At 37.2% G+C, this 288,358-nt stretch overlaps 18 protein-coding genes, 1 long non-coding RNA gene and 6 other non-coding genes across 36 annotated transcripts; 15 read left to right on the top strand and 10 right to left on the bottom strand.

Moving 5' to 3' along the window:
• The first annotated feature begins 705 nt into the window (after nt 1-705).
• On the top strand, nt 706-2,765 carry LOC117134355. The gene is made up of 6 exons (XM_033292636.1): nt 706-805; nt 1,013-1,035; nt 1,147-1,429; nt 1,608-1,639; nt 2,100-2,134; nt 2,210-2,765. Exons 1-6 carry the CDS (start codon nt 706-708, stop codon nt 2,763-2,765), a joined length of 1,029 nt encoding a protein of 342 aa, XP_033148527.1.
• Nucleotides 2,766-22,342: 19,577 nt separating this feature from the next.
• On the bottom strand, nt 22,343-40,200 carry LOC117134172. Of its 3 annotated transcripts, none has more exons than XM_033292070.1 (5): nt 40,016-40,200; nt 39,798-39,937; nt 39,328-39,703; nt 37,185-39,245; nt 22,343-37,099 (listed from the first exon to the last, which is right to left on the bottom strand). In XM_033292070.1, the coding sequence occupies exon 5, from the start codon at nt 27,642-27,644 to the stop codon at nt 26,391-26,393; it is 1,254 nt and encodes a 417-aa protein (XP_033147961.1). In that variant the 5' UTR covers nt 27,645-37,099; nt 37,185-39,245; nt 39,328-39,703; nt 39,798-39,937; nt 40,016-40,200; the 3' UTR covers nt 22,343-26,390. The 3 variants fall into 3 exon arrangements, with proteins under 3 accessions (XP_033147961.1, XP_033147960.1, XP_033147959.1); XM_033292069.1 differs by having other exon boundaries at nt 22,343-34,932; nt 35,021-37,099; nt 39,798-40,038; XM_033292068.1 differs by having other exon boundaries at nt 39,798-40,038.
• Nucleotides 37,251-41,472, bottom strand: LOC103868768. The gene is made up of 5 exons (XM_033292635.1): nt 41,197-41,472; nt 40,185-41,126; nt 39,328-39,703; nt 39,206-39,245; nt 37,251-37,467 (listed from the first exon to the last, which is right to left on the bottom strand). The coding sequence occupies exons 1-5, from the start codon at nt 41,470-41,472 to the stop codon at nt 37,251-37,253; spliced, it is 1,851 nt and encodes a 616-aa protein (XP_033148526.1).
• Nucleotides 41,473-44,460: 2,988 nt separating this feature from the next.
• On the top strand, nt 44,461-46,270 carry LOC103868708 (desiccation-related protein PCC13-62-like). Its single transcript, XM_009146785.3, has 3 exons — nt 44,461-44,844; nt 45,041-45,266; nt 45,717-46,270. Exons 1-3 carry the CDS (start codon nt 44,513-44,515, stop codon nt 46,086-46,088), a joined length of 930 nt encoding a protein of 309 aa, XP_009145033.1. The 5' UTR covers nt 44,461-44,512; the 3' UTR covers nt 46,089-46,270.
• Nucleotides 46,271-52,921: 6,651 nt separating this feature from the next.
• On the top strand, nt 52,922-55,127 carry LOC103868707 (peroxisomal membrane protein 11A). The gene has a single exon (XM_009146784.3). It carries the CDS (start codon nt 54,206-54,208, stop codon nt 54,884-54,886), a length of 681 nt encoding a protein of 226 aa, XP_009145032.1. The 5' UTR covers nt 52,922-54,205; the 3' UTR covers nt 54,887-55,127.
• A 90-nt stretch (nt 55,128-55,217) lies between these two features.
• LOC103868706 (deSI-like protein At4g17486) lies at nt 55,218-57,884 on the bottom strand. Of its 2 annotated transcripts, XM_009146783.3 has the most exons (6): nt 57,643-57,884; nt 57,389-57,534; nt 56,465-56,524; nt 56,075-56,332; nt 55,703-55,990; nt 55,218-55,611 (listed from the first exon to the last, which is right to left on the bottom strand). In XM_009146783.3, exons 3-6 carry the CDS (start codon nt 56,499-56,501, stop codon nt 55,355-55,357), a joined length of 840 nt encoding a protein of 279 aa, XP_009145031.1. In that variant the 5' UTR covers nt 56,502-56,524; nt 57,389-57,534; nt 57,643-57,884; the 3' UTR covers nt 55,218-55,354. The 2 variants fall into 2 exon arrangements, with proteins under 2 accessions (XP_009145031.1, XP_009145030.1); XM_009146782.3 differs by lacking the exon at nt 57,389-57,534 and having other exon boundaries at nt 57,643-57,878.
• Nucleotides 57,885-77,422: 19,538 nt separating this feature from the next.
• LOC103868705 (lysine histidine transporter-like 8) lies at nt 77,423-80,357 on the top strand. The gene is made up of 5 exons (XM_009146781.3): nt 77,423-78,052; nt 78,623-78,756; nt 78,839-79,266; nt 79,346-79,477; nt 79,686-80,357. Exons 1-5 carry the CDS (start codon nt 77,676-77,678, stop codon nt 80,169-80,171), a joined length of 1,557 nt encoding a protein of 518 aa, XP_009145029.1. The 5' UTR covers nt 77,423-77,675; the 3' UTR covers nt 80,172-80,357.
• A 9,205-nt stretch (nt 80,358-89,562) lies between these two features.
• Nucleotides 89,563-89,669, top strand: LOC117134455. Its single transcript, XR_004458642.1, has one exon. It is a non-coding gene; the product is annotated as a small nucleolar RNA R71 (small nucleolar RNA).
• A 20,109-nt stretch (nt 89,670-109,778) lies between these two features.
• Nucleotides 109,779-109,885, bottom strand: LOC117134483. Its single transcript, XR_004458668.1, has one exon. It is a non-coding gene; the product is annotated as a small nucleolar RNA R71 (small nucleolar RNA).
• A 7,909-nt stretch (nt 109,886-117,794) lies between these two features.
• Nucleotides 117,795-138,768, top strand: LOC103868704 (putative purine permease 20). Of its 2 annotated transcripts, XR_004458344.1 has the most exons (3): nt 117,795-133,075; nt 133,172-137,148; nt 138,506-138,768. XR_004458344.1 is itself a non-coding variant. In XM_009146779.2 (2 exons), the coding sequence occupies exons 1-2, from the start codon at nt 133,036-133,038 to the stop codon at nt 134,305-134,307; spliced, it is 1,176 nt and encodes a 391-aa protein (XP_009145027.1). In that variant the 5' UTR covers nt 117,795-133,035; the 3' UTR covers nt 134,308-137,197. The 2 variants fall into 2 exon arrangements, 1 of the variants encoding a protein (XP_009145027.1); XM_009146779.2 differs by lacking the exon at nt 138,506-138,768 and having other exon boundaries at nt 133,172-137,197.
• Nucleotides 134,467-135,591, bottom strand: LOC103868703 (pentatricopeptide repeat-containing protein DWY1, chloroplastic-like). The gene is made up of 3 exons (XM_033292081.1): nt 135,196-135,591; nt 134,713-134,915; nt 134,467-134,560 (listed from the first exon to the last, which is right to left on the bottom strand). Exons 1-3 carry the CDS (start codon nt 135,534-135,536, stop codon nt 134,487-134,489), a joined length of 618 nt encoding a protein of 205 aa, XP_033147972.1. The 5' UTR covers nt 135,537-135,591; the 3' UTR covers nt 134,467-134,486.
• A 25,715-nt stretch (nt 138,769-164,483) lies between the features above and the next one.
• LOC117134174 lies at nt 164,484-169,989 on the bottom strand. The gene is made up of 2 exons (XM_033292078.1): nt 169,385-169,989; nt 164,484-166,576 (listed from the first exon to the last, which is right to left on the bottom strand). Exon 2 carries the CDS (start codon nt 165,153-165,155, stop codon nt 164,559-164,561), a length of 597 nt encoding a protein of 198 aa, XP_033147969.1. The 5' UTR covers nt 165,156-166,576; nt 169,385-169,989; the 3' UTR covers nt 164,484-164,558.
• A 6,075-nt stretch (nt 169,990-176,064) lies between these two features.
• Nucleotides 176,065-176,170, top strand: LOC117134471. The gene has a single exon (XR_004458656.1). It is a non-coding gene; the product is annotated as a small nucleolar RNA R71 (small nucleolar RNA).
• A 7,142-nt stretch (nt 176,171-183,312) lies between these two features.
• LOC108871926 (ATP-dependent DNA helicase PIF1-like) lies at nt 183,313-215,823 on the top strand. Its single transcript, XM_033292064.1, has 8 exons — nt 183,313-186,784; nt 186,868-186,964; nt 187,049-204,539; nt 204,614-205,687; nt 205,769-207,903; nt 207,994-208,128; nt 208,518-208,791; nt 208,904-215,823. Exons 3-5 carry the CDS (start codon nt 204,380-204,382, stop codon nt 206,311-206,313), a joined length of 1,779 nt encoding a protein of 592 aa, XP_033147955.1. The 5' UTR covers nt 183,313-186,784; nt 186,868-186,964; nt 187,049-204,379; the 3' UTR covers nt 206,314-207,903; nt 207,994-208,128; nt 208,518-208,791; nt 208,904-215,823.
• LOC108870781 lies at nt 186,338-188,320 on the top strand. Its single transcript, XM_033292634.1, has 9 exons — nt 186,338-186,430; nt 186,523-186,784; nt 186,868-186,964; nt 187,049-187,173; nt 187,248-187,332; nt 187,461-187,541; nt 187,760-187,870; nt 187,958-188,069; nt 188,147-188,320. The coding sequence occupies exons 1-9, from the start codon at nt 186,338-186,340 to the stop codon at nt 188,318-188,320; spliced, it is 1,140 nt and encodes a 379-aa protein (XP_033148525.1).
• Nucleotides 207,985-208,998, top strand: LOC117125669. Its single transcript, XM_033292633.1, has 3 exons — nt 207,985-208,128; nt 208,518-208,791; nt 208,904-208,998. The coding sequence occupies exons 1-3, from the start codon at nt 207,985-207,987 to the stop codon at nt 208,996-208,998; spliced, it is 513 nt and encodes a 170-aa protein (XP_033148524.1).
• Nucleotides 215,824-216,282: 459 nt separating the features above from the next.
• Nucleotides 216,283-253,074, top strand: LOC103868699 (gibberellin 2-beta-dioxygenase 4). The gene is made up of 6 exons (XM_033292076.1): nt 216,283-223,392; nt 224,347-224,713; nt 224,817-225,057; nt 225,289-234,970; nt 250,137-252,484; nt 252,666-253,074. Exons 1-4 carry the CDS (start codon nt 223,046-223,048, stop codon nt 225,297-225,299), a joined length of 966 nt encoding a protein of 321 aa, XP_033147967.1. The 5' UTR covers nt 216,283-223,045; the 3' UTR covers nt 225,300-234,970; nt 250,137-252,484; nt 252,666-253,074.
• On the bottom strand, nt 237,395-241,795 carry LOC103868697 (pectinesterase inhibitor 1-like). The gene is made up of 2 exons (XM_033292079.1): nt 241,109-241,795; nt 237,395-240,624 (listed from the first exon to the last, which is right to left on the bottom strand). Exon 2 carries the CDS (start codon nt 238,413-238,415, stop codon nt 237,882-237,884), a length of 534 nt encoding a protein of 177 aa, XP_033147970.1. The 5' UTR covers nt 238,416-240,624; nt 241,109-241,795; the 3' UTR covers nt 237,395-237,881.
• On the top strand, nt 245,342-245,416 carry LOC117134498. The gene has a single exon (XR_004458683.1). It is a non-coding gene; the product is annotated as a small nucleolar RNA R66 (small nucleolar RNA).
• LOC117134529 lies at nt 245,503-245,595 on the top strand. The gene has a single exon (XR_004458714.1). It is a non-coding gene; the product is annotated as a small nucleolar RNA snoR118 (small nucleolar RNA).
• LOC103868695 lies at nt 246,635-250,096 on the bottom strand. Its single transcript, XR_633006.2, has 3 exons — nt 249,707-250,096; nt 248,896-249,645; nt 246,635-248,537 (listed from the first exon to the last, which is right to left on the bottom strand). It is a non-coding gene; the product is annotated as an uncharacterized LOC103868695 (long non-coding RNA).
• Nucleotides 253,075-261,691: 8,617 nt separating the features above from the next.
• LOC103868693 (1-Cys peroxiredoxin PER1) lies at nt 261,692-262,874 on the top strand. Its single transcript, XM_009146775.3, has 4 exons — nt 261,692-261,904; nt 262,029-262,177; nt 262,318-262,446; nt 262,524-262,874. The coding sequence occupies exons 1-4, from the start codon at nt 261,787-261,789 to the stop codon at nt 262,776-262,778; spliced, it is 651 nt and encodes a 216-aa protein (XP_009145023.1). The 5' UTR covers nt 261,692-261,786; the 3' UTR covers nt 262,779-262,874.
• A 162-nt stretch (nt 262,875-263,036) lies between these two features.
• On the bottom strand, nt 263,037-267,085 carry LOC103868692 (signal recognition particle 19 kDa protein). Its single transcript, XM_009146774.3, has 4 exons — nt 264,770-267,085; nt 264,396-264,572; nt 264,214-264,313; nt 263,037-263,331 (listed from the first exon to the last, which is right to left on the bottom strand). Exons 1-4 carry the CDS (start codon nt 264,899-264,901, stop codon nt 263,171-263,173), a joined length of 570 nt encoding a protein of 189 aa, XP_009145022.3. The 5' UTR covers nt 264,902-267,085; the 3' UTR covers nt 263,037-263,170.
• A 522-nt stretch (nt 267,086-267,607) lies between these two features.
• LOC103868691 lies at nt 267,608-278,802 on the top strand. 8 transcript variants are annotated; one of them, XM_033292336.1, is made up of 6 exons: nt 267,613-268,200; nt 268,282-268,323; nt 268,388-268,488; nt 268,581-268,705; nt 268,789-268,868; nt 272,619-278,802. In XM_033292336.1, the coding sequence occupies exon 6, from the start codon at nt 276,394-276,396 to the stop codon at nt 277,819-277,821; it is 1,428 nt and encodes a 475-aa protein (XP_033148227.1). In that variant the 5' UTR covers nt 267,613-268,200; nt 268,282-268,323; nt 268,388-268,488; nt 268,581-268,705; nt 268,789-268,868; nt 272,619-276,393; the 3' UTR covers nt 277,822-278,802. The 8 variants fall into 8 exon arrangements, 6 of the variants coding, with proteins under 6 accessions (XP_033148228.1, XP_033148227.1, XP_033148232.1 ...); XR_004458438.1 differs by lacking the exon at nt 272,619-278,802 and adding an exon at nt 269,334-269,369 and having other exon boundaries at nt 267,745-268,200; XR_632998.2 differs by lacking the exon at nt 272,619-278,802 and adding an exon at nt 268,945-269,201 and having other exon boundaries at nt 267,750-268,200.
• LOC117134575 lies at nt 274,921-275,027 on the bottom strand. The gene has a single exon (XR_004458758.1). It is a non-coding gene; the product is annotated as a small nucleolar RNA R71 (small nucleolar RNA).
• Nucleotides 278,803-288,358: the final 9,556 nt, after the last annotated feature.

The raw sequence follows: 288,358 nt of genomic DNA, 5'->3' as shown, positions 1-288,358 counted from the left end.
AGAATGCATGGACTGGTGTCGTATCGACGTTTCAAAAGAACTCGGTCGCTACGTAGCGACCGAGTGGGACGAACACTCGGTCGTTACGTAGCGACCGAGCTTTTGCTCGAGCTCGGTCGCTACGTAGCTTTGACTATCCATACTACTTGATTATAAGTCTTCTACTAAGTCTTCCAGCTGGAATACTTTCCATACGACTTAATTATAAGTCATCTACTAAGTCGTCCAACTGGAAGACTTTCCAGACGACTTTATTATAAGTCGTCTACGAATTCTTTTCTTTCCATCTTTCTTAATCCATCAAATATTTAAGTGCATATCTTCTATTTACTGCAAACTAGGGTGATCAACTTTGTTGAGAAGGACATTGCTGAAATGTTTCCAAAATGGGAGTTTGATGTGGAGGACACGCCCGCGGAGAACATAATTAAACTCATGTTTGTGAAGAAACCGTGGAAGTGGACCCTGGAACACTGGGAAGTCACCGGTACTAGGGTCAATACAGTGATTCCAAAAAAGAAAAATGCAAAAGTGACTCAAGACAGTGCAAGACCTCGGAATAAAGCTTGTAAAGAGGCACCTGCAGAGGCACCTACATAGGCTAGTGAAGAGGCACCTGCAGAATCTAGTGAAGAGGTTCATACAGTGGCTCGTTCAGAGGTGACTACGACTGTTGGTGGGTTGACCAAAGAGGATATTAAAACCATGTTCAAGGAGATAGTTGATGCCATGAGGGAAGGGTTTGGGACGTGCCTTAAGGAGATCAAGTATCTGTCGGAAATGGTGGAAGTTGTGGACAAAAAAGGTTGGTATCACCACAAAACAGAAAGGGACAGGGACATCATCTCAAAACAGAGGGACAGGGACATCATCTCAAAACACTGCCTCTCCACCTAAAAACACGCTCGAACCGGGGGTTAGTAACGAATCCTCTCCCAACAAGAGATTGACTAGACAAAGTCTTAAGAATAAGAACTGAAAAGTTGCATTTGTTTTGTTTCTTGTATGTCAGAACATGTGTGCTTTGTTTATAGTGTATGGATTTTGTATTTGACTTTTGTTTCATGTTTGAAGACACTCATTGGTTATTATTGTTCGAAATGGATCTTTGGTTATTATTGTATAAACCGATCTTGTATATTGCAGAGTGAAAGTGTTAATGGGACGAACGCGGGAAGGAAGAGGTTGCCGGAGGATATAGGTCCAGATATACCCGCAGATGATAGTTCCTCGAAAGATAAAGCTCCAGAACCGAGCCTTGTTCTATTGGACAAAAATCACTCTACTGTTTTGGATTTACAGAAGGAGGATGCTAAATATCAGGATAAGAGGGATGCTGCTTTGGCACTTTGCCGTGCAAAGAGTGATCGAACAAGGAGAACTTGCTGCCTCACAGAAATCTCCTTATACGGCAAACCCCACGGCCAAAGTGATCATTCCAAACAAAAAGCTTTATCCAGGCTATACTCCTTTTGGACCAATTAACAAGAAGAAGTTGAAGGAGCTCGCTGATTGGTTGAAAACTTGTGCGTAAGTGTTTGATTTTCCTATAATAGCTTGATTTAGTCTACATAAACTGATTGTTTTTCAACATTTTGTGTTTGCAGTCATTATAAAGCAGCTCAAGATTAAAAACCACGTACAAATAGAACTTGGTGGTATCACATCCTCCGGACGTCCTTAGAGTGACTGGAGGACTGTGTAAGTCTTCTGCTATGACTTAGATGACTTTCTGATAAGTCTTCTTTGTAGACGACTTACCAATAAGTCGTCTGGTAAGTCGGCTACGTAGAAGACTTACCAGATGACTTATTGGTAAGTCGTCTGGTAAGTCGTCTACGTAGACGGCTTACCAAACGACTTAATTCGTCTACGAATTACTTGTAAGTCGTCTGGTATGTCTTCTTTGTAGACGACTTACCAATAAGTCGTCTGGTAAGTCGTCTCTGTAGAAGACTTACCAGACGACTTAATTCGTTTACGAATTACTTGTAAGTCGTCTGGTAAGTCTTTTTTGTAGATGACTTACCAATAAGACGGCTTACCAGACGACTTAATTCGTCTGATATCTTCTGACTTGTACCCTATTTTATATGCAGCATATTGATGCTTGGATTAATGTGCTGAGGAAGAGGTACCACGCTAACCCACAACATTTCAGGAGCGAGAGAATGTGCTTCGTTGATCATATCTTTGCTCAGCAATGAAGATTCAACTTCAAGGATTTTACGGACTCGGAGCCCGATCAGAACGGTTTAGGAAGAAGACTCCCTGGTGGGGCGTGGAACTATTATGCAGGCATTATACCATTATTTTGCCAATCGAACAAGGTTTGGGGGACGGATATTGATGATATCTATGCGCCAGTGAACTACAAAGACAATCATTGGATTGCTATGTGGATATCGATCCCTAAGAGGCACATAGTCGTCTTTGACAGCATTTGTTCCAGTATCTCCCCAGAAGAACTCGATGTGGTAATGGAGCCTTTTCTCCACATGGTCCCTTATCTGCTTGTTGAGTGCGCTTCCTCACACGAACAACGTGCCCAATACAGCCTGGAGCCATTCACATTTGAGAGACCGGACAATATACCTCCGGCCCGAGCTGGTGATTGTGGCGTGTACACTCTAAAGTACATTGAATGTCATGCTCTTGGGATAGAGTTTACTAAAAAAGAATTTGCTAAGTCCAACGGAAAGACTATGAGGGACAAGATGGCGTGGATATATTTCAAGAGCTTCCTGACGCGCATGAGTTCGTAAACAAGGACAATGATGCCAACCTGGGTGCATATGAGGGGTGATAAACAGGCTACGTTAGATTATTTTGTATGATATATTAGGCTGATGTGTGTATTTGAACTTGATCCCTATTTTGTAACCTATTTTCTGCGCAGAAGACTTACAGTTAAGTCGTCTGGAATGTTGGACGACTTAACTATAAGTAGTCTGGAAAGTCTTTTGTGTAGTGACCTTTTGTAACCTTTCGGATAATATAAAGGGCAAGACCTTCTTAAATTTGTTTGGTAGTGCAATTTGACAAAGAAGTAGACACATATGAGTTCATAACACAAGTTTTTAATACATAGACTAAACATTGGACGACTAACTGGACGACCTCCTGGACGACTTACTTGAAGGTCTTCTGGACGACTTACTTGAAGGTCTTCTAGACGACTTACTTGAAGGTCTTCTGGAAGACTGAACACTGGACGACTAACTTGAAGGTCTTCTGGAAGAAAAAACCATGGACGACTAACTGGACGACCTTCCGGACGACTTACGTGAAGGTCTTCTGGAAGACTAAACACTGGACAACTAACTTGAAGGTCTTCTGGAAGGAAACACCCTGAACGACTAACTGGACGACTTACGTGAAGGTCTTCTGGAAGACTAGACACTGGACGACTAACTTGAAGGTCTTCTGGAAGAATAAACCCTGGACGACTAACTGGACGACCTTCTGTATGACTTACTTGAAGGTCGTCCACGTTATTCCTTACATTGTGGTTTTGTATGGCCAGTTTCCTTGCATTTTGAGCATCTATAAACCATATGTTGCTTCTGGGGTTTGCGTGCTCTCATCCTGGATAGCTCCAACCAAGATTGCCATCTTGATTTCTTCTGTCTTCCTGGACCACGCTTTACCTCCGGAGGAAAGCATGTGTGTTCCTCAACTTGTTGTCCAGCACAAGGATATATATTCTCTTAGTATCCTGCAAACAGAAAATCCTTTGAGTACACTGGACATACAAGTGTGGAGATATGCAAACCAACATATGTTCCAGCAGCTATAGCATGAGAAAAAAGGTATTTTCTCCACTGCATAGACACCACTCAATCACACTTTTCATGTTCCAAATCAACCACACAGTCTATTTTGCCACCTTTCACAAAGAATCGCCATCCATTAATTGGTTGTACCGTCATCGTATCCACTGTCTCCGATGGAACATCAATCAAGTATTCAACACCTCGACTATGTTGAGTTGGGAGACTCAAAGCATCTTCTCTCCTTTTCCAAAACCACTTTCCTAGCTTCTCCCTTATGAACTCCAACATGAACTGAACCGAAAATCCTCTAGCTTTCTTCTGAGCGGAATTAATAGATTCAGCGATGTTGCTTGTCTTTATGTTGTACCTGTCCCCCTGACAATAAAGCCTTGACCATTGGCTGACGTCAGCATTATCCAAATACGTTGCAAGGTCCGGGTTTGCACTCTGTATCTCAGCCATGTACCGGTCAAAATCTGAAACTGTATGAGCATAAGCAGCACCTTTCACCAAGTACAAGAGATGTTTCCCTTTATACTTTTTGACAATGTTATCTTGAATGAGATAATAACATATTCCTCGGGTTGCCCAAGGAAACACCTTATCACACGCACTTTTAATGGCCACGTGCCGGTCGGAGACTATCACCAGAGGCTGCTCATCAGATACACAACTAGGCATTTTTGTGAAAAACCATTCCCAAGAAGGTTCGTCTTCAGCATCTACGATCCCAAAAGCCAATGGAAATATCTGAAAATTCTCTTCTTGTGCGGCTGCAACTAACATAACACCTCCATACTTCCCACTTAAATGAGTCCCATCCACCACAATGACCCTTCTCTGATACTTAAAACCTTTGATAGAAGCTCCACAAGCGAGAAATAGATACTTAAATCTATTGATAGAATCAAGTTCTATAGCCATGATGGAATCGGGATTTGCTAAGGAGATTTGCTCGAGATATGATGGCAGACGCGAATACCCATCTTCTGCTGATCCTTTCACCAATGTTTGTGTATATAAAAGTGCTCTGTATGAAGTGGTGTAATCAAGCGTCATGCCCAACATGTTCTTCATAGCATCAGTGATATGCTGCGGATTCAACCCATCAATGATTCCAACACGATCAATGAAAAGCCTACCAACATACTTCGGAGTACAGTGTCTCCGCTGAGCGAGTCGCTCTCCCAGCATGTATGTTTTTCTACATACTTTGTTACCCAAAACGTGTTTGTCCCATGTTTCACACTCGCTCTGACCTTCCATTGACAACCACTAACCGGACATGTTGTCACAAGGAGAGTTTTCGTTGACTTGTATATTCTGAAGGAGAACTTAAACCTCACTGCTGTCAACCGCAGCTCTGAAAGCAGTGCATCCTTGCTAACAAAACTATGGTTGACATATATACTGTTACCATTCGATCTTCCTCCTTCAATCTTTTTGATATCTTCAAAACACATATCATCATCTTCCTCATCCTCATCTTCAACCTTTCCATAAACACTGTAATCCTCACCATTCTCGTCCGCTTCAGCAACAATAGAGATACCAGCATCCTCCTCCCCATCATCCTCCTCCCCATCGTCCTCCTCCCCATCATCCTCCTCCCCATTATCCTCCTCCCCATCATGATTTTCATCTTCAACCAAATCATCATCATCTTCAAAACATTCATCAGCTTCATCATCTTCTTCCCTGAACTCTACAACCGTTTCCACCTTGCTACGGCTTGATATACAAAGCCATACTCCATGCGTTTTGGTTATCTCGAGCAAGTTTCAAACTTGTCTATCACTTGTAACATGAATAGGAGGAGTGTCTGGAGCCGGCATCATTTCTGCTGGTAATGAGTAGGTTATCTCCACAGATTTTGTGCTCATGTCCAGGTTGAAATCTTCTTGAGCTATTGCAAGAAGTTCAGCATGTGTCGAACCTTCCCCAAAAAAAATGATTCTCGCTCCTTTGACATTATCAACCACAAAATCCCAACGGCAATCTTTCAACAACCATTCTCCATACACTGCATGTAACTGACGCATCATCTACAAAAATTCAAAATAAAACACATTAGTAAAGATAGAGAAAATGAAAGTTTACTAAACATTGACGCAGACGACATACCAGTAAGTCGTCTGGAAGACTTACCAGTAAATCGTCCAAACAGGTCATTTTTGCAATTGAATTTTAAATAGGACGACTTACAAGTAAGTCTTCCAGCTTTGTTTGTTAAAAAAAAAATTTTAGACGACTTACGTCTAGGATAAACGGGTTAGTTTTGCATTTGACCCAATTTTGTCAGATATTTGACTTTTCCTGGACGACTTATTAGTAAGTCGTCTCTGGGTAAACAAAAATTTCAATATTTTATTAAAGCTAGACGACTTATTTGTAAGTCTTATTAGGTTAGTTTGCAATTCGAAAAAGAAACTTAAACATTTAACTTTACCCAGACGACTTACCTGAAAGTCGTCCAGGTAGACGACGTACGAAAAAGTCGTCCGAGATAAGATGGGTTAGACCAGAATCTAGGAAATAAATCTGGACGACTTTGCTTATCCCAGACGTCTTTCAATTAAGTCGTCTTACGTGACGACTTCCAGATAAGTCGTCTGGAAAAGTTAAATATTTAAGTTTTATTTTCCAATTGCATAAGTAACCTGAGACGACTTACAGATAAGTCGTCTAGCTTTAATAAAATATTGAAATGTTTTTTTTCCCGGAGACGACTTACTGGTAAGTCGTCCAGGAAAAGTCAAATATCTGACACAATTGGGTCAAATGCAAAACTAACCCATTTACCAGTAAGTCGTCTAGGGTATTCTCTAGATTTTTTTTTAACAAACAAAGATGACGACGTCCGTTTCTTCACGTCGTCTGGACTTACATGTAAGTCATCTGTTTTAATTAATTTCTTCACCAGACGACTGAAATATAAGTCGTCTAGACCCTAAACATAACCCCTAAACTTAATTAATTAACTAAACACTTCATAAAATCAAATTAAACTTCAAAAGTGTTTACTATACACAAAAATAAACACGTATAGGTAAAAATTTAATTTTTCAAAAAAACATTCAAGCTTTTCAAAATCTAATCCTAAGAATACATACAATACTACAACATATGTTGCCAAATCCTAGACCAAAGAATACTATGATTCACTACCTACACTCATCTATGTTGAAAACAATTCAATTTTGTTATAATTTAATTTATATCACTTAAAACTGTTTATAATTACATAATTTTAATTTTTTGCTTATCAAAATATTTTTTTAAAAATTTATAAATTATTTTTAAGATCAGTTACACCAGAAGACTTACTTTGAAGTCGTCCAGACGACTTCCAACATCTCGGACGACTTACCGAGACTATATTTGTAAAAATAGTTTCTGGTGTTTTGTTTGGTTATAAGGGGTAGGACTGTAATTTTACAAAGCTTTTAGTTTAGTTTTGCATTTGATTCAAGTTTGGGCATAGGTTTAGGGTTAAAATCAAGTTGTGGGTTAGTTTTGGTAAATTTCCCTAATTTATATTTACTTAAAACTGTTTATAATTACATGATTTTAATATTTTACTTGTCAAATTATTTTTTTTTAAATTTAAAAATTATTTTTAAGATCAACTACACCAGAAGAATTTCCTGGAAGTCGCCTAAACGACTTACAATATCTCAGAAGACTCAGACGACTTTCCGGGGTTATATTCGTAAAAATGAATTCTGTTTTTTTGTTTGGTCATAAGAGGCTGGTTGTAATTTCACAAGGCTTTTAAGTTAGTTTTTGCATTTGATTCAAGTTTAGGTATAGTTTTGTATTTAAAATCAAGTTTTGAATTATATTTGGCAAATCCCCCTTCTATCATTGCCTTTTGTTAGTGACTTTTTTATAAAATAAACAAACTATAGTCTTTTGTATTCAAAGAAAAATTCAAACTCTTTACATGTATAACGACTTGTGTAAACAAAAAGCCTGTAACTACGCCTGTAATTCAAAGCCTGTATACGAATTAATCAAGTGTCTTTTTTTTTATACTTTTGAGAACTTAGTATACACAGATCTTTACATACTTTGTAAAGTCAAAAACGGAAAAAAGAAAAGAAAGAATTAGTGTTCAAAACTAAAAGAGAAGAACAATGTGTTCATTAGTGTCCAGGTCCTCTCTTGCTCGGCCCAGACGCTAATCGGAAAGTCAAGCTCCTCATCAAACGAATCTTCGAGCTGTTCGCGGCAACAGCAGGCGAGATCAAGTTAAAGGCACCGCCGTCTACGGCGGCCGTTTGATTACAGCCGTTAGTCTGCTCTTTTCGTAGGGCTCGGCAATCAACTCCCGAAATAATCGAGGACATCTCCACTGAAAAGATGATGAATAACACAATCAGAATCTTTTTCTCCATATTGATCTTTTACTTCACTTCAGAATCTTTTTCTCTAAGAATGTTGGCTTTGTGAAACGAGTTGTTGTGTTATGAGATGAAGGCCTAGTGTGTATGTATTTATAGTTGTGTACGTGTAGCAAAGGGCATTTACTGACCAGGAATTAGATAATAGACTAATTGCATTTGGACTAATTAGTATATATAATATAAGTATTCTTTATTGGCATTGAATATTTCAGATTTCATGTTTTTTAAAATGAGTATTACATGTTGTCAAAAAAAAAAGGAGTATTACATAATTCTCCAACCTACTTGTCTTGGCTAGGAGATATTGTTGGACTTTTGACTTACGAAAAATAAATATAACGAATTTCATAATAGTAACAAAGAAAAAAATCGAGAAAATTACAAAACGTTGTAAAAAGTTGAATTTTATTTGTAGTTGTCTTTTTTTTTTTGTCAACTATTTGTAGTTGTCTAATGTGAAGAGACAAAATGTTGTTGAACGAAAGAAACTAACAAAGATGCGTTGAATATAAAGTATTAGGAGGGTGTGGTCTTGAGTTGTCACTTTTTGACTTTTATCCGACGTCGGTTTTTTTGCTATTACGGTGAAGCCGCGTTCGTCTGGAGGGGTAAAAGGGTAATTAAAGCGAGTCCCTTGTTTCTTTTATGCGCTGTCTAGAGATTACATGGCACCGTCTAACCTAGTGTCACATGCCACTCGTTAACGTGTTTTCCAATCTTTGTGCTCTTCCATTTTGTTTCTCCATCCGTCTGAGCTTACCACTTTTTCCTAAAAAATATATTTCAAATATAAACTTAAACCACAGTTTTTTTTCTTAACAATGAACGACTATTTTATTATTCAAACTTGAATCGGTCTAAATAACCAGACCGAAATAAAACAACCAGTAAAACAAACTTCACTAAAAGGATCTTGCAATAAAGAGCCAGAAATTCCATTTCGTGCTCTTGCAATATAAAATATCTTGAAGTCCAGAAAGCATATATGTTGCAAAACTTAACCAAACATGATGAACTCGGGTTGGCTCAAGGAGAAGCTTCTATGGAGTTCAGGATAAGGAACCAGAACCGTCTACTGCAGATGCCGAACAGGACGATCACGGACTTTGATTACAGTGTCAAGAGACTCTGGCTCCTCCCCGATGCCCAGCTCCTCCGCGATCTTCCGGCCATTCCGCGCAGACCTCCCGGACTGCGTCGAGCTAGAGCTACACAGGGACCAACAAAGGCACCTCTTCCTGACTTCCCAAACATACCATACATCCCTATGCGCGATCAGGGAGACTTTCAGAGGGTAGTTGTGGATGCTCTTCGTGCCATATGGTCTAGAGTTTCTTGCACAAGCAGGAGGACCATCAGAGCTTACTCACTACCAGCAGCAGGACGCTCTAGGCAGCGCATAGACCCCTCATCCGAGAGCGACGACGACGCGACCAGCGAGGACACCGACTAGTCCTCCCATTTCGATCTCTTTCCCTTATGCACTTGTTTCTTTGTTTTTCGAACTTGTAGGATTTATATTTTAGACATATCTATGCTTTGTGTTTGAGACTGTTTATTTATTTCTTATGTTTGGAGTGTCTACCAGAGCTAACCAAACTGACAGATCATATGAGTTAGATTCCAGACATGATGCAGAATTTTCTGTTCTACGCCGTCGATCGATACAGAGAGGATGGTATTGATCGATGTGCGGGACAGAGAGGTACGACACTTTACTTTAACATCTCAAACATCTAGCTTTGCTTATCACTACCTTTGGACACTTTACACCGAGACGGTGTAATTTAAGTCTGGGGGAGGTAGTAATAACACCATCTTCTTGAGTTTTGTCAAAATCTTTTCAAAAACAATTTTATTGAGTCAAGAAGGGGACTATGAACTTATGATTTTTATATAAATGTTTAACCACTTTTTAGCACCATTCTAGATTTACTGATTGCAGATAGTACTAAGATGCTAAAGTGGACCAACCTGTCAACTATACACACTTGCCTTGATTGTTTGAAGGAACCAAAGCTGACCTCCAACACCAACCTGACACTACTGCTTGTCTTGAGGCTTGGTATACATGGGCTCGGATTCTTCAAACAAATCTGGAAGGTAAAGCCTTATGTAGATATATTTATCACAATTTTCTCTCTCTATTTCGACCCTAGAGTAGCTTAACATTAGGCTTTATCTGGAAGGTAAAGCCTTATGTGGATTTATTAAACACAATTTTCTCTCTCTATTTCGATTAGAGTAGCTTTACATAAAGCCTTATGTAGGCTTTATCTAAACATAGTTATCTAAAAAAAATTGAAATTTATCATTTAAATAGGACTTAGGATCTAGTTAAGTGGAATCCGAACATGACTTAGTGGCTACAACCAATAAGGCTTGCTTCATAAGGATTCCAACAAAAAGAATTTGAACGAGACTTGAAGGCGGCAATCTTCAAGGCCCGCTTCACAAAGAAGTCTTGGATATAGGTCAAAAAGAAGTGAACATGACTTGGTGGCAACCACCATTAAGTCTTGATTCATGGATGCCTGTCCAATCTTGGTCAATGATCTTGCAATATAAGCAGACTTTGACTCAAGAGAGAAATTAGAGAGAGAGAGAAATTAGGAACTAACTTTTACCTACAGATCCAGATACTTGTTTGAGAATCTTTGCATCCTGTGATCGATACTCCCAAGGTAAAGCCTGCACTTTTATTTATGCTAAGAAATGAGGTTGGTCAAGGGGAATATCAGATAAGATTTGCTAAGTTGTGGCTAGATGAATTCGGTTGCTAAGCTAGGATATTGCATAATGTGCTTTGTGATTAGGACCTTTTAAATTGCAATATTGTAGAGGTGATGACTTCTATGTTTTAAATCTGTGAGTCCCTGATGTTTTCAAACCTCTTTCAGAGAGACTGTCCATTTGTTTTGCTTGAGAACAAGCAAAATGATAAGTCTGGGGAATTTGATATACCATGAATTTCACCCATTTTTAGTTATGGTATATAAGTGTTTTAGGATCTATTTACTATGGTTTAAAGTCTTTTCAAAGCAATTACAGGTTCAGTTGCTTGATAGAAGGAAATGATGCTTTTAGGATGCTTTGGAGTACTTTTACGCGTATAGCATCGATCGATGCTAGACAAGCAATATCGATCGACAAGAGCAAATTAAAATCGATCGACAGCCGCTGAGCGCCATCGATTGATGTTGGATCACCCGAGGATTAATCACGAAATTAGAAGATTTCATTTCCTAAAAGTTTATTAATTGCAACTTAAGTCCTTAGCCGCCTGTGAGGCTATATGTACGAGGGTTTTGTATCATTTTAGAGGCAGACTTGCCTAAAGACCTAGTTTGGAGAAGAAGCATTTTGGCTACCATTAGAAGAGCTTAGGATTGGAGAGATAGATCTGAGATTGCATAACATAGAAGATCTTGAACTCCTTTATTTCTATTATTCTTACTTTTTGTGTTCAATATTTCATTTGAGTTTTATTCAAACCATCATGACTTTGTCTTTCATGAATATGTCTGAGTAAACCCAATTGTTAGATTTAGGTTTCTCATAAATGTTGAAAGTATATGATGCTAATAAGACTGTTAAAAAGGTGTTTTGATAGTTCTTTCATGTTTGTTAAGCTTAATGCTAAAATTAGGATTGATCACCCTTATTTTAGATCTTATGATTAATTAAGATAACTAACCGTTAGCCTTAATACCTGAAATAGCCAGCATGATCTAACTGACTAGATAACAACGAGTTGGTCTAGAAGGTTAGAGAACAGATTCAAACCCGCTCGCAAGGCTTGCTAGAAGAACCGTTGATCGACGTAACAACAGTGGCGTCGATCGATTGTTTGAAAGGTGTATCGAGCGATGTGCATTAAGTCACATCGATCGACTCCTTCTCGAGATCAATAGACGACATTTGAGATCCGAGATCTAGTAAAGAAAATCTATATAGTTTACCATTGTTTGAGTTCCAAAACCGTCAAACCCTTTAGTCTGAACTAAGTTGAATGCTTTTCATACCTGAGATTTTGCCTAAGTCTAGCTGTATTCCCATCCTAGAAAAACGTCAACTTAAACCGCCAAACAATTACCTTGTTTGACTCATCATTTACTGCTTTTAAAACAAATAAATCTCTTAGTCTATCTTTATTTCTAATCCCTTAGATCTATTGAGTAATCCTAGAATCCTTGTGGATTCGATCCCTAAGTACTTCATCTGAACCTCTTATTTGAGAGAGTAATTCACTCCTTAGGGTAATTTGAGTGATATCACATGGCTGCCGTGCTTATCAACCTCAACACCAAAGTGTTTCCTTCAACTCATGTCCTCTTAGCGTCGATGGAGAATTCTTCTGTAGCCATCCAATCTCTTCAAGGAGACCTTCTCCGGGTAAGAAGCAATATTCCCTTTCCCTTGTTTTTCTGAGATGCTCCGACTGGGGTTGCTAATTGAGTCCATTTGCGTAGGTGATGTCCCAATTGCATCATCTCGAGAACAATATGTAGGGCCAGTCCAAGGCTGATCTGGATGCTCTGACTTCTCAGCTGCGCGAAGAGAAGAACAACGCCTTGGCCAGGGAGAAGGAGATCAAGGCTTTGAGGCTTAAGGTGAAGGCTCAAGATGAGGCAGAGAAGATGGCAGCATCAGAGAATGAAGCTCTGCGGAAGGAACTGGAGGGCCGAGAAGAGGAGGTGGTCGAGTTGAAGCTCGCTAAGGAGACCTTTGGTGCTGAGAAGACCATGGCTGTGAGCGGCGCCAAGGTAGTGGATCGTTAGGAGTTAATGAGGGAGTGGCTCAATCATCAGACCGATAGCTGGGATCCTGCAGTCGCGCTGGAGCAGTACAAGACAGTGAAGACTACCGAGGTCGAGCTCTTGGGACTTCCAGCTCCTTCATTCAATGACGAGCATGAGATTCTCTGGCCGGCTGAGGCAGAGAAGACACCGGAGCCTACTGATGATGATCCTCCCGCCGAATAGCTCCTATCTGCTTGTTAAAAAACTCCTATGTATTTTGTTGTTGTATGCGCTTTCGATAGGGGTTTAAAACTTTGGTTAGGCCTTCGTGCCTTTTTGTATTTCTTTTGAACATCGGTCCCTTGTGGCCTTCTCTCTAAACTCTCGCCTGTTGGCTTTTAAAAATTATGCTTCGGATTCTTCATTCTGTTTTTCTTTAAATCTTTCGCATCCCTGCTTTTGTTTTCTTGAAATCAAACTTGTGGTGAAGAAAGGTGATCTTGAGGACTTGGTCTTAACGAGACTCAGGAATTTCCCTTCATCTTCCAGATCTGCTTCAAGGCTTGAGGGTTTAGTCGAAAAGTTGCAGGATCTTAGATTGGACCAAAGAGGTATTCGTCCTCAATGCTTGGAGATCCGTGAGTCGCTTTGAATGTGCGAACAGGGGACTCGTGAGTCCTTCAGAGAGGTATCAGACCCGTGTGAGGGTCCGGTTGGCTTTGGACCCCTAGATTTGTGGGTTCTTGATGCCCCAGCTTAACTGTAAAACGCATGGACCATGGGTCCGTGTTTTATTAGGTGTTGGACCCTAGGGTCTTTTATGATTTCGAGAGCTCTTTGGGATTTTCCGCGAGACTAAAAGTTTGTTAGAAGGCATGTGGGCCTGGATCCGGGTTTCATGTTAACCCGAAATTATAGTTTTCACAGGGACCGTATTCCGCCTCCCTAGGAGAGACTACTACCGGTACCTGTTGGGATTTCGCATTATACCGCTCGGAAGCTGGTCACTATCGAGTTTCCGTGCTGCATGCTGCTTCTGCAGAAGCCACTATCAGACTTATTAAAGTTTTGCTGGTGTGGATGAAAATCCAAGTGCCAGACTTTACCACTCTCCACGTCTGGTCAAGCAGTCGAGTGCTCCCTGTATGTCACAGTACTTTGGCACTTTTATATAGCGTCCCACGTATCGTATAGCCTGGAGCGTTTTAATACAGGTACTCGCGCGTATGATTTTTTGGGAGCCCGATATGCCTTAGGCTTTACAGGGGTTTTAGGTAGTATCAACAGTATATTCAGGTTTGCACAGACCCATTCATGCTTTATGTCTCATACCCATTTGTTTTCACGTGGAAATACAACGTATCAGTGAGGTTGAGCAGGGATTCGAAGGTTTCGTGGAACCTGATCCAGCCCTGCGATCAATGTCAGAGGCACGCTCCAGTTTCCAAACTCCCTCCGGAAAACCTCAAGTCTATAAGCTCACAGTGGCCCTTCAGAAAGTGGGGCATGGACATAGTGGGGAAATTTCCTATGGCGCCGGGGCAGAAGGTCTTCCTTCTGGTAGTTACTGACTACTTCTCCATATGGGTCGAAGCAGAAGCATCCAGCCGCATAACAGACTTCCTGATCCGCAAATTCCTGTGGACGAACGTAATCACTCGTTTCGGGGTCCCCCAAGAGATCGTCACCGATAACGGACCCCATTTCACAAGCCACAACTTCAAGAGTAAGGACTGGGACATAAAGCTTGCCTTCGCCACACCCAAATACCCCCAGTCTATAGGACAAGCTGAATCCACGAACAAGACCGTGGTCAACATGCTTAAGAAGCAACTGGAGGGTTCTCACAGGAAATGGGCAAAGAACTACACGGAGTCCTCTGGGCGTACCAGACCAGTCCAAAGACAGCGACGCAGGAAACTCCTTACTCGCTAGTATACGGCACTGAGGCCATAACCTTCTCACCCCCAGGTGGGAAGGACCCAATAAGGTAATCGAGGTGCGGAAAGCAGGAGCCTACAGGCTACAAGATAGCAAAGGTATAATACAACCCAACCGCTGGAACGCCCTGCACCTCAAAGCCTATCATTTTAATACGGTCTTCGGACCATGATTTCTACTATCTTACTATATATTATTTAAGCATTATGATTTCCTACTCCTATGTATGCTAAACATCTCCCGACAAAGCTTATAATAAAAGTAGTTCCGACTATAAGGGTAGTAGGAAAATCACTATACTTAAAGGGGCATACAAGCTGGATCAGATCTTCAGAGACCTTCGATCCTTGCCAATCCTTATCAAACGTGGCAATTCCACAGAAAAGCTAAATGGGTATGAGACATAAAGCATGGATGGGTATACGCAAGCCTGAGTAAGCTGTCAAAACTACCTAAAACCCCTGTGCAGCCTAAGGCGCATCGGGGTCCCAAGATTACCACATGTGGGAGTACATGTATTAAAACGCTATGTGCTATACCATACATGGAACACTGGTATACTTGCAAAAGTACAGTGAAATACATGGAGCAAAAGTGCAAAAGTCCGGGAGCACCTCATAATCTCTGCTTATCCCGACGTGGAAAGCAGCAAAGCCTTGACCTTGGGTCATTACATCCATACCAGCATGTTAGTGACTTCCTGCAGAAGTAGAATACAACATAGGAACTCGATAGTGGCCAGCTTCCGAGCTGCAGAATCCAAAATCCGAACATGTTCCGGTAGTAATCTTGCCTAGGAAGGCGGAGTAGGTCCCTGCGAAAACAAATATTTCGGGTTCCCAAGGGAACTCCGGGCCCATATACAATCCCGTGATCTAAAGAGGAAACCCACTGTTCCCCATACGATCTCGGGTCCCATGTATAAAATTTAAGGAAGAATCTTGGGGTTCCCATAGAGCCTCCGGGTCCTAAACGTGATCCCATGATCTAAAGAAGAACCTTTGAGTTCCCGATATGATCTCAGGATCTAAAGGAGAGCCTCCGGGTTCCCATGCGACCTCCGGGTCCCAAATGTGATCTCAGGGTCTAGGAAAACCTCCGGATTCCCAGATGACCTCCGGGTCTTTACGCAACCTCCGGGTTATGAGAGCAATCTCCAGACTCCTAGAGTCCATATTCTAGAAAGCTTGAAACCTCCAGGTTCAAAGCCTATCTCTCAAGTCCTAGCTGTAACCTCCGGTTTCCTCAACAACCTTCTGGTCCTTACGAAATCTCTATGTCTGGGGCAGCCCCAACATCCAAAGATGACCTACAGATTTTCACGATATTTTCTAATGCAAGACCTAAGATCGATCAAACACCCATTGTCCTGTTAGCTACGAAGAGGATAAGGAGCGGTCACATCCCATGAGTCTCTCCTAAAACTAGAAACATGCGGAGAGGGTCCTTTTAAAGATTCGAGTTATTACCATCAGAGCATACAAAGCAATTCAACAGGAAAGGGCGTGTAAAAGGAAAAAATACGAAGAGCCATTATTCCAAAAACCAAAGGCGGCTATGAAGAGCCATTATTCAAACAAAGAGATTCAACAAAAGCAGAGTTTCGAAAAACAAAGAAAAATCATTCATAAAGAAGGCTCCTCCGAGAATCACGACCTCACAACAGATCTCGGGGTGGCGACCGGGGAGAAAGTCCCTGATTGTTGGTCGATTCCCAGGGACAGGAACAGATGTCGAAGATACTCTTCTTCAGGATCCCAATGCTCCACCCGCTTCTCCAGCCATTCCTTCATGAGCTCCCATCTGGCCGATGCCCTCACCTGCTGAACCAACAAATCCCGGCAAGCCATCATGTCCTCCACCTGACTACGGAGAAAGAACACCTCACCAATCAACCTCCGGTGAGCATCCACCAATGGGTCATGATTAGGTACGGCTTCAGCACCAGTTGATGAGGTGGAAGATAAACCATTAACCGATGAAGCAGTCCTTGCCAACCTTGGCGGAGGGGTATAAAAAGGACGCCTCTTCCGTGTTTTAGCCTTCTGGTGCTCATCATAGATGTCTGACACCAAGAGCCTCACCATGTTCCCTGGGAAGAAGCGACGCAAGAAGTAAGAAGACGGAGTCCTATCCAATTAAAACTAGAAGGGGAAGGTTTATCCCAAACGCGGCTATGACGCAAGGCCTCCTTGCTCACCAGAAAAGTCACCCATCGGAATCATCGAGGAACTCCCATTAGAAGCTTCGCTACTGCTTCTCCAGCAAAGGAAACCAGACGAGACACATCTGATAGCAAGAACCAAGCATCAGTAAAAAACGAAGTCTCAAAGGAACGGTAAACTCAAGGTTCGAGTAAAAGAAGAACTCACCGACAGTACGCCAGCACGCAGGATAGCCGAATGGCTCTAGCACAATGTAAACTACATCAGACAAAGGATGACGCTTCCGCTTGCTCCCTAATATCTATACACAAAGTCCTAGTTAGCTACTCTAGAGCACATGCATTAAAGAACAGTTCAATTGATTGATATCCTAACACTAAGCAATTTTATATTTCGAGCTAATCCCTCATGAATATCTGAACCCTAAGTTTAACATTGAGAACTACTAAGACATGGCTGAGCAATTCATAACAAGATAATAATAAAACTGCATAAATAGATAGGAGTAGAAAAACTTGGAGTTGTAATCATAAATCTCTAAAGGAGTCTTAGATCTTCCTTCAAAACCTAAAACACTAAGTATTTTGCTGTGTGAAAGTACGAAAGCGTGCGTTGCTTAGAACAATGACAGAACACATAAATATTAGGTTAGAACTCGTTAGGGGCAATTTGGTAATTCATGTGGGACTTGGGCTTTAAGTCGGCTAGAACCAAGTCTGGTCTTTACGCGCTTCACCGTCAATCAACAACACAAGGTGTGTGTCGATCGATTATCATCTTCAATCATCAACCGCTGGACTGGTTCGATGGTCAGCTACGGGTCTTTCTCATTTTATCTCCAAAATGCACCAAAATTATCACATTCCTCCAAATCACTCCAAAACCAGAAAACATACTAAAAAGACTCCAAAACAACTATAAAGTATTTAAAAACACCTATATACCATGGCCAAAAATGGGTATAATCCATGGTATATCAAAGAGCGGTCTCTCTAAAAGAGGTTTGAAAAAAGCAGGGACTCACACAATTTAAGAACTCACAATCATCCCCTCAGCAATATTGTAAACTACATCAAATCAATCTCAACTTCAGAAATACTTTATATGCAATATTCTAGTTTAGCAACAAATTCCTCACCTCATTTCTTATATAAAATAAAAGTGTAGGCTTTACCTTGGGAGATTCAGAGAAGAGAGAGGGAAATAACCAGATATATACATGTAGGTCCATATACTTGCTTTAGTTGATCCCATGTGTCCCTTGATCTATACTCCTAATATGTAGCCTACACATTTATTTTTATGCAGAAATGAAATCAGTAGAGGGGTATGTCATGCGCTATCAGTGGAGTTGTGTGATGTATAATATGGTGACTAAGCTAGAGTGTAGTACATTGAATCATCTCTAAGGTTAGTAATGATTCATTTCCACTATTTATATTTTCAGAAGTGAGAGTAGTGATTTTCAATTATGTGAGTTCCTGCTGTTTTCAAAACCTCTTTCATTGAACTATTCTTGTTTTGCTTGAGGACAAGCAAAAGGGTAAGTCTAGGGGAGTTGATATACCATGGATTTTACCAGGTTTTACCCATGGTATATACGTGTTTTAGGATTTATATATTATGTTTTGAATTCTTTTTAGAGTATTTACAGGTTCAGGAATGTTTTAGAACAAAGTGGTGATTTTGGAGCATTTTGGAGATAAAATAAGAGAAACTCGTAGTTTCTCATGGGACCAGCTCGAGTCGACATTCAGAGACAAACGTAGATCGAAAAAATCATATTGTCATCGGTCGACAGCGAAGTACTGAAGGGCCGATTTTGTTCCAGGCTGACTTAAGCCCAAATCCCACATAATCACAAGATTTCCCCTGGATGAGTTTTAACTTAATATTTATGTGATATGCCGTTGTATTGGACAACACTCTTTCTTACTGTAATTCGTTCACAGCATAAGGTTTTTAGTAGTATGGAGAGAAATCCAAGACTCCTTGAGAGCTTTGTATCAGAACTCCATTGTTTTCTATATATTCTATTGATGCAGTTTATTCAGATTATTGCTATGTCTTATTCTTCTTTGTCTGAGTAATTCACTTTTAGATTTAGGGTTTAAGTAAGGTTATAAAGGATTAGCCGCAACTATAGAATTTCTAAGGTGATAGATTTCCTTTAAGGAATTGCCTGTAATGCTTGTGTTCTAGAGTAGCTAACTAGAACCCTGATAATAGAATTGTGGAAACCTATGACGGTAGGTTATTCACCAGAATAGATTTCTTTGAGTTAGGATTGCTAGAAACAAGCGAATCTGATTTAGTTAAGACTAGTGAACCTATCGATCAACTCGCTAATGACTGCCTAAGGAAGTATCAATCAACGTTAAGTTAATAGCATCGATCGACGCTCGATACGTATCAACACTACAAGAAATATTGGCATTAACAGCACCGAGAACACGCTATCATATCGTTTTCATAGCGTTTTTTGTAAACGCTCTGACAGCTGCAGCTATAATTGACCTTTCTCACCCCCCCCCCCTTTATCGTAGCGATTCGGGTGCTATAGTAAACGGAGATATTATAGCGCTTTTCTACTGCTGCATTAAACCTTTTTAATAACAATGTTTTAGCGCTGGTAAATATTATTCTATGGTATTTTATTTTTGTCATCAGAAATTTTATAATGACGTTTTGTTTAAGCCATGGAATATATTTTTATAACTCTTGTTTTTCTAGATGCATGCACCTATAATAGCATATCATGTATGTCCTTGAATAGTAAGAGGTAGCCTTTTTCTTGTGCTAGGACGTAAATTATCATAGCTTTAATTATTTTTATGTAGAAAATAGAATAATGAAATATTTGGTGGTTGATTTCCTGCTAAAATTGTTTGATTTGGAATATTGAATTGCATAAATTGTAAATTTTTAAAATATATATATATATATATATATATAATTAAAATTCAAATTTAGATTAGAGATACAAACATTTAAGAAAGAAAAACATTTTACTGAAGCAAATTAACAAAACATACTTAAGCAAATACAACATATTAAAGCAATGGTGATTAAAATAGTAGTGACGAGAACCCATGGATTGTGAGTTGCAGGAAGATTGGGTCGACGTTTCAGCGACGACCATTGCCTCCTGAGGACCGTCCTTGTTGTGGTGGAGCAGAGTCGTAGGCACCTATTGCTCGGAGATAGTGCACGTAGTTGATAGACCATGGATTTTACCTACTATTAGCCATGATATATAACTGTTTTAAGATACATTTATTATTATATAGAGTTTATTTAGAGTATTTACAGGTCCAGGTACTATTTGCAAGGAAATGATGTATTTGGAGCTATTTAGAGATATTTTGAGCTTCGCTGGAAGCAAGAGATGGTCGACGGTTGCAGTTCAATATCGACTGATAGTCACCACCCAATATCGATCGATGTCAAGTCCCTCGTATCGATCGATTATGAGGCCATCCGAGAGTTAATGAGAAATTAGAAGATTTCAAGTTTCACAAAAGTCGCAATAATTACATCATTTGTCCATGGCCGCCTGTTAAGCTATTTATTAGGAGTTAGTATTGTTTTAGAGGCATACTTGCCTAGAGACCTTTTTGAACTATTTTGGAGGAGGCAAGAAGCCACCATTGAAAGAGGAGAACTTAGGATGGGAGAGATAGATCATCTACTGCAAAACAGAGAAGATCTTGAACTCCCTTGCTTTCATTATTTCTGTTACTTTTGCTATTTAATTTATTTAAGTATTATTCATACCATCATAACCATGTGTTCCATGAATATGTCTGAGTAGTCTTTACTGTTAGATTTAGGTTTCTCCAATAGGTTGATAAATGTAACACTGACTCAACAATTGTTAGGTTGTTTAGAAATATAGTTCAATCATCTAGTTATGCATTAAAGCTAAGTTTAGGATTGATCACCCTTTAAACTTAGATCCTAGGAGTAATTGGGATAAAGCCATTGCTTGACTCAATACCTGAAACTAATAAGAATGATCTAACTGACTAGATACAGACGAGAGTTGGTCTAGTGAGTTAGAGAATACAAATCAAACCCGTTCGTAAAGCTTTCAGGAAGAAGTATCAATCGAAACAGCGATAGCCCTGTCGATCGATATTTTGAAAAGTGTATCGATCGATATTCACAAAGAATGATCGACACTTTCTCGTGACCAAAATAACAATAGTTGAGGTCCGAGATCCAGATTAGATGATCAAAAAGATTATACCTTAGTTTGAATTCAAGAACAATTAATATTAATAAACTCTTAATTTCCCAAATTAAGTACTATTCATCATACCTGAGAATATACATGAATCTAGCTACTTCATCCAATTGTTAACAAACTAAAAACAATCAATCGAGCAATAAACTTGCTCACCAACCAATTTACTACTTTAAAACACATAAACCATTCAATCTAGATTTAGTTCAAGACCATAATCTATTGAGTAATTGTGGAAAACGAAATTCGCACTTTCGATTTCCGTTTAAATAAGGAAAGTAGGAGAACCCTAATTTCTCAGAGATCCTGTATATCTGTTAATACCACACGCTAAGCAATCAGAACACGAGATAACAACGATAAAGTATAAAAATCGTAAAAGTAGAGCAAAGTAGATCTTATTCCGAATCTGCGTTTGAGCGTTACAACAAGATAAGAGCCTGGGCTTCGAAAGCTGTCGGCGAGATTCCTAGTTCTAAAACCCTATAAGACGGCAACAACCTAATTGAGTCACAGCTCGAATAACAAAAAACGGAAAATTGCCTAAACTTCTCTAAGTGCTAAGTTTGTTGTGAAAAAGTTCTCTTTTATGCCTCTCGCCTTGGACTCCTTATATACTCGCTCCTAGGTCAGTTTACGCTTTTCCCCTTCTGCCCTTAAGCCGTCATAGCCTAAAAATGGAGATATTCCATTTTTCCCGATCTTCGTAATTATCTTCAAAATTTCGTATTTATCCGCGGAAACTTGACATTAATCTTTCCTTGCGAACCAAGCGCAAAACCGTCTTACGGTTTACGGGCTGCTTGTTAAGAAATCGTAAAGTGGGCTTCGAGTCATACCTTAGGTCCCTTTGGGCCTTATTTTGACTTGAAGCGTTTATTACGACTTCTTTCGATAAAAACAATCTTTCCGTGGTTTTTATCGTAAAGTTTGATTGATGACTTCAAATGACGGAAAACATGAAATGGGCTCGCTACGGTCTTCGGGAGATAGCATCAAAGGGTAGACGAGAATGCATGGATTCGTGTCGTATCGACGTTACGGAAGAGCTCGGTCGCTACGTAGCGACCGAAAGGAACGCATGCTCGGTCGCTACGTAGTGACCGAGCTTGGCTTGAGCTCGGTCGCTACGTAGCGACCGAGCGGGACGTGCGCTCTGTCGCTACGTAACGACCGAGCTTGGCTCGAGCTCGGTCGCTACGGGATGTGTGCTTGGTCGCTACGTAGCGACCGAGCTTGGCTTGAGCTCGGTCGCTACGAAGCGACCGGGCAGTGTGCATGTTCGGCCGTTGCGTAGTGATTGAGCTTGGCTTGTCCGTGTTCTGATCATCACACTCGAGCCTATCCGTGGCTGGTTTAGATATGTTTCCGTTGCCTTGGGACAACTTGTGTTTGATCCAACCGGGACTCGAACGAGGTTTTTCCTCGAGATCATTGTATAATCTGTTTCGGAAAGAGATTCACACTTTTTTTGCGGAGGTTTGGATATTAACTTCATCGTAACCGTTTTTGACGCCAACAGTTAGCCCCCAGCCCGTTAGAATCACGGGTTCCCGATGAGATTCTAGCGTGCGGTATGGCGAGTTCAGACGAGATTGGCATGTTTGGGCGAAGTTCATGTCCGAAAGTCCGCAGGTAAATAGTAATTTCTCATGCCTATAAGAAGGGAAGTAACTTCTTCATAATCTTTTCACTTGCTTATTCTAATAAGGAGCTTTCTTGAAAGAATTTCTCTTTTCTCTCTATCCTTTTCTTCTTGATTCCATTTAAAAATACGAAATGTCAAGTAAGAAGAGGAGTTCGAAGAAAGGATCCTCGTCCGCAAACGTTTGCGAGGAGCTCTTAGTGCCGAAGATCGAATTCATGCCTCATTCAGTAGATCCGACTGAGAACGAGGCATGGTGGGTTGCGAGTTATGGTTCGATCACACCTCCCAACGAGAAGTCGTTCCCGGTTATGAACCATCGTTTGGTCGAAGAAGGTGCACCAAGTAGGAGCACTAGCGAATTTCTTCGGATCATGCGGTCGTTCTACCAAATTCCGGATACATTGGAATTCTGGGTTCCTCATCAAGGAGAGCGCGCTAGTAGTCCCCCGGAGGGTTACTTTACTTGTTACGAAGCATTCATAGTCCGCTTCCGCTTGTGGTTCCCGATTCCCGAAATTATCGTCCGTGTGTTGGATCATTTTGAGGTGGCGATAAGTCAACTGAACCCCCTTAGCATCCAGCACCTCGTCGGAGTCCTGATTTTGAGCTACGAGCATGGTCTCTCCCTTACCGTCGACCACTTTGAAGCGCTTTTCAGGTTGCAGATCGTCCGGAATACGGACAAGTATAGGCTGGTCCCTCGGAACTTCATGTATGTGGTCAAGGGGTTTCTTTCCAACTGTAACTCATGGAAGAGGTTTTTCTTCTTTGTTCGTATAGACGCTGGGTCTGTCGAAGAGAATTGCATCCCTTTGTTCTGGAGGTTGCCGAACGATCGTTCCTTCATCAATCCGCTTACTCCGTTTCCTGAGGATATAATCGCAGTGAGGGATCTTCTCAAGATCGGTCCGTTTTTATGGACTTCCTTTACGCCGAAGAGAGTTTGAAAGGCGTTGAGGTTTGTGCATCCCGGTCTTGCTTCGGGCGTGGAAACAGGAAGCGACTCCGAGCCTGATGACCAAGGTCCCGACGCTGCTCCCACGGTTATGACGGGGTTGAACTCTTCGAAGGGGAAAGATATTGACCTTGGTGACATAGAGTTTTCAGTGGATGATTCTATGCTTCCAGGATGGGATCCGGACCTTGCTTAAGGCGATGGAAGCGGCATGAGCGAGATCCCTATTCTGAACTTCGATGATTTTTTTGCCGATCTACCCTCGGCTTTCGATCCTCCCCCGCCTATGAACGAATCGGGAAGGCCGAAAGTCATCGCGGAAGGGTCTCGTATCATCAACGGGGTTAGTTTTCAAGAATTTTGGCGATTATCTTATGTACTTCTTTTCCCGCTTAAAACGTGTTAATTGGTTCTGCAGGGTCTGAACTTGCTTGGCTCGGCCCTTGAGGCGAGCCATAGAGAGGCCATAGTCTATCGCTTTAAAGTGGAGAAAGCGGAGAGGGATCTTGCTAGCATGCAAGGCGAGATGTTGGAGCGAGATGCACAACTCGCTCGTGATCATGCAAGGGCCGTTCGTAAGGCGGAACGGAAGGGCAAGAGGAAGATCGTCGAGGCGATGAAGAGTCGTGCCTCTCAGTTCCAGATCGAGTATGGGAACCTCAAAGATGCTTACACCTTGGTGGGCTATTACCGTGAGTGTCCCAGTTCAGTCGGGAGTCTTTGGAAGACGCAGGCGGACGACTACATTTTCGAGAAGGAGATGAGGGTAATGAAGGACGGCATGAAAGACCATGCTCACGCTGAGACGCTCATTCCTCCGTTCGACGGGAGGATCCAGGGATTCTGGGATCCCATCCCGGTTTCTCCCGATACCGTAGAGACCACGACCGAGTTTCCCTGCGATTGTGAGGAGGTGGATCGTCCCGCGGATGCGTTTGGAGCTTCGTTGTCCGGGAACTTTTACTTTGATCCTTGGGAGGTGAAGTGATCGTCCAGCGGGAGGAGGTTGTTTATTTATCCTGCGTTTGTGGCCGAGTATGGCCTTCATTTGTCTTTTTTTCTGCCGAGTGTGGCTTCTATTTCGAGACATTGCATGAGCCTGTTATGGCTGTTTTATCATTTACCGGGACTGGCCGTTGGTGGCTTCGAATCCTTACCGCTTATGCGGTTTTTATATATAATGGGCGTTTATTTCGAATTGTTTTGTTTTGAGTAGGTTTGAAGTAAACATGAGTTGTCGTCTCATATTTAATTCCATTGAGATGTTCAATATGTCGGTTTGTTAAAAACGTGATTTTTCGTAAAAATTATTTATTCTTACAACTTTTGAAAACATTGAGATGTGAACGGAGAGACATGGTTTAGGATCTCGTATCATTTAGATATCATGTCTTAAGATGTCAGAGACCAATGCGATGGGTTTAGGGCAAGAGCTAGGTTTACTCTCGGTTATAAGGTTTGTGCGGTGACTAGCCGGCTATCGATTTTCTTGTTGCGATTTATACCTAATTCGTACCGATTTAAAGTCCGCGATAGGTTCTCGGCTTATATGACTTGTATGGTATGAATCGAGCATCTTTCCAGAGATAATTTTTAAGCCAACTCGAAGTGCTAACCAAAATTTTGAATTTTTTTTTGTAGCACGCTTTCATCCTTATGTTGGATGTTCGAGGATCAGAAGAGTGATCGAGTTGCGTTTGTTTAAAAAGGCTGGCGTGTTTGTCGGGGCCAATCGACGAACGGGGTGTAAATTTTTGTCGGGTTTTTATGGTCGCGTTTGGAGAATTGTTTGCATCGTCTCGAATTTTAACTTGGCGACGTCTCGCAGTTGTTTCGAAGACTATACGTATATTTTAGGAGCTGAAGAATGATTGCTTTGCGATTTTGGGCTGGATAAAGCCGTTGACAAGAGTTTAATATTTGTAGACTTTTTAAGCATGTCCTGAGACTTTTTGCGTAAACGTAAGTGTTTTAAAAACAAAAGGAAACATGTATTGTAGTAAAGTTTTTTTTTTTTTTTCAAAACTCGATTACAATGATGCATTTTTAAAACGTGGGTGTATACGAGTATACGTACCCACTCCTCCGCCCCTTTTTAGAGAGGGGGATAGCTGAACTCGTCTTTTAACGAGCTGCCTATGTACCCCTTTCGAGGATCAAGCCATCTCGTAGTTCTGTTTTATGCCGCGAGTGTTTTTACTCGGCGGTTGTCGCCGTGCTGACCGCCTTGATCGTGGTGACCGTGGCCGGGTCAGTGCTTTTTTCGGGATGTTCCGGTCGAGTTGTAGTTTCGGCTTTGGAATCGTGTTGAGTTTCAACGTCCGAAGCGTTTGCGTCAGCAGGTGATGTTAAATCGTCTTTCCTTGAAGCGTTTTTGGCCGAAGGTTGATCTATCTTCGTGCGCTTGCGATTTGCCGTTACGGAAGTCGCGATTTGCCTTAACTTGTGATCCGTGAGGAAGCATAGCCGCGACTGTTTCTGACATCCCAGATAGCTGCGACTCCGTTATGGGTTGGGAATTTGACACCGAGGTGGTATGTCGATGGAACGGCTTGCATGGCGTTGAGCCATGGGGTTCCCATGATCACGTTGTAGATGGCAGGATGTTCGACCACCACGAACTCGACCATTTTTATGATTTCCTTGGCCATGACTGGCAGCTGGATTAATTCGAGAGTTATCGACACTTCGCCTGAAAAACCCGTGAGTGGTTTTGGCGTTTGGAGTTACTTCTCCGAGTTCTATGTGTATCCGATTGAGAGTGTCGTGGAAGATAACATTGACCGTGCTTCCCGTGTCAGTGAGCACTATCCCGACTTCCAGGTCTCGCATGACGAGATCTATGACGAGTGGATCGCAGTGAGGCTGATCGATTCCACCGGCTTTCTCCTTCGTGAAGGTGATCGAGCTGTTTTGACCGTCTCGGGGAGGAGACCACGTAGGCCAGTTTGCACTTGACTCGGCTTTCCGCTGGTAAGCCTTGATGGCCGAAATCGTATCGTTGCAGTATTGCGATCCTCCGATGATCATGTTGACTCTGCGACGATTGTTGTCGTTTCCTTTGTCGTCCGGCCTTCTTCCACGTTTATCCCCGGATTGGTTTCTTTGAGGGGACTTCTCCGCGGGCGGATTTCTGTCCGTCTTTGGGGGGCGATCAGTCTCGAGGATGAGGGATTTTACGCTGGTTACTTCTGAGAGCTCTCCAGCTAGTAACTTCGCGGCCAGCCTTGCTCCTAAGACTTTGCAGTTAGTCGTGAAGTGGCCTCGGGATTGGTGGAACTCGCAGAAGGTGTTTTCGTCATATCCTTGATTGCGAGTCCACGTATTACCCATGGTTCGGCCTTGGTCCGAACTGATCGCGTAGTTGTGCGGTCCTTGGAGCTCTTCTCCCTCGTGATGGATGTACTTATCGTTACGAGAGTTTTTCTTCTTCGTTTTCGGGTCTACATCTTTCGAGGACGGTCTCATCGACTTATGTTTTTGCGACGAGACTTTCGTTTCTTCTTCGATTATGATGTAGTCCGTCGCCTTGTGGAGGGCATCCTGGATCATCCGCGGTTTGTCGAGGGTTATCCATTTTCTGAATTTTAACTTGTACCAAAGCGTTTTTCTGAGCGCGTCAATGTCCACTTTGTCGGTTATCCCACTAACCCTGGACATCACCAGCTTAAACCGGCTGATGAACTCGTAGAGGGGTTCGTCTTCCCTCTGGGATAGACTCCAGAGATCGACATCGGAAGTTTCTCTATCTATGAACATAGAGTATTGTTTGAGAAATTCCGATGCGAGCTGTCAGAAACTCCCGATAGAGTTTCTCTTAAGACGTGCAAACCACTCGAGGGCTGCTCCTTCCAAATTCTCGACGAATAGACGGCAATACCGACGTCTTTTTTTTCGCCATCCTTCAGTCTTGCTCTTCCCATCGTGATGTGGAAAGCCTGAAGGTGCGCCTTCGGATCGGTTGTACCATCATACTTTGGTACTTTGATTTTTCCCGGATCAGATACCCTCATATCAGAGATGCGAGTGGTGAAGGGGGTCTCCCGAGCCCCTTCTAGTAGCATGTCGATCTCGGGGGCAGCACTGGTAGCGTGATGGATCTGCGATTTTACGGCCCTTACTTCTGCTGCAGTTTTGGTGATGTAATCGCGAAGATCGTGGATATCCGATGTCTCGTCAGCAGATTTCCGAGCTTGTCGGCATTTACTGCGAGTTATCTCGGTTTGCTTTTCAGCCAGCTCTTCTTGTTCATTCCAATAGAGGATTTCCTCCTCTTCCGTCATTGGTTTATCGAACGGAGAGCTTTCCCGAGCAGATCGGCTTCTGGTCCTTCTTGGATGTCTATCGGCGTCCTCCTCGGAATCGTTGGAGACGTCGCTGGGATCCAAGTCGATGTGCTCCACTTCAATATCCTTTGAATCCTTCGCGGGAGGTGGAGGACTCTCAGGGTTTCCTTTTTCGACAGGGGATTTTTCGCTAGGGTTTTGACCCGAAGATCGTTCCCGCGTGGTCTCAGGCCTGTCGAGCGGGGTTGCGAAGTCGAGTCTTTTCCCGCGGACTATCGTGGTTCCGCGGGGGCAGATTGCTTGAGTCCTTGCCGTTAAGGTTTCAACCTGTTTGGTTTGGGTGCTCACAAGCTTACCTGTTCTTCCGACCTCTTTTCATAGGTGCCAAACATCTTTTTAAACTCCTTGAGCACCGCGGCGTTGGCTGGTGCGTTGGCCGCGGATACGTCTGCTACTAGAGCGTGGAGATCAGTGCCACTGCCTCCGTTGAGAGGAGTTTGCACGTTGTCCGCATCGTTAGTTGACATGTCTGGTTGAGCGTGATGTGGTCACGAGTTATATTGATCCGTACCCCCCCCCCTCCTTCTAGCGCCAAACTGTGGGAACAGAAATTCACACTGTCGATTTCCATTTAAATAAGGAAAGTAGGAGAACCCTAATTTCCCAGAGGTCCCGGATATCTGCTAATACCACACGCTAAGCAATCAGAACAAGAGATAACAACGATAAAGTATAAAAATCGCAAAAGTATAGCAAAGTAGATCTTATTCCGAATCTGCGTTTGAGCGCTCCAAGAAGGTAAGAGCCTGAGCTTCGAGAGCTGTCGGCGAGATTCCTAGTTCTAAAACCTTAAGACGGCAACAACCTAATTGAGTCGCAGCTCGAATAACAAAAAACGGAAAATTGCCTAAACTGCGCTAAGTGCTAAGTTTGCTGTGAAAAAGTTCTCTTTTATGCCTCTCGCCTTGGACTCCTTATATACTCGCTCCTAGGTCGGTTTACGCTTTTCCCCTTCTGGCCTTAAGCCGTCATAGCCCAAAAATGGAGATATTCTATTTTTCTCGATCTTCGTAATTCTCTTCAAAATTTCGTATTTATCCGCCAAAACTTGACATTCATCTTTTCTTGCGAAGGACGGTTTACGGGCTGCGGGTTAAGAAATCGTAAAGTTTGCTTCGAGTCATGCCTTAGGTCCCTTTGGGCCTTATTTTGACTTGAAGCGTTTATTACGACTTTTTTTGATAACAACGATCTTTCCGCGATTTTTATCGTAAAGTTTGATTGATGACTTCAAATGACGGAAAATATGAAATGGGCTCGCTACGGTCTTCGGGAGATAGCATCAAAGGGTAGACGAGAATTATTAGATTTATGTCTTATCGACGTTTTGGAAGAGCTCGGTCGCTACGCAGCGACCGAAAGGAACGCTTGCTCGGTCGCTACGTAGCGACTGAGCGGGACGCACGCTCGGTCGCTACGTAGCGACCGAGCGGGACAGGCGCTCGGTCACTATGTAGCAACAGAGCGGGACGCGCGCTCGGTCGCTACGTAGCGACCGAGCTTTGGTTGAGCTCTGTTGCTACGTAGTGACCAGGCAGTGTGCATGTTCGGTCGTTGCGTTGTGATTGAGCTTGGCTTGTCCGTGTTCCGATCGTCACACTCGAGCCTATCCGTGGCTGGTTTAGATATGTTTCTGTTGCCTTGGGACAGCTTGTGTTTGATCCAACCGGGACTCGAACGAGGTTTTTCCTCGAGATCATTGTATAATTTGTTGCGGAAAGAGATTCACACTTTTTTGCGCAAGTTTGGATATTAACTTCCTCGTAACCGTTTTTGACCCCAACAATGGTGTCGAGCGCTACGTAGCGACCGAGCGGGACGTCCGCAGGACCCAGAATGAACTTCCTCCATAAGTTTTCTTGCCTTCTCTCCTTCCAGACACGTCATGAGTGGCCGGAGATTCTCCATTTGTAAATTTCGCCGTCGATTGTTACGTAGCGCGCGGCCTGCGTTCGGATTTTGCGGGCCACCCATTTTTCGGGAAGTAGTTTTCCGTCGGTGATGTAGGCTTGAATCGTTTGCAGCCATGGGGTATCATAGCCGTAATCGGATTGCTCTGGTTCCGGCCGTATCGCAACTTCCTCTACCTCGTCGTCTTGATCCCCAATGAGGTTGACGGTCCGATACTTGGGTGTTCGATGAATTCGACCAGAATTACAATTGTAAGACCTGGGTAGGAACTTTACGCCAGGGCTGCAAGAGCATCGGCCTGGACGTTTTCAGAATGGGGAATTCGCGTAAGAGCGAAGCAGTCAAATTCTTGGGCTAGATTTTGGACCAGTTTGAGATACGCATCCATTCTTTTGTCATGTGCTTCATATTCTCCGCTATATTGACTTGCTACTACCTGGGAATCGCAGTAGGTGTGGATGATGCGTATCTTCAAGCCGTGAGCTAAACGCAGCCCTGCGATGAGCGCTTCGTACTCGGCCTCGTTGTTGGAGGCGGGAAATTCCAGCCTGAACGATTAATCCAAGATCTCCCCGGTCGGAGATGTGAGGCGGACTCCGATGCCCGATCCTTGCTTGGATGAGGATCCGTCGACGTGAAGGAGCCAGGTGGAATTAGGTTCCCCGTTGGTAGTTCGACAAAGAAGTCTGCGAGCACTTGTGATTTTGCACTCGTTCTTGGCCGTTACTCGATATCGTACTCGCTCAACTCGACTGCCCATTTGGCTAGTCGGCCTGACTGACTCGGGCTATGAAGAATCGTCCGTCGGGGGAGGGTCATGAGGATGACGATCGTGTGGGATTGGAAATACGGTCTTAGCTTCCAGGGCGATGTTACGACTGCGCATGCCAATTTTTCCATTAGCGGAGACATAGATTCAGCATCCAGAAAGGTTTTGCTTATATAGAAAATAGGTTTCTGTTCGTGGCGCTCTTCCCTGATCAGGACGCTGCTCACAGCCGTTGCCAATACTGCGACGTATAAGAACAAAGGTTCCCCTTCCACGGGTTTTGCGAGGACTGGAGGAGTAGCTAAGTATCGTTTCAGCCGTTGGAAAGCGTTTTCGCACTCTTCCGACCATTCAAATTTTTTATTTCCCTGTTGGATATCGTAGAAAGGCAAACACTTGTCCGTTGACCGTGAAATAAATCGGTTAAGTGCTGCGACTCTACCGGTCAAATTCTGGACTTCCCGCTTATTCTTGGGTGAAGCCATCTCGATCAATGCGTTGATTTGTTTTGGATTAGCTTCAGTACCGCGGTATGTCACTAGGTAACCGAGGAACTCTCCCGATGCTACGGCGAATCTGCATTATGTCGGGTTAAGCTTCATGTTATGGGAATTCAGTTGTGCGAAACATTCTTCGAGATGTGATACGTGATCTTGTGCCTGGACGGATTTGACGAGCATATCGTCGATATAGACCTCCATTGTTTTACCAAGTTGTTTGGAGAACATACAGTTCATGGGTCGTTGGTAAGTTGCACCGGCGTTTTTGAGGCCGAAGGGCATTACCTTGTAGCAATAAGTTCCGCGATCAGTAATGAACGCAGTTTTTTCACGATCGTCGGCATTCATCATAATTTGATTGTAACCCGAGAAGGCATCCATGAAAGACAGAAGTTTGTTTCCCGCCGTTGCTTTGACCAGCCGATCGATGTGCGGTAGAGGAAAACTATCCTTTGGACAGGCTTTGTTAAAATCAGTAAAGTCCACGGAGACTCGCCACTTCCCGTTTTTCTTTTTGACTACTACAGGGTTGGCGAGCCAGTCCGGATATCTTACTTCTGTTATTAACCCGACTTTAAGCAATTTTTTGACCTCGTCGTTCACTGCGGAAGCGCATTCGGGTCCTAGCTTACGTCTTTTTTGTTTGACTGGTTTGAAAGTCGGATCGATATTCAATCCGTGACATGTTATGTTAATGTCGATCCCTGGCATATCCTCCGCTGCCCATGCGAAAGTATTAATGTTCTTTTTCAGACAGGTTATGAGTTCTGTCCTCAAGGGCTCGCGGAGACTGGCTCTGATCTCGACACACCGCTCTGGGAACGCTTCATCGAGACACACTGTCACAACGGATTTGCAAGTTGGTTCGCGTTTTTCTTCTAGGGCCACGATTTTACGGGACTGCCAGAAGAGTTCCGCTAAATCTTGACTTCGGGAGTTTTCGTCGGAGACCATTTTCTTCACCTTTCTAGGAATGGTTTGGAGGTCTGGTCTTTTTCGTTTTTGTTCTGCGGCGAAACACACATGTGATACTCTCGGATTTCCCCATATTACCTCGATTTCGTTAGGAGTTGGAAATTTTAGGCAAAAGTGGTACGTTGATGGGATCGCACGCATGGAATTCAACCGTGGTGTTCCCATGATAACGTTGTAAGATGCGGGACGGTCTATGACTAGAAACTCTATGACTCTTGTCACGGTCTCAGCTTTTACTGCAAGATTAATCGATCTGAAAGCTATGGTGGTTTCTCCCAAGAGTCCCAATAGTGGGCTAGGGTTTTCCACGATTTCGGATGGTTCGAGAGCCTAGCGATATCGATGTCACGAATCGTTACCTCGATGACAAGGAGATCGTTACGAGGTTTGGCCTGATCGATCGTTGCTCCCCCCTTGAACGAGATGACGTTCGCGCAAGTCGAGTCTTGCATCTCGTTTCTAATCGTTGAGTGGCTTTTACGGGTTAGATTGATCCGTACCCCCCCCCTCCTTCTAGCGCCAAACTGTGGGAACCGAAATTCGCATTGTCGATTTCCGTTTAAATTAGGAAAGTAGGAAAACCCTAGTTTTCCAGAGGTCTCGGATATCTGCTAATATCACACGCTAAGCAATCAGAACACGAGATAACAACGAAAAAGTTTAAGAAATCATAAAAAGAGAGCAAAAAGAAGTATTATTCCGAATTTGCGATATAAGCCTGGGCTCGAGAGCTGTCGGCGATATTCCTAGTTCTAACAACCCTAAGACGGCTAAACCTAATTGATTCGCAGCTCGAAATAACAATAACGGAAAGTCGCCTAATTGCTCTAAGTGCTAAGTTCTCTCTGAAAAAGTTCTCCTTGTGCCTCTCGCCTAGGACTCCTTATATACTCGCTCCTAGGTCGGTTTACGGTTTTCTCCTTCTGCCCTCAAGCTGTCATAGCTTAAAAATGGAGATATTCTATTTTTCCCGATCTTCTTAATTATCTTCCAAAACTTCGTATTTATCCGCGGAAACTTAATATTTATCTTTCCTTGCGAACCAAGCGTAAACCGTCCTACGGTTTAGGGCTTTTGGTTAAGGGATCATAAGTGGGCTTCGAGTCATGTCTTAGGCCTCTTTGGGCCGTCTTTTGGTTCAAAACGTTTATTACGGATTCTTTCGATAAAAAACGAACTTTCCGCGGTTTTTATCGTAAAGTTCGATTGATAACTTCAAATGACGAGGAACATGAAATGGGTTTGCTACAGTCTTCGGGAGATAGCATCAAAGAGTAGACAAGAATGCATGGATTCGTGTCGTATCGACGTTTTGGAAAAGCTCAGTCGCTTCGTAACGATCGAAACGTACACGCGCTCGGTCGTTACGTAGCGACCGAGCTTGGCTCGAGCGCTACATAGCGACCGAGCGGGACGTGTGCTCGGTCATTATGCAGCGACCTTATTCGGGTCCTTCTCCGATGTTTTGCGAACGTGTTTTTTCCGCAAGGCTCTTCGTAAAAAAAGATCTTTTTCGAAAGAATATTTGTCGTAGAAATATTCTCACTTACTTCTTCGGACATTTGAATGTTAACTTCGTCGTAACCGTTTTTGACCCCAACAATAGTGTCTTGCGGACGGATCTTGGAAAACAGAGGATAAATATTCAGGGCAAGGATGGTACCGTACCCTGGAAGGTTACGACGGACTAATGGGAGCAAGGAATACAAGAGCGAGTCAGTCGCCACTACAGTCAAAGATAGAGGCTCTCATATGGGCAATGGAATGTATAAGGAATCTTCGACAGTCTTGTGTTACTTTTGCAACGGAATTTCTTCAATTGGTGAAGATGGTTTCGGAACCAGAAGAGTGGCCAGCCTTTGCAAGCTATTTGGAAGACATAAAGTTCTTGAAGAGAAGTTTCAAGAGCTCAAAGATCATTCATATACCACGGACACAGAACTCAAATGCGGACAGTCTAGCACGCAGTGCAAGGAAACAACTGTCGTTTGTCGTTCATATGGATGCAGAGTTACCGGGATGGTTCGTAGAGTGTATATGAGTCTTTTTTGTTGCTGACAAAAAAAAAACTCCTCAGGTTCCGATGAAACAACCCATCCCTCAGCAAGATTGACATCGACAGCAGGCCAGTCAACAAGATAACACTTCGGAAGTAACTTGGTATTTACACTCTACGTGAAATACAAAAATTTCAAATCAATTCATATATACAATTATAGAGATAGATTACGACAGAGGAAGTCAGTCTATACCTTGTTATTCGAGTTTTCACTGACATCAGTTTCTTGTCCCTGATTATTCGTCCTGGCAATTTGCTGCTGCAAATCGTAAACCTGTTTCTCTAGAGACACATGTTTTTTTTCCATGGCAGCCATGAAGTTGTTCTTAATTTGTAAACAGTTTAATTTGGTGATACTAATGCCTCTGCCCATTGCTTTCAACCTGCCAGGTTGATCAGGTCCCAATATCTCAGTTATCATATCATGCTTTGGATTCGTTGAGGTGTAATCTTCACGACCCTCAAGTTCTATCTCTGACGCCTTTCTCTGGAAACACATGACAAATTATTATATCAACAAGCAGCAGACAATCCAACTTCATAAAATCTATGTGGTCAGATTGATTTTGACTTACTATCTTTTCAGCCGCATTCACATTGACATGCGTTCCATCCTTCTTAGTTCGTGATTTGACCCACACTCTTAGCCTTGACACTTTTGATGGGTCTTCGCTAGCCTTAACCAGATCTTCTCTCAATCTCACCATTCCTTTACGACCGCACGTGTGAGGAATCTGCTTCGGGTTTTTTCCCTGTAAGTGTCACTAACAACCTTGAAGGCAGAACTTGGCTTCTCTCTGATGAATTTACACCATTCAGTTGGAGTTACATTCTTGGGTCGCAGCTTCATCCTTGCTTTCATTGTAGGAGCATTCCTGATTGTGGTTACCAGACGTGATTTGGATGCTCTCCACAAACATCCCATCTTCTTAAACAAAGCATCCTTTTTGAACTCTTCGTCCATGTCAAACCTCATTTGTATTCACGTATGGGAGACACATTAGCATATAACCAAAATACATGACAAATGTATAAGTTGATTCAGCTTACCGTAATAGATTTCCATAGCACAATTATTATATCTTCAGTAACCTTCCTCCAGTTATCAATGACCACATGAACATGTTCACGTACTAAGGGACCCAAGTAGGAGGATAACATTACTGACCCTGGACCACAAGGTTCTCCCAAATCGGTGAAGTCAACATGTAGCCGTTCATTTGGATCCTTGGCAATCTGCTTTATCTTCATTGCTCCTCGATGTCTTTTATGCTGAGTAACTGTGTTAGTCTGAGTCTACTGTTCATCAGCTTCCTCAAGTTCTTCTTCCTCCATTTCATCATGCTCTTCTTTCTCCATTAGATTCTGCTCTCCTTCCTCCATTTCATTCTGCTCTTTTTCCTCCATTTCATTATGCTCCTCTTCCTCTGAAACTTCTTTGTTTGGTACTTCTTCGAGGAATTGCTCTTCTTCCTCTGAAACTTCTTTGTTTGGTACTTCTTCGAGGAATTGCTCTTCTTCCTCCATTTCAACCTCCATTTCTACCAATTCCCCCCCCCCTTCTGTCTGCTTCTTCTTCAGTGTCCTTACTTCATCACACGCTTGTTCTTACGATTCCCCCTCAAGGTTCACCTGAAACATAAAAGAGTGACTAAGTGTCAATTTCTAAAAACACAATGACACACACAACGAAATGATGGAAATTAAACAAACAAGACTAAGAAAACAGAGAATAAGATCAAAACAGACAACACTCAAGCAACGTAAACGCAGATAATTTCATTACAAACAAAAAACAGGTTCCTCCCATCAAACATTCATTGCAACATCTGCAATATCAACAAAAAAATTGTTTCATTTCAAAAAAAAATTCCTTCACAGTCAGCCCTGGCATTTCTAGAATCATCAACCAAGTCATCAGCATCGATAGCTACAACTGCTGGCAATGGACCAACATCTGCATGACCATCTTCACAATCGTCTTCACTGTATCTTCTTGTAGGACCTCTCATAGCTATATACCAACAGGATGACTCCTCTACTCTAGAATAAAATACTTGCTTGGGTTGTGAGGCGAGGATGTATGGATCTCTAGACAAAGCCATTTGGCTTTGGTTCAGGTTGACTAGTGTGAAGCTATCTTCTACCTTCACTCCATTTCCTATGTTTGCCCATTGGCAGCGGAATACAAAAATGTAGAATGTATTGTAGTCGATCAGTAGAATCTCCACCGCTCTTCCATAGTAAGTTACTAAATCAACCATTTGAGAAGTGTCTTTTGCAATAGATCGACACATTGCTGTTGCCTCGTACAAAACACCACTGTTCTGAGTTTGCCTGTCAACTAAAATGGTGTGAAACCGTAGCCATTAATGATATAGGCATTGTAAGCCCTTGTGCTTACACGAGGACCGTAGGCCAACCACTTCAGTGTTTCTTCGTGATTCTGTAAAGTAATTGGTATCTATAACAGAAAATGTTAACTGTCAATACATATCTATAACAAAACACCATAACAATAAAATTCTTGCTCAGATTAGGAAGTTGCATGCTCTTTTAACCAGGATGCAAATTTCTGAGTATGGGTTCTCCATAATGTTGTTGCATCACCTCCACATCTTTCATTACTGTCCTGTAGATGTTATAGGTGCATGCTGCAAATTAAAACATGACAAATTATTAGCATCTCAAGATACAAGCACTCAGCAGTAATTTATTTTAAAAAAATACAATACTTACTCCACATAAGGTTCCACGATTGCCATATTATGAATCACAGCAAGATGTACAATGTTCATATCCTTCTCAGAAAGAACAATCGGTGCCTGCGGATATTGGACGTCCCTCCAGAATAGAGCTGCTCTCGAACTCAGTATTCCTTTCAGGTTTCTCCTCATAACTTGTTGTCTTTTTGAAGAACACACTGAAGAACCTAACGCATTCCTCTGCGAGATACGCTTCAGCAATACAACTCTCTGGTCTTGCAGGGTTTCTTACGAAGTCTTTCAGCACTTTCATGTACCTGAATAAGATCAAATTCATCGAAGGTTAGAAGCATGATTTTTGACTGCATAAGATAACAACTTAGAAGATATAAGTGTACCTCTCAAATGGGTACATCCAACTGGTAGACCATGGATTTTACCCACTTTTAGCCATGGTCTACAAGTGTTTTAATATATATTTACTACTATATAGAGTCTATTTAGAATATTTACAGGTTCAAGTACGTTCTGGAGAAATATGGTGATTTTGGAGTCTTTTGAGGTGCAGAACTGCGCACACGTGTCAGATGTCTAGCTATGAATGCAGACCTTCCCACCGTTAGATTGAGCCCATCTTTTGGAAAAACATAGAGCTTTGAGTTAGATTTCCAATGCCACTAGGTTGAGGTCAATCAGCATCCTGTAGAAGACATTATGCCCGTGTTACTGAAGAGTGGTCAGTCTGCCTCCCGAGAGGAAGCTGTCGAGAAGAGAAACATATGTCGATCGATGCAGAACTCATGATATCGATCGATATGGATGCCAGAATGCGGTCCGAGCATATTCTATGACTGACTGAAGCCCAGAAGCAACCACAAATTACCAGAATACCCTTGGACGACCCGAAATCCTATTTATGTGTTTTCTAAGCCATTGTTGACGGCTAAGCTTTATTTTATTCATAGTTCTAGGTTATGAGAGAACGGAGGAACTCCTTCAGAGTCCTCTTGGAACTCCATTGTTTTGGTTTTATTTATATTTTATGTTATTCATATATTCATTTATGATTTTTGTGAGAAACATCGTGCATGAGTAGATCCACCTGCTACGTTTAGGATTTCTAGGGTTTTGAATGAATTTCTGAATTATATGATTGTTAGGGTACCTAAAGATCTCTACATCAGGATAGCTTGTAATACTAGGATCTAGAGTAGTTGGAAAACCACGAGAGTGTGACTAATTGCTTGAACCTAGAATCATAGGACAATTGAGAGGTACGAGAGTGCAATCAATTAACAGAACCCGAATCCTCTTGGATTAGAAACCTAGGCGCATACGAGAGTTGGTCTAGGAATCTAGTTGAACATAATCGATCAGATCGATAACGCTTGCCTAAGGCATTGTCCATCAACGCTTAAACCATAGCATCGATCGACACTCAATCCGTAGCATCGATCGACACTCAATCCATAGCATCAATCGACGCTCGATCTGTGTTAACATGCGAGAGCTGAAACACTGAATTTAGTCAATAGATTAGACTCACAGCGAGAGCTGGTTGTCTTTTTGCATTAGATATCGAGTTCTAGAATCAATCCTTAGCATCTATAGTTTAGAGTTCTAATAACCTGAATGAAATCCTAAGTCTAGTAACCATCCTTCCATCAAACAACTCTTGTTCACCTTGTTTCCTGCTTTGCATATCTCTATTTACTACTTTAAACCTATTAGGCTAGCTTAATTAAACTGATTAGATTTAATTGCTTCCCTAGCTCCCTGTGAATTCGATCCCTAAGTACTACAACTCGACCTCTTATTTGAGAGAGTATAAATCACTCCTTAGGGTAATTTGAGTGATATCACCAACGGAAATGGACAGGTCCACATAACCGAGCTTTCCTGCCTAGATGAACTACCAAATGCACCATTATATCGAAGATACTTGGAGGAATAAACCTCTTAAACATGCATAGAGTTTCCACAATTTATGTTTCCGTAATCTCAATTTTCTCTCTATCAATAACTCGCTGACAAAGGTGATGGAAGAAAGCACACAGGCGTCCCATAGCTATCCTAACACCTGTAGGTAATAGCCCTGTAATAAAGAACCATTGGAGATCAGACTGAAGAGATCTACTTCTGGACAAATACAAAATTAAAAGAGCATCAGTTGATACCTCTAATCGCAACCGGAAGAAGCTGTTGCATCAACACATGGTAATCATGTGATTTCATTCCTGATATCTTACATTCCTCCATCTTCACACACCTTGATATATTTGAGCAGTAACCATCCGGACCACGAAATTCAGATAGATGCTTGCAGAATAATTTCTTCTCCTTGCTAGACAAAGACCAAGGCGCTGGAGGAAGGTAAGTTATTTTCCCACGGGGTTGAGGATGTAAATCCTTCCTAATGCCAAGCAGTTCAAGATCTTTTCGAGCGTTAAGTTCATCTTTTGATTTTCCACAATGCGGCAACGTTGCGATAAGGCTTGCAGCAATATTTCTGTCGACGTGCATCACGTCTAAATTGTGTTTACCCGGGAGTTCCTATACAAAAAAAAACACACATAAGAGTGTCAACGAAAGCTAGAGATAGAACATTTATGGAAAAAGTTGACAGATAACTATATAAGAAACATACCTCTCAATAAGGCAACTTGAAAAAGATTGACCGCTTCGTCCATCTAGATAGCTCCTCCTCATCTACTGCTTCTTCCTCTGATTCACTGGATTCATCATCCGACTCTGATCCAACAGGCTCTAAAATCTTCCTCTTGCTTCCTGTTACTTTTACATTTCCAAAATCATTCTTGTAATTTCTGAGTATTTGGTTTATGTTATGACCACTCAGAATCCTACCCTTTCTCTCATGCTATTATTTCCCATCAAACCATGATTTCTTTCCACGACAAGCATGTCTCGGAGGTAGACCTTTCCGATGGGACATATATACGTGCTTCCTGCAATTAGTTAGCCACATACTATATGTGTTTTTCCCACACACAGGACATCCCATTTTGCCCGTTACCTTACACCCTGCAAGATTTCCATACGCAGGAAAATCCTGAATGGTCCAGAGAAGCATTGCTCTTAACTTGAAAGTGGTTTGACTGAATGCATCATATGTGACCTCTCCTTGCTCCCACAGATGGTTTAGATCCTCTATAAGTGGTTCTAAGTACACATCAATATTTTTTCCAGGTTGGGTTGGACCAGAAATCAGCAATGACAACATGATGTTCTCCTCCTTCATACACTTCTCAGGTGACATGTTGTAATTCACTAGCAAAACCGGCCAAGCACTGTAGTTCACATTCTTCATGTTAAAATGATTGAACCCATCAGTGGACAGTCCAACCCTAAGATTCCTTTCTTCAGCAGCAAATAACGGGTATTTGTCATTCATTTGATGCAAAGTAACAGAATCTACTCGATGTCTGCTTTTTCCATCAGTGCTCTTGTTACTAAAATGCAACCTTAAGTCCTTCGCCATTTCCTCTGACCTGAACATCCTCTTCAGACGTGGAATTATCGGAAAATATCTCAGAACTTTCTGTGGAATACCTTTCTTCACATCACATGTGCGCATGTTAATCTTCCATCTTGAAGCATTGCATTTCGGACAGTTGTCTAGCTTCTCAAACTCCTTTCTGAACAGACAACAGTCGTTCACACAAGCGTGTATCTTCTCATAGCCCATGTCAAAAGATTTCAGAAACCTTTTCACTTCGTACAAGGATGTGTGCAAGACATTCTCCTCGGGTAGCATCTGTGGCAAAATCTCCAGCAAAAGATCGAAGCTTATATCAGACCAACCACTTTGTGTCTTTATCCTAAAGAGTGAAACTATCGCCGACACCTTGCTGTGGTTAGCACAACTTAGATACAGAGATGTCTCTGCATCTGCTAGCTTTGCAAGAAACTCATCTTCTTCCTTATCTTCACATTCAGCAACCTCACTTAGATCACACTGCCTAATAAATCTTCATCAAGAAACTCAGCTGCTTGGTATAACCCTAAAATCTCTTTGTTCCTCTCACTTGCATTGTTTCTACAGTCAGCCCTGATATTACTTCTCCATGATGATACTGATCCTCCCGCAGCTTGTAACTCAAATCCATTCCCCTACTTACTAGATAATCAACAACAACATCGGCTGAGTGACAATCTACATTGCGACAGTCTATGCATGGGCAAATGATCAACTCACACTCTGCTAAATCTGCACCAACACACCTCACAAACTTCCACGCACCTCTCTCATAACGAGGATCAGCTCTTTGGTTTAGACACATGAAAGCATAATTTAGACCCATTTAATCACACAAAAAACACAAAAAACAGTAACTATAATATATATTGTATTTCCTTACCTGTTTAGATGAACCGATGACTTTTCGACCATTTTTATATTCTAAGTTTCTAACTGATAACCAAAAAAATAAAACAAACCCATAAGAGTATGTCAAACACCAAACGCACACATTGTCATTCACATAAGAACCAATAAACAATCAACTACTCAATCGTCAAACAATCAGATACTAAAACTCACACAATCAACACACAATATAAAAATGGTCGAAAAAGAATCACCTCAATAAGATTCTTCAGATTTCAACTTGACTTCACTCCAAAAATGAACAATCGAAAGCTCAAACCTGCAAATCAAAAGAGAACAAACAAGAACCACAAATCAAATCGTATAAGCCCCAAAAAAAAATCAAACTTCAGTCGTCACGATATCAATCCGAAACAGATTTGATTATCTCTAACCTGACTTGTCTCCTCCTAATCTTCGTGTCTCAAATACTAATCAGAGAAATCAAAATTGTAACAGCTGAAAGCAATCAAAGAAATTAATCTCAGAAATTAGAGAAATCAAAAAAATGAATCTAGGGTTAATACAGACGAAATCGAAACTGGGTTTCGCCTGCTATCTGACCGCCGGCGACGGCAACAGCACCGGCAGGAAGATCTTCATGAAATTTTGGAGAGATGGAGGCTTCCAACTTTTGGAAATGTCGGAGAGATGGTATCGATGAGAAGGAGAGGAGGAAAAGACCAAAAATAAACCAAGTCCTTTACACTTTACCGCTATTAATGTATTTTTATTCATTTTATTTCCCGGGTTAATGAAATTTTTCACTAGCGAATAAATAACGCTACGAAAAAGTCGGGTTTCGGATTTAACAAATTTTAGTAGCACTTCGTGAATTCGTGCTACCGTGAACTACTACCAATACACATATTTCTTGTACTGCAACAAACGAAAACTGAGATATTGGACTTAATCAATAGAATTGATTCACTGCGGAAGTTGGATACCTTGTGCATTAGACTTGAATTCTAGGATTGACCACCTATCACTATAATCATGATTACGTGAAACCCTAGATCTATTTCTTTCTCATATTGTTTACAACTTCAAAAGCAATCAACTGAACAATTGCTTATTCACCATGTTTACATTATTTACTGCTTTTAAGTTGTTTGCCTAGCTTAATCACAACTGCTTTAAATCTATTGTGTGCCCTAGCTCATTATCGATTCGACCTCTATGTACTACAACTGAACATCTTATTTGATAGAGTAAAAGTCATTTCTTAAGGTAATTTGAGTGATATCACGTTTGTTGGGTACCTTTATGGGAAGAAGGGATGAAGTTATATGATTCGGAAACAAACAAGTTTTTCGTGTCACGTGATTGTATTTTGAGAAGACGAGTTCCCTTTCTCTGTGGCTACACCTGATAAGGTATCTGGTCCTAATGTTGTTGAAAGATTCTATGGTGAAGGCATCTATTACTTTATCCCACAGGGGGAGTACTGCTGACATCACCCCATCTATTACGTTATCCCACAGTCAACCCATTTAATTGAGGTGGTGAAATCAAAAATGTAAATCAAATATAAAATTGTGAAATCAGTCTTAAAAGATCAAGGATTTATAGTAGAACTTTCGATGTAGTAACAATCTATCGAACAAAATTGGAAAATTATGTTTTATATATGTTGCGAGTAGCGAGGCGGGTACTCTCTCTGCCAAAAAAAAAAATGAACCTAACCCTTATCTAAACTCAAAAGGGCAAAAACTTCTCCATATATGTGTTTGGAGATAGCAATCATGGATCTAGACTGCGGACCTTATCCGTAAAGAACTGTCGCGGTACGGTATTGGGACAATGTTTTCTAGGCCCGTAAATTTGCGGGTCTTGCGGAACGGGTCTTTGCGGGACTGGATCTTTTGCGAGATAGGCCGAAACGGGTCACGCGGGATTATATGGACCTGCATTTTTTTTCATTTCTTATTTTATAGGAAAAAAACGAGAAATAGAGCGAGAAGAAAGTGATTCTTGTGACTTTTCGCCTAGAAAACATAAGGAGTTCCGCAATGATGATTCGAGTTCCGGTGATGATGATTCGAGCTCCGGCAATGACGACTCCAGCTCCAGTGATGACGATTCGAACTCTGGTGGTGTTTTAATTTGGTTTTATTTTTTTGTTATACACAACTATGAATTGCTTTATTACAATGTAGTATTTCTTGTTTAAGTTGATTGGTTTTGTTTTCATTATTGTGAAGTGGTGTTTTTTTAAAAATTAAATTTGGTTACAGTGGTGTTGTATAGGAGAAAAGTTAGTTGTATATCACGTCACTTGTATAATTTGGCAACGTGATTCACGAATTTTTTTGCAATCCAAATAATTAAAAAGAAAGATGATTTGATGAAGAAATACAACATTTGAGCCAACTTATTACAAAGACAACAACTCAATCAAATTCAAACTCAACAAAAGCTTATACTGATAACAAAAGAAGGTTTTTAACTCAAGAACGTAAGCACAAACGGAGCTTTGTGGCATTGATTTTGATAAGGATTTAGTGAAGCTTTATGAGCTCTCTTCAACTCTCTTATACAACTATTCTACTTGAACATTCATGAAAGAAGCTGTAGCAGACAGTTTGATAAAGAGGCGTCTCCTGGGACGGCCCGCGAAGGCCTATATATTTTGCGGTACGGGTTTGGACCGGCATTTTGAAGACCGCAGTCTGCGGGAAACAGGTCTACTGTAACTCGCCACGATACAGGACAGAACGGAATGGGTAAACCCTGTTTGACATCATGTGTCCTCAAAATAGTAACTGAAGATGTCAAAACTCCACGTGTCACTCCTCCAGCAGATAAAACGCAACGGGGGAGTATCAGCGAAATCCTCTACGGAGTACCGCTAAAACAGTAGACTTTTTCTGCTCTTCACTCATATCTTAAGCCCTATAAATAAAGAAATCACATCCAAACCAGAAACACATAAATCAGAAACGAATAAAAGAAAACGATTTTTTCTTATAGAAATGAGAATCATTGAGGAGAGAAGAAGCTTATTGGTTCCAATAGTGATGGTGTTGTTCTTCTTCAACACTTGCCATCTTCAGGTTATGAGTTGCCCCATGCAAACGACGAACTGTACAGATCAAGACAGAAAATTATTAGAGTTTCCGTTGAATTTGGAGTATCTTGAAGCTGAGTTTTTCTTGTTCGGAGCATTAGGGTTTGGTCTAGATACAGTCGCACCAAGTTTAACGATGGGAGGGCCAAGTCCTATTGGAGCTCAGATAGCTAATCTCGATCGTTTGACAAGAGATATTGTTTTGCAATTTGCTTGGCAAGAGGTTGGCCACTTGAGGTAAAATGTTTATTTGGCTTCATAGTGTGTATACACTTTGGTGTTGTGATCATGTGTGATTCTTGTCAATCAATATTTAACTAATTTGTTTTACAAAAAAAAAAAAAAAAAATATTTAACTAATTATAGGTATTAGGCAGGTAAAATGTTTTTTTTTCTTCTAATAATATATATAAGTAAAAATTAAAAATCACAGGGCCATCAAGAAAACGGTGAAAGGATTTGCAAGGCCGCTTCTTGATTTAAGTAAAAAATCATTTGCGAAAGTTATGGATGATGCATTCGGACGAAAATTTGTGCCACCATTTGATCCTTATGCCAATTCTTACAATTACCTCATTGCTTCATATTTGGTCCCTTATGTTGGTCTCACCGGCTACGTTGGCGCAAACCCGAAACTGCATTGTCCCGCGTCAAGGAAGGTAACAAAACTAAACTACTCTCTTCTAGCGGTAAATATAATCTCATCTTCTAACCAGAAATTTAGGGTTTCTATGTAAATTTTTTTTTATTGCGAAAAGATGAAATTTCAGTTTCTAACATCATGCATTACGTTTCATCACATCAATATAGATAGTTTTGAATTTCATTAATTTGTGTAGATAATAACGCTGGTAAAGTCTTTTTGACAAAGCATAAAGCTCGTAAAATTTCATTGATGTCTAAAGTCTCATGAAATGATTTTTTTAAAAAAATATTTTATATATTCAAAATCTTCAATTGGAAAGAAATGAGTGATGTAAACACCATGGCTACAAGTAGTGATGAGTTTTTTATTTTATCAATTATTTTTAGATGAAAATTTTGAAAACTTTCGCATTATATATATATATATATATATATTATATGTTAATTACTCAAACATTGTACAGTTAGTAGCCGGACTTTTGGGAGTAGAATCAGGCCAGGACGCGGTGATAAGAACAATGTTATATGCAAGGGCTAAACACATAGTCCATCCTTATGGTGTCTCGGTTGCAGCTTTTACGGATAGGATATCTGATCTAAGGAACAAATTGGGAAAAAGGGGTGTGAAAGACGAGGGGTTGGTTGTGCATAAAGCCATGGGTGCTGAGGAAAATGTGGCTGGGAATGTATTGGTTGGGGATAAGATGTCGCTTGCGTTTGATCGCACTCCGGAGGAAATTCTACGGATTGTGTATGGAAGTGGAAATGAGAGTGTCCCCGGTGGATTTTACCCTAAAGGAGCTGATGGAGAAATTGCTAAATCTTATTTAGATTAATAATGGTGTTGTTGGAAATGAGATTTAGCTTTAGCTGGAGTTTAATTTCCTTTGTAGTTGTTAGGCTTTTGGGTTTTTTAGGGACTTGAGCAAAATAATTTTCGTATTTATGTAATAAATGATATGAGGGATGAATTTTCGCATAAAACAATTTAATAAGTAACAAACGGTTGCTTATGATCTCTCTCTCTCTCTCTCTCTCTCTCTCTCTCTCTCTCTCTCTCTCTCTCTCTCTCTCTCTCTCTCTCTCTCTCTCTCTCTCTCTCTCTCCCTCCCTCCCTCCCTCCCTCTCCATTTCATTTCGTGAGTATATGAACAATGAGTAAAACAATACGACTGATTGAACCATATTTTGGTAAGTGTTGCTGTAAGTCTCTCTCTCTCTCTCTCTCTCTCTCTCTCTCTCTCTCTCTCTCTCTCTCTCTCTCTCTCTCTCTCTCTCTCTCTCTCTCTCTCTCTCTCTCTCTCTCTCTCTCTCTCTCTCTCTCTCTCTCTCTCTTTCTCTCTCTAAATTTTATAACATTTAACTAGAAGCTCCAAACTTCACATCGTAATTTGGTGGCCGGCGGATTATCACCGTCGGTCACATACATGTCTTTTTTTTGTTTTTTAGCTAGTTTCGACTATGATTTGGATCCATTTCCCGTTATGCCCAGTGTTACATCTGACTAGTTTCGACTTATCAATTTGTTTTTATCTCTCGTGTATTGCATGTGTAAACAAGGTTTAGGTGAATATTTATGTGTATTGATTCAGCGGATGAACGTACTCATATATACATTACAAGAGATTGCCGATAACGCTAATACCTATTATACCGACTTAACTGTAAGAGTTATCTCCAACAAATTACATGATTAATCAATTTGTTTTTATCTCTTGTGTGTTGCATGTGTAAACAAGGTTTAGGTGAATATTTATGTGTATTGATTCAGCGGATGAACGTACTCATATATACATTACAAGAGATTGCCGATAACGCTAAAACCTATTATACCGACTTAACTGTAAGAGTTATCTCCAACTAATCACATGATTAATATTCAGAGATTCAAAAATTATCTTGGTGCCTGATATCACTCAAATTACCCTACGGAGTGATTTACTCTCTCAAATAAGAGGTTCAGATCTAGGACTTAGGGATCGAATCCACAAAAACTCTAGTATTACACAACAGATTTATAGTCTTCGAAATAAAGCTAGATTAATAGGTTTTAAAGCAGTAAATGAATTGGTGAGCAAGGCAGTTGCTTGATTTGTTTGATTTGAGGTTGTTAACAGTTGGAAATTAGTTTTATTCAGGTAAATTCTCAGGTATGATAAATAAATAACTTAATTATGTGTATTGATTCAGAGGATGAATGTAGATGGTATTCCAATGATATAGTTTTTTCATATGAAGTAGTCACCAAGATACTTTTTAAACCTCTGAACCGATTCACCATTGTCCCACAAATTGATCAAATCATCCACATAAATTTATGGGCTTTTTGCAGAATTGACCTATAACTTAAAGTCAAACACAAAACTAACTTCTCCTTTTTTTAGAAATTGGTTTTGCCCTATTCACCCCAGAAGTTCATATAATTCACGAAAATGCAATCAATTATTTTTTTCGAAAATGATATTTTTACTCTCTCACCCTCATCATCTTCAAGTAATTACAAGATTTCCATTGTCATCAATACCCCAACCACCCTGAACAACCAATTTGAAGATCTTAATGCTCCCAAAATCGAGTTACCCTTCTTCTTTTTCCATTCTTGTGAACTAAACACAACATATCTCTCATTTTCTCTCCACACTGAGCTAAAAACCCAAGATTTTGATTCTACATTTTTATGGTTCATAGAGTCATAGAAGCTAACGATTCTGGGTGGGTCACTTTAGTTTGAGATTTTGTGTGCTTGGAGAAGCCTTATGTGTGCTAAGAAAGTTATCTCACCAATTTAAGGTATGAAATCGAGTTTTCTTCCAGATCTATTCGTTAGACGACTTACATGGGAAGTCGTCTGGCTGTAGACGACTTACCTGGAAGTCGTCTGGTCAACGCAGAGGTTATTTTTGCAATTGACTATGAAATCTGTTTTCTGCGACGACTGAAAGTTAAGTCTTCTGATTTTGTTTGGTTACAAAAAAATCTCCAAAGAACCTAGACGACTTACATTTCAGTCGTCATAGGTTAGTTTTGCATTTGACTGGATTATTTCAGAAGTTTGACTTTCCCGGACGACTTACATTTCAGTCATCTGGTGAAAATTGAAATATCAATATTTTATTAACACTAGACGACTTACAATTAAGTCGTCATAGGTTAGTTTTGCAATTGAAAAATAAAACTTCAATATTTAATTATACCCAAACGACTTACAATTCAGTCATCCGCCCGACGACTTACTTGTAAGTTGTCCAGAATTTTATTCCGAGATTCTGGTCAAACCTCGTAAATCCTGGACGGCTTACATGTAAGTCGTCCGATGGACGACTGAATTGTAAGTCGTCTATATATAATTAAATATTGAAGTTTTTTTTTCAATTGCAAAACTAACCTATGAAAACTTAATTGTAAGTCGTCTAGTTTTAAAAAAATATTATTATTTTAATTTTCACGAGACGACTAAAATGTAAGTCGTCCCGGAAAGTCAAACTTCTGAAATAATCGAGTCAAATGCAAAACTAACCTATGACGACTGAAATGTAAGTCGTCTAACTTTTTTGGAGTTTTTTTTAACCAAACAAAAGAAGACAACTTATTTTTCAGTCGTCTGAAATAACAGATTTCAAAGTCAATTGCAAAAATAACCTCTGCGTTGACCAGACGACGTATATTTTAGTCGTCAGGAGGACTTAGATTGAAGTTGTCCACTTTGATCTTTAATAAACTTTTGTTTTCTTTGTTCTAAGTTTGCTAATGTGTTTTATTTTGACTTTTTCAGATGATGCGTCAGTTACATGTAGTGTATGGACAATGGTTGTTGAAACATGGATGTTGGAATTTTGTGGTTGATCATTTCAAAGGAGCGAGAATGTTATTTTTGAGTGAAGGTTCGACACATGCTGATCTTGTTGCAATGGCTCAAGAAAATTATAACCTGGACATGAACACAGAGTCTGTGGAGTTAACCTACTCATTACAACAGATGGCTCCAGACCTTCCTCCTATTCATGTTACAAGTGATAGACCAGTTCGAAACTTGCTCGAGATAATTAAAACGCATGAAGTACGTCTTTGTGTATAAAGCTTTAGCAAGATGAGAACGGTTTCAGAGGAAAGGGATGAAGATCATGTGGGAGATGAGGCTGAGGAGGGGGATTGTAAGACCCGATCCCGGCTCTTATGCCCAAACTGATCCGTGGCCTTAACCATTCAATCTAAGTCCGAGTAATCCGATTTCTAAGTCTTATCTTTCTAAGTTCAATTCAAATGAGGTTTAAGACAATCATTCTAACAAGAACATAAGGGGCAAATCAATTGTATAAATATAAACTGAGATCCATACATCATCCTCAGGTTCGTCCTAATAAGTCATACACACTTAATCTAACATAAGTTCACAAGTTGCACAATAGGCTATCAGTACTTCATATCTATCTACAATAACCCATTCACCACACATCTTCCCATGGCCTGAGTCTTCACGGTGATTTTCCCTTACCATGGTCCATGTCCGATCCTGAAATCACACAAGACACATTACACACTCATAAGGCCGATATCCTAACATCAAGTCTAGATAAGCATGGTTCGGTTACTTAGAATCTATAACCTGTCCAAAACCAACATACTCAAATAAATTCCCAAAAACTAATTAAAATTCCTGATAATCCCTGATAAATCCCAACTAAGAGATTCCCATAAACAGATTTCCACTCAACACACTAGAATATCCAAATCCGACCAAGAACAGTCCGGTCAAAGGCCTAGGACTTGGATGCTGAACCGGCCAAGGACTTGGTTCAGTGTTCCCTGTATGAACAGAACAACAAACACAATAATCTGATAGAACAAGCAATTCTAAAGAGATAGAGAGAGTAGATGTAGGCGCATAGCAAACCGGCCACAAGCCCGATCGGATCATCAGCCGACTAGAGCCGATCGCTTGCCGTCCACACCACTAACATTAGGCGTTCTCTCCCCAGGCGCCATCTCCTTCTCCTTGTCCTTCTCCCTTTCTGGTATCCCTCTCTTCAGGCCTTGCTTCCCACGATCCGGTCTCTCCTGGAACAAACAGCCAAGCCTCTCGCCGGTTCTCTCTTTGGATCGTCGGTTCTCTTTTTTCCTTTTGGGGTTTGTCTCTCACGATTTTGGCAGAGGTTCCCCTCAAGAATTCTGTGTGTAAATCTGGATCCAGGGCTCTGTATTTATAGAGAGAGGGAGTCGGAACTGCCATGGGCCGAAGGGGGGGGGGAGTTGTAACCGAAAAGGTGTCTCTCTCTCCCTTGCAACCGTTCGGCAATAACTGCCCCCAACCGGTCCTCAACTGCCTCCAACTGCTCCTGTCCCTGTCGGTTCTCTATCCTGATGCCAAGGCCAAGCCCTTTAACTGACCGTCCATGCCGTGGCCTCACCATCTAACCGAACCACCATAACCGCCCTTGTTACCGCCCCAACCGTCCCGGACATGAACACTCGGCCCAGCTGAGTTGAGCTGATTGCTAGCTGGTCCCAGCTGAGTGAGCTAGTCCTTCCAGCTCCATGAGCTGATGCATACTAACTGAGCTCCCATTGAGCTTCCCTGAGCTGCCCAAACTCGGCCGCTGTCCCGTCCAGCTCCCACATCACTCGTCCAGCTCCATTAAACCCATTCTTTCTTCACCCTGGTTAAGTCTCAACACTTTGATGCCCTTAACCCTATGTCTGAGCCATGATACGCTTGTCTACTGGTCTAATGACCTGACTGGTGCGTCTCCCCGCACCATGGCTCATCCCAACAATCCTATCTCGGATCGGGGACATGACAGGGATGAAGCTGAGGAGGGGGATGAAGCTGATGTGAGGGATGAAGATGAAGAGGGGCATGAAGCTGAGGAGGGGGATGAAGCTGAGGAGGGGCATGAAGCTGATTATTAAGTCAGCTGCATCGTACTAGTAAATCCGACAAATTTCGCTATCCTTTTCCCGTAATCTCCACACAAAGACGTATTGTTCGATTTTCCATAGGCTTAGAAAACTTTTCAATTGTCGAGTATTAGAGACGTAAAATGGTATAGTATTGTGCACCATTGTTTTCAAAGCTTTATTCGAGAACAAGTAGCACAGCTGAATCTGATGGCTCGACTCACTCCGTAATCATCGAGTATCGACTTCGCAAATTTGTCGTGTGTTTTTTTCTTATTTAAATGCATAACTCTAGACCCTCGAAATGTTGTATATGGGTATCAGATGAAGAAGGTAGAAGAAGAAAGAAGAATAAGATAAGGTGTCACAACACAAACCCTAATTAATTTGAGATTGTCTGTAACGTAAATAATGACATGGAAAATAGTAGCTGATGACATGGTAAATCTAATCTGATGCCATTTTTTTCTTATATGACAAGTAAGCCACCAAAAAAACACGTAAATCAGCAATCAAGTACAAATGTAAGCAAGTCGCAACGTGAATACTATTTTAATAATTAAACAACAAAAAATTGGGTGCAAAAATAGGCCACCAAACGAAAACGTAAATATTAAGTCAGTTGTATCGTAAAAAAGATCAACCGTCAAATGATGTTATTTTAATAATTAATCTTTTCTAGTAAATCAGACATAATTAGGCGGAGTTACCGTTAATCCATCTCATTACAACTGATTTACGCTGGTTATACGTAAATCAGGCGTAACTATCTCCCATAACTAACCCGTCAATTTTATAACTCAGCCAGCCGATGATCATTACATGAGCAGGAGAAACAAAACTCATTCGTGTCCTATCTACAACTCATGCAATTTTTCAACAACTCAACCAGCCGATGTATAAATCAATTGTAACTTGTGTTCGTAAGCTCAAAAATCAGCAAGTTTTTGTAAATCAACTGTCACTTAAGGCTTGTTTATGTTCGTAAGTCAGCTTGAGCTCATAAATCAGCCATGTTTTTGTAACAACCATATCGTTGGACTTATTTATATGTGTAAATCAGCCAAGTTGTTTAATAAGCCGAAATGTATATTAACTCAATCGTCAATACCGTCTTAATGCTTTACGGCTGAGTTCACTAAAACACGTTAACGAATTCATGTGGTGCCAGATTTTTCTGTGTGACAACAAACGGCTATTCTATTACTCAAACTTGAGATGGTCCGGGTAACCAGACCGGAATAGAATAACCAATAAAATAAAGATCGTTGTAAAATGATTGTGCAGTCCTAGCTAAAGAATCTGAAATTCCATTCAGCGCTCTTGTGATATGAGAGATCTTGAAATCCGGGAAACATATATGCATCGTCTTTCTCACTTCCAATTCTGTTGCAAAACTCAGCCATGCTTGAGAGTCATGTATCATCGCAATCAAATCCTTGCAATATGTTCCAAAGCTCTTACATGTCGAAAACTGAAGCATGCTCTCCATATCCCATTTCTGAATGTAAAGCGGTCTCTCGGCAACTTAAATTCCATGTCTCCAACAGCTGAGTTTTCCCAAACATATCCTTCCAAACCCAAACGCAACCACTAAATTGAGTTGTGGAAGTCCACGAAGTATCCACCATGCACATGTTGTCCAAGCTTATGACTTGCGACTCCTCAACGCTATGCTCTTAAGGGGGGGGGGGGGGGGGGGAGCGACCATCTCGTTTGCATTAAACCATGCTTGACATTCATTTTCCGAATATCAGACTACCTCCAGTTGTTCCTTATCTATCCCCCTAAAACGTTTATCATTCAGAGCCTTTTAGATAAGCCATATTATCCAAAGATAAGGATCCATATCTAATTTTGGTTCAGCAATGTTATTCTTCCTCTAGAACAGATAATCCATATTGGCGTATATGCTTGATAGCGGGAAGATGTTAGGGTTAGTTGCTGTTGCAGATAGAGACCATACTTGTAAAGCTGGGACGCATTTGAAGATGGCATGAGTAACAGTTTCTTATGGTTCCCCACATCTTGGACAATAATTATCGCATCAAATATGTCGACGTGTCAGATTTCTTGTTACTGCTACATCTCATGTTACCAATTGCCACATAAGATGACATATCTTCTGAGGTACTTTTATCTTCCAAGCAAACCACCAGTAATCCAACATCCCATTCTTTTGACTGACTGTTGATTAGATCGCTGGCTGGCATTTTTGGATTCAACATTGGGGCAAAAGGTCAAGTCGGCTTGAATGGTATGGTGGGAACCCAAGGATCCTCCCAAACATTGACCGCATATCTATAATGGATTTTTCGTCTAATCCCCAAAAGCAATAAATTCCTTACAACTGAAATACTAGTCCACACATACGATGGGTTGTTTATTGAGCATAAACACAAATTTCATGTGTATTAACAACTGATTTTGTAGTTGAGTTATTTGTCACAACATAATCTTTTATATACAGCTGGTAATATTGCTTAATTTGTGTGTTGTTTAAGAAAAGTTTCCTTAAAAAAAGACTTGTGTTTGTAAGTCAGCTGTTAACTCAAAAATTAGCAAGGTTTATGTAAATCATCCATCACTTAAGGCTTGTTTATGTTCGTAAGTTAGCCTATAGTTCATAAATCAGTCATATTTTTGTAACTCAACCGTATCGTTGGATTTATTTATACGTATAAATCAGTCATGTTGTTCAAATCAACCGCAATATATATTAACTCAATCGTCTAACCGCTGTAACGCTTTACAACTGAGTTCATTAATACATATCAGCTTTTTTTTTTGCGCCAAATTTATTTTCTGATATTTATTAACAATTAGTGACATTTTTGTAGTAAAAAAAATAAATTATAAACTTCTGGTAATATTACTTAATTTGTGTGCTGTTTAAGTAAAATTTTCTTTAAAAAAACGACTTGGGATCCAGCAACATCGTCCACGGCCACAATAACAATCAGTGCCGGGCACGCTAACCAATAAATGAGCCTTGGGATCCTTTCACATCAATCATCTTGGCTTTGCTAAATCGACAATTTGCCAAAACCTCGTCTCCATGGATCCAAAAAACAGAGATTTCCTAAACCACCTCGAAACATACCTGGCCAAAAGAGACGGCGTAGACAAGCTCCTGAAGATCTCTCGTTACACAACCAAGATCATCCTCGCATCATCCCTTCTCCCAGAATCGGGCTCTCTAACTCACCGCCTCAAGAGCTTTGAATCAAGCGTCGGAGTCAGCCGCAAAGCCTTCCGTCTCGGAAAATTCGTACAAGACATCAACGCCCTCAGAGCCTCGCCACGTGACTCGAGCCGCGACCTCCTCCTTCTGGTAATCGCGTACGGGGGCGAAGGGTTGTACTACTTCGTAGAGCAGTTCATCTGGTTAGCGAAATCGGGATTGATCGATGCGAAACACGCGAAATGGTTGCAGAAGATCAGCGCATGGGCGGAGCTCGTGGGGTATGTCGGGAGCGTTTCGTTGAAGATTAGGGATTTGAGGAAGATCAAGGACGAGATTGAGATGTCTAATGGAGGAGAAGAGGAGAAGATGAAGAAGCTTAAGGAGAAGAAGACATTGAAAGTGTTGTCCATCTTGCAAGATCTTGCTGATGGGTTGATGACGATCGCAGATCTTAGGGATGGTAAGGGAGTGTTATCAGCTCCGAGTGTGATTTCTTCAGCAGGTTTGTTCTCAGCCATTATCAGTACTCACAAGAACTGGGTTTCTTGTTGATCATTCGTTTCCGTAATCCATATACTCAATAAATAGTTTCATTTTTTGGTTCTTGTCTGCTTTATTACATCACTGATGTTTTGTTTCAGTGTTCCTCTCAAATTCAATGTTTATCAGATATATAAACAGAGTTGAAGAAATACATGATTTAAATCAGTAAAGATGAAATAATTCCAAGCTTTGGAAGCAATAAAAACATGCTTTTAACTCTTGTTCTTGAATAAAGGTTTCATTTTTTTTTCTTGTCTGCTTATTACAACACTGATGTTTTGATACAATGTCTCTTTCAAATTCAAGTAGAAATGGGTTCTCAACTAAGACAGCCAGTTTAGATATATAAACAGAGTTGAGGCAATCAATACATGGAAAGATGAAATGGTTCCCAGCTTTGGAAGCGATACAAACAGATTGAAGAATTGTTAAAAGTAACATTTTTTCGAACACCATTACAAAGACAAATGTGGTCGTCTACATTTCTTTTAAGGAACTGCTGTTAGATTTTGATCGTTTTAGTTGAAATGGAGGTAAGCAGCCTCTGAGAGGTGACTGTAGGAATAAGGATGACGTCGAAAGCTGTTTTTGTCTCATGGAGATGGAAGACAAGCAACTGAATGAGCTCGTAAGACTTCTCTTTTCGTTTTCTTCTTCGGGAATTTGCTCGTCTGGATCATGGCAAACCGCTGTAATCTTGAGTGACTCGGGAAGTATGCAACTACACACAGAACCTGCAGGAAAAGCAGAGTTTGTGTTCAAGACAAATCAATCATCTAACAGAGTTCTTCAAACGATTTGCAAATGCAGCGGACCTCTGTTTACCTATTTCCACAAGCCGGTTCACCCATTTCGGGATCTTCTTGCCTGTAAGCTTGTAGCAAGCGTCCTGGCAGAAGTGGTTGCAGTTCTTAACGATCAAGTGATACATGTTCCCATAGTAACTGCAAGCCATGTTCTCCATGAACTCTCTAACTTGTCCCGGGTTTAAGTTCGTGGTTCCAATGAATATCGACTTCTTAAATTTGAAGCCTGGGCATTGCCTTGGTTCAACCTCAAAAACACCACTGTTTGCATAATCATGTGCACCGAAAGCATATTCTACTCCATGAACTGTGCATTCAACATCAAATCTTCAGAGTTAGCTAGCAGTAACTATAAGACAACAATATCAACAAGAAACACACAAAAGCTTACCTTCTACACCAGAGTGAAATATACCGAGCCCTGCCCAATAGATATATCCATTAATAGGAGTCAAGTCATAAACATTGAGATAGACTGGTGCACGGCCTGGACCATAGTTGTTCGACTTGATTTTCGAAAAGAAGCAAAACCGCGCAACTGATTTGCTTTTCAGATGAAGCGGTTCAAGAGATTTCCAACGTTTCTTTGGCTCAGTTTTCATCTTTTCCCCTAACCCTGACCGAAACTCTAGCAGCGACTCTGACCAACCTGCTCATTGAGCAATTCATGTTCAGATATTAGACTCAATAACTGAGTCATATTAAGACAGAAAAGGGGACACAAAACTGAAGTAGAAAACATTTTGATTAATCAGACAAAACTTTAAGTGAAAATGGTTACCTCTCTTCTGCTTAGGCTCTGCCTCTCCCTTCAACATTGGATGCCTCAGTAGGGGTTATCCTGTACGTATGCATCAATCAATGACATTTTCTGAAAGGTGCACAAGCAAAGAGCTCTGTGCCACAATTGACTGATATTAAAAAAAAAAAATAGAACTTTTTTTATAATCTTTGCTAGTTGGCTGAAACACAACAACAGCTCATTTAAAAGTCAACACAGATCTCTTTTGGCCGGCTCAAATCAGTTATACAAGACTTGAGTATAAATATAATAATAGAGCATGCACCTTTAAAATTTAAATAAACAAGACTGTGGTCACATCTTTCCATCTTAATATAAACAAGACTGGGTCACTCTGAAGATACGTTTTGTGATACTAGAAAGATTTGGTAGCCTAGAAAAAGTGTTGTTTAACCCTTCAAAGTCCAAATTTTCTATGCTACTTTCCAAATATGCAAAGATCAAAGAGGAAAAGTGAGCAAAGATGAGTGGTATAATATAAAGCCGCGCTCTTAAAGAGTTGCTATCATGTCAGCACTTGCAATCATGAAGACGAAAGATGTTGGTGGTTTTGCATTAAATTAAGGAGAATAGACAGGAGAAGATGATACAGATAGATTTAGTAAAGGGCTTAGGAGACAAGTCAAACTTTCGACAACTCATTCCAACTAACTTTTAAGTCTTACTAACAAAAGAAAACTCAAATGACTCCAATTAAGATGAACAGTTGTATATCATGAAACTTATACTTAAAACAGTATTAGCTCAATATAATTCTCAATCTTAATTCATACACCTTCTCTATCCGCATAAGATCTAATCAAAACTACAACACTAAGTTTGAAACTGCATTCATTCCCCAAAAAAGCAAATCTTGAAAAGTGTAGTATTAATCTTGAAAAGTTATTTCAAAACAAAACTGACCCATTTTGCACTGTCAATTTAGAAATAGATGTACTGTCTTTGCTAGGGTTTAGTGTTCCCGATCTGTAGGAAAAACAGAGCTTTAAGGAGAGCAAAGAAATACTAAGCTCTTGCAGTCTTGCTACTATTCCGAGAAGGAGAAGGCGCTATGAATTTTGAGAAAATCAAAACCGGAACATTTACATTAACCAGATAATGTATTGGCGGAAAAGAATATATAAGAGAGAAAAATTTCTGGAGAATGTAAAACTTACCAGAGAAAACCATTAGGCGCAACGGTGCAGAGAAGTGAGACTCGGCACTAACTGTGTGAACCACCTGAGACCGAATGTTTTCTTTTTCTTTCTTAAAACGGAGACTTAAATTTGTGTGTTTCAAATTTTTTTTCTTTATTTTTTTAAGAATCACAAGTAGAAGATGATAACGAGGGAGGAGAAAAACCAAGGGTGAATATTGAGGTTGGATGATGATTTTAATGTATCGAGCTTGGAAAAGGTCTTTCAGAATAAACATCATCTTATGTGCTAACTGTTAATAGGACACATAGCAGTAACAAAAAAACTTGACATGCGGCCATATGTGATGCGATAATTATTGTCAAAGATGTGGAAGCTGATGAAATTATTATTCATGTTATTTTCTAATGTCCATCAATTTTACAGACATAATCTTTATCAGCAACATCATTTAGCCCGAATATTTTTCGACCCGAGCATCTACGCTAAAATAATTTATATTTTTTGGAGAAAGAACATCACTGAAGTACCAGAATTTTACAGAAATTCTTATCCCTAAATAATCTAGTATATCAACGAAAGCTCGGAAAGATAAGATATTTAGGGGCGTAGATAAAAATCCTCTGGAACTAGTCAAATATGCAGAAAGCAAATGTCAAGTTTAGTTTAATGCAAATGAAACGATGCATTCATTTCCACAAGAACATTTTAATGAAGAACCACAAGCCTTAAGCTTGGGTAACATCTGTATGGTGGATGGATCTTAGATCTCTACAGCTCAATTAGGGTTTGGATGGACAGCATGGGGAAGATTTAACTTATGGAGATGTGAAACTTAAGACTTTGAGAGGCTGCTTTACATACATAATTAGAAGCAACGATGTGCTATGGAGAGTATGATCCAACATTCGACAAGTCAGAACTTTTGGACTGTAAAAATTTGATCACAAGGATAAAAGAGCCTCATGCATGGCCAAGTTTTGAAACAGAACTGGATGCGATTAAAAAATCTCCAGCTATGCTTTTCGGCTTTCAATATCTCTTATACTCCGTGAGCGCAAAATGGAATTTTTGATTATTTAGCTAAAACTGCAAGGTCTTTTCATGGAAACTCTACTTTATTGGTTGTTCTATTCATGTCTGGTTATCTAGATCACCTCAAGTTTAAGTAATAAAATAACCTTTTGTTGTTAAAAAAACTATTTTTCAATCAAAAAAATCATTTTGGTTACTTACTTTTGAGTAAATTCAGGATAGAATACAATATGTGGAGTTATTCCATCAATTGCAACATAAGTTACAATGCTTTTTGTCAAATTTGACGGTTAATTAGAAGACTTCTTTAACGGTCTGCTAATTCGCGGTTAAAATTCACTTATTTAAGTTTTCTGCTAAAATTTTAATTTTCCGCTTAATTCGCGTGATGTCTTTTGAGAAAGCTGCTTGGGAAGTCTTGTGAGAATGCTGCTCGTGAAGTCTGGCGAGAAGTCTGCTATATAGTCTTCAGATTTGAAAAAAAAATGCATATCTCAAAATGTTAAAAATGATTACAACCAAAGAAAGTTTTTTATTTAAATAAGACTTTAAACTTAAATAAGAAACAATTAACATAAAGAAAGATATCTTACTTTTTTGAAAGAAATATAGACCAAAAATACAATTTTAAGCTAAAATAATAAGAAAATAATCACATTAAGTTAAATCTATAATTTTATTTAAATTTAGCAGACAAAAAGACAAAAAAAAATAATTTCTGAAAATAAAATCTTACCAAGTTTTTTTTTGTTTCCATAACCGAATTTTCCAGAAGAATGAAATTTGAAGTCTTCTGGAAAAGTTTGCTAATAAAGTCTGAAGTCCGATATTGTCCTTAGATCTGAAAAACCTTCATATTCCAAACGTTAAAATGTCTTTAAAACATAGAAAACTTCAAAAATAAATATTTTAGCTTAAGTATTAAATATAACAATCACATTAGGTTGAATCTATAGCTTTTTGAATCTAAAATATAAAAACACAAAATACATATCCAAAATTTATAGATCTACCTTTCAAAAAGTGGATGGTGAAAACCATTAAATATAAAACCTACAAAAACAAGATAAAGTTGTATGAAACACATGAGATGAAAATATGAGAAATTGATATAAAATTCGGTGTCTTCAAGTTTAAAGAGATTAGAGAGAGGTTAGAGAGTTTTACTATGAGAAACTTTACATTTTTGTTTCAGCCATTTGAGAGGAAGAGAGAGAGAATATGTAAATATTTTTTATAGAAGGAGACAAAATTCCAATTAGGTAAAATATTTTCGTTTCACAAGAGTTTTGTGGGAAATCTTCTAACATAAGATGCACTAGAAAAGTTTTCTAAACCCTAAATTTACTATTCGTTTCAGAAGAGTCACTGAGAAAATTTCTCCAGAATCTTGACTTCTGGAGAAGTCTTCTGAAACTGGTTGCTAACGAAGTATGAAGTTTAACTTAGATATGAAAAACCAGTATATCCAAAAACGTTATTATGGCTTCAAAATAGAGAAAGTCTCGAAATCAATTATGTTTAAATAATAAATAAAACACTCCCATTAGGTTAAATCTATAACTTTTTTTGAATCTAACATATAAAATAGATAAAATACATATCCAAATTAATAGATTTACTTTTAAAAGAGTGAAAGACAAAAATCATGAAATGAAAAACCTGCAAAATAAGATAAATTAGTGAGAAAGACATGAGACACAAATGAGAAATATATATGAAGTTTGATGTTTTCAAGTTCAAAGAAATTAGAGAGAGATTTGAAAGTTTTATAGAGTGACAAACATTACATTTTTGTTATCGCCATTTAAGAGGAAGAGAGAAAATATGTAATTTTTCTTTATATAAAGAAACAAAAAATCTAATTAAGTTAAATATATTTAGTTCGAAAGATTTCTTGGGAAGCCTTCTAAACCCTATTTGTCCAAGAAGTTTTGTAATGCATCATACGTAAAACCAAATAACTAACCAAGTACCAACAAACACTTCATTAAACATAAGATCAACTTTTAAAATGTTTAATATATACAAAACTAAACATATATATTTCAAATATTTAATTTTATAAAAAAAAATAAGGATTCGAAAATCTAACCCTAAAATACAAACAATACTTTAACATATGTTATCAAACCCTAAACCAAGGAAAATCATGACTTACAACCTATATTTACTCATCGATATATTGTTGTTTACCGTATTGTTGGTACCATTATTCATCTTTACCTTCACTAAAAATATATTTTCACAAATACCTTCATAATTAAAGAAGCAAAAGACTTTTATACCATTTCTTTATATAAATACATAAATAATTATTTAAATAAAAAATAATAAACAATATTTTTTTATAGTTTTCAAATTATACGCTTTTAAATTTGAACTTTTTTATAAATATTTTTTGTACAAAAATTTTTTTTTGATATTCTTCAAAAAAAATATTTGAAATTCGAAATTATTTTTATAAATTATTTTTAACTATTTATTTATATATATATATATATTAGAATCATAAACTCTACATTCCAAAACCCTACCATACTCCTCAACTCTAAACCTAAATCTAGATTACTCTAAACTCGAGTGTTATAATTGTTTTTTACCTCTTTAAAAACGAGGGTAAAAGTTGTTAAGATAAACATGAAAATGGTATTAGGAATGTGGTAGTTTAGGCATTTTTTCCTAAATTTTTATCATCTAATATTGTTTATGATTTCAATTTATTTTCCATCAAAATATTTTTTATATTATTTTTTAGATTAAATACATGAGAAGACTTCTAGAGAAGACTTCACTAACCTCAAAAAATTCTTAGAATTATAATTGTAAAAATGATTACTTTTGCATTTGACCGAATTTAGGATAAATTTTTGCATTTAAAATCAAAGATCGTTTTCGGCAAATTCCCCTAATAAAAACTACATTCCAAATTGATTGTATTACATTGATAATAATACATATCTAATAAAATAAACAATATAAAGAATAATCTTCAAAGTTCAACCTTATTTCATTTTATATGTTCATTAAAATATCATTATCAGAAAATACATCAAAATTGAATAACAAAAATGTTTAACAGAATTTAAAATTGTTAAATTAAATAGCGTAAAATTTAATGTATTTTAGAAGAAAGATTAAAAATCTTTAATCTAATAGCCCTTCCGTTTTTCAATATAAGTCGTTTTAGAAAAACTTTTTTGTTCCAAATTATATGTCGTTTTCGGTTTTCTATGTAACATTTATTAATAATTAATGTTGTCTGACCAATGATAATATATCTTCTATTTTTCTATTGGTTTAATTGTGGTTAGGTAAATAATTAATAATATTTTTTGTTTCGAAAATATAAGAAATTAATGATTTTTTTAATCTATGTGCATAGCTTTTATTGTTCCCGTTATTGGTTAAGAAGGTGGGTTAATGCCATTGACCAGATAAGACGACATTTTCACCGTATTGTTTCCGGTTTATCTCTAATGGTATTTGTAAAAGGTTTATCACCACATGGAGAGATTTGGTTGCTTTATCAAAATAGTAGAGTCGTAGGAATATGGTGTGGGATCACGAGATTAATAGACTCGGCCTGGGGTGGCTTTGTAAAGGTTTCTTTTCACCAGTGTGACACAAAAGGAATTTTTGTGAAGGATCCAAATTATTGGATAGTGGTTTATTTTTGGAAATTCAAACTATTATACGGAGATTGATTATGAAAATATTAAGTTGGAATTGTAGAGGTATGGGGAGTAATTATACGATTAGTTATCTGAGAGAGATATGGTATAAGCATAAACCTGCATTTCTTTTCTTATCGGAAACAAAACAACGGTTTAGCTTTGTCCAGAATTTTCAATTTCATTTTTGTTATAAACATCTACATACGGTGGATCCAATTGGGAGTAGTGGAGGACTGGCTCTTTATCATAGCCATGATTCACCAGTTACTATTATCTATTCAAGTAATAGAATTATAGATGTTGAAACAAGTTATAAAGGAAAAACAATTTTTATTTCTTTTGTATATGGGGACCCTGTTCAGGATCGTCGGGATCAAGTATGGGAACGTCTTACTCGAATTGGGATAAATAGATTGGAGCCGTGGTTTATTATTGGGGATCTAAACGAAATAACAGGTAATCATGAAAAGGAAGGGGGAGTGTTAAGACACGCGTCTACCTTTGTAGATTTTAATAATATGATTGAAAATTGTGGCTTTTTGGAATTCCCCTCTCTGGGGAATACTATGTCATGGAGCGGGAAGAGGAACAAACAAACGGTACGATGTAGACTTGATCGGGCTTTAGGGAATGTGGAATGGCATAATTTATTTCCATCCTCCTTCGTGGAGTACTTGGGAATGGTAGGTTCGGATCATAGGCCTATTGTTACGAGTCTAGATGAGAAGCTCGTCAGGACAAGAAGGCAATTTCGGTTCGATAAGAGATGGATTGGAATGGATGGTCTTATGGATTCCATTTCGAAAGGTTGGTCTACAGAAAGACCAGGACAGCATTCGGGTATTGTGGACAAAATTATCAGCTGTAGACGTGAAATTTCGGTTTGGAGGAAGAATAACCCTCCATATGGGAAGGAAAAAATTAATTCTCTGCAGAAGGCATTGGAGGAAATTCAGTGTGATAACACAAAGACATATGAGGAAGTGCTAGATGTGTCTAGGAAGTTGAAAGAAGCTTATAGGGATGAAGAATTATATTGGGAACAAAAAAGCAGAACGACTTGCATGCAAAAGGCGATCGTAATACAAAATTTTACCACGCTTTGACTAAACAGAGACGGATACAAAATAAGATTGTGGGGTTGCATAATAGTGATGGTAATTGGGTTACATCGGAATCTGAGGTAGAAGGTGTTGCGGTTGATTATTTTAATGAATTATTTGCGACGACATCACCATCGGGCTATGATGAATTTTTACAAGAGATACCCACTCTGATTACGGAGGATCAAAATAGAACTCTAACTTCTTGGGCATCGGAGGAGGAAGTAAGATCGGCTTTATTTATGATGCATCCAGAAAAGGCTCCGGGACCGGATGGAATGACTGCTTTATTCTTCCAACAATCCTGGTCGGTTATTAAATCAGACATTACATACATGGTTAACGAGTTTTTCAGAACTGGATCCCTGGATGAGAGGATGAATATGACTAATATTTGCCTCATACCAAAGACGGTGCGTCCAAGTAGGATGACGGAATTGCGGTCCATCAGTCTTTGTAATGTGGGATATAAGATTATTTCAAAGGTGCTTTGTCAACGACTGAAAAGGCTATTACCACAATTGGTCTCAGAAACACAGTCAGCTTTTGTCTCTGGAAGATTAATTTCAGATAATATATTAATTGCCCAAGAGATGTTCCACGGATTAAGAACGAATAATTCATGTAAGGAGAAATTTTTGGCCATAAAGACGGACATGAGCAAGGCGTACGATAGAGTTGAATGGCCTTTTATTGAGGCGATGCTGTTGAAGCTGGGATTTGCACAAAGGTGGGTAACTCGGATAATGGCTTGCATTACATCGGTACAATATAAAGTGTTGATCAATGGTCAACCAAAAGGACATATTGTACCAAACCGGGGTCTTCGTCAGGGTGATCCGTTATCACCTTATTTGTTTATTTTGTGTACTGAGGCACTAATAGCAAATATAAGAAAGAAGGAAGAGGAAAAGTTACTAACGGGGCTCAAAATTGCACGGGGCTCTCCGGCGATTTCACATCTATTATTTGCGGATGATAGTCTTTTTTTCTGCAAAGCCAATAGGCAGGAGTGTGAAACTATTCTACAGATCTTGAAAGACTATGAAAGAGCATCGGGGCAACAAATTAATTTTCAGAAATCTTCCCTACAATTTGGCCATAAGGTTCCGGACGCAACTCGTTTAGAGGTACAACAGGTTCTAGGCATCACTACAATTGGTGGTATGGGAACATATTTGGGAATACCCGAGAGTCTTGGGGGATCAAAAACAGGTTTTTGGTTATCTTAATGAAAGGGTGAATAATAAAGTTAATAATTGGACAATACGATTTATTACAAAAGGAGGTAAGGAAGTCTTAATCAAAGCAGTGGCATCACCTATGCCAACTCATGTTATGTCATGTTACCGGTTACCAAAAACTGTCACGAAAAAACTTACCAGTACAGTTTCCCACTTTTGGTGGAGTGGCAGTGGCAATAAAAAGGAGATGCATTGGTTTTCATGGGATAAGATGTGCGAGGATAAAGTGGATGGTGGTGTTGGTTTTAGAGATATTCAAAAGTTTAATACGGCATTATTAGCGAAACAGCTATGGAGGCTAATAGATAAACCGGATTCTCTTTTCGCTAGGGTTTTAAAAGGACGATACTATAGGAAATCTGATCCTTTGGACCCAATCAGATCATATTCTCCCTCATATGGGTGGAGAAGTATTACATCAGCTAGATCTCTGGTTAATAAAGGGCTCATCAAAAGAGTGGGAACTGGTTCAAGCATTTCTGTCTGGAATGATCCTTGGATCCCTGCTCCTCGCCCGAGGTCAGCAATACAAAAATTTCCGAATCAATATTTGAATCCACTACTTAAGGTGGAAGATTTGATCAATCAAGAAAATCTTTCTTGGAATTTTGATCTGCTCAAAGCTTATATACATCAGGATAATGTGGACATTATACGGAGTTTAGCTATTAGTCGTAATCCAAAACCGGATTCATATGGCTGGCATTTCACGGACCATGGAAGATATACGGTTAAATCGGGTTACCGAACGGAAAAACTATATCCGGATAGTGGAGTTCAGGACAGTTTTCTGGGACCAAATACTAAACCACTCTTGGCTCATTCTTGGAAGCTTCAATGTTCCCCAAAGCTGAAACATTTTGTTTGGCAAATAACATCGGGTAGTCTACCAGTAACTAAAAATCTTTATTCCCGAGGGATAAAATGTGATACGTTGTGTCAAGTATGTGGTATTGAGGAAGAATCTATTAATCATGTGTTGTTTGAATGTCCGTTGGCAATACAAACTTGGGCTTTATCCAATATTCCCTCATGTCCGGGGATTTTCCCCACCCCGTCTCTTTTCACAAATATGGACTATCTTTTCTGGCGGTTACCAAAGGAACCGAATTTGAGTTATTTTCCATGGATACTGTGGTATATTTGGAAGAATCGGAACGCTAAAGTTTTTAAGAATCACACAAGAACCCCTCTTGACATTCTTCGGACTGCGGAGATAGAAGGTGTCTTGTGGGCTGAAGCACAGACGGAGGCATCTGTAATTCGGGGACCCCTAGATATTATAGAAGAAGCCCTTCCACATGGCGCTGATAAGTGTTATATAGATGGAGCATGGAAGAAAGATGATCCTTATACGGGACAAGGATGGGTCTATAGGAAGAATGGATCCACAGATACTATGATGGGTGCTATGTCTATTCGCAGAAGTTTATCACCTTTACATGCTGAATGTGAAGCTTTGATATGGGCGATGGAGTGCATGAAGACTCTACAGGTATCAGAGGTGGTGTTTGCAACTGACTGCTCTCAATTGGTGAAGATGGTGTCTACACCGACAGAATGGCCAGCATTCACTACACATATGGAGGAGTTTCTGCGATGTAAGGAATTCTTTCTCAACTTTTCAATCCAACATATTCCAAGGGCGCAAAATACACTGGCAGACAGGCTGGCACGAGGTGCTAGGACTTCGCCATCTGCTATGGTTTATGTTGATTCAGTTCCCCCGAGGTGGCTCTCGGATCAGGGATCCTTCTAGTTTCTTAGCCTTTTGTTGTAAAAAAAAAAAAAAATGTGCATAGCTTTAAAACGACTTATATTAAAAAACGGAGGAAGTAATAAATGTATTTGAAAAACTGATTAAATACATAATTAGAAACCACCAGACTTTTTAATAACTTTAATTCTTTCAAATTTCCAAATCGAACACAATAGTCGTAGTCTCGCAGACCAAAAAGTGAAACGCCACATCTCTAACATCATTCCGTCTAACTGATGATCGGTCGACAATCAACTATAAAACATTCGATTCTTTTTTTTGTCGACAAAACATTTGAATATACTTTTGCATTTGTTATAACTGTCGAGTACTGTTAATTAAATTAATTTTAGTTTTTTCTTTTGTTTTCTATCATCCAAATCAATTTTATTTAATTACGCAGTAAGTCTGATTTTGTTCACATCAATTGCGATCACTTCAGATTGGTGTATATCCGTTGACAAATAAAAAGCATCACAGAAGTTGCGATCACCTAAGATTGGTGTATATACACGTTGACAAATAAAAAGGTTAGTGTATATCCGTTTTTTTTTTTAATCATCGACAAACGGACTCAATTAAGACTCTGCAAACCACACTGGTAACTCAAAATCCATGTGAACGACGAAAAAAGATTGTTTCCTCGCACTGCTTGTCAGATTGTCCGCTCTTATATTATACGTTCTTGATATATGGATGATCTCCGAGTGATTAAAACTTTCCTTCAAATGTTGAATATTTTCTAGGTAAGTTGCAAATGCAGGCCATTATACTGGTTCCGAAACCATCTTTACCAATTGAGAGCAATCTGTTGTAAACGTCACATGAAACTGTCTTAAATTCTTCATACTTTCTATTGCCCAGATAAGAGCTTCCAGCTCTGAATGAAGAGGAGAGAGACTGGCTCTCGTATTCCTTGCTCCCATCAGTCCGTCGAAACCTTCTAAAGTACTGTACCACCCATTCCCTGAGAAAGGATAATTGTCTTTCCAAGATCCATACGTAAATCACCATCGACCCGAAATGTTAGCTAAAATATCTGAGTTTCCTTCCCTGTATTGGGTTACCCGTTGTGAAAGAGTTGTTTGAGCCTCTATCCAAATCCTTGATTCAGTTTTTGCGAATTGCAGGGTATCTCTGGGATCAGTATTGATATTGCTGAAAACCATATTATTTCGATCTTTCCAAATGTACCATAGAATCCAAGCAAACTGATGACTAGCCTCTGTCGGGGACACCCTCTCAAACAGATGCTCCATATTCACAAAAATCGATTGTGTAGGAAAAACAGTTATTTTCGATGGAATATGTGATAGAGCCCAAACTTGGACTGCCGGGGGGGGGGGGGGCATTCAGCGCCACATCGTGAACATTGTGTATGCCATTGAATCCCTCTATCCCGAAGAATGTCCTTTACTGAGATACATCATGATACTATTTGCCACAAAAAATGTTTAATTTTAGGTGGACACTTTATTTTCCAACAAAAGGCCTTAAGAGTAGTCACATCTGTATCGTAAATCATAAGCGTCTTCTCTAAATCTGGGTACACTCTCTCCACCTGAGAACCAGATTTAACCGTATATTTCTAATTTTTGGTGAAGTGCCAACCGTCTCTATCGATGGTATTATGATGACTCAAAGGTATACTTTTTATAATTTTTTGCACCCTCCGAGACCACCAAATGATTCTTGAGAGTTCCATTTACGTGAAGTGGTATTGATGAGAGAGTCCACTGTAAGATGAGGATTAAGAATTTGTTGATTACTATTTGCTGGTCTCGGGCGAGTGGTTGGGATTTAGGGGTGATTCCATACTGAAATGTATGATCATGTTCCCACCCGTTTAATTAGTCCTCTGCTAAACAGAGATCTAGCTGATATTATAATTTGCCAGCCATAAGATGGTGAATACGATCTAATCGGCTCCATGGGTGATGCATTCCTGAAATACCATCCTTTGAAAATTCAAGAAAATAATGAATGTGGTTTCTCTATTAAACGCCAGAGTTGTTTTCCTAACATTTCCGTGTTAAAGTCTGTCAAATCCTTAAACCTCAGACCTCCATCATCCTTGTCCTGGCACAATTTATCCCAAAATTGCCAATGCATGCCTCTACTATTTCCCATTGAACTCCACCAAAATCTTGCCACCGCACTTTTCAATTTTTTCTCACCGATTTTGGTATTCGGTAACAAGACATGACATGGTTTGGAAAAGCCGTAACCACCGATTTTATAATTACTTCTTTTCCTCCCTTCATGAAAAATTTAAAAGTCCATCCAAATAACCCTATTATTTTTGGGTCTTTGACCCTCCCATACCCTCTGGCATTCCCAAATATGTTCCCCTGCCTCCCATATTTTGTATCCCTAGTATGTCCTTCAGTTCCTGTCTAGTGGATTCCTCCACTTTATGCCCAAACTGCAGAGAAGATTTTTGGAAATTTATCAGCAGACCAGAAACTACCTCGTAATCCTTTAAAATTTTGAAGATTGTTTGACACTCTTCTTTTTGTGCCTTACAAAAAAAGACTATCGTCCACGAAAAGAATATGGGAAATTGACGGGCATGCTCTTGCAACCTTTAGGCATGTTAGTTGCTTCGCCATTTCCGCTTTCTTAATATTCGCTATTAAAGCTTCCATACACATGATGAATAAATAAGGAGAAAGTGGGTCACTCTGGTGTAGTCCTCTTTGTGGCATATGAGTCCCCTTAGATGACCGTTCAATAAAACTTTGTACTGTACCGAAGATATACATTCCACCATCAATTTAATCCATTTAGTATCAAAACCCAACTTCTTAAGCAGTGCTTGAATAAAGGCCCACTCCACCCTATCATACGTTTTACTCATATCCGTCTTAATTGCCATAAATTTGCTCTGGCAAGATTTATTGGTTCTCAATCCATGGAACATTTCTTGAGCAATAAGAAAGTATCGGATATCAAACGTCCTGGTACAAAAGCCGATTGAATTTCCTAAATAAGAGAAGGAAGACATCCTTTGAGTAGCTGACATAGAACCTTGGAAATGATTTTGTATCCTACATTGCAATGACTTATCGACTTCAGCTCAGTCATTCTTGTATGTCTTTCTGTTTTTGGGATCAAACAAATGTTGGTAATGTTTAGCCTAGCATCCAGTTTCCCTGTTTGTAAAAAAATATTTACCAAATCTAAAATGTCTTTTTTAATGATGGACCAAGAGTGTTGGAAAAATAATGCTGTCATCCCATCTGGTCCCGGTCCTTTCTCTGGATGCATTATAAAAAGGGCAATCCTAACCTCATTCTCTGTCGCAGGTCTAAGTAACCATTGATTCATTTGATGGGTAATGCTTGATGTATCTCATCCAGGAAACCTTCAAAATCTGATGGTGAGGTGGAGCTAAATAAGTTATTAAAATAATTCACTGCAACTTTCTCGACACATATCTATTGTCCGTCTTCGTCGTGTAGACCCACTATTCTGTTCCTAGTTCTCCTTTGTTTTGTTAACGCATGATAAAATTTGGTATTAAGGTTCTCTGAAGTATGCCACATATTCTGACTCTTCTGCTGCCAATAATCCTCTTCATCTTTATACGCTTCTTGTAATTTCCTTGAAACATCGACTATGTCCTCCTGAGTTTTAGTATCATCTGATTGAAATTCTTCCAAAGACCTTTGAAGTTCACTAATCTTTTCCTTCCCATATGGAGGGTTATTCTTCCTCCACCTTGCAATTTCGTGTCGGCAGTTAGTTATCTTTGTGAAAAAATCCAAATGGTTGTTCCCACTTGTTTCCTCCCATCATTTACCAAGAGAATCCATTAAACCTTCCTGGCCTATCCATCTTTTATCAAACCTAAATTTTCCTCGCCTTTTAGGCATCCTTTCCTCAAGAAACGCTACAATGGGACGGTGGTCAGATCCCACCATTCCAAGGTATTCTGTGTACGAGCAGGGGAATAATGTATGCCAATCTTCATTCCTCAGAGCCTGGTCTAACCGGCATTGTATTGTTACCTGTCCTTTTCCTTTTCCTTTTCCTCTTCTTCCTTGCCAAGACATTTGATTCCCCCGCGCTGGAAATTACAATAACCCACAATTCCTGATCATATTATTAAAAATAAAGAAAGATTCCGCATGTCGAAGGGCACCCCCTTGCTTCTCATGATTCCACGTGATCTCATTTAAAGCGCCAATAATAAACCATGGCTCAGACATCGAAATCCCGTACCATGTTAACCTTTCCAAAACCTGCTCCTGTAATTTTTGTACTGGTTCTCCATAGACAAAGGTCATGAAAATCTTTTTTCCCAAAATCACTGCTTCCACATCAATCATTCGAATACTCGTGTATAAAATATTGACTTGGTAGTCAATATTGTAATAGAGAGCTAAACCTCCGCTCCTCCCAATTGGGTCCAATGTAATCAACTTGTCATATCCAAAATGAGACTGGAACCCTTGAACGAAATAAAAATCTTGTTTCGTAAAATGTCCGGCTTATGCTTATGCCATATTTCCCTAAGGTAAATGATGGTCCATTGGCTACACATACCTCTACAATTCCAGCTGAGGACTCTCATAAAATCAGATCTATGATTTTAACTTCAACTGTTAACTTCGGTATGATTTCAATTCCAACTTTTAACTTCGGTATGATTAAAGCTTTTGATAAATTCGAATCATTAACCATATACCTCGGGATCTGGTACCATGCTACCACCGCCACCAGCCCAATTCCGGAGACAAATATCAGAATATTTTGTTCCTAGCATGCCTCTTTTCTCACTTAATTTACCATCATGCAAACTCCATGAACGTGTCATATCCCTTCCTTCACGAACAAGAATTAAGCCCATGTTGTTGCACCCAACTTTTGTATATATGTTCCATATTGTCTTTCCAATTTCCACAGCAAAAATAAACCATATTATTTGCTTGAGACTCCTATACATAATTTCTTTTCGAAAACCACGTAAAAGGAACTCCCCAAAACTGTGCATGATGAAAAGTTGTTGACCTGATGAATGATACTTTATACAAAGCCATAAGTGATGCTACCTTCCACAATTGGCATTCCTAACAATATCACAATATTTATTTTCTTTTCTATACCAGTCGTATCTTGCAATTCTTAATGAATCATTCTTCGATAATTAAGAGAATCCAATATCTTCAAAAGGTGTGAAGAATTCATGTTAAGACATTGACCAAAATCTCTCCTCATAATGCCATCTAATACCAATGCCAAATGATGAATGAGTCCCTGTAAAAGCATAATTAACCTCGTCCATAACCACGAGAACAAGATTCTTGGTATATACTCTAGTAAAACAGAGTCATGCCGAGACCGTGAGAAACCATAGAAACCACTTTTAATCCACAATAAAGTCTCATATCGAGAGAGAGAAGCATACAATGAGATAATCAAATAAAAAACCAAACAAACATAACCAGACTGACCCGTGGACTGCTTAACAAGCTTATTAGAAAAAAGAAATGAAAAAGACCAGAAACAAACAACGAAGATCCCAACTCAGCTTCGTCGTACTTGATCATTCATATACTCTTAGTTCTTTGGGGTACTTGGCTTGGGGTTTAAGGAACCCTTATCATCCACCTGCTTGATACCCTCTCCTTGGCGAGATCCATTCTTAGCATGTGTACGCTTGCGTGGACATACAAAGCCTTGTACCAATCTCTTCTTTGTGGTACCCCCTGCTCCAATCCCCATGTTCTTAAAAAGTTTCTTCTTTGCTCCACGTTTCTTCACCGTCTCGCTCTCAACAGCGCTTTTCGCAATCTCACCTTCCTCCTTGTTCTCCTCATCTCCTACTGCATCTCCATCTGCAGCAGGATCATAAGAAATTGCACCTTTGACCTCACTTTCCTCATCGGAAAGATCCTGAAAATCTTCACCTACACCATTATCGTTCCCTATCTCAACCTCAGGCACAAGGTTCTCATCCATATCCATATTGATGAAAACCTCTCTAGGAGTCGGTACTCTAAGTTGGTAAAGGGGATAAGCCTTGCTGCTATGAAACTGTAAAGCTTCAAAGACAAGGGATGTGGGTTGAATGGTCGCACGAAGGATGCGGAAAGCCTCCGATATTCCAACTCAATGCCCTAGGATATGACACACCTAGACAACAATGAAGATGATTCCCTGGATATGACGCACCAGGATGAATCGGTTTGATCCCTTGGATATGACGCACCAAGACGGATCAAAAACATCAATGGATATTACACACCATTGAAAGAAAAGTGAGAATCACTCTCAAGGTTCCAAAAATAATCTCTCAAATTTTAGATTACAACTTCTTTATAGGAAACTAAACTTGCCCACAAAACTAGATATTTATAACATTGGAAATGATAAAACTAGTGCATGGAGGAGAGAGAATGTTCTTGAAACAAGCATTTCTTGCATGCAAGAGAGAGAAAGCTTCAATGCAATTAATCACCTAATTTTCGTCACTCCTCTTGGACAGCAAAGAAACCACTTGTTTATGAATCTTTTTGGGCTTGTAACTTGATAAAAATGGGCTGGACATATTAACTAATATCATGGGCCAATTTTTGAATGTCTTCCATGCTCGTAACTTCATATATGAGCCCAATATCAGATCACATATCTTCTTCTTCCTCGATGATATTCATATCTTCTAGAATCTCATTAGCCAGATCCAAGCCCTCATCGACATGCACTAGCTCCACGGTTTCCTCTTTTTTTCTGAGAGAACTCTGCTATATGCGCCACCATCGGCACCTCCTTCTCTTGCTGATCCGTAGGTTTAGATTCTCTGGCCTCCCCTGATCCCTCATTCCTAGTATCAGAACGTCGTGCCGTGCTCCTTTCACGGTAAAGAAAATTATCTCTGGGGCTCCTCTCTCTTCTCACACCCCTTTGTGATGATAAATATAGCGATCCTCATAGGCACCATTCCTGGATCTTTCCCGGTGAGAAATATAGTGATCCTCATACTGCAGCATGATGAGTATGGAGTATACATAGATGAGGATGGCAATGCACATACACTGGATGTAAGGATCATCAATGTTTCTAAGGAGGATATATAAGCAATACTGGAGATGGCAGATAGCGCAGGAGGGAAGTATCTGAGTCTACCACAATATGAAAGATGTTTCCATCTGCCTAGAATTCTTCACCCAATACACTACCCGCCACCTAGTTCATACAACAAAGACAACATAGAAGAACTCCTGAATGACATCTCTATATCAAGGAGGAAAATGTTTGATGAGTTTTATGAAAAGATAGATGATGTTTATTTTCCTCTTGTTTACCCTATTGCAGAATTAGAAAGTCGGATGAAGGAACTTAAGTTGAAGGTAGACTTAGCACACAAGACCATCCACATGCAGCAACTAGAAGTAACTAAAGGTGAAGAAGCAATCAATATCTTCATTTGCACTTGGTTCGAGATGAGCAAAAAAGATGTTGATACTTGTTTCCAAAAAAGTATCAGCAATTACACTGAGCATCGACCGATAGGACCGGCCGGTATCGATCGACAGTTCATCATCAACAGTGACCGATTGCAACTTAATTGTGTCGATCGACACTGACATCCAACAAGCAGGTATATCGTTCTTCCTTGTTATATTGAATACTTTTGATTTATTTACCTACCAAACTTTGATTGAATAACACTAAGGACAATGTAATTTAAGTCTGGGGGGGGGGGGGGGGGAAGGTTTACTGATATTGTGTTCCATTTGAGTTTTATTTATTAAGCTTTTACCAAATTTTATTGATTTAAAAAAGGGATAATGATCTTATTACAATTTAGTTACTACTCTAACCACTCTCTAGCACCATCTAGATTTATTAATTGAAGGATGTATTAGATAGAAACACTGTATTGTATCACGTGTTACTCACATCCCCACCTACTGAGAATGTCTGGAGAAACCATAGTGGACTTCTAACCTTAATTTACTCTACTCGCTTATTTTGAGGCTTGGTATACATTGGAGCGGAGTCCTCCTGCGAGTCTGGAAGATATTAGACTTAGTGTCTCTGGTTTCCCTGTCACCTCTCTTCAGCATCTATATACTATGAAAGATTGAAATGATTTCTTGCGGTTTAAAAGGGTAGGAATGTTTTCCGCGACCCCATTATTCTACTCTAACAGAATGATCACACATTGTTGGAAAGAAAGGGGTAGGTACATTACCGATGACCCCACTATTCGCCTACACTTTGCCAAAAAAGATCGACAAAAGAAAAAGAAAAGAAAAGAAAAAGATTCAGAGAAGAGAGAGAGAAAGAACCAAATGTTTACATGTAGGGCCAGATACTTGCTTCATTTTATTCCATGTGTCCCTTGATCGATACTCCCAAGATGTAGACTACACATCTATTTTATACAGAAATAAAGTCAGTAGAGGGGTATGTCAGGCACTGTCAGTGGAGTTATGTGATGTATGGTATGGTGACTAATCTAGAGTGTAGCACATTGAATCATCTCTGCGGTTAGTAATGATTCATTCTCACCATTCATATTTGCCGAAGTGAGAGTAGTGATTTCAAATTATGTGAGTCCCTGCTGTTTTCAAACCATCTTTTATTAGGACCTCTTGTTTTGCTTGATGACAAGCAAAATGGTAAGTCTGGGGAGTTGATATACCATGGATTTCACCAGTTTTTAGCGATGTTATATAAGTGTTTTAGGATTTATAAATTATGTTTTGAAGTTTTTGTAGAGTATTTACAGGTTCGTACATGTTTTGGAACAAAGTTGTAATTTTGGAGCATAATGGAGATAAAGATAGGAGAAACTCGTAGCTGCTCATAGGACATTCAGAGTCAAACATCAATCTACAAACATCACTTTTCGTCGATTGAGAGCAAGGCGCGAGAAGCGGGCCGCATGTCATGACTGACTTGAAGCCCAAGATTCCACATATTTACAGAACTACCCTTGGCAGACTTTAACTTAATATTTATGTGCTTTGTCATTATTTTGGGTACCACACACTTTTCTACACTTTCATATTTTCATACCACAAATTTTAGGGTTATTAGTAGTTTGTAGATAAGATCCAAAACTCTGAAGAGTTTTGTATTGGAACTCCATTTTTCTACCTTATTCTTTTCTATACAGTTTATTCAGATTATTACTATGTCTCGTTTTGCTATGTTTGAGTAATTCACTTGTTAGATTTAGGGTTTAATTAGGTTTATGAAGGATAACCCCAAATATAGATTTGCTAAGGTGATAAATATCCTTTAAAGAATTGCCTGTAATGCTTGTGTTCTAGATTAGCTAACTAGAACCCTGATATTGGGATTGTGGACAACTATGACGGTAGGTTCTGCACCAGAATAGATTCTCTTGAACTAAGATTTCTAGAAACATGCGATAGCTGATTTAGTTAAGATTAGTGAACATGTTGATTAAGTCTCTGACGCTTGCCTAAGAAAGCATCGATCGATGTTAAGTCAATAGCATCAATCAACGCTCGATCCGTATCAACAAGAGACAACTAAGATATTGGACTTAGTCAATATGATTGATTCACAGTGGATGCTGGAATAATTTTGCATAAGAATTTGAGTTCTTAAATTGACAACCTAAGTATTTTATATCAATATAATCCTGATTACCTGAAACCCTAGATATAATGCTTTCTCTTCACTGTTAACAACCTCAATTAATCAACTAAACAATTACTTGTTTACTCTGTTTCATTGTTTATTGCTTTTAAATTATATGTCTAGCTTAAGCACATCTGCTTTAGATCTATTGTGTGCCTTAGTTCTTCGTGGATACGATCCTTAAGTAATGCAATTGAACCTTTTATTTGAAACAGTAAAGTCACTTATTAGGATAATTTGAAAGATATAACATGCATTAGTCATGTCAACAAGTTTAGAGAAAATTAATAATGAGTCATAAATTTTGTTGAATCACTATAGCAAGCTAGTCATCTAATGAAATTATAACGTTTCCACATAAGCATGTTCTCAATCAATAGCATGATTAAGAATACAAAATATCATATATTATAATTCTTTCATAAATTAGTGATTAAATCATTCTTGTTGATTTTTTTAACTTTAGTTTCATTTCCTGTAATTTCTAATTTATTGGTATATATTAAGATTAAATTAATTGAATATAAATTTTAATCAATTTTATCTTACAATTAATTTTTAGAACAGTGAAAAAAGATAAATAAATAAATCGAGAGGCGTTCATATTATTTTATTGACCATGGGCTTACATTGTCAATTGTTGTATTGGTTACAAAATATCCTGTTGGAGCGTCTAGACTCAAAAATCCTGAACAAGGAATAAAAATCATTCTTATTGAACACCCAAAAGTGAATGATTTTTAATGCATTTCTTGTGGGCTGATCATAGTAATCCATAAAATATAATCTTCCATGATTGTGTTTGTCTCACTTCATGTTTTCAGTCCATAAAAGGTTGTTCAATCAGGTCTGCTATACTTTCTTTGTACAAGTAATGATTCCATGTTGGTTCTTTGGTAGTTTAGGCGATAATGAGGAATAAATTTTTATAATACGCATTAATTACCTTTGCAATATATCAGGTTTTAAAAACTTGATTCCAAAAACAACTAATCTAGTGGCGGACAAGCTTGCACGAAGTACTTAGAGTTCCTTTTCAGCTGTGTTTTATGTTGATTCTATCCCGCCGGTTTGGTTTTCTGAACCGGTAGGTTTCTTATCATAGTTTAGTTATTGTTGTCAAAAAAAAAAAAAAACTTGATTCCAAGACTTGGAGTATGTATGTCTCTTGGTATTTCTTATAAATTCCCCCAAAAAATATCTCCAGTCACTGTTGTTATGTTTTTGCAAGTTGTTTTTCACATCATGTAACATGCCACAATGTTAGTACTTAGTAGCAAGGACAAGTACAACAAGCTTGAAATATGCCATGTTTTCTTGATTGAGCTTCTGTATTCATTTGTTCAAATCTTGTGTTAGTTAATATGTCATTTACTTTATTAAATAAGAAGTTTCTTCAAGACCAATAAAGTAGCCCTATTTGTTTTATTTTTCTGTCGGAATTCTAAAAATACAAAAGTAATTAAAATAAAAGGACAAAAACCTCATAATAAATCCTCAACCCCTATGGAGACCAGAAACTAGAGTGAAAGAGAGAGAGTGATACTGAGAAAAAGGCAAAACAAACACCATCTTTGTCCACCTGCTCAGATAGAGAAAGAGAACAATGGACGAGAGACCCGAGACAGAGCTAATATCAATACCTGCAACGCCGCGTGTCTCCACTCCAGAGATTCTAACTCCGTCCGGTCAAAGATCTCCTCGTCCCGCCACTAAATCCTCGTCGGCGGCATGGACTCCTACTTCCTTCATATCGCCGAGGTTCTTGAGTCCCATTGGAACTCCTATGAAACGTGTTCTTGTCAACATGAAAGGATATCTAGAGGAAGTGGGTCATCTCACTAAGCTCAACCCACAAGACGCTTGGCTTCCTATCACTGAGTCTCGTAACGGAAACGCTCACTATGCCGCGTTTCATAACCTAAACGCTGGTGTTGGGTTTCAAGCTCTCGTTCTCCCCGTCGCGTTTGCGTTTCTTGGCTGGTGCGTTGTGCCCAATTCATTTTTCATTTCCAACATCTTTTTCTTGTGTTTCAAAATTTCTAGATGTTTGTGTCCAATCTCTCTATCGTTCAGATCCACTTTCAGTTTTTTTTTGAAAAAGAAAATTTCATCATTGGAAATAATAAATAATAATATACTATTGACTAATTTACTTTTTGAACTTTGAAAACAGTTCAAATTGGCCGTAGATATTTTTTTTTCATTTCTCATGCTTCCATCATTACACATTTGTCCACTCTCGGACATACTTTTCGCTTTAATGTAGATTAAGACAGAATCTTTATCGTCTATTTTGTTTCATGTTAATTTCCGGTAAATATTTGTTTTTCTTAATAGTACATGTATTTGTTGTGAAAAGGATGGTTTTTTTCTTTGAGTATTTGTTCACATTTATGTTTCTAGATAAAATAAATTTTATATGGAAAAATAAAAGATACACTATAATTTTACAAGTTCAAACATTTGAATCATTTATAACTTGTTATGCTTATAGATTGAATATTTGGCTAGTTAGGAATAAACCATTTTCTGTCGACGTATGTTGTTTAGGAGTTGGGGAATTCTGTCACTGACAATAGCCTATATTTGGCAACTCTACACACTGTGGATTCTAGTTCAGTTACACGAAGCTGTCCCGGGGAAACGTTATAATCGATATGTTGAGCTTGCACAAGCTGCGTTTGGTAACTGAAATCTACATTTGTACTAATACTAACTTTTTCTCTTACCAATTACTAATATCGGGGGATTCTTGATTTGGAACAGGAGAAAGATTGGGAGTTTGGCTTGCATTGTTTCCTACGGTTTACTTATCAGCAGGAACCGCGACAGCTCTGATTTTGATCGGTGGAGAGACAATGAAACTCTTCTTCCAAATAGTCTGTGGTCCATTATGCGCCTCGAACCCTTTAACAACAGTTGAATGGTATCTGGTGTTTACTTCTCTATGCATCGTTCTGTCTCAACTTCCAAACCTCAATTCCATCGCGGGACTCTCCTTAATAGGAGCAGTGACTGCGATAACTTACTCTACAATGGTTTGGGTTCTCTCTGTTAGTCAACCAAGACCAGTCACTATTTCCTACGAGCCACTTTCTATGCCTTCGCTTTCTGGTTCGGTTTTTTCTGTGTTGAATGCTCTTGGTATTGTAGCTTTTGCCTTCAGAGGTCACAACTTGGTTCTTGAAATTCAGGTAAAGAAAACGCAAAATGTTTCTGTTTATATTTAATGCAATACTGGACTTGTACTATGAGTAGTGAAAATCTTTGTAGTCGACGATGCCATCGACGTTTAAGCATCCAGCTCATGTACCAATGTGGAGAGGAGCCAAAGTTTCTTACTTCTTCATTGCTCTGTGTATCTTTCCAATCTCCATCGGAGGTTTTTGGGCTTATGGGAACCTTGTAAGTTCCATTTACTATTATATCCTTGGTATAAGTCTTCTCTAGTTTGGTGTTAGATTCTTTTCTTTTCTTTTTTTTTTTTTAATGTAGATTCAGTTTTGGATCGTTTTCATTTTGGTGTATCAAATATTGAAACTGGTTTGGCTTTTATTTCTTCAGCACAATTATCGTAAGGATAAGTTTATTTATAGTTTTCTTGGTCTTACAGATGCCTTCTGGAGGTATGCTCGCTGCTCTTTATGAATTCCACATTCACGACATTCCTCGAGGTTTATTGGCGACGGCATTTCTCCTAGTAGTCTTCAGCTGCCTGAGCAGCTTTCAGATATATTCTATGCCCGCCTTTGACAGCTTTGAGGCTGGCTACACAAGCCGAACCAACAAGCCATGTTCAATCTGGGTCAGATCAGGTTTTAGAGTCTTTTTTGGCTTTGTCTCCTTTTTCATCGGCGTTGCACTCCCTTTCCTGTCTAGTCTCGCTGGTTTGCTCGGTGGACTCACCCTTCCGGTCACGTTTGCTTATCCTTGCTTCATGTGGGTTTTGATCAAGAAACCGGCCAAGTACAGTTTCAATTGGTATTTCCACTGGGGATTGGGTTGGTTAGGAGTTGCATTCAGCTTGGCATTCTCCATAGGTGGGATATGGAGTATGGTTACTCAAGGACTTAAGCTTAAGTTCTTCAGTCCTAACTGAGTAATACCGTAAGTTAAGAAGTCGGTGGATTTTGCTTGGTTGATAAGTTTTAAGTTGAGAATTTTCTATTGTCTGTGTTTTGTGTAAGAGTGCTTTTGACTTTTGTTTTGAATTGGACCGTTGTAATGTGTAATATATTCAGTAAGCTTTTTCCAATATGAAGAATCTCGATGTCTGAAGAGTTTATTGGTATCACAACGTTTAACAATCCTGAATACTCCCATAATTTAAGTATTTGTAAGTTTCTATTTCTTCACCATACTTGAAACCTTAAATTACTATATTTCTATTTCTTCATCATATTTCAGTAATATGTTTCATTCGTTTTCAGAGCTTCAGATGATTAAAATCGTCAATGAAGTAAAAAAAACATAATAATAGTTGATGTAGGGATACGTAAGGGAGAAGTCGCAAACACATGCTGAGAGGCAATTATGTGAGAAGTCACAAAGTGGTAAACGACATCATAATTATGGACATATTTAAGCAAATGTTGGGTGGTTGATCATTATATATAGACAACCTTTGGATCAAGATAAACATCATTAAGTGTCTTATTGTTTTTTTTTTCAAGTGATTCAGTTGTCATGATGACGCTAGTTAATTTGAGAGTTCATGACACCAACTTGTAAAATATACTACTATATTTTAAAACCAAATTCCTTGGAAACTACATAATATTTAACATGCTTAACATTTAGATTTTCTAGTTTAGAGAAAACGGCCAAAGCTTTCAGTTTAGGCCAAAAAAGCTTGAACTTAGGTTTGAGCAAAAAAAAAATCCAATTTTTTTTTTAAATAACCATTTCAAATCTTATACTTTGTTGACTGGGCCGAATTAGAAACTCGATAATGTCAACAGTTAACTCGTTAAACGGCTGTTAACTAGCACAACAACATCATTTTGTATTTGTTCAAATTTTTTGTATCTTCTCTTCTTCTTCTCTTTCGCGACACATGATACAAAAATTAGAATCCCAAATTGAATAACCCTAATTCTGTAATCTCTCAATTCTCTAACCTCCTCATTCTCTAATCTCTCCATTGACAACACAGAAGATGGCTAAGACGATGGGATTACTTCGGGCTCTTCGTAGTGAGGGAGCAGAAGGGAAAGTGTTAGAGAGCCTATAGAAGCTACGGACGAGCAAGAGAACAAAGCCGGTGAAGGAGGTGATACTGAAGGTGAGAATAAGGGTGATCAGAATGGTATTGCTGTTGAAGAAGAAGTTTTCGATGATTTAAGCGCTCCCTTTGGAGATGATACACACAACGAGGGTAATGTTAGTGACGGAGACAGTGGTGATGACATTTGGGATGATGATAAAATTCCAGACCCATTGTCATCTGATGACAATGAAGAAGAGTATGAGCGTAGAGAAGAGGTTGCAAATACACTTAGTTGTGAAGAACTTCTGTATTTGGGGAAAACGTACGGATGTGCGTCTGATTTCAAAGTAGCTTTCTTAGGTATTCTCTTCAATCAAGATATGATATCAAGCTCTATAAGTCTTGTGCTAAGGCGCTTGGTGCAAAATGCTATGATGTAGAGTCTAACTGTCCTTGGAGAATTTATTGTTCATATGAAAGAAGAAGACATAAGATGCAAGTGAAGGTATTTGTAAATGAGCATTGTTGCATTAGATCATGGTACTCGAAGATGTTGAAGACTTCTTCTATTGCCACGCTCTTTGAGGAAAGACTAAGAATAAATCCTAAGTTTACTAGGACAGAGATGGCGGATGAGATACAGAGAGAATATAATCTCACTGGCATGGAGGAGCTGTGTGGAAAAGCAAAGGCTAAGCTTTATAGAGAAAGGAAAACCAGCCATGAAGCTCACTTTTCACGGATTTGGGACTATCAAGCTGAAGTCCTAAAATTAATCAGTACTCCACTATGAAGATTGAGACTCTTACATGGCCTGTGGTAAGGAGCAAACAGAGATTTGATCGTCTTTACATGTGTTTTAAAGCTCAAAGAGAGACCTGGATTGAAACTTGTAGACCCAACATTGGTTTAGATGGAGCATTTCTCAAATGAGATATAAAAGACACTTATTGGCTGCTGTTGGAAGAGATGGTGAAAATAGAATAGTTCCAATTGCTTGGGCTGTTGTGTAGGTCGAGAATAACATAAACTGGGAGTGGTTTGTAAGATTGTTGAAAGAAGATTTGGGATTACAAGATAGCTGTAAATTCACCGTTATTTCAGACAAACAAAAGGTTAGAATCTTAATTATTTTGTTTTCTCAATAAAAATGTATTGAATTGAATGTCTTTAATTTAATAATTTATGCAGAGCTTAGTAAATGCTGTTAAAAACGAACTAACAGAAGCAGAACATCGAATGTGTGCAAGACACATATTGTCAAACTGGAAAAAAGACAGCAAGGATCCTGAGTTAGAGCGTATGTTTTGGGTAATAGCTGGTTGCTACACCATAGGACAGTTTGAAGACGCTTTAGAGGTACTGAAGAAATATAACAATGGTGCGTGGGACACTCTTCAACTACAAAACCCGAGAACATGGAGTAGGGCATTCTTTAGAATTAGGTCATTTTACAAAAACCAACATTAACAACCATAAAACTCGACAAGAAACCGAGACTAAGCTCTCGTCGCCTAAAACCGATAAGTAATTCAGAGTGACAATTCGACTTAATAAAACATATGAGAATCATTACCTGTCACCAGAGAAAGAACTACTGCTTGTCTTCATCTAGAGAAACTAGAGAACTGAGAGATTAGACAATTAGGGTTTTTGATTTGGGGATTATTTGTCGCGAAAGAGAAGAAAAGAAGATAAGAAAATATTGAAGAGATGCAAAACAAAGTCGTTTTGTTAATTGTGAATGAATTTTCAAAACAACGTCGTTTTTCTAGTTAACAGTCGTTTAATGAGTTAACTGTTAACTTTATCGGGTTTCTAATTCGGCCCAGTCAACAAAGTGTAAAATTTAAAATGGCTATTTTTTTAAAAATTGGAGCTTTTTGGCTCAAACCTAAGTTCAAGCTTTTGTTGGCCTAAATTTGAAAGTTTACGCTTTTTTTTTTACCGTTTTCAATGATCTCATGATAGCATGCTACCAGACCCTTAATTTATGTATTTAAATACGTTTAATTTCCCTTTTAAACACTTAGGCTCCTAATGGTAACAGCGGTTTGAGCGGTGCGGTATGGTATAATTGATGTTTATATAAGAGGAACGCATACTGCGGAACAACTGCGGTTCGTCTAAAATAAACGGTTCAAAACAAAATATGAATGGTAATAAGCTAAATGAATAGTGTAACTGCTGAATATATATGATATACTTATATTTTACAATCTAAAAAATTAATGATACTAATATTTTTTTTTAAATACATATTATATTAGAAAATATTTTATATACCTGAAATATGAACTATATATATTTTAGTATTTATACATTCTGTAAATCACACTATTTTTTTCTCGAAATAAGATGGTATAATAAATAAGGGAACACATAAAAAGAAAAAAATGATTTTATGTTTATTTTTACATGAAAACAATTTTTTTATTAAACAGCTAATAATTCAAAGTTGATTAAAAATTTTACTTGTTAGAGAAATTTAATAATATGCATAGGTTGTGAATATAATATCAAATTCAATGTTCTATTATTGGGACTACTACAGTCAATAACATCAAATTTTTGTGTAATTGTTTAACCAAAAAAAACATTCTGTTGAACATCAAAAAGAACATACCATTTCAGCTTCTTGTTTTTTTAGGTGTGCACCATTAATAATTTGGTGTTATATCTATATATATCTATATATATAAAAGAGAGTTTCCTCCCACCTTATGCTGCCACGTCATCAATTCGGTGCAGGAGAAGGCGACACATATCTGAATTTGGAGGGATCTGCGACCGAAAATACTGATCTTGAGAGGATGAAGATGGCTGAGGAATCGAATATGTGAGGTGAAGACAGCATTAGAATCAGTTAATGCTTTTCTAGTTGCATGAAGCAAGTTAAATTAGCCAATAAGGTTCAGACCTTTTCATGTGAAGAAGATCATGTAGACCTCATCGATGAGAATGGTTTTCGTGAACAGATATTCACAGATCAGCAGAGAGACATGAGCTTTACAAGAGGCTACAAGGCAGCACAGACTCACGAAGGCAGAGTGGAATTTATAATTAGAGAATTTCTGTAAGGCCAGCAGAAGATGAGTGCAAATTTCGATGTAGAATTGAATTCCATGTATTCTAATTTAAATGAGAAGTTTTAAGGTTTCAGTGCTCATGTCGAGAAATTGGATAGCCAAGTTATGCATAACATTGGGCTTGTCAGAAGGGAAGAAGGATTCTTTCGTGGAAGAATTGACACTAATCCAAGGCACTTGGTTAATGTCATTACATTGAGAAGTGGAAGACAACTCAACCCACATCCGAGAAAAGAAATGGAGAAATTAGATCGAGCTGAAGAGTTAGAAGAATTGCAATCCGATCCCGATGAAAAGGAAGCCAAATGGGAGATTGATGAGATCGACAACAGCTTGAAAGTGTCGATAGACACCCCGTCCATCCGGATCCTCAACTGTCTAAGTCTTTTAAACCAGCTGTATCAAGGATATATAGACCCAATACTACCTTCCCTACACCCAAATTAAAGCGAAACTAGAACTTGAAAAGCCATAGGCAAGAAAGCATTCGACAAGATAATTGTCGGGCTGCTACTCAGTGACGCTGTATGATATTACGTGTATACGCACACCAAATAACCTAATGTGCACACTACCACAATCGAATGGTATGTCGATGTAGCACTTTAGGATCGAATCCACAGAGACCAACTGTTACACTTTATTTCTATAGGATCAATATTAAGCTAAAACAGTATGGGGGTTTTAAGATTGAGGTATTATAACAGAAAATAAAAGACTAGTTAAAAGGTTTTCAGATGATTAAAAGAGCTAGGTTCAGGGTGATTCATTGGGATACTTAGGATCATGAGCTACACAACTATTCAGGAAAACAATACGAGCCAATCTAGAACTTGAACAACAAGAATAGATAAACCCACTGTCGTGGTGTCTACCAATTTATCAAGCAATCCTAATGCCTAAACTGTCGTTTGGATCAGAGAATGATGACAAGCATTAAGTTCAGATTCAATTGGTTCACGATTCGCCTTAACATCAACTTTCGTTGGCTAAGGACAAATCGCCTATCTATGCTATTTCCAGTAACCTAAAACACTTTTGATGAATAGATTAAACTTGTGATCAGATGCTAAATGGCCAGTTTAACATAAGCAATAAGCATAACAATAGACAGAGATATCAAAGAATAACAATCCTATTTGTGTCTAGCTCATTGATCCATGATCCTTAACACCCTAAACCTAACAAGCGACTACTCAGACATGGACAAAGAAATCACAGAGACAAAGACTGAATAAAACATCATGCAATTCAATAGAATAAGAATAGGGTTCAGGATAATCTTCTCTATGACGAGAGAGATGGAGCCTTCTCCCTTAACAATAAGCAAATCCTCAAATTCTAAAGTCTCCAATGGTTTTCTTCTGTCTAGAATAGCGTAGAATGATAAAGAGAAACAGAAAATATGATATATCAAAGCCACAGGCGGCTGGGAGAGAAAATATGAATAATTAGGGCAAATCCCGTAATGATTGTAGTTTCCTAAAAAATCTCTGCCGCTGGAACACTCACTCGGAACAGTCATCAAGACTGTTCTGCGTGAAAACCACCAAATTGCATTGTTTTCTGCCTCTTTTGTTCCAGCTGATCCATCTCCCATCAATGCAACTCCAGACCTGTAATGACTCCAAAAGGACTAGGAAGACTCGATAAAGACTTGAAAACCAATTTAAAAGCATATATACAAGATGTATAAAACACCATATATCAATTCCCCCAGACTTAGATCCTTGTTTGTCCTCAAACAATGTCAAGTATCAAGAACAGGGAGAAAGGTTTGAAAGTGTGGGAACTCTCCTATTCTCAGCAACCATACTTTAACCACGAATCTCTGAACCATACAAGCAGTAAAACTAGGACAACACACCCTTACCGGAACCCCACTGACTGCTGTTCAAAAATCGGCTCCATACTCTTCATCTCAAACCTGAAAAAGCAACACTATCGAGACAGAACTCCCTACATTCATTTAAGAGTAGCGTGAGCTTCTCATCACAGGCATCATTCAGGGTAGACGGTCTAGGTGTGGAACAGGCTATTTAATGGTGGAGTTAAGAGTGTTTAGGGGCTACCATTTCATTGAAGAGGATGCAGGATATCACACAAAATGGCAAGAGAGGATAGATCCATTGATGTCCACAGCCTCTACTCGTTTTTGCTCTATCTGGTGCGACTGTTCTGATGACGGAACAGGCAACTGATTGTTCTGCTTTCTACTTTCCTCTACACACTCTTCAATACTTGGTACCATGGTACCAACTTCTTGCTCGACCTTTCCAGTGGCTCCATGTTTCTTTTCTTTCTTCCCCTTCTCCATCACATTAATCTCGTTTTTTTTTTTTTTTTTTTTTTGAATACTGATATGGTGATGTGACGAAGAAGGAGGTAATACATGATCGTTCTGAGTGCCACTGGTGGTTCTGATTTTGCAACCATTCTGGTTCTCCACCCCTGCTCTTGCGCAGTTCATTGGTTATGGAGCAGTTGCTCCCTTAATCTGCTTGTTCTCCTTTCTGACTGAATTTCTGCAGCAGTAACGAGTAGCAGGCTGCGTTGATCCTTTCCTCTCCGACCTTTTTGCACATATCTGCACATATGACACTGAAAAACAAATGCATGAAGGTGGAATAAAGGCTAAGGTGCAGGGTGGGAACTAGCTAAAGATGAGCTAGCCACTCAGGATCAGCAAGATGGATAAAAAGGATAAGAAGTCCTGAGTGTGTTCTCGTTTCCCTGATCTAATGCCCATAACAAGAAGAATTTCAGTCAAGATTAGGTTCAAGTAAGGTGGAGTTAAGTCTACCCAGTGTAACCTGATCGGCTGAGAACTTCTGGAGAATCAAGTGAGATATGTCAGGGTGTTCCAGGTCCACATGTGTGTCTTTCGCCACTGCTAAGGTCACTGAATAAGATAACTAAAGCACGAGGTGGTCAGTGATCAACACAGAATAAGGTCCTAATTCCCACAAAGTTTTGAATGACTCAATAAAAGACGGACTCAAATTGACCCAAAAGAAAAACAAAAGAAAGAAACGAGTTAGTAAACGACGAAAACCCTCCCCCAGACTTACTTCACAACGTCCCTGGTGTGAAAATAAATCAGAGAGAAGGTGAAATCAAGAATAAACATTTTTTTTTTGTTCGAGATACTTACCTGGCGCGGAGCAGCCTGACAGAGCAAGACGCGGTTGCTCCAGCAAAGGATGCTCTGGAATGAGAGCAGCCAGCTGCTTGCTCCAGTCAAGGGTCTCGGATTTTCTGATTTATGACCTGAGACTCAACAAACTAAAAACAAAAATAAGTGAAAATCCTAATGTTAATGACACTCACCAGTGGGTTGCCTCCCACCAAGCGCTTGGTATAAGTCTCTAGCTTGACTTGGTGACTGGGATCAGTCGGGTTGAGCAGGAGGGCTTGTTCCAAAACAAGCTCCACAATCAGACATGTTCAGCTCCAGAACTCTGCTCAACAACCCTTTCACAGCAGCTTTTCCTTTCTCCTTCAGCTCATGTGTGAGAATAGCTCTGACTTTAGAGAAAGGTTTAGAGGTACCCTTGCACTTTACCTCATACTCAATGGAGTTCTCATCACACTTGAGAGGTATCAAAGTCATTGTAGGATCTCCCTTGATCCTTTTCTTCTGGACTTTCTGTTTCACCCTTGAATTCCCTCTGAATTTAGTAGGATCAGTGCTAGGATCTTCATCAGAGAACAGCCTGCTCTCACCCTTATCACCATGCTCCTTCTCTGGAACAACCTTCAGCTTTTCTACATCAAACACTGAGATGCGAGAGGCGTGTGATGAGGAAGATCTGGTGGGTACAGCCTTGTAGAAAACTTTCTTGTTGATGTTGGAGAAGCAGACTCTCTTGTTGGGCATATCGATGGTTGCTCCAACAGTAGCCATGAATGTCCTTCCAAATATCAAAGGCATCTCATGATCCTTGTTCATCTCAACAACTTGAAACTCAGCAGGAACAATGCATTCCCCTACTTGAACATGAAGGCTGCGGATGGTTCCATATGGGACTGCTCTGGAAGAGTTTGCAAAGGTCAGGGTCAGCTGAGAACGCTCAACATCAGCAATACCCAAATCGTCTACAATAGCCTTTGAGACGAGATTCACACAAGAACCAGAGTCACAAAGAGCATCCTTGAAGGTTGTTCCTGCGATGGAACATGGGAAAACAAACTTTCCAGGATCATCAACCTTAGGCAATACCTTCAGTGCTGGTGTAGACAGTGCTTTGGTATAGAGGACCTTGATCTCCTCTTGAGTCTCTCTACAGTATTTAAAGAACTGGAGCAATGGACGAATCTGCAGAGCATCTTCAAATGCAAGTTCTTTAGGAAGCCTTCTCACCATCTTGTTAAAACCTATCAGCTGCTCTTCACTAATGGGATCCATCAGATGTCTAGGTGGAATTGGATAGGGAACCTTGGGAACATAGACTCGAGATGGTGGAGTCTCAGCAGGTTCGCTAGGAGCAGTCACTCCAGAGCTAGCAGACTGCTCTGCTCTCTTCTGCGCCTGAAGCAGTCTCAGCAAACGGCTGCTCTATTGCATTACAGTGCTCAGTCCTAGGATTTTTATCAGTTCTTCCAGGAAGCGTCTCTTGTTGCCTCTTGACACTCTCAACTGTTTGAGCAAGCTGAACATCGATCTTTCTTATATGGATCGCAAGATTGTCATACTTGTTATTCAGCTCAGTGAACATGTTGCCATCCTGGTGTCTATTTCCGTGGTTACCTGATTCAACGCCTTGGCCTGAACCTGCTGACCCTGCAACAATTGTTGCATCATCATACCCAGACCCTTCAGCTCATCTGGTTGATTGTTCCCGTTAGCTGGAACAGCTTGCTGATTGCTCTGCGGTTGTCGCTTGTTCTGGTTCTGAATATGCCCAGCCGTAGCTTGCTCCATGCGGAAGACGTGCCCTTGGTTGTTTTTCCGTAGCTGATCAACCTTGGCAGTCAGCTCATCTATTTTCTGGGCGTCAGAACTGTTTCCTTTCTTGGAGCAATCACTCTCCTCTTTCTTATTAGCTGAGCTAGCAGCCATGTTCTCAATCAGCTTAAACGCTCCAGCAGTGGTTTGAGTCATGAAGTCTCCATTGCTCGCAGAGTTTAGAGCACCTTGGTATTTCCAGTCCACTCCATCATAGAAAATGTCCAGGATATAATCATCATCAAATCCATGGTGAGGACATTCTCTGCGATAGTCATTGAAGCGCTCCCATGCGTCGCAGAAAGGCTCATCAGTGAGCTGTTTGAAGGAGGTGATCTTGTTCCTCAATGCAGCTGTTCTCGCCTTAGAGTAGAAATGGCTGAGGAACGCTGATCGGACCTGTTCCCATGAAGTGAGAGAGCCGGTAGGGAGAGAGTTCAACCACCGTGCAGCTTTTCCATCAAGAGAGAATGGGAATAGCATGCACCTGATGTAATCTGGTGGAACACCATTCGCGCGAGTGAAACTGCAGACTTTTTCGAAACTCTCAATATGCTCCATTGGAATTTCTGTAGAGAGACCAGAGAACACCTTTCTCTGTACTAGACCAATCAAAGCAGGCTTGATCTCGAAGTCCTGTCTGGTGCAGAGTGGAGGAACAATGGCAGAGCGCGTAGTAGGGATGTTACGCGGAAGGTTTCTCTGCCCGATTGGAACAGTCTGGGCCTGTTGTTCTTGCTGCGCGAGAGCAGCCTGCTCAGCAGCATCCTGCTGAGCTTGGATGGTCTGCTGCATTTGTTGCATCTGCTGCTGCATGAGTGCCATAGCCGCAGCGAGATCATCCTGATTGGCGTGATCACCCATAGTGGTGTCAGTTTGCCTTGGCTGTTGACGATTTGTTCTTTCTAACCTTGCTAGCTCCTGGTTGGTAAATGTAACTAACTCTCCTTGTGCGTTTCTCCGAGTATGTCTACTGGTCATGCACCTGGAACATTAGCTGCAACAAAAAGGATAAGGCAAGTTAGAGGTCTTAGACTAAATAAATAACCGAAAAATAAAGGTAAAAAGATGGTCCCCGGCAACGGCGCCAATTTGATATTACGTGTATACGCACACCAAATAACCTAATGTGCACACTACCACAATCGAATGGTATGTCGATGTAGCACTTTAGGATCGAATCCACAGAGACCAACTGTTACACTTTATTTCTATAGGATCAATATTAATATTAAGCTAAAACAGTATGGGGGTTTTAAGATTGAGGTATTATAACAGAAAATAAAAGACTAGTTAAAAGGTTTTCAGATGATTAAAAGAGCTAGGTTCAGGGTGATTCATTGGGATACTTAGGATCATGAGCTACACAACTATTCAGGAAAACAATACGAGCCAATCTAGAACTTGAACAACAAGAATAGATAAACCCACTGTCGTGGTGGTGTCTACCAATTTATCAAGCAATCCTAATGCCTAAACTGTCGTTTGGATCAGAGAATGATGACAAGCATTAAGTTCAGATTCAATTGGTTCACGATTCGCCTTAACATCAGCTTTCGTTGGCTAAGGACAAATCGCCTATCTATGCTATTTCCAGTAACCTAAAACACTTTTGATGAATAGATTAAACTTGTGATCAGATGCTAAATGGCCAGTTTAACATAAGCAATAAGCATAACAATAGACAGAGATATCAAAGAATAACAATCCTATTTGTGTCTAGCTCATTGATCCATGATCCTTAACACCCTAAACCTAACAAGCGACTACTCAGACATGGACAAAGAAATCACAGAGACAAAGACTGAATAAAACATCATGCAATTCAATAGAATAAGAATAGGGTTCAGGATAATCTTCTCTATGACGAGAGAGATGGAGCCTTCTCCCTTTACAATAAGCAAATACTCAAATTCTAAAGTCTCCAATGGTTTTCTTCTGTCTAGAATAGCGTAGAATGATAAAGAGAAACAGAAAATATGATATATCAAAGCCACAGGCGGCTGGGAGAGAAAATAGGAATAATTAGGGCAAATCCCGTAATGATTGTAGTTTCCTAAAAAATCTCTGCCGCTGGAACACTCACTCGGAACAGTCATCAAGACTGTTCTGCGTGAAAACCACCAAATTGCATTGTTTTCTGCCTCTTTTGTTCCAGCTGATCCATCTCCCATCAAATGCAACTCCAGACCTGTAATGACTCCAAAAGGACTAGGAAGACTCGATAAAGACTTGAAAACCAATTTAAAAGCATATATACAAGATGTATAAAACACCATATATCACTGTAAAAATTTCTACTCCTATCAAGAAGTACGTGAAAGATATGGTGACCGGAGGTTTTCGACCATCAGAACAAAGTATGATGATGGTTTCTGAGCAAGTAAGTGATATGATTCAGGAAAGAATCCCAGTTAAACAACCAGACCCGGTAGGTTTGGTTTGGATTGCAACATCCACAATGAGAGGTTCCAGAGATCTCTCTGTGATCTAGGCTCCAGCGTGAATTTAATACCTTATTCTGTTGCAATATCCCTCGGGCTAAATCAATTCAAATTCACTAATATCACTCTCATTCTAGCCGATATATATGTTAGTATTCCAGAAGGTGTCCTTCAAAACGTGCCCATAAGGATAAATGAATTCTATATACCCACTAATATCACTCCCTTAATTTTGGAATACCATTCTTGGCCACAGTTGGTGCGATCATTGACATTAGGAAAGGGCGTATATGTCTGAACATCAAAGATTTGTCAGTGAATTTTGACATGGAAAATATGGTCAACAAACCTTTGATCGATAGAAAAACCTTCTTTGTAGATCACCTATCCTAGGTAGTTGACCAATCTTTCATAGATATGTGTTCTAACGATCCCTTTGAGAATACTCTCACAGCTCCTAAAAGAAACATTTTTAGTATTGATAACAGAGCCGCTGAGTACGCTCGACTAATGGGCGCCAGTAAGGAAGCCATGTGTGTTGACAAGGAAGAAAATGAAGAATCCATATTAAAATTCGATCGATACCTATCAGATAGTGTCGACCGACACCATCTTGCATCGGACAGCTGGGGTTCAGAAAAAGTACCGAAAGTTGAATTAAAACAACTTCTTCGTGGAATCAAATACGCTTTCCTCTATGATAAGTCATACCCTGTCATAGTCCACGCTAACTTAACTAGCGGAGAACTAACTTTGTTGCTCAATAAGTTGCACAATTATCACAATGCTATTGGGTATACTTTCAATGACATTCCAGGAATCTCGCCCGATTTATGCATGCATAGGATACACGTGGAAGACGAGTCAAAGTCATCTATTGAGCATCAAAAGAGACTGAATCCAAATCTGAAAGAGGTGGTGAAGAAAGAGATAATGGAGCTTTTGGATGCAGGAATTATCTATCCAATTTCAAACAGCAACTGGGTCAGTACAGTACATGTGGTTCCTAAAAAGGAGAAGTTACAGTGGTAAAGATAATAAAAACGAACTGATCCCTATGAGGACTGTTACTGGGCACAAGGTGTGCATAGATTACAGGAAGCTTAACGCTGCCACAAGAAAAGATCATTTCCCTACCCTTCATAGATCAGATGTTAGAAAGGCTTGCACACCACAAGTACTACTGTTTTCTCGATGGGTATTCGAGATTTTTCCAGATTCCTATCCATCCGGACGACCAAGAAAAGACTACATTCACTTATCCATATGGTATTTTCGCGTACCGCAAGATGCCCTTTGGGCTTTGTAATGCTCATGCTACCTTCCAGAGTTTTCTCTCTTCTTATGCTGCCACCTCATCAAATAGGGAGAGGAGAAGCTGCCACATGTCCTGTTAAAACTCATTCCTCCTTTTCGTTGATGGTGTCTACTTATGATCTTCCGTAATAATATCAACCATTTGACTTGGGCTCTGAAAGATTAGTAATGTAGGATTCTAAAAATTTAGAGGGGCCCATAACATTTTCTTCATCTTCGTCGCTTTCTAAAATGAACTATATTTAGGTTATGCCATAACCGAGTTCCTTTATTTTTCATCGTTTATTAAGCTACGACTAGGTTACAAACATCAATACTTACCAGTTAACCTCTGGTGGAAGCAAGATCATGAAGAAACGCTCCAATTACCTCCCGCCCAAATCTGGTAGTAAAGTAGGATTCTAAAAATTTACAGGGGCCCATAAAGTTTTCTTCATCTTCGTTGCTTTCTAAAATGAACTATATTTAGGTTATGCCGTAACCGAGTTCCTTTATTTTCCATCGTTTATTAAGCTACGACTAGGTTACAGACATCAATACTTACCGGTTAACCTTTGGTGGAAGCAAACGATCATGTCGAAACGCTCCAATTACCTCCGCCGTATCAATCTGATATTGTGCTGCAAAATATTCGTTGACGGCTTCGTCAGAAACTTATTCATCAGGAAGCTTCAGACCTTATTAAGGTTTTGGCCGCCATTTCTTATCCCTTCTCCGAGATCGGGATTGTGATTGCTTTGCTGAGGGTTCCCTGTTTGAATTTTTTTTAAAAAGAGAAATATAAATGGGTTTGAACCGAAGGCCCAATTGGTAAATAAACAGACCGATTAAACGGTATCGCTTCATGTAACAAAACAAGATGTTATCTGGCCTAAACTTCCTGTGTGGATCTCATAATGGGCCTCTACAAAGTCTCATATAATTTTGTTATGTATAGTGGATTTAAAATAAAAAATGTGACGGTCTAAATTGGATGCTATATATTATTTTATTTTACCATGTTTGACCTCTAATGAATAATGTTCTTACACCAAATGAACGAAATAATATTCTATATTTTGTTTATTTTTAATTAAAATAACTTGAACTTTAACTTTTACTATTTCAATATTTGTGGATGATAATTAGTAGAATAAATAATTTAAAACTGTATTTGATTGTGTTCAAAAAAAAAAAAATAGAGATCATTTTCTCTTCAGTATGTTTATTTATTGAGTTAAGTAGATTTTTCAAAAACGTCTTTTCTTAAAATGATAATTTGTATGATGCAAAAAAAAATGTTTCATTGTATTTGAAATTAGATAAATAGCATGAAAACCTAATAATTGTGCCTCTTCCAATTATGAACTAGATTGTTTCTATCAACCGAATTGTAATCTGTATCTTATCAGATGCAGGAGCACATAAATATTAGGTCAAAACTTTTCAAGGGAAATTTGGTAATTCTTATGGGATTTGGGCTTAACGTCGGCTGGAACCCAATCTGGCTTTTGCGCGCTTTGCTGTCGATCCACAACACAGAATGTGTATCGATCGATTATCGTCTTCAATCACCGACCGATGGCCTTTTCGATGGTCAGCTATGGATCTTTATCATTTTATCTCCAAAAAGCACCAAAATCACCACTTTCCTCCAAATCACTCCAAAACCTGAAAACATACTAAAAAGACTCCAAAACAACTAAAATATCTATAAACATCTATATACCATGGCTAAAAGTTGGTAAAATCCATGGTATATCATTCGTCTTGGAGTTAAAGTTCCTATGACCATGTTTTCCAATGAAACCTTCGCGGTTTGGTTATGTATCGCGTAGAGATGATCGAGCATGTTGTTGCCGATGGCATTTTGTATTGGACCTTTCTCAACTTCGATACTAACCTTGGAGGCTGTTTTTCTTTGGCCGAGAGTAGCCGTATTAATTTTTTCGGGACTGCCCGTTGGTGGCTTCGAATCCCTGCCCGTTTAGAGCTTTTTATTTTTAATATTTTGCTCAACTCCATATGACTACGGTTTTATAAATAGAGAGAACTACCGTTTTTTGGAGTTAGAGGGACAGGGTATGAGTTGTCATCTCATTCATGTCGCTTTGACGATCAAATACCAGTCGTTGTGCAAGATGAGAACACTCGAAATTTTTTCTGGAGACTCATAAACGTACCGATAAAAATGAAGATACAAGTTTTGGGATATCGTATCGGGGTGTTGATACTATGCATTTGAGATGTTAAAATCAGGGATGCTGGGTTTAGGGCAAGACCTAAGTTTACTTTCGGCTTAAGGCTTTGCGACGACTAATCGGCTTTCGTTTTGCATGTTTGCGATTTCATCCTGATTCGTATGGATTTAAAGTCCGAGAAATGTTATCGGCTTATATGACTAGTCTTGGTAAGAACCGAGCTACTTCCAAAGGCCTTTTTGATGTGTTGACCAAAATTTTGGATTTCTTGTATAGCGCACTATGTTATCCTCGTCGGATGTACGAAAGCTTATCATTATGGGGATGGCTATGTGTGTTTAGGACGTTAGATTTCTGTGTTATGATGGCCCATGTTTTTAGAGAACGATTTTCGACTTTATGTTTCAGTTATACGACAAATGTTTCGTCTAATGTTTCCTTTAGTCGTATAAAAACTTTTTTCCTTTTTTTCCAAGGGAGACGAAGCCTAAGAGGCTCGACACAGAACCCGTGGAAAGTCAGTTACTGAATTATTTCCTGCTCGGATGTCTCTGAGGGAAGCGAAAGGCAGAAGTCAGCGACCTGCAGGGAGCATCATTTTTGGTTATACGAAAATTATTTACCACAGTTATTCGTATGACTTTTTATGTTTATTTACGAAAGTTGCTTCGCATGACTCAATTTGACTGTAAGGAGAAATTTTCGTGAAAGTATTGTTAGAGGGGCTTCTCGTAGAAGTAAATAGAGAGCGTTTCTCACAAGTTACTCGTAATATCTGCTTACGTTTTCCTTATTCACTTTTTCGTATTACGAAGTTGTTTTGCATTAAACAGATCTTGTTTTCCTGTAGACAGTTTCGTATAAAATGATTTCGGTATACGAAAGTTGCTAGATGATAATCCGCGCGCATGTGCGGGGTAAGTTTTTATAATAATGTTTGTTTATTAAATGGTTTTAAGATTTTGCAACACTACAATCTTTATCGATTATAAAATGACGAATACAAATGTTGGTCTCTTAAATATATCATCGTTGTTGTATGCACAAAAGAAAGTTAAGTTTTGCGGCTGACACAAATCACCAAAACAAAATAAGCAACATCGATTGTATAATGACGAAAGGGGATTAGGTTTTCTGCTCTCGATTTGTTTACTGTTGTCTCTCCATAAATGAGTTCATTTTCTACCTCTATAAAATTGTGCTTTCATTCCCGTCTTTGGTTTATTGATATTAGTTAAGTTTTTTTTTTAACTTCTTCTATGAATTGGTGAATTAAATAAGTATCAATTCAAAAATAAAAATGGACATCTGTAAAAATTATTTTCACTCCAGATACATATCTAAGAATCAAATTTTTTAAAAATCACCGGTAAACTATATTAACAGATTAGTGTTCAAAAGTAATATATCAAGCTGTTATAGAATGTATAAGTGAAGACTCGAAATATAAATGTCTGTCTAGTATATATTCACCAGCTCGGTCTAAAAATCATCTAATTCTAGAACAACAAAATAAATTACTTATTTCACTAGTTCAGATGATATTTTAATTCAAACGGGTAATATCCAAACCCGAATGGATATCCGCAGATAACCAAACATAAGTATATTTAACCCTATATTCCTACTTTATTTCTCTCATTTTATTCAAAATATTTTATATTAATGATGCTTATTGCTCAAAATTAGATAATATGCATATAATTATGAAGAAAATTATTTGCTACTCACTTAAAATATATATCTAGCTCTTGTTTCTTGCATTAACAAAAGTTGCAACTAAAATTTCAAAACAACAACTAAATTAGTGTCTTTCTATTTTTAAAGTTTTATCTCCAAACCTATTAATAGTTTAATTTTTAAAAAATTAGTAAACCAGATAAGTTAAAATATATTTTAAATACAAAAAACTTGAACAATGAATAATTTATTTATTTTTTCTTCAAAATTTAAATATCCGAACTTGGTCCAAAATATCTGAACCCGAACATAAAATACTTGAACCCGAGTCGAAGTGTAGAAATATCTTAACGGGTTTCATACCTTTATACTGAAATACCCGATACGACCCGAACGTGTATCCGAACGCCCACCCCTACGATATATGATCATCATTTGTATCTGGCTTAAACAAAAAAAAGTTAAACCATTGATCACAAAAAATTCAATGTGGGACTTTTACCATTTTTTAGTAATTTATTGTCGTTTTTAAAAATTCAAAATATAACATATAAGAAAAAATCTGAAAAATCTGAATTTTTTTATTATATGCTTAATGTGATTGTTTAATTTTTTTAATATCATATAATTAAACAAAAAGAGAGAGGTTAGAAAAATTGTTATCAAATATGTATTATTCATAATCATTAATTGTCATATATATGTTAATCATATTACGTAATTTCGTAGCTTTTATTTAAGGAAAGAAAAAATATTATTTTGTACACTACTAATTAATTTGATAGTTATTTTAATAAAAATGCATATTATATGTTTATATGGGACCAACTTATTTTTCTAACAATTCTAAGAATCATTGTCGTGATGACACGTGGCAACGAAAATATGTTGTAATGCTCCATGATTAATATATAGGGGATGTGTGATCAGTTTTATGAAGACAGTAAATTGAAGATGTCAAAGTAGCGATGTTTCTGCTTTGATTTCGACCTTTGGTGAAAGTTGCACTCATGGAGTTTTAGCGAATGTTATTTCGTTATGATTTGATTGCTAACCGTCGTGTTATTAGTCTGACCTTGGTAAATGTTTTCTAATCACGAGATTGCGACAAGAGATGATGTAGAGTTTTCAATACTATGTTTGTGACGGTTTGGCTACGTTGCTAGCATTTTAGACGAATCCTAGGTTGCCGTTTGCCTTTTGGGATGATTTTGACAGGGCATCGCACTGCTTAAGTGTTTTTCTGCTTACTGCTGCGAGAATTTACTTAGTTGAAAGCGTTTTTTTTTAGGCTGAAGCAAAACAAAATTTGAAGTATGGGAGTATATGAGTATAGTATACGTACCTACTCTCTCCTTTTTTCAGGAAGGAAAAACAGATAAACTGTTCTTTCGAAGGGTTGTGTATGTTTTTTCTTTCTTTGGGAAGTGAGATGAGTATGCTTGAATATGTGGCGATCATTTCTTGGTTTTACGATAGATTAGATCGGTTTGCAAGTTCTGCCTGGAAAGTTAAGGAACAATAGAACAAGACTGAAAAAATTGCCTAAGATTTACTTTGCTAGACTATCCACCAAAATTCTAAGTTCCCTAAAGTTCACAGCAGTTTCCAAGACGTTTTCATTCCTTTCCTAAGAAAAACTACAAGTCTGATAAAATTTCTAAGTCGGACAACCTTAGCCTTATCAAAGATTTGGGTTTGCCTCTTCTTCATTCTACTTCTCTCCGTGTCTTCTGACCTTAGTTTCATTTTTCATAGTGTTAGTTTTTACGACAACGAGTTTGTATTTAGTCAAAGGTTTTCGTGAGTATGAGTAAGTATTTTGTCGAAAGTTTTATTTGGCGTTTAGGAATGGCCACTTTCGACTTAACGTCAAAGAACTTCGAAAAGTCTGATGCTGATTTTCATATGAATTGGTTTTCTGATGAAAATATCGGAGTGATGAAGAGATTTCAATGTCTATGTTCTCTGTTCTCGTTTCTTTGCACTGCTAGTTTTAACTAAATTGACCAAGTGCACTTTGTATATCGTTGAAAAGTGTATCAAACGTTTATGAATATATATATTTTGACTCAACGTGGCAGAATTTTGTAAAACTGGATTGCGATTTTTTTTGCACCAAAGGAACTATACGAAATCTTTGAAACAAAGCAAGGAGAAGTAGGTGATGTCTTGTAGAAGGCTGAAGTGGGCGATTAGAAGAAAGAAGCAATGGACACAATATTATTTGGGTGGGGTGCTCAGTTCGTCAAGCTGCGAGGGAACTAGTTGATATCACTCCAGTTACCCTAAAGAGTGTTACTCTCATCATAAGAGGTTCAGATGTAGTACTTAGGGATCGAATCCACAGAGACTCTAGGATTACTCAACAAACTTAAATAATTAGAAATAAAGATAAACTAAAAGGTTTTAATAGTTTTAAAAGCAGTAAATGATAAATCGAAAACAATAGTGATTCAATAGATTGAATTGAAGTGGTTTCAAGAATGGGAAAACAGCTAGATTCAGGTAATTCTCAGGTATAAAATATATGCACTTAGTCTAGACTAAAGGGTTTGATGGTTTTTGAACGAAACAATATTTTAACCGGCTAGGTTATCTTCGCTAGATCTCGGATCTCAACTGTCGTATTTTGATCTCGAGAGAGTATCGATCGATGTGACTTGATGTACATCGACCGATACACCTTTGTAACGATCGACCGACAGAACGATAGTTGCGTCGATCGATGGTTATTCTAGTGAGCTTTGCGAAAAGGTTTAACTTGTTCTCTAACCTTCTCAGACCAACTGTCGTTGCGCCTGAGTTGGTTAGATCACGCAAGTGGGTTCAGGTATTGAGGAGGAACGGTTAGTTGGACTCAATTAATCCTAAAATCTAAAATTAAGGTGATCAGTCTCAATTTTAGCATTAAGTTCACAAGCAATGAAAGAACAATCAAAACACCTTTTTAACAGTCATGTTAGCAGTACATAATTTCAACCATGGTGAGAAACCTAAATCTAACAATTGATTTACTCAAACATATTCATGAGAGACAAAGTCATGATGGTGTGAAATAAACTCAAATGAAACATAGAACACAAATAGATAAAGTAATAGAAATAAAGGAGTTCATGATCTTCTCTGTTTTGCAGTCTCAGATCTATCTCTCCAATCCTAAGCTCTCCTAATGGTAGCCAAAATGCTCATTTTCCAACCTAGGTCTTTTTGCAAGTGTCTGCCTAAAAATGATACAAAACCCTAGTACATATAGCCTAACAGGCGGCTAGGGACTTAAGTTGTAAATAATAGATCTTCTGGGAAATGAAATCTTTTAATTTGCGATTTCATTCGTGTGACTGGGCATCGATCGATGCACATGTATGTGTGTCGATCGATGGTAAGTGATTATGATCGATCGATGTTGCTCTTCAAGTGTCGATCGATTTTCCTTGCGTAAAAGCATTCCAAAATGTCCCAAAAATATCATTTCCTTCCATCAGGTGAATAAACCTGTATTTGCTTTGAAAAGACTCTAAAACATGATTAATACATCATAAAACCTTTATATACCATGTATAAAAACGGGTGAAAATCATGGTATATCAACTCCCCTAGACTTATCTTTTGGCTTGTCCTCAAATCAAACCAACGGACAGTCTCTCTAGATAAGCAATATGAAGTACAAAAACATCTCTCAATCACACTAAATCAAGCGTTCTAGTCCAACTCAAAATGAAAACCCTAATTTTTCGAAAAATTGAAAATTTTGAGTGCATACCTTGAATGCTGATTTCGGGAGTGGATTTAACAGTTTCAGAATGAAAAATCGAGTGGATTTATTCGAAAAACAGATGAAATCCGTCAAGAATCGAGAGAGAAAAGGGTTATTTTTGTTTTCGGTTTTGGTTGTGAATGAGAAAGAGGAATGTGCCGATATCGAGTGAAATAAGTGATTTAACCATCGATATGCCCGCATCGATCGATGAAAGTGATGCCTCGTCGATTGATGTCCTCTTCTTAAAGACAAATCCTAATTTCTAAATCTCCTAAATAATGCTAATAAGAAGAAAACGGGAATTACTATTAATTTACTATTAAATATATTTAATTAATTAATTTAATTTATTATTATTAATATTTTTTATTTTTTTTTGAAATAAAATGGGTTGCCTCCCATTCAGCGCTTAATTTTCAAGTCTTTAGCTCGACTTCCTGATTAAACTAATTATCAGGTTCATACAGCACCATGGGCGCTTTTGCTGGTGGTTTTTCCCAATAATGCTGAACTTGTTGGCCGTTCACTGTAAATTCCTGGCCTTTATAATTTTGTAAGGTGATAGCGCCGGAGGGTTGAACGTTCGTTTCGGTGAAGGGTCCAGACCAACGGGATTTTAGCTTTCCAGGAAATAAAGTTAATCCAGAGTTATAAAAGAGGACTTGATCATCCGGTTCGAAGTGCCAGGATATAATCTTTTTATCGTGATAAGCTTTAGTCCTTTCTTTATAAATTTTTGAATTTTCGAAAGCTAAATGTCTGATTTCATCAAGCTCGTTGAGCTGGATGAGTCTCCTTTCTGCAGCTGGTTTGATATCAAAGTTCAAAAGTTTGGTAGCCCAAGCTGCTTTGTGTTCCAGTTCGACTGGTAAATGACATGATTTGCCATAAAGGAGGTGGAATGGTGTTGTTCCTAACGACGTTTTGTAGGCGGTCCTGTAGGCCCAAAGTGCATTATCTAGTTTCCTAGACCAATCTTTTCTGGAGGTTCCTACGGTTTTCTCTAAGATTTCCTTAATTTGCCGGTTAGAGACTTCTACTTGTCCACTAGTTTGTGGGTGGTAAGGTGTAGCTACTCTATGATGAAAACCATTCTTTTTAAGCAATCTATCAAAGATTTTGTTAATGAAATGAGTTCCACCATCACTAATGACTACTCTTGGAACTCCAAATCTTGGAAAGATTATACTCTTGAAGAGTTTAATAACCACAGATGCATCATTGGTAGGAGAAGCTACTGCTTCGACCCATTTGGATACGTAGTCTATAGCGACTAGTATATATTGTTTCCATATGAAGACGGGAAGGGTCCCATAAAATCGATACACCAGCAATCAAAGACTTCAACTTCAAGAATGAACTTTTGTCTCATTTCGTGTCTTTTGCTGATTTTTCCACGTCTTTGGCATCTGTCAAATTGGGTTATAAATGCGTGGACATCGCGAAAAGTGGTCGGCCACCAAAATCCTGCTTGGAGAATTTTTGAAACCGTTTTAAAGGTAGCGAAATGTTCTGCATAATCAGCTCCGTGACATTGGTAAATAATGTCCGGAATTTCAGCTTCGGATACACATCGTCTGTATATGCCATCAGAACAATGCTTATAGAGGTAAGGTTCATCCCAATGATAGCGTCTTACTTCTCTGAAAAATTTCTTCCTCATATATCCGTTGAGTTCGTCTGGCTCAACCTCAGCTGCCAAATAATTAACTATGTCGGCATACCAGGGTCGGTTATCCGAGTTTCTACCAATCGCGTCTACCTCCCGTTGTGATAATTCCTCAGGTGTAAGATTAATCTCATCACCGGAAACATTAACTTGTAAATTGAAGTTGATTTTAATAGACGGGGGTTCATGATCTTGGTTATTGGAGAGTTGAGAAATTACATCAGTCTCGTCATCGATCGATGTATCACTACGTGAATCGACCAATATGCCATCTCTCTCATCGATCGATAGATCTTCAGATGTGAGAGATATTTGACCGACGAAAGATGTGTCTATGTGTGCAACATTCTCTGTGGGGAAGAAATCGTATATAGGACATCATCCTCTATTCTTATCCGGGAAAGATGGTCAGCGACTCCATTATCTACTCCTCTCTTATCCTTAATCTCAATGTCAAACTCTTGGAGTAGTAGAATCCAGCGTATGAGTCGAGGTTTAGCATCTTTCTTTTGCATTAAATATTTGATGGCAGCGTGATCAGTGTGAACTATCACTCGTGAGCCAATCAAGTATTGACGGAATTTTTCAAAAGCGTAAACTACAGCTAATAGTTCCTTTTCTGTTATTGCGTAATTCCGTTGTGCTTCATCAAGCGTGCGGCTGGCGTAGTAAATGACATGTAGTTTTTTGTCTTTCCTTTGGCCTAAAACTACTCCAATTGCGAAATCGCTCGCATCGCACATGATTTCGAAAGGAAGATTCCAGTCGGGGGCTTGTACGACGGGGGCAGTGATAAGGGATTTCTTTAAATCTTCAAAAGCTTTCATGCATTCATGGGTAAAATCGAATTTAATATCCTTGCATAATAAGTTATTTAAAGGTCTAGCGATTTTGCTGAAGTCTAGTATAAATCTCCTGTAAAATCCGGCGTGTCCGAGAAAACTTCGGACGTCTTTAACAGTTTTGGGTGGAGGTAAACTGGTCATTACTTCAATCTTAGTTCTATCGACCTCTATTCCAGCGGCGGAAACCCTATGTCCTAATACTATTCCATCGTTAACCATGAAATGGTATTTTTCCCAGTTTAGGACAAGGTTCTTTTCTTCGCATCTTTCCAATACTTTGCATAAATTGTCGAGGCAACTCTTAAAATCTGATCCATAGACTGAAAAGTCATCCACGAATACCTCCATGAAGTCCTCGATCATATCCGTAAAGATTGATCTCATACAACGTTGGAAAGTGGCGGGGGTGTTACTTAGACCAAATGGCATTCTGCGATATGCGAAAGTTCCATAGGGGCATGTAAACGTTGTCTTTTCTTGATCATTCGGGTGTATAGGAATTTGAAAAAATCCGGAATATCCATCAAGAAAACAGTAATACTAGTGATTAGCTAATCTCTCCAGCATCTGATCAATAAAGGGAAGGGGAAAATGGTATTTCCTAGTAGCGGCATTCAATTTTCTATAATCAATACACATCCGATGACCAGTAACGGTACGAGTCGGAATGAGTTCGTCCTTTTCATTCTTTACTACAGTGATACCTCCCTTTTTGGGTACAACATGTACGGGGCTTACCCATTTGCTATCCGAAATAGGGTAAATAACTCCAGCATCAAGGAGTTTTATAATTTCCTTTTTAACTACTTCCTTTAGATTCGGATTTAATCTCCTTTGCTGCTCTATTGACGTTTAAGTGTCATCTTCCAAGTTAATCCGATGCATGCAAAGATCAGGAGAGATTCCAGGAATGTCATCGAGAGAATACCCGATCGCTTTCCTATACTTGCGTAATTTATTCAGCAATAAAGCAAGTTCTCCGCTAGTGAGATTGGCGTTGACGATAACAGGGTAGGACTGGTCATAAAGGTAAGCGTACTTAAGACCGCTGGGTAGAGTTTTTAATTCTACCTTTGGTGCTTTATCTTTAGACCAATTTGATTGCGAGGAAGGTTGTCGATCGACGGTATCTTGAAGGTATCGATCGATGACAACTTCAGAGTTGTCATTTTCTTCTACGTTTGCAACTTCGATGCTAGCGTCCATTAGTCGCATGTAATCGTCTGTCCTATCTGATATGCTGAAAATTTCATTTTCCACGTGGTTAAGGGTGTCTTCTAAGGGGTTGTCTGAACACATGTTCATGAAAGAGTCTCTTTCATCCTCAGAAACCTTTTCCACGTAGAAGGCCTGGTCATCTATTAGGGGTCGCTTAATCAGTTTTTCCATATCAAAAATCATCGAAATATCCCCTATGTTCAAATTAATTCGTCCTTATTTGACGTCAATGATTGCTCCAGCTATAGCTAGGAATGGCCGACCCAGAATGAGGGGGTCTTTGGGTTCTTGTCTGTATTTCAACACAACAAAATCCGTAGGCAATGCAATCGTTAATCTTTATGGGAACATCTTCGAGAATTCCCTCGGGTACCGTAATAGATCTATCAGCTAAAACCAGGGTGATCGGAGTTGGCATAAACTCTTTACATCCTAACGTCACGGTAACAGAGTAAGGCATAAGGTTTACGCTAGAGCCGAGGTCACATAATGATCTAGGAAAGCGCGTGTTTTCTATTTTACAATCTAGGATGAAACTACCAGGATCTGATCTCTTTGTTGGAGTTTCTCCTTTAATCATAGCACTTACCTCTTCTGAAATCATCATCACGCTATGTTCCGCAATTGGTAGTTTGGAGATGTCATGTCCTTTATATACTTCTTAATCGAAGGTGCTATCTTTATAGCATCACTAAGGGACATCTCAACAGAAATTTTGTCTAAGGCTTTCTTGCATATCGCGTTTTCTAATAATTTCTTAGTTTGCGTTTTAGGAGGAAAAGGGGGTAAAGTTCTATAGAATCTTTCAATTATGGGCTCGGATTGAGTAGACCGTCGATCGACGGGTTTTTCAGGTTATCGATCGATGGTAGGTGTTTTGGGTCGATCGACGTCAGTTCCGTACTGTCGATCGATTTCGTCCTCAATCTCTGTATATTCTTCTAGTTCTAAGTCTATTACCTTGTCCTTAGCCTTTTCAGCGGTGATTTTCCGGTTCTCTTGAGATGGATTTGGGTCAAGATCGTTAAGAAGAATAGGATGAGAGTTGCTTTTTCCGGTCTTGTCGGCGTCGTCAGGCTTTCCAACATCTGAGTTATTCCTCGTATCTGCTGCGAGGTTTTTCCCGCTGCGCAGCATTACGGCACTGACTTGACGACTCGGGTTTAAATCAGTTCTTCCGGGAAGACATCCAACATCTCTTTTTATGGCAGTTGCAATCTCAGCTACTTGACCTTCTAATTTTCAGATTAGTTTTCCTAAAGAATCTGCTTTCTCCATTAATTCTCCGTAAACCATATTTATCTTTCCGTAAAACTCCGATTTTGTCTTACGGTTGCCAGTAAGAGCTTGTCTGATATTGAACATCTCTCTTCCGGTACGTGATTTTACAGCAGTGTCATAAGCTTGGGTAAAGCTATCGACATGAAGCACAGAGTAGGGATCAGAAGAGTTTGTTCCTTCATCCGAATAATCATCGGTGTCAGACAAAGCGTTGTCGTCGATCTGGGCTATATCAGATCGGTGTTTGTTTTGAAGAAAGGAATGAAGGGATTTAAGGGAATTCTTAATTTCTATTTAATCAGAATTGTCTTTTGTACTTGTGGCTTTTTCTATCTCTTCATCCATCTTTTCATAGGATCTTCCCGTTGTCATATTTTGATAAGACGTCTAGCTCCTTCGGGATTCCTAGTGATGAAATTTCCATCATTCTTGATAAGAAGTTGTGGTTCTGAATAACCGTGATGGGGACATTCAAGTTCATAGCCTCTGAATCTTCCCCATGCGTTTTTAAACGATTCGCGTGGACCTTGGCGAAATGTAGAAATTTGTTTTCTTACTTCCTTGTAGTGTTCATCAGTGAAAAATTCTCTAAGGAAGGCACTTCTAATCTCTTCCCAACAAGTGAGTGATCCTGTTGCTAAACAGTTTAACCACCTGAGGGCTTCTCCTTCTAGGGAGAATGAGAATAGTTTGCAACGATCATATTCATCTGGTATTAATTCTTCTAAAGTTTCAATGTGATCTTGTGGGTGTTCTGGGAGGGATCCACGGAATGGGTTTTGACGAACCATACGGTAGTAATCTGCGTTAAACTTAGATTTCTTGGTATCGTCTCCTGGTATTTTAATAGCGGACCTATTGGAATAGGTCCTACCGTATAGACAATTTTATATCTTCACCTTTAGTTAAGGTGGAATTTTCCTTAACAGGGATTTCAGTCCCCTGTTCAGTTTGGCTAGCTTCATTGCTCATTTATTTCAGTCCCCTGTTCAGTTTGGCTAGCTTCATTGCTCATTTGACCATTTAGTTCAGTTTGGACTACTTTCTCATTAGCGGGCTTGGTAAGAGAAAACTTATCTGCTTCCGGCTGGGCGGTATCGATCGATGTTGGCAGGTCCGTATCGATCGATTCATCTGACTCAACGTCGCTCGATGGAAAAGTGTCTCCGTCGATCAATGGTTGGTCGCGCTCTGTGTTCTCCATTCTTTGTGTCTGCGTAACAGATTAAAAAAGAAAACTTTAGCAAGTTTTTCGTAACAATTCTATACTAAATTCTAAATTAAATCTAATGGTAATAAGAAAGAGTCCCCGGCAACGGCGCCAAATTTGATATCACCAAATTACTCTAAAGAGTGTTACTCTCATCAAAAGAGGTTCAGATGTAGTACTTAGGGATCGAATCCACAGAGACACTAGGATTACTCAACAAACAAATAATTAGAAATGAAGATAGACTAAAAGGTTTTAATAGTTTTAAAAGCAGTAAATGATAAATCGAAAACAATTGTGATTCAATAGATTAAATTGAAGTGGTTTCAAGAATGGGAAAACAGCTAGATTCAGGTAATTCTCAGGTATAAAATGTATGCACTTAGTTTAGACTAAAGGGTTTGATGGTTTTTGAACGAAACAATATTTTAACCGGCTAGGTTATCTTCGATAGATCTCGGATCTCAACTGTCGTATTTTGATCTCGAGAGAGTGTCGATCGATGTGACTTGATGTACATCAACCGATACACCTTTGTAACGATCGACCGACAGAACGATAGTTGCGTTGATCGATGGTTATTCTAGCGAGCTTTGCGAACGGGTTTAATTTGTTCTCTAACCTTTTCAGACCAACTGTTGTTGCGCCTGAGTTGGTTAGATCACTGATATACCTTGGATTTGACTCATTTTCATCCATGGTATACAAGTATTTTACTAGATATATATCTATGTTTTCTACTCTTCTAGGTATGTTTTCAGGTTCAGGTGCATTTCAGAGTAAAGCTATGACTTTGGGGCATTTTGGAGCTTAAAGGACATTTCACCCGAGCTGACCACGTAGAGGTCGACGAGAGGAAAAACAATCGATCGATGCGCATCAGTGCTGTCGGTCGATACCAGGAGATGCCTCGACAGATGAAGATTAATATCGATCGATGTACACAAGTACCATCGATCGATGTCGAGACATCAGACACGCGACATTTGGATTCAGCAAACTTAAAACCCAAGGCCAAGCCAATTTACCAAAATGCCCTGACGAGTTTTTAACCTAGTAGATTATATACTGCCTAAGTGTTTTGACGGCAGAAAACAGAGTTTTGTTACAAGTTTCATTTTGAGAGAGAGAGAAGAGAGTTTTGGAGAGAAGATCACTTGTGATTGAAACTCCTTGTTTTCATTTCTTTTCATCTATACTATGAGTTTCTATTTCTTTATTGTTATGAATTGCTTTGCTATGTCTGAGTAGTTCAATTATTAGATCCAGGGTTCAAATAGGTTTGTGGGATTAGCCCCAAACTATAGATCTGCCTTGTTGTGATATTCATGATAGATTTGTATTCATTGCTTGTTTTAGCCTTGCTAACTAGAACTTGATCATAGGATTGCATACTCAAGCACCCTTGTTATCCCATCCTGACATCTATCTATCATATTAGGACTGCTAGAGAGGGCTAACCGCCAATTTAGTATCTTAATAGGGCATATCATATCGCGCATAGGCCTGGCTAGAACCCGTCGATCGATGTCCTCAACTGACTATCGATCGACGTTGTCAAAGGTGTATCGGTCGACGTCTTAATAGACCATCGATCGACATTTTCTCGTTGTCGACATACTAACCGTTGAGACACGAGATCTAGTCTGTTAACCAGTGAAACATGCGACAGCTGATCACTGAGTTAAGCGATTGAGCTCTAATATATCATGCATGCAACAATTAGTAATCTATAGGTATTATAATCTCCAAGAATAGTGGCCCTGCATCTAATACCATTTCCAACCAAGTTACATTTATTATTTACTCGCTTGTTACTATTGCTACTTCATTTAAACATTTATAACCCTTAGAATTAATAAACACTAGATTTAATTGTTTCCTAGCTCCTTGTGGATTCGATCCCTAAGTACTACATCTGAACCTCTTTTGATAAGAGTAACATTCCTTAGGGTAATTTGAGTGGTATCAAATTTGGCGCCGTTGCCGGGGAGCTTTGATCACCATTAGATTTAGTTTTATTGATTCTTATTCTTTTCTCTACCCCCTTTCTAATAATCTTTTTCTTGTCTTTTCAGGTGCATGCCCAGCGGTACCAGAAGCAACAAGGAGAAAGACTTGCTGTTCTCAGACGATCCTGCTCATTTGGAACGCACCATCCGTAGAGGTCAACGTTCCACATCGCTCGACGCAACAACTTCGTCGTCGATCGATACGCACAACCAACCGTCGACCGACACCAGACCATCATCGTCGATCGATCCCAATCGTTCGACAACGATCGATACTACACCGCGTACGTCGATCGATACCGTGTCGTCAAAAATGGTAAACATTATTATTCTAACACAGGACGAGAACGGAAACCTGTATGACCAGGCCGGTCATCTGCGTAATGCAACAGGTCAGAAAATAGATGCTCAGGGTACTGTAATCCCTGATGCTGATGCTACAGGAGCTGCTCAACCTGTAGATGAGGACGCTCGATCGAAACCACTGGCCGACTACAATCGCCCAGATGAGTACTATTCCAACATATCAGCTATTCGACTTCCGGAGATCCAGAAGCAGAATTTCGAGCTGAAGCCTCAATACTACACTCTCGTGTCGCAGATACCCTACTCTGGGTTACCGCACGAGCATCCTATGGACCATCTGGAGCGGTTCGAGGATCTAATCGCTGCTATTCGGATGGAAGGAGTCCCCGAAGATTACCTGCTGTGCAAGCTCTTCAGATACACGATGAATGGAGAAGCGATGCACTAGCTTAGGCAGCAACCCACAGGATCTTTAACATCCTGGGCCAACATCAAGAATGCTTTCTAACGAAACTTCTTCGATGAGGCGCGCGCTGAAGAACTTCGGAACAAAATTTCCACATTCTCGCAGGAGGCTGGAGAGTCCTTCAAAGATGCGTGGATTAGATTTAGGTTCTTCCAGCGAGACTGTCCACACCACAGATTTAACGAAGTGCAGCTGCTAAGCACTTTCTTCCGAGGTCTCGCCTTACAGTATCAAATGGCTCTTGATACGGCGAATGAAGGAAACTTCACTACTAGGAATCCGTTGGAAGCTGTGAGACTTATCGAAAACCTTGCTAACAGCAGCAGCACCAAAAACACTGACTCTGAACGGAAGAAGTCTGTAGCCTCTATCGGGAAGGAACAGATGGACGAAGTAAGAGCTAAGTTAGATGTGGTGCACGAGCTTCTTAGGAAGCAAGTCTGTTCAGCTGAAGGAGAAGTAGCAGATACGGAAGGAGAAGAAAATGTGAACTACATCGGAGGTAAACCAGGGCGGAAATAGAAACATCTTTGGAAATGGTCAAAGAAGTAACCAAAGTTCACAATTTCAAAAACCCTTCAACAACAGCAAAAGCTACTCGAACTCTTACTACCAAAATCCACCACCCCAGACTCAGGAAAGCAAGATCGAAAAAATGCTTGATCGAGTATTGTTGGGACAACAACAAATCACCGTGGATTTCAGAGGTAAAATAGACTCCGCCTACAACAATCTGAACACCAAAATCGAGACCTTAGGGACTCAGGTGAGAAAACTTGAAACCCAAGTAATTCAGACGGGCGAGACTATAAAGAGGCAAGAAGTTTTCGCTAGAGAGGCAGGAGCCGACAAAGGGAAACACCACGTAAATGCCATTATAGATGATGATTTCTGGCAAGTGGTGAGAAATGAAAAGCTTGAGGAAGGAGACTTCGAAATCGAAAGCTCCATGAGTCTCGACGGATCCCAATGGTGTCGACCGATGTCGATGAACTCGCATCGATCGACAGACCATGACGAAGATCGATGGACGGATTACTCCAGTCATCGAACGACGTCGTTCGCTAAATTGAGTGAATGCAAGGCAGTTCGAATTCTAACTCATGAGGAATTTGCAGCTAAGCATCCTCACCCACCCTCCACTTTCTATGATAAAATCGATCAATCGGTTGAGCCAACCATCGATCGACAAAGTGAGTCCAACATCGATCGTCACAACACACCTCCCATCGATCGACAGGCACCTCTGACATACCGACTGCAGTTATCCTCAATCGATAATGATTACATCAACGCACTCAGACCACCACCTAAACCATTAGCTAACCCACCCGAACCTAAACCCAACCCTTTAAATAGTTCACCAGAACCAGTTCAAGAAGAACGAGAAAATGAAGGGAGAAGGTTAAGGAAAAGAAAGGAGAAGATTCCTAAAAACCTTAAGAGGGAAGCTAACGATATGGAGATGGATGGTTTCACTAAAAGAGTCCTCAGAATCCCAATCGAAAAACCTTTTGATGAAGCTTACTTCACACACCGGTTGTGGATATTCTTCAGAGAAACAAAGGTAACTGAGGAGGACATTAGGAGAATGTTTCATCAAGTAAGAGAGAAGATGAAACACAGGATCACATTGACGAAGAAGAGTGATCCTGGGAAGTTTGCAATACCATGCGTAGTCAAGGGTGTTGAATTTTCCCATTCAATGTGTGACACAGGAGCATCAGTTAGTATCCTCCCTAGGATCATGGCAGACCAGCTTGGTTTGACCATCGAACCTTCAACATAATCCTTCACCTTCGTGGATCTTTCAGAGAAACGATCAGGAAGAATCATAAGAGATCTGGAGGTACATATTGGTAATGCCCATGTCCCTGTAGATTTTCATGTCCTAGACATCGAGCCTAACTGGAAGTCTTCACTTCTGCTTGGAAGATCTTTCCTAGCTACAGTAGGAGCTGTATGTGACATGAACAAAAAACAAATTTTGTCTGACGCTCATAGACCCAAACATCCACTACGACCCCATCCGACCTAAGAGAAAGGTCATTAATTCTGTGGACTGCGGGAAAGAACTTGGCTTCATTGGCGCATGCCATTGTGGAGCAAAGTATGAATTGGAGTACGAAATAGAGTACTCGGAATCGATCGACACCCCAACCTTTCCATCGATCGATTCCAATGACTCAACGGTGACCGATGACCGCAACAACACGTCACTCGACATAAAGCACCCAGTTGACCATTTCGCTCCACCTAATCATTGTTACCAACACTTTGCCTTCCAACCTCCAAGCAAGAGAGGACTTGATGACTATTCAATAGGCAGTTGGGCATACAGTGGTTTCCATGACAGTTATGCAGCTGACACCGTAATTACTTCACCTAATGAGGAACATACAGAGGAATACGATGAGGATTATTGGGAAGAACGTGCAATAGAAATGTCTTTGCAGGATGAAAGACTTGAAACACATAAGTTCACAAACAAGTTTCCAACATCGATCGCCGAAGTGCACTCCACATCGGTCGATACCCACCCTCGTCCAGCAAAACAACCGCTCACATCGATCGGCACTCACACAGGAACATCGATCGATATTCACGCCGCAGCGAAAATTCAGGAGCAGGAGAATATTCCCTCTCCAACTAGGTTTATAGATACTTATATAAATCGTTTTGCACTCCCGAAACCACCTCCACACACCAGAGCAGACACACAAGCAAAAAAGATGAACACTCTTCCATCTACATCAACCGAAAAATCCATGAAGAGCAGTCATCTTAAGAACACAAGTTCTGCAGAAATTACTCTGCCATCGATCGATGCAACTGTATCTACATCGATCGATACTACTCTAAACCCTAATATTTCTATTTCTAAATTGAATGATTATGCAAACATTGATAACGGTTTTCTAACACCTGATGAATTTGATATTTTCAGGGACCGAGATGGCAACGCACGTGCAATAGATGGAAGGATCTTACAAGTGTCCAGAGAGGACATAGCAGATATCCTTCAAGTAGCTAATGGACCTGACAACCTATTCTCACAGCAACGTGGCACTCCAGACGTCATTCAAATAGATCCTAACACCACGTAGGAGTCGCCACAACAGAAATCAATCCAGATCTATCATGCCAACCAAAAGGGCAAGCATCGATCGACGGGACAACAGAGGCATCGATCGACAGGGTAACACCAACGTCGATCGTTAGAGATGACCCAACGTCGATCGATAGACGCTATGAATTTAGGAACCGCGCTTTTGACATGTACGGAGCCAGAAAGTTCACTTGGTAACAAAGGGACGAGTATGGAGTCTATAGAGACGAGTGTGGACACGCACAAGGCGTAGCTGGTGAGATGATACCTGTCACAAAGGACGACATCAGGAAATTACTGGAAAGAGCATCTCTTTTTGAAGATAGCCACATCTGTCTTCCAGAACAAGCCACTTCCTTCACACTCACAAGACTGGCACCAGAACTCTACACCAAAGATGAAATCAATGAGATGGTGTTAGGTATTTGTGGAGCTCAGGAGAAACTGGGAGAGGAGCTCAAAACATTGGTAGAAGATACAAATCAACCTTTGGATAGAAGCTACAGTGAGCTTTTCAGAAGTATGGCAGAAATGAGGACATACATTGAGAGTTTACGTCAGCAACTTGAGAAGGAAGCTACGACCTCAGCATCGATCGATTCACCACATGCAACATCGATCGACGCCAGTCTTCCTACAGCCCAAATCCCTGCAGAACCGCAATGTTCAGTACAACACAAGGATGAATGGGAAGTCTCATACATCGACACAAGGATAAACGACATGTACTACCCTCTCAACAACAACGTGGACTGGCTAAGCACTAAAATCGAGCTACTACCGCAAGATATGGACACCATTCGCAAGAAGAACCAACAACCAGCCACATCGATCGACATGTGTACCTTCACATCGCTCGACGCTAAAGTCTCAGCCATGAATGAGAGGCTGAGGACTTACGAGGACATGCATGACCGCTTTATATCACCAGTCATGATAGATTTAAACAAATTGTCTACTCAATTACTTCATCCCCAAAAGGATATTGATAACATCACTACTCAAAAAATTTTGCAGGCAAAATCAGCATCGATCGACAGGCTATGAGGGCCTTGGATCGATGGCAAGAAACCTGTTGAGTTACTTCCTTACATAGAAGCAGAGTTTGACAAGATCACATCCAAGATCTACACTGCTATAGCCACCATGGAGGAACGACTTGACAAACGCTGCGATGACATCTACTTTCCATTCGACAACAAAATCAGTGGACTAGACAGCTACAGAAAGAAGTCAAAGCCATTCATAGGCAACTCGCAGCTCAACAACAGATATCAGCATCGATCGACAGGACACAAGCGAAATCAATCGATGGCAACTCGCCGAGATCGACCAACGAACACCTAATCGCATCGATCGACGCCGAGTCTACACCAATCGGCGAGCAACTGATACACAAGACGATAGAGTCAATGCAAAAGGAACTGACAGAACTTTCAGCATATGCCTATGACAACATAGGCTGGCACCAGGTCACCATTGACAACGTTCAAGAAAGGCTACAGAACATCTCCAATGTACTTGAGAAGATGGATGAAAAATGGACAAGAAATGATGAGGCCACAAGAAGTTTCATTGCATCTTGGTCCAGAATGTGCAGAGATGACGTGGATGCTTGTTTTCCAACAAGCAGCTGTTTCTCCACCCAATAGTCAATCACTACCACAGTCAAGCTAAATGACTATAACCAGGCGCCGAGTGGGAGGCAACCCACTATTAGGTATTTTATTTTGGTTTTATTAGCAAGCATTTATTGACTTTCGTTTTATTTCTTTCAGATTTAGGAGACACAAGTAGGAGGACCTGAACATCGACCGCCGACGAGACGTCGACATCGCTCGACATAGACAACCACACGACGATCGATGTAACACTTACACATTGACCAATATCTAATCCGGTCAGATGTATCTTCCTTACTTGTTACATTTCGTACATCATGAACTATTTCATCATAACTCCGGCTGAGTTACACTGGGACAGTGTAATTTAAGTCTGGGGAGAGATTTACTGATATAATTTATTTTATTCTTATATAAAAAAGGAATTTTAATAAATTATGCTTAGGTATTGAAAATAAGGACTATAATCTTATATTGATTTAAACTTGAATATCTAACCAATCTTTAGCACCATTTTAGATTTACTGATTGCAGATAGCACTAAAGATGCTAAAGCAGATCAACCTATCAACTACACCCTTGCCTTGAACCGTATGAAGTAACCAAAGCTGATTTCCAACACTAAACCTAACATAACCGCTTGTCTTTTGGCTTGGTATACAGTGGATCGGATTCTTCAGATAGGTCTGGAAGGTAACGCCTGGTGTAGATTATTTATCACATTTTCTCTCTCTAAATTTCGACCCTAGATTAGCGACTTATAAAAAAATAATAATAATAATAATAATAAGAAAAAAATAAATAAGATCTATTGTTTAATTAGGATGAGTCTGAACAAGACTTGGTGGCTAAAACCATTAAGGCTTGATTCATAAAGACTCCAATAAAAGAGTTTGAAATGGGACTTGGAGGCGGCAATCTTCAAGGCTCGCTTTCGCAAAGAATTCTTGGATATAGGTCAAAAAGAAGTGAACAGAACTTGGTGGCAACCACCATTAAGTTTTGATTCATGGAAGCCTGTCCAATCTTGGTCACTGATCCTGCAATGGAAGCAGACTTTGACTCAAGAGAGAAAATTAGAGAGAGAGAGACTAGGAACTAACTTTTACCTGCAGCTCCAGATACCTGTCTGAAATCCTTGCATCCTGTGATCGATACTCCCAAGGTAAAGCATTCACTTTATATTTATGCTAAGAAATGAAATCAGTAGAGGGGATGTCAGACGTGAATTGATGAGTTGTGTTATGTTAGAAATGGTTGCTAAGCTAGGATATTGCATAGTGTGCTTTTGTGATTAGGACTTTTTAAATGTGGTTGCAAAATTGTTGAGGAAAAGATTTCTTGCTTTAAAATCTTAAGTCCCTAAAATTTTCAAACCTCTTTCAGAGAGACTGCCTGTATGTTTTGCTTGAGGACAAACAAAAGGGTAAGTCTAGGGGAGTTGATATACCTTGGATTTGACTCATTTTCATCCATGGTATATAAGTATTTTACCATATATATATATATATATATATATATATATATATATATATATATATATATATATATATCTATGTTTTCTACTCTTCTAGGTATGTTTTCAGGTTCAGGTGCATTTCGGGGTGAAGCTATGACTTTGGAGCATTTTGGAGCTTAAAGGACATTTCACCCGAGCTAAGCACGTAGAGGTCGACGAGAGGAAGAACAATCGATCGATGCGCATCAGTGCTGTCGGTCGATACCAGGAGATGCCTCGACAGATGAAGATTAATATCGATCGATGTACACAAGTACCATCGATCGATGTCGAGACATCAGACACGCGACATTTGGATTCAGCAGACTTAAAACCCAAGGCCAAGCCAAATTACCAAAATGCCCTGACGAGTTTTTAACCTAATAGATTATATACTGCCTAAGTGTTTTGACGGCAGAAGACAGAGTTTTGTTACACGTTTCATTTTGAGAGAGAGAGAAGAGAGTTTTGGAGAGAAGTCACTTGTGATTGGAACTCCTTGTTTTCGTTTCTTTTCATCTATACTATGAGTTTCTATTTCTTTATTGTTATGAATTGCTTTGCTATGTCTGAGTAGTTCAATTATTAGATCCAGGGTTCAGATAGGTTTGTGGGATTAGCCCCAAACTATAGATCTGCCTTGTTGTGATATTCATAATAGATTTGTATTCATTGCTTGTTTTAGCCTTGCTAACTAGAACTTGATCATAGGATTGCATACTCAAGCACCCTTTTTATCCCATCCGGACATATATCTATTATATTAGGACTGCTAGAGAGGGCTAACCGCCAATTTAGTATCTTAATAGGGCATATCATACTCGCGCATAGGCCTGGCTAGAACCCGTCGATCGATGTCCTCAACTGACTATCGATCGACGTTGGCAAAGGTGTATCGGTCGACGTCTTAATAGACCATCGATCGACACTCTCTCGTCGTCGACATACTAACCGTTGAGACACGAGATCTAGTCTGTTAACCAGTAAAACATGCGACAGCTGATCACTGAGTTAAGCGATTGAGCTCTAATATATCATGCATGCAACAATTAGTTATCTATAGGTATTATAATCTCCAACACCTGAATAGTGACTCTGCATCTAATACCATTTCCAACCAAATTACATTTATTATTTACTCGCTTGTTACTATTGCTATTTCATTTAAACATTTACAACCCTTAGAATTAATAAACACTAGATTTAATTGTTCCTTAGCTTCTTGTGGATTCGATCCCTAAGTACTACATCTGAACCTCTTTTGATGAAAGTAACATCCTTAGGGCAATTTGAGTGGTATCAATCACGAAAGTGGGTTCAGGTATTGAGGGGGAACGGTTAGTTGGACTCAATTAATCCTAAGATCTAAAATTAAGGTGATCAATCTCAATTTTAGCATTAAGTTCACAAGCAATGAAAGAACAATCAAAACACCTTTTTAATAGTCATATTAGCAGTACATAATTTCAACCATGGTGAGAAACCTAAATCTAACAATTGATTTACTCAAACATATTCATGAGAGACAAAGTCATGATGGTGTGAAATAAACTCAAATGAAACATAGAACACAAATAGATAGAGTAATGGAAATAAAGGAGTTCAAGATCTTCTTTGTTTTGCAGTCTCAGATCTATCTCTCCAATCCTAAGCTCTCCTAATGGTAGCCAAAATGCTCCTTTTCCAAACTAGGTCTTTTTGCAAGTGTCTGCCTAAAAATGATACAAAACCCTAGTATATAGCCTAACAGGCGGCTAGGGACTTAAGTTGTAAATAATAGATCTTCTGGGAAATGAAATCTTTTAATTTGCGATTTCATTCGTGTGACTGGGCATCGATCGATGCACACGTATGTTTGTCGATCGATGGTAAGTGATTATGATCGATCGATGTTGCTCTTCAAGCGTCGATCGATTTTCCTTGCGTAAAAGCATTCCAAAATGTCCCAACAGTATTATTTCCTTCCATCAGGTGAATAAACCTGTATTTGCTTTGAAAAGACTCTAAAACATGATTAATACATCATAAAACCTTTATAGACCATGTATAAAAACGGGTGAAAATCATGGTATATCACTAGTCCTGCCCTAGCCCTTATTGTCTTTGTGTTTCCGTTGATTGTTTCATATGATCTTTTTTTACTTTGTCAAGGTTGTCGAATTGATTTCAAATTTAATTTACGAGAATCATTTCGCAAATGTTGTCAAATTTATTTTACGAAATTTGTATCATAAAATACTACCTCGTTTCACTCTACGAATGAAGTTCCGTAAAATATTGCCGAGTTTAAGTTTACGAAAGATGTTTCGTAAGATGTTTGCCGGGTCTAACGAAAGTTGTTTCGTATAATGTATTCAAGTTTATTTTGACGAAAGTTGTTTCATGAAATGTTGTCGAGCATAATTTTACAAAGGTTATTCCGCAAAATGTTATCGAGTTAATTTGGCAAAAACTGTCTCGTCAAATGTTGTCGAGTTTAATTTAAAAAAATTTGTTTCGTAAAATGCCGCCGAGTTTGATTTAGTGAAATCTGCCTCGTAAAATGTTGTCGAGTTTGGCTGTACGACAGCCGTTTTCGGAGAAACTCATGTTTTGCGGTTTGTTCCGCAAATTTAGGTTCATGGGTTTTAGTATAAGAAACTCTGGCGGTGATGAGCTTAATTATCGAGACTAAACTTAGGGCCCGACTGGTTCAAACGCAGCGGTTTCGTTAGTTTGCGGATGCATGTGTTTGCGGTTTCTAGCGGTTTTAAGAGATTTGTACGACTAGTTCTACATTTATAATTTGATGCCTTTGCGGGATACTTATGACTTGTTAACTTCCAAATGCAGCAGAGGTTAAATAATAAATTAACAATATTTACATTTTATAAAATATCAAAAAACATAATACTATAATAAATATAAAAATTTTATTTAGAAAGTTATAGTTTTAAATTTTTAAAAATTATAGAAAATATATATTTTTTAAAAATTTTATAATATTAATTAAAATATAATCGATATATTTTAGTATTTTTATAATTCCAATTTAATTTTTTAATGCATATTTTTATTTTTGTATTTATATATTGTTTTTTTCAAAAGAAAAAAAATTATCCTCCCACAACTGCCCGCAACCACAAACGCTAGCTGAAACCAGCTTTTGAATTTATGAGGTTTAGATCGGTTTGAAGCGGTTTAGAGCGTTTTGAGTAATTGTTGCAAAACGCCAACAACCGCTACCAACCGCAAAAGCTGTGTTTGCGGGTGGTAGCGGAGAAACAAGTCATACCCTTAATCAGAAATTTTTTCGCTTCCGCATGATTGATCCGAGGGAGTTTTGAGTAGTGTTTCCAAAGTAAGCTTAGGTGTTCATTATCGAGAATTCTGTGAATATGTTACTATAAAACCGATGCTTGAATTTTTAGGAAATCTTAGGTCTCAGAAAACGTTTTAGCAGTGAGGGATATGATCTCTCGTTTTGCTTAGTTCAGTCTTCATGAACCGTTTCAGGTTTCCAATGATTCAATAGAAATCAACTTCGTTTATCTGCAGGTTATTCAGAAGAAGTATGGCAGTGGGGGATTAGGAATCCGATTTGCCGTGCTTTTATTTCCGTGAGTAATGTAGAGTTTCTCCGCAGTTTTAGTGAGATCAAGTTTATTTTTTGAAAGGTTTTCGGAAAACATTTTTGATCAAACCCTTACTTGTTGAGACTTCTCCATCTCGGTAATGAAACAAATTATACAGAGAAATCGCGATCTCAGTTTCGTACTCTTCCATTGGAGAAAAGTCGCGACTAGGTTTTTGGTTTTCTCGAGTTCTACGGCATTTGTGTAAGCGTTGGCCATAGGAGCAGTCGCTGCTGGAGTTTTTTACCAGTGTGTTTGCGAGCTGCGAGTTTGTTTTTCATATTTCCAGACTTGTTTTTGATCAAGCATTTTGCGGCCGTAAGAGTAAGAGTAATCCCCCCCCCCCCTCCCCTCCTTCTAGCGCCAAACTGTGGGAACCAAAATTCACACCGTAGATTTTTGTTAACGAATGAAAGCAAAGAAACCCGTACTTTCCATGAGATCCGGATTCTCTGCGAGATCCTACGACAAGTGACCAAATGAATGCGGAAAAATATGGAAAGATAACAAAACAAATTTAAAAAAAAATGGATGTTTATTTCGAATTTGCGTATGAGCGTTCCAGAGACAAAAGCATACATGAAGATTGTCTAGAAACGGGATTACAAAGGAAAATGTATAACACAAACAGTAAAAGGAGACTAAGTTTGCTAGCATTGCCACCTATGCGGAGAAAAACCTATGTGGACGCAACTCGCTTAGCAATAAAAAGACGACAAAGATTTAAAACATTTCGGACTGCCTACGTACCCCCTTAGAGGATCAAGCCGAACGTAGTTCAATTAAGAGAGTGGAACAAAAGATCGAGCTCCTGGGCGAGTTCATCTAGTAATCGAGTGCCAGTCATAGAAACCGAACTTGTCAAAAATAAAGCCTAAAGTTTTAAGTGCAGAGAGTTCTATGAGTCAAATATTGTCTTGCGCCTATCGCCTTGGCATCCCTTATATACTCCTCCTAGGTCAGTTTTGGCTTTCATTTTCCGCTTTTGGGTCGAATTTCTCTTCTCGCGGAAATATTCCATTTTTCTCAATCTTCATGATTATCCTTTGAAACTTGACATTTATCTTCGAAAGTTGACATTTATCTTTTCCTGTGAGTAAAAGAAAAACCGTCGTAGTAGTCTTGGGCTCATTGTCGTCTAAAATCACAAGTGGGCTTTTTAGCTGCGTTTTTAGACCTCTTTGGGCTGTTTTACGCCTTTAAGCGTTTTTACGATTTCTTAGAGAAATTGCCTTCGGTACGACGCTGGTTTTATGAAAGAGTCTAAATCAATCGTATAGTCAAGGCAGCGGGTATTTTAAGTTAACAGTTGCCTTTTATACGATCGATTCAAACATATACGAGAAATCAAGTCTTTGCGGTTTTTATCATAAAGTTTCAACGGTAACTCCAATTGAGACGAAACAAGAGACTGTGCGGTCACGGTTTGAAGGAGGGAGCTACGAGGATGAGACGAGAATGCATGATATTGATATGATACAGTCGTAGTTGGCGAGTTGGCAAGGATCAACCCAACTCACCATATGGGGAGCTGGTTGAGAAGGACCGAGCTCGCCATATGGCGAGCTGATCAGGATAGACCGAGGTGGCGAGCTCGGTGGGGACAGGCTGAGCTCGCCAAATGGCAAGCTGGTCAGGACAGGCCGAGCTCCCTATATGGCAAGCTGGTCGGGACAGGCCGAGCTCCCCATATGGCGAGCTGGTCGCGACAAGCCGAGTTCGCCATATAGCATGGATTTTACCCATTTTTAGCCATGTATATAGGTATTTTTAAGTACCTTATAGTTGTTTTGGAGTTTTTTTTAGTATGATTTCATGTTTTGGAGTGATTTGGAGGAAAGTGGTGATTTTGGTGCATTTTGGAGAGAAAATGAAAAGGCCCGAAGTTGACCATCGACCACGACTATCGATCGATGGGGAAGGCAACAATCGATCGACACACACCTTGTGGTGTCGATTGACGGCGAAGCGCGCAGAAGCCAGATTGGGTTCCAGCCGACTTAAATCTCAACTCCTACAAGAATTACCAGATTACCACTGACGAGTTTTAACCTAATATTTATGTGCCCTGCCATTGTTCTAGGCATCGCACGCTTTCATTCTTTTCTACTTTTTATACCACAAAATACTTGAGTCTTAGGTTTGGAGAGAAGATCCAAGAACTCCTTCAGACCTTTATGATTGGAACTCCAATTTCTTTACTCTATTCTATTTATGCAATTTACTTATTCTATTGTTATGAATTGTTTAGCCTTGTCTAAGTAGTTCACCTTGTTAGATTTAGGGTTCAGACATTCATGAGGGATTAGCCAAAAATATAGAATTGTTAAGTGTCAGGATATTAATCAACTAAACTATTCCTAATGCATGTGTTCTATAATAGCTAACTAGGACTTCGCCAATAGACATTAGGGCGGATTCAGAAGTTTGGTTATTTGTCTGAAATAGTTTAGGTTGTGCTAGGATTGCTAGAAAGAAGTGGAAGCTGATTTAGTTAACCTAGTGAACATGTTTAAACCTGTTCGTAACGCTCCCTAGAAGGAACGTCGATCGACAACTCGTTAGTTGTATCGATCGACGGGCTTAAAGGTGTATCGATCGACACCCCGTTGTTGGAATCGATCGACACTTTCTCAGGACCAACAAGCGACATTTGAGGTCCTAGATCCAGCGATAGATAGCCTAAATATACAGAAGTTGATCGACTATTCTTATCGACGGAAGAGTAGTCTCGGTGTATGAGGTGGAGTATCGATCGATGTCGGGTGGGTATGGGCGGTCGACGGAATAGTAGTCTCGGTCGATGGGGGAAGGCGAGTGTCGGTCGACGAACATGTGCTTTTGTCGATAAATGTGGTACGTTTTTTCCTTTGCGGATGGTACGTTCTAGTAGTGCAGGATCTGAAAAGAGAAGTGTATGTTCCTTGTTGCTTTTGTTATTACTGGGGATGCACCTGAAAAATTTACCAGTTTTTTTTGCAAGTAACAAAAACCTAGACTAAACGTAACTAAGTTTGATCTAATGGAGATCGAAACTCCCGGCAACGGCGCCAGATGATATCTCTCAAATTACCGTAAAGAGTGATTTACTCTCTCAAATAAGAGGTCCAATTGTAGTACTTAGGGATCGAATTCACAGGTAGCTAAGACACACAATAGATCTTATCCATATATGCTCAGCATTTTCTACAGAGGCATCGCGCTATCATATCAGATGGCTCTGAACGCAGCCAGTGACGGGAACTTTCAGATTAGGAGTCCAAAAGAGGCAGATAGGCTTATTGAGGACCTCACAGCATGTAGTAATAGAACGGATTTCAAAAGAAGGGAAACAGCTGCTGCTCTCTGGGGAGAAGAGATGGATGCAGTGGAAGTTAAGATGGATAGTGTCTACAAACTCCTCACAAACCAGAACAGCCTTGGAAGGAATGGAGGGACATAAGATACCATAGGCTACAAGAAGGATTTTAGACATGTAGATTTCATTAAATCATTCAAAACCTCATCTTATCAGAAACCACCTCCGGACACTGAGGAGAGCAGAATTGAAGTGATACTTGATCAGGTCCTTGAAAGCCAACAGAGGTTGATGGTGAACTTCATTGGAAAAATAGATGATGTGTCTATAAACCTGAGCTCAAAGATCAAAACTCTGAATGCAAGATTGAAGAAGGTAGAAGTTGAGGTAATCTTGACATCGAACACTGTTAGGAAGCATGAAACATTCATTCAGAGTAAAGGGGATGACTCACTGATGCACCACGTGAATGCCATCATGGATAATGATTTCTTGGAAGTGGTTAAGGAAGAGAAGCTTCAGGAGGGCGATTTCTAAGTCAAAAGCTCCATGAGATTCGGCGGTTCACATTGGTGTCGATCAACGCCAAGCTTTGAGCATCGACCAACGGAGACAAACGGACATCGATCGACATCAGTTTCTCCACATTGATCGACAAAGGAAGTTGCATCATGCGCGACCGTCAGAATCCTAACTCACGAGGAGTTCGCAGCTAAACACTCTCATCAACCTAATCTCTTATGTATCAAGAGGTCTGACATTGATCCACACCAGGATCCAGCCACCGATCGATAGCCAGACTCAAACGACGACCGAAACATCTCATCAAGCATCGATCGACGACAACCTCTGACCTACTGAGTGCAATTGCCAAAGATAGATGTAGCACACTTGAATGCACTCAGAAACCCATCTCAACCTTCAGAACATATGGCAGACAATTTCGAACAGCTTTCAAATGATGCACCAGAGCCAATGCAAGTTGATCAGACTTCTGAGAGGAGAACCTTGAGGAATAGAAAGGAAAAGGTTCCTAAGCATCTCAAGCGAGGAATCAATTAGAAGGAGATGGATAGCTTCACTAAAAGAGTTCTCAGGATACCCTTGGAGAAGCCATTCCAGGAGGCTTACTTTACCCACAGGTTGTGGATGTTCTTCAGGGAAGCCAAGGAAACTGAGTAGGAAAAACATAGGATCTTCGATTAGACAGAGAGAAGATGAAGCATATGATTACACTGAAGAAGAAGAATGTTTCTTGGAAATTTGCAGTGCCATGTTTGGTCAAGGGCATTGAGTTTCCATGTGCGCGGTGTGACGCAGGTTCATCAGTCAAGATACTACCCAAGGTAATGGCAGACCATCTGGGTCTGAAGATAGAGCCTTTGCAGAATTCATTCACTTTCGTGGATCATTCTACGAGGAACTCAGGAGATATCATCAGAGATCTTGAGGTGCAGATTGGTAATGCACTAGTTTTGGTTGACTTCCATGTCCTGGAAAACAAGCAAAACAAGAATCATTCTCTACTCCTTGGATGAGCTTTCATGGCCACTGTAAGAGCAGTCTGCAACATGCAGACGAATCAGATGTGCTTTACACTGATTTATCCAGATGTCTACAATGATCTAGTCAGAGTTGTGAGCCCACAGACGTCCAACACTGGAGTTAACACATGATTCATTGCAGCATGGCACTGCAACTATGAGGATGAATACGAAACCGAGTATTAAGGATCGATCGACAGCGAGATTCCGCCATCGATCGACTTAGCCTTTCATCCGCCAATCAACGACAAGTCCATATAATCGATCGACAACAGTCCTGTGATCTCACTCAAATTACTCTAAGGAGTGAATTACTTTCTCAAATAAGAGGTTCAATTGTAGTACTTAGGGATCGAATCCACAAGGAGCTACAGAACCTAATAAATCTAATCAGAGTGATTAAGCTAGGTTGATTATGTTTAAATATAAATAAGCAGGTTGTGAGCAAGGCAGTTGCTCGATTGATTTGATTGGGTTTTTGGTACTTAGATTAAATAGCTAGACTTAGGGTTTCTATTCAGGTAATCGGGATTATAATCTTATAGATGCTTAATAGTTGTATGCATGATATTATAGAGCTCAAGGTCTTAATAACAAACTGATCGGTGTTTGCTTTCTAGGTTTCTCTATTGACCAGATGAAGTGTGGATCGATGATTCTAGAGGAATATCGGTTGATACACTTGTTTTACCGTCAACCGATTATTCTATAGGAATATCGATCGACGAGCGTTAGTCAAGCTTTACACACGGATTGAATAATGTTCACTAGGATTCTTAGATCAGCTTTCGCCTTACTCTACAATCCTATCTCAATTAGGACAGATTCAGGTGGCAAGTGATAACTTGAGTCTACAACTCCTACGTCAAGTTCTAGATAGTTAAACTAGAAACATGCATTAATGACAATCCTAATGATGAATATCAAAACTAGCAATCTATAGTTGGGGCTAATCCCTCACAACATATTTAAACCCTAAACCTAAGAATAGAACTACTCAGACTTAGCTAAGCAATTCATAACATCAATTAGGTATAAAAACTACATAGATAGATAGAAAAATAGATAATAATAGAGTTTCACTCACAAATCTCTTTCGATCTTCTCTCCAACTCTACTAAAATCCCAGAAAACCTTTGCTGTAAAAATATGAAAACAAAAAAGCACACTTTGCCTCTAACATGTTGTTAAGCTATAAATATTAGGTTAAAACTCGTCAGGGTAATCTTGTAAATTGGTGAAGTCTTGGGCTCTAAGTCGGCTTGGACCAAACGGACTTCTGCACGGTTCGCTGCCGATCAATATCACAGGGTGTGCATCAATCAATTATTTATTCTAAATGTCGACCGCTAGTCTTGCTCGATGGTCAGCTCGGATCCTTTCTCCTTTTATCTCCAAAATGCTCTAAAATCATCACTTTCTTCCGAAACAATCCTGAACCTATAAATATACTAAAAAGACTCTAGAATATAGTAATTAGTTTATTAAAACATTTATAAACCATGGCTAAAAGTGGGTAAAATCCAAGGTCTATCATCCTGCGAATGCGACTTTCACTTTACCAGCACACTACTATCCGCGCTTTGAGGTTTCTACACAGCCTCAGACAGCGATTGATTACCACTACGGTGATACGATCAGCAGACAAGGCAATTATTCTATTGGCAGTTGGGCAGATGACAGCCTTTATGAGAGCTTCGCAGTAGACACTGAACTACCGGAGACAAGAGCTGATGAGTATGACGCGGACTACCAAAGAGAGAAGAACATTGAGTATCATGGTCTTGCCATGGATGATAGAGGACTTCTCCAAACATGGTCTGCAGATGTGATGTCAACATCGATTGACAGCAACATCAAGCTATCGATTGACGATCATCGAAAACCAAATATTGAGGTACAAGTTAAAGATAATACTGATTAGGATCTAATTCTGGATGAATTGGGTATTTTTTCAGAGATTCAGCAGGACGAGCACGAGGAATGGATGGGAGTATCCTCAACGTCTCAAAGGAAGATTTCACAGAACTTTTTGCCATGCATAAATCCAACCTCTTTAGCCAATCGCATAATGAAACTGCTATTCAACCATCGATCGATAGGACACCCTTGTCGTCGATCGACGGTTTACTCGCGAATGGACAAAGAGTTTATGATCAGAATGGCTAGAGAAGGTTTCAATGGGAACCAAAGGATGAGTATGGTGTTTACAGATATGATCATGGATATGCACGAGCTGTAGGCGGTAGCGCCATACTTGTGTCGAAAGAGGATATCCGACCTATTCTGGAAAGAGCTACACTGCACGAGCGCTCTTATATCTGTCTTCCAGAACATGCAGAAGGGTACACTATGTCAGTGCCAGATAAAGACAGCTACAACAAAGTAGAGATCAATGAATTAGTAGAATGGATCTACAAAGTTATCAGAACTTCAGATGATTATCATTCGAAGAGGCTTGATGATGTCTACTACCCGTTCGAGAACAATATCAGTTGGTTGACCACACGGAGGGATGAGATGAAGCAAAACCTAGCTATGCTTCAGAAACAACATGGAGTCGGCACAAGAATATCAACATTGATCGACGATAGCATCCAAACATCGATCAATGCCCGATTCACATCATTCAAAGATAGGCTACAATCATTCACCTATCGTCTTGATGGTGTTTGATACCCACTCCGTGATAGTGTGGATGAATTTATTTCACGCCTGGACGCTTTGCAACAGGAAATGGATACAATTCAGAGACAAATCGATTCTCAAGCAGAATTGTCACCATCGATCGACATAAGGACTCGACCATCGATCGACGGCGACTATGCAGCGCGACGAAGCAAGTTGGTTACCGAAAAGTCACTACAAGATAAGCTTAATGAGATCACTTTCTCTCAAGACTTGCTGAAAGAAGATGTCTACTAGTAGCTGAAGGACATCTCAAAAACAACATATGCCAGACTTGGAATGCAACAGCGCAACATTGGGAATCTTCACGATAGGATGCATGCAAGTGAGATTGCAAGTGAGGTTGCAAGTGAGGTTGCTAGAGAAAAATTGAAGAATCAGTGGACCAGAGGAGATAAGGCCATAAGAAGCTTCATTGGCAATTGGTTCCAGATGAGCCAAGATGAAGTGGACACTTGCATACAAACAAGTGGTCACTTTGATCGTTACTAGCTCAAACAACCTCCAAAGTCAAGCTAAATGACTATAACAAAGTGTTGAGTGGGAGGCAATCCACTATTAGGTAATTCCTTTTAGTTTTATTATTTACATATTATTTATTTTGGTTTTTACTTTATTGCAGGTCTAAGAAAAATATAGAAAAACCAAAAAGAGAACCAAGGAGAGATTACTTGTCATCGACTGATGAGACAAGGTCGACATCGATCGACAGTACATCACCAACACCGATCGATAGACACAATCTCATGTCGATCGACAGCGACATCAGCGATCAGGTATATCGTTATCCTTGTTACATTCAGTACTTATGATTTATATTCTCACCAAACTCTGAATAGATATACACTGGGGACAGTGTAATTTAAGTCTGGGGGAGGTTTACTAATATTATTTATTTATGAGTTTTTAAATTTTTTCATAAAGTTTTATTGAGTCAAGAAAGAGACAATGGACTTCTACAATTTTCCTTACTCATCTAACCACTCTTTAGCACCTTTCTTAGATTTATTGACTGCATAATGTACTATAGATGCTAAATTGGATCAGCATGCCGGTTAGTTACACTTGCTGAGAATGTTTGCAAGAACCAAAGCTGACCTCCAACCTAATTGAGCTTAACTTGCTTGTCTTGGGGCCTTGTATATATTGGATCGGAATCCTCCTGCAAGTCTGGAAGGTATTAGATTTAGTGTCACTGATTTTCCTTCCACCTCTCTTTGGCATCCATATGTATTTATAAAAGATTGAGATGATTACCTAAGATGCAGAGGGGTAGGTACATTACTTATGACCCCAATATTCTAATTCAAAGGAATGATAACATAATGTTTGGAAGCGAAGTGTAGATACATTATCGATGACCCCACTATCCGCCTACAACTTTGTCAAAAAAAAATTCAGATTCAGAGAAGCGAGATGAGAGAAAGGAAATAAGAAAAGGTTACCTACAAATCCAGATACTTGCTTGAGTTGATTCCATGTGTTCACTGATCGATACTCCCAAGGTAAAGCCTACACTTTTTTATTTACATGCACTAAATGAAGTGAGTAAAGGGGTTAGTCAGACATGATTAGTTAAGTTGCAGGATGAATGAAATTGGTTGCTAAGCAAGGATATTTCATAGAAAGTGCTCCTAAGTTAAGATTGATTTGATGTGGTTGGAATACTGTTGAGGTGATGATAGTAAGTTCTTAAATTATGTGAGTCTCTATTGTTTCAAAAACACCTTTCAGAGAGACTGCTCATTGTTTTTGCTTGAGGACAAACAAAAGAGTAAGTCTGAGGGTGTTGATGTACCATGGATTTTACCCATTTTTAGCCATGGTATATATGTGTTTTTAGATACCTTATAGTTGTTTTGGAGTCTTTTTAGTATGATTTCAGGTTTTGGAGGAAAGTGGTGATTTTGGTGCATTTTGGCGAGAAACTGACAAAGGCTCGAAGTTGACCATCGATCGATACACACCCTGTAGTGTTGATCGATCGACACACACCCTGTAGTGTCGATCGGCGGCGAAGCGCGCAGAAGCCAGATTAGGTTCCAGTCGACTTAAAGACCAAGTCCCAAAGGAATTACAAGATTACCGTGACGAGTTTTAACCTAATATTCATGTGCTCGGCCATTGTTCTAGGCAACATACACTTTCATTCTTTTCTACTTTTCATACAGCAAAATACGTAGAGTCTTAGTTTGGAGAGAAGATCCAAGAACTCCTTCAGAGCTTTGTGATTGGAACTCCAATTTCTTTACTCTATTATATTTACGCAATTTACTTATTCTATTGTTATGAATTGCTTAGACATGTCTGAGTAGTTCACCTTGTTAGATTTAGGGTTCAGATATTTATGAGGGATTAGCCCAAAATATAGAATTGCTAAGTGTCAAGATATTAATCAACTCAATTGTTCTTAATGCCTCTGTTCTAGAATAGCTAACTAGGAATTTGCCTATAGACATTAGGGGGCATTCGGAAGTTTGGTTCTTTGTCTGAAATAGTTTAGGTTGTGCTAGGATTTCTAGAAACAAGTGGAAGCTGATTTAGTTATCCTAGTGAACACGTTCAAACCCGTTCGTAACGCTCCCTGGAAGGAACGTCGATCGACAACTCGTTAGTTGTATCGATCGACATGCTGAAAGGTTTATCAATCGACACCCCGTTGTTGGAATTGATCGACACTTTCTCAGAACCAACAAGCAGCACCTGATTTTCTAGATCCTGCGATAGATAGTCTAAATATACGAAAGTTGATCGACTATTCTTATTTGTTTGAGTTCTAGAATATCCATTTTATGCTTAGTATTATATATCTCTTTAATTCTGATTGTCTGAATAGAAACCCTAAGGGTCTAACTGGTGACCATTATATGAACATTAGGAGTACGTAGGGGAAACAAGAAGAGGAATAAAATTATAGACAAAAAAGAAGATATTCCTTATCAATTTTGGGGAGGAACAAATTTGTTCTACATTCCTCTAGAATAAAAAAAATGAGAAGGAATGAAAAAAAAAACAACTATTCCTTGTAAATGGTAAAATAAAAAAGGAATAATAAGGAATGCATTATTCCATTTCATTCCTTGGTTACCAGTTAGACCTTAAGTCTAATGCTTTTCATATCTGTCTTAAAACCCAATCAACCAATCCATCAAACAATTGTTTACTCCTGCTAATTTACATTTAAAACCATTCCTCCTAGCTTAACTACATAACTAGATAGATCTATTGTGTGTCTTATCTTCCTGTGAATTCGATCTCTAAGAACTACAATTCAACCTATTATTTGAGAGAGTAAATCTCTCTTTAGGATAATTTGAGTGATATCAGCTGGTCGGGATAAGCCAAGCTCGCCATATGGCGAGCTGGTCGGGACAGTCCGAGCTCGCCATATGGCGAGCTGGTCGGGACAGTCTGAGCTCACCATATGGCGAGCTGGTCGGGACAGTTCGAGCTCGCCATATGGCGAGCTGGTCGGGACAGTCCGAGCTCCCCATAAGGCGAGCTGGTCGGGACAGGCCGAGCTCGCCATATGGCGAGCTGGTCGGGACAGTCCGAGCTTTGGCCTTCTTCGGGTGGTTCGGACGGTTGGGAAGCGTTGGTAAGCCCTTTTCCCGTTTAGTTGTTTGTTTCCCAAGAGTTTTTTTGTCGAAGAGATTGGATCTTCCAATTCGAGAACTTGTCGTATAACTTCTTCTAAAATTATACGAGACTTTTTGTTCCGAGAAATATTTTCCAGAGACTTTCAGACACTGATTCCGTCGTGACTGATTTTGACCCCTAATGTGGAAGACTTTGAATGATAATTTATTTAGGGGCATAGACAAGGATCTCATAGAACTAGTAAGACATGCGGATAGCGAATATCAAAATTGTTTAATATAAATGAAACAATACCTTCATCTCCACAAGAACATTTTAATGAGGAACTACAAGCGTTAACAGTACCCCAATGAAGGATTCTCCTCACCCCCCCCCCCCACCTCCCCCACCCCCCATTGGAGGTGCTCTAAGCTAATGTAACATCTTTATGGTGGATGGCTATTGAATCTCTACAACTCATTAAGTGGATGCAGATGGATTTGGATGAATAGCTTGAGTAGATTCAACTTATGGCAATGTGAAACTTAAGATGTTGAGAGGCTGCTTTGCATACATAATTAAAAGCACTGTAATAGGCTATGGAAAGCATAATCGAACATTCGACATGTTAGAACTTTAGAACATACTGCAAGGATCTGATCGTAATGATAAATGAGCCTCATGCATGGTTATGTTTAGCAACATAATTGGATGCGATAAAAACTCTTCAGCTATGCTTCTCGACTTTCAAGATTTCTTATATCACGTGAGCGCAAAATGAAATTTATGATTTGTTAGCAAAAATTACAAGGTCTTTGGTAGAAATCTTTGTTTTATTCATCGTTATATTTCGATCTGGGTGATCTCCTTAATTTGAGTAATGGAACATTTTTTTATGGTCAAAAAGAAAAAAAAATTCCTCATATCATTATTGATTTGTACCGGAACATATTTTTTATTGGGTTACAACTGGAACAGAATATTTAGGAGTCCGGAACAATATAAACTGAACCATTACTGAAAAAGATAACGTCGTCATGGAAGCTTATGCATATTTAAAATGTTTTGGCAACCATTTAGGACATTTCTAAACAGACACTAAATTTGGTGTTGAAATTATATCAAATTTAGTATTTTAATATTATATTTTTTTTATTATCTCCAACCATAACACTAAATATTACACCAAATATAAGATTATATATTATTTGATGTTTTCAATTTTAATAAATTTTATACTTCTATTATTTATAATTGATATATAATTATTTTATCATATTTAGATGTTATGTTGGTTAATTTTTTAAAATTTTATGTTGATAATTTTGATTTAGCAATATTATACTTTTATGTATTTATTTTATATAAAATATTATGTTAAAAATTACAAACTATTAACTATGAAATGTACATAACAAAATAATGTGTTTATTTTATGTTTTGAGTGTTTATTTCCAATTTAATATGCATTTTAACCTTATCCAGCTTATATTATTAATTTCTAAATTTTATAAAATATTAATATAATTTTATATTATTAAAAATAAAATAGAAAAGTTTTATGATATTTCAGTTTTTATAATATAAAGTAAATGATGATAATAATTTAATGATTCTTTACTTAAAAAAATTAACTATGTAAAAATAATTTTAAAATATAAATAATACAATATATTTATGTCTATTTACAAATTTGAACTAATTAATAATAATAATTGAGCTATACTATTAAATGAAACATAATAAAAATATGCATATTAAATAGTTGGTGTGATGAATAGTATTATTTAGTGGAATGATGTAATTTATAAAGTTTTATTATTATACATAAAAGTACATCAAATTTGGTATTTGAGTGTTTTATTGGAGTTGACCTTAACGACAGCTAGAAAGGCTCAAGGCCCCATGATTTCAGAATATTGCATTGTATTTTATTATTTAGTTTGTTTTTCTTCCCACGATATATTTCAATGAGTGGAAAATAGTTTGTTTGAATTGGTTCAAAAGCGTGTTACAAAAAAAAAAAGAGAAGAATTGGTTCGAAGCAACTACGAAGGACACGAACATGTCTTTTGAAGAAAAGAATATAATGTAGATAATGTGTGCCGCGTTGAATTGCTCGCCCACTTGGCTACTCTCGCTCATCATTATATTGCGTGGCATATTTGACCATGTATATATTTTTATTTTGATTATTTGACTCTGTATCGAAAATAGAAATCATAAGAATACATATATGTAATGCAAAGTCATGGTATTATCATTTATACTCACTTTGGTTGTTGCAAACTTCCTAAGTACATAGTTTGGAGAAAGTTATATATATTTAGCATTTCATCAAAAACTTGTAGTCCATTATTCTCCACCGGAAAACGTTATGGGTTTCGATACGGAATCCCCGGACCGAATTACACAAGGTATGTGCATTCATGATTCATGTCACAGGACACAACGTTGATGTTCTAAGTCATTTAAACTAGCAATATAAATTTTCGTTCTTTTGCTTGGTTAAGAAGGAGAAGAAGCTAATGTCGGAGTTGAGAATCAACCAAAAGCAGCACCAAATTTAACAGCTCTTGATCAGCCACAAACTATCAAGACACGAAACTGGTGGATTTGGATCTTTGTCTCTTCGGGTTTGGTCGTAACAGGACGGGTTTTCTCCACCCTTCTTCTAAACTTCTACTTTGTTCAAACAGGACGAGATGTTTGTGACGACCCAAAACAATTTAAAGGCACATGGCTTCAGTCTATGGTCCAAAACGCTGCGTTTCCATTTACAGCCTTTTTTGCCTTTTTATGGCGCTCTTTATCTTCTAACCATAGAGAAACTATCACTTCTTCTGCTTCTTCTTTTGGCAAACTCTTTCTTCTTTACATCTCTCTCGGGGTCCTCTTTGCTGCTTATAGCCAACTTTATGCAATTGGAAGAACACACTGTATCTTCTTCTTTTGGATCTTTACAACACAATTGATCTTCACTTCCATGTTTACAGCAATCATCAACAAACACAAGTTCAACCGTTGGATCATATTATCAGTTATACTTTCTGGAGTTGCCACAGGCATCACATCTTCAGAAGATGCCTATAATCCCTGCGAAGGCGAGGGCTACAAAATGAGTTACGGTGCGTGGTGTGGCTTCTTTGGCACGGTAGCCTTCTCTTTATCTCTATGCATCATGCAATTAGGGTTCGAAAAGGTCATACCGAAGACAGAGAGTAAAGTTTCCTCGGTGATGTTGATGCAAACATATGCTTCTATGATTGCAACGTTGATATGTTTGGTTGGACTATTTGTCAGCGGTGAATTCAGAGACATCAAAGAAGATTTCGAGACATTTAAGAAAGGGAAACCACTTTACGTTTTGACTCTAACTGGATTATCACTTGCCTGGCAAGTAATGTCTATAGGGCTTGTGGGTCTTGTGTGTTTGGTTTCTACTCTTTTCTCTAATGTTGTCAGCTTCTGTGCAACCCCATTAGCAAACATTCTCGTTGTGGTGGCGTTTCGGTTTATGGATGATGACATTGAATGGTTTAAGGGAGGAGCTTTGTTAGCTGGGATACTTGGTTTTGCATCTTACGCCTATTCCTTGTACAAGACTGTTAAGAAAAGGGCAAGCCAAAGTGAAACACTGAGAGTATGATCTATGTATGTTGTATATGTATTGTGTTCTGCTCTTTAGTTGTCTAAATTGGATTTTTTTTTATTTGTCAGTGTTTAGCTATATTGGATTGAAAATGTTGATCTTATACTATTTGGAAATGTTAGTATGAGTAAAATAAAATTAGTTTAAATTCACAAATCTTTTCATGCCAAACGTTTCTACCAATAATCCCGGCAAGAACAAGTAACAACTCTAAAATGATGAAACCTCTTGTTATCTCTTACAATGAGATCTATTTTTAACATTTAATTAGATCGGGTAATTTTTCAAAACCTTTTGAATCAAGTAGTACAATGATTCAAAAGGTTCTAACAATACAAAAATATTTTCGCACTTAGGCGCACATCGTGCTAAGAAAGATAAGAAAATTTTAGGGTAGCAAACATTCTCTAGTATTTCTATCTTCAATGCTGGATAATATCTTCATGAAGTTGTGGCAACCTCCACATATCCTAAAATTCTTCATCACTCTAAACGTCGTCCCAGGAGGACTCGTGTTTATAAGCCCAAAAGCAATAGCTAACCGTTTGCTGTGATTCATCAATGCTTTCTCTTTAGCTTCTTCATCGATGTCATGAAGAACATATCTCTTCTCACCATCCCCATAGTGTATGAGACAAATGTATGCATGAGCGAGAGCCCTTCCACACGGGACTCTCGGATCACTATGGCCGACTTTCGTCTCTGTTCGACCGAAAATATCCCCTTTTAGTTGGGAATTATCAAAAAAATCAGCAAATGTTACGAAATTCATATTAACTGCATTGAGTATAAATTCAAGGCATAACAATGGGTGGCAAAGTAGCTTTGCTACCTATTCCATTAGGAACGGCTGATTTTTATATCCGAAGCAAGTTTTCAAGAAACATAGTCTTCGTCTCTGGAGCATAGCCTGCGTTTCTCACTTCTTTTCCTAATGATTCCAGCTTTGCTATGGCCTTGCTTCTATCCATAATAGATAGTCTTCTTGCTATTACTCTGCTACCATTGTGAGTAGAATACTTAACTTGGGTCTCAATTTCCTCATTCTTGTAGTAAACCCTCTTGAGATCAGAGCTTATCTTTTTCTGGGGTTCAACTTCACCATCTCCTGTAATTGCCTTTGCTCCACAGGTGATGATTCTGTGAAAGGATAAGGCTTCTCTCTTAAAGGTGATTGCTTTGGAGAAGGAGCAGAAACTCATGGAGAAAGCATACTCCAGAGACATCGTTTGTGGTCAATCCAAAAAAGGGATAAGTTTTCTTTGGAGGGAAGTTTACGATGTGGAGAGAGAAATAGAAAGACTGACCAATCTCCCACATATATAACTACAGGAAGCCGACAACATCACAAACAGCCAAACAAAACCTATGTTTTCACTATTAACACCGTGTCCACATAAAGTTCCCTTCACAACCAGAAAATGAAATAAAAACTTTCTAATCAAGAACCATGGACCATGGTACCCTTGTAAATGTTTGCTTTTCGATTTAACATTGTAAAACTTCAGAGAACTCCTTGAGTAACAACTATCGAGCTATATCTATCAACTACAAATTGTCGAAGCTTATCATAGCATATGTCCTCTCTTACCTGTTTTCCATCCTCAATGAAATCCTTAATGCTTCCAACATGAAGGTTTCCTATTCAACATCGTACTATAGGGTTGAAAGATGTTAAATCTGTTTTGACATTAAGAGCTAGACCATAGGTTGTCATCAATATCGACGCACAAATAACCTATAGCCGCTACTTTTTGGTCGCCTATATATATAATTTTTACCACACAAATCACTGCAACTATCAGATCATACATAACTAAGAAGGGAAAATTGCCAAATGTGACTCACAACTTGATTTATAATGCAAAAGTAAACCCAAACTTGAATCAAATGCAAAATTAACCTAAAAGGCTATTGAAATTACAACCAGCCCCTTGTGAACAAACAAAAAAACCGAATTTTTTTTACGTTTCTAACCCCCCGTAAGTCGTCTGGACTAGTTCTACTTAGAAATAATTTAAAAATTTTGTAAAAAATATTTTGATAAGTGAAAAATTGAAATCATGTAATTAACATATGTTTTAAGAGATATAAATTAAGATATAACAAAAGTTAATTGTTTTCAAGATAGACGAGTGAAAGTAGTGAGTCATGATATTCTTTGGGTTAGGTTTTGCCAACATATGTTGTAGTATTGTATGTGTTTTTAGGGTTAGATTTTGGAATGCATAAATGGTTTTTTGAAAACTTTAAAATTTACCTAAGTGTGTTTATTTCTGTGTATAGTAAACAATATTTAAGTATAATTACGGCTTTATAACGTGGTTAGTTAGTTAATTTAGTCAATTTAGTTTGGGACCAAAATTCAAGAGAGAGCCCATTAATTTCCTGATATAGAAGTCACAAACCACTTGACTATCTAAATTTCATAAAAGAAGACATTATTAAAAACCCAATTCACTTACGGGATAAGAAGCCGGTTGAGAGCCCACAACCAACAGAGACAAAACCATAAGACTCGCTTAACCACCGCTCTAAGGAACGCACCGATTCAGTCCGAGAACCAAAAAAGGTGTTTCGCTCGCTTCACGCGCCTACACAAAGAAGGAAAGGCGGATAGATCTGAGCCATCAGTGTAGGATATGGGGAGTCACTGGTGCATCATCACATCTTCAGATCTAAACCACACACACTTACATCGAACAGCAGCTCAAACGGCGCAACGTTGCTTCATCTCACAACAAGGAGACCGAGGACCATACAACTTAACAAAACACTAGGAAAGGCTCAACGACGTGGCTCGAGAACCAACGGACACTGGCCGCGCAAAAAAAATAGGTGAAGTCTTCTTCTTCTTCTTAGAATTGATGTAAGTTGTGAGATGAAGTAAAATGAGAATTGTAAAAAAAAAAGTAGTCTTACATTTTTCAAAAATGCAGTAGTCCAAATGCCCAATACCTATGAATTTGATATCAATAATGAACATCAAATTGCAAGACAAATCAAGTCGTTATCGCAGCCTTCAGCAAAATAAATAAAAGTCGCATCAGAGCGATTAATAGACAACCAGGGCTGTGATAACAAAATCCTAATCTCTAAAAAAATTATAATATCTCATATAAGAAAACATACAAGAAAAAAACAGAAAAAAACAGCGCAATGTCATTGTTGAATAACTTATTCCTTACTCTCGTGGAAAAGTTGAAATGTTCTCGTTTTCCAAAGGAAACAACTGCACTGGAAATCAACTATGCAGTATGTTTGAACTGATGCAACTAAGTGGAAGCAGGTGGATGTAATACAAACGACCCAGGGATACAATATTGCACATAATGGGTGAATATATAGTAGGAGGTCACCACCTGACATGATCACCAGATGGTTAGATTAAAAGCAACAAAAATGGATCTTAATTTTCTTAATACATAAGAAAGTGAAGCAACGATCGACACCCAACCAGCAGCATCGATCGACACCACTTTGATTACAGAGTAACTCAAAGCAATGACACTTGAAGCCGCTCACCCTCCTAGAGCACCTGCATTTCAATTTGATGATCTTACACAAGATGAGTACGGAGTCTACAGAGACCAGTGTGGAGACGTGAAAACTCACGATTGAAGGATTCTCAATGTATCCAAGTAAGACATACCATATCATTGAGTGTGCTGAAGAAATTGGGAGTGTCTATTTGAATCTACCACGGTACAGTGTACGTCAGAATAGGAGAAGACCAGATCCACAACATCTAGTAACGATAGACATGCTTGAAGACATGATAGCTTGAGTGTACACATCCCATGATAGAATGATGGAAGACACCAATGAGAGATTGGATGGTATATATTATCCTATTGACAAAAGGATTGCATGGATATATTAGTGTCTGGATAATCTTAAGGATAGAATGGACGAAGTCAAATATGCTGTAGAGAAGCTGAAGAGACAGAGGACGAAAGGATATAAGGCCATAAGAAGCTTTGTAGATACCTGCTTCGAGATGTCTGAGGAAGATGTGAAGACTTGTTTTCCGACAAAGTCTTCTGCTCCTTTTGATTTCTAGTCTCAACACTCACAAACGTCAAGCTATAGAATATAAACAAGCGCTGGATAGGAGCCAACCCATTACTAAGTATTTAAATTAATTAAGTTTTTATTTTTAGTTTTACTTATTTTCTGATTTATTTTATTTCAGATCCAAGGAAAAAAACTCTATAACGAGCATCATCCGATAACCTTTTCATGCATCGGCCGATACTATTCGAACATGAGCGTCGCTCGACATCATCCTATTGTGATACTCATCGCAGAAACAGGTTATCCGATTCCTTTGCACAGTTTTTTATTATGATTTATTTTCTTCTCCGATATTGGGCTGAATAACTTTGGACACAATGGTGTTTAAGTCTAGGGAGGTGTTTACTAATATTTAGTTTTGTTATTGAATTTTTTTTCTTTTATTGAGTCTTAAAGTTTTATTGAATCAAGAAGGGGATGATGATAATTTTTTGATTTCTATTATATCTAACCATCTCTAGCACCATCTTAGATTTACTGATTGTAGAGTGTACTAGATGGAAACACCGCAATAGATCACCTACCAATAACACTCACACCTGCTAAGAATGTCTGGAGAACCCAAAGCTGTCTTCCAACCTTAATTAACTATATCAGCTTGTTTTGGGGATTATTATGCACTGGATCAGATTCCTCTTATAAGTCTGGAAGGTAAAGGTCTATGTGCTAGTTCCCCTCTTTCTCCCCTTCAATTTTAAAAGAATTTGAACATGATTTGGTGGCTACAACGATGAAACCTTGATTCATAAAAATTATAGAAAAATAAAAATGTCAAAAATAAGTGAACATGAAGTGTTGGCTACAACCATTTGATTTTGATTCATGGAAGTCTATCCAAATATCTCAGTTAGTTAAAAAATAAAATAATACCCTGCAAAAGAGGGAGACACTGACTGAGAGAAGTGAGAAGAGAGAGAGAGAGAAGGAACTGGAATAAACTGCATGTTGGTCCATGTGGGAACCAAAATTTGCACTGTCGATTTCCGTTTAAATAGGGAAACTAGGAAAACCTTAATTTCCCAGAGGACTCGGATATCTGCTAATTACCACACGTCAAGCAATCAGAACACGAGAATAACAACGATAAAGAATAAGAAATCGAAAAAGAGAACAAAGAAGATCTTATTCCGAATTTGCGTATGAGCGTTTACAACAAAGTATAAGCCTAGGCTCGAGAGCTGTCGGCGAGATTCCTAGTTCTAGTAACCCTAAGACGGCTAAACCTAATTGAGTCGCAGCTCGAAATAACAAAAACGAAAAATTGCCTAAATTACTCTAAGTGCTAAGTTTGCTCTGAAAAAAGTTCTCCTCCATGCTTCTCGCCTAGGACCCCTTTATATACTAGCTCCAAGGTCGGTTTACGCTTTTACTCTTCTGCCCTTAAGCCTTCATAGCATAAAAATGGAGATATTCCATTTTTCCCGATCTTCACAATTATCTTCAAAACTTCCGTATTTATCCGCGGAAACTTGACATTTATCATTCCTTGTGGGCCAAGCGTAAACCGTGCTGCGGTTTACGGGCTTTTAGTTGAGTAATCGTAGGATGGGCCTCGAGTCGTGTTTTAGGTCCTTTTGGGCCGTCTTCCGACTCGACACGTTTACTACGATATCTTTTTGATAAAGAACGAACCTTCCGCGGTTTCTAATCCGCGAAGTTTGATCGATGAGTTAGAATAGCGGAAAACATGGACTGAGCTTGCTACGGTCTTCGGGAGATAGCATTTGAAGGTTTGACGAGAATGCATGGATTGATGTTTGTCGATGTTCGGAAGAGTTCAATCGCTACACAGCGACCGGACTTCAGATCGAGCCCGGTCGCTACGTAGCGACCGAGCGGGACGAGCGCTCGATCTCGGCGCTAGTTAATGAGGTCGAGATCATCCAAGAGCATAACATCGTTGAGTTCCTCTCGTTCGGGTAATAACCTTCTTCGAACACCGGGAAATTCTACTTCTGCGGGTATCATGCATTCCGTGCCGTATACCAGGGCGAAGGGAGTTTCTTCCGTTGCTCGCCTTGGGGTGGTACGGTGAGACCAGAGGACTCCCTCGAGTTCGTCGGCCCATCTGCCTTTTTTGGCCTCTAAGCGTTTCTTCAGTCCGTCGAGAATGGTCTTGTTGATTGTTTCAGCCTGGCCGTTGCACTGCAGATATCTGGGAGTTGACTTGTTGAGTCGTATCTTCCATTTTTGGCAGAATGCCTCGAATCGGGTGGAGATGAACTGAGACCCGTTATCGGTTACGATTTCGTAAGCAACTCCATGCCTACAGATGATGTTTTTCCATACGAAATTCTCGACTTGGACGTCTTTTATACTTGCGTATGAGTCTGCCTCTACCCATTTTGAGAAAAAATCGGTAATGACTAGAAGGAAACGCTTTTGCTTTGAAATATGCAGAGGTCCGACAATATCCATGGCCTAGCGCATAAAGGGTTAAGGCGATGTGATGGAGGAAAGAACTTCGGCCGGTTGTCGGATGGTTGGTGCATGCCTTTGGCATTTTTCGCATTTTCGTGCGAATTTCTCGCAATCTCCGATCATTGTTGGCCAATAGTATCCATGGCGTTTGATTTTCACGGCTAGTGATCTTCCGCCGGAATGGTTGCCGCAGGAGCCGGAATGTATTTCCTCCATTACTTTTTTCGCCTTTTCTCCTTCCAGGCACGTCATGAGTGGTCCGGAGAATCTCCATTTGTAGATTTCACCGTCCACTGTTACGTAGCGTGCGGCCTGTGTTCGGACCTTGCGAGCTGCCCATTTTTCGGCGGGCAGTTGCCCGTCGACAATGTAGTCTCGAATTGTCTGAAGCCATGGGGTATCACAGCCGTAATCAGATTGCTCCGACGGTGGTGGTATCGTAATTTCTTCTTCCTCGTCGTCTTGACCCTCTATGAGATTGACGACGATTGGTGGTCCGATACTCGGATGTTCGATGAATTCAACCGGAATTACCCTTTTGAGTCCTGGATCAGAACTTGATGCTAGGGCCGCGAGGGCATCTGCCTGGACATTCTCGGAACGGGGGATCCGGGTAAGGGCAAAACAGTCGAAGTCTTGAGCTAGACCTTGGACCAGTTTGAGGTACGCGTCCATCCGTTCGTATCTGGCTTCATACTCTCCGCTGAATTGACTGGCCACTAACTGGGAGTCGCAGTAACCGTGGACATTACGTATTTTTAAGCCGTGAGCCAAACGTAGCCCTGCGATTAATGCTTCGTATTCGGCCTCGTTGTTTGAGGCATGGAATCCCAGCCTGAACGATTGTTCCAAGATCTCGCTCGTTGGAGATGTGAGACGGATTCCGATACCTGATCCTTGCTTGGATGAGGATCCGTCGACGTGGAGGAGCCAGGTGGAATTTGGTTCCTCATTGGTTATTGTTCCCGTTGGAATTTCGACCAAGAAGTCTGCGAGCACTTGTGATTTTGCGCTCGTCCTTGGTCGGTATTCGATGTCATACTCGCTCAACTCGACCGCCCACTTAGCCAGTCGGCCTGATTGACTTGGGCTATGCAAAATTGTCCGTAAGGGAAAAGTCGTGAGGATGACGATTGTGTGGGATTGGAAATATGGTCTTAGTTTTCGGGCCGATGTTACGACCGCGCATGCCAATTTTTTCATCAATGGATACCTAGATTCGGCATCCAGCAAGGTTTTGCTTATGTAAAAAATAGGTTTCTTCTCCCCGCGTTCTTCCCTGATCAGGACTCCGCTTACGGCCGTTGCCGACACAGCGATGTACAAGAATAAAGGCTCCCCTTCCACGGGTTTTGCGAGGACTGGAGTAGTAGCTAAATAACGCTTCAACTGTTGGAAGGCGTTTTCGCACTCTTCCGACCATTCGAATTTTTTATTTCCTCACAGGACGTCGTAGAAGGGCAGGCACTTATCTGTTGATCGTGAAATAAATCGGTTAAACGCTGCGATTCTGCCGGTCAGTCTTTGGACTTCCCGCTTATTCTTTGGTGAAGCCATCTCGATTAGAGCGTTGATCTGTTTTGGATTTGCTTCGATGCCGCGGTATGTGACCAAGTAGCCGAGGAATTCCCCTGATGCCACGGCGAATCTACATTTTGTCGGGTTGAGCTTCATGTTATGGGAATTTAGTTGTGCAAAGCATTCTTCGAGATGTGACACGTGATCTCTTGCTTTGAGGGATTTGACGAGCATGTTGTCGATATAAACCTCCATCGTTTTTCCGAGTTGTTTGGAGAACATTCGGTTCACGAGTCGTTGGTAAGTTGCACCAGCGTTTTTGAGGCCGAAGGGCATTACCTTATAGCAATAAGTTTCGTGATCGGTAATGAACGCAGTCTTTTCACGATCGTCGGGATTCATCCTAATTTGATTATAACCTTAGAAGGCATCCATGAAGGATAAGAGTTCGTTGCCCGCTGTTGCTTCTACCAATCGATCGATATGTGGTAAAGGGAAGCTATCCTTTGGACATGCCTTGTTTAGGTCGGTAAAATCCACGCAAACTCGCCACTTCCCATTCTTCTTTTTGACTACTACGGGGTTGGCGAGCCAGTCCGGGTATCTTACTTCTGTTATCGACCCAACTTTAAGCAATTTTTCGACCTCATCGTTTACTGCGGCAGCACGTTTGGGTCCTAGCTTCCGTCTTTTCTGTTTGACGGGTTTGAACGTTGGGTCGATATTCAGCTCGTGACATGTTATGTTAATGTCGATTCCCGGCATATCTTCCGTAGCCCATGCGAAAGTATTAAGGTTCTTTTTAAGACAGGTTATGAGTTCTGTCTTTAAAGGCTCGTCGAGATTGGCTCCAATCTCGACGCAGCGTTCTGGGAAGGCTTCGTCGAGACAGATCGTTACCACGGGTTCGCATGTTGGCTCGCGTTTTTCATCTAGAGCTGCGATACTGCGAGACTGCCAGAAGAATTCCGCTGAATCCTGACTTCGCGTATCTTTGCTGGAGGTCTTTTTCTCCGCTTTTCTAGTAGTGATTTCGAGGATCGGTCTCTTTCGTTTCAGTTCCGCGGCGAAACAAACCTGTGAAACTCTCGGATTTCCCCAAATTACCTCGACTCCGTTAGGGGTCGGGAACTTGAGGCAAAGATGGTAGGTTGATGGGATTGCGCGCATGGTGTTCAGCCATGGCGTTCCCATGATAACGTTGTAAGATCCGGGACGGTCAACGACTAGAAACTCTGTGACGTTCGTCACGGTTCCGGCTTTGACAGCGAGATTAATCGATCCATAGGCCATGGTCGTTTCCCCCGAAAGCCCCAGCAGTGGGCTTGGGCATTTCGTGACTTCGGATTGATTGATCCCCATCTTTTCGAGAGTGTCTTTGAAGATGATATCGGCCGAACTTCCGGTATCGATTGGCACTCTAGCGACGTTGATATCTCGAATCGTCAACTCGATAACAAGGAGGTCGTTTCGAGGTTTGGCTCGATCGATCGTTGCTCCCCCCTTGAATGAGATGACGTTCGCGCATGTAGAATCTTGCATACCGTTCCTGATCGTTGAGTGGCTTTTGCGGGTAAGATTGATCCGTATGTCCCCCTCCTTCTAGCGCCAAACTGTGGGAACCGAAATTCGCACTGTCGATTTCCGTTTAAATAAGGAAACTAGGAAAACCCTAATTTCCCAGAGGACCCGGATATCTGCTAATTACCACACGTCAAGCAATCAGAATACGAGAATAACAACGATAAAGAATAAGAAATCAAAAAAAGAGAGCAAAGAAGATCTTATTCCGAATTTGCGTATGAGCGTTTACAACAAGGTTTAAGCCTGGGCTCGAGAGCTGTCGGCGAGATTCCTAGTTCTAGTAACCCTAAGACGGCTAAACCTAATTGAGTCGCAGCTCGAAATAACAAAAACGGAAAATTGCCTAAATTGCCTAAATTGCTCTAAGTGCTAAGTTTGCTCTGAAAAAAGTTCTCCTCCATGCTCCTCGCCTAGGACCCCTTTATATACTAGCTCCAAGGTCGGTTTACGCTTTTACTCTTCTGCCTTTAAGCCGTCATAGCATAAAAATGGAGATATTCCATTTTTCCCGATCTTCACAATTATCTTCAAAACTTCCGTATTTATCCGCGGAAACTTGACATTTATCCTTCCTTGTGGGCCAAGCGTAATCCGTGCTGCGGTTTACGGGCTTTTAGTTGAGAAGTCGTAGGATGGGCCTCGAGTCGTGTTTTAGGTCCTTTTGGGCCGTCTTCCGACTCGACACGTTTACTACGATGTCTTTTTGATAAAGAACGAACCTTCCGCGGTTTCTAATCCGCGAAGTTTGATCGATGAGTTAGAATAGCGGAAAACATGGACTGAGCTTGCTACGGTCTTCGGGAGATAGCATTCGAAGGTTTGACGAGAATGCATGGATTGATGTTTGTCGATGTTCGGAAGAGTTCAATCGCTACACAGCGATCGGACTTCAGCTCGAGCCCGGTCCCTACGTAGCGACCGAGCGGGACGAGCGCTCGGTCGCTACGTAGCGACCGAGCGCGACGGACGTTCGGTTGCTGCGTAACGACCTGTTTCAAGCTTTCGTCGGAGATCTCGATTCTTTCTTCCGCAAAGCTTTTTCGTAAGGAAGAATCAATTTCGAAAAGTACTCTTCGGAGAAATTCTTATTTTCTTCCTCGGACGTTTTAAATGTTAAATTTATCGTAACCGTTTTTGACCCCAACAGTCCAAATACTTGTCTGAGTAAGAGTCCATGTGTCATGTGATCGATACTCCCAAGATGTAGCCTACACATATATACTTGCAGAAATGAGGTCAGTAGAGGGGTATGTCAGGCGCTATTAGTGGAGTTGTGGTATGGTTGCTAAGCAAGTAGGTAGTACATTAAATCACTTCTAAGGTCAGTAGTGATTCACTACCACTTACATCATTGCACAAATTTGGTGATATTTCTAGAAATTGTTTGAGTTCCCATCGTTTTCAAACCCTTTCCCGAGACTATTTTGAGTTTTTCTTTAGGACAAGCAAAATGATAAGTTTGGCGGAGTTGATATAATATGGATTTGAACACTTTTTATGCGATAGTATATGTCTTATTTAAAATCTTTATGTTATATTTGGAGTCTATTCTACTGTGTTTAGAGGTTTAGGGACGTTGTGGAACATTGTGGAGTTTATGGAGCTAAATGGATGCTAATTGGAGCCAAACCTGTAGCTAAGAAAATGAAGAGGAGACATAGTTGATATCTAGAGGAAGTGTCGGTCGATACACATCCTTGGTGTCGATCGACACCCGATGCGAGAAGCCTTACGGGCCAAATCAAGATTTGAGCCCAGAAGTCTACACAATTTACAATAATATCCCTAACGAGTTTTGACCTAGATTATATAAGTTGTGCCATTGTTTGGGCAAGAATAAACACAGAAAAATATTAATAGTTTTCTTAGAAGCATAAGGTTTTGGAGAGAAGATCCAAGAACTCCTTCATAGTATTGTATTGGAACTCCTGTTTTTCTATCTCTATCTAATTATGCAATTCATTCAGTTTATTTTTATGTCTTGTTTGATTATCACTACAAGAAAACAGCGGTATTCTGACGGACATTCCGACAGAAAATGAAATCCTCGGAATATCCCGAGGAATTTCCGAGGATATTCCGAGGAAATACAATATTTGGTTTCCTCGGAATTTCCTCGGAATATACCGACGGAATTCTGAGGAAATATCATTCCGTCGGAATATTCTTATGGAATACCGAGGAAAATGGTATTCCTCGGAAAAAACCGATGAATTCCGAGGAAATATTATAGACGTTAGAGAGCCGTTGGGGGATTTTAAAAATTCCGAGGAAATTCCGACGAACTAGCCGTTGGCATCGGAATTCCGTCGGAATTTCCTCGGTCTGTCGGCAGGATTTCAACTATAAATACAAGCACCCCTCTTCCTCTTCATTCACTCCATATCTTCATCCTCCCTTTCACTCTCTTTACACACGAATTTGATTCATAAAAAACATGTCTTCTTCAAATTATTTTCGTTCTTGGATCGATCGACCTCATTTGGATCCGAACACGAGATTGCTTACGGAAGAATACCAACGAGGTATAACCGAATTCATGGGGTTAGTTCACCGACAACCGGAAGCAAAAACAGGTATGTTAAGATGTCCTTGCTCTAATTGTAAAAATAAAAAGGTTATTAAAGAGTGGATGTTTGGACTCATCTATATTTGAGTGGGTTTAGACGAAGTTACAAAATTTGGTATCATCATGGGAAAACTGATTATGAACATGGTAGTACTAGCGAACCTCAGCCAGCGGTTAGATTAGAAGAACCAATTAGAACGGATGTAGATTATGGTATAGGTACTGAGCAGATGGTAAATGATCATTTTAGAGGGAAAAATTTACCCAATGCAGAAGCTAGGAGATTTTATGATATGTTGGATGCTAGAAAGCAACTATTGTACGAAGGTTGCAGAGATGGTCATTCAGCTTTATCATCTGCTACAAGATTGATGGGCATTAAAACGGATTATAATTTGGCTGAAGACTGTGTGGATGCGATTGCTGATTATGTAAAAGGTATTCTACCCGAAGATAATGTAGCTCCTGGTTCATACTACGAGGTTCAGAAACTCGTAGCTGGTCCTGGTTTATCGTATCAGGTAATAAATGTATGCAGAGACAACTGCATGATTTATTGGAGAGCGGATGAACAGCGGGTTTCATGCAAATTTTCTGGGAAGCCTCGTTATAAAGATACGAGTGGAAGAGTTCCAATGCCATATAAAAGGATGTGGTATTTGCCTTTGACGGAAATGTTGCAGAGGTTGTATCTGTCTGAACGCACAGCGCAACCAATGAGATGGCATACGGAGCACTCAACAGATGGTGAGATCAGACATCCTTCAGATGCAAAAGCATGGAAGCATTTCCAATCAAAGTATCCCGACTTTGCGTATGAGAGAAGAAATGTCTACCTTGGATTATGTACTGATGGTTTCAGCCCGTTTGGCAAGAGTGGAAGACAGTATTATCTATGGCCAGTCATTCTTACACCATACAACCTACCCCCAAACTTGTGCTTGCGACGAGAGTTTTTGTTTCTCTCGATTCTCGTTCCCGGACCAGAGCATCCTAAGAGATCACTTGATGTGTTTCTTCAGCCACTAATATATGAGTTGCAACAACTATGGGCTCAAGGTGCTGAAACATACGATGTTTCGTATAAAGAAAACTTTCAACTGCGGGCAGTACTAATGTAGACAATAAGTGATTTTCCAGCATATGGTATGTTATCTGGATGGACAACGCATGGAAGGCTATCATGTCCATATTGTCAAGATAACACTGATGCTTTCCAACTAAAACACAGAAGGAAAACGTGTTGGTTTGACTGTCACAGGAGATTCCTACCACCAGATCATCCATATCGTAGAAATAGGAATTTGTTTACGAAGAACAAGAGGGTGTTTGACAGTCCACCTCCGGAAATTTGTGGGAAAGATTTGAAGACACAACTTAGAGATTTTGGTGCAGAAAGGACGCCAGACGTCGGTGGACATGAGCGTTTTCCGATAGATGGTGTTGGAGACCTACATAACTGGCCCAAAAAAAAATATTTTCTGGGATCTGCCATACTGGGAGGATCATCTACTAAGGCATCATTTAGATGTCATGCATATTGAGAAGAACTTTTTTGACAATCTCATGAACAGATCCTTAATGTTCAAGGTAAAACAAAGGATAATTTGAAATCAAGACTGTATTTAGTCGATATATGTGCTCGTTCAGAACTTCATGTTGATGAGAATGGTAGGTCTCCTTTTCCCATATACCGATTTGATGCAGCGAGAAAGGATGCGTTCTTTGATTGGATTTCAAACGATGTGGAATTTCCAGACGGTTACGCATCTAATTTGCGTAACTGTATCGACAGAAAGGAAGGAAACTTTACTGGCTTGAAAAGCCACGATTGCCATGTAATGATGCAGCGCCTCCTTCCGTTTGCCTTCAAGGAACTATTACCACGAAATGTTCATGAAGCAATTGTAGGGATAAGTGGTTTCTTCTGCGATTTATGCACGAGATCAGTGACTCTTGAAGGTATTGAAAATTTGAAGACTAACATAGCAGTGATTCAGTGCAACCTTGAGAAGATATTTCCTCCCTCATTTTTTGATGTTATGGAGCATCTTGTTATTCACCTGGTAAAAGAATTGGAACTTGGTGGTCCTGTGCAGTATAGATGGATGTATCTGAATGAGCGGTATATGTTCCATTTGAAGAAGATGGTAAAAATTTAAGTAAGGTGGAAGGTTCTATAGTCGCACAGATGATCAATGAAGAAACTTCAAACTTTGCCGAGTACTACTTTCCAGCAGAAGTTTAGACCAAAAACAGAAGACCTGCACGGCACGATGATAGAGGCGAACGGGCAACATATCATGTTACGGTTCCAGATATTTTCACAGACGTTGGATGACTTAGCGGAAAACCAAAGGACCGTCGAGTTACTGAGCAGGAGCGCAGTCATTTGCAAACATATTTGCTCACCAACTGCGAAAATGTTCTTCAATATGAGAGGTAAATAAATTAGCTTACAAATTTTAATTTTAACAAGTTGAAATTTAAATCTTAATTAATTACATTATTGTCATCATATGTACAAGATTTTCATGGCAGAAAAGCGTTTCGAATATTGATACGCCACAGAGGACGAACTAGAAGAAATGAAGCAGAGAGAATTTGCTGGATGGATGTTTACTTATGTGAGTGCTTTAAACAAATTAAAATATCATTTATCACATATTTATACTAATTCACATTTATTGATAGGTGTCTGCTGGTTTGGCCAGAGGTGAAACATTTGACCATTGGATACGCGAGATGGTCTTTGGACCAAACTTTGTTGTGAAGTCATATCCGAGATTTTGTACTCGAGGATATGCATTCACAACTCAGAAGAGGAGACGTTCGAGTACGACTTATGATGCTGGCATTTGTTCTGCATCAGGAGATGATGTATACTACGGACACATACATGAGATTTTGGAAATCAAGTATTTGAGCATGGTTGGATTGCGCTGTACTGTTTTCTATTGTGATTGGCACGACAACACTCCAGATCGAGGTGTGAGAACAGATGCATTTGGTGTTACATCAGTAAATTCGAGGCGGAAGCTGCAATATTATGATCCTTTCATTCTTGCTTCTCAGGCCGATCAGGTAATTAAATGTTAATTATTCAGAAAGATTCATCATCATGTGTATTAATTTATAATTTTACTAATAATTTTTTAAATGTTACAGGTTTGTTATATCAAGTACCCCCGGGTAAGGAACAGAGATGATCCATGGGTTACTGTTACAAGACTCAACCCGAGAGGCCGAGTTCGGGGAAGTTCTGAGCTGGAAGACCCACTACAACCAAGCACATCCGGCAACTTAAGTGCAGCAGAAGATTTAGGTGGAGTTGGCCTTGTAGTCGATTTAACCGACTTCGGAGAGGAAGCTGCCGTTCACGTAGAGGATGAACCAGTGATTGTAGAGTTTCACCAAGATCCAGATTCAGATTCATCTGGTGATGATGACTCGGAAACAGACTAGCGTCGACTTTTTTTTTTTAAATATAAATACCGAGGAAATTCCGAGGGAAGATAGGTTTTCCTCAGAATTTCCTCGGAATAGACCTTGTCGATTTAGGGATTTGATTATAGAGTCCTTTTCCTCGGAATATTCCGACGGAATTCCGAGGAATGTAGGGGTTTCCTCGGAAAATCCATTATTTTCCTCGGAATTCCCTCGGTATATTCCGAGGAAATTCCGAGGAGCTAGGGGTTTTAAACCGAAAACAACGTTTTGCGGATTGAATAACACGTATATAACCTTCATTAAGTGTCTTAACCAGATTATGAAGTCAAACTTTGGTGTTTTACCCAATAACAAACACTTTTACGATTGCATGAACGAAAACCACACAACGTAAGAGAAACACTTATACACTTTAATAAACGGTAAAGGAATACTTACAATTATTTTTGTAATTTTGTTATTTCATGGTTTATGATCATCTATACAAAGAATTCCCAATGGTATGCATTATAATTGTATATGAAATGAAATACGGCGAAAAAATCGATGTTTGAAACCCCAAACCCTGGTTCCTCAGAATTTCCTCGGTAATTACCGAGGGTATTCCGAGGAAACCTGATTCCTCAGAATATTTTCATTTAACCGGGTAAACCAAGCTGCCAAATATTTCGCGAAAATTGAAATAATGATTTCCGAGGAAATTCCGACGGATACATTAAATAATTCCGACGGATAGTTTCCGTCGGACGCGTCATTTTATTAGGTCGAACCAGATCTTCTTCCCCATTTCTCTCTGCCGCAATCTCTCTTCTCCCTGCGCGATTTCGTCTTCTCTCTTCTCCCTTGCGATTTCCGGCGGTCTCTCTCTTCTCCCTCGCGATTTCCACCCTAATCCTCATGTATGAACCCTATCCCACTCTCTTAGGTTAGATTTGTATGGTTTTTAAGTAGATTTGATGATTTTGGAATGAGATTTATAGATTTTTGTTAGGGTGAATGGTAGGATTGTGTAAAATCGAGTTTGATTATGTATTTCACTTGATTTGGATTTTTTTTTAGTTTTATTAATTTTGTGGTTATAAAAATCTAATTTGTAATTATATATATATAATATGAAAACGTTTTTTGTATATAAAATCTATTTTTTGCATTATAAAATCATTTCTATATTTATTAAACATTTTTGTGTATAAAATCTATTTTTTTGCATTTTTAAAATCATTTTTTTCTGGTTATAAAACGTTTTATGTATTTTATATATAAAATATAAATTTCTATATTTATTAAACATTTTTAATATTATTAAAACTATTTTTATGTTTATTAAACATTTTAAATATTATTAAAACTATTTTTGTAATTATTAAACTATTTTTGGGATTTATTAAAACTATTTTTTTGATTATTAAACTTTTTTTATTTATTAAAACTTTTTTTTGTAATTATTAAACTATTTATATTTTTTGTGATTAAAAACTATTTTTTAAACTATTTTTTATTTAAACTGTTTTTTTTATTAAAATTATTAGAACTAATTTTTAAATATGTTTTTTTTTAATTTACAGGTCTAATGATGATCAGACCCGGCCTCGACAGCGTCGTAGCCGGGGTGGTATGGGGAGCCAGTCTCGGGGTTCGTCCAGCCATATTCAAGATTCTGTTTCGCCCCACAGCTCCTACCATACATCTCCCTCTCCATTACCCGCTCCTGCTGCTCCCGCTCCCGCTGCTGCACCCGCTCCTGCTCCTCCGGGTCCTCCGGGAGTGATGAGTGTTGCGGAGTTGGTTCGACAGCCTGGTCGTGACCATCTTCTCTATCTCACTCCGTATCCACATGGACGGGGTCAAACATGGTAATTAAACTTTTATTTTTTTCCTTAAAATTTGATTCATTATTAATAATTTGTTCTTTTTATTAGGTTCAACCGATCCGGGAACGGGATCAACCGTATGATGTACTCGGCCCTCGACAAGGGACATCCGACTTTCACTGACTTCCCTACCGAGAAGCAGCATCTGTGGTTTCGTCAGTTTGCGGTAAGTATTCTAATTTTTTACTTATATTTTTATTTATTAAAACTATTTTTTGTAATTATTAAACTATTTTTTATATTTATTAAACATTTTAAATATTATTAAAACTATTTTTTGTAATTTTTAAACTATTTTTGGGATTTATTATTACTATTTTTTTAATTATTAAACTATTTTTTATTTATTAAAACTTTTTTTGTAATTATTAAACTATTTATATTTTTGTGATTAAAAACTATTTTTAACTATTTTTTAAACTAATTTTTATTTAAATTGTTTTTTTTCAACAAGAATTCAACTGGAATTCTGATGATACGCTCTCTATCTATCACCACTTCGTCCATAAAGTTATGGACAACTATGGGAAGCAAATGTACGAGTGGAAGAAGAAGTGGAAAATAAACAAGGTAGTTTTTAATTTATTAAACAATTTTTTAATTTATTAAACTATTTTTTTATTTATTTAACTATTTTTTTTTTTAATTAAAAGGTCCCAAAGTCGATGAAGGAGTTGTGTGCGCATTGGGATAAAGAAGGAGTTGTGTGCGCATTGGGATAAGGAAGAGACGAAAGAAACTTCTTCCACCAACTCCAACAACCGCAGAAGCGACCGTAATGGGAAGGGCATCTACAAGCATAACTTGGATGCTCAATCTATTGCCACTCTGGGAGATCGCATGGTAAGTTCAACCGTTTTTTTTCAATTATTTAAGTTTCATAATTTTATTTTTTGTGCATTTCTTCAAATTTCTAATGTTTGTTTAATTTATGTTTTTTTCAATGCGGAAGAAAATGAGGGCGAGCCGGTTGATGATCTCGCCCTAATGAAAATGGCGTATAACAACAAGAAGACCGGTCAGATTGATGATGGTCTTGTGAGGGACGTGGTAAGCCTGGTCCAAACTCAGGTGTATGACGAAGTGTCTCAGTTTCAAACCGATGATGACGATTCGGCGGCTTTGACCAACTTGTCCTGGGTTCGAATCAACGAAATTGTTGAATCGGTAAGTTCTTTTTTTTAAAGTTCAATTCATTTATTTCTTGATTTTTATTTTATCATCTTTTTATATTATTTAAATTTAGCTATTTAATATTTCTGTCGGTTCCAAAGAAGAAGGGACGTTTGGTCGGTTTGGGTCGTCGCTCCCGGTCGGCTGCTCCTTCTTCTGCACCACCGCCCTATGTTGATCCAGAAGTACTTACGGCTCAGCTGAAGGACAAGGATGATCGCATATCTGCGTTGGAGACTCAGATGGCAGCTCAACAGGCGGGCTATGAGACACAGAAGAGTCTGAACGAGCAAATGATGGAGATGATGAAGAGGATGTACCCGAACGAGGTGGTGTTCCCGAACATTCAAGACCCGTAGTTTTTTTTTTTTTCAAAAACTCGGAATGTTTTATTTTTATTTGTACAAGTTTGAATATTATCTAATATGTTTTCAATTTTAATTTTTTATTTTCGAATTTAAATTTCAAAATTTTTAATTTTTTTAAAAAATAATTTTAAAAAAAAATTAATTTTTTCGAAATTCTGAGGAAATACACCCTCGGAAATTTCCGACGAACATTTCCTCGGAATAAGTCGTCGGAATATACCGAGGGACAGTTCCTCAGAATTTTCTGAGGGCAAGGTTCCTCGGAATTTTCCGACGGCCACGTTCCTCAGAAATTCCCGATGAAAATTCCGAGGAACGTTTCGTCGGAACTTCCGAGGATTGGACCATCGGAAAATTCATCGAAATATTCCGAGGAAGTCCTCCCTCGGTATATTCCGAGGACTTTTCCGACGAACTGGTTGTCCTCGGAGTTTCCTCGGAAATTAGTTTCCTCGGAATTCCGTCGGAAATTTCCGAGGGATTTCCGAGGAATAATGAATTTCCGATGAGTTTTTTCCGAGGGATTGTTTCGTCGGTATGTCGTCGGAATACTGTTATTCCGACGACATACCGACGATTTTTTCCCTCAGTATGCCGTTGTTTTCTTGTAGTGTATGTCTGAGTAGTCACCTTGTTAGACTTAGGATTTATATGGTTATGAAGAATTATTGATATTAGAACTGCTAAGGTGATCAATTAACATCCTTCACAGAGTTAGGACTTATCATCATCTAGGAGTTGACAACTGCGAGAGTAGGTTCATACATGTTAGTAATTCTGCTGAGCTAGGTTGTTAGACACATGCTATAGCTAGTTGGTTTAGCCAATTTTGTGAACTTATCGATCCAAGCTTAAAGCTTGTCTGGAAGAAGTATCGACCGACACCTTATTGGTGCATCGATTGACACCCGTTCCGTGTCACATACAAGAGTATGAATATAGATTTGAACACATAGCCTCGCAGCGAGAGCTGGATATCTTACATTAGTATTTGAGTTGTAGGATTGATTATCAAATGCACTTAGCAACTATATCATAATTGGATTAACTGACCTGAAAGTCTAGCTTCTATTTTATCTGCGATCACAAAATCATCTATCTTATTTACCGCTTTATTCATTATTTACTGTTTTAATATTTTATCTGCCTAGCTTAATCTTACGTCTGATCTGATCTATTGTGTGCCCCTGCCCTCTCTAGATTCGATCCTCAAGTGCTACATCCGATCTCTTATTTGCGAGAATTGGCTCTAGGGTTAATTTGAGCTTGCATCACGGTGCCAATTGTTTAATCTGAATTTGGCACGTACCGGAATTAGGTACAAATTTGGTGGTGAGTTATTTGAAAGATGTTTATGGATATATCAAAAGGTTGATTACAATAGAAAGAACTAAGAACTCGTAAAAGCTTAAGAAATCGACAAGTACAAGTAAAACTAAATAAACCATAGTTCTTGTGGCGAGTTATGTGTGTTGGTGATTCTTTAAGCTTGGTCTTTCCTATTTATAATCGATTCCTTTCCCTTTTACTTCAAATCGGTGTGCCCCTTTGACCGCTTTTTATTTAAATGAACCGAGTTCATTTTTACTTGATAGACCTTATCGAGGGATGCAATCTATCTCAAACACTATGTAAACTTTGATATCATATAATATATATAACTGAATTAAGTATTACTGAGCATAATTCTGGTTATGATTGGGTTTTACAATCTACTCCTTTTCCCTAAAACTCAGTTAATTAGGATATCTTTGATGCTTTTGAACTTTAAAACGTGATGCCTAAGAAGAGTTTCCACGCTTAGCGGGGCCAAAATTGTTGTTTGTACAATATAATGCATGTCACAAATAAACCAATATGGCTCTTTCCAAATACATGTGGCTGCCATGAGTCTAATTTCAAATTGTGAAAGTTCTCACAACTTGATCGTAAACCAATAGGTTTAAAATATAAATTCAGGTTTGAAAAATTGAATATTGCGTGAATGAATAAAGTAAGTTTAGAAAGTACCAAAAAGTATTTATTTAGTTAAATCAGCAATAGGTTAACGTTAGAGAAACAAAAAGACCATATAACTTAAATGAACAATAACTTAATTTCTTAAATGAAGAAACAAAAAGTGACTATGGTTAAGGAAGAGATGATTTTCTACGGTATGGAAATCATGTTTGTCCTACTAGGAAGACTCACCACACTCTCTGCCAAAGAAAGAAGACTCCCCACACTGTATAGTACCTACGTAGCCATATATCTAAATTGCCTGATTATCTCCCAGTCCTCTTAAATTATATTTCATGTAGAAGACAAATCATGCAGCAGGAGCATAATCGTAGCCACTGTCATCGTCATCTCCACCATTCTCAGTATATGATCCACGAGAATTGTCCAACAATTCTTCAACACACACTGCAGAAGCACAGTAAAAATTTATGATGACCAAGTTTGCGGCGAAAGACATAGGTGATTTGTTTTTTTTTTTTTGGTTAAAAGTGGATAGATGATAAAAGTAATGGAGAGAGAGACGCAAGAAAAGTGATTTTTAATGTTGATGTGAGTTTATAGGACGAATAAGGGAGACTAACGAGGCTTTTATAGATGGAAATCAAAGGTAAAACAAGTGGTGAACGCACTCCGTGGTTAGGACTGCCTTGGTAGGGTTTGTGATCTACTCATGCAGTTGTGTGTATGGCAAAATTAATTTTACCTTTTTCTTCACACGTAGGATTTTCTTATGACACATCAGACGTTAAGTAAAGTCATTGGTCATATTCCTTGCTAGTATCATATATACGAAAATATTGTCGTTTTTCAATTATATTCTTCCCCACTCACAAAAATAAAATACCATGACTTTTCGATCTATAGTATATAAGATTTATGTTCGCATCACTACATTTCTACTTTTCACGTTCTCTATGCTTTCGGTGACTAAAATTTTTGTTGGATGTGTGATATCAGATGAGAGCTAGAAGGCATTCTTACTTGCAAGACTGCGTTGGTACTTCAGTCAAAAACAAAAGAAAAACACAGCGTTGAAGTAGTCTAGGTAGCCATCACAGATGTGGGAACCGAAATTAACAATGTCGATTTCCGTTTAAATTAGGAAATTAGGAGAACCCTAGTTTTCCAGAGGTCCCGGATATCTGCTAATACCATACGCCAAGCAATTAGAACACGAAACGAGAACGGTAAAAAAATAAGAAATCGAAAAAGAGAGCAAGATAGATCTTATTCTGAATCTGTGTTTGAGCGTTACAACAAGATATAAGCCTGGGCTCGAGAGCTGTCGGCGATATTCCTAGTTCTATCAACCCTAAGACGGCTAATCCTAATTGAGTCGCAGCTCGAAATAACAAAAACGGAAACATGCCTAAATCGCTCTAAGTGCTAAGTTTGCTCTGAAAAAGTCTCTCTCCATGCCTCTCGCCTAGGACTCCTTATATACTCGCTCCTAGGTCGGTTTACGCTTTTCCTCTTCTGTCCTCAAGCCGTCATAGCCTATAAATGGAGATATTCCATTTTTCCCGATCTTCGTAATTATCTTCAAAATTTCGTATTTATCCGCGGAAACTTGACATTTATCTCTCCTTGCGGACCAAGCGTAAACCGTCATGCGGCTTACGGGCTGCTGGTTAAGAAATCGTAAAGTGCGCATCGAGTTATGCCTTAGGCCCCCTTTGGGCCGTCTCCTGACTTGAAGCATTTATTACGACTTCTTTCGATAAAGAAAGAACTTTCCGCAATTTTTATCGCAAAGTTTGATTGATGACTTCGAATGGCGGAAAACATGAAATGGGTTCGCTACGGTCTTCGGGAGATAGCATCGAAGGGTAGACGAGAATGCATGGACTCGTGTCATATCGACGTTTTGGAAGAGCTCGGTCACTACGCAGCGACCGAACAGAACACACGCTCGGTCGCTACGTAGCGACCGAGCGGGATGCGTGCTTGGCTCGAGTTCGGTCGCTACGTAGCGACCGGATAGTGTGCATGTGCGGTAGTTGCGTAATGACCGAGCTTGGTTTGTCCGTATTCCGTCGTCATACTCGAACATATCCGTAGCTGGTTTGGGTATGCTTCTGACAGCTTATGTTTGATCCAAATAGAATTCGAACAAAGCTTTATCTCGAGAACATACGTTGTGACGTTCTCTTGACCGAGCACGATTTGTTGCGGAAAGACATACTTGTATTTTGCGGAGATTTGGACGTTAACTTCGTCGTAACCATTTTCGATCCAAACAGTTAGCCCTCAAGCCCGTTAGAATCGTGGATTTCTAGTGAGATTCTAACGCGCAGTATGGCGAGTTCGGACGAGATTGGTGTATTAGGGCGAAGTTCGTGTCCAAAAATCCGCAAGTAAATAGTAATTTCTCATGCCTATAAGAAGGGAGGTAACTTCTTCATAATCTTTTCACTTGCTTATTCCCAGAGAGAGTTCCCTTGAAATTTTTTTTTTATTTTTTCTTTCTATCCTTTTCTTCTAGATTCTCAAAAGAAAATACGAAATGTCGAGTAAGAAAAGGACTTCGAAGAAAGGATCATCGTCCGCAAACGTTCATGAAGAGCTCCTTGTGCCAAAGATAGAGTGCGTGTCTCATTCGGTAGACCCGGCTGAGAACGAGCCATGGTGGGTTGCGTGTTATGGTTTGATCACACCTCCCAAAGAGAAGCCGTTCCCGGTTATGACCTATCGTTCGGTCGAAGAAGGATCACCAAGTAGGAGCACTAGCGAATTTCTTGGGATCATGCGGTCGTTCTACCAAATTCCGGATACGGTGGAATTTCGGGTTCCTCGTCAAGGAGAGCGCGCTAGTAGTCCCCCGGAGGGTTACTTTACTTGTTACAAAGCATTCGTAGTGTGCTGCCGCTTGTGGTTCCCGATTCCCAAAATTAACGTTCGTGTGTTGGATCGTTTTGAGGTGGCGATAAGCCAATTGAACCCCCTTAGCATCCAGCACCTTGTTGGAGTCCTGATTCTGGGCTACGAGCATGGTCTCTCCCTTGCCGTCGACCACTTTGAAGCGCTTTTTAGGTTACAGATCGTCAAGGATACGGACAAGTATAGGCTGGTCCCTCGGAACTTCATGTCAGTGGTTAAGGGGTTTATTTCCAACTTCAACTCATGGAAGAAGTTTTTCTTCTTCGTTCGTATAGACGCTGCATCTAACGAACAGAATTGTATTCCATCGTTCCGGAGGTTGCCAAACGATCGTCCCTTCATCAATCCGCTTGCTCCGTTCCCTGAGGATATTATCGCAGTGAGGGATCTTCTCAGGAACGGTCTGTTTTTCTGGGCTTCCTTTACGCCGAAGAGAGTTCGAAAGGCGTTGAGGTTTGTGCATCCCGGTCCTGCTTCGGGCGTGGAAACAGGAAGCGACTCCGAGCTTGATGACCAAGGTCCCAACGCTGCTCCCACGGTTGCGACGGGGTTGAACTCTTCGAAGGGGAAAGATATTGACGTTGGTGACATAGAGTTTTCGACGGATGATTATATGCTTCCAGGATGGGATCCAGACCTTGCTTACGGCGATGGAAGCAGTACGAGCGAGATCCCTATTCCGGACTTTGATGATATTTTTGCCGGTCTACCCTTGGGTTTTGATGCTCCCCCGCCTACGAACAAATCGGGGAAGCCGAAAGTCGTCACAGAAGGGTCTCGTATCATCAACGGGGTTAGTTTTCAAGAAATTTGGTGATTGTCTTATGTACCCCTTTTCCCGCTTAAAACTTGTTAATTGGTTCTGCAGGGTCTGAACTTGCTTGGATCGGCCCTTGAGGCGAGCCATAGGGAGGCCATGGTCTATCGCTTTAAAGTGGCGAAAGCAGAGAGGGATCTGGCTAGCATGCAAGGCGAGATGTTGGAGCGCGATGCGCAACTCGCTCGTGACCATGCGAGGGCCATTCGTTAGGCGGAACGGAAGGGTAAGAGGGAGATCATCGAGTTGATGAAGAACCGTGCTTCTCAATTCCAGATCGAGTACGGGAACCTCAAGGATGCTTTCACCTTGGTGGGTGATTACCGTGAGTGTCGCGGTTCAGTCGGGAGCCTTTGGAAGACGCAGGCGGACAACTATATTTTCGAGAAGGAGATGGGATTAATGAAAGGCGGCATGAAGGATCATGCTCACGCTGAGGCGCTCATTCCTCCGATCGAGGGGAGGATCCAGGGATTGTGGGATCCCATCCCGGTTTCTCCTGATACCGTAGAGACCATGACCGAGATTCCCGGTGATTGCGAGGAGGTGGAACGTCCCGCGGATGCATTTGGAGCTTCGTTGTCCGGGAAATTTTACTTTGAACCTTGAGAGGTGGAGTGATCATCCAGAGGGAGGAGGTTGTTTATTTATCCTGCGTTTGTTGCCGAATATGGCTTTTATTTGTCTTTTTTCTGCCGAGTGTGGCTTCTATTTCGAGACATTACATGGGCCTGCTTTGGCCGTTTTATCATCTACCAGGACTGGCTGTTGGTGGCTTTGAATCCCTGCCGCTTATGCGGTTTTTATATATGATGGGCGTTTATTTCGAATTGTTTTGTTTTGAGTAGGTTTGAAGTAAATATGAGTTGTCGTCTCATATTTAATTCCGTTGAGACGTTGAATCTGTCGGTTCGTTCGTGACTTTTCGTAAAAATTACTTATTCTTATGACTTTTGGGAACGTTGAGATGTGAACGGAGAGACATGATTTAGGATCTCGTATTGTTAAGATATCATGTCTTGAGATGTCTGAGGCCAATGCGATGGGTTTAGGGCAAGACCTAGGTTTAATGTGTATGCGGTGACCAGCCGACTATCGATTTTCCTGTTACGATTTCTACCTGATTCCTACCAATTTAAAGTCTGCGATAAGTTCTCGCTTTATATGACTTGTATGGTATGAATCGAGCATCTTTCCAGAGACAATTTTTAAGCCAACTGGAAGTGCTTGACCAAAATTTCGGATTTTTTTTGTAGCGCGCTTTCGTCCTTGTGTTGGACGTTCGAAGATCAAAAGAGTGATCAAGTTGCGTTTGTTTAAGACGGTTGGCGTGTTCATCGGGGCCAATCGACGAACAGGGTGTAAGGTTTTTGTGGTCGCGGTCGGACAATTCGTTCGCATCATCTCGAATTTTAACTTGGCGACGTCTCCCAGTTGTTTCGAAGACTATACGTATATCTTGAGTGCTGAAGAATGATTATTTTGCGATTTTGGCCGGATGAGGCCTCTGACAAGAGTCTTAACATTTGTAGATTTTCTAGGCGTGTCCTGAGACTTTTGCGTTTATTGAAGCGCAAGCGTTTTAATACAAAGGAGCAATGCATATTGTTGTAAAAAATTTCGAAATCTCTAACAAACTCGATTACAATGACGCATATTTTCCTATGTGGGAGTATACGAGTATACGTACCCACTCCCCCCCCCCCACCATTTTTAGAGAGGGGGATAGCTGAACTCGTTTTTCAACGAGCTGCCTACGTACCCCTTTCGAGGATCAAGCCATCTCGTAGTTCTGTTTTATGCCGCGAGCGTTTTTACTCGACGGTTGTTGCCATGCTGACTGCCTTGATCGTGATGACCGTGGCCGGGTCAGTGCTCTTTTCCAGATGTTCCAGTCGAGTTTTAGTGTCGGCTTCAGACTCGTGTTGAGTTTCAACGTCTAAAGCATTTGCGTCAGCAGACGATGTTAAATCGTCTTTCCTTGAAGCGTTTTTGGCCGAAGATTGATCTATCTTCGTGCGCTTGCGATTTAACGTTGTAGAAGTCGCGATTTTCCTTAACTTGTGCTCCGTGAGGAAGCATAGCCGCGACTGTTTCTGACATCTCCAGATAGCTGCGACTCCTTTTTGAGGTTGGGAATTTGACATCCAGGTGGTATGTCGATGGAACGGCTTGCATGGCGTTGAGCCATGGGGTTCCCATGATCACGTTGTAGATGGCAGGATGATCGACCACCGCAGACTCGATGATTTTCGTGATCTCCTTGGCCATGACTAGCAGCTGGATTGATCTGAGAGTCATCGATACTTCGCCCGAAAAACCCGTGAGTGGTTTCGGCGTTGGATTTACTTCTCCGAGTTCAATGCTCATGTGATTGAGAGTGTCGTGGAAGATAACATTGACCGTGCTTCCCGTGTAAATGAGTACTCTTCCGACTTCCAGAACTCGTATGACGAGATATATGACGAACGGATCGCAGTGAGGTTGATCGATCCCACCAGCTTCCTCCTTCGTGAAGGTGATTGAGCTGTTTTGACCGTCTCGGGGAGGAGACCATGTAGGCCAGTTCGCACTCGACTCTGCCTTCCGCTGGTAAGCCTTGATGGCCGAAACTGTATCGTTGCAGTATTGCGATCCTCCGATGATCATGTTGACTCTTCGACGATTGTTATCGTTTCCTTTGTCATCCGGCCTTCTTCCACGTTTATCCCCGGATTGGTTTCTTTGAGGGGATTTCTCTGCGGGCGGATTTCTGTCCGTCTTCGGGGGGCGATCGGTCTCGAGGATGAGATCTTTCACGCTGGTCACTTCCGAGAGCTCTCCAGCTAGTAGTTTTGCAGCCAGCTGTGCTCCCAAGACTTTGCAGTTAGTCGTGGAGTGTCCTCGGGACTGGTGGAACTCGCAGAAGGTGTTTTCATCATATCCTTGATTGCGAGTCCACGTATTACCCGTGGTTCGGCCTTGGTCCGAACTGATCGCGTAATTGTGCGCTCCTTGGAGATCTCCCCCCTCGTGATGGACGTACTTGTCGTTACGAGAGTTCTTCTTCTTCGTTTTCGGGTCCACGTCTTTCGAGGATGGTCTCGTCGACTTATGTTTTTGCGATAAGACTTTCGTTATTTCCTCGATTATGATGTACTCTGTCGCCTTGTGGAGGGCGTCCTGGATCGTCCGCGGTTTGTCGAGGGTTATCCATTTTCTGAATTTCGACTTGTACCAGAACGTCTTTCGGAGCGCGTCAATGGCCACCTTGTCGCTTATCCCGCTGACCCTGGACATTACCAGCTTAAATCGGCTGATGAACTCGCGGAGGGGTTCGTCCTTGTAATAACCCTCACGAGCCAATAAATTTTTGGTAGAGAAAAATCCCACTCAACCAGTTTTTAGTTGGTTCGACCATGATTAATAAAAATAAAAATCGACCCGGTAGATTAATTTCTCGATGGGACTGTCTTGTGGTCGAAAGACCTTCACTTGATAGTTTGGCCGAGTCTTAAATATTTTGGTCGGATTTTTACTAAGCTGGACGAGACTTTCTGGGAACAAGACGAGAGACAAAGACAAGGAATATTTGGTTGAAAAATTATTTAAATGATCGACCAGCTGCCTAATTAATTTTGGACTAGACTCATGTCTTCCACCAGCTTGTTTGCTCAGTATTTAATCACATGACTTGAACCTGTCTGCTTACCTAGCTTCTTCAGTATCTGGCACATGGCAATCACAAGCTGCCTGTGTGCTTGTTTCCTTTCTCTTTGATTAATTTTGATTGGCTGGAGACTGCTTGATGGGAAGGAAAGGACAGTGTGCTGCAGATGATGAAGCAGGTTGCCAACTGTCTGCTCTTAGCCATGCTTTGTTATAAGCTAAACCCTCAGGTGAAGCAACCACAGCTTGTATTTAACCCTCCTCCAGCTGCTTCCCACGTTCTGAAACCTACAGAAAAACCTAGAGAATTTCAGAGAGAAAGAGAGAAAGAAGAACAGAAAAATCAGTGAGAAAATTAGGAAAAAAAATCAAGAAAAAATTCTTGGTGATCTAATCTTCAACCCTAGACCAGTCTGTTGCTTTGAGAAAGATCAGAAGTTCAGCCGCAAGCTTACCATGGAGAAGAGGATCAGCTGAGGCCATCTAGTCCTTTAGTTCGTCTTGCTAAGGTGTGGAGCTTTGCTAGTCCCATCCTGTCCTTTCAGCCTTGTTCAAGAGGAACTCAAGTCTTGTCCAAGCCAATTTCAAGACTGTTCTTTAGGTGAGTCTAGACAGAAGATGAGATAGATCATGAATGAGTACATGATTGACTTTAAATTGTAGTATCTCAATTAGATAGTAAAGTCTTTGAAACCTTTAAGAAGTGTATGGTGTTTACTTAGTGTAAACACTTACACTTGAAGATTAATCAAAAGGTTAAAGTGAGGTTAATCATAATCATAGTACTTGTTCTCAAGTACTAATCTTAATTACGAAATAATCATGGTTTTGATTATGGATTAATCTTAGTTTAATTAAGAATTAATCTTGGTTTAATTGAGAATTAATCTGAGATTAATTAAGGAGTAATCATGATTAATTAAGTACTAATTTTGAATTAATTAAAGATTAATATGAGATTAATTAAGGATTAATCTAGGATTAATTAAGAGTTAATTATGATTAATTAAGGATTAATTATGGATTAATTTTGGAAGCAAATCATGTGAAGTCTTGTTATATTCACAATCCCTAAAGCCCCCGCATTACCGTGACTTGGGCCTGCGAACGGAACAAGGTCATGAAGACACGATGATGGGGTAGCTCCATGGAGACCGTGTACTGCATGACGATGCAGTGTCGGATTGTTCATACCAGACATTCGACAATGATGGTGATGCTAACTCACTAGTCTCGGTTAGCCTTAGTGGTTTTTCGGGTCTAGTATATATATTGTATTATATGAGTATGGTAACGGGCGGGTGTTGTGGAAGTGATGTTTATAATAAGAATTCACAATGATGATCGATAATAAAGTATAGTACTAGTACTTGCATGATCATGTATATGCATTTGATAACTGTTTGGTTTATTATTGATTGTGTTGTGATTCTAGATTCACTGAGTAAATTAGTTGCTCATGACTCATTCGTGTGTGCAGGTAACCCTTAGGCGGGAGCCACTTTACTTTTTGGACGGAAGGAACGGCCAACCAGCGGTAGTATTTTGTTGTCCTTGCAACGTACCTTTTGATGTATATTTACTTAAAACGTTGTTGGGCAATAGGCCATAGGATAAAACTATAACACTTTGTAAGATGTTTAAAGTAAATAAATAATGTATAAAAGATGTTTATAAATCACGAGTTCTCATATGATATTAGTCCTTGTCCGGGACGAACTAACTATCGAATATTGCTTTATCGGGTTGAAAAGCCTAGAGTAATATCCGATAGGAGCGTCTGTGTTCTTTGGTTGTTGGTCTAAGGCGATCGGATTTATTTCGAGAACCTCCGGTCGACCATTAGGGAACATCGACCGTGTCATTTCCGGTTATCTATGATCGGGGGTGTCACAGTCCTCCCTCTGGGATAGGCTCCAGAGATTGACATCGGAAGTTTCTCTATCTATGAACATAGAGTATTGTTTGAGAAATTCCGATGCGAGCTGTCGGAAATTCCCGATAGAGTTTTGCTTAAGACATGAGAACCATTCGAGGGCTGCTCCTTCCAGATTCTCGACGAATAGGCGGCAATAGCTGGCGTCTTTTTCGCCGTCCTTCAGTCTTGCTCTTCCCATCGTGATGTGGAAAGCCTGAAGGTGCGCCTTAAGATCGGTTGTGCCATCATACTTTGGCACTTTGATTTTCCCCGGGTCAGATACCCTCATATCAGAGATGCGAGTGGTGAAGGGAGCCCCTTCCAGCAGCCTGTCGATATCGGGGGCAGCGCTAGTAGCGTGATGAATCTGGGATTTCAAGGCTCTTACTTCTGCCGCAGTTTTGGTGATGTAGTCGCGAAGATCACGGATATCCGACGTCTCGTCAGCAGATTTCCGAGCCTGTCGGCGTTTACTGCAAGTGAGCTCGGTTTGCTTTTCAGCCAGCTCTTCTTGCTCGTTCCAATAGAGGATTTCCTCCTCCTCCGTCATTGGTTTGTCGAACGGAGAGCTTTCCCGAGCGGATCGACTTCTGGTCCTTCTTGGATGTTTGTCGACGTCCTCCTCGGTATCGTTGGAGACGTCGCTGGGATACAAGTCGACGTGCTCGACTTCATTATCCTCTGAATCCTTTGCGGGAGGCGGAGGACTCTCAGGGTTCCCCTTTTCGACGGGAGATTTTCTGCTAGGGTTTTGACCCGAAGGTCGTTCCCGCGTAGTTCTAGGCCTATCGAGTGGAGTTCCGAAGTCTAGTCTTTTCCCGCGGACTTTAGTGGTTCCGCGGGGGCGGATTGCTCGAGTCCTTGCTGTTAAGGTTTCCACCTGTTTGGTCAAGGTGCTCACGAGCTCATCTCGTAGGTGGCGAACATCTTTTTAAACTCCTCGAGCGCCGCGGTGTTGGTTGGTGCGTTGGCTGCGGATACGTCTTCTTCTGGAGTGTGGAGATCAGTGCCGCTGCCTCCGTTAAGAGGAGTTTGCACGTTGTTCGTATCGTCAGTTGACATGGCTGGTTGTGCGTGATGTGGTGGCGAATTAGATTGATCCGTACCCTCCCTCCTTCTAGCGCCAAACTGTGGGAACCGAAATTTGCACTGTCGATTTCTGTTTAAATTAGGAAAGTAGGAGAACCCTAGTTTCCTAGAGGTCCCGGATATCTGCTAATACCACACGCCAAGCAATCAGAACACGAAACGAGAACGGTAATAAAATAAGAAATCGAAAAAGTGAACAAGATAGATCTTATTCTGAATATGTGTTTGAGCGTTAAAACAAGGTATAAGCCTGGGCTCGAGAGCTGTCGGCGATATTTCTAGTTCTAGCAACCTGAGACAGCTAAACCTAATTGAGTCGCAGCTCGAAATAACAAAAACGGAAACATGCCTAAATCGCTCTAAGTGCTAAGTTTGCTCTGAAAAAGTCTCTCTCCATGCCTCTCGCCTAGGACTCCTTAAATACTCGCTCCTAGTTCGAGCCGTCATAGCCTAAAAATGGAGATATTCCATTTTTCCGATCTTCGTAATTATCTTCAAAATTTCGTATTTATCTGCGAAAACTTGACATTTATCTCTCCTTGCCGACCAAGCGTAAACCGTCATGCGGCTTACGGGCTGCTGGTTAAGAAATCGTAAAGTGGGCTTCGAGTTATGCCTTAGGCCCCCTTTGGGCCGTCTCCTGACTTGAAGCGTTTATTACAACTTCTTTCGATAAAGAACGAACTTTCCGTGGTTTTTACCGTAAAGTTTGATTGATGACTTTGAATGGCGGAAAACATGAAATGGGTTCGCTACGTCTTCGAGAGATAGCATCGAAGGGTAGACAAGAATGCATGGACTCGTGTCGTATCGACGTTTCGGAAGAGCTCAGTCGCTACATAGCGACCGAGCGGGATGCGCGCTCGGTCGCTACGTAGCGGCCTAGCTTGGCTCGACCTCCGTCGTTACATAACGACCAAGCGGGACGGTCACTCGTTCGCTACGTAGCGACCGAGCGGGACGGACGCTCGGTTGCTACGTAGCGACCGAACTTGCTCGAGTTCGGTCGCTACGTAGCGACCGGATAGTGTGCATGTGCGGTAGTTGCGTAATGACCGAGCTTGGTTTGTCTGTGTTCCGATCGTCATGCTCGAACATATCCGTAGTTGGTTTGGGTATGCTTCCGACAGCTTATGTTTGATCCAAATAGAATTCGAACAAAGCTTTATCTTGAGAACATACTTTGTGACGTTCTCTTGACCGAGCAGGATTTGTTGCAGAAAGACATACTTGTATTTTGCGGAGATTTGGACGTTAACTTCGTCGTAACCGTTTTCGACCCCAACAACAGAATCACTAGTAAAAAAGCCAGTTATAACCCATGGGTTATAACCATGAAATTGCCACAACAATTTCGTGGAAAAATCGAAAAAGCCACGATTTTTCCATGGAATAGCCACAAAACAAGAAACCTGGCAATTTGTGTGAAATTTGTGACTTAGGGTTTATATTTGAAGAGTGGAGTCGATATTGTTGTTTATCGTCTGAAATTCTCGAACTGTCTTCTCCGATAACATCTTCGCCGAAATCGTCTTCTCCTCAAGCGTTTCTACGAAATCTTCTTTGTTGCAATCGCCTGAAATCTTCTTCTCTGATAAGCTTTTCGAGTTTGTGGCTGAGTTTTAATTTATGTTGTGGCTGAGTTACTTTTCTTTTACGGCTGGTTTATATATGCAGTTGTGGCTGAGTTACTTCCCGCCAATCTCCGAAAACCTAGCTATAAGAAATGTGCATTCCGAGGATAAAAGGCAAATACATTCCAAAAAATACCCAAATTGGCAATTGTGGAATGTATTCATTTAAATTTGTTTGTGATTTTATACCCATATTTGGATAATCCAAAAAACATTTTCCAGATCTGAGTGAAAGAGAAGATTGAACAAGAAGAGAATAGAGGAGACAAGAAGAAGTGACAGATTCAGCAGAGACGACACAGAGGAGTTCAATGAAGCTTGGAGACATGGAGGAGTTATCACCAGAATGGTGCAGAAAATCTGTATTTTTGGTTGTCTATGTAAGAAACATAACTCACCTATGTATTTTGTATTTGACTTATGCTATGTTTACAAAACTAAGTCGTGTCGTTTATATATCTCAATCGTGTGGTTTATATAACTCAGCCATACCTCAAACATACCCTAAAATCAGAAAACGTTTATATAACTCAGTCGTGTTATTTAGATAACTCAGCCATACCTCAAACATACCCAAAAATCAGAAAACTGAATTCAAGTACTTAAAAAATTATATTGAATATCATCTTATCAATATCAGTGAATATAAATCAACTGAATGTGTATAGTTTCTTGAATTTTCAAATTGAGACTTTAACTTGATCTTGAGATATATGTTATCTTACAATCACTTGTACAATTCTTACTTACAAAACTCTAACTTTGATCTTTTCTTAAGTCTAAACCTCAAATCCTAAACTATAGAATTATAAAGTTATAAATGTTATAAAGTTTATCTTTGAACATTAAATCTGATATTTTTTTAAAATTTTAAGTTTAAGGTTTAGGTTTAAAGTTTACCTTTATAGTTTAGAGTTAAACTCAAATTTTAATCATTTTTTAACAATTTAATCTTTAATTTTTAAATTCCATTTTTAATTTTGATTTAAACCCGTAATTACATTCTTTAAATTTAAGAAATTTTTAAAACAAATTGAAACGAACTAAGTTATAGTTTATACTGTTTTTTTCATTACAATTGATTGATTTTAATCTAAGGGGTTTTTTTTTGTCACCAAATCTAAGAGTTTAAAATTATCTTTTTGTCTATCCTCCTTGCTGCGAAGTCCCGACGCTAGGCTCGATCCTCCTTGCTGCGAAGATTACCCGTTATCACTCATGGCAAGCTTCCTCTTCCGGCTCTTAGGCTGAGCAACCGGAACAGCACTAGGAGCACGCAACGCTAGAACGATTTCTTTCCTGGCCGGAGGAGGAGGCATAGAGTCAGTGGCCCTCTCCTTGTCCTCGACAAGGATTGGAGTCGTGGACGATCCGGCAGGTAGAGCTTGCGGAAGAGGAGCCACGACCTCGGTCCCATGACCCGGGGAAACAACCCGCGCAGAAGAAGACGGGAACTCGGAACCAGCTTGAACAAGTTCCTTCTCGTCTTGGCGACGAACTAGTTTCTCTCGGAAGGAGAGATGACCAGCAACACAAGCCGGCGCTTTAGCCGGAGAAGTCGGAACCGGAGCCGGAGAGGTGGCCTTGCCCATCTCGACGTCGAAATCTCTCTTGTCACCTTGGGAGGAAGACATGTTGAAAGCAAAAGTGTTGGAGCTAGAGAGGTTTTTGAAGGTACGAAGAAGGGAAGGTGTGAAGAAAATGAATGACAAGAGCTCACTACTTATAGAAGTATGGGTTCGGAATTCATATCTTTAACGAACACACTGTCTCGATAACTTTTCTTCCGCGGAATTTAAAGTATGAACTTCGTCCAAAACGCTTAACCTTGCTAAAATCGTTAATCCGCCCGCTAGAGTCACGCTCTAACGAGCTGGGGGGCTAACTTTTGGGGTCAAAAACGGTTGCGACGAAGTTGACATCCAAAACGTCCGAGGTAGAAAACGGAAATTCTCCGGTAAATACTTTTTCGAAATAGATTCTTTCTTACAAAAAAGTTTGCGGAGGAAAAACGAAACATCCGACGAGAGCTCGAAAAAGGTCGCTACGCAGCGACCGAGCTCGAGCCAAAGCTCGGTCGCTACGTAGCGACCGAGCGCTCGTCCCTCTCGGTCGCTACATAGTGACTGGGCTCGAGCCAAAGCTTGGTCGCTACGTAGCGACCGAGCTCTTCCGAAACGTCGATACGACACCAGTCCATGCATTCTCGTCAAACCTTCGATACTAACTCCCGAAGACCATAGCAAACTCGGTTCATGTTTTCCGCTATACTAAATCATCGATCAAACTTTGCGGATTGAAACCGCGGAAAGTTTGGTCTTTATCGAAAGAAGTCGTAGTAAACGCTTCGAGACGGAAGACGGCCCAAAGGAACCTAAAACACGACTTGAGGCCCACCCTACGATTTCTTAACTAAAAGCCCGTAAATCGTGATATGATTTACGCTTGGCGCACAAGGAAAGATAAATGTCAAGTTTCCGCGGATAAATACGAAATTTTGAGGATAATTACGAAGATCGGAAAAAATGGAATATCTCCATTTTATGCTATGACGGCTTAAGGGCAGAAGAGTAAAAGCGTAAACCAACCTTGGAGCGAGTATATAAGGAGTTTTAGGCGAGAGGCATGGGCGAGAGACTTTTTCAGAGAAAACTCAGCACTTAGAGCATTTTAGGCAATTTTCCGTTTTTGTTATTTCGAGCTGCGACTCAATTAGGTTTAGCCGTCTTAGGGTTGCTAGAACTTGGAATCTCTCCGACAGCTCTCGAGCCCAGGCTTATACCTTGTTGTAAACGCTCATACGCAAATTCGGAATAAGATCTTCCTTGCTCTCTTTTCGATTTCTTATACTTTATCATTATTATTCTCGTGTTCTGATTGCTTGACGTGTGGTAATTAGCAGATATCCGGGTCCTCTGGGAAATTAGGGTTGTCCTAGTTTCCTTATTTAAACGGAAATCGACAGTGCAAATTTCGGTTCCCACAATGGGGTGGTTCCTAAGGGGGTTTTGAAGGCAGTCCAGTAGGCCATAGTGCATTGTTCAGTTTTCTAGACCAGTCTTTTCTCGATGTGCCCACGGTGTTTTATAAGATTTCTTTGATTTGTCGATTTGAGACTTCTACCTGCCCACTCGTCTGCGGGTGGTAGGGTGTAGCAACTCTATGGTGTACTCTATTCTTACAGAGAAGTCCTTCAAAAACTTTGTTGATGAAATGGGAACCACCGTCACTTATTACTATTCGGGGTATTCCGAATCTCGGGAAGATAATGCTTTTAGAAAACTTAATAACTACAGATGCGTCGTTTGTGGGGGAAGCTACCGCTTCGACCCATTTTGACTCATAGTCAACAGCGACTAGTATGTATTTATTTCCGTACGAAGAAGGGAAAGGTTCCATAAAATCTATTCTCCAACAGTCAAAGACTTCTACGTCCTTAATAGATTTCTGTTCCATTTCATGTCTTTTACTGATTTTTCCCCTTCGTTGGCATCTATCGTATTGTACTATGAATGCATGAGCATCGCGAAACATGGTTAGCCACCAGAATCCTGCTTGAAGAATTTTTGATACCGTTTTAAAGGTTGCAAAGTGCCCACCATAATCCGACCCATGTCATTGGAATAATATATCATGTATTTCAGTATCGGCGACGCAGCGTCTATATATCCCGTCAGAGCAGTGTTTGTAGAGATATGGTTCGTCCCAGTGATATCTCCTAACTTCTCTTGGAAATTTCGTTCTAGTGTACCCTCTCAACTCTTCGGGTTCTATGTCGGCAGCTAAATAATTTACTATATCAGCGTACCAAGGTCTGTCCTTTGAACTTGTCCGACTATATGCGCTTCTTGATGCAGACTTTCATCCACGGGGGAATCATGGTCAGAGCATAGCTTGTTGTGCGCGATGTTAACCTTTATACCGAAGGTGATGGTTTTGGGATTAGTCTCTTTGTTCAGAATATCTGTAGTATCGATCGACATACAATCATTGTTGTCGATCGACCTGGTACTGTCGTAATTGATCGATAATGGATCGTCATCGTCGATCGACAGGTCCTCGGAAGTGAGACTTACATTCCCGATGAATGACTCCGTTTGGTAAACGTTTTCAGTCGGTAAGAAATCATCGATACGGACGTCGTTTTCTATCCTTATCGGGGAAAGATGGTCTGCAACTCCGTTTTCTACTCCTCTTTTATCTTTTATCTCGATGTCGAATTCTTGAAGTAGAAGGATCCATCGCAGGAATCGCGGTTTTGCGTCTTTCTTTTGCATTAAGTATTTAATTGCAGCATGGTCGGTGTAACACCCCCGAACCTTCCTAAGCATAGGTCGACCCACCTGCGAACAATCAAACAAGAACATGACTGACGAACGACCCATACCAAGGGTTGGAGATGATTGAGCCAACCGGCCAGCCAACAATCAAACAAGAACATGACTGACCATCCAACCCAACACCATGGTCTGGAAGCGCTACGTGACGGGTTAGGGATGATCCGGTCAGAGTTACAAAATTTACTTCACGACCTCGACCAGTTCATCCACTAACTCGTCCCGTTGCGTCAAGGCACAAGGCTTTGCAACGGCCAAGAGTTAGCGTTTTCCGTTAGATCGAGGCCTAAGGTTGTTCAATCCGTACTACGACCTAACGTTGTGTTAGACCGGACTAATCAAATATCATAGTACTCATGAAGCGCATATAAACCGATTACTTTTATTGATTCAAGAAATATTCATACATTGAATAATTAACAATACTGTTTACAAAAGGCATGAAAATCTACACCGGTAGTCCTAACGTCCAGCTCCAAGCTAGCCGATCATCCTTACCTAAAGCGACCTGCAAACAGGACAACGGAGTTGGATGAGTAATCTAATATTACTCAGTGTGCTGGCGGCCTCTACCCGCAACCTAGACTCTAACCCAGACAACCCAAAATAACAATAAATCTAGCCCTAGCATGCAATATAAGCTAAGGCTAGGCAAACCGTTACTAAGTTAGATTTGGCATCCTGCCATGATCTAGCTTCAAGTAACGGGAACCTGCATTAAAACAAGTCAAACAAGAACATGATCGGCCAACCAATGATACCGCATAGCTTTAATATCCACCACCCTTCACAAGCAATCACTCAAACACATACAGGCACATACAGGCTAACGTCAAGCCTACAATAACCAAATAAACACCAAGCCTAATCCGGTACCTAAACCAGACTTAAGACTTAATGTCAGAACCTGCAAGCAAATCGATCAACCACAATCACAATAAGAACTATGAGTATCTACGACTCGATCTAACTCGTAACACCGTATATCGGTGCTACATTAACTCGAGGGTTCCATAACCCAGTACGACACACTAACACAACACTCTAACCTAGTCCCTGGTGACTTCGTGTTCCTCCTCTCCATTGGCAGTATCCTATCTCCCTACCACAAAGGCCAGAAGAAGGAACTTTCAACCGACCGCAGCCCACAGACCTTTGGGTCACCGCGCGACAGCCCACAGTCCTTCGGGTCACTGCCACATTACACCGTCGATCGATAATCCAATGGGCGTATCGATCGATACACCTTTCAAAATATTGATCGACAGGGCTATCGCTGTGTCGATCGATACTTCTTCCAAAAGGCTTTACGAACGGGTTTGATATGTATTCTCTAACTCACTAGACCAACTCTCGTCTGTCGATCGACGTCGGATCATTCATATCGATCGACGTTGGTGTTACCCTGGCGATCGATGTCTCCGTTGTACAGTCGATCGATGCTTGCGCTTTTGGTTGGCGTGATAGATCTGTGTTGATCTCTGTTGTGGCGACTCCTGCGTGGTTGTTAGGATCTGTTAGAATGACGTCTGGAGTGTCACATTTCTGTGAGAACAGGTTGTCAGGTCCATTGGCTACTTGAAGGATGTCTGCTATGTCCTCTCTGGACACTTGTAAAATCCTTCCATCCATTGCACGTGCGTTGCCATCTGGATCCCTGAAAATACCAAATTCATCAGGTGTTAGAAAACCGTAATCAATGTTTGCATAATTATTCATTTTAGAAATAGAGAGATTAGGGTTTAGAGTAGTATCGATCGATGTAGATACAGTTACATCGATCGATGGCAGAGTAATTTCTGCAGAACTTGTGTTCTTGAGATTATTGTTCATCATGGATTTTTCTGTTGATGTAGAAGGAAGAGTGTTCATCTTATTTGCTTGTGTGTTTGCTCTGATGTGTGTAGGTGGTTTCGGAGGTGCAAAACGATTTATATAGGTATCTGTAAACCTAGTTAGGGAGGAAATATTCTCCTGCTCCTGAATTTTCGCTGCGGCGCGAATATCGATCGATGTTCCTTTCGGTGTGTCGATCGATGTGAGCGGTTGTTTTGCTGGACGAGGGTGGGTATCGACCGATGTGGAGTGCACAGCGTCGAACGATGTTGGAAACGTGTTGGTGAACTTGTGTATTTCAAGTCTTTCATCCTCCAAAGACATTTCTATTGCACGTTCTTTCCAGTAATCCTCATCGTATTCCTCGGTATGTTCCTCATGAGGTGAAGTAATTACAGTGTCAACTGCAAAACTTTCATGGAAACCACTGTCTGCCCAACTGCCTATGGAATAATCATCATGTCCTCTCCTGGTTGGAGGTTGGAAGGCAAAATGTTGGTAACAATGATTAGGTGAAGCGAAATGGTCAAGTGGGTGCATTACGTCGAGTGACGTGTTGTTGTGGTCATCGGTCACCATTGACGCATTGGAATCGATCGATGGAAAGGTTGGGGTGTCGATCGATTCCGAGTACTCTGTTTCATACTCTGATTCATACTCTGCTCCACAATGGCATGCGCCAATGAAGCCAAGTTCTTTCCCATAATCCACAGAATTAATTACCTTTCTCTTAGGTCGGATGGGATCGTAGTGGATGTTTGGGTCTATGAGCGTTAGACAGAATTTGTTTTTGTTCATGTCACATACAGCTCCTACTGTAGCTAGGAAGGATCTTCCAAGCAGAAGTGAAGAGTTCAAGTTAAGCTTGATGTCTAAGACATGAAAATCTACAGGGACAAGGGAATTACCAATCAGTACCTCCAGATCTCTTATGATGCCTCCGGATCGTTTCTCTGAAAGATCCACGAAGGTGAAGGATTCTGTTGAGGGTTCGATGGTCAAACCAAGCTGGTCTGCCATAATCCTAGGGAGGATACTAACCGATGCTCCTGTGTCACACATTGAATGGGGAAATTCAACACCCTTGACTATGCATGGTATTGCAAACTTTCCAGGATCACTCTTCTTCGTCAATGTGATCCTGTGTTTCATCTTTCCTCTGACTTGATGAAACATTCTCCTAATGTCCTCCTCAGTTACCTTTGGTTCTCTGAAGAACATCCACAACCGGTGTGTGAAGTAAGCTTCATCAAAAGGTTTTTCGATTGGGATTCTGAGGACTCGTTTAGTGAAACCATCCATCTCCTTATCGTTAGCTTCCCTCTTAAGGTTTTTAGGAATCTTCTCCTTTCTTTTCCTTAACCTTCTCCCTTCAGATTCTTGTTCTTCTTGAACAGATTCTGTTGAACTAGTTAAAGGGTTGGGTTTTGGTTCGGGTGGGTTTGCTAATAGTTTAGGTGGTGGTCTGAGTGCATTGATGTAATCATTATCGATTGAGGGTAACCGCACTCGGTATGTCAGAGGTGCCAGTCGATCGATGGGAGGTGTGTTGTGACGATCGACGTCGGACTCACTCTGTCGATCGATGGTTGAGTTAACCGATCGATCGATTTTTTCATGAGTTAGAATTCGAACCGCATTGCATTCAGTCGAATTGGCAGACGACATCGATCGATGACTGGAGTAATCCGTCCATCGATCTTCATCATGGTCTGTCGATCGATGCGAGTTCATCAACATCAGTCGACACCATTGGGATCCGCCGAGACTCATGGAGCTTTCGATTTTGAAATCTCCTTCCTCAAGGTTTTCATTTCTCACCACTTGCCAGAATTCATCATCTATGATGGCATTTACGTGGTGTTTCCATTTGTCGGCTCCTGCCTCTCTAGCGAAAGCTTCTTGCCTCTTAATAGTCTCGCCTGTCTGAATTACTTGGGTTTCAAGTTTTCTCACCTGAGTCCCTAAGGTCTCGATTTTGGTGTTCAGATTGTTGTAGGCAGAGTCTATCTTACCGTTGAAATCCATGGTGATTTGTTGTTGTCCCAACAGTACTCGATCAAGCATTTTTTCGATCTTGCTTTCCTGAGTTTGGGGTGGTGGATTTTGATAGTAAGAGTTTGAGTAGCTCTTGCTGTTGTTGAAGGGTTTTTGAAATTGTGAACTTTGGTTACTTCTTTGGCCATTTCCAAAGAAGTTTCTGTTTCCGCCCTGGTTTCCAAATTTCTGGAATCCGGTACCTCCGATGTAGTTCACATCTTCTTCTCCTTCTGTATCTGCTACTTCCCCTTCAGCTGAACAGACTTGCTTCCTAAGAAGCTCGTGCACCACATCTAACTTAGCTCTTACTTCGTCCATCTGTTCCTTCCCGATAGAGGCTACAGACATCTTCCGTTCACAGTCAGTGTTTTTGGTGCTGCTGCTGTTAGCAAGGTTTTCGATAAGTCTCACAGCTTCCAACGGATTCCGAGTAGTGAAGTTTCCTTCACTCGCCGTATCAAGAGCCATTTGATACTGTAAGGCGAGACCACGAAAGAAAGTGCTTAGCAGCTGCACTTCATTAAATCCGTGGTGTGGACAGTCTCGCTGGAAAAACCTAAATCTAATCCACGCATCTTTGAAGGACTCTCCAGCCTTCTGCGAGAATGTGGAAATTTTGTTCCGAAGTTCTTCAGCGAGCGCCTCATCGAAGAAGTTTCGTAAGAAAGCATTCTTGATGTCGCTCCAAGATGTTAAAGATCCTGTGGGTTGCTGCCTAAGCCAATGCATCGCTTCTCCATTCAGCGTGTATCTGAAGAGCTTGCACAGCAGGTAATCTTCGGGGACTCCTTCCATCCGAATGGCAGCGATTAGATCCTCGAACCGTTCCAAATGGTCCATAGGATGCTCGTGCGGTAACCCAGAGTAGGGTATCTGCGACACGAGAGTGTAGTATTGAGGCTTCAGCTCGAAATTCTGCTTCTGGATCTCCGGAAGTCGAATCGCTGATCTGTTGGAATAGTACTCATCTAGGCGATTGTAGTCGGCCAGTGGTTTCGATCGAGCGTCCTCATCTACAGGTTGAGCAGCTCTTGTAGCATCAGCATCATGGATTACAGTTCCCTGAGCATCTATTTTCTGACCTGTTGCATTACGCAGATGACCGGCCTGGTCATACAGGTTTCCGTTCTCATCCTGAGTTAGAATAATAATGTTTACCATTTTTGACGATACGGTATCGATCGACGTACGTGGTGTAGTATCGATCGTTGTCGAACGATTGGGATCGATCGACGATGACGGTCTGGTGTCGGTCGACGGTTGGTTGTGCGTATCGATCGACGACGAAGTGGTTGCGTCGAGCGATGTGGAACGTTGACCTCTACGGATGGTGCGTTCCAAATGAGCAGGATCGTCTGAGAACAGCAAGTCTTTCTCCTTGTTGCTTCTGGTACCGCTGGGCATGCACCTGAAAAGACAAGAAAAAGAAAGATTATTAGAAAAGGGGGGTAAAGAAAAGAATAAGAATTAATAAAACTAAATCTAATGGCGATCAAAGCTCCCCGGCAACGGCGCCAAATTTGATACCACTCAAATTACCCTAAGGAGTGTTACTCTCATCAAAAGAGGTTCAGATGTAGTACTTAGAGATCGAATCCACAAGGAGCTAGGGAACAATTAAATCTAGTGTTTATTAATTCTAAAAGTTGTAATGTTTTAAATAAAATAGCAATAGTAACTAGGGAGTAAATGATAAATATAACTTAGGTTGGAAATGATATTAGATGCAGAGCCACTATTCAGGTGTTGGAGATTATAATTCCTATAGATGCCAAATTTTGCATGCATGATATATTAGAGCTCATTCGCTTAACTCAGTGATCAGCTGTCGCATGTACCACTGGTTAACAGACTAGATCTTGTGTCTCACCGGTTAGATGCAGACACAAGAGAGTGTCGATCGATAGTCTATTAAGACGTCGACCGATATACTTTTGCCAACATTGATCGATTGTCAGTTGAGGACATCGATCGACGGGTTCTAGCCAGGCCTATGCGCTAGTATGAAATGCCCTACTAAGATTCTAAATTGGCGGTTAGCCCTCTCTAGCAATCCTAATATGATAGATAGATGTCAGGATGGGATAACAAGGGTGCTTGAATATGCAATCCTATGATCAAGTTCTAGTTAGCTAGGCTAAAACAAGCAATGGATACAAATCTATCATGAATATCACAACAAGGCAGATCTATAGTTTGGGGCTAATCCCACAAACCTATCTGAACCCTGGATCTAACAGTTGAACTACTCAGACATAGCAAAGCAATTCATATCAATAGATAAATAGAAACTCATAGAATATATGATAAGAAAATGAAACAAGGAGTTCCAATCACAAGTGATCTTCTCTCCAAATGAAACTTGTAACAAAACTAGGTCTAGAAAAGAAAAGCTCTCCCTGCCGTCAAACACTTAGGCAGTATATATTCTACTAGGTTAAAAACTCGTCAGGTCATTTTGGTAATTTGGCTTGGCCTTGGTCTTTAAGTCTGCTGAATCCAAAATGTCGTGTCTGGTGTCTCGACATCGATCGACGGTACTTGTGTACATCGATTGATATTAATCTTCATCTGTCGAGGCATTTCCTGATATCGATCGTCAACACTGATGCGCATCGATCAATTATTCTTCCTCTCGTCGACCTCTAAGTGGTCAGCTCGGGTGAAATGTCCTTTATGCTCTAAAATGCTCCAAAGTCATAGCTTTACTCCGAAATGCACCTGAACCTGAAAACATACCTAGAAGAGTAGAAAACATAGATATATATATATAGTAAAATAATAATATACCATGGATAAAAATGGGTCAAATCCAAGGTATATCAATAACATCGGATTCTACCTCTCCTTTCCTTTATTCTCTCTAATTCCCTTCCCAAAGCTTGACTATCGGGAACCAAAGGGACCAATAAGACCACATAGACCAAAGGTCGAGTTTGCAATCTGCAAAGACGATAAAAGTGTCTCCTTTTAATCTGAGACAGACTCCTTGACATTTCCACGGCATGAAACCATGAATTGAACTAGAGAAGATAAAATGATTCAATGAAGTGAGAAAACAGAGGGAAAAGGAACTAGAGTAAGACTGTATGTGTGATAATATACATGGGTAAGAGTCTATGTGTCATCTGATCAATATTCCCAAGATGAGCCTGCACATTAATCTCAGAAATGAGGTCAGTGGAGGTGTATGTCAGATGGTATATGGTGAGCTATGGGCTGGATGGTTACGTTGCTAAGTAGAGGTCAAGCACATGGAAGTGCCTTTTAAGGTTGGTACTGATTTGATGTGGCTTGCAACATTGCAGAGGTGATGGTGGTGGTTCTCAAGAAAGGTGAGTTCCCATGTTTTTAAACCTTTTTCACATGTTCATTCTATGATTTTCTTGGGAGCAAGAACATGATAAGCCCGGGGGAGTGGATATAGCATGTTTTTTTGGGTTTTGACCATGTTACAAGTCGTATTTCTAGTCTATTATATGTGTTTAGAGCCTATTTTAGAGTCTTATAAAATCTATGTACGTTTTGGACAACTTCAGAGATTCTGTAGCAGTTTGAAATGCGGAACTGTGCAGATGCGTCAAAATTTTAGCAATAGTTTAAGGACTTTCATGCGATGTATGAAGCTCATATTTGGAAAAAGATAGATAGTTGAGTTAGCTTTCCAATTCCGCGTTTTTGCTGTCAATCCATGGTCTAGATCAAAAGTTATGCTTGTTTTGCTGAAGAGTTGTCCGTCTTGCGAGTGAGAGGAAGTTATCGAGGTTGTGGAGTAGTGTTGAACGACACTCAGAGGTGATAAGCGAAAATCCCCTTAATCCAGTGTCTGACGAGTTTTTTGTTATCGACTTTCAAGAATTGCAATGTGGCCCGAAAGTATCCTTTATTTATAAAAGTGTTTAGAAGATGTTTCAACCTATATCAATACTATTAAAAGGGAAGGAGTCTAAAAAAATCTACCTATAAAAGTTGTTTTGGACCCTTTCATTTAATTTATTATTTTTTGGTCTTACCTTAAATTTATACTAACAATATGTTACCATATATTTCTCTAACAATAATTTAGTCAATTCTTTTATTTATTTAAATCTCACTCCTAAGTCCTAATCATTACTATTAATATATTTATCATTTTGATTTTTAATCGTAAAAGCATTGAAACTAATGTTTTATATTATCACTTTTACTATATAATATATGATTTAAAGCAAGATAAATTACAAGACATGTATGTGTACATTCTAACTTCCTCTTTCGTTTATAATAAAATAATCATATCATATATAAACTTTCTCACTAAAATCTCATATCATATACTAAACTTTTAACCGTTTATAGTTTGATAATATTTTCATATTTAAAAATAATTTTTCTGAATATTAATGTTACCTTCACAAAAATGAAGAAATTCATTGGTTCTATTAAAGCTAACCTGACTTCACGATATCAGTATTGATTATTCAAGATTTTGAAAATTATTTATTTAGATATTATACTTTTATATACTTTTCTCTTAAAACGAATCAATACTATTAAAAAGCAAAGAGTTTTAAAAAATCTAATATAAAAAAGTTGTTGGAGTTATGTATACCTATTTATTATTTTTCTGATAATACATTAATCATTCTAAACATACAATATTTTAAATATTTTTAACAGATCTTAATATTATTTCTTATGATACCTTTACTCAGAAAAAATATTTCATCAACCATATTTTTGTACAATAACGTTAAAAATTTATATCAAAAGGTTGTTGGATCTGATATGGACGTAATGGTCCACATCTGTTCGGGTATTTAAGATTCTAAAAGAATTTGAAATATATGAAAAATCTGAAAAATATCTGAAACACGAAAAGTATTTGAAACTCCAAACAAATACCAAAAAATTCAAATACCTAAAATTTTAAAATCTTACTCAAAATCTGACACGATGAACTGAAAAATACCCAAAATTTTATCCAAACACCCAATTTTTTTTAATTTGAAAAAATTTACCTGAAATCAAAAACTCTAATAGTAAACCAAACTTTAAAAAAAATATCCATAATACCGGGAACATATTCGAAATATCCAAATATACCTAATAAACACATATTTATGATCGGGTCTAGGTAGGATCCAGACTCAAACAAAGACATGCGGGTCAAAAAAAACCCAATATGTTATATTCTCTTGACCTGAACTAAAACCTATAATTTTGGGTCGGTTCGGTTTGGTTTTTTGATCCGGATATAATTCTTATGTGGAAGAAACTTACGTTAAAAAATGTACATATAAAAATCTCAAATAAACTAATTTGTAGATTATCATAGCTCTTTAAAATTATGTTTTTCGATATAATAAAACTTTGTATTATAATATAATCCAACAACCCCGCGCTTTCCAAGCGCGGGTCAAAATCTAGTTATATATTGTAAAGTAATTGTTGAGGGCTAAGGTTTGTTTTAGTTTTAGAAAGAGGATAAATCCTCCTTCACATTTTCTTGGAATTCCCGTTGACTATTATTTGTGCAATCAATTCAGAATATTATATCTTGATTATGTTTGAATAGATCTCTTATTAGATTTTAGGGATTTCATGAGCTTAATATCAAACTGATAATTGATCCAAATTGCTAGGGTTATCTTCAATATTCTACGCCAAAATTGTTTATCATACTAGTTCCTAGAGTAATTAACTAGAACCTAGAAACGTAGGATCATCGTGTGACATGAGAGTGTAATCAATACATGAACCTAATCATGTTGAACAAGATTTTCATTCACAGAGGGAGAGTTGGTGTTGGATTTTAGTTGAAAAATATCGAATCTAGATTAATGCTTGTTTTATTCAACTACTTCACAGTGAGAGTTATTATTAGATTAGAGTCAGACATCTGATAGTCTTCCGCAGTGAGAGCTGGGAAACTTACTTGTTGCATTCGAGAGCTGGAATTAACCCTTGGCACCTTTGGTTATAGTTTCAAATTCATTGGCTGATAAATCCCTGGATCTAGCGCTTTCTTTTGATACTTTACAAACCGTTTGATATATTGCTTTATTATTGGTTTCTATTTTTTTTTTCTACCTTAATTAAAACCTACTGTGTATTGCGTGAATCATTGAGTCTCTGTGGATTCTATTCTCAAGCAATACACCGATCCTCTTATATGAGAGAGGTGCTTGGGACTAATTTGTGCATATCAGCACTGCTAACCACTAACTAAATCCTCAACAAAATACCTTATAAGGCAACTTGCAAAACGCCATATGAACTTTGGAAAGGTAACGTAACTTCATACAAATACCTCTAAGTGTGGGGGTGATTGGCAAAATTCGTAGTGCCACTTCCTAAAAAGGTCACGGTTGGACCCAAAACCATGGATATTCATTGGTTATGCACACAACAATAGTACTTATTAGTTTCTTGTAATTAAATAAGATATACAAGATATCTATAGAAACACAATCATGAAATCAAGGAATTCTTCATTCTTTGCAGATATATTTCCTTGTAAGGATAAACAATATCCTAAACGCCCTCGTGAAGAAAGAGATCTTATTACCTCTTTGATGAGGCAACTACTTCTGGAACTTTGTAATTGAATTATAAGATGTTGATGATGAACCTAAACAAATCAAGACACCACCAGAGCTTGAATCGTCATCGCTGGAGCTGGAGTCGTCATGCATCATCGCCGGAACTCCTTATGTTTTCTGGGGGAAAAGTCACAAGAATCATTTTGTTTCTCACTATCTTTCTTGTTTTTTCAGGTAAAATAAGAAACAAAGAAAAAAAATGCGGGTCCATGTAATCCCGCATGACCCGTTTTCGGTCCATCCCGCAAAAGACCCAGTTCCGCAAAGACCCGTCCCGCGAGGCCCGCAAATTTTCTGGCCTACAAAACCTTGTCCCAATACTGTACCGCGACAGTCCTTTACGGGCCAAACCCGCTGTCCAGATCCATGATTGCCATCTCTATCCAGATTAGATAATCAGATTGATTAATCTTAGTTTGAATTCAAGAACAATAATATTAATAAACCACAAAAACCCAAATTAAGTATTTACTTATCATACCTGAGAACATACCTGAATCTAGCTATTCTCCCAACTGTTAACAACCTCAAAACCAACCAATCGAGCAATAACCTTGCTCACCAATTCATTTACTGCTTTAAAACCTATAAACCAATTAATCTAGCCTATTTCAAAAATTATAATCTATTGTGTAATCCTAGAGTCTCTGTGGATTCGATCCCTAAGTACTACATCTAAACCTCTTATCTGAGAGAGTAATTCACTCCTTAGGGTAATTTGAGTGATATCAGTCGACAGATCTTCTTTATTCTAGTATCTTCTTCTTTTTTGTATGAATCTTCTTTTCATCTTCTTCTTCTTCACTCTCATTTCTCTGATCTCTCCCATCTCTCTCCATGTTTACTGATTTTCTCTCATCTCTCCCATCTCTCTGCCACCTTGTCTCACCACCACACAGTCGCCCTCCCACCACCACCACCTCTCTCTCTCTCTCTCTCTCTCTCTCTCTCTCTCTCTCTCTCTCTCTCTCTCCTCTCTCTCTCTCTCTCTCTCTCTCTCTCCTCTCTCTCTCTCTCTCTCTCTCTTCTCTCTCTCTCTCTCTCCCTCTCCCTCTCCCTCTCTTTCTCTCTCTCCCTCTCCCTCTCTCTCTCTCCTCTCTCTCTCTCTCTCTCTCTCTCTCTCTCTCTCTCTCTCTCTCTCTCTCTCTCTCTCTCTCTCTCTCTCTCTCTCTCTCTCTCTCTCTCTCTCTCCCTCTCTCTCTCTCTCTCTCTAGTGTAAACCGAGTTAGGGAAAATGTGGTGGTTTGACTTTTTTTTTTAATTTCAGGTTTATTTTTTTAACCCTGAATGTATTTGTAAACAAATTTTAATTTACAAATAAAATTTATTATATTTTTAATTAGAAAATAATTTTCAGATTAATTTTCAATTATTTTTAATTTTAATTATAACTAGATTTTGACCCGCGCTTTCAAAGTGCGGGATTATTTTAGTTTACAAAAATCTTATTGAAAATATGTAGTGTACTTAATTTATGTATTTTAAGCTCAGTTTTATAATATTTTAAATTCGTATAAACTATTTATTTCTAGTACCAACATTTCAATTTGTGTACACTGCTTAGTTTTAGGTCTTAATTTTACTTTTAAAAGAGATATAAAATTTGTTAGTTATAATATTATGTACATAAATATTTGATAACCTAATTCCGATACAATCGTGTCAATGTTTGTGCTTGAAAATTATTCACGGATGTTGATAAAAGTCTTCTCTTACTTTCATGGTATGTTTTCTTGCAGAGGCATGCATTTTGTATCCCTTTTACCTTTTACACAAAAAATGGCAATAGTTAAAGATACATGAACAATTTGGAATTGGCAAATACAAAAAAAAAACATAAAGTTACTCTTAAAAACAGACATTAATTCCCACGTATGTAAGACATTCAGTTGAACTTTCCATCATTTCTTGTGAGGTTTCACATTTTTCAAAGAAGTGATTTGCATAATATATTTTTTTTTTCTTTGATAGAGTCGTGAGATTAGGTCGATAGAGATGCTTATATATATTATTGGGAAAATTATTTTTTAGAGCAAAAAAATGATAACTATGTCCTTTTAAACTAATATTTATTTTGTGTCATTTTTGTCCATAACACCCTTTAATATTTTTGAAAATAAATTCAATAAGTAGTTTTACAAACAAAAAAAAAAATGAAAAAATAGTAACTTTTGATAAAATACCAATATGAACTTAGTTGTATTTTTCAGTTCTAAAAATGTTTAAATAATAAATTTCAGATTATGTTCTAAATAAAGTAGATGACATTCTACGAAGTAGAAAACAAAATCCACTTTTTTATTGAATCTACAATGTTTAGAATACGTGATCTACGTAAATAAGAGTATTCTAAAAATATTTAGAATACACATTCCGCGCTTAACCTACCGATCTAAAATCTTTAGAAATCAAAATCTATACATTAATATAAATCTACAACACGTAGAAACCGACTTCTACAGATTTACTGTAAATCTAAAACATGTAGAAATCAAAATCTACATATTACTATAATTCTAAAAACCTGTAGAAATCGATTTCCACAGATTAGCTGTATTCTACGAATAAGAAATCAGTTCCTAAAAATATGTAAACAAAATATTTAGGAATATTCACTTTCATATTTTTTTAAAAATTGATATTTAAAAAAAAAACAAATAAAAAAGAAAAAAACAAAAAAAATTACAACTTTAAGGGCATTATTGCCATTTTAAAAATAATTAGCCTAATGGGACATAAAGTATATGAGATTAGTCTAAATGGACATAGTTATCATTTTTTTGCTCTAAAAAACAATTTTCCCTATATTTTTTTGGAATAGAGATGAGAAACTACCCTATACATGGTTGTATATCCCCATATACATTAAAAGAGAAGTTACTTTAGTGATTTCTGCTGAGGTGGCACTCATATAGAGTTTCTCAGGAAAAACGTTATAATTCTATTGGCTGGTTTTTTTGAATTTTTCTTTTTCATTTATTTTTTTCACTCCCCTCCGCGTTTACTAAAACGCCGTCGTATGTCATGAATTTTTTTTTCTTTTTTTTTTCAATTGCGTATCAATGGAAGTTCTATATGGTTTCGATCCGATGAAGACAGTCCGACTAGATGACTTTGCTTCTCCCTACTCTGCTACTTCAATCATATCCATCGCGAACATCGACGATAACCAGACGAGGTGTAGTTTGTCGATACTATCGGAATTTACGGTTTTTTTTGTTTCTCTGATTGAATTCGACTTTTAAGCTAATTGGCGAAGATTTTTTTGGTTTCTCTGATTGGATTCGACTTTTAAGCTATGATACAAAGATTGTTTGATTTCTCTGATTGAATTCGACATATGTTAAGCTATAAACTACGATCTTCTTATTAACATTTAGAATCTTTGTATCTAATTGACTGATCTTGCTTTTGAGGTCATGATTCTCTTAAACAAGACAATTGCCACGACCAGAGATGTGTTACGCGGACTGTCTACTGATGGAACAAGAAGAGACAACTGACATTTACAAGAAACTTGCATTCGACTTCAGTCTCTGAATCAGGACTGTAAGATTATCTTCTCCTTAATAACTCAACAAGAATTTAGACAGTCCTCTCTTGAGATTTTCAAGTTTGGTTTTTTGTTTCATTAGCACGATTTAGAGCTTCACATTACTAATTCCGATAGTCTGTTGCATCGCTAATTGCTATTCGATTTAGAGGTTCACATTACTAATTTAGTCAGTCAGTTTCATTCCTTGCGGTTTCCGGTCTGTTGGTTTTCGGATTTTCAAGTTTGCTTTTAGTTTAATTATGGAAAAAAATGTGAATAGCCTATTTACAAAAGGCCTAATATATTGTCGATAGATGTTAAGCCCATATAATTAGATAACTTGCGCAAGATTGTTAACTAATTTGCATATTAATAGCTTTCCTTATTATTCCAATCAATTACTTGCGCAAGTTGTTTTCGTATTTATTTCATTACTTGCGCAAGTTAAAATCATATCATATGCAAATCAATTTATGACAATACACAATTAAAATCTTTCTTTAAACGATTTCAATCTTTATTAGGGGTCATTAATATGATAAATAAATCGGCTTAATATATATGAGAAACCCGAATGGTTAAAATACAAACATTCAGCTCTAACAAGAACAATGGCAATGGTGCGAGCCAAAAAAAATATTGTTTCTTATGTGAGAGAATTAAAACCCCGTAAAGATATGTCGCGTATTGAAGTTAGGATTGTTCGCTTGTGGAGAAACTATAACAAAGAATCAGGAAACACCATTGAAATGGTGGTTGTTGATAAAGAAGTAAGTATACATCACATAACATGGATTTATTTGGAAACATCGTTTATATACTTATTCTGCATGACTAAAACTCTTATCATTTTTGTGACCAGGGGACAAGAATTCATGTTTCAGTTGGTGAACAACTCATCAAAAAATTTGATGACAAGCTGGGCGAGGGAGATGCGATTGTCCTCCAGTGGTTCAAAGTGTACGATGCAACTGGTGAATACCGTACAACGCTACATCCTTACAAAATTGGCTTCTTTCCAACAACTTTGTTGGAAAAGCTGATGATTTTCCAAGTGCAGTTCTCGTATTTCGCGGACTTCTCTGATATTCTTGGTGGAAATCTGGATCATAGCTGTTTGGTTGGTGAGTTAGTTTTTTACGCAGTTAAAGAGTCTTTCACTTTGTAGTTACTTGTTTCTGATTTGACACTTATTTTTGTTATGTAGATGTGGTTCGCCAAATAGTTAACTTCGGGTCTCTGGAAAACAAAATAATAAAAGGAAAAGACAACATGAGGCTCTTGGTTGAGTTGCGTGACCCAAAGTAAGACTTTTGTTTTTAATCTTAGTTATACTTTACTAGCTAAACCTCTATTAACTGTATTTAACTTAAGTTTATATTATACAGTAATGTGAAGATGATGTGTACTCTGTGGGGTTGTTATGCTAAACAAGTATACGATTACAGTAGGAGTAATATGTCGACCATGATTATTTGTGTTATCAGATTCTGTTCTGTTAAAGAGAGGAAAGGTATATAATATTGTTTCAATTTGTGTAAAATGATTGCGAGCATAACATATTAATTAGATCAATATACTTTGTAGGTGCTTACTCCATATCTAGCGGATATAATTCAACCCATATTCTGCTCAACCCAACACTTGATTTTATTGAGGAGTTCAAATCAAGGTACGTGTCTTGCGTCTTACGTTCCAGACCTATGGAGGAGTTTCATACATATAGATGTTTATTTTAATTTGTGAACGTCATTTTCACTGACGGGTTTTTAAATTATGTGTGTTTATTTGTGATGGCAGTCTCCCTGATGATTCACTTGCTCTTACAAACAACGATAGTAGCCAATGGTCTGTTGGTACTGCTACTTCTATTCGTGCCAGGTTTTTTTGTTCTTAATGAGAGGCTAACCATCAGAGAGATCATTGACAGTACTCTGGTATATAGACTACATTCTTTGATCTCAATTTTTTTACACATGCGTATACTCCATGTGTTATCAATGCTTTTAAAATATTGTTATTGACGAATAGGTTGGCACTTTTGTCACTCTGGGGACTATTGAAACAATTGATACTGAACGTGGCTGGCAATATTTAAGTTGCAAATACCACAATAAAAAAGTGATGCCTACAACCAATGTTGATGCTGATGGCCGGCCCTTGTTCTTCTGCAATACGTGTGACAAAGAACACAGTGATGTCATTTCCAGGTATTGAGCGGGTTAGATATACAAATAGATGAGTTGGGTAAATCGTCATTGAAATAGTCTGTGACGTTTATTAATATTTTTGTACAGGTTCAAATTAATTTTCCATGTCAAGGACGATAGCAGTGAGGCTAATTTTCTTTTGTTTGATGCTAATGCTCAACAAATTGTGCGTCATTCTGCTGCTGAACTCTATGACGAGGTACTTTTATGCAATATAATTGTACATCAATTAACAGAATAAATTCGTTTGTTTAACCTATCTCTATGTAATTGTAGAATGAAGATGAAGACTTCTTACCAGAAGCAGTTAGCGATCTCTTTGGTAAGAGAGTCCTTTTTGAGATTTCAGTTGACGCTGATAACATTAAAGGAAAGAGATCTCAGTATGTTGTTCGATTGGCTACTGATGACCGTCAAATGGTTGAGGAATTTGCTGATTTACCTACTTAACCGGTAATTTACTGCTTCTAATTGCGATTAATTTTATTGTTACAGGAGCATAATATTGATTCGATTAAATCTGTTTCCTGCAGGTCTAATGTTGGAGTCCGCAGATGATATTTCCTCTGGTTCTGGTGGTTTTACAGCAACTCCTTTGTCCAAAAGAAAAAACGAACAAGATGACGACAGTTGCCTTGAGGATCAACACTCTGTTAACAAGAAACTCTCTCAAAAGAAACTCAAGGGCGAGTGAGCTGTCTCTTTTTTCAAATGATGTCCTTTATATTGTTATGGCTTTGTTTCTTCATCATTTTTAAAGCATTTGTCTAAGGTACCTTTGGTTACATTGGTTTTGTTTAAGATTTGGTCCGAGTACCTTTGTTTTTTGCTTTTTATTGGATTAGAAATTTATCAAGTTCCAATCTAAACCAGACAACCTTTTCTTAGCCCACTTGAAATACTGAATAACAAAAAAATGTAACCGAAATTTTACTAATCTTAGAATTATTATCAAACCGATCCCACTTATTAGGCTTTTATTGGTAGTAATACAATCTCAGCCCATTTGTAATATCCAACTAAAAACCAAATTATGCCCGAAAAATATTTAAGCCCAAAATTTAATTTTAATACTATTTAATACTATATCACGATTCTTTGTTATACCAAGGATTAGACTATATTTTTTTATATGAAAACTTCTTTTTAGAAATTTTTAGATTCTTTAAGCAAACATTTATCTAAAAAAAGTTATGCAATTAGATCATAGATATAAAAACGTTCGTGCAAACTAAGGGTCTTTGTACCGGAAGTGAAGACATAAAAAATTATTTAAAACATGAGTTTGAATGTTATTAAATTGATTTTGGAGGGGAAGTATGTAAAAACCTACACGCAAAATATGATTATGCCGGTATATAAAACTATTAATTGCAAAGGTAAATATAATTAACATATTTATAATTTATTTTTTCAATAAGTTATGTGAAAAGACTTGACTCATCGAAAGTCCGCGATGACATTATAAAGACAGCAGTGAAGAATTGTAACCAAAACCTTTCATCTCTCTTCTTCTCCGATTGAGTCTCTCCAACTTTCGGTAAGTTAATTATCTTTCTCTTTAGTTTTTTCTTTGAATTATATTGCATTTAGATCCATTTGTTTTCTGTAGATTTTGTTACCAATTGAATCAAGACTTTTTAGGTTTTGTATCCGTCATGCGTCTTTTTGTTCAAAAACATGTCCATGATCTTGGTAGGCTTATAATAACTTAGATCCAATGAATATAATCACTTTTAGTTCAATTTTTAATATTGTTTTCTGAAAAAATAATATGAGTATTTAGGAGATCTTATGTGTACAAATGCTTATCATTGATCATTCTAAAAATTATTTCCGCTTAGGTAATATAACGTTTATAACCAATACTGTTTATAATAAGCAGATCGACCAAGATCTCGCGATGGCATTCAACAAGGACCTTAAACGCAAGTCTCCAATGACTGATGATTATGGTACTTCTCTAGAAGAGGCATTCAAAAATGGAATGGAGGGGACGACTGCGCATTACCAAGCCATTCTCTTTATGTAAAAGCAACTACATGATGCCCTCATCAAAAAGCATGCTGAAGAACTTGAAGTCGCTCGCATACAAGGTAAACTGGAACTCTTTCATGAACTCTTCAACATGTCTGCATTGAGCGAAGAGAAAGAGAAGATAGAGTCGGAACTTGTGCTTGCAGAGGCGAAGGCGTCTGATGTGAAGGTTCCTTACATCGATTGGTATAAGTTGAATGAGCCACAGATGTTTGATTAACCTTGTCAATTTATTGTTTGCTTCAAGTTGAAAACGTTTAATGTTTTTGATATTTTGGTGTTGTAAGATGGAACATATTTCTGGTTTTTAAAACCAGTTTCCCTGCAAAATTTGATCGGTTATTAAACTAAACTAAGTTTGTTATATTATAATCTGCCTTTTTATTAGCATATCTCAATTTTTTTCTTATTGTTATAGCTTATAATTGGCTTTCATGTTTTGGTAACACATTCGTTTGATTTAGTTGCGTTATTACAAAATATATATTTCTGTATATAAGACTTTGGAAGAGGAAGTAGGTTATACCTACAGTGGTGGGGTAAGTGGTTTCATAGATTTGTCTAAATCACATTATTCATGGTGGCGTCATTATGTCACAGACAATATCGCATCAAGTTTGGATTCTTGAGATCTTACAATGCCAAAGGAAACTGATATAATACATTTTATTTTGGAAATGTACTGACAAAATAATTACGTAAGAAGAGTTTGTATCTATAATGTGATTAAACGTCTTTTCGTATCGTATTGGTTAAGTTAAATATATTTGATCGAGGTATGGAAATGATGATATTTTTTTAAATCTTTATAACTTAATTTATTGACATGAGTGCAAGATTATAAATATATTTTATAAATATCTAATAAATCGACATGATATATCTTAAAAAAATTTCTACTTTTCGAAAACGAAGGCAATATTTAAAATTCCTGTTACGATGCAATCCATAAATTACCATGAATATATTGCTTTCTGTTTATTTTCAGACAATATCTATATATAAGGAAATATATATATATATATATATATTTGAAACCTTTATAGTTTTAAACATATAAAAAATTTAATAAATATTTCGAAACAAATCTAATGGGTTTATCATTTATAGGGCAATTGGAAAGGCATTTTTCTTTAACTAATCTTTCTATATAAACTGTAGGAGGTTGCCTATCTTATCAAACCTAATTTCAGTCTTCTTCGCCGACATTGTCTCTACAATTCTCTCCTAATCTCAAAAGAAATCCTTCGTAAGCTTTCATTTTATTTTTTTCTTAGCGACACATGTATTTCATTACTTAGTTATTTGATTATCGAATCACGGTTTCTTACTTCAATATTTAGTTATATAATCTGGGGAGTTTTCAATACATGTCGATCATGTTTCTAGGGATATATATAGTGTCATTGGAATAGTAAAAACGATTTTGTAAGATCTCTATAGCATCATGTATTGTTTAATTTTGAGGATCTAACTAAATATATATATTTCACTGTTAAAAAGCTTTGCGCGGTATGTTTGATCTGAATTGTCAATAGTATAATTATGTTTTTAATTGTGTTGCTTATATAATCGTTAATAGTTTAATTTTGAGGATCTAACTAAATAGATTTTTTACACTGTTAGTCGCTTTGTCTCTATGTTTGATCTGAATTGTCAATAGTATAATTATGGTTTTAATTGTGTTGCTTATATAAATGCTGTATATGTTAATCAATATTTATTTTGTACAAATGCAAGACAAGATCTCGCGATGGCATTCAACAGAGATCTAAAGCTCAAAAAACCGATCGTTGAAGATTACAGTTGTTCTCTCGAAGAGGCTTTCAACAATGGAAATAATGAAACTAGGGAGCGCTACCGAGCCATGCTCTTGATGTATCAGAACCAATTGGAATCCATCACAGCCAAGCATGATGAAGAGCGTGAAGTCTATCGCGTGCGAGGTAAATTAGAGTTACTCAAGGAACTCTTCAAGAAAGACGCAAGGACGAAGGAGAAGAATAAACTAAAGACTGAACTTGTGCTCGCAAAGGAGAAGATGGATGGGGTCAAGATTCCTTACGTTGATTGGTTCAAGATGGGTGAGCCACAAATGTTTGACTGACGTCTTTGTTTTAACAATCTCTCCAAGTTTGAAATGTTTTAGTTTTTGTGTTGATTCGGCTACCAATATCGGAATTTATCTTCTGGTTTTGTAAACCAGTTTAATAATATGTTATTTTCAATAGTTTCAACGTATTGTACTGAATGGATGAACTGCTTTTATATTAGCATGGATCATTGCATTATATGATATTTTGATTGTTGAACAATGCGTTTAAATGATTTATAAACAGTCTTTGCTGATCTTGTGTGTTCAGTCAGTGTAGTTTAGATGTACTTAAAGAGTACTTTGTCATATGAATTAGAACTTATTTGTGGTGTTAGTAGAAAAAAATTATGATTTTGTTCATCATTTGGCCTTCACGGAGCTAATATAAAAAGAAACTTTTTAAATATAAAAACAGTTCACTGACTAAACAAACCTTTTAAATACAGAAAAAGGTTTTTATTGAATCCATCACTATTATATTTAGATTTTCGTAATTATAAAATGACACATACTAAATATTACTTTAAAGGGGGGATTTGCCAAGCACGTTTTACAGGTATTGGGTTTAATTGATTTTTAATGCAGCCCATATGTAAAATTGCCCTATATTAAACCTAAAATTTTCAAATGTTTTCTTCATGCTAATTTTGTTAAATACTTGGGTTTGGGTTTAGTGTTTACGGCTTCGGTTTTAAGTCTAAGATGCGGGTTTATTGTATAAGATTTGTGATTAAGGTCAAGGATTTAGACCAGTATATAGGGGAATCATATTTCAAATTAACGGTTTCGGTTTAGGGTCTAGAATTTGAATTGAAAGTATGCGGTTTGGATTTACGGTACAGGACTTGGGTTTAGGGTATAGGGTTTGAATTTCGGGTTCAGAGTAAAGGGTCCAGGGATATGTATTTACGATTTAAATTATACGGTATGGATTTAGGGTATAGGACTTCATTATTGGTTAAAGGGTTTCTTCAGTTAGAGTTTTGAAATATATGACATTTATTTCGTTCCATCATTATTTTGTGAAATAATGATGCCATGAACATAAGAAATACAAATTAACTATTTCGTATCACCAAGAGCACAAACATCAAATGTGCAAAACTGATAATAAAAATACCATTGATTTAAAATTTTATTATACAATATGACATTGAGTCCTGATATATATAAACCCAGAACCCACTATTATCCAAATGAAACCAACCTTTTGTTAAGAATTATTACATGTAGAAAATCATAATCGAACGGAGCCCCCTTATTAGGCTTTTATATGCATTAATACAATCAAAGCCTATTTAAGTTATCTATCTGAAAACATAGTTATGCCCAAATATAAAGAAGACGGCCTTCAAAACTCGAAATATTACCGGTAACATGCATGCAGCCGTCCTAATATTAAATTTATAAAGTATAACCTAGGAACTGATTTTACTTGACCAATACGTAATTCAGATTGATATCTTTCTTAAAAATGTATTTAACACACTTGGCCAATTAAGAATTAAATGTGTTTATATTACATCAGATGTCGATCATTGTATTAATTTGATTTGGTAACAAATTTATGATTTCCAGTAAATATGGCTAGAGGATATACGCGTAATAATTTTGTAGATCTTTGATATATAATGTTCCTTGACGGACAGACCATTTATTAAAAAACGTTTATATAACAACACATATTGCAACCTAAACACTTCGTATAACCTAAATTTAAGAGATCATCATAGATATGTCTACTTTCAAAACTGTTGCAGAGCTCGTGCCTTGCAAAGAGATATGTCATATTTATGTGCAGATTATCCATTTGTGGAAAAACTATATCGCAGCTGATCGATATACTATTGAGTTGGTGCTATGCGATGCCTTTGTAAGATATACACCATCATATACTTTAGTTTACCAATGATAATTTTACCCCCGGCCTATAGATTTCTCCCTAATATGATTTTTTATGATGCAGGGAGATAAGATTCATGCTTCTATCAGTAGTTCGTTGGTAGCACCATATGAACAAAGACTGAAACAAGGGTTATGGACAATTTTTGAAAAAATTTCAGTTATCCAATCGGGAGGTGCATATCGAACTAGCAAACATGCATACTTGATTGAGTTTGTCCGTAATACAAGTGTTTGTGTGTGTGATTTCCTTCCACGGGCACTCACTGGTTTCGAACCAGTTGCTTTCCGTGATATCTTCGATGGTTTGGTTAATACTAAGTATTTGGTTGGTGCGTAACACTAAAACATGTTTTGAAGACGATTCATTTCTCAAGCGTTAATTCTGTTACGGCCTTAACTATCCGTACCTATTAAGTTAACTGTTATTTAACCTCCATTATTTTTCTAGACGTTATAGGTCAAATAGTTGGGGTCAGCCATTTAGAGATTGTTTCTCTCAATGGAAAAGACACTGAGAAGATAACACTGGAGCTCCAGAATCAGCTGTATGTTTTCGGTTCTTAATAATGAATCAGCGCTTATTGATAGTTTTCATTGTTTAACAATATGAGATGGTGGTTTTTTTTTATCTTTTATTCCAGTTCTGATCGCCTCACTGTTCATCTGTTGGGTAAATATGCTATAATTGTTCATGATGCTACTCAAAACGTCATCCATGAGAAGTCTATTATATGCGTTATTCGATTTGGCAAAATCGGTTTGTTCAAAGGTAATATTTGTGTATTTAAATAGTACATTACGTCTGCCAAATGTATCCAGTTTTCTTAAGATTTGCCTTTTCGTAACAACAGATAGTGTATCTACCGCATACGGATTTACTGACGTTTCCCTCAATCCAGGAATGGTAGAGGTTGAAGTTTTTTTAAATTTGTAAGTGGTTCAAAATATTAAATCAAAAATATTTTTCAAAGTATTTGTTATACCGACGCTTTTGGTATTATATTTTCAAAAACTTTTCAAAAAAATTCAGGGTAGATAAAAGAGACTCGCAGATAGCATTGGTGGCGTCCAAACCATATTGTCCGATTCCGGAGTTATATGGAAAGTTTAGATTTTTCAAGCCTATCATTCAGAAATCAATTATTGAAGTGTTGGAGACAAAACAGGTAAAAGAGATGTTATATCTAACGTTGTTTACCGATTCTACTATAACACTCTGCTTATTGGATATACAGCGGGAGAGGTATATTGTTATGTGTACAATTGCTGCCATTGATTATGATATGGGATGGTACTATATGAGTTGCAAAATCTGTTGGAAAAGAGTATTGTTAGTCCCTAGCGATCATATGGTTTATGGAATTCAAAAGTCCCAAATCAAGAAAAAGTACTATTGCGCCAAGTGTAATAACTATCGGCCTCAACTTCTGCCAAGGTAAGTAAAATATTCGGACCGTATTTTGAATTCCTGCTTTAGATAAGAGAAACCAGTGATTTCGAAACATATGAGCAACCCATTCTGTTCCATATAGGTACAATTTACAATTGGTCGTCCTTGACAATACTGGCCACGCAAAGTTCCTTCTGCTAGACAACCTTGCAGAAGAATTATTTGGGATTTCCTGCGGGGGTTATACGGTTCATCGGCTGACCAGGTAAGAACGTACAATTGAATATTTTATCAATACCTGATTTTGAAAACTATGCATGTTATCTGTAACTGATTCTGTTTATAAATTATTGTTTAACATCTATATAGATTGAGGATCCCGTTGTCGTCCATTCTGTTCTCTCTAAATTAATTGGCGGAACCTATTTCTGCAAGATTGTTATAGAGGAGCAAAATTTCCTGTTCAACTGCCAAACGTTCAAAGTCCTGGAGATTATTCCAACTTACGAGTTTTAGTCATCTGTCGAATTTATAATTCTATAAATTTGAAAATTGAATTGTGTTTCTGTATTTTTAGATATTTTTCTTATTTTTTTATTATTTTATTTTACATTCGAAATTTTATTACTTATTTGGACTTTATATTTAGTGTTTAATTACTATTCCATTTTTTCGGGGAAAATGTTATATATTATAACCAAATCATTGTTAAGGTGTTTTGGTCCTTGTGTTTAAATAATCAACACATGTAAAATTATATATACATTGCAAAATTTAGTCAAAACGATTGCAAAATAACCAAAGTTAAAAGAACGATAATGAGACTGAGGTTATTTGGAATTGATATTACAGAAAAAGACTTGCAAAACATACAAAATAGCAACGTACGAAACTGAACGAAATAGATAAATCACACATGTAAAAAACATAAGTTTTTTTACATGCGTGCTTAGATAATACACCTCCACAACTCTTCTTTTTTTAGTCTTGATTCATAGCAAACTGAACAAATTGAGTAAGCCTTTTGGAGTAGTAACAATGCTTGCATACTTAAGATGTTATCGGGATGGCACTCAGTCTGTGGCTCAAGGTTGACCATAGCTGTATAGTAGCGGGTCTCCATAATTGCAGGGATTGTACTTAGAGTTTTCTTGACTCTTTTCCAGCAATGATCGGAGGTTGATAGATTTTCTTTCCATTGGAGTTTATCCAGATACTTCTTACCTTTTGGATAGTGTTCAAATGCAAGCAATAACAAACCGTAAAGATAAGTACCGTTTGTATACTCACCAATGGATGCTTGGCGTAGATGATAGAGGCCTTTGCGTTTTTCTTTGTGGACGAAATATTGAAGTATGCCCTCAATATAGTTTTCCTCAGGGTTGTCGTTCTCCAAGCATAGTTCCTTGCATCTGTTGTGCTTAGTGAGCATTTCAAAAGGTTCGGCAGCAAAATATGACAAGGAAATATTTCTGAAATAGATGGTGGGATCGGAGTTGGAGTGGTCGTCGTTTGAATTAGAGGAATCACCGATGTAAACAATGTCATAACTGTTCACCGATTTTTCTTCTCCCATATTCACTTAAGTGTCTGTATTTTGCTTGATATTTTAAGTTTTGTTGGGTTGTTTCTACTCTCAGTCGATGCTGAGAATGCGGATAGGTAATGTTCGATGTTGTAGGACGATACTTATAAAGATGGTGGTGGAAAAATGATGTGATTGTACATGATGAAAAGGCTGTGTAAGTGCTGGAAGTATATGCTAAAAAGGACAAGAGACGACACATGCATTGTAAAAAGGCTGTGGTTCATGAAGAGTTGTCACGTACTCAGAAAAGTTGGCCGTTGCTTTATTTGCATGCTTATTGATATTACCAATCGAAGTGACAATTTGACATATTGAGACTGGATTCTTATGCTTTCTCAATAAAAACTTATAAAAGTAAAACTATAACTTGACCAACTTTCATTTCCTTATTAGTATGTATTTGAATAGAATAGTTTCTCAAACAATAGACCACTTAAACTTATGGTAATAATAGATCCGATATGTGATAGTTTAGGAAATGCATTAAATCATTTGAATAAGTTCATCCAAGATTTCTTCATTAATAAAAGATAATAAAAGTTAGAAGTTTACTTGACCACTACTCATGTCCTTATTCATACGAATAAGAATATATTGTTGCTCAAACAAGAATAATAAAATCCTTGATATTTAAGTGGTTGGATTTTCTGATTTGACGCTAGGTTTTTCATATGCTCCAATAAATAAAACTAAGCTTTACTCAACATTCTATATCATATTGATTACAAAGAGGTTACAATCTCCACTCTCTATCTTCTCTGTTATTATGTTGTTAGTATGTTATTCAAATCGATCATGTAGTTTTTATATAGGTCTTTGTCAAAACACAGTATTCTTGAAGCAATGTTAACCATGAAGAGAACAATTTCTGAAAATATTGAAGCAACAACGGTAAATATTTTGGGAATTATCATTTACCCAAGCGTTTTTTTTTCTAAAAGAGGAAGACAAATATGATTTAACTACAAATTTATTGTCATTTAAATGCTTCAAATTAGGCTGGAACTTATATGGTTGTTGCTAAAATTGAGGCCATTGATTTGGATAAACCATGGTATTACACTGCCTGCAATTTTTGCAAAAGAAAAATGGCCAGACAAGGAGATGGTTTTGAGGGAAACGTGCAACATCTTCAACATAACCCTATATACAACTGCAAAACATGCAACAAGGATTTTGAACATGCTATTCACTGGTATGGCCGTTTATAAAGATTTATCTTGCTGCCTTTGTAATATATCAGTATTATATGTTTGTATACTAATTTAAATAGTGTATTTTTTAGTTACTACTTGGTTGTACGTGTCTCTGATGACTCAAAGGGAAAAGTCAAGTTTTTGCTTTTCAACAATATTGCGGAGAGGCTCATTAGGAGACCTGCGTTTGAGTTAGTCCAAGAGGCTGGTCAGGTATTTTCTTCGTTTTTAAGTTTAGGGGAATTAAGGAAATTGCATTTATATATATTCTTTGAAAGATGTGTATTTGTTTTACAGGAAAATCCATATTTTCTACCTCAATCTCTAACTGATTTGATTGGGAGAAAACTTCTATTTAAGATCACTATCGGAAGTAATGGTCAACAAGAACAGAATACAGCATATGTTGTTGATTTAGTGATTGATGATTCAGAAATAATTCAACACTTTGATCCACATGTAACAATCATAATAGTGATAACTCAAAATTAATTGTGACCAGTATAAGTTCTAACGAAATTTTTTTTTTTTGCAGCCGCATTTTGTGATTTTTAATGATTATGAGTTGGAAGAGGACTGATGTTAATCCTTTCTTAAGGAACAAAGTTGAAGTCCAATATGCTCATGAAAGTGCAAGAGTTTAAGAATTAATTTGTTTTTCTTTTCATCAAATTTCATAATGTTTTCTGTTGTCTCTCTTTTGGGTTTTATAGTTATGAAAATTAATTATGAGGTGTTATTTGGTTCGTTATATATAACAACTCCTTTAATCTATTTATTTGTCCACATTACAGCAAAATTATTGTTTAAAACTTTAAATGTTTAAACTTATCACTAGAAGATAGTATAGAACTATATATCTAAATTGCAAACATAAGGTTGTTATATATATGTTAAAGTTCCAAAAAATCATAATTAATTAACGAATAAAGTAAAAAAAGGTAATATATTGAATTATCTTGTCATAAAGTGTTTACCAATAAATATCATATTCACTTGCGCAAAGAATACATACATGGTAAGAATTTGATAAGGTAACTTTATTTGGCAACAAAGGATTATACGTATATTTTGAAGATGATATAACCTAATGGTCATGTATCAATTTCAATTATATTTTGCTGAAGAGGTCGGCTTCTGAACTCTATATCTTCGACTTTCTTTCAAATTATATAAGTTTATTCAAGCCTTTATTCTAATTGCATACGATTCAATCTATACGTAGTGTTTTGGTGTTACTGAAAACACAAGCATTCGATTTTGAGTGGGAAGCATGAAGAGAAGTAATCCACTGTCTACAGACACGGGGAATAAACCACAGAAGAAAAAAAAACAGTGTATGTTTTACATAAAATAAATAAAAACATTTATAAATATTGAACTTTCCTACTACTGAATACAAAGAATGATACGTTATCACTAACATTTTTGTAGAACATACACTGTTTTTTTTTCTTCTGTGGTTTATTCACAGACTTGTTTGTTGACGCAGGTACCAATGACAAAGAGAATTCTCCAATGGGGAATATAACACAAAACTCATCTATCACAAATGTTTCACCTCTGCCCAGTATAAATCCTTTTAGGACGCCCTTTCAGAATGTTACGAATCAAGTATTTCGACCCATTATTCCAATTCCACCAGAGTCTAATTCGTCAAAAAATGTTGAAAATACATCGACACATACTGTCCCATTAAGTTGTGTTTTTCAAAGTTTTAAAGATGGACTAACACATCAAGCTAGAGCTGCGCGAAAGGAAATACTGAATAACAAAAGAACAATAGGGCTTACTACCTCAAATAGAGGTTAGTCTCCTAACGCTTTCATTATCCCCACGTCTATTCTTATTACTGTATTGATTAAAAACATTTCTGAAAATTCTTTTTCATTACATTGCACAGTTACCAGGATTTTCAAGCCAACCAAGGCATCAGTTGTACCACCTCTAGGTATAAGTTTCTGTTCAAAGCAAGAGTTAGAAGACTTTTTAAAGAATGAGTAATGATGGAACCCTTTGTGAAAATTAGCTTACTTATTTCTCTGTGAATTCTACTTATGTCTGTAGGTCCCTATAATTCAACGCAAAGTTCACCTACTCTTGCAAATTTGAGTGTTTCTGGAATCAACATGCACCCATCGAGTAATAGCATTGTTTACTAATTACTGCATATTATATAAGTAGTGCTTATATAGTATGATCGTATACAAATAGTTAATAAAATAGTAATAAATTTATAGTTTAGCACAAGTTTCGTATAATTAAAAAATATCATTCCTTAAGGTACAATTGGTTATCAAGAAACTATATCCCGGAGTACCAGCATTTCCTTGAGGAAACGAAAGACAATTGGATCACCTCCATCGGTGAATTCAAAGACAAGACATAAGGAAGGTAACAACGAGTTTTAAATAATGTTTTTCGTTATTATAAGTTCTATGCTACTATTTCAAAAGTGTGACTAAACTTAAACAAATTTCAACAGCAAGACAAGGTCCCAACATGACACGACAAACAAATCCGACTGGTCCAGCAGTGTCTATAGCAGATGCACCTCGTGAAGGTAATTTTTTAGATATTTGTAATCGTACTAATATGATGTATACTGAGAGGTAAGAATTAATATTATACCTATTTCATGAATTTATTTGCGCTAGACCTTTGTTTATATGTTTAAATAAATCTTTTTCAACTACTCAAAGTCCATTCCAACAAACCAAAACCAATGAATTCATTCCTCCACCAAGGTTCATCGTCGAGGATCATCCTGAAGGTAAAATGTCTATTCCATCTATACATATACAAAAAGTTATATTCATGGATCATATATTTTGACTTTGTAGTACACTTTTTCACTCAGCTTACAATAATCGATATGCAATGGAAAGTGAGTCTGAAAATGAAAATGATAATGAAGATGAGGAGAATCAGACTTACACTAGCTATCCAGCTGGAGAGACTTTGTTAAACACATCACCACAACATATCCCACAACAAACTAATAATACAGTTACTTCGCCTATTGTCATTGGGATACAAAAAAACGGTGATGACCTGAAAATTACTACAATGTTTCTTACAAATATATAACCACGATATTAGTTTTTTTTTTTTAATGAAGATATTTGACGAAACACAGGTTACTACGACGACGGAGATCCAGGTTGGAATTGTAAGTTTTGTCAAGCATATATGTGGTATGGTGAAAGCATTGGAAAACGCCGGCTTAGTGCCAATCCTGTCTTCACAATGTGTTGTAAACGTGGTAAAGTTGTACTTCCTCGTCTCGCGAATCCTCCAATGGAGTTAATGACTTTGTTATGCAAAGGAGACGAGTTAAGCAAACATTATCGAGAGTTCATACGAGCTTACAATATGATGTTCTCTTTCACATCTCTTGGGGGGAAGATAGATCATTCTATTAACAATGGTCGTGGACCATTTGTTTTCCGAATGTCCGGTGAGAACTATCATCGTATTGGTGATATAGTTCCCGAGCCTGGACAAGCTCCAAAATTTTCCCAGCTCTATATCATTGACACTTTAAATGAGATCAAAAATAGACTTGACGCTTATGCCGGGTAATTTACTTCATTATATGAAGTTACTATGATTATATTGTTCGCTTTGTAGTATAGTCGACGTTTTGTTAACTTATATTAAAAAAAATTTAAAACTTTGCAGGTCTGACAGAGCTGCTGCTAAGAAACTAAGAGAACCACTTGTTCTTCTTCTGAAGAATATGTTAGATCAGTGTAACCCTCATGTCAAGGCTTTTAGGTCTGCAAGAGACAGATTCGACGTGGAAGGATCAACAGGTTATAGGATGAGATTGATTGAAAGTCGACAATCTGATGGACGGACCCATAATCTGCCGACTGCAAATGAAGTGGCTGCTTTGATACCTGGAGATTTTGTTTTAAATATGGAGACACGAGATATTGTTCTAGAGAGTACAAGTGGAAAGTTGCAAAGGATAAGTGAATTACATCCGGCGTATTTGCCTCTGCAATATCCACTATTGTTTCCATATGGAGAGGATGGCTTTCGATTAAATATTCCTATTGGTTTTGAAGACAGCACTGTGAAAAAACGCAAGAATGTAACTATGCGTGAGTACTTTGCATTTCGGATTTTAGAGAGGAGGTGGGAAGCACCTACAATTACAAGATCAGGCAGATTGTTTCATTAGTTCCTTGTGGACGCTTACACAATGATAGAATCGAGTAGACCGTTACTTGTGGCTGAATCAGAAAAAGCTCCAGTCAAGTAGTTACGCTGCAATCCAGAAAGCAGCTACAAGAGCTGGAGCTAAGATGGCGGAACAAGGGAGTCGAATTTTCATTCCTGTAACTTTCACCGGGGGAAAAAGGTATATGAAGCAGCACTACTATGATGCCATGGCTCTGTGCAAATACCATTGATTTCCCGATATTTTCATCACTTTTACGTGCAATCCAAAATGGCCTGAAGTTACAAGGTATCTGAAAAAATATAACCTGACCACCGAAGACAGGCCAGAAATATTGTGTAGAGTTTTCAAGATGAAACTCGATAATCTTATCGGCGAGTTGACTAAAAAGAACAGCTCCTTATTTGGACCTGTTGCTGCAGGTAAATCTCCTTTACATGTTACTTATATTAATTGTTTAATCAAAACAACTAATGTAGATAGTATTTTGTTTGTTAAAATTTTCTAAATATTTTATTTTTTATTTTGTCAGTAATGTACACGATTGAGTTTCAAAAAAGAGGAATGCCACACGCTCATATTCTTGTCTTCATGGAAAAAGGATCAAAATTTCCAACAGCCGATGATATAGATAAGGTTATTTCCGCTGAAATACCACACAAGACAGTAGATCCAGACCTGTATGTGATCGTTGGGGATTGTATGATGCATGGTCCTTGCGGTGCAGCAAAGAAAGATAATGTATGTATGGTTAACGGTAAATGTTCTAAGATGCTTCCGAAACCTCTCAACATCAGGACATCGATTGACGCAAATGGATTTCCAGCTTACATGCGTCGGATTGATGGTAGGTTCATTGAGAAAAATGGAATCAGATTAGACAATCGATTTGTTGTACCATACAACAGAGACCTCATGGTTCGATATCGCGCGCATATGAATGTAGAGTGGTGCGTCCAAACACGAGCTGTTAAGTATCTTTTCAAATATATTCATAAGGGACCTGATTATGCCTCAGCTGCAATGGATAAAGAAGATGAAGATGGCGTCATTGACGAAATCAAAACATATTACGACTGCAGGTATTATTATATTTATACCAATTCGTGTTACTATCAAGAAAGTACTATATTCTATAAATTTATAACAATATATTAAAAATTCAGTAGAACCACTATAAGCTATTCATCAATTATAGAAGATCAATAAATTAATACTAATTAGAATATTGAACTTTATACATTAACTTCATTTCTCAAATCCAAGTTTGGGCAAATGTACTATTAAAAAATATAATACGAAAAAAATAATAAGATAATAAAGGAAAGACGTCAAGTTAGTTAAATATGTAATTATCAATTTAATACAAAATTTGTATTCTACGCTATGTCTTTGCAAAGGAAACGAAAATACATCAATAATCTATTACTATTAGTACAAATATATATGTATAAGATTTAAAAAATATATAATATCATAGATGAAATTTATATAACTCACTTGTTTACAATAAAATAAATACATTATTAACAAATAGAGTTTATCTGTCTTTTATATTTAAAGTCTACGTTCATCTTTACTCATTTATGTTTTCGTATTTCTTAATTAGATATATTACTGCATGCAAGTCGTCTTGGCGGATTCTTGCTTTTCCTACACATTTTCGTACTACTTCTGTAGAGAAACTTGGCTTTCATCTTCCGGATCAGGAACTGGTATTTTTTGATGAAGATGAACCTATTGAGAGTATTCTCAACAAAAAGACTGTCAACCAATCCATGTTTTTGGCCTGGTTCATAGCAAACAGAAAATATGCAGAAGCAAGAGAGTTGACATATGCGGAATTTCCAACAAAATTCGTTTGGAAATCAGGTACGAGAGAATGGGTACCACGGAAACGAGGCTTTGCGATAGGGAGGATTGCGCATATTCAGCCATCAGGTGATGAGCTATATTTCTTAAGAGTATTGCTAAATTGGGTTAGAGGACCGACATCATACGAGGATATAAGAACAGTTGATGGTGTTTTATATCCTACATACGAAGATGCTTGCTATGCGTTGGGATTGATGGATGATGACAAGGAATTCATAGAAGCTATCAAAGATGCCAGTGACTGTAGTTCTGGCACGTATGCCAGGAAGCTTTTTGCGAGAATGTTGGTTTCCAAATCGTTGTCTCAGCCTTATGTTGTGTGGGGAAGCTACTTGGGACTATCTTACCGACGATATTTTTTACAAGAAGCGGCGAGAAACTGGACGACCTGGTGAGTTTTGTCTAATTAAATTTTCTTATTGTAAGAATGTCTATGTTAATTTAATAAAATTATCAAACTTGCAGATATGAACTTGACCATAGAGCAGATCAAAAATATTGCTCTTACTGAGATCGAAAATCATTTGCTCAGCAATGGTCGTAGCCTCAAGAAATGGCCCCACATGCCAAAGCCAGAAGATTTTGGCTCTTACAACGGCAATCGCCTTATAGATGATGAGCTTAATTATGTTCTGGAAGATCGGCAAAAGGAAAATGAAAGACTTATGGCGATGATAACAGATGAGCAAAGAGGGGTATACGAACAGATTCTGGATGCAGTTTTAAATGATAGCGGTGGAGTGTTCTTTCTTTATGGTTATGGAGGCACAGGAAAAACCTTCGTATACAGAGCACTCTCATCAGCTATCCGATCTAGAGGTATGATTGTTCTAAATACCGCATCAAGTGGAATTGCAGCATTGTTGTTGGAAGGAGGTAGAACCGTACATTCCAGATTTGGTATTCCGATAAATGCAGATGAATTCAGTACTTGCAAGAAAATGGAGCCAGGATCAGATCGTGCAGAATTAGTTAAAGCGGCAAAGTTAATTGTATGGGATGAGGCGCCTATGATGAGCAGACACTGTTTCGAGACGTTGGATCGGACTATGCGTGATATTATAAGATCTTGTGAAGACAAACCTTTTCAGGGTAAAGTTGTTGTTTTCGGTGGAGATTTCAGACAGATTTTACCGGTTATACCTGGAGGTGGTAGAGCAGAGACTGTTTTGGCGGCTCTGAATTCGTCATATCTTTGGGAGCACTGCAAAGTTCTGAAGCTAACAAAAAACATGAGATTACTGGCTGGTCTTACTGATGATGCAGCAAAAGAGCTTCAATCCTTCTCAAACTGGATTTTGGATATAGGAGATGGAAAAATAAATTTGCCTAACGACGGTCAAGTTGAGATTGACATCCCTTCTGATTTGCTGATACAAAATAGTGGAGAAGACCCTATTGAGACTATGGCAAAAGAGGTTTATGGACAAGCTTTTCAAACTTCAACAGATAAGGATTTGTATAGACATCGAGCCATTCTTACTCCCGCAAATGATGAAGTGGATAAAATAAATGATTACATGCTTTCGCAGTTGCCAGGTAACATGTTTTATCATTTATTCTTATGTTCAACTAACTTTTTACATATCACTAAACAAAAGGATTTACATATGCTTTCAGGAGAAGAGAAGGTTTACCTTAGCTCTGACAGTATTATCCCATCCGATGTTGACACAGAAGAAAATGTCGTATATCCTGCAGAGTTTCTGAACAGTGTTAAAGTGGCTGGACTGCCTAGACATTGCTTGAAGCTCAAGGTTGGTGCTCCTATCATGTGTCTTCGTAACATGGATGTTGCAGATGGTTTATGTAATGGTACTAGGCTAATTGTTACTCAGTTACTGCCCCATGTGATAGAAGGTAGAATTATAACTGGAAACAAAATTGCTGGACATTCGGTTTGGATCCCTAGAATGTCTGTCACACCACCTGACACAAAGTTCCCCTTCAGAATGCGTCGAAGACAGTTTCCAGTTACTTTGGCTTTTGCGATGACCATCAACAAAAGTCAAGGTCAAACACTTGAAAGTGTTAGGTTGTTTCTGCCTAGGCCAGTGTTCTCTCATGGTCAGCTCTACGTTGCACTTTCAAGAGTTAAGTCGAGGGAAAACGCAGATAAAAACATTGAATGTTGTCTACAAAAAGTTTTTCAGAATATTTCATAGTCACGGTATGTAATTTTAATCTATTTTCTTTTCAAATACAAACTTTTAAGTATATAGACTGTTACAATTATTTACTTTTTCTATTTTCCAGATGGGTAGTGATGAGTTAGGAGACCGATTGCATTCAGGAGCATCCCGTTTTTTGACTATTTCGATGAAAGTATGTCTACTTTAATATTATTTCATGTTAACTTTTATTTTGAAACTTATAATCTTTCAAATAATGTTAATCCGACAAATTACTTACAAAATTTATTTAATTTTTTGCAGGTTTCTAAATGATTTTGCATTATTTTTTGACAATTGTACTTCATAATTTATATTGTTTATGGATAATTTTTCGAATTTTTTTTAATTATATTTTCTTTTACTATGTCTACACAAATGTTTTTTTTATTTTTAATGGAAAATAAATATTATTCACCAGCATAGATATTTACGACAGATATACAATACATTTCTAATTAATGATAATATAAAATCTGAATCTTCTTAAACTATGCACTATTTATTCCATATTTTGAATGAAAGTTTCTTCGTAAACATACAAATTATTTTAGGATGTTGCAATTATACGTACACACAATATCTGCCTCTTCATACTGAAGTTACTTTGTTCCCTCTCGTCCATCTCAAATTGGTGTGCGATCTTTTTTCCATGCCTGATGAATTCTCCCAAAGACGGTGGTATTATATTGTAAAATCCGTTACTTATAAAATTATATAAGATTTAGTCCATATTTTGAATTTTCTAATGCCCGCAGAAGGTGCGGACCGGTCACCTAGGGTGTGACTGGTAACCAAAGGAATGAAGAGGAACACTATGTTCCTCAATATTCCTTAAACATTTTACCATTCATGAGGAATAAGTTTTCCTTTTTATTCCTCTCCATTCTTTAATTTGTAGAGAATTATAGAACAAATCAATTCCTTATCAATTTTGATAAGGAACAATCATTCCTAAAAATTTATTCCTATTCATTCCTTTCCTATCCGTTCCTATTGTTCCTATGATGGTTACCAGTCACACCCCTAGTATAGCATTAAGTTAATCTATTTTAAAGTTTTTAAATAAAGAAATATTCTTTGGAATATACGCCATTGGGTTTGGATTAGTTTGGAAATACCTAGAGTATGGGTCAGGCAAAATCATTTTAATTTGCATTGTTTAACAGTTAGCGATGGTTTGAGAGGAGTATTTTAGTAGATCTTTCAAATATATCTTTATATATATAATAGGGTTTGTATCTCTCCTGGGCATGCCAGCTCGGATGCCACGCTGGAAATTGAAGCTCCCTCGCGCTGCCTCGTCGGATCCGCACCGTTTCACTAAAGAGTGATTTTGTTGTTACGGGCTTGGCATTTGGGCTTTATGTTGTGTTTGCATACGGCCCGACAGACGACATTCCTCTGCTGGAACCCTGATCAGCTTCTACGCTCGCCTTCGTGATCTCCGCTCTCCTTCGATCGGCGCAGCTGCGATCTATCTCCTGTAACGGTTCTTCGATAATCAATGGACTTAAATCGTCTTTAATCACCACTGCGAAGCTCCCTCATGCGCCGCTCCTCTGCTATATAAAGATCTCACCGGTTCGTATCGCTTTACCTACACTTTAATACTCTCGCGACTCATTCATACTCGAATCTGACCCCTCATCTTTTTCAATGGCCATGGCGAAGGTTTTGTTTTCCGATCTCAAGACTGGGCGGTGCTCATCTGTTGTGGAGGCGAGACTGCTTCGATTCTGGGAGGCTAGGAACGTTAAGCGTGGTGGAGAGCTAATGTGGATGGATCTGCTCATGGTTGATATCAACGTAAGTTCCCCATCCTGATTAGATCTGAACGCGTTTGTATAATATTTTTTAGAAATGTTGATTTTTCATATGTTCTTTGTTCTATAAATATACGAGACTTACTGATCCGATCTGATATTGTATAGCTGTAAAGTGATTATGCGTTTGACTAATATTTTATAGAAATATTGATTTTCCCATATGTTCTTTGTTCTAGAAATATACGAATGTTACTGATCTGATCTAATATTATACATTAGCCGTAACGTGATTTTTTTTATATAAAGATTTGGTTTTGGCATTGATCCTGCTGATTGTTATCTAGGTCTTGGTTCCTGATGTTTATAGTACTGATGATCCGTTTGTGTTTATACCGTTGTAGCACTGATATATTCTTTACTGTGTTTCAGTCGACTGTGATGCAAGTCACGATCAGTGCTGGCCGTCTCCCACAGTTCCGGGAAATGCTCTGTGCCGGGACAATGTTTTCCGTGTCCGGTTTTGATGTCTCCAGATGCGCGCAGAATTTTCGGCTCACTGATTCGTCTTTGATGATCCGGTTCAACGAGTCCACTTCATTCCAGGAGTTGACCGAACCTGGCTCTCCCTTGCCAGATGAAGCATTCCGGTTCCGCACCCATTCGGAGCTGATTGGTCTTGCCAATACTAACACTCAGCTACCAGGTATGTTGATCACAACTGAAACGTCCTTATATGTTGTTGATGCTCTTAGTACATAGAGTTATGATCAGTCTGACTTTGTAAGAAAATAATACCGGTTTCGAATTTGATGTAGACATCATAGGTGAGATATTGAGTGTGAAGAGCACGGTTTGCGATCCTCCAGAGGAGAAGAATCGTGTTATGGTGACTCTGAAGCTGGATAGGTGACTGTCATGTTGACTTTGTTATATATGTTGTCCATATATACCTTTACGGTGTTCTTCTCATGGCCACGGGTATGATCAACAAGGGGAAGAAGATACTTTCGAAGTTGACTGACGCTATTGGTCTTGACTCCGTTGAGACGAGCTGGGAGAGCGTCCAGGCATCATTGAGTCATCTTACCGTGGAAATGAAAGACGTGTACGTGGACTCCCTCATAAGCATGGAACCAGAACTCAATTGCCATCCACCGGGGGTCAACACAGTCTGCTTCAAATGTTACCACGCCTACCTCATGACAGAGTTTTTCGAGATGGCCTTAGGGCTCAACCCAGCGTCTGCAGCTGCTTGAGGAGTTTTTCAGTACACGATGAAGGCGGTTGAACCAGAATCATGTTTTCATGTTCTTTTTAAAATTTCCATTTAAGCTATTAAATGGAATCTCCTATCAGTTTTTTTTTTTAATATTTTCCTGTTATGTTGAGTTTATGCTCAAGCAATTCAGATTTCTGTTTTATTTAATGAAGAATCAAAAATCAAAAAAAAAAGAAGTTAATTATCCAATAAAGAAAACAACGACACTTAACTTACTCTGGTAAATTGAATATTTCCATAAAAACAAATAAATTTAGAAAAATCTGAAAAAAAAAACTACATAATTAACATATTAACCTATAGATATTCAAATCCAGACCGGGTCACTCGAACTGATAATTGCAGCTGCATGTATATAAGTTCGGTTGCGTCGGACCCACGTAAATACGTATTGTCATTACCTACGTACTACAAATTCGCATACAATGCAATTGCGACTACGACCCTAATCAAACACAAACGCACACATCTACATCTTTCCCACGTCATTCCATAGATCCAAGTGAATTCCGCATGAAGATATTACCAAGCAATTCCAAATTTTATTTTATCACCGTATTCGGTCCGGAAAACCCCAACTCCATTATGTCCAAAAAGGCCCAAACTGATCCAATTAGACGGTAGGCCCATCAGGCCCACAAACAATTGATCAACATGGGTTTCCATATTATAGCGAACGTATAACATATGCATAATGTGATAAATAATGGCACAACTAAACATCATAAATATTTTAAAATTATTTTCCACAAAAAAAAATACTCAAATACTCAGATAGTAGTAATATATAGGTATAAAAAACCAATACACACATAATAAAGATAGATATATATGTCATTAACCAACTCATTCCAACGAAGTAACTAACATTCCATTATTTCCATACGGATAAGATAAAAAATCATAGTATATGTTCATTTGTTATTCCTTTGCCCATACTCCAATAATCTAAATCTCATGTATCTACCTATTACTTAACAACATATAACAAAACTCAAACAAACCATCAAACTCCCGAGCACGTCTCCCTCCGATAACTATAATAATATGAACCCTATGAACAACCAAGGTTTATTATACTTATAATTTTAGTTTCAAGATTATTTTATAATTCACAACCCGCCCGTAGGGCGGGCCGATCCTAGTAATGTAATATAGGAGTATAATATTTTAAGCAACATGGTCGACTTCTTTTGAGTATATTCGATTTTTAAATCTACACATTAATATAAATCTACAACACGTAGAAACCGACTTCTACAGATTTAATGTAAATCTAAAACATGTAGAAATGAAAATCTACATATTACTATAATTCTAAAAAACTGTAGAAATCGATTTCCACAAATTAGATGTATTCTACGGATAAGAAATCAGTTCCTACAAAATATAAAAATAAAATATTTAGGAATATTCACTTTCATATTTTTTAAAAAATTTGATTTTTAAAAAAAAAAACGAAAAAAACAAATAAATTACAACTTTAAGGGCATTATTGCCATTTTGAAAATAATTAACCTAATGGGACATAAAATATATGAGATTAGTCTAAATGGACATAATTATCATTTTTTTGCTCTAAAAACAATTTTCCCTATATTTTTTTGGAATAGAGATGAGAAACTACCCTATGCATGGTTGTATATATAGCATTAAGTTAATCGATTTTAAAGTTTTTAAATAAAGAAATATTCTTTGGAATATACGCCATTGGGTTTGGATTGGTTTGGAAATCCCTAGAGTATGGGTCAAGCAAAATCATTTTAATTTGCATTGTTTAACAGTTAGCGATGGTTTGCATTTAAAGAGGAGTATTTTAGTAGATCTTTCAAATATATAATGTAATATAGTAGTATAATATTTTAAGCAATATGGTCGACTTCTTTTGAGTATATTCGATTTATAAATAATATGATAATAATTTGCAAGATCTTATCAAAACAGTTATACAACTAACAACATTACTAAAATTAAGAAAAATTAAAATATGATATTTTGTGACTTGCAAACCGCCAAACTTAATTCTCTTACGATTGAAATTATTATTTAAATTTAAATTTTCTAAAACATATAGGAATTTTCTAAATTTCTAAAACACGTAAGTTGAGAAATTTTAGTATATGTTGCTCAAGTTATAGTACACATTTGTAATACTTTAGAATTGATATTGGGAAATAACTATATGCATTATAATATTTACTTTTGATATATGATATGAAAAAATAGATACAATACGAAAGAGAATTGAGTATGAAATTGACATTGATGTTGAGAAGTGTGTATGAAACTTTGAATAACTTTGTAGTATGATGACCAAACTAAAAAAGACAAATGGTTGCTTTTGAAATTATGTAAGTCATATCCAGTGCCAGTCCGGACTACGGTGGCACCTAAAGCGGACCTCAAAAATTTTACCCCTTGACTATAATTAAAAAAATATACAATACTTTAAGCATGTAACCAAAATAGTACCAAATATTATTAAAACTGTATTTTTGTTTAACAAAAAAAAAATATTTGCTACTTATCTTATATTTGGTGTGTTGAAAGATAAGCAGTCGTATTCTAAAGATCACTTGTTATTATTTATTAGGCATGGGCATTCGGGGTCCCAATCGGGTTTCGGTTTTATCCATTCGGGTTTTGGTTTTTCGGGTTTATCAAAATCAACCCCATTCGGGTTATATAAAAGTTTGGTTTGGGACCGGTTCGGGTTATATCGGGTTCGGGTCGGGGTTAGTAAATCTTCAAAGAACCGGTATAACCCATTGTACTTTCGGGTTCGGGTCCCAATCGGTTCTTCGGTTTTAAAATACCTGATTTGTACATATTTTGTAACTTAAACATAAATGAAATCGGTTCTTCGGATTTAAAATACATGATTTATACATAATTTAATAGCCAAAACATAAGTAAAATTGATTAAAAAAAAAAATCAAACGTGATCATTCAAAATCAAGTGAAAGATAAACACAGTTAGTGATAGAAAAAAAACTAGATAAATAAAATCATAAAACAAAAACTAAGTTCTCATGAAATGAGAAACATTATTCAATGAAAACAAAACCCAAAAAAAACTTTAGGTTTCAACCGCCACATTCCACAATCAACCTTCATATAATAGATAATTATTTTAGAAGTTCAATAAAATCTTAAAGTATTTTGGATACATATTAAGAATTAAGATCATATTTGGTAGAAGTTTTTTTTTGTGATTTTAAATGTTTCGGGTTCTATCGGATATCCATTTAGGTCCGGGTTCGGTTCGGATAATACCCATAACTCAATATACCAAAAAACAGGATCCATTCGGTATTTATATCGGGTTCGAATCGGTTCGGATTCATTTTTATCGGATCGGGTTCGGTTCGGATTTTCGGGTTCGATTTATTTGCCCAGCCCTATTATTTATATTAGTTCACTTGAATAATTTTAAATTTTATTTCTTGATAACTTTTTCTACTAATTCTCAAAATAAAAAAATAAAATTTATAAAATAGAGCAAAACATATTATAGAGTCACTTCAACGTCAATATTTCAATTTGTAAATTTGAGAAGCATTATAGAGTTTCATTGAATATTAAAATTCTAAGATAATTTTATGTGTTTGAATTTCAAAAGTTTTTAAATTTACAAAAATAAGAAAGAAGAAATGATAAAAAGGCATAATAGAAGATGCATGCTTTCCTACAAAAATTAATCACAATTTCATTGTTAATACGAATAATTTTTAATTCAAGTTAATTATTATACTATATCTTGTTAATACATGTATTCTAGTAAGTATTAGCTGAAAGAGATAGAAAAGAAGAACTAGAAAAAAAATAAAATTGTCTTTAATAAAGTAAAAAAAATTAATTAGATCTGTTTTAATTAAATTTATTATCTAATAATATGCATCTACTACAACTTATAAGAAAAGAAACTAGAACTATTGGAAATGGTAATAAAATTGTCCATATCTTTGATGAATATCAAAAAGGTAATAAAAAGTATTAACAAAGAGGATGAAGGCAATATCATTCGAAACGGCTACCTGTTGGTCGGGATAAGAATGTCTAAGACCACTAGACTAAAGTGATGCTTTCAGATAATTGGCGTCCCTAATAAATATATATATATATTGGTGCCTAAAGCCCTTGCTTTATGGGCTTTAGCCCAAGGCCAGCCATGGTTATATCATATACGTTTAAGTATGTATTTTAAACACTGATATAATTAAATTGATGAGTTGATAGTAGTTGTAAATCATAGTGCCAAATGAGTATATGCATTGGTATTTACAGTTTTGTTTTATGATATTAAAATATGAATGGCACATTTGTAATATCTAAAGAGAAATGTTTCTGGTGGTTCCATTCACTTTTGAGTTTATGATCAAACTCAATAACGTAATGGCTTGTTTTTAATATATGCAAGTTTTGGGCCTTATGGCGAAGTTTCATGAAGAGTAGGTGCAGTAAATGAAATCCGAATTGTATATGCGACGATTGTTTTGGAAATACGCTTGATATATTCTGGTATTTCTCTTATTTTTATTTATTTTACTAAAGAAAAATCCAGTGGCATGCCTTGTAATTATAGGAGAAAATAAAAGCAGAATCATAGGAGGGATTCTGCTTTAAGAGTATAGATTATTTTTGGTTTATTATAGAAGGACCAATCATAACACGAAATATGAATTGTAATCAATTTGTATCAAAAATGTAGTGCTATATTTAAGTTAATAACATCATACAACTATTGCTATCGTATCTTCATATTTCGTAGCGTTAAAAAAAATATTATCGTAGAGGGAAGTACCTATGATGGTTGTCGATGACTTAACATTTACGAATTTGCTATGAAAACACCTAAAATAGCATATTTTTGCGCTAAGAATGTACATATTCTTGTAGTGTGTTTTCGTGGCTGGTAGTAATACAATCAGCTGGAGATCAAGTCTACAAAGTGTAGCAGCTATGTCAATGACTGAAGCAGAGAATATGACATTGGTTGACACTGTCAAATAAGGAATGTGATTAAGGGGCTTAGCGGACGAGCTAAGATTCAAACAAGACACAAATTTAGATATTGTGTGACTCTCAAAATGCACTGTGTCTAGCAAAAAACAATGTGTATCATGAAAGGACTAAGCACATCAGCAGAAAGATGCACTTCATCATAATATTATCGGTCAAGGAGATGTAAATGTAAAGAAGATTTGTACTTCAAGGAATCTTGCTGATATTTTAGCCAAATAATTTTCAGATTAATTTTCAATTATTTTTATTTTTAATTATAATTATTTTTGGTTTATTGTATAAGGACCAATCATAACACGAAATATGAATTGTAATCAATTTGTATCAAAAATTTAGTGTTATATTTAAGTTAATAACATCATACAACTATTGCTACATATCTTCATATTTCGTAGCGTTAAAAAAAATATTATCATAGGGGGGAGAAGATACCTTTGATGGCTGCCGATGACTTAACATTTACGAATTTGCTATGAAACACCTACAATAGCATTATTTCCGCGCTAAGAATGTAGATATTCTTGTAGTGTGTTTTCATGGCTGGTAGTAATACAATCAGCTGAAGATCAAGTCTACAAAGTGTAGCAACTATGTCAATGACTGAAGCAGAGAATATGACATTGGTTGACACTGTCAAATAAGGAATGTGGTTAAGGGGCTTAGCGGACGAGCTAAGATTCATGCAAGACAAAATTTTGATATCGTGTGCTCTCAAAATGCACTGTGTCTAGCAAAGAAAAATGTGTATCATGAAAAGACTAAGCATATCAACAGAATGATGCACTTCATCATCAATATTATCCGCCAAGGAGATGTAAATGTAAAGAAGATTTGTACTTGAAAGAATCTTGCTGATATTTTAGCCAATGTGGTTCACGTTAAGAAGTTTTAGGAGGGTGTGGAATTTCTCGGTATGGCCAAACACTAAGGAGGATTGGTGTTGCCTAGGAAGACATAATTTTGCATGACATAAGTGGTGGATAATGTTTGATATCATCAAAGTAGAGTTTTTTGGATTCGTCAAGGACTCTGTCAAGCAATCCATCAAGGACTTATTTCAGGATCAAGATCAAATAGCTTGAACCAAGACAGGAAGTCACATTAGAAAAAGGAAATACAATTTTTATGGTGTTATTGATATTCTCGAAATATTATTTTCATGCTGTTATGAAATTTGAAACTATTTTGCAAATATTCCTAATTGGTTTTATGAAAAGACGTATGAAACCCTAATACAACTAGGTTAATGTAATTTACTTTCATTATTTAAAGGAAAAAAGTTTCCTAACTACACGAAGTTTACACTAATATAGTGGAAATCATCCAATATATGAAAATGTGTCAACAACTACACGAAGTTTATGTTAATAAATGTCACATATACGAAGTAAATAATAATATGGTGGTAACATCACAATCGGATTTAACTGATTTTAAGCTAAGTTAATGGGGTCAATCCGTAATTTACTAAACTTAATAAACTTGATGATTTATTAAGTTTAATAAACTGAATTGATTGTATTAATAAATTTAGTATATTTAATAAACTTTAACTTAATAAACTTAATAATTTATTATAATTAATAAATTTATTAAACTTAAGAAACTTAATAATTTAATAAACTTAATAAACTTAAACTCAATAAACTTAATGGTTTATTAAGTTTAATAAACTTAATTGATTTTATTAATAAACTTAGTAATTTAATAAACTTTAAGTTAATAAACTTAATAATTTATTATACTTAATAAATTTACTAAACTTAATAATTTAATAAACTTAATAAACTTAATAAATTTATCAAACTTAATAAATTTATTAAAATTAATAAACTTAATAAAATTATTAAAACTAATAAATTTAATAAATTTATTAACTTTATTAAATGATTAAGTTTATTAATAAATGATTAAGTTTAATAAGTTTATTAATAAATGACTAAGTTTATTAAGTTTATTAATAAATGATTAATTTTATTAAGTTTAATAAATTTATTAATTTTTACAAGTTTAATAAATTTATTAAGTTTATTAAGTAAGTTTAATAAATTATTAAGTTTATTAACAAAATTAATTAAGTTTATTAAACTTAATAAATTATTAAATTTAGTAAATTACGGATTGATCCCATTAACTTAGCTTAAAATCAATTAAATCCGATTATGATGTTGCCACCATATTATTATTTACTTTGTGCATGTGATATGTATTAACATAAACTTCGTGTAGTTGTTGTCGTCTCTTTTCTCTTATGCAAGTAAGCTAATTTGTAAGATTTATATAAAAGGAGTTTGTGTGGTATCTTTTCTCTTATGCAAATATGTGCTTGACATATTCATTGTAGATAAACTCTGATTACACAATTACATTGTGTCTATTTTATTGGTTTTTTGCCTTTTTCTTATATTGTTTTCAGTTCCAGAAATTCACGTAAACGAGTTCTTCAGTAAATGTGTTAGCGAGTTTGCATGTTTGATTTTTGTTTCTGGATCAAATTATATCAGCCGCATGGGCGGAGGTAGGTGGAGAGTGGATGTGGCAGCTGTCCACTATGATTACTTTTAGTTAGTGTTATTTTGTATTGAATTTTAATAATTACTCCTGATGAAAATTTGAATTTACAAATGTATTACTAATATTTTATAGTTTTGCTCCGGGTAAAAACTATTCATAGATCCGCCGCTGATCAGCCTTAGAATCTCGACAAAACAAGTGATCAAAAACATATGGTTTTCTTCAAAGGTCAAATTAGGTTTTAATATCAATATTTTTTTCACTTATCATTCAAAATATTATCGATCACGTTATCATAACATATTCAAACTATTGGAAGTGGGCTATATATGGAAATTTTAAATTAATTCGAGTCAGTGAAGCTACCCATAAAAGCCTGGCTACGAAAACTGAACCAGTTTATAATATAAATGTGGCATTTGGTGATCAGTAAATTTGTGTATATGTGAGAACAATGTTCCATATATAGGAATGTACCACTGGTTCCCATGAACTTGATCCGACCAAATTCAAAGACAGCTATTTTTTTATTTTATTTGGATTTGACAATGTTGAGTTATGGTTTATTTGAAAGCATAACCAAAATCTTTATAGTCTCAAGAACCCAACAAATAGGAAATGTCGTATAATAGAATAACTTTCCATATGATATCACCGCCAATGTTTACTTTTCCACGAGTTGTAAATCATTCTGTATTTTGTTGCGAATTATGTAGAGAAAGAATACTATGCCGGTCGGTTATTATATAATCCCACGTAGGTTGTCTGTTATTTATGCAACTAAAGCAAAGTATAATATTCGCGGAAAAGGTAATACAAATGTTTTTTTATGTATATTGTCTTATTGTATAGTAAAGAGGTCAACTTCTTTTGCAAAATTGGGAATTTGCGGTTCTACTTTAGCCTGGAAGTCTTTGTTTAGACGAATATCCCGAGGAATACAAATTAATATATGTGAAAGAAGTTTACAAAGAATATTTGGAGAATAGTTCTATTCCTACTTAAAATAATCTTAGTGTGATTTCATATACCTTTGAGTAAAATTTTACTCTAAAAATAGTTCTTACTTTCATTTTCCCTTTTTGATACCAATCAAGAGAAATAACATTTCAGCTATTTATTTTAAAATTAAAGAAATAAAAAAAGAGAGTAATTTTTCCTGCACTTTAAACAAGTGAAAACATTTACACTAAATTCTTTTTTTTGAACTACCCATTTACACCAAATTCGCATAATTTATTTTGGTTTTTTTTTTTTTGCAAAATTGACTCAAAACTCAAAGTCAACCAAAAAACTAAATTATGTTTTTTGGGACATTTCATTTGTCCTATTTACCCCACAAATTTAGATTATTCACGAAAATGCCATTATTTTTTTTCCAAAAATGACATTTTTACTTTTTCAACCTCATCATCTTCAAATACTTACAAGATTGTCATTGCCATCAATACACCAACCACCATGAACAACCAATTTAAAGCTCTTAATGCACTTCAAATCGATTTATACTTCTTTTTCTCAATTCTTATGAACTAAAAAAACATCTCTTTCATCTTCTCTCCATATTCATCTAAAAAAAACCCAAGAATTTGATTCTAAAAGTTTTATGGTTCATAGAGCTATTGAAGATTACGATTCTTGGTGGGTCACTTTTGCTTGAGATTCTGGGTGCTTGGAGAAGACTTATGTGTGTGAAACAAGTTATCTCACTGGTTGAAACTATGAAATCAATTTTTTTTCCAGATATGTTCGCCCAGACGACTTCCGAGCAAGTCTTTTGGCTGTAAACAACTTACATGGAAGTCTTCTGCTCAATGCAGATGTTAGTTTTGCAATTGACTTTTAAATGTGTTTTAGAGACGACTTACATTGAAGTCGTCCATCTTTGTTTGTTAAAAAAAAATTTGAGACAACTTTCATGTAAGTCGTCTAGGGGAAACGAGTTACTTTTGCATTTGACCGGACTGTGTCAGAAATTTGACTTTTCCTGGATGACTTTCGTGTAAGTCATCTAACGGACGACTTCCGTGTAAGTCGTCTAGAAAAAATATTTTTTTTTGCTTTATTTTTCAATTGCAAAACTAACCTGAGACGACTTACAGGAAAAGTCAAATTTCTGACTTCATCCAGTCAAATGCAAAACCTAACCCGTTTACCCTAGATGACTTCCGTGGAAGTTGTCTGCATCAATGTTTAATAAAATTTCATTTTCTCAAAAACTATAAAGACTTTTTAATATTTTTTTGTTAATTCATGTATATTAGTCGATATTTGAGCTCCTAAATGAAATTTATAACTTAATTGGTTTTAATTATGAGTTTACCGACATTCATGTGTATTAATGTTCCAGATTGGAAGTCTTCTATGTTAGTTTTTGTAAATTGGTTAAGTAACTTTAAGATATGGTTATTTAATTTTCAAAAGTGTTTAGTAACTTCAAGAATATCAAGAAACATGGTTTAATGTGTCTTCTTAGAACATAAGATATGAAATTTCAATTTTCACTTAAAATTTTGAGTTTCCTGCTTAAATTTTAATTTTTCGCTTAAATTTGTCGTTTATATTTCAGTTTCCCTCTTTAAATTTAAGTCTTCCGAGAAGACTTCCCATAAGACTTCTAATGAAAGTGTTCTATCTTTGAACTTATGTAATGGTTTATTTTTTGTGAATTTGACTAAGTTTTCTTGAGAATTCTTCTCCCTTAGTTGTAATAAATTTGATTATTTTTTTGTGTTATTGTGTTTTGCTATAGAAGTTGTATCAATAACTTTAATTATGTCAAGTAATTTTGGCAAGATAATATTGCGGAATATGAATATATTTACCAAATTTTCTTATTAATATCTCTTCAAATTTACAAAAAAAAATCACAACTAAAGGAGTACACATGCAAATCACAAAACATAGCACAAACAAAACTATTATAGATCATTCATCTACAAAGACAAGCTTGGACTCCACTTGATATGGAAGAAGACTCCGTCAGAAGACTCTCATGTAGTCTTGTACTCTCATGTAGTCTTCTAGCACATTATATTTTAGAAGACTTTGGAAGACTTATGAGAAGTCTTCTCGGAAGTCTTTGGAAGACTTATGAGAAGTCTTCTCGGAAGTCTTCTAAAATATAATGCGTAAGAAGACTTCCAGGAAGTCTTTCAGAAGACTTCCTATATAAATCTTCTAAAGTCTGCTCCAGATTTGAAAACATATATATCAACCCCAGATCTGAAAAACATGTATATCAAACCCCAGATCTGAAAAACCTGTATATCAAAAAACGTTCAAATGGTTTAAAAACAAAGAAATGTATGGAAGATTATATAGATATACTTTTATAGAACACACAACCTACATATCCAAGTGGAAGATGAGAACTATTTGGTTAAAAACATGCAACAAAAAGATAGATTAGTGAGAAAGACATGAGACAAAAATAAAAAATTCATATAAATTTTGGTGTTTTCACGTCAAAGAGATTAGAGTGGGTTTGCAGAGTTTTAGTTTGGGAAAAATGTATGAACTTTATGCAACAGGAGGTTACCAAAATGAAGAAAAATCAGATATAACAACTTACCAAAATGCTCAGATATGTTATGAAAGGAGGACATGTGAGAAGACTTCGTTAGAAGACTTCTTGGAAGTCTTCTAACGAAGTCTTCTAGCGCATTATATTTTAGAAGACTTCCAAGAAGACTTCCCCATAAGTCTACCAAAGTCTACTCCAGATATGAAAAATATGTATATCAAACCCAGATCTGAAAAACATGCATATAAAAAACGTTCAAATGGCTTAAAAACAGAGAAAATGAATGGAAGATTAGATAGATCTACCTTTATAGAACACACAAAAAATACATATCTAAAATTAATAGATCTACTTTTAAATGAGTGGAAGATGAGAACCATGTGATGAAAAGCCTGCAAAACAAGATAAACTAGTGAGAAAGACACGAGACAAAAACAATAAATTGATATAAAGTTTGGTGTTTATGAGTTTAAAGAGATTAGAGAAAGGTTGGAGAGGTTTAGAATGAGGAACATATCATTTTTGTTGCAGCCATTTGAGAGGAGGAAAGAGAATGTGTAAATATTTCTTTATATATCGAGACAAAAATTCCAATAAGGTTAAATATTTTTGATTGAGAGGACTTTCTAGTAAGTCTTCTAATCGACAGACAACTTACATGTTAGTCATCTAGACCCTAAACATAACCCCTAAACTAAATTAACTAACTAAACACTTCATAAAATCAAAATAAACTTAAAAAGTGTTTACTATACACAGAAATAAACACATAGGTAAAATTTTATTTTTTCAAAAAAACATTTAAGCTTTCCAAAATCTAATCCTAAGAATACATACAATACTACAACATATGTTGTCAAACCCTAAGCCAAAGAATATCATGATTAACTACTTTTACTCATCTATGTTGAAAACTATTCAATTTTATTAAATCTTAAAATCCAGGACACGAACCTGGATAGAAAATCTACGCTTCTCTAACCGATGATAAGAATGATATAACTGGATTTTTAGTGATTTTAACCATGGTATAGTCCAGTTTTAGAGTTTTGATTACTTGTTCTGAGTCCGTTTTATAGTCTTTACAGGTTCATGTGCGTTTGGAACACTTTAGAGATTATGGAGGCACTAAGAGCATCAAGAGGAGTTATGTTCAAAAGTTGAAGCCGGAGCCGATATTTGAAGACAGTGTTGATCGACACTCCTCTGGTGTTGGTCGACACCAATGCTGATTCAACAAAGCCGACAATATTTCAAGAATTTCACTTTGACCCAAAAGTTTCCATATTTGTAAGAAGACCCATGGCGAGTTTTAGATCTAGTTTATGCTTTTAAGTCGTTAGCACACTTTTGGTGCCGGTCGACACCCATGCTGATTTGAAAAGGCTGACCCATATTTCAAGAAATGCACTTTGGCCTATAAGTTTCCATATTTTTAAGAAGACCCTTGGCGAGTTTTAGACATATTTTATGAGCCGTTGTTTAGGCTATGCTTTTATATTTTGAGTGACATTGGAGAGAAGGTCAGAGAACTCCTTCAGAGAGATCGATTATAACTCCAATATTTCTTACTCTATCTATTTTTTTTTCTTTATTTAGATTATTGTTATGTCTTGCATGATCATGTCTAAGTAAACCACTTAATTCATGTCCTCCGGTTGACCCTCCTTCTTCGCTGACCTTAATTCATGTCGTCCCCTTGAACTGGAAGACACAAATTTGTTCACTGACGTTTGAGTTCTCTCTTCAATATGTATCACCATTGCATGGAAAAGGAGGCGTCAGACAGAGTCACACGCCTATACCGGCAAGGCTTCGTTGGAGATCTTAGAAGGAGAAAACTAGATCTGACTCATCCTTAGACCTAAAGGTCGATTCTTGCCTCTTCTGCCGTTTTGTGAGCCTCACCGTTACTCCAGTGAAAGCAAAAACATGATACCGTCACAACGCAAAAGGAATCTCCGGTAGAGTCTCATAGACCCAGAGTAACTTGCTTATTGGCATATATAAGACATTGAGAAAGAGAGCAAAAAGAAAAAGAGGAGTAGAGAAAGGAGGAAGAGTTTCCGGCGTCCGAGTTAGGACTGATTGGAAATTCTAAAGAGAAGTTAGAGTTTTTTTTTTATTTTAGAGAGAGAAGGAGTTAGTTGTACATGTATATAAATTCAGCTTATTTAACGAGTGTTTTTGCATCAGGTACTAAATCATGTCGGGCAATTTTTTTCTGTAAATTGGTGAAAATCATCAAAACTTATTTGTGTACGAAAGTAAAAGCAAAAAATAATTAAAGTTACGGATAAGTTGCAAAATAACAACCAAAAAGCTACATGAAGTCTTACTTCTAATGTGTTAGCAAGTATAAAGGATGCGATAAAACTTCAACAAAGCATTAGTATTTCTCTTTTATCTTTAATTACCAACCTTAAATATTTATAAGATTCCACCAATAATAGTATTAACCCGTTGGTGCCTAATACATGCACGTGATAACCATTTTTGGTCGCGAAAATTCTCTCTCTCTCTCTTTGTGTATATAAATATATCTACACATACAGACCTACACTAATTCTTTTTTTTGAAATCATCTTCTCAATAAAATCTCTCTCTCTAAAGATGGTGAAAGGGTCCCAGAAAATCGTGGCCGCAGATAAAGGCATACCAATAATAGACATGTCGCAGGAGAGATCACGAGTGTCGATGCAGATAGTCAAAGCCTGCGAGACTCTCGGCTTTTTCAAGGTGGTCAACCACGGCTTTGACCGAACCATCATCTCAAGGATGGAGCAAGAGTCCATTAACTTCTTCGCTAAATCGGTTCACGAAAAGAAATCGGTTGAATCGGTTAACCAGCCATTTCGTTATGGCTTTAGGGACATCGGTCTCAACGGTGACTCTGGTGAGGTCGAGTACTTGCTGTTTCATACCAACGACCCCGCTTTTCGCTCTAAGCCATCCTTCCGGTACGTATATTGTGTAACCTTATTTATAAAGTTATACGATTCGAGAGTTTGAGTCTCAAATAAACCTAAAATCATATGTACGACCATTAATATACGGTATCATATCGTATAGTTGAATCTTCACTTAAATATATAAATAATAAATGCATGTTTATCTATCAAGAACCTTTGAAAATATAAATGTGACAAATGCACTTATTTATTATGTTTTTTAAATATAACAAGTGTAGACAAGAAAATGTCTATGTTAATTATGTTTAAATGCATATTGTATATACATAAATCTATGCATAAATTTGATTTAACACATTTACGTACATGCAGACAGTTACCTTATACTAACTTTATTGATACTATAAACTATAAACAAAAATCACATCTTTTTAGTTGAGTTAGGTATAGGTTTGTTTTTCATTTATTTTTGGGATTTAATCAATACTGGAGTTAGCTAGAGTAACAGAGTCTCAGTCTGTCTCAGTATTCAGTAACAGTGTATGGACAATAATTGGGTCTACTAATATACATTGTACATGAAGCATATATGTATATATACCAAACTATTAGAGAATACATCTAATATTACCTCTTATTTTTGGTAATATGTAAAATACATATAATTTTACCATGTTTGAAAAAGACTGTTGAATTTTCAAATAATGAAATATGTTCATGCACATTTTTCATCAGTTTTGTTCAAACATAACTCAACAGATTTTCATTACCATTCAATTTTTTTTTGGTAATCATATTAAATTCTTCATCACCATTCTTATTTATTTAATTTTTCTAATGTTTCTTTATAAATATTTTGTTCATCAATACCCAACAAAAACCATAACCTTTTTTCTGAAAGTAGAAACATTAAGGTTTCTGGTTATTTTTCTTATATTTCTATTATTAACAAAAAAAATGATATCAACTAATGATATGTGACGTATAAATATGTTTGGACAGCTCGGCAGTGAATTGTTACATAGAAGCAGTTAGGCAGTTGGCTCATGAGATATTAGAACTGACGGCTGAGGGACTTGGGGTCCCACCTCACACCTTCAGTAGGTTGATCAGCTCCGTCGATAGTGACTCCATTTTGAGGGTGAATCACTATCCACCGTCCGATCAGTTTTTCGGTGGAGCCACACACTCTGATAAATCTGTGTCACTGACCAGGGTTGGCTTCGGAGAACACACCGACCCGCAGATCTTAACAGTTCTTCGATCTAACGGTGTAGGAGGCCTCCAAGTGTCCAACCCAGACGGCATGTGGGTCCCTGTCTTCCCTGACCCCTCAGCTTTCTGCGTCAATGTAGGAGACTTGTTGCAGGTCGGTGTCTTTTAATTTTTCTCTTCCTTGTTTTTATTTTTTGTCACAACATTTAATGTAAGATTGTAAAAGAAAACCATACGGTCGTTGGTTCTTTTTATAGGTGATGACGAACGGGAGATTTATAAGTGTAAGGCACAGAGCATTGACTTACGGAAAAGAAAGCAGGCTCTCGACATCATTCTTTGCTGGACCGCCGCTCCAAGCAAAGATTGGGCCACTACAGGCGATGGTTACGACAGCGAATCAACCACGATTATACCAAACGTTTACTTGGAGCGAATACAAAAAACTGGCATACTCTCTACGTCTTGAAGATAGTCGCTTAGACATGTTTCGTACAGGTAAGGGTCTGGAGGATCCTTAGAAGTTTTTAGTAATAACAATGTTTGTGTTGTGGGTTTTTTTTCTAAGTACCTTCCAAGTCTTAAGTAAAATGAGGCATGTTGGATTTGTGTAACTAGAACTAGGAGGTGATAAGTCTAATATGGTTTGTAATAACTGTGTTACGTTAACTCTAAGGAAGTACTAGACTATGTATTTCTATTATATTAACTGGATTACGTTGAAGATAGATTGCGTCTAGAGATAGCAAAATGGAAGCTTACCCGCGACCTGGCTCATAAAGACCCAATGCGGGGCGGGATTGGGCACAGATTTTACTGCCCGTTTGTTAGCAGGCTTCGCGGGTTATACCCACAATGGTATTGGGCCAAAGCGGGGTGCGGGACAATTGGGTGGCCTGCATGAATTTTCTCATTCAGTCTCTTTGGTAACATCGACAAGAGCTCAGAGCAAACATGAGATGATGATGGTGATTCTTAATTCCTCCAACCGGTGACCTAAACTCATTTACTTCAGTTGTGACTCTTCCAGTTCGCTTTCAATCAAAGAATCATCTTTTCTCTTCAAGCTTTGCAATGTTGACCAGAACTCGTTCACTTTCTTTGTAACTCATTGTAGGAAAAAAGGTTTTTTTTTTTGAAGTGAGTGTGAGCGGAGACAAGAAATTGTACACAAAACTTGTTTTTATTGTTATTTTTCTGAAAACTTAATCATCGTTCTCGAATGTGAATTGTCTAAACATCCTTTTTATATATACAAAACTTGAATTTACTGATGCGAAGACTAATCTTCTTTTTTTTTTTTAACTTGTTTATATATATATATATATATATATATATATATATATATATATATATATCAACAAGATTGTAGTAGGACAAGTTGCTGTTTCTGGAGGACACCAATGGGTACAGTGTTTTATGCTACAAACGAGAGTCGAGACAATATTTGTAACTTAATGGATTTGATCAACCTGATAACTTATTGATGTCTCTTCTTCTTGCTGGTTCACAGGATTGGTCAAGCTTTGAAGATATGGGCCCGCGGGCCGACCTGCATACTCGTTGCTATAGTGCGGGTCGGGATTGGTCATAGGGTTCATGGCTCGTGTCTCGCAGCGGTACGACCCGCAAAGACCCAACTGAAAATGGTACCACAGCGGAGCGGGACAAATGGGTTGCGGGTGAGCCCAATTGCCATCTCTAATTGAGTCTTTTGACAAGATTAACGGATCTCCGTCAAATTAAAAAGAGAAAATGTCGAGAACAACCAAGTCGACTTGACATAAGAGAAAAAGGAAAAAGTCCGCGTGTTCATCTTCAAATAGAAGGGAACTCGAAAAGAAAAAGGACATTCACTATAACAAATAAGTCGGCATAAGAATTAGAGTAATTATAATTTTACTTTGTTCCTACCAAATTAATTACTCGTAACGATTTCATAGTTTTTTATTTGTAATCGACCTTTGATATCTCAATAAAAAATTTTCAAATAATTCACCATGAAATTAATATTTTCATCTTGAACACACTAATTAAGATTAAACAGTCGACACCATCTATGGAGAGACTTAGGTTGCACGCCGAAAGAATCAACGATGACCAGAGAAGAAAATACTTAAACAGGGAGACAACACCTCTCAACTGGTGGCAGACCTAGCTTCCATGATGAGTATGATGTAAAACCTAATGGAACGCTCTAAGATGATGCTTCGAACAAAGCAACCAATGAATGACTGGATACTCTAGCCGCATTCTATGGGCAACCACTTGCCAATGATCAAGATCCCAAGACCGCAAGAAGAGCTTTGTTCTGAAAGAACGCCAACCCGGTTGTTCATAGAGCTGCGACAAACCAAGTCGATCAAGCATCAACTAAAGAAATCGATATCCTTCGGAAATCGATACAAGACATCTGGTCCAAAGTTCATCGACCAACAAGTTTGACACATGAGATAGAACATGTTCTCGCCACAAAGTCGAAGATGGCCTTCATGACAAAAATTATAAAGATACAGGTTTGACACTTACAAAAAAAATCAAGTTCCCTTCTTTCTCCAACGAGACGAATCCTAGTGATCATTTGACCGCGTTCAACATATGATATACCATGGATTTTACCCACTTTTAGCCATGGTATATAGGTGTTTTAGGAACTATCCATTATGTTTTCGAGTCTTTTTAGTACTTTTACAAGTTCATGGATGATTTGGGGAAAAGTGATGATTTGGGTGCATTTTGGAGATAAAATGAGAGGAAGCTCGGAGCTAACCATCGAACAAGTTCGAGGTCGATATTGAGAATCCACTATCGATCGATGCACACTATGTGCCATCGATCGACAGCAAAGCGCGCAATGCCCAACCGGCTTAAAACCCAAGTCAAGACATTTTTACAGAAATACCTTTGACGACTTTTAACCCAATATTTATGTGCTATGCCATTGTTGTAGGCAACACGTGCTTTTTACTCTTTTCTAGTTTTACATAGCAAAGCTTTTTAGTAGTTTGAAGAGAAGATTCAAGACTCCTTCAGAGATTTGTATTGGAACTCCAATATTTCTAACCTTAGATTTATGAATTCCTTTATGTTATTTGCTATGAATTGATTTTCTATGTCTGAGTAGTTCATCTTGTTAGTTTTATGGTTCAAATAGGATTATGAAGGATTAGCCCCAAACATAGATTGCTGAGTTGTTTGTGATATCCATCAGTTGAATTATACTTATTGCTTATGTTCTAGAGTAGCTAACTATAACCCTGATATTAGAATAATTAGGCAAGCGGAAGCCTAGTTTGTAACCTGAATTGTGCTAGGATTGCTAGAAAGAAACGGAAGTTGATCTAGGAAACCTAGTGAACATAGTCAAACCCGCTCAGTAAAGCTTGCTAGAAGGAACATACATCGACAAACCTATAGGTGTATCGATCGATGTTCTGAAAGGTGTATTGATCAACTATCCATTGATAGCATCGATCGACACTTTCTCCAAATAAACAAACGACAGTTGAGATCTAAGATGAAGACAATAGATATTCTAAACAAATGAAAGTTTATATTTTATTACTTTGTTTGAGTTCTAGAATATCCACTATCCAACCTAACTTCTGTACTATTATAATCTTGATTACCTGAATAGAAACCCTAAGTAATGCTTTCTAATAATTGTTTACAAAACCTCAAAACAAATCAACCGAACAACTGCCTTGTTCACCACTGCAATTTACTATTTCCATAACTAACCTAACTTAATTATAAACTGTTTAAGATCTTTTGTGTGCCCCAGCTCCTTGTGGATTCGATCCCTAAGTACTACAACTCCACCTCTTATTTGAGAGAGTATAAATTGATAGACCATGGATTTTACCCACTTTTAGCCATGGTCTATAAGTGTTTTAATATATATTTACTACTATATAGAGTTTATTTATAGTATTTACAGGTTCAGGTACGTTATGGAGAAATATGGTGATTTTGGAGCCTTTTAAGTGCAGAGCTGCACAGACGCATCAGATGTCTAGCTATGGATATAGACCTTTCCACCGTTAGATTGAGCTCATCGTTTGACATAAGATAGATCTTTGAGTTAGCTTTCCAATGCCACCGGTTTGAGGTCACCCAGCATCCTGTAACAGAAGTTATGCCCGTTTTACCGAAGAGTGGCCAGTCTACCTCACGAGAGGAAGCTGTCGAGGAGATGAAGGACTGTCGATCGATGAAACAGCATTGGTGTTGATCAACAGTGATGCCAGAATATGGGCTGAGCATATTTTATGACCGATTGAAGCCCAGAATCAATCCCAAATTACCAGAATACCTTGGACGACTAGAAACCTTATTTATGTTATTTATAAGCCATAGTTAACGGCTATGCTATCTAAGCTTTCTTTAATTCTTGTTCTTAGTTAGGAGAGAAAGCAGGAACTCCTTCAGAGTCCTTCTAGAACTCCTTTGTTTTCTTTATTGCTTTTATCAGTTTTATATTTATTCTTTTTATGATTTTTTGTGACAACTTCATGCTTGAATAGATCCATCTGTTAGGTTTAGGGTTCAGATAGGATGAGGGATTAGCCCTAAATATAGATTTCTTAGTTGTTAGGATGTCCATCAATTGAATTACACTTATTGCTTGTGTTCTATAGTGGCGAACTAGAACCATGATGTTAGGATGAATAGGCGCACGCGAGAGCATGGTTTATCTCGTGAATAATTCATATTGTGCTAGGATTCCTAGAGAAAGACGAGAGTTGATCTAGGAACCTAGTGAACATAGTTCATACCTGCTCGGTAAAGCTCGCTGGAAGGATTGGTGATCGACAACTCGGTAGTTGTATCGATTGACATTCCAATCGAATCGTCGATCGACACTTTCTACAAATCAACATGCAAGAGTTGAAATCTTAGATCTAGTGATAAATAGCCTAGACATGCGAGAGCTGGAAGATTATTGTTATTGTTTGAGTTCTTTTGCATCCAACAAACATCTTATGCATCTATATCATTATAATCATGATTTCCTGAATATAAACCTTAGATCTAGCAAAACCTCCTTCCATCAAACCTCAGTCAATCAGCCGATCAACTGTCTTGCTCAATTACTTGTTATATTTACAGCTTAATCAAAATTAACTAGATTTATTTGGTTCCCTAGCTCCCTGTGAATTCGATCCCTAAGTACTACAACTCGACCTCTTATTTGAGAGAGTATAAATCACTCCTTAGGGTAATTTGAGTGGTATCATAAATCACTTATGGTAATTTAAGTGATAACAAATTTGGCGCCGTTGCCTGTGAGCTTTGATCGCCATTGGATCTTGTCTTGGCAGTTTTAAGTCTAGGTTTTTCTCTTACTCAAAAAACTGATAATTGTTTTTCTTAACTTCCTTCAAGTGCATGCCCAGAAGTACCAGAATCAACAAGAAAAAATCGTTGCTTTTCTTAGACCCTCCACTCTTGGAATGCACGATCCCCAAATAAAATTGATCCGCATCGATCGGCAACAAAATCCATTCGTCAACCAACATTTCTCAGAAAACGTCGACCGATACTCTTAATCTGTCGACCGACAGTTGTGATCTACCGCCTTTCAACACTTCCGTCTGAACATCGATCGACATCCGTCCGCGAGACATGGTTGGGACAATAATCCTAGAGAATGATGAGAATGGAGACTTGCATGACCAGGAAGGTCACATGCGTAATGCAGCATGTCAGAGGTTAGATTATCAGAGGGCTGTAATTCTTGATCAGGATGATGATATCGCTGCAGTTGCTCAAGCTTTAGACGTGCTGCTCGACCCAAAACGTTGGCTGACTACAATTGTCCAGATCAATACTACGCCAACAAATCTGCTATTCGTCCTCCTACAATTTAGTGGACAAATTTTGAGCTGAAACCCCAATAGTTTACACTTGTGGTGCAGACATCCTATTGTGGTTTGTCACACCAGCATCCTATGGACCATCTGGAGCGGTTCGAGGATTTGGTTTCTGCCATTAAAGCTAATGGAGTCCCGGAGGACTATCCTTTCTGCAAGCTCTTCAAGTACTCACTGGCTGGAGAAGATTCACGCTGGCTTAAGCAGTTACCACCAGGATCTCTCACATCCTGGGCAGACATCAAGAATGTGTTCCTGGGCAACTTATTTGATGAGTCACGAGCAGAGGATTTAAGGAGCAAGATTGCTACATCACTCAAGAGCCTACATAGTCATTCAGAAGCTCCTTGATCAGATTCAAGTGCTATCAGAGAGACTGTCCACACCATGGATTCAATGAAGTGCAGCTGCTCAGCACTCTCTTCAAAGGCATTGCGTTGGCATATCAAATGGTTCTGGACACAACTAGTGAAGAGAACTTCAACACTAGGAATCCATAAGAGGTTGTGAGACTGATTAATAACTTGGCGTCTAGCAATAGCACCAATAACACTGATTTTGAGAGGAGAAAATCGGCCACTCTAGGAAAGGAGGAGTTGGACGATGTTAACGCTAAGCTGGACAGTGTTCACAAGCTTCTCAAGAAGTATGTTAGCTTTGTAGAGATATGGAAGCTGTAGAAATCAACAGTGATGGATAGTTAGAAGAGGATGTGAATTTCATTAGTGATATTTGTTTTCAGAATCAAAATCCTGAGAATCAGAGTGGATACAAAAATTTCTATGGGAATGGACAGAAGAGTAATTTCAACCAGAATTCACAGTTTCAGAAACCCTACAACAACAATTTCAACAACAACAACAACAACAACAACAACATGAACTATGAAAATTCTTCCTACCATAACGTGCCACCACAGACTCGAGAGAGCAAGATAGAAGCAATGATTGATCAAGTTCTTGAGGGTCAGCAGAAGCTTATGGTGAATGTTAATGGGAAGATATATGCTGTCTACACTGAGCTAAATGCAAAGTTAAAGACTCTGAACACACATGTGAAGAAGCTGGAGACATAAGTGATTCAGACAGGAGAAGCTGTTAAGAAGCAAAAAACTTTCATCAAGGGCAATGAAGCACGAAAGTACCACGTGAATGATATCACAGAGGATGATTTCTGGCAAGTGGTTAAGGAGGAGAAGCTTCAGGAGGGAGATTTCGATGTCGAAAGCTCCATGAGTTTCACCGGTTCACATTGGTGTCGACCGACACCAAGAGATGAACATCGAATGATGGAATGGGATGAACACCGATCGACATTGGATGTTCAAGATCGATCGACGGAGTCAGTTGCATCATGCGAGGCGGTCATGATCATGACCCATGAAGAGTTCACAGCTACACACCCTCATCCACCCAAACTCTTTATTGCCAACATCGATCGGCATAATGAGTATACCAACGATCGACATAGAGATTCAACCAGCGATCGACAGTCAACCTCATTCATCGATTGACGAGCACCTCTCTGCTACCGAGTGAAACTACCTAAGATAGATGTAGCACGACTGAATGCACTCAGAAACCCCATCTCAACCTTCAGAGACACCAACAGACAACATCAATGAGCAATCTGAAGAAGCACTAGAGCCTATGCAAGTTGATCAGGCTACTGCAGTAAGAACCTTGAGGAAGAGGAAGGAAAAGGTTCCCAAGCATCTGAAGAGAGGTGCTAACGATAAGAAGATGGAGAGTTTCAGAAAGAGGATTCTAAGGATCACATTAGATAAGCCATTTGAGGATGCTTACATTACTCACAGGTTGTGGATGTTCTTCAGAGATACCTAAGAAACTAAAGAGGACATTAGGAGAATGTTCCACTATATCAGAGAGAAGATCAGACAGAGCATTACACTGAAGAAGAAGAGTGATCCTGGAAAGTTTGTAGTACCCTACTTGATAGGAGGCATTGACTACCTTAATGCACTCTGCGACACATGATCTTCAGTAAGAATTTTACCTAAGGTGATGGAAAGAACCTTCAAAGGATTAATTCACTGTTGTGGACTGTTCTTAAAGGAACTCAGGATGATTCATCAGAAACCTTGAGGTGCAGATTGGTAATGCCCTAGTTCTAGTAGACTTCCTTGTCCTGGACATCAAGCTCAACGGAATTCTTCTCAATTACTTGGGAGAGCCGTCATGGCTACTGTAGGAGAAGTATGGGACATGCAGACCATTAAGCTGTTTCTGACACTCATAGACCGTACCGTCTACTATGATCCGGTGAGAGTTGTCAAGCAACAGACGGGCTACATGGAGATTGGAGACAATCCTGGATTCATTGCAGTTTGCCACTGCGATCATGAAACTGATGAGGAATCAGAGATAGGAGCATTGATCAAACTCAACTGGAGATATCGTTGACGAAAAGTTTGTAGCAACGATCGACAATGAGTTGGAAACACCGATCGACAGTGACCATACGAATGAGATAGACGATTTTACAGAAGGATCTATCAACAGTTGGGAGAATGATTACTACCAACCTAGCTTCGCTGTTAACACTGCTACACCTTCAAAGAAGAAGCAAAAGTTCTCCGGTGTTCCCATGAAAGGGTCCACACTTCTTGTTTCCTAAAGATGGTGTAGCATGCAAATCACATAGATCACTATGTATAAGTCCTAGCACTGCAGAATTTCTTTCAAAGCTTTTAAATGGTTGCCTAATTATTTTTGTTAACATACAAGTACTACATTTTTCTAAATTTATATCAAAAGTAGGAATTAACCCTTCTTTAGACATATTAATCATACGATTATAAAGTACATGACCTAATCTAGCATGCCACAGAGATGAATCATTTTTACTAGAACTTGCCATATAAACAGAATTGACAACTTTATTAATATTATTATGCATAAACATTCCATTACAGAAAATCCAAATCCAACAAATACACCACACTTCGATAATATATACTTATCGGATTCATACACTTGTTTAAAACCACATTTATTTAAAACACTACCAGAAACTAAGTTTTTCCTAATTCCGGGTACATGAAGTACATCGTTGAGATCAAGGATTTTTCCAGAACTAAACTCTAACACCACTTTTCCACGACATAAGATAGGGGCGGTTGACTCGTTTCCCATATGAAGTACCGATCCATCTGGAAGTTGCTCATATGTAGTGAACCATTCACTATCCTTGCAAACATGTGTTGTTGCACCTGAGTCAATCCACCGTGCCACTTCATCATCCTGCACATAAAATATCTCATAAATCTTTGATACATAATTCACATTAGAATATAGGTTAAAATCAGAGATTTGACCTTGATGAGTGGATGGACCTTGGTCCTTAGACACTTTTCCCAAACAGTTTTGTCTCGTTTTATTTTTATCCTTCCCTGCTCAGCAATCACGACTTAAGTGACCCGGCTAGTTACAATTCCAACAAATGCTCTTAAACTTTTTGTTAGATCCACTGTAAGTGTTTTTATTAAAGGATCATTTCCTCTTATTCTTATTCTTAGAACTCACTTCTTCCTCCATCATATTGATGGAAGAAGTACTAGCCTCATTATTTTTGGGTTTTTCTCCCTCTTGCGCCTTTAGAGATTCCTCTATGCGCAAATGGCTGCCAAGTTGTACAAGAGACAACTCTTCCTTTTTGTGTGTTTATTATGTTTTTAAAATCTTTCCATGAAGGTGGTAACTTATCGATGATACTCGATACTGAGATGGATTCGTCTATCTTCATGTTGTGTTGTGCAAATTGACCTAGTATACGAAGCAATTCATTGTATTGCTCCATAGCTGGCCTAGAATCAAACATCTGTAATTATGAAAATTACTGACAATGAACTTCTTACTAGAACTATCCTCAGCCATGTACTTTGATTCTAACGCATCCCACAACTCTTTTGCAGATTTGACATTCTGATAAAATCAAAGAGAGGATCTGACATACCGTTGAGAATATGGCCACGGCATATGTAATCGTCGTTTTCCCATTTAAGTTGCTTCCTTGTCTCATCCAGAGACTCGTTCTCAGCATCCTCCGGTACAGTAGGCATAGGCATGCTTAGAACATACACTACATTCAGATTTGTGAGGAAAAAATGCATTTTCTTTTGCCATCTCCGAAAATCTACTCCTTCAAACTTATCTAACTTTCTAAATTTTGATGTCATCTCTCGCACCGATACACCAGCCATAATTCACAAGAAATTACTCTTTAAGATTGTTGGTTATTTTGGGTTGTAACCTGAAATTTGTGAATTATATACTTGGATAATGATTGAATCGTTGTGCTTTCCTTGAAGAGTATTTTGACCCTATTCCAAGCCTTGGGTTACATGAAATCCCTTTGTAGGATAAGACAATCAAAGTCTCACTCTTGTTCTAGGCTAAGATACATGAGAAACAAATAAAGCTTTAGTGCTTATATGTGTTTCTTCAATGATCTTTTATGATCTTTGAAGTTGAACAATGAATCTATCTTTCTTTCTCTCTCTCTCTTTAACTACTGTTACTTTCTACTATCAGTTTCTGATTTTTCTATATCTATTTACCAATGCCTACACCTCCTTAGAGAGTGAAGAGTTGCAACCAATAGTTGCAATGGTTAAACCAAAGTTGCAAAGGTTAATGAAGAGATGAAATGGTTAGTGTAGAGTTACAATGGTTAATCACCAAAGGTTGCAATTAATTAATATGGTTATTACCAAAGGTTGCAATCATCAATAGTTGCAATGTTTTATTTATATAGTTGCAACTGTTCATACAAACAATTGCAATGGTTCACATGAAACATTACACCTATTCACTTAAATATATAACATATGCCAAGATGTCATAAAAAATATTACGAAAATATAAATAAATACGGCTTGATGATATCACTCTTCACTGATAGGAATGTCTCTGGAGCGTTAGTGAGACCAAAATGCATCGCTAAGAACTTGTTGTGTGTCTTCTCAATAATGGATTCCCTAACTTGTATTTACTGATAATCAGACTTCAAGTTTAGAGAAGATTTCATCCGCCACAAGTTCATACAGTAGTACTCAATCAGGAGAAAGGGGTATCTGCATGGCACCATGTATTTGAAGAGAGCTTTATAGTCTACACAAAACCATTACATTCTATCTTTTTATTCTTGACTAGCAGCACCGGGCTGGAGAAAAGACTTATGGTTTGCCTAATGATACATGATTCCATCATATCATTCATTAATACATCCACTTTGTTCCCTTGGAGATGTGAATTCCTATATGGTCATATAATCATCGGTGCAGCTCTCCGCGTAATGTGGTGGCATGTTCCCTGTGACCCAAAGGAAGAAGCCCTTCTAATATTTGGAAGATCCTCTTATACTCCCTTAGTAGGTCGCTTAGAGCTCTGCTAAGAACGATACTCTGTTCTGAAATGTTACCATAAAATAGTCCTTCAAGTAAATAGACTATTTCTTCTCTCTCGATTTCTCCATATACCTTAAAGATATTTTGTTTCACATCAGGGTATGGTCTCTGACAATTCTCACTCTCTGTTGATCATTCTGATAACTTAAGGTGTGAAGCCCCCAACTTATATGTGTTTCACCCAAGGTCTTGAGCCATGAATAACCAAGAACCACATCACCGGTTGTTTCCAATTCGAACAACAAAAATTCCTCGATAATCTCCATGCCTTGTATGGAAAATAAACTATGTTACACTTCTCGGATCCTTCAATGACTTGTCCATTAATGATGGCTAACCCGAACCTTGTAGTACTGGTCACTTGCAATATCTTCTTGTTCACCAATTGCGTAGATTTTAAGTTAGACGTACCTCATGAATCAATGAGTACCACCATCCTTGTAACTCTTTTGGTTCACATCATTTTCTTAGTCTTATTTGGTCAGAGACTCGCCGTAGATTTGAGGGATAGTGATAGCAACCCTTCGTTACTGGGTTTTAACTGTTCTTCTCTTTCTTGTAGGTTTAGATCTTAGAAACTATGCAGGGTTATAATGGAAACAGGAGATTTTGCAGGGTTAAAATCATAAAAGTGATTACATGTTTATTGTTTTTGATCATAAGGAGATAATTGTAATTTCACAACCTTTTTATATTAGTTTTACATTTGATTGTATATTTGGGGTATACTTTAGCAATTAAAATCAAGTTTTAGGTAATTTTTGGCAAATCCCCCTTAATTATTTGTACCATAACATATTTTTTATTTTGTGTTTAATTTTATATTATGTTATTTTGTAACATGATGCTAATTCAAATTCTTATCAGTTAGTGATATGTGTTTAACATGATTGTATTTGGGGTATACTTTATCAATTAAAATCAAGTTTTAAGTAATTTTTGGCAAGTCCCCCTTAATTATCTGTATCATAACATATGTTTTATTTTGTGTCTAGTTTTATATTATGTTATTTTGTAACATGATGCTAATTCAAATTCTTATCAGTTAGTGATATGCGTTTAACATGTACGCTGTTGTTTGAATATCCAAAGAAAGTGTTAGATTTTCTAATCTAATGATGCATCGTCTTTTGTATGTTATGCTCGATTTGTTTGTGTGCAAGAATACATGGATAATGGTTTGTAATATTTTCTTGTCACAGGATCTAAGATCTAAATTGTTGATAATATATTATATTTATTCGTTATTGTTGGTTTGTTGATGTTTTAGAAGTTATGAATGTTACTAATGCTTTTGATGCCGACGAGATTTTTTTCAATCCACAGCTACAAAAATTCTTGATTTCAAACTCAAGTTGCTTAATGATTGCTATTACTAGTGAGAAGATTTTGATCTAAAACTACACCCCCAAAATGAAATAGTAAAAAAAAAAAACAGAATTTAATATATCAATTATCATGGATACTAGAAATTAGATAAATTATATAATTTATAATTTAGATAAATATCATGATTATAATCTTTGATGGAAAATGTTTTTAAAAAATCTTTAAAATAGTTGTTTAGTTATTAGAGTTTTTGAAAGGTAAATTTTTTTTTTACTTTTGTAATACAGTATTATTATTATTTTATATTACTTTTGGATTTTTATTTTTTCTTTTTAATATTTTATTTATAAGGTTTGAAGTGGATATCCGACTAAAAATATTTATTTCTGTATATCTGAATGGCTAAGTATCGAATAAGATCACAAAATTGATAATATGAACGAAACAAATCGGATCAAATATAGTTTCAAAAACTAGGATAATCAATGTTACCCACCCTATCTAGTTGTAGTCACCATTTATGCTAAGATGGGTCTTTATTGATCCAATCAGCGCATGGACGAAATGATAATGTTGAAAATAAAAAACATTTGCTTACTTTATTATAATATATTCAGTATATAATAATGTAATTATCATCTTACCAATAATACAACTTAATCAGTCAAACACATGATGATGGTTTCAAATTAATATCTACGTGGTAGGATGTTAGAGATGACAAGAGTAATACCACAAAGATTCTTAATTCCCTTACTATTATTCAAAACAGAATCATCTACAGATCTCAATCTCTTCACATAATCTAGACATGTATCAGCTCCATCCAATGCAGCAGAAACTTTAGTTTTCAGCCCCTCACCCTCGCCAGAAGCTAAATGCTCAAAAGCTTCCTCGAGGTTTCCAATGGTGTTCTCGTATTCATCTAAGCATGATCTGTAAGCTAGTTTGGATCGGGGGTCGACACCTCCATCGATAATAGATTGGAGTCTTTTAAATGTTTGTGTTGCTTTTGCTTGTGTAGCATCAAGTGTGGCTTTCGCCAAGGCTTCAAGATTAGGAGATGAAAATTCTGAATTGAGAAAGTCAAGACAGAAAGATGGATCCAAAGTTTTGTCACAGATGGTGCTCATCTCTGAACTTGTGATCGCGTGCGAGGAACCGATTAAGAAAAGAAACATAAAAGAAGACAAGAATGCATTGTTCCTTAAATTTGCAACCATTCTTGTTTTCTCTGCTTTTTATTTTATCTTCTAGTTTATGATAGGAAATAACATCCGAAACAATGTGTATTTATATAGAGAATAGTTAACGTACAAGGCTTTAGTCAAAACGATTCAAGAATAGAAGTTGTTATGAGCGATGAAGAATTTTTCTGCATTGTTAGAAGAATTACAAATATAGTAAATAGCTATGCATAAGGCCACCTCCAACAACAGGCTCTTATAGGATTTTGTGTCAGAATCTCCGATATATTAATAGAGAATTATTTAAAAAAGTATAATTTTAAATTTGTATTAATTAAAAAAATATTTGTTTAAGTATTATTTAATTAAGATATCAATTTGGCTTATGTGACAGCATAAGAATCAATTAAAAAATTAATAAGTTCAAAATTCAATTGCTAGGAAAACTAATACTAACACAAACATAAATGCATATAATAAACTTAATACTCGGCGATATGATTATTAACTTAGTACTCTGTGTAACCACTTAGTAAATATTTAAACTATTTTATTTATGGTATTATAATAACCACTTGAGCGTTTGCTAACTGTTAAATATAAAATTCTTGACGTTTGTTTATTATTTTGTTCACCTAAACCATATAGAAAAATAGCACAAATTAACAAAGCGTATAATGAATTAAAAAAATTAAAGACAGAGCAACACCGGATAACACTATTATCGAGAAGAAAGCAAAGCAACACAATTGAAAGTTTTGTTTCGTCGTCAGTACATTGTCCGCAACATTTCACAACCTTGGAGTTTAACAAAATTGTAATTTTCATAACAAAAAAAAAAACAATAATTCACAAATGAGCGGTAACCAAAATTGTATTTCAAATGTTCATTGTTAGTAGGTCCAAAACTTTGTTGATGTGAGAATCTCTAATTCATTTGTGTAATTGTTATTCTGTGTTGCTGCAGACTATTATATGCTTCGAAGAGACACAATATATACTCAGAAGAGACATAGTCTATCATATTATCAAGAATCAATTTCTAATATATACTCAAGTTTTGTAAGCTATATAATTAGAAAACAACTACTTATTTTGAACTATCTATAATTAAGGTCGCTTAAATGTTCTTTTTAATTAATTAAGCCGAAAGAGATCGTACACGGCTGGTATTATTAACGTTAGACAATAATCCTAAAATTTGAACCAAATTTTTGTGATAAACAATTTTAGAATCAAACTCTTTTGGTAAATTTAAATTAATTGTTCTTATACCAGGATGTTTAAATAAATAAGAAACTTTTTCACCAAGTTAATGCTTCCACCAAATTTTTAAGCTTGATAATTTTTTTGAAGAAGCTCTATATAGCAAGTTTAATTTAAGATAAAAATATACTTTGTCACCAAGTCTATAATTCCGACCATTGAAAAAAACTTTCCAAATATGTTTATGGTAGTTATTGAAAATTTACATAAATATTGACTCAATGTATCACGCTAAAATATGATTTCTAGGTAATTAATACTAATTATTTTAAATTTTCAAACAATCCGAAAACCTACTTATGTCTACTATATATATACTGTTGAATTTTCCCTTATAAATACCATCAAATTTCTTAACAGCTCTTAATTTATGATTATAGGAGAGTATCAATGATATCACATTTAAATTGTTTGATTTGGGCTTCTATACTTTTTCTATGTGTATCAAATATTTATAATTAGTTAATTACTCTATATTAAAAAAAACATCAATACCAAATATATTTTGACCACAAAAACACATGTATTCAGAAATAATCAGATTATGCAATATGAAAACATACGTCTTTTAATAAATAATTCATCCTGCAGTGCAAGGCACAAGCCTTATCCTAGTTTAAATTATAAAAAAAAAAGTGGAAACAGAAGAAAAAAAGTATCTGATTTACTGATTTATTAGAAACCTATTTAAAACTATTTTTGATATGTGTTACTTGTGGAGATTAATTCGAAATATCTCTCTCTCTCTTGAAAAAAATCTTTTTTCTCCCCTTATTAAAATATTACTTATTATTTATATATTTTTAAATAGAAAACATGGGTCCAAGGTGGGTAAAGACTTTAGAACCCTTAATGAATTTTCATTATTACTAACCCAACGACTTCTTACTTAGGTTACCCACCCATATAAAAATTAAAAATATATTTTTTCATAAATTTAATTTAAACAAAAGAAATAATCATAAACTTGGATCCTACGCTATTAGATGTCCCACATCGTGTAATAACATGATTTTTGAGCAATATATATGTGTATGGACAATTTTCACTCTTGAGCTAGCTTTTGGGTGTGAGTTAGGTCCATCACTAATATGGTATCAGAGTCCATGGTTAAGTCCAGCAGATGGTTTCCCATATAAACAGTTTCATATCTATGTAGCTTGTAAAAATGGCTCATTTTCCTGTGGTATTTCCGAGATGTTGGAATTGGACTATTTCCACTCGACCGTTTCCTGTCCACATCTCAAGAGGGGCTATTAAATTATCCCATATCGTGTAATAACATGATCTTTGGACAATATATATATGTATGAATACCCACATATATATATATATATATATATATATATTAGTGATGAGACTAACTCACACCCAAAAGCTAGCTCAAGAGCAGAAGATTGCCACATCACATATATATTGCCCAAGGATACAACATATCCACGATGTGGGATGTTAATATACACCTTTTTCTCTTCGTCGTATTCCCATCGACTCTTCCATTTTTTTCCGCAATCAAAGGGAATGAAATCTGCAAAGTCCATGGAACTAGCTCAGTATTTATTTGCGACCGAGGTCTTCACGGCAAGCTTTTACTTGGCATATCATTGACCAATTTTGTTTTGATTATCTCTATTTTGTTTCCCGATAAGCATTGTATATGCCGTGTTATACACCGATTTCTCTTCGATTCTCCTCAGTTTGCTTGCGAATTTTGATTCCGAGACAGAGATGCAGGACACAGAGGCTAGCCATCACAAGCTCTCTGATGGAAGCTCTTCGATCAATCTGAACATCACAAGCTCTCCAATCGAAGGAGACAATTGCAGTGGAAGGGGATTATCCAAGGAAGTGAAAGCAGTGGAAGACCTAGTCTTCTTTTTCTCGTTAAGAGCTCCAAGACCATTCTTCTCCATCAAAGATCCTTTATGTGCCTTTTGAAGAGGTTTAGGTATAAATTGTATCAATTTGGAGGATTTCACTTGACATTTCAATTAAAAGACGATGGCACAAGTGCCCAAAAGCCGACGACTCTATCTGAAGATCATTGTTAAAGAGGCTAAATTTTTTGGACAATCCGTCAAAAGAAGAGTTAGCTTCATGTTTTACGGATGTTATGACTCAGATAGCTCAAGACGTAGGTCTTTTCAATATTTTTTTTGAAGATCTTATTCAAATGATTGTAAGCGGATATTGCTACTAAGCGTTGTATTGTTTGCTTTCGTTTTGCAGCTTGTGATGTCAGGGGATCACCTTTCTCGCATAAGAAAATTGGTCAGTATTTCTACCTTGTAACGACTGGTTGTGGGTTTGCCCTATCCATTTTGTCTAACTTGATGGGATATTACCTTATGGTATCACTTTGTTCAAGTAATACTTTGAGGTCTAAGGTTAGATTTCCTTTAAGTTTCAGTTAGCTACAAAGGAATCAAATATTATTAGTTTCTATAGGATTTCTGATGTCTTTAATAACAGGGAGGCGAGTTGTCGAACCATAACTTGTTGGCAATGCCGGTAATACTCGAGCAAAAGGACAATGTTGACGCTCTTGTACAGAAGGTAAGCATGCTCCTCTGTCTTTCTCAGTGCATTAGTGATGAGGTTCTATCTCTATTAATGTTAGTTTTGTTTGTTGTATTCAATTTATTCTGGCGAATTTCACAGTCTGGTCTAGAACAGAAGTGAGTTGAGGAAGACAAGAACTGGGTCGACCGATCTTCATCGACAAGGAATCATATCAGCAATAACCGGAGGTTTAAGCGGAGTAGTGTGATATCAAGTTTATGGCAGAGGCAAACTGAAGAGAATACGAAATGAACACAGACAGTTTTGTAATCAGATCAGATTAAATAAAGAAAAATATTTAAATATATGTTAATATTTAATTATACACTCAATTTGAGCATGTTTCATTTGAATAAAATGCTCATATTAATTTTTTTTTATAAAATGTCGGATTAAATTTTAAAAGTCTTGTTTTTTCTTTTACAAACACATTTTGTTTGTCAGTAAATATTATGTTGAGGTAATATATCACATTACACCTTCCATCATTTACAAATAATTAAAAAGTATTAAAACATTTGTATCTTCTTATTTTAGATTTTAAAAATGTTTTATGTTTCATAAAAAAAAAATTTTTGCTCATATTAAAATAATAATATAAAATGTACGCATGTAAAACATGTATCATAGCACATGTTAAAATAATAATTTAAAAAATACTCATGTAAAACGTGCATCCATTATATACATAAATTAAATATTCTAATTACATTTAGTAATTCTTGGTAATCTTCAAGGTAGTAGTAATACTATGTTACACATAGTAATACTTTGGCAAATGTTAAGTTTTATTAATAAAACCATATCCAAATAAAATATTTGATAGTAAAACCAATGATTTAATACAATGAATGTCATTAAGGAAGAATATTACATAAACAGTTTACCAGAAGTAAGTTTTTTTTATAGATTCTTCTTACTATAACTTTATGATTCACACAATAACCATGAAAGTTAAGGAATCATTTTGGAAAAATGATAAATATTCTTAAAATTATAGAAAATAATCATCTAAATAGTTTTAATAGTCTTATTTACTATATACATAATCTACTAATAGACCATGTTCTAAAACGCAGCGCCTAGACCCGAGAACTCGCCAGAAAAACGGTAGGCGGGGTGGTGCCACCGCGATTATGGTGAAATCGGTTCAAAACTCGGAATTTAAAAAAAAAACTCAGATTTTTGTTCATTATTAAATTGAAATCAAAGCTTGAATGATAGATTTAGAATAATGGAGCGTAAATCATTAAAAAGAAACGTAAAAACATAACATAAAACTTGTTTGAAAATAGCCGTCGGCCAAACTAAGGTTACAGAACCCGTAGGTGGAGAAGATGAGGATAGGAATTGTCCATTTTGTCCCTCATTTAAGTTAAAATACAAAAATAAAAATCTCCCCTATGTGGGGATTTGAACTGGTGACCTGTTTTCTTATCATTAACCCATTTAACCACTGAACCAAGTGATATGTTTGGACAATAATTGGAAGTAAACTTATAGATTAGTAAATGTAAGTATAATAGTTCTATAATTACTCCCCATTAATCTCCGTGTAATCCCCGAATAATTGATTCGACGCTAGGCTCAGATCAACCGAACGCGTAACGCCTAGCGAATTTTTAAACATGGCTAATAGATAATATATGTGTTCTATATGTTAACTACTAGGGCCGGCCCGTCCTACGGGCGGGATGCATATTCAAAAATAATTGAAATAGTTTGAATAAATAATTATTTTAATTTTTATTAGTTAAAAATATAAATAGTAGTTAAATTATGTACTTTTTTAAAAGTCTAAATAAACTATGATATTTTGATAATTAGTTAAGTATTCTTTTTTTTTGAAGTGGCATTACATCAGTTCTTGCCGAAAATAAAGTAAGGACAATTTTAAAGTTGAGGTTAGTCTTTGACAATTCATATTTTTATGTATAGAGAGCAAAGGTATACATGCAAGTCTTTGTTTTGATTATTTAGATCTATTGTTGCATAACTATGTTTTCTATTTTTCTCAACCGACTTAGCCATTCTACTAATTTGGTATTTTGTTTTAAGTTTAAAATTGTTTGTTTTTCTCATTTTCATCAAATTAAATAAAACATGATTTTTATTGGTAAATATTTGTTCTAGAAATATATTTATAAAATAAAAAATATTATATTTTAAAGTTAGTGTAAGGAATATATATTTATGTTTAAATGAATCTGATTTCTAATCATATAAACTAATTTTTATCTAGGATAAATATAGTTATATTGTTTTTGTATAAAACCAAATAAACCGAAAACTGATAGTATATAAACCGAAACAAACCAAATTAAATATGAATCCAATATGGTAGTTAATTTTTATAAACCAAAATACCAAAAAAAACTAAAAAAAATTAACCGAAATCAAACAGGAATCCGGAATGAACATGCCTAGATAGAGACATTAGAAGGAAGCACTGTTTTAACAGCCTAATCAGTAGATATAAATGTTAAATTAGTAATAAGTAGATTAAATAAAGATCCAAATATAAAAAGATGTGGAGAGGAAAAAGGATTTTTTTTTTTTTGTTAACAAAAGGGAAAGCAACGAATCGTATTTTTATACTATTAGTCCTTTGAACAAAAAAATATATACTATTAGTCCTTCTCTTCCCCCATGTGATGCACTATCCTATCCTGTTGAATTATATTATTGTTTTGTTTGACGATAGAAACACAGACATGAAGGAAAAAAATCTAACTGGACTTATACAAAGGTTATGGGTTTTCTTTGAGGCAGCCCAATAGTGAATTAAAAGACCCATTAATCTATGACTTAGAAGCAAGGCCTATTTACGGCCACAAAACCCTAGCTCCATCATATCCCAATGTATACATAAGAAACACTTCCAGCTGATTCTCGCTCTGTAATTTACTCTTTTTTTTATATATGTTTATAATCTTTTTTTCCTTGATTAGATTCGCTTTTAAGATTGATTATACTGTAGAGTTTTTGATAGCTTCTTAGATTGAGAGGCGATAAATTTTAGCAGGGGCGTTGAGTCGCTTTGCCTATGTGAATCATGCGTAGCCAATAATCTCCTGCTAGATTTTATATCTATTTGTTCTTTTTTCTTTTTTTTTTGCATGTTTCTATAAGGATCCAATGATGGCATGAAATCTTTGAGACCTGATTTTTATTGATGAAACGCTGTAAGCATTTTTACTCTTGAGGATCCTTATTATTTTTTTACACATTTGTTTTCATGTTAATAATCCTAATTAGAAAAGGTGATGAATTTGATCAAAAAAAAAAAAAAAGCGAAGGTGATGAATATGCACTGGGCTCTGAGTTGTTGATTGACATTCAACTTCTTTTTGATGCATAACGCAGCCTAGAAAGCTTAATCTGATTTTCAGTTGTTTCATTATATAATCGTCCGTTTTGCTTTCTTTTTGTGTATTTCTTGGTTAAACATAGTAACAACAAAAATTAGAAGAACTAACTTGTGCACAGCTGTGACTTCTCTGTCGTTTGCTATTCAATAAATATTTTTTCATCTCCACGCTTCTATAGCTTTCTCTGAATTTTCTGCATCTTAGAACTTCCAATTACTCTCTCATCTAGAACTAAAATCTTAACTCACCCATTCAGCTTTCTACTTCCACACCCCTCACTCGAAAACAACTAAGATTATGTCTTTCTCTCTCTTTAACAACTACTAGGGGATGGTCCGCCCTACGGGCGGATGAATGAGTTTACTCTAAAACTATTTTATATTAAAATATATTTAAATTTTATAAACTATCTAAAATTTGTTTATATTGAAAATAATAAATATAATTTATTTTTATTCTAAAATTATATTTTAAATTTTATTAAATTTTATGGGTTTGAGTTGAAAAGACCACTAACATTTTTTTTTCTGGAGAACAAAAATTATTAATTAGAAAATTATGGAAAATGTAATTATTTATATTTTTCTATTTCAATCTGATATAGTTGAAGAAAATTTAAAATAAGAATAAATAATATTTTTTTCTAAGAGTAGTAGATTTTAATATTGTTACAATGACTAATTTCTCGCGATAATTTAATACACCTACCTCCAAGCTAAACCAACTGAAAAAGTTTTTTTTTTGTTATTGATATTTTTATTATTATTTTTATTGTTTTAAATTTTCTTATTATTTTTTTATGTTATATATCTGTATTGGTTGCTTAATATTTATTGATTCAATTATTATGATATATGTAGTCTATTGCGATTGTCCGAAAACAAAAAAATAGTCTATTGTGAATTGTGGTGTTCATATTGTTTGTATCAACTCCAATGTGTGTGTGACAATTGGTTGTTAGATATTATTTATTTGAGTGTATTGTGAATAATCAACATGTAGATTACATGCTCTTTTATATATTTTTGGAATGATCCTTATGATTTCTTGTCTTTGATATCAAGATGTGCTCTAAGAAATTAGCTACATGACGTTTATTGTGCTACCATGGGTTTATCATTATTTTTTTTTTGGACAAATGGGTTTATCATTATTATTATCTTTTGATAATACAGTGGTATTATTATCCTGATTCCTGACCACTGTCCCGTTCTTGTCTTTTGGTTGATAAATTTGCAATCGTGATAGAAAATTACATAATCCTAACCAAACTTTAAGCTGATAGATTAATTGTTATTATCATTAAGCGATAGATTGATTTTCAACTTTTTAGAAGTACTCAGTGAATGTTATATGGGTTACCAATACATAAAAATATCAGGAAATAGGCTATCGAGACATTTTTACGGGACAATTTTACCAAGTCATTCTAATTTATAAGAGCTAAACTATCTAAAGTGGTGTAATTCATAAAAGATTGAAAATTGGTAACACCATATCTCAGGGTGTCTCGGAAGTCTTAGTTTGACGACCACCATTTAATTCACTCCTTATAGTATGTTGCCGCCTAAAACCAATCACGCTTTATGTATCCAAAGAAACCACTCCACCATGTTGAGTTGTTTCGGGATTTGGTTAGGATTATTAGGCTTTCTAATTTGGACATAATTAACATCTACTCGCATTTCTCCCCAATAATCTATAGTTCCACAATATTAGTAGTGATAATAATAATAATAATAATAATAATATCATTTCAAGCATTTTAAACAATACTTATCAACATTCATCAACCAATTATGAATGCATGTTTAAGAGAAGACGTATACCAAAGAATTTGAGACATTTCACATGAGGAATAAGATTCAATATTACTACTAAACAATAATTTGAGGCTCTATCTTAGATTCTGTATGAGTTTGAAGACGAAATGAGTGTTTTAAAAATTCTTTGTTGGGAGAAGATCCCATATCACAAAAGCTTGTATCCATGCTTACTTCTTAATTTTGAAGTGGCTGTCGAAGCTGCTTTAACATAAGAGTTTCCTTTCGTGTCGATGTAGTGCTAGTATCTTAGTGTTTGAGGATTAATATCCAAACAATTTGTTTACTGCAACTTATACATAGTATATCATGAATTTCTGTCATTGATCTGAAAATCAACAAAAAAAATCTGAAAATGCACCAACTGCTAAGCTCACTCAGAGTTTCTGTGTATCTAATTGAGAAGATCTTTCGTTGCTCAATATCTATTATTTTAAATATAGAAAAATGTTTACAATTGGTAATCGTGAAGAGTAATGAACGTCATGATTATATGATATGAAGGGTCTAATTGATGATAGATATTTTTGGGAAAGATTTTTACACCTTTCCAAGTCTCGACAATGGCTTCAACTTTAGCGAGATCTACTCTTCTTAAACACAATCCTCTACCCCATCATAAATCGATCATCAATGCCTCTGTATCTCCACCTCTCTATAATCCACTTTGACACACGTCAACCGCCGCGATTTCATTGCCTTGTTGGTTGCATTAGCGCTTCTTATATCACTACATACTTGGATCCTAACTTGCTGACCCCACATTTTGAAGAACTCTCTTTGAATTTTCCATGTCTGGAACCGACAGTGAATCCAGATAGAAGCTTTGACATTACTATACATATATTTGCAGAAAGCATTATAGATCTTCATCATATGCTCTTAGCCTCTTCTTCGATGTTGGCAAACTGGATAACCTTTGACTGTGCCATGCCGCCTTCATCGCATTATCCCGAAACGCTCTGAATCTGAGCCGCTGCTTTTGCGGCAGTTTGGTATGCCACCATAGCATCGGTAAGATTAAGTTAATCATCTAGGTGAGGTCCTCAGTTTGACACCTCCCCCTTGCAAGCCTCATGGCATCCTCTACTTGCCAGCAACCTTCATGTTCATAAACTGAGACACCAAACATTTCTCTGAAAGATAAGCAGATAAACCATGAAATTCCCTTCGTTGTGCCAAACTCTATAACACAATATTAATATACAATTATTTTAAAAGATGATGGTGAATGGACATTACACCCTGATTTTATGCCTGAAACCTAAACCAAGATTCATATTCACAATGTTTAATGGCATTTGCAAGGTAAAGAAATGATATTGAAATGAGGGTAAGACCAGCGAAAGTGGTGTAGTTGACAAAGTGGAAGTCATATATTTGTTGAAAAACAGAACTTACTTAATGTAGTAGAACCTAGATCTGGAACATAAGCAGTTGCAGATTAAAAATTCACAAGACTTTATTAGGATATATTGGAGGTGTAAACATTACCGTTTGTATATACATAAACAAACCAATGCTTTCTTCCACACAATCAAAGAGACCGCAGCTGAAGATGTATTCAAATTTGGTAAGAGAGTCATTTGCATCTGCCGCTTTATAAGATGAGCTACAAAGTAAGTTTTTCGTCAAAAGTTAAAAAAAAAAAACGGAAACCTCGAGAACAAATAAATGTTGACTTCTAAAAGCTGAGAAGAAGTAGTGATATGAGAAGCTTTGAACTAACTTATAAAACGAATTCTAAATTTATTTACATGTTTGCTTCAGGACATCTCCGTATGTAACTGAAATCTCCAACATTGTTTCCTGAGCATCATTTTGTAGATTTATATACATATTTTAAACAAAAGCTGATTAGCAAATTAGGAAAAATAACCTGAACGAACCGTAGATATTCCTGGTGAGAGGCTAAGACGATAAAGTTGTTGGTAAAATTGTGTGTGAGGCAATTCGTCGAACACTTGGTGACTTGCATCCAGATGGTCCTGCAAGGTTTTCGTCCTCTTTCGTGGTCAGTGAGACGCCATGTTCCCGCTCCTGCTGAACACGTCTTATTCAATCTCGTCTCGTTGAAGAGCCACCTGGCGCATATGTTTCTCGTTCTTAACCTCAACGCCGCCTAATCCTGGAGATCCAGGCGGAATCCATCTCAACATGTTTGATTTCTGCTCTATCACTCCGCCTTGTTTCATTCTCCCTCCTTTGAACGGTCTCTATACTTTTGCTTCTGATATGTCCTCCCTTTAGAAAAGAAATGTAAGTTAATATACAGATTGATGAAAAAGGACATGGGAGGTATTACCGATTCTTCCGAGGAGCAACAGTCTTTTCCTTGTCATGGGATTTCGAGGAAGTCATTAGATTTGATGTCATCATGTCGATTGAGGTGCTGAGGAGGATCATCGTGAAACAGAAACAAAGAGAGGAAGAGAAAAGGGTCTCACGATTCGATCTAGCAAATCGGGGTCTGGAGAAATGAGAAAGGGAAACGTCGAATCACTCCGCTCTCAGATCGCGAAAGGCGTGAAGAAGAAGGCGTGAAGAAGAAGGCGAAAGCAAGGAAGATGGGCTTACTGGGCCAATAACATTAACATTCTGTCTTAAAAAAAATCGTAGCCCAACAATCCACAGCCGAGATGATATGTCAAAAAGAAATCTTCTGATTGGCTGATTTTAATTGAGGACGTGGACAGCCTCCCTACTCCTCATATATCCCTTTTAATATAGTATAGATTTTATTCTTAACCTTTTTTTCTTTTTTTCCCTTTCAAGCTTTACCATCTCTGTTTTTGTATAGAGAAATATATCACCTTACAAAATTTTAAAACGTTTTTTTCCTAAAAAAAATCTATCCCTATACTGATCTTCTAAGAAGAACCTGTGTACCTTCGATGGCATGACTTGCAGAGACGAAAATGTTTCTTCAATTGATCTCAGCTCCATGTCGATTGTGTTTGTAAGGTTTTTGTGTTATTATGATTGTGAGGAATGAAATTGTGAATTTCTGGAAAAAAACTAACCTATTTATAATTGCAGATTCACCGACTGTGAGAAAATAGGATTCAATGAATGTTAATTTGGAGATTAATGAGAATGACTGAATGCATATGAGATCTGTAACGTTTCCGATTTTGGAAAGCAAGTAAGAAGCCACACGAACCGGCACCGAAGGCGGTTTCCACCAGAGATTTCCCGGGTTTCCAACCCTCGTAACCCAGCTGGAGATCCATTGTTAACCCTAGACGGCCGTTCTTCGATAGTCTTGAAGATGAAGATAGTCTCTAATCACCCACTTAACCAATACTCTTTAGCTCAAACCTTGTATTAGAAGCCCACGGCCTATATTTTTAAGTCTAAAGCAATTCTTGGTATGAAAGCCCATCAATAACAATAACATCATCGATGAAAGAACAATTTGATATTTCAGACCGACACGTGTTACCAATAGCTTCTAACATAAGTAAAACGCTGAGTTTTGAAGACAGGGACAGGTGTCGCATTCAGAGAGCTCGACTTTCTGACCTGGCGCTGACGTGGCTTCACAGAAGTGAAGCAAACATATTTATATATATATATATATAGATATATAGATATGCACTACTTGCAATATATAGGGGTTTCAAATTACAGTGTTATCTAAAACTCACGAGAAAAAAAAAACTCTCTGATGGTGACGTTGACGGCGATCTCGAACTAGGGTTCGATGGGCTATCGGTGGTGGAATCGGGGGAATCAATGGATTAGGAAGGATCGACATGAGAATATGGAAGATCTTCATTGGTATGAAGGTTAAGGGAAGTTACGATATCCAAAGGAGGATTCTTTCATGTCGTTGAGGAATTTTTGGACAAATGGAAATATCAGAACTAAAAGGTGGTGGGATTCGTGGAGATCCTTGAATCGAATCGGCTCACGATTGTATTGGTCATCCCTCATTCAATCTCAGGATCCCCTAGGTATGATTTACGATCTCTTCACAGCTAGGATAATCTGAAGATTATGGATCAATCCGTACAAGAAGTGAAGGCATTTGAGCTTTTGGTTTTTTCTGGTTTGGTTGTTTTTGATGTTTTGATAAGCGCTGTGAGCATTCTTATTTACTTTATTTATGGAGTTTACTGGTTTACTAGTATGCTTTTGATGTCTCTTAAGTCTCATTATAAGCTCAGGCTATGGATTAAATTGTTCTCATATCGGGAGGCTTCTCTTTCTTTGAAATGAGACAAATATTTGTATCATTTAAACTCTCACTCATTACACCATTGAAAAGTAATTTACTAACCATATAGGTTAAATCTGTCTTCACTATATCCAAAAACTTCTGATAGAAAAGATATGTCATCCCATCAAGTCATAGAGTGTTTTCTAGATGTATCGCAAATAAGGCAAATTTGAGTCTCCATTCTATAACAGGAAAGATAAGATCTTTGTTAATCGAATATGTGATGGTTATAGTTACATTGACTAATGCTTCATCGATATCATCCAGATTGGAAGATTCAAAACTTGCGTCTTAAATAACTAGTAACAGTTGTTACAAGTCTCTTTTCGTTTTTAACCATATTGCGTGAATCACATCCATTAATCTTGTAATTCGGTGTTTGACTTGTCATTGTTTTGTCAAGGCATAAAAAAGATTGAATTTGTATCCCCTTTTCGCAACAAAAAATCTATACTTTTTGTTTCTAAACATTTTTCATGTCTTAAGAGATTTAGATAATAATCTATATATATAAAGAAATGTGCCTCTCTCCTTATTAGGACATGTCATCAAGTCGTTCTTTTTAACGGCGACACGTGTCCACTTTTATAAACGTACCGTATCAATTACTATCATGGTTTGTGTGAATGGGCTTTGTGTGATTGTGCGTGTTATCCAGCCCGAATATATCGATAGGCCTCTAACCCTAGAACGTCTGTTAACAAATCAGAAGATGGGAAAGAGCTTTGATAAAGAAAAATGGGAAAGAGCAGGAGAAAAGACTGACGGAGACTGAGCGGTAGAGAAAGCGAGAGTCACCACCCCCGATCTCCTCTCTGCCACGCCGGATCTCTCTCTCCTGTGCCTCGCTCTGTCACGGTTACATCTCTCTCTCTCTCTCTCTCTCTCTCTCTCTCTCTCTCTCTCTCTCTCTCTCTCTCTCTCTCTCTCTCTCTCTCTCTCTCTCTCTCTCTCTCTCTCTCTCTCTCTCTCTCTCTCTCTCTCTCTCTCTCTCTCTGTGTATGAGTTTTGATTTCGATTTGTTTTTGTCTTGGTAAAGAAAGTTGGAGGACGCAGAGAAGCTTGATGGAGGAGGACGGTGAAGAAGCTTCACGAGGTGGAGGAAGCGAGGTGGAGGAAGCTGGACGAGCAGACGGCGGAAGAGGCGGGATGAAAAGGCGGAGGAGGAGGCAGGACGCTCAAGTTTGCCAGCGGTGGAGAGTTCAACAAGAAGACGACGGCTTTTAGATTAGGTTTAGTTTTGTATTTTTGGTCCTTTTTTTTAGTTTTGTTTAATGGTCTAAACCAATTTAAAATTACAAACGGTTCAAATAAATGAAGAAGCGGCGTATCTCATGTGGCACTATCAAACTGTAAAACCCAATAAGCTCATAAACAGTGTTTTAGAAAGTTTTTTTTTATTTGGTATGAAATATATTTTTTAAATAAGAGATAATTTAGTTTTACTATAAACAGTGATTATTTGATATTAGCTTTACCTATTATAATTTTAATAAAATATATTATATAAAATATAGTATACATTAAATAACATATAAGAAAGAAAACTCCCTAAGATAGTTTTTTAAAAAAAATTTTGATATAAAAACAGCCCTAACGGAAAATAATGGCCAAAATTTTTATTAAAGGGCAAAATACATTTATACCATAAGTTTAACTAATCTAGACTTAGTTTTAGAATTAATGGGTGGAAATTTGAGGATATGATTTCAAATTTTTAAAAATAAAAAATAAATATTAAAATTTTCAAAATAAAAAAAAAAACTATTTTGGTAATTTTTTTTATGAAAGGCTATTTTGTGACAAAAACTTAAAAAATGTTATTTGACATAATATCCCTATAAAAAAGTAATAAACAAACACATGATATAAATGATATATATAGCAAACTGACATATCATATAAACAACAATCGTAAACAAGCAAAATATATCTTATCACATATAATTGAGAAAAAGACTAGGATAGCACCAAACCAAGTTTTTGTTCCCAAAGTAGCACTCAAGGCTCAAAGTCACAAAAATAGGTTTCATTAAAGAGGTAAATATACACTTATACCCCTTGGGTTAATTAATCCAAACATTAGGGTTTAGAGTTAAGGGGTGGGTTTTGGAATTAGAGTTTAAAATTTTATAAAAAATAAATACTAAAATAAAAAATAAAAAATTTTAAAAACAGTTTCAAAAAGTATTTTTAAATTATAAAAAGAAAATTTGAAAAGAAAAATTCGAAAAAAAAAATTTCAAAAAAAAATTATAAAAATTTCGAATCTGAAAACTATAATCTGAAACTATAAAAAAAAATTCTTTTTTTATTTTTTTTATTTTTATTCTATTTATTTTTGTTTGTTTATTTAATTTTAAACCAAGGGTATTAGGGATATTTTATCCTTTAATGAATGTCATTTTTGTGATTTTTTCCTTCTAGTGCTATTTTTGAGACATAAACTTCAAAAGGTGCTATTATTGAAAATTGCCCCATATAATTTCTCCTCACATAAAACATTCTAAAAGACAAAAATCATTATCATATACATTTCTTGCAAATGCAAACTTGAAACACAAATCATAAAATCGTACAAAATTTAATAATCATAGATCACAATTAAAGTATATCCCGCCCGTAGGACGGACCGACCCTAGTAATCTATAATATAATGAGGCACTTGCCTCGTTCCTAAGCTGCCATGTCAGCAGGTAAGTGGGTCCCACTTTTAAAAAATGTGAAAAAATGTTAAGCATGTGGTTCGAACCGGAGTTATTGAGATATAAACACCAATATTTATACCACTAAACTAAAGGATATTTTGTACATTGATGGCCGAAACAAATATATTTTATGAAGGTCACAAAACCTTTGCTTCTTCGGTTTTCTCTGTGGGTCGGGCCTACGAGTGTATTATGAGTTTCATTTTTAAATGAGGCTCATCACGTTATATGAAAAAAACAACAATTATAGTTTTTCCATATTGTAAACTGTCTTCGTTTACATGAGTTAAGGTTCTTTTCATCATTGTCTTAGACAAGTCTGAGTTACAAAGTTGCAATGTGTGTCTGTTCGTAATCTATTTAGATAATAATCTATAATATAATGAGGCAGTTGCCTCATTCCTAAGCTGCCACGTCAGCAGGTAAGTGGGTCCTACTTTTAAAAAGTGTGAAAAAGTGTCAAGCCTGTGGCTCGAACCGGGGTTATTGTGATATAAACACCAATATTTATACCACTAAACTAAAGGATACTTTGTATATTGATGACCGAAACTAATATATATTTATGAAGGTCGGAAACCTTTGCTTCTTCGGTTTTCTCTGTGGGCCGGGCCTACGAGTGTATTATGAGTTTCATTTTTTAAATGAGATTCATCACGTTATATGAAAAAAACAACAATTATAGTTTTTCTATATTGTAAACTGTCTTCGTTTACATGAGTTAGGGTTTTTTTCATCATTGTCTTAGACAAGTCTGAGTTACAAAGTTGCGATGTGTGTTTGTTCGTAATCTATTTTTCCACCGGTGAACTCTTCATTTCCCCATCTTAAATCGCTTGATCTTAAATGTTCCTGATTTGTAGCCTTTCTTTAAACCATATATTTATGATTCTCATCTTTGATGAACCCAATCTGCATCTCCACCAAACTCATTGATTCATCTTAGCTTTAACGATCTTCTAGAAAATGTCTCCCTTCTTCTCCAGTTTCTCAAACCGGCATTCCCGGCATCCGTCACTCAACCTTCGAGTCTTTCTGTGTTAGTCGTAGTAGGCAGAGTATAACCTCTAACCTCCTCGCTTATGGAATTCCCTGAACTTCAAGAAAGATAGTGAGTTTATGGGAATCACGGTTCTCTTCCTTGATGAAAAGGTAAGTTAATCTTTGATTTATCACACTTATTTAATAAAATTGTTTTTAATTGATTTTCTGATTCTTTGTTAAATAATATTATTTGCAGATTCCGTGATTCATGGGTTTATTCCCTCCGGACGTGCTAATCATTACATGTCATCTTTGAAAGCCGGTTCCATTGTGAAAGTCAGTCGTTTTGAGGTTGCTAGGTGCTCAAGCATGTACAAGATAATTGATCATCCATTCCTCATTCGTTTCATCTCACTAACTATTATTGATGAAATCATCACGGGTGCTCCTGAGATCAATCTCCAATCATAATTAGATTGTTTGAAAATTTCCAAGTGATTACGAACACAAACCTAGAACTCCTAGGTATATTATCATATTGCATATGAGTTTATAATATGTTTTGTTAGGACATCTCCAATGGCACACTATAATTTTCTCTATATTTCACTCTAAAATAGAGTAACTCTATTATAGAGTTGGATTTGCTCCAATGGTTCACTCTATAATAGAGTTACTCTATAGTCTATACTATACTAAAAGACAAATATAAGTCATGGAGAAGGTGTCCACGTAGGATAGAAAAATCAACCAATCAGAGAGCCCGAAATTATCACGTCATCTTATTTATCATTTCGTAAAAAATGAAAAAACAATGCGAAAGAAAGGATCGAACCCGGGTTATTATGACATTAATATAGAGCAGTTACCACTAAGCCATTGAAACTTTCTTGAACACATATACAAGAATCACTAAGTATGTAATCACAAACTCTTATGTACAATTACAATAATATGAATTCAACTTTCAAGACTCCGATACTTTGTTTTGTAAAAAAAAATAAGTAAGTGACTAAACTAATATATTCTTTGAAAATGTGAGAACATTGACAAATATGAAAAATCATAGATTTTGTTTTCGTGACAAAGTTAAGAATTTTGTAAAAGTAAGTTTAACATATAAATTTTCGTGACAAATATGGAAAAGCATAGATTTTTATACAATTTTGACAAAACAACTCAAAACATAGTTCTTTAATGTCTTAATAAAATATTATTTAAGGGTGCAATAATTAAATATATCAATTCAATAAATATAAGCCATGGAGAGGGTGTCCACGTAGGATAGAAAAATCAACCAGAGAGTCCGAAATTACCACGTCTTCTCATTTATTTTTTCGTAATAAATAAAAAAACAATGCGAAGGAAAGGATCAAACCCGGGTTATTATGACATAAATATAGGGCAGTTACCACTAAGTCATTGAAACTTTCTTGAACACATATACAAGAATCACTAAGTATGTAATCACAAACTCTTATGTACAATTACAATAATATGAATTCAACTTTCAAGACTCCGATACTTTGTTTTGTAAAAAAAAATAAGTAAGCGACTAAGCTAATATATTCTTAGAAAGTGTGAGAACATTGACAAATATGAAAAATCATAGATTTTTGTTTTCGTGACAAAGTTAAGAATTTTGCAAAAGTAAGTTTAACATATAAATTTTCGTGAAAAATATGAAAAAGCATAGATTTTTGTACAATTTTGACAAAACAACTCAAAACATAGTTCTTTAATGTCTTAATAAAATATTATTTAAAGGTGCAATAATTAAATATATCAATTCAAGAAATTTTGTAATTTATAGACAAAACAATAACACAACAAATTTTGAAAAATTTGTTTAACCTATCGATTTCTTTTCATGAGAATCCAACTAAACAAGTTAAAAAAACAATTAGATTTACAAATATTTAATTACCATTTTATTAAATTTTGATTAATTTCAAATTGTAATAATGTATCTTTTTGAAGTTACAAAAAATAATGTTCTTTCTGTATTACACTAGCATTATATATAGATTCTAGATACACAAATAAATATAATATAACAACATAAGATTGCTTTCCCCGATTCATATGAAAACTTTTTAAGTTATCCACCAAAGCAAATTAATTAAATCAATCAAATTGTTAAAAAAACAAATTAATATATAATTTTATTTTAAATTAAATTATTTAAAGGTGTATTTTCATTAAAAACAAAATAATAAATAAGTAAAACTGATTTGATGGTAATTTTTATGACATATATATATATATATATATCGATTCAGTGAAAAAATATAAGCTTAATATGGAAAAAATCTTAAATACAAAAAACTCTAAAAATTAACAAAACAACTAACAAAAATTAAACTAATATCACTTGAAAGCTCCTTAGACAATATTAACAAAATATTTTAGCGATAATTAGACAAATTTGATTTTTTAAAATATTTTATTAATTATCATCAATTATTTCAAGATATTTAAGAAAGGATGGACAAAAAATAGGATTGACATAAATGATATATGAACTATGAATAGTACTTTTTAAAGCTGATTTAGATAACATATCTGCACATCTATTTCCAGTCCTTTTTGATGCCTAAATTTAATTACTTTAGAGCAGTTATTCCACGAAGAGATCGTATGAGATATTGTTTTGATATTCAAATTTGTTTCTTTACTTTTAAGAAGATTGATAACTGTAACATATCTTCTTCGAATATGATATGTCTATAACCGAGTCCCCAACATGAGACAAGGTTGTTTAAAAATTAAATAATTTTATTTTTCTTATATTATATAATAAATATATATTATTTACTGATAATAAAAATATAGTTATTCATCTATCACAAATATCTAAGTAAATATGTGAGTCAAGTACAACAATCAAACAACATAATGATTTCCACAAAGAAAATTTTAAAAATATATTTATGTTATGTAGTCTTATTTTATATTCTTTAAATAATGTGATATAATATTATATATTATTTTCTTAGAATTGAGAAATACATAAATCAGTTAGACAAATTAAGCGATAATTAGACAAATTAAGCGATAATTAGACAAATTTGTTTTTTTTTTTTGCCAGCTAAAAGTTTATTATTAATTAGCATCAGTTATTTTAAGATGTTTAGGAAAGTATGGACAAAAAAATAGGATGAACATAAATGATATATGAACTATGAATAGTACTTTGTAAAGCTGACTTATATAACACATTTGCACATCCATTTCCAGTCCTTTTTTATGCCTAAATTCAATTTCTTCAGAGCAGTTATTCCACAAAAAGATCGTATGAGATATTGTTTTGATATTCCGATTTGTTTCCTGATTGTTAAGAAGATTGATAACTGTAAAAATGTCTCCTTCGAATATGATATGTCTATAACCGAATCCCCAACATGAGACAAGTTTGTTTAAAAAGTAAATAATTTCATTTTTTATATTATATAATAAATATATGTTATTTACTGATAATAAAAATATAGTTATTCATCTATCACAGATATCTATGCAAATATATGAATCAGTACAACAATCAAACAACATAATGATTTTCACAAAGAAAATTAAAAAATATATTTATGTTATGTAGTCTTATTTTATATTCTTTAAATAATGTAATATAATATTATACATTATTTTTTTAGAATTGAGAAATACATATAATATCTTATCCGCGCGTAGCGCGGTTAAAAACTCTAGTAGAGTTAAATATAGAGTATTCTTGTATTTTCACTCTATATTTGGAGTAAAAAAAAAGATTACTCTATTATAGAGTGAACCATTGAAGTAAATCCAACTCTATAATAGAGTTACTCTATTTTAGAGTGAAATATAGAGAAAATTATAGTGTACCATTGAAGATATTCTTATCATAACTAATATTAAAACTCGCAGATGCGGTTGGAAAAATCCGTTCTGTGCAAGGCTCTGACCTTTAGCAAAGAAACAACTCGAGTCGTTATTTGTCTTCTCATTGATCTGTAAGAAACAATCAACACACAATTATATTATTATCTATATTGTGCTAACATCAATAATCAAAAATATTTCCTACCCAAATTCTGTGGTCGTCTATTTATCTCCCTTACTTATCAAACTAATTTTACACAAGCCTTAATTTTACAGATTAAAAGAAACCACAACAACCCAAACAATCAAAACACCAAAAACTAGAATTCCAAAAAAGACAATCATTAATGATCACCTCTCTTTTTTGTCCAATCTTAGAAATATACTTCAAAACAAATATACCAAACCAATCACCTCAACTAAAACTCAACGTTACATACATCGAGTCAGCTAAACAAATACAAACTACACGACCAGCTATTTAACAATTTACAAACTTACTTTCGCAACAACACATACATCGAGTCAGCTAAACAAATACAAACTACATGGCCAGCTATTTAACAATTTAAAAACTTACTTTCGCAATGAAGAAGACGAAGACGACAACCAAGATCAATGAAATTACTTAAACAAAAAAAAGCAGAGTAAGTTATGAACTCTGATAAATATAACTAATAATGATTTTTATTTACATATTATCCATCAAATAAAAGATAAACAAATACAGTCACAACAGAAGATACAAGAGACAATCCCGTCAGACACAAAGGCGGCAACAACAGTTTCACCTGCTCACTCTTCTTGTCTTATTAAAATAGCTTACATGTCCAATGCAACAGGCCAATGCTATTGTCTTCTTATGAGAAATACATATTCGTTTAAAACTCATTAAATTCCAAATACTAAAAACTATCACTCATTTTATAGTTATTTCTACAAGTCTTCATGTATTTGTTTTAAAGGTCCGGTAAGAGCAACAAGTTTTAAAAAAAAAACATATAACAAACATAATAATGATAATAAAAATTATTTCTTAATACACACAACTTACACAACTAAACTGGAGAAAAAATATCCAGAAACAAAAGATACTTTTAACAATTTTAATATAATTTATGTACTATCAACAGTACAAGAAACACATTAAAAAGATAAATAAAAAATAAGTCTCAGTGATACAGTAAACAACACGAACTATAATAAAAATCGAAAAATTTAACAAAAAACTCATAAATTAAAACAAAAGTAAGAAAAATAAATAATGATTTAGAAAATTAAATTCAAAAATAACTAAAAATTCAAAAATAAATAAGATCAAATTAAAATATAGAAAAAAATAAATTGGAAAAAATTGAAAAATCAAAAAAGTTTTTTTTTATTTTCAAATATAATGTCGGAAATTATCATTAGAGATATGCCAAAAACCGTCATTGGAGATATGTCGGAAATGACGGTTTTTGGCATATCTCCAATGATAATTTCTGACATTATATTTGAAAATGAATGTTGATCAAAAAAATATTTGAAAATGAATTTTTTTTTGAATTTTCATTTTTTTTTGGAAATTAATGATTTTTCTTTATTTTTCTCTATTTTAATTTGATCTTATTTATTTTTTTGAATTTTTTGTTATTTTTATTTAAGTTTTTAAATCTTTATTTATTTTTCTCATTTTTTTAATTTATGAGTTTTTGCTAAATGTTTTCTATTTTTATTAATTTTTTTGTTTATTTATTAATTAAACAATTATTTTTTGAAAAAAAAACTTTTTGATCTGTTCAGCCGGTCATTTTTTTTCTTTGGAGTTTTTTTATGATAAAATGTCACTTTAAAGGTTAAAAGTGTTTGTGAAAAAGTTTCAAGGTTTAAAGTGATAGTAAGTGACACTTTCAAGGTTTTTTATGCGATTTTCTCCATTACTAACACAGTTTTATTCTTCATAAGTGGTGAACATTACATACACAGTTCATCATTACAACTCTAACCCTATAATAATAAAAAAAAACTTGAAAAATAACTAAAATGTAAAATTCACAACTATAATAAGCCTAGTAAATATTGAGATGAAACAAAAATTTTGTCTATAACTCTTGGACGGAGGTAATATCCCTAGTTCGTTTAAAGCCGCTGCTTACTATTGTCGTTATTTGAATACGCTTCAGCACTTGTAATTCTTCAAGTCGAAGGATCTTATCTTTTCCATCTAACGACGCCGATTTTTAGAACTTTGTCCATGGGTCCACTAACGTTGATCTCGGCCCAAATGGAACTGTAAACTCAAACTTTTGTCGGTTATATAAGATCGAGTACAAATGATACTAATATTTGAGTCTCTAGAAATGAATCGTCCGCTTTTGAAATTTTCTCGAAATGTAGTGTTGTTTTATTCGAAGATCATACAAGACACGTCCATACGTGGCGCAAAGCCAAGTTTTAAGAACGCCACGTGACATTTTTTTGCATGCATCCCCTTTGAATATCAAGATTCTCTTTCTCTGACTTTGATTTCTGCACCTATAAGTTTGTATGATCTCTATTTAACCGAACATCGATCAGCTCAGCTTTATCCATCAATACATACATTTTCATTTCGATAACAAGAAAATAATGCCAGGGATCACACTAGGAGACACGGTACCAAACCTAGAGGTGGAGACGACACACAAGAACTTCAAGCTCCATGACTACTTCGCCGATTCTTGGACCGTCCTCTTCTCTCACCCTGGTATATAAGAACATCCTTATATCTTGACTAACCCAGTCAAGTTTCGTTTTTTTCCTTAAATTGATCAAAATATTTGAAGCATCTCCAATTTATTTACTCTCCTTATTGACCAATGGACTCCAAGGGGATTTCACACCCGTATGCACAACCGAGCTTGGTGCGATGGGAAAATACGCTCATGAGTTCGAGCAGAGAGGTGTGAAGCTCCTTGGTTTGTCTTGTGACGACATACAGTCGCACAAAGATTGGATCCCCGACATTGAGGCATTTACTGTAAGATTTAATTTCATGCATGCATGATGCATATAATGTAAAACTAGTTAACATTTTGACATACCTGTTACGTTCTCGTTTTGATTAATTGCAACTAACATTGTGTTCTTCTTTTATTGTGGCTTATAAAATTGATATAGCCTGGAAGCAAAGTGACATACCCAATAATCGCTGATCCGAACAAAGAGATCATCCCTCAGCTTAACATGGTTGATCCTATTGAGAACGGTCCCTCTCGTGCCCTTCATATAGTTGGTCCTGATTGCAAGGTAAATGATCATATGTCATAATTTCATTCTCATGTATTTTTGCATGTATATATGATTAATTATGAATTTTTTTATAGATAAAGTTGAGTTTCCTGTATCCGTCCACCACGGGACGTAACATGGACGAAGTGCTGAGGGCTTTAGACTCGTTGTTGATGGCGGCCAAACATAAGAACAAGATTGCCACTCCGGTTAACTGGAAACCAGATGAACCGGTTGTTATCTCACCAGCTGTGTCAGACGAAGAGGCTAAGAAGTTGTTTCCTCAGGGTTTCAAGACTGCCGAACTTCCGTCCAAGAAAGGCTACCTACGTGTCGCCGATGTCTCTTGAAAGACCGAAAAGAAAGAAACTAGTTATGTTGTATGAGTGTATTGTATAATAATGCTCACACTGGGTTGATAAAATATGAAAAACTACGTTTGTAACGTGGCGTGTGTGTACTCTGGAGGAGATAGCCTTATATGAAATAATGTATGTTTTATAAAGTGGTGTACTACGACGTCTCACCGATCTTAAACGTGCTGTTTGACTAGTTAAACTAAACAGTGTTCCCTGACTTAAACAAACGTCCATGATGCAAAAACCAACAGCTGACGATGTTTTCTGTCTCTTTTGTTTCGTCATTGATGAAATGAACAAAATCTTTTACATCTGACGAGTTGGAAATTAAAAACCATAGAATCTGATGACATGGAGAAGATGAATGATAGAGAGGACTTGTTTTATCTCTTCTTCTTGCCACCTTTGCCGGACTTTGAAGAAGTTCCAGCGGTTAAAGTTGTGGCTTGAAGTTCCTGCTTCTTCACTTTCTGAGATTCCTGCTTCTTCACTCTCTCTGGATGCCTAGGTACCAAATCTGCAATTTTCTGCATCAGTTGCTTCCCTGCAAACATATATCAAAACAATGACCACATCATATGTCTGAAAGAACACCTTGGAGTGTCGAGTCATTTTTTGCAAAAGCTGGAAAGCAAGATGGATATCAAATATTCACTCTTTCATGGACATGATGATAGGATTGAAGCAGGAAAACACCTGAAGAAGAATAGATCTGTACAAATAGTTTTATGTCCTTCATTTCTGCGTGTTAAGATCTAGCTAGCTATATAGATCCAACAGTATTAATCCCAAACACATCAATATTGTTGCAAAGTGCCAAATAAAAAAAAGAAATAAACAAGTATTTCCGAGTCTACCGACATCATATGCAATGGCATCACAGAAAAATAAAAAAAGAACCTATAAAAGGATGAACTGGACAGATAATTAGAGAAGATAGAAATAGATAAACATATATCAAATTACAGTAACAAACATAGAAGTCTAAACAGTCAGACAAATGCTACAACTTGAAAAATAACGTGCACTTCCTTATTCATAAGCTCGCTATGTAAAAACCATATGACAACTTGTGTAATTACGCTGACCATAAATGAAAATCTTGGGGGATCACTGAGAGGATAGCTTATAGAGCCTCCGGATCAAAGGTTGAAAATGGTGCTGACATTGACATAGTTTGAACAGATAAAGAAGTTTAAATCAAGTAATATGATGAGATTATAATATTGTTCAAAAGTTTATATTAGGAACTAGTGTTGAAAAGCAAACTACTTTATAGATAACAAGCAAGCTGGAGACGTACAACATTCGCAGGAAGGCTGGACACATCCACACATGATTCACAGGAACAGACGTTAACTATTGTAATACTCCAAAAAAAAAAAAAAGAAGCAAAGCAAGAATACAGATGCTGAGGTGGTCTTACTTGAAGTAATAGCAGGATTGAGTAAAGTCCCATCCTCCCTTTTCAACTGCACTCTCACTCTTCCTACTTGCATGAAATCACGGGGGTACGCTTTGTCAATCTGAGAATAATAATACCCATAAAAAAATAAAATCAAAGACACAGACACAAACACATGGAGACTAGTGGATGAAGGGATGTACCTCGACAGCACTAGGGAGCTTCAAATGCTTGCAACAATCAGTAATCTCAATGCAGTTAGGGTTCTCACATGCTTTACTCAAACTGATTCTCCTTCCTTCAGCAACACTTTTCTTTGAGTTAATGTAGACTGGATACATCACTACCCATTTCTTGATGTTGAGCGTTCCACCATCCATCTACACAAAGAACTTAACAACTTGAATCATTCACAATGTCGATTTGTTACGATGCAACAAACATTATACAAAAAGTATGAACCCAACATTATACAGATCTGCTTAAATTCCCCAGCATCGTTACACATGCGCGAGCGAGAAATACGAAAACAAATTTTTTGTTCAACGTTCTGACACAAGGAGGAAGAGAAACGAACCAGATATTGGATTCCGAACTCAAGCTTTTGGGACTGAGATTGCTGCTGATCAGAATATCGTTGAGGCAGAGCCACGAAGGAGAAAAATTCTGAGACGTTTGACCTTCGATTGATTTTGACTAATACGGTCATCTAAATTTAACCGTACCAAACCAGATTAAACCTGAAAACGTGAATTCTACTTAACCGGTATAAACCTCTTCGAACATTCTTCTCCTCAGTTTGGCAGGGATCCAATTCTATATTGCCGTACTACCTCCCATATCCCCTCTGTATTAATGATAAACATTAAAAAAATTATAACCTTAAATCTGTACTAATTAAAAAAGAATACGATTGTTTAGATCTCAATTAATTATGGTGTCAATTAAACTTACATGGCTGACAACATAAAAATCAATTGAAAAATTAGTAAGTCCAAAATTTAATTGATAAAAAAACTTATATTAACCAAAAAATAAATGTATATGATAAACTTAATATTTGGCGATCTTATTAATTTAATACTTAGACTAGTATATATTGTATATGAAACACAGTAAAACACATTTTTATGATTATGTCGTTCGAATATGATCATATCATTCATTCTACAAATCATTTGAATATGGTTTCGTTTGGAATTTTGATCATAACATGCGTTATCCAAATCACAAAATTAATAAGCAGTCCAATGTGGGTTTTTTTGTATAATAACATTATACATTGTTTACAATCAGTCTAAATTCATTATAAAGCCGAGGAGTAGAGTGTGATCTTTGTATAATATTCAAGCAGTGGTTGTATCAGAGTATATAGAACAATGAAATATATTTCAGACCAATATCAATGGAAAATATAATGGATATTATACTATTTTGATGTTGGTTAAGATTTGTTTAAATTTCAATTTAACCGAATTGTAGTCAATAAATAATATCATCGTATCAAATTTATGGACCATGTAACACACTCATATAATTAGGGGAATTTAGGTAATCTTATATATTAAAACAGAAGTCACAACCTTGATTCATGTGTGATTTTTTAAAAAATGGACTATCTACTAGAAAGTCATAAAATTTAGTTGTCCTATCATTTAATTTCATATTAACATCACATAAGTCTCATATTGCATAAATCAGCTAATGTCTATGAGTTAAAACATAATAAAACTTTGCTATATAATATAAATCGTGACTACTATAATAAAACATTTATATCAAACGCTATATGATTTTAACTCGTGTTTATTCTTCTGGTTTATTTTTTTTTTCCTGAGATCCTTCGACATGTTTACAACATCAAGAAACCTCAAAGTTTCTCCGTAGTGCACATGCATTTAAAGTGGATCACTGAAACTACTCTAAACATATATATTAGTATAGTAGCAGCGCTGTGGCCATGAACAAACACTCAAACACGATTTGAAATGTTGCTGATCGGGTATTCTTTTTTAACTATCGTGATCGTGTCATCTATTAATCCTTTTTCTTGAGGTTGTGTTATACCACACAAGTCAATACTTATTTTTTTAATCGAAGTCAATATTATTTTCTTTGAACATAATGTTACATCTTTATACACCTTTACCACAGTATGCACTTGGAGAAGATGAAGATGGTGGAGTATTCCATAATAAAATCCGAAATATTCCATTAATAATATGGATATATTCTTCTAACCTTAAACTGAAATTGGTTCGCATTAAAAAAAAACAAGTAATTAATTATTGTACACAAATTTCGGTATTTATAACTATTTTTGGTTAACTAATCAATTAATATCAACGAAAATATTGCCAAATAATTAACTATATCTTCAAATTAAAATTTTCCCCAAATCGTGCTCAACTATCCGTATTTATCGTCAATGTATTGATTATATCTTATAGGTATATTTTTTACTTATACAAAAATTTGGTATATGTTAGAGAAGCAAGCTGTTCGTAGGTGTTTTTCACCTAATATTTGAAATATACTACAATCATTTTTAAGGCAACGTATAATATCACAACTAAAAAGAATTCGACATGAAAATAATTTTCTACTGTACCAAAGTTTACATATATTAATGTGTATAATAATTAAACACAATTTAAAAAGCATAAATATATAGAAAATATAAAAATACATGTGACAGTTTGAAGCTTGACGAGAAACACGTAAGATATAACATTATTGTGTTCGAAAAATTCATATACACATTTTTCTCATTAGAATATATATCATCTTATATATTAAAACATAAGTCACAACCTTGATTCATGTGTGATTTATTTAAAAATAAATTTAATGGACATATTGCTAGAAAATCATATTATATTTCATTTCTAATCTTATCATTTAAATTTTAGACATATCAGAAATTTTTATTGGGTTATCACTAATTGGATTTAAACAATAGATGATCCACTGAATTTATAGATAGTATAAATTAAATAGATATAATTTAGTGTTGTAATACTATACCTCCATATGTTAATTATTTATTTGTCGATGTTAACTTGTAAAATTATAAATATGTTTTTTAAAACAACAAAAATCATATTATGTAACAATGATTAATCTTTACTGCTTTAAACCAACAAAAACTAAATTTTTAGTTATTTACTCGATAATATAAATCTATGAAACGAAAATTTAAATTTTTAAAAAACTTTATAAATTTATGAAATGTTATAATATCTTTGAATATAATAATAAAATAATATTTTACTAATCTTTATATATAGTTACGGTTTTAATAATGAAATAATAATCCAAAAATATATATATAGAAGAAAATACATGTGAAAGTTTGAAACAATCTATTCAATGAAAAAATATACCATAAACTTATTATATTTTGAAAATTGATAGACATATATATATATTATAATATATATCAATTTAAAATTGAAAACAAAATGTTTATATAAAAATAAATAAAACAAAAACCCGCGCGGTTGCGCGGGTCGAGATCTAGTATCAATTTAAAATTGAAAACAAAATGTTTATATAAAAATAAATAAAACAAAAACCCGCGCGGTTGCGCGGGTCGAGATCTAGTTATATATTATGTCTTTAGTCATTAAGGAAATAAATAAATACACAAAGCTAGATCCACAATCTATATATATAAAGAACAGTTTCCTCCCTTCTCCTTCACCCACGTATGATGCCACATAGATAAGTCGTTTGATCTCGCATCGACACGTGTCCAATAAGACCGAAGCGCTGCGTTTCATTAACGCGTTTCGTGATGGGCTTTCTCCGTCTGATGCATGTTGGGCTCTGAGTAATGATAGAGAACTGTGTATCGTCTCTCCTTTCTTCCGGCGGCGACGCCTGAGTTTCTTTCACTGGTTGAAACGGACGGAGCTATTACTTCGTCTTTATTGCAATTGAATCCATCGCCCACTATGAGTCTTCAAAGCGCCGTTCGTATCTCCTGTGGATCTGTATAAATATGTGAGTACTTCTCACTTCGAAATCATCCTATTTTTTTATCTCTTGCAATATTCTGATTCGTGTTGTTATGACTATGTCAAGAGTTTTTCTCTCCGACTTGAAGACCGGCAAGTGCTCTTCCAGGTACGAACATGTTTTTGTAATATCTAGATGGTTTGCTTAGGCTAATTGGATTTGTGTTCTATAGATCGATGTCGGTTTATTCAAGTAGCATACTAATATCAGTTCGGTGAAGAGCACCGTGAGTGACCATAAAAATCGTGTCATGGTGACATTCAAACTGGAAAAGTAATTTTTTTTTTCTGTTTTTTAAGCTCTTCTTGATTTCTTAGAATTTTTTGATTATTTAAATTACAATAATTGGTGCTGCAAATCTGCAGTGATGAGTCTGTTACTCTTAGTCTATTCGACTGTCAAGCCGTTTCGTTCCACAAGAAGATTGAAAGCATGCGTGATGATCCAAAGGTGGTTGTTGACACGAACATTAATCCGAAGATGATTGGAGGTACTCTGTTGTTCTATGTTTTATGATGTCAAGTGATATTGTGCAAGATCACATTCCTTTTTTTTTCTTGCTATGCTGTGTAGGTCATTTGTTCCTGAACGCAACATCAGGAAAGCATGTTTATTTTGATAAGGAAACCAATGCAGAGATCTGTCTTCTATAGGTAAGATTGACTATATTCAATGTTTAATCTTAAGTTGACAAGATTAGGATACTAACCATCGTATATTTCTGTACAGTTGAAAAATTTTTGAAAGATAAATTTTCTAATACCCTTAAAAGTTATAAATTTGCCTGAATATCGACCGCCGACGAGACGTCGACATCGCTCGACATAGACAAACACACGACGATCGATGCAACATTTTCCCATCGATCGATATCTAATCTGGTCAGATGTATCTTCCTTACTTGTTACATTTCGTACCTATAAATTATTCCATCATAACTCCGGCTGAATTACACTGGAACAGTGTAATTTAAGTCTGGGAGGAGATTTACTGATATAATTTATTTTAATCTTATATAAAAGGAATTTTAATAAATTATGCTTAGCTATTGGAAATGAGACTATAATCTTATATTGAATTAAACTTGAATATCTAACCAATCTTTAGCACCATTTTAGATTTACTGATTGCAGATAGCACTATAGATGCTAAAGAAGATCAACCTATCAACTACACACTTGCCTTGACTGTATGAAGTAACCAAAGCTGATTTCCAACACTGAACCTGACATAACCACTTGTCTTGGGGCTTGGTATACATGGGATCGGATTCTTCAGACAAGTCTGGAAGGTAACGCCTTGTGTAGATTATTTATCACATTTTCTCTCTCTAAATTTCGACCCTAGAATAGTTAGTGATTTATATCCCATTAAAAAAAAAATCTTTTGTTTACTTAGGATGAGTCTGAACAGGACTTGGTGGCTAAAACCATTAAAGCTTGATTCATAAAGACTCCAATAAAAGAGTTCGAAACGGGACTTGGAGGCGGCAATCTTCAAGGCTCGCTTTCACAAAGAATTCTTGGATATAGGTCAAAAAGAAGTGAAAAGAGCTTGGTGGCAACCACATTTAAGTTTTGATTCATGGAAGCATGTCCAATCTTGGTCACTGATCCTGCATGGAAGCAGACTTTGACTCAAGAGAGAAAAGTAGAGAGAGAGAAATTAGGAACTAACTTTTATCTGTAGTTCCAGATACTTGTCTGAAATCCTTGCATCCTATGATCGATACTCCCAAAGTAAAGCATTCACTTTATATTTATGCTAAGAAATGAAGTCAGTAGAGGGGATGTCAGACGTGAATTGCTGAGTTGTGTTATGTTAGAAATGGTTGCTACGCTAGGATATTGCATAGTGTGCTTCTGTCATTAGGACTTTTTAGATGTGGTTGCAAAATTGTTGAGGAAAAGATTTCTATGTTTTAAAATCTGTAGTCCCTAATATTTTCAAACCTCTTTCAGAGAGACTGCCTGTATGTTTTGCTTGAGAACAAACAAAAGGGTAAGTCTGGGAGAGTTGATATACCTTGGATTTGACCTGTTTTCATCCATGGTATATAGGTGTTTTACTATATATATCTATGTTTTCTACTTTTCTAGGTATGTTTTCAGGTTCAGGTGCATTTCGGAGTAAAGCTATGACTTTGGAGCATTTTGGAGCTTAAAAGACATTTCATCCGAGCTGACCATGTAGAGGTCGACGAGAGGAAGAACAATCGATCGATGCGCATCCAGTACTGTCGATCGACACCATGAAATGCCTCGACAAATGAAGATTAATATCGATCGATGTACACAAGTACCATCGATCGATGTCGAGACATTGGACATGCGACATTTTGGATCCAGCGGACTTGAAGCCCAAGTCCAAGCCAAATTACGAAAATGTCCTGACGAGTTTTTAACCTAGTAGATAGAGTTTTTGTTACAGTTTTACTTTGAGAGAGAGATAGAGAGAGTTTTGGAGAGAATATCACTTGTGATTGGAACTTCTTGTTTTCTTTTCTTTTCATCTATACTATGAATTCCTATTTCTTCATTGTCATGAATTGCTTTGCTATGTCTGAGTAGTTCATTTATTAGAACCAGGGTTCAGATAGGTTTGTGGGATTAGCCCCAAATTATAGATCTGCCTTGTTGTAATATTCATGATAGATTTGTATTCATTGCTTGTTTTAGCCTTGCTAACTAGAACATGATCATAGGATTGCATACTCAAGCACCTCATGGTATCCCATCCTGACATCTATCTATCATAATAGGACTGCTAGAGAGGGCTAACCGCCAATTTAGTATCTTAATAGGGCATATCATACTCGCGCATAAGCCTGGCTAGAACCTGTCGATCGATGTCCTCAACTGACTATCGGTCGACGTAGGTAAAGGTGTATCGGTCGACGTCTCTATAGGACCATCGATTGACATTCTTTCGTTGTCAACATACTAACCGGTGAGACACGAGATCTAGCTTGTTAACCAGTGAAACATGCGACAGCTGATCACTGAGTTAAGCGATTGAGCTCTAACATATCATGCATGCAACAAATAAGCATCTATAGATATTATAATCTCCAACACCTGAATAGTAGCCCTGGATCTAATATCATTTCCAATCAAGTTACATTTACTATTTACTTCGCTTGTTACTATTGCTATACAACTCTTAGAATTAATAAACACTAGATTTAATTGTTCCCTAGTTCCTTGTGGATTCGATCCCTAAGTACTACATCTGAACCTCTTTTGATGAGAGTAACACTCCTTATGATAATTTGAGTGGTATTAGTTTCCGAACAAGAATATAAACCAATTAGTTTTCTCAATTCATTTTTTAGTTTTGGGTATTTCCACAATATAGATTGTTTAAAATAATATAAGAAGAAAGATATTGTTTATCATAAAGTTGCTTTTTGATAAAAAAAATAGTGTTTTTCTCCATTCATTTTCAAAATTCAAATTATCTAAAAATATTTTAATTTGGGTATTTTGAAAATTCAAATATATTTCTCCTATCATTTTAATAGAATTGGATAATATATAAATAAAATCAATACATCTCTAGTGCATGAACCAAAAATAAAATCCAAACAAAATAAATGATTTCTTATCACATTTTATTTGAATATGGAGCCAAAATGGAATTAGCCGGAAACTTTGTTGTCGCACTAGTGATGTTTAGTTCTGATTTTTTGTATTAATTGCTAACCAATAATTAGACATAGTATAACCCAAAAGTATTTACTTCCATAATAACTGAAAACAAAATCTCCGTAGATTATATGAATTTTGACAATAATGAAAATCAGGAATGGATTGATTGGGAAATAAATAATATAAAAACTAATATCATATATTTTATATAAGTAAATATATTAGTTGTAGATATGTTTTTAAATGATTCTGGCATATGTTTAAAATTTAATTTATTTCAAAAAAGAAAATTGATAAAAATTTCAACATAGTCTTTTTAAATATCAATATAGTATTTTAATGGAATTAATTTGTTGAAATTTAGTTCAATTTTATAATTTGATATATTTTTTTGTCTGAAAACATATCATTTATCCATACTATAAAACAGTGTCACGATAACTATCTTTCAACATCTTTTGTAATAGTATATTCTAAAACTTAAAATTTGGCGAAAACAATGAAGTTCGCTTTTGTTCTTTTCATAGTTCTTGTATCCGGTAAATTATTATTATCTTTTTCCTTCTGAAAGCTGGTATCATGTCCGGTAAACTCATATTTGATATGTATGAACGAACAAAAAAGAAGAAGAAGGAAATGTAGAGAAAATTACATCTGACACGCTTCAATCTGCGTTATTCTCGAATTTTCATTATATAGTGATTGTTATATTATCTCACATTGATTGTTTAATAACACCTTTTGTGTTTGTAGCGATGACAATGGCAACAACTAAAAATGTTGAAGCAGAACGTCAATTATCTAAACAAGCTCATCAATTTATGTTGCAACATGAAGTTTCGCTGCACGCTGAACAACCACAAGGTCTTGGTAATTGTAAGAAAGATTGTATAAAATGTAACGTCACTGAAGTTAGCATTAATTGTTTTTGTGTGTGCTAACTTGAACATCATCATATAATCGAATAAAATAAAATTTCTTTGTTAACTACTGTTAAGATCCAAGTACTATCCGTTTCAATCGTTCGCGATCTACTTTCGCTTTAATCTAGGTTCGATCTAGTTTTGAAAACCTAATCAATTAGCAAGCAAGAACAAACACAATTTGTTAACTTGGACTTGTTTATGTGTCCGGGGAGTGAACAAAACATTCATGCAATCCACTATCAATAACAATGGTATTGTCTTCAGTGGCGGATCAATAAACTATTTGTACGAGAGATTGATATATGGTGTTTTTGACATAATTGTATATATGTTTTCAAAGGTTTTTTAGTCTTTTATCAAGTTTGTCTAGTTTTTTTTTTGAGTTCTTTCAGGTCTGGAGTAGGTAGTAGAGTCGAAGATGGATGCATGAAGAAAAAATAACATATTTGGAGGATTTCCCACGGAACAGCAAGGCGGAGCAGTTTGACGATTGTTTCCCCCCAAAGAATAGTCCGAGCGAATGTTCCCGACATTTAAGGAAACATCCAAATTATTTCGGGAGTTTGTCCTAGCCGCCCCACTTCTTCTCTAACCTAATGCCGCCTCCATATCAAAAGCGTCTCTATCCTTATTTTACTTTTATGCTAATTTGTAAGAAAACCAAAATTTGTTTTTTAGTGATTTGCAACTTGTAAGGGAGACGGCTCTATCTCTCATCTAGAGAAGATCATCTTCTATTGAAGTCATGTCTTTGGTATTTTGTATGTTGACTGAGTAGTCGGCTAGCTTGTCTAGGGTTCTAGGGTGTTGATCGCATGAGCGAAACATAGATAAGCAATTCATTAAATTTTCGTCATCCATACCAACTCTTATTTCTTGCATTAATCTGATCATTTAATGTTTGAACCTTGGTCTGATCAGCTCGCTAACCGCGTAGAAGATGATTTGACACTGTATGAATGAGCTTAGCAACCTAATCATCGAAACTATATATTAGGGTGTTTAATGAATCTATCGGACTTGATCTCTAATGCTTGCCATCATATCTTGTTCCAAGCGAGATCTTAGGTATCAAGATCGACTCGCATAGTGGGCAGTTCCACGACAGTAGACTGTTCTATCTGAGTGATCTGAGTTCTAGATTGTACTTAATCGTGTTTGAATCATTTTTGGCTCAGTATTGACACCCGATAAAGTGACCTTAGGCTGGCTTCCTATTAAGTTTTCATTCTTTGATTAATCTTGTTATTTTTTTTATCACGAAAATACAAATTCAAACTCCACTAGTGTTTTAGCTTATAGTGAAACCAATAGAATAAAGTTTAAAGTGGTCCTTTGGAATTGAATTTAAACATATTACAACAACACTGTTAACTTGACAGTAGCAAAGGTTCATTTTTAGTGTATCAATTTTTAGCGTTGTAGCAACGGGGACCAGCTTTTTAACTCTATTTTATGGTTATACATTAAGTCTAAGACCTCTAACTTGCTTATTCCTTTTTGTTGCAGCTAATGTTCCAGGTGCATGACTAGTAGGCATACTTGGAGAAACGCACAAAGAGACCTAGTCATTCTTTCAAATCAGGAACTTGCAAGATTGAAACGAATAAACATACAACAACCAAAGCCAACTAACACCACAATGGATGATCACGAAAACCAAGATGATCTCTCTGCTGCAGATGCAGCAAACCATGCAAGCGCACGAACAAGCCGCTCAGCAAGCAGCCGAACACGCCGCACAGCAGCAACAGCAGCAAGGTGTTCCGATAGGAGAGAGGAACCTTCCGCGTAACTTCCCTGCTACTCTTTCTGCCATCAACCCTCCTTCATGTCAGAGACATGACTTTGAGATCAAACCCTCTTTTATCAACCTAGTGCAGAGGAAGATGTTCAATGGTCTCCCGACATAAATACCGATGGATCACATCGAGAACTTCGAAAAAGTTTGCGGATTTACTCGTGCAAGTAGTGTGTCACCAAACTACATCAAGTGCACACTGTTCCCATTCTCTCTTGATGGGAAAGCCGCCAGATGGTTAGATTCTCTTCCAACCGGCTCTTTCACAACATGGGAGCATGTCCGATCAGCATTTTTGAGCAACTTCTTCAAGAAGGCAAAAAACTACAGCCTTGAGGAACAAGATCTCCACATTCAGTCAGATCCATGATGAGCCCTTCTGTGATGTATGGGAGCGCTTCAATAACTACCGCAGCGAATGCCCCCACCATGGTTTCGATAACGACTATCTCTTGGGAGTGTTCTATGATGGATTTGGCTTAGAAGCGCGAAACCAACTTAATTTCTCGAGTAATGGAAATTTCATGACTCAAACGACTGAAGGAGCCTTTGCACTGATCGAGACCATGGCTTCCAGTTCTACTAATAAGAACCCATAAACTGACCGCTCCATGAAGGTCAACAGTGTTGACACATCAAAAATAGATGAGTTGTCAGCTAAGGTGGACCAGTTGATTATAAATAATCAGAATCAGATATTCATCATGGAGAAGTCGACTTCAGAACAGAACGCTAAGGACGCTGCGCCAGAGATAGACAAGCCGGCGGAAGATCATCATGAGGTTAGCTATGTCAATGGGCAAGGATAGCAGTTAAACAACTATCACCCGAACAATAACATGAGGAACAATCCACATCTGTTCAATCACAATAATGGAGCAGACAACTCTGCTGACAAGGCACAAAACACGGGTTATTAAAAGTCTTACCTTCATAACTTTTCAGGACGAACCTTTTTTCTCAGCAATGCTGGGAACCAACACCATAACCTAAAACTGCAGAACAACCAGCAGCCTGCTCCAATCATTACCAATGCCACTACAAGAAAACTAGGCAAAATCTGACAGAAATTCCGACAGAGACAAGAATTGTAGGAATATCCCGAGAGATTTCCGACGAATATCCTACGAAATGCTAATTATGCTAGTGGTCAGAAATTCGTCAGAATATTTCAACGGACTTCCGACGACATATGTGCTTGTCGGAAAATTCAGACGACAAAGCAACGGAATATCGAGGGATGTAAATAACCGTTACACGATAGTTCGATAATTTGGGTTTCGTCGGTAAGTCGTCGAAAAAAACGACAAATTTCCGAGGAATATTTTTGACGATTGAAAATATTTTAAATTATTGAATATCCGACGAATATCCGACAAACAATCCAAAACTTTCCGACGAAATTCTGACGACCTGTTTTTGACCGTTTTATAGCCATTTAAATTTTTTAGATTTCAGACAGAAATCTGACAACCCTTCCGTCGGAACTGTCGGCATATTTTCCTATAAATACGAGCTTCTGTGATTCACCTCATTCACTCTCCACCCTCTTCACTCTCTTCATTCTACAAATTCGAAAAAAATCATGTCTTCTTAAAATTATTTTCGTTCGTGGATGTATAAACCTCATATGGATCCAAACACCAACTTACTTATAGAAGAATACGCAAAAGGCATTACCGAATTCATGGCGTTTGTTCAACAACAACCAGAAGCAAATACCGGTACGTTATGATGTCCTTGTTCTTCTTGCAAAAATAATAGGAATTTAAAGGAATGAGATGTTTGGACTCATTTATATATGAAAGGGTTTATGCCGAATTATAAAGTTTGGTATCTTCATGGAGAAACTACTGGTTATGAATATGGTAGTAGTAGCGAACCTCAGAATGTGGATAGGTTAGAAGAACCTAGAACAGAAGTAGAGTATGGTGTAGGTACCAAACAGATGGTAAATGATCATTATAGAGGGGAAGAACCCAATGTAGAAGCTAGGAGATTTTTTGATATGTTGGAAGCAGGAAAACAACCTTTGTACAAAGAATGTAGAGATGGTCATTCACCTTTATCATCTGCAACTCGAATGATGGGTATTAAGACATATTATAATTTGGCTGAAGAATGCGTGGATGCGATTGCTGATTTTGTTAAAGGTGTTCTGCCAGAGGATAATCTCGCACCGGGTTCATACTATGAGGTTCAGAAACTTGTAGCGGGTCTTAATTTTCCGTATGAGGTGATAGATGTATGCATCGACAACTGCATGATATATTGGAGAGAGGATGAGAACCAGGATAACTGCAAATTTTACGAAAAACCTCGTTATCATGATATGAGTGGAAGAGTTCCGGTGCCATACAAGAGGATATGGTATTTTCCTTTGACGGAAAGATTAAAGAGGCTTTATCAGTCCGAACGCACAGCCCAACCAATGAGATGGCATGCAGAGCACTCCACAGACGATGGTCAGATTCGACATCCTTCAGATGCAAAAGGTTGGAAACATTTTCAATCAACATATCCAGAATTTGCGCATGAGAGAAGAAATGTCTATCTTGGATTATGTACCGATGGTTTCAACCCCTTTGGGAAGCATGGAAGACAATATTCTCTATGGCCAGTAATTATGACACCGTACAATTTACCTCCAAGTTTGTGCATGCGACGAGAGTTTTTGTTTTTCTCCATTCTCGTTCCCGGGCCAGAGCATCTTAAGAGATCACTTGATGTGTTTCTTCAGCCACTAATATATGAGTTACAACAACTATGGACGCATGGTCCTGAGACATACGATGTTTCGTATAAAGAAAACTTTCAGATGCGGACAATAAGTGATTTTCCAGCATATGGTATGTTATCTGGATGGACAATGCATGGAATATTGTCATGTCCACATTGCCAAGATAGCACAGATGCTTTCCAACTTAAACACGGAAGGAAATCGTGTTGGTTTGATTGTCACAGAAGATTTCTACCACCCGATCATCCATATCGTAAGAGTAGGACTTTGTTTACGAAGAACAAGAAGGTCTTTGACAGTCCTCCTCTTGAAATTAGTGGGGATGATTTGTTGAAACAGTTCAGAGATTTTGGTGCAGATAGGACGCCAGACGTAGGTGGACATGAACATGTTCCAGTCGATGCTGCTGGTTTACTTCACAACTGGCACAAAAAAGCATCTTCTGGGATCTGCCATACTGGAAGGATCATCTGTTACGGCATAATTTAGATGTCATGCATATTGAGAAGAACTTTTTCGACAATCTGATGAACACGATCCTTAATGTCCAAGGTAAAACGAAGGATAATTTGAAGTCAAAACTAGATTTGGTCGATATTTGTGATCGGTCTGGACTTCATGTTGATGAGAACGGCAAGGCTCATGTTCCCATATACCAGTTAAATGAAGCTGCGAAAGAGGAGTTCTTTGATTGGATTTCTGAGAGTGTCATATTTCCAGACGGTTATGCGTTTAATTTGCGCAACTGCGTCGATAGAAATGAAGGAAAGTTTATTGGCTTGAAAAGTCTCGATTGTCATGTAATGCATTTTCCAATACTACTTTAAATTTATATTTTAGAATAAATTATATATTAAATAAATTTGAATAAAACTAATTAAAAATTTTGATATAAAAATTGTATAATTATCAAAAAGTATAACTAAACAAGATTTTTAAATTTCTAGATATATAAAAGAATATAATAATATTACGATTAAAAATTTATGATTTAAAAAAAATGGAAAAATTAATTAGTAATAAAATTGTATAATTATAGAAAATAGAAATAAATAATATTTCAAAATTTGTAAATTATTATTGTATTTCTGTTATTATATTGTTTAATATAATATTTGAATAGATTTACTTTATAGTAGATTGTTACAGATACTGTTTAAGTTCTTTTATCATTGGAAATGCTAGACCATTGTAGTAAACGACGAAAGAGACAAAGTACTTGCTTATAATGTACAAGTTAATCAGATATACAAGAAAAAATCATAGGCTTAAAAAATCATATGCTTAATTATCTGTTTTATTTTGTTTCTTATGAACAGATAGAGAAAAGATCATATGCTTAATTATCTGTTTAATTACTGCTTATGTACAGACAGAGAAACAAAATATATTGTTTACAGTAGAACCTAATTGTGGCCTTGTTTTTTTGAATGTTATGTACCGATTTTATACAAAGAAAAATTAATAGAATTTTTTTTTAATAGAGCGATTTGCACCAAAATTAGTTAATAACTAAATAATTTGCAAGCATGGAACAATCATCAAAAGCCCAATTCATAATAGAACACAGTTACGCATGTGTATAGATGTTTATGGAAACAATAAAGCTGTAATAAGACAGCTATGTAATGATATTCACACATACAAAAAAATATAATATTTATTCAAAATACTTTTGACTCTTTCTCTTTCCATTGTATCATTTTCTTCCTCGTGAATATGTTTCTCTGTTTGGGGATTTGATACAATTTTAATTCTTGCAGAAATCAACTATATAAATAAAGGTATTTTGCATAAAGAAGATGCAGCAGATGTATCCATAATTTTAGTTGCCTCTCACGAAAAATCATAGGTGTTTTTGTCTCTTTCCGGCGAGTCACGGCAAGGTCCCGGTGAGTCACGGCGAGGTCTTGGCGAGGTCTCGGCAATTTCTTCCCAATTTCTTCTCCAATTACAACAAAATTTGTTTGCAATTTCTTCTACATGTCGATTCAATCGGCAAATAAACAAATAAAAACTCAGTAAATATATAAGTAATTAACATCTGATATATGAATTATCCGGATAAGTCATATAAATCCAGCTATATTTAATAGTCGTTTTTTATTTAAGCTAGTGGAAGGCTAAGAAAAAGTGATTTTTTATATTTTGCATAATTAGTATGGTTATATTCTGATTTATCCAAATATTTTGCATATCCCTTATATATTACTAGGTAATAACCCGCGCTTTGCGCGGGATGTGATTATTAGTTTCGTTATTTTTAATAAAAAAGACAATAAATCTGTTTAATCTGGATATTGGTTAGGTTTTACGTTTTTTTGTTTTTAATCTTCTAAAATATAACTATTATTTTAAATTAATATTTATTTTAGTTTATTCGGTTAAAACATTTGATTTTTTGGTTTTTTCGGATAAAAACCTAAAATTAATGTTATATGTTTATTTTCATATTATGAAGTTTAGATAGTTGTCATGTCGAACCAATAGTTTCATATTATAGTTTTTAAACAGATAATAGTTTAAGAAAAAGAAAAGAAAATTATTAAGACAAATCATTTCACTACAATTTGGTCGGTAGTGAAAGAAACATTAAGAAAAAATATTTCAACTTTAAAAAAAAATAGATACTTCAGCTGTGGTGCACATGTATGTTTATGTAAAAAATATATAAAAATAGTTGAAAAATATATAAAGATATTGTTAATTAATATTAAATGACATTTTTGTTCAGAATAATACATGAAAGATAAAATTAAAATTTATTTAAAATAAAAAAGACCTTGACATTAGTCATTTTTTCATCAAAAGAAAATAAAATTATATTCGTAAATAGGGGTGGACACATATCAAGTATCTGGATATTTGGAAGCATTCTTGTCAATTCGATCTTTAGCTACCTAGATATTCGGTGACTCCGATATCCGAAATGTTTTAGAATTTTAAAGAATATCCGATTTGATTCGTAAATAAAATAAAATTTTAAAAATAATATAATAACATTTTATTACAAAAATAAAACATTATATAACCTTTTAATTTTAGTACCTAATATAATAAATTTATATTGTAAAACTGATATAAAGTATAATATATATAATTCTTTTCATATATGTATATATATGCATATAACATATCGAATTAGATATATGTTCCTAAAAATATTGGTATTAGTGATTTGCTTCTTTTTTGGATATTGTATTTTAGTATTTGATTTGTTTCGTAAAGTTTCAAATATCAAGATTTTTTGGTTCAAATCAAAACGGATAACAAATCGAATCAAAATTTATGAATATTTTTCTCAATTTTATCTTTAAACAATAAAAATAATATATATATAGTTTGGCTTTTGATTCGTTATCTATTTTTATTCGAACCGAAAAATCTAGAGTTTTATTGGAACTATGTATGTGAGTTTTATATTAAAAAAATCACAAAGTACATAGTGTGAACACATTTATGACAATAGTGTGAACGCGTTTAACATATTTATTATCAAATCATTGTGAGGCTGCTACGTGTCTATTATAATGTGAATGCATTTATTACAATGCTTCTCTTTTAATATATAAGGGATTTGAGAAGCATTGCAATATTTTTTGTAGCCACGTGTCATCACTAAAATGATTCTTAGAATCCTTAGAGAAATATGTTGGTCCATCTACATATATATTAATTTTTTTATTAAACCACCATAAATACATTATTAATGTGCTTCATTATTTTCTTAAATAATATTATGGAATTCCTTAATGTGGCTAAAGTATATATGACAATTAATAATTTTGAATAATAAAGATTTGATAAAAATAAGTGTTTATTATAATTATATTTGATTAATTTTGAGATATTAAAATAAATTAAACAATCATAGTAACCGTATAATAAAAATTAAAAAAATTATTTATATTATATTTTGAATATTTAAAAACGAGTATAAATTATTAACTGTTAAAAGTTTCACATTCAAATTTTGTGATCTATGATTTAAAAATTTTGTTATGACATGATACAAATAATTAAAAAATAATATAAGTTGAAAGTCTCATTTAATAAGTATCAAAAATAAAAGATATATAAATATATGTATCATTTTAAATTAAACTATATGCCATATAAAAATACATAAATATCTTAATTTTGAAATTTACTTTGAACATTTTTTTGATAAACAATTTGAAAAAATATTGACAACTTAATTTCTTAAAATATTATAAATTGCTTAAACCATTAATCTCACAGTGAAAATTTTGTTATCAATAGACTTTTTGCTATAACAGATACAAATGATAAAAAACAAATATGAGCAAAAAACATCATCTAATAAATATTAATATTAAAATATACCATATATATGTTATTATCATTTAAATTTAATTGTATACCATATCAAATAGAAAATATATTTTTCCGATTTATAAAATTTATTTATATGTTCGCACCAATTTAATTATATAAGTAGTAGATAATGACTTTTTAATTATTCAATATATATTTATTATTTCATAATATGTTATAAATATATAATATATAAAATAATTTATATCTATAATATTCATTCCGCGCAAGACGCGGGTCTTAACCTAGTTAGCTAATATTTTGTGTTAAAATTACCGGCTATTGGATTCTGTTGATGGTTACGTTAGTAAATAAATGGATATAATTTAAAGTATACTTAATCACATATGTATGATTGAACCAGTGACTAACGATTTATATAAATGTACAATGTATAAATTGAATGGTTATGTTCCAATTTATTCGGTTAACTCTAATAAAGTATAAAAATGAAAGATGATAGCTGGATAATAGTAAAAATGTTAGTCCACAAAAGAAAATTGTTTTGTTTTCCTTTATACGTATCCGGCTACCCTGATCATTTTGGAATCTACTGATGCAAGCTCAAACAGCCAAACTAGCCACTATATATCCAATGACACTCCATCACCAACTCCTACGATACTGGTTTGTACCTCTTAGCCACTCATTTATGAAACAAAAGTTGCAAACTCTCCAAACTCTCACTCTTCATCCAGGATTCAAAACTCCAGACTTCAGTCGAGAATACTCTTTCAGAATACTCTAAGATTATATTATCGATTTACCCTTGAGCTACTATGTCATTTTCAAAGGTGCAGCGCAATACTTAGGAATCAAATCCACAAAATTTTTATGTTTCATATTAAGCTAGAAATCAATAATTTTAATGCAGTAAAACGGTAAATAAAAGAGAGTTGTAAATGATGGGAAAAATGTGCTAGATCTAGAGAATTCAAACATGATATCATACCTGAATTCAAACAAATATCATGGTTTCTGAAGAACAGTTCTAGAACTCAAATTACAATGATAAAGTTAAGCAGATATCGCAGCAGATTAATCAATCTATGTCTAATTCCTATAATTCCAAATCTCTTTACGAATTAAATTAGTTCGAACAAGCATTAAGAACAAGTTTGATATGTTCACTCATCCTTAAACCAAATCTCTTTTCGAATAGTTATTTATCTCATCAAGATTTTTTCTGGCAATCAATAATACTTTAGTGTCTACTAGTTATCCTATAATTCTCATTTCTCAGGCCTCCACCTCAACGAAGCGGGCTCCAAAATGCGACACGTGTCATCTCATATTTTTGTTTATGTTAATGGACCAAATGCTGTATTAAGTAAGTTATTGGGCTGTTATATTGTTTATTTATTTAGGCCCATACGTTTATAGGGTTTCCACTTTTTTGACGTTGGATATGCAGAGCATAGCCGCAAGATCACGACGCTTCCGAACAACTTCTCTGTTACGGCTGCAGTTTTATTTATTTGCTACTTCAATTCACCATTTAAGTTTTTCGATTATGCCATTAAATTTACTCTTTCCACTACGTTGTATTTAATATCCCTACTCTTTCTCAATAGTTACTAAGAAAATTTGTATCTATAAATAGGGACGTATTCTTCTGTGAAATTCAATCCTCCTGCTACTCTGAAACAACCACCTGGAATCTTTTGTTATCCGACTTGAAACTCAGTTGTTGTGACAACACCGTTGAAACCCTACTTTTTGGGTTTACCTGCTCGTCATCAAAGATGATAATTCTGATGAACAAATGAAATTTATAGTTTTTCAAAAATAACCTAAGCTTATCCACAGCTATGTGAACGCACACATGCTTAACACCTTCAAACATATGTGAGGGTTCAATCTTCTCGATTAACAGGTTTGACATCACACGGATTAACAATAACTCTGTGACTCACCTCTTTCCATAAGCTTCAGTGATTTACTACTTTTGTTGAAATACTTTATCAGGAAGATCATTTTTGAAGATTAAGATCTAATGTATTTATCTGTACAATGACATAGATTGGTGAAGCTTGAAGGGAAGAGAAGAAGAAAGTCATTATAGAGAAACAGAAACTTAGAAAGACTTTATTCTTTCTATTTTTGAGTGAGAACTATCAAAAAGAAGAGATGAATAAGAAATCTTTTTAGAGTCTTAATTCTAAAATTAGAGAGGAATTGAAGTTCTAGGAAAAATGTTGAAAAGCCAATAAAAGTGAGGAGAGATTCAAACGACAGAAGCAAGATGATGGAAGAAAATAAAGTGGTGACATGTTCATACTTGTGCACTCACTTGTCCTGTTTACCCACTCTATACTTTTCTTCTTCATTAGAGAGAAAATGCTAATAGTTGATCCAAAAAAAAAGAGAAATAATAATAATTATTATGTATATTTCTACTTTTGTCTTTTTCTTCATGACTTTTGGATATCTATAGAAATTTTTTATACAGTAGTATATTGATATTACTCTAAACTTTTACCAATTAAATCGGATTTGATTTAGAAAAAAATATCTCTATATAATTAATGACATGTTTCTATAAATACAGGAAGACGTGTGTTAAAACAAGAGTTTAAATATTGGCTCATGCGTGGGCATGAAAACCGAACTAACTGAACCGAAACCGATCCAAACCAAACCAAAGTCTATTATTAAATAGTTCGGTTTAAGACTAAAGTCACTGTTAACTTTATTAACAATGTTTTTTTTTAATTTAGTTAACTTTGGTTTGATTGTGTTCTTATAAACTTTTAATGGTTTTTAAGGTTTTTGATTCAGTTTTGTATTAGATTTAATTTACATAGTTTATTTTTAAGAGACATTATTAACGATGTTTTTTTCATGTTCTATTTATGTTAGTTAACTTTGATTTGATTGTGTTCTTATAAACTTTATGGGGTTTTAAAAATATTTTTTTTTTAATTTTACATTGGATTTAGTTTACATAATTAATTTTTTCATCGTAACCAACATGATGATTTCGTGACCATGTGTTTATGTTTTAAAACATGATTTCTCCTAAAAACTAAACTAAGGGAACCCGATTGAAAGGAACCGGAACACAAATCAAGCCGAATACAAACCAAACCGAAACCGATCCAAACCAAACTAATTATGATTTACTTCAGTTAGAAAATTTTAGAACCAAATTAACCAAACCAAACCTAACCCAAACCGAATCGATAAAACAACTGAAGTGCCCACCCATACAGAGGAGAAATGAACAAAGAATGTGATTATGTACCTGGAAAATGGACAACATTCAAAGTATTGACTCTTTTCTAGCCTCCAAAATGAAACAAGCTTATATATGCAAATTGATCTTTTACCTGCACACACACATACATATATGTACTCGCTGGTTGTGTTCCAAAAATAATAAAAAATCTCGCAGATTCCACAAAGACCGTTTATGAGAACTGATGCATCTTCTACTTATTCCTTTGAGGTTTTTGTCGACGAAGAAGAATGTATAGAACTAGTTGACAAATTTTAAATGTTTACGTATAAAAACAGAGATGTTTTGTTTCTGAATTTAAATTATGAAAATAAAGTAAAGCAAGAAGAATTACCATCGTCATTCTCTCCCGTGAGTGATGGCCATGACCAACTTACTACCCACTAACTCAAAAACCATAAGTCATTGCGTACATATGTTAAAACTACTTAAATACTACTCAAGTAACACAACAATGATGACTACCATTTCAGCACCACAAAATCTGGGACCTAATTCCATGTATAAACATTATCAACATCAACACATACCAAACACATGGTTGAACAATTATCATACACCCCGCGCGTATCGCGGGCACACCACTAGATACGTTTGTAGCTTTTTTGGATAAAGGAACAGATTCAGTGATGGAAAAAGGATAATTATTGGCTCTGAGTTTGGGCTAGTAAATGGGTACAAGTGTATTATAGTCTCTTCAGGTCTTCGGGTTTTTTCAGTAGCTACGTACTGGGATTTATTGCTATTGTACTTGAAGGGAGAAACGATAATTATTGGAAACATAACAAAATTTCTTGAACTCTTTCTTCACGAAGATTGGTGGTGTGTGATTTTGTTGGGTATTGGTGATTTTATGTTTGGGTCTACAGTAGCTGCCATGAATATATTTTTATGTTCTTTTGGTACGGGTTCTTGTTGTCATAGTAGTCTATTGATTAATGGGTTCAGTGTCATCATTAGGATCTTCGAGATGGATGTGGAATCCAGAGGATCAATCACAAGATTATCAAGACTTTGTGGGAAAACTGGAAATAGGTGTTTCGACTGGAGTTCACTGAACCGCTGGATCAAATTTTCTGGCCTACTTACAGCGCTGCAAACTCTTGACTTGGTCTTATCAAATCAGTTGCAGAGAAGAGATACATATTTGGAAAATACTACGAGGTGTTTTTCAGAGGGAATGCAGGTTGATGATCAAGTAGGTACAAGAGCGGAAGTGGAATTTTATTTAGTTTTCTCTACAATTTTATTATCAGGGGTGAAATCTATACTTGCTATGCTTGTGGTTTTTTTGGACAGAGAAAACAGTTTCAGAGATGGGAAAAAAGTTATCAGGATAATTGGCTCTGAAATGTGGCTATTAAATGGTTATAAGTGGAATGATTTGTATATTTTCATTGCTCCACTATTTGTTTATTGGTCCAACATTGTAGGGGCTGATCATGGATTCGAGTTCCTACGTTGTGATGAACTGCAGGGATTTTTATTTGTTCCAATTTCTTTAACGTTGGGGTTTGTTATGGTTTCACGGGTCAGAATGATAAAATATAGGATCAGTTTTCCTTTTCAGAAGACAAAACTGCTATGGCTTTGTAATGGTATAATCACAGCTAATGTAATCTATGTCGTGCTGAGTATGGACAAAGATAATATTTACGGATAACATGGACTCATATTCACCTTATTCATGGCGATGGGTTTTGGGTTTACGGTGTTCGGGAATTTAGGGTATCATTAAATCCAAACTCAATAACTCTAGGGAGCATTTACATATATTTTTAAAATGAGAGTCCTAAGTTGGAATTGCCGAAGAGTGGGAAGTAAGTGGATTATAAGTTATCTAAAAGAGATATGACATAAATATAAACCAGATTTTTTTATTTTTATCTGAAACAAAGCAAGATTTAGAGTTTGTTCAAGACTTTCAATCAAACTTTAGTGATTTGATAACCTGGTTACAGTAGATACCCAGTTGGGAGAAGTGGGAGATTAGCTCTTTTTTACAATAATGAGTATCAGATTAAGATTTTATACTCCAGCAACCGAATGATAGATGTGGAAGCGGTAGCTCTTGGGAAAACAGTTTATCTAACTTTTGTGTAGGGTGACCCAGTCCAAAAACTGAGGGAACAAGTGTGGGGGCGATTAACTAGATATAGGCTCTCACGATCTGAACCCTGGTTTATCATTGGCGATTTAAATGAGATCACTGGAAATCATGAAAAAGAGGGAGGTTCTTTGAGAAGTGTGGATTCATTTATTCCTTTTAACAACATAAGAAGAAATAGTGGATTATTGGAGTTTCCGGCTCCGGGAAACAAAATGTCATGGCAAGAGAGAAGAGGAAAAGGGGTAGTGATGATCAGATGTCGTCTAGATTGTGCTTTAGCAAACGAGGAGTGGCACACTCTATTTCCATGTTTTTATACAGAATATTTAGGGATGGTGGCATCTGATTATCGTCCAGTGGTGGCTTACCTAGAAGATAAAGTTTTGAGGAGAAAAGGGCAGTTTCGATTTGATAAGAGATGGATTGGACAAGAAGGTCTTATGGAATCATTTACAATGGGCTGGTCAGATTATAGAGAAGGACAAGCTGAAGGTATAGTGGCAAAAATTAACAATTGTCGCCATGAAGTTGCTAAATGGCGGAAAAATAATCTCCCTAATGGAAAGGAAAAAATAAATGATGTACAGAAAGCTCTCGAATAGGTACAAACATATAACAACAGGTCACCAGAGGATATTCTGGAGGTATTTAGGAAGTTACAAGATGCATATAAGGATGAAGAGGATTACTGGCATCAGAAAAGTAGGAATATGTGGTACTCATCTGGAGATCTTAACAAAAAATTCTATCATGCTTTAATCAAGCAACGACGGGTTCGTGATATAATTGTGGGGCTACATGATGCTGCAGAAATTGGATTACAGAGGATAATGGTGTGGAAAATGTGGCAGTAGACTATTTTGAAGATATATTTAGTACCACTTCACCATCGGATTTTGATAGTTTCCTCACAAAGGTAACACCAGGTATCACACCTTAGATGAATCAACGATTGTTAAGAAGACCGAAGCTGAGGTTAAAGAGGCTTTGTTTATGATGCATCAAGAGAAGGCACCATGACCGGATGGCATGACAGCTATTTTTTTTCAACACTCTTGGCATATTATTAAGGATGATCTGGTTGATATGGTGAATAATTTTCTGGTTTCTGGAGAATTGGACTCAAGGTTAAATATTACTAACATCTGTATGATTCCAAATACAGAGAGGCCCACAAGAATGACAGAGCTGAGGCCAATTAGTCTATGTAATGAGGGGCATAAGATTATTTCGAAGGTTTTGTGTCAGCGGTTGAAAATATACCTTCATTCTCTCATATTAGAAACTCAATCGGCATTTGTGGCAGGACGGTTGATTTCTGATAAAATTCTTATCGC

Source organism: Brassica rapa, chromosome A05, assembly GCF_000309985.2.
Source record: "Brassica rapa cultivar Chiifu-401-42 chromosome A05, CAAS_Brap_v3.01, whole genome shotgun sequence".
Lineage (NCBI taxonomy): Eukaryota > Viridiplantae > Streptophyta > Magnoliopsida > Brassicales > Brassicaceae > Brassica > Brassica rapa.
The sequence above is the reverse complement of the archived record's forward strand: the minus strand, read 5'-3'. Positions and strand labels throughout refer to the sequence as shown.

What these genes read in the sequence shown, in the direction of transcription:
- LOC117134355 (XM_033292636.1), top strand. Translation starts at nt 706, where the DNA reads ATGTTCAAGGAGATAGTTGATGCCATGAGGGAAGGGTTTGGGACGTGC. An exon ending in GGAAGTTGTGGACAAAAAAG is followed by an intron (nt 806 to 1,012) that starts GTTGGTATCACC and finishes CTTGTATGTCAG; the next exon opens with AACATGTGTGCTTTGTTTAT. An exon ending in ATGTGTGCTTTGTTTATAGT is followed by an intron (nt 1,036 to 1,146) that starts GTATGGATTTTG and finishes TGTATATTGCAG; the next exon opens with AGTGAAAGTGTTAATGGGAC.
- LOC117134172 (XM_033292070.1), bottom strand. Translation starts at nt 27,644, where the DNA reads ATGTTCATAGATAGAGAAACTTCCGATGTCGATCTCTGGAGTCTATCC.
- LOC103868768 (XM_033292635.1), bottom strand. Translation starts at nt 41,472, where the DNA reads ATGGGTCTAAATTATGCTTTCATGTGTCTAAACCAAAGAGCTGATCCT. An exon ending in TGACTGTAGAAACAATGCAA is followed by an intron (nt 41,127 to 41,196) that starts GTGAGAGGAACA and finishes TTTATTAGGCAG; the next exon opens with TGTGATCTAAGTGAGGTTGC. An exon ending in TCTTCCGGTTGCGATTAGAG is followed by an intron (nt 39,246 to 39,327) that starts GTATCAACTGAT and finishes TCTTTATTACAG; the next exon opens with GGCTATTACCTACAGGTGTT.
- LOC103868708 (XM_009146785.3), top strand. Translation starts at nt 44,513, where the DNA reads ATGAGAATCATTGAGGAGAGAAGAAGCTTATTGGTTCCAATAGTGATG. An exon ending in CAAGAGGTTGGCCACTTGAG is followed by an intron (nt 44,845 to 45,040) that starts GTAAAATGTTTA and finishes TAAAAATCACAG; the next exon opens with GGCCATCAAGAAAACGGTGA. An exon ending in ATTGTCCCGCGTCAAGGAAG is followed by an intron (nt 45,267 to 45,716) that starts GTAACAAAACTA and finishes AACATTGTACAG; the next exon opens with TTAGTAGCCGGACTTTTGGG.
- LOC103868707 (XM_009146784.3), top strand. Translation starts at nt 54,206, where the DNA reads ATGGATCCAAAAAACAGAGATTTCCTAAACCACCTCGAAACATACCTG.
- LOC103868706 (XM_009146783.3), bottom strand. Translation starts at nt 56,501, where the DNA reads ATGTTGAAGGGAGAGGCAGAGCCTAAGCAGAAGAGAG. An exon ending in AGAGCCTAAGCAGAAGAGAG is followed by an intron (nt 56,333 to 56,464) that starts GTAACCATTTTC and finishes CTCAATGAGCAG; the next exon opens with GTTGGTCAGAGTCGCTGCTA. An exon ending in GAACCGGCTTGTGGAAATAG is followed by an intron (nt 55,612 to 55,702) that starts GTAAACAGAGGT and finishes CTTTTCCTGCAG; the next exon opens with GTTCTGTGTGTAGTTGCATA.
- LOC103868705 (XM_009146781.3), top strand. Translation starts at nt 77,676, where the DNA reads ATGGACGAGAGACCCGAGACAGAGCTAATATCAATACCTGCAACGCCG. An exon ending in GCGTTTGCGTTTCTTGGCTG is followed by an intron (nt 78,053 to 78,622) that starts GTGCGTTGTGCC and finishes TATGTTGTTTAG; the next exon opens with GAGTTGGGGAATTCTGTCAC. An exon ending in TTTGGGCTTATGGGAACCTT is followed by an intron (nt 79,478 to 79,685) that starts GTAAGTTCCATT and finishes TTGGTCTTACAG; the next exon opens with ATGCCTTCTGGAGGTATGCT.
- LOC103868704 (XM_009146779.2), top strand. Translation starts at nt 133,036, where the DNA reads ATGGGTTTCGATACGGAATCCCCGGACCGAATTACACAAG. An exon ending in CCCGGACCGAATTACACAAG is followed by an intron (nt 133,076 to 133,171) that starts GTATGTGCATTC and finishes TGCTTGGTTAAG; the next exon opens with AAGGAGAAGAAGCTAATGTC.
- LOC103868703 (XM_033292081.1), bottom strand. Translation starts at nt 135,536, where the DNA reads ATGTCTCTGGAGTATGCTTTCTCCATGAGTTTCTGCTCCTTCTCCAAA. An exon ending in GCTCCAGAGACGAAGACTAT is followed by an intron (nt 134,916 to 135,195) that starts GTTTCTTGAAAA and finishes TGGTGAGAAGAG; the next exon opens with ATATGTTCTTCATGACATCG. An exon ending in AGATAGAAATACTAGAGAAT is followed by an intron (nt 134,561 to 134,712) that starts GTTTGCTACCCT and finishes TGTTAAAAATAG; the next exon opens with ATCTCATTGTAAGAGATAAC.
- LOC117134174 (XM_033292078.1), bottom strand. Translation starts at nt 165,155, where the DNA reads ATGACGGAGGAGGAGGAAATCCTCTATTGGAACGAGCAAGAAGAGCTG.
- LOC108870781 (XM_033292634.1), top strand. Translation starts at nt 186,338, where the DNA reads ATGTCGCGTATTGAAGTTAGGATTGTTCGCTTGTGGAGAAACTATAAC. An exon ending in GTTGAGTTGCGTGACCCAAA is followed by an intron (nt 186,965 to 187,048) that starts GTAAGACTTTTG and finishes TATATTATACAG; the next exon opens with TAATGTGAAGATGATGTGTA. An exon ending in CACAGTGATGTCATTTCCAG is followed by an intron (nt 187,871 to 187,957) that starts GTATTGAGCGGG and finishes ATTTTTGTACAG; the next exon opens with GTTCAAATTAATTTTCCATG.
- LOC108871926 (XM_033292064.1), top strand. Translation starts at nt 204,380, where the DNA reads ATGCCAGTGACTGTAGTTCTGGCACGTATGCCAGGAAGCTTTTTGCGA. An exon ending in GCGAGAAACTGGACGACCTG is followed by an intron (nt 204,540 to 204,613) that starts GTGAGTTTTGTC and finishes TCAAACTTGCAG; the next exon opens with ATATGAACTTGACCATAGAG. An exon ending in CATGCTTTCGCAGTTGCCAG is followed by an intron (nt 205,688 to 205,768) that starts GTAACATGTTTT and finishes ATATGCTTTCAG; the next exon opens with GAGAAGAGAAGGTTTACCTT.
- LOC117125669 (XM_033292633.1), top strand. Translation starts at nt 207,985, where the DNA reads ATGGCGAAGGTTTTGTTTTCCGATCTCAAGACTGGGCGGTGCTCATCT. An exon ending in TGCTCATGGTTGATATCAAC is followed by an intron (nt 208,129 to 208,517) that starts GTAAGTTCCCCA and finishes ACTGTGTTTCAG; the next exon opens with TCGACTGTGATGCAAGTCAC. An exon ending in TACTAACACTCAGCTACCAG is followed by an intron (nt 208,792 to 208,903) that starts GTATGTTGATCA and finishes AATTTGATGTAG; the next exon opens with ACATCATAGGTGAGATATTG.
- LOC103868699 (XM_033292076.1), top strand. Translation starts at nt 223,046, where the DNA reads ATGGTGAAAGGGTCCCAGAAAATCGTGGCCGCAGATAAAGGCATACCA. An exon ending in CGCTCTAAGCCATCCTTCCG is followed by an intron (nt 223,393 to 224,346) that starts GTACGTATATTG and finishes ATGTTTGGACAG; the next exon opens with CTCGGCAGTGAATTGTTACA. An exon ending in ATGTAGGAGACTTGTTGCAG is followed by an intron (nt 224,714 to 224,816) that starts GTCGGTGTCTTT and finishes TTCTTTTTATAG; the next exon opens with GTGATGACGAACGGGAGATT.
- LOC103868697 (XM_033292079.1), bottom strand. Translation starts at nt 238,415, where the DNA reads ATGGTTGCAAATTTAAGGAACAATGCATTCTTGTCTTCTTTTATGTTT.
- LOC103868693 (XM_009146775.3), top strand. Translation starts at nt 261,787, where the DNA reads ATGCCAGGGATCACACTAGGAGACACGGTACCAAACCTAGAGGTGGAG. An exon ending in CGTCCTCTTCTCTCACCCTG is followed by an intron (nt 261,905 to 262,028) that starts GTATATAAGAAC and finishes ATGGACTCCAAG; the next exon opens with GGGATTTCACACCCGTATGC. An exon ending in CCGACATTGAGGCATTTACT is followed by an intron (nt 262,178 to 262,317) that starts GTAAGATTTAAT and finishes AAATTGATATAG; the next exon opens with CCTGGAAGCAAAGTGACATA.
- LOC103868692 (XM_009146774.3), bottom strand. Translation starts at nt 264,901, where the DNA reads ATGACCGTATTAGTCAAAATCAATCGAAGGTCAAACGTCTCAGAATTT. An exon ending in AGTTCGGAATCCAATATCTG is followed by an intron (nt 264,573 to 264,769) that starts GTTCGTTTCTCT and finishes TTCTTTGTGTAG; the next exon opens with ATGGATGGTGGAACGCTCAA. An exon ending in AGCTCCCTAGTGCTGTCGAG is followed by an intron (nt 264,314 to 264,395) that starts GTACATCCCTTC and finishes TATTATTCTCAG; the next exon opens with ATTGACAAAGCGTACCCCCG.
- LOC103868691 (XM_033292337.1), top strand. Translation starts at nt 276,394, where the DNA reads ATGAAAGGGTTTATGCCGAATTATAAAGTTTGGTATCTTCATGGAGAA.